Source organism: Brachyistius frenatus, unplaced genomic scaffold, assembly GCF_029030835.1.
Source record: "Brachyistius frenatus isolate BFR_SWC_R1_liver_20210118 unplaced genomic scaffold, ASM2903083v1 Contig_7, whole genome shotgun sequence".
NCBI classification, from domain to species: domain Eukaryota; kingdom Metazoa; phylum Chordata; class Actinopteri; family Embiotocidae; genus Brachyistius; species Brachyistius frenatus.
In genome coordinates this window covers 2,247,733-2,487,092 of record NW_027210606.1, presented here as the reverse complement: position 1 = coordinate 2,487,092, position 239,360 = coordinate 2,247,733, and the positions used below count along the sequence as shown (strand labels likewise).

General features: G+C 40.3%; 13 protein-coding genes and 3 non-coding genes across 21 annotated transcripts; 6 read left to right on the top strand and 10 right to left on the bottom strand.

The window, feature by feature from the left end:
* Positions 1 to 31,366: 31,366 nt before the first annotated feature.
* Positions 31,367 to 49,517, bottom strand: pdgfba (platelet-derived growth factor beta polypeptide a). Its single transcript, XM_069689552.1, has 7 exons — positions 48,641 to 49,517; positions 39,692 to 39,794; positions 37,502 to 37,567; positions 37,221 to 37,417; positions 34,905 to 36,072; positions 33,138 to 33,273; positions 31,367 to 32,358 (listed from the first exon to the last, which is right to left on the bottom strand). The coding sequence occupies exons 1-6, from the start codon at positions 48,710 to 48,712 to the stop codon at positions 33,146 to 33,148; spliced, it is 1,734 nt and encodes a 577-aa protein (XP_069545653.1). The 5' UTR covers positions 48,713 to 49,517; the 3' UTR covers positions 31,367 to 32,358; positions 33,138 to 33,145.
* Positions 49,518 to 82,312: 32,795 nt separating this feature from the next.
* Positions 82,313 to 99,481, top strand: sun2 (Sad1 and UNC84 domain containing 2). 4 transcript variants are annotated; one of them, XM_069689551.1, is made up of 16 exons: positions 82,313 to 82,604; positions 89,717 to 89,825; positions 89,955 to 90,070; positions 90,392 to 90,763; positions 90,974 to 91,033; positions 91,233 to 91,304; positions 91,774 to 91,919; positions 92,457 to 92,507; positions 92,592 to 92,630; positions 93,578 to 93,772; positions 93,863 to 94,000; positions 94,633 to 94,729; positions 95,089 to 95,204; positions 95,329 to 95,502; positions 96,616 to 96,705; positions 96,904 to 99,481. In XM_069689551.1, exons 2-16 carry the CDS (start codon positions 89,719 to 89,721, stop codon positions 97,018 to 97,020), a joined length of 1,890 nt encoding a protein of 629 aa, XP_069545652.1. In that variant the 5' UTR covers positions 82,313 to 82,604; positions 89,717 to 89,718; the 3' UTR covers positions 97,021 to 99,481. The 4 variants fall into 4 exon arrangements, with proteins under 4 accessions (XP_069545652.1, XP_069545650.1, XP_069545651.1 ...); XM_069689549.1 differs by lacking the exon at positions 82,313 to 82,604 and adding an exon at positions 86,969 to 87,175; XM_069689550.1 differs by lacking the exon at positions 82,313 to 82,604 and adding an exon at positions 88,062 to 88,583 and having other exon boundaries at positions 89,955 to 90,058.
* Positions 99,482 to 99,853: 372 nt separating this feature from the next.
* On the bottom strand, positions 99,854 to 100,675 carry LOC138615676 (G-protein coupled receptor 15-like). Its single transcript, XM_069689433.1, has one exon. The coding sequence runs from the start codon at positions 100,673 to 100,675 to the stop codon at positions 99,854 to 99,856; it is 822 nt and encodes a 273-aa protein (XP_069545534.1).
* Positions 100,676 to 104,540: 3,865 nt separating this feature from the next.
* LOC138615675 (G-protein coupled receptor 4) lies at positions 104,541 to 106,369 on the top strand. Its single transcript, XM_069689432.1, has 2 exons — positions 104,541 to 104,921; positions 105,839 to 106,369. The coding sequence occupies exons 1-2, from the start codon at positions 104,541 to 104,543 to the stop codon at positions 106,367 to 106,369; spliced, it is 912 nt and encodes a 303-aa protein (XP_069545533.1).
* A 1,886-nt stretch (positions 106,370 to 108,255) lies between these two features.
* On the bottom strand, positions 108,256 to 111,904 carry LOC138615642 (uncharacterized). 2 transcript variants are annotated; one of them, XM_069689394.1, is made up of 3 exons: positions 111,680 to 111,904; positions 110,342 to 110,606; positions 108,256 to 109,383 (listed from the first exon to the last, which is right to left on the bottom strand). In XM_069689394.1, exons 1-3 carry the CDS (start codon positions 111,706 to 111,708, stop codon positions 108,712 to 108,714), a joined length of 966 nt encoding a protein of 321 aa, XP_069545495.1. In that variant the 5' UTR covers positions 111,709 to 111,904; the 3' UTR covers positions 108,256 to 108,711. The 2 variants fall into 2 exon arrangements, with proteins under 2 accessions (XP_069545495.1, XP_069545496.1); XM_069689395.1 differs by having other exon boundaries at positions 111,747 to 111,904.
* A 9,998-nt stretch (positions 111,905 to 121,902) lies between these two features.
* On the bottom strand, positions 121,903 to 126,694 carry atf4a (activating transcription factor 4a). Of its 2 annotated transcripts, none has more exons than XM_069689543.1 (4): positions 126,545 to 126,694; positions 125,368 to 125,547; positions 124,796 to 125,120; positions 121,903 to 123,663 (listed from the first exon to the last, which is right to left on the bottom strand). In XM_069689543.1, exons 2-4 carry the CDS (start codon positions 125,414 to 125,416, stop codon positions 122,697 to 122,699), a joined length of 1,341 nt encoding a protein of 446 aa, XP_069545644.1. In that variant the 5' UTR covers positions 125,417 to 125,547; positions 126,545 to 126,694; the 3' UTR covers positions 121,903 to 122,696. The 2 variants fall into 2 exon arrangements, with proteins under 2 accessions (XP_069545644.1, XP_069545643.1); XM_069689542.1 differs by having other exon boundaries at positions 121,903 to 123,676; positions 124,806 to 125,120.
* A 979-nt stretch (positions 126,695 to 127,673) lies between these two features.
* Positions 127,674 to 135,016, bottom strand: LOC138615755 (apolipoprotein L3-like). Its single transcript, XM_069689562.1, has 8 exons — positions 134,829 to 135,016; positions 132,905 to 133,018; positions 132,656 to 132,757; positions 131,486 to 131,525; positions 131,358 to 131,409; positions 130,295 to 130,424; positions 129,877 to 130,065; positions 127,674 to 128,365 (listed from the first exon to the last, which is right to left on the bottom strand). The coding sequence occupies exons 1-8, from the start codon at positions 134,835 to 134,837 to the stop codon at positions 127,934 to 127,936; spliced, it is 1,068 nt and encodes a 355-aa protein (XP_069545663.1). The 5' UTR covers positions 134,838 to 135,016; the 3' UTR covers positions 127,674 to 127,933.
* A 100-nt stretch (positions 135,017 to 135,116) lies between these two features.
* Positions 135,117 to 137,886, bottom strand: rps19bp1 (ribosomal protein S19 binding protein 1). Its single transcript, XM_069689567.1, has 4 exons — positions 137,719 to 137,886; positions 137,092 to 137,268; positions 136,617 to 136,714; positions 135,117 to 135,807 (listed from the first exon to the last, which is right to left on the bottom strand). Exons 1-4 carry the CDS (start codon positions 137,771 to 137,773, stop codon positions 135,658 to 135,660), a joined length of 480 nt encoding a protein of 159 aa, XP_069545668.1. The 5' UTR covers positions 137,774 to 137,886; the 3' UTR covers positions 135,117 to 135,657.
* A 735-nt stretch (positions 137,887 to 138,621) lies between these two features.
* On the top strand, positions 138,622 to 143,832 carry LOC138615744 (3-mercaptopyruvate sulfurtransferase-like). Its single transcript, XM_069689541.1, has 2 exons — positions 138,622 to 139,292; positions 142,918 to 143,832. Exons 1-2 carry the CDS (start codon positions 138,713 to 138,715, stop codon positions 143,214 to 143,216), a joined length of 879 nt encoding a protein of 292 aa, XP_069545642.1. The 5' UTR covers positions 138,622 to 138,712; the 3' UTR covers positions 143,217 to 143,832.
* Positions 143,833 to 149,343: 5,511 nt separating this feature from the next.
* On the bottom strand, positions 149,344 to 150,504 carry LOC138615674 (uncharacterized). The gene is made up of 2 exons (XM_069689431.1): positions 150,457 to 150,504; positions 149,344 to 149,945 (listed from the first exon to the last, which is right to left on the bottom strand). Coding segments are annotated over exons 1-2 (603 nt in total). The 5' UTR covers positions 150,458 to 150,504.
* Positions 150,505 to 155,121: 4,617 nt separating this feature from the next.
* On the top strand, positions 155,122 to 161,989 carry LOC138615743 (uncharacterized). The gene is given in 10 exon segments (XM_069689540.1): positions 155,122 to 155,573; positions 155,714 to 155,837; positions 155,944 to 156,046; positions 156,465 to 156,552; positions 156,651 to 156,784; positions 157,407 to 157,617; positions 158,134 to 158,230; positions 158,357 to 158,369; positions 158,371 to 158,436; positions 159,747 to 161,989. Coding segments are annotated over 10 exon segments (1,896 nt in total). The 5' UTR covers positions 155,122 to 155,473; the 3' UTR covers positions 160,707 to 161,989.
* Positions 161,990 to 162,681: 692 nt separating this feature from the next.
* On the top strand, positions 162,682 to 178,784 carry LOC138615641 (transmembrane protease serine 6). The gene is made up of 18 exons (XM_069689393.1): positions 162,682 to 162,760; positions 163,492 to 163,620; positions 164,122 to 164,264; positions 164,822 to 164,889; positions 166,094 to 166,281; positions 166,484 to 166,525; positions 168,586 to 168,790; positions 169,404 to 169,540; positions 170,382 to 170,494; positions 170,831 to 170,940; positions 171,789 to 171,931; positions 172,033 to 172,131; positions 172,984 to 173,097; positions 173,347 to 173,463; positions 173,788 to 173,956; positions 175,545 to 175,822; positions 177,648 to 177,784; positions 178,405 to 178,784. Exons 1-18 carry the CDS (start codon positions 162,682 to 162,684, stop codon positions 178,567 to 178,569), a joined length of 2,436 nt encoding a protein of 811 aa, XP_069545494.1. The 3' UTR covers positions 178,570 to 178,784.
* A 3,050-nt stretch (positions 178,785 to 181,834) lies between these two features.
* trnar-ccg (transfer RNA arginine (anticodon CCG)) lies at positions 181,835 to 181,907 on the bottom strand. Its single transcript has one exon. It is a non-coding gene; the product is annotated as a tRNA-Arg (tRNA).
* Positions 181,908 to 183,438: 1,531 nt separating this feature from the next.
* On the bottom strand, positions 183,439 to 183,511 carry trnaw-cca (transfer RNA tryptophan (anticodon CCA)). The gene has a single exon. It is a non-coding gene; the product is annotated as a tRNA-Trp (tRNA).
* A 9,798-nt stretch (positions 183,512 to 193,309) lies between these two features.
* On the bottom strand, positions 193,310 to 193,382 carry trnar-ccg (transfer RNA arginine (anticodon CCG)). Its single transcript has one exon. It is a non-coding gene; the product is annotated as a tRNA-Arg (tRNA).
* Positions 193,383 to 202,720: 9,338 nt separating this feature from the next.
* c1qtnf6b (C1q and TNF related 6b) lies at positions 202,721 to 218,898 on the top strand. Its single transcript, XM_069689564.1, has 3 exons — positions 202,721 to 202,758; positions 207,625 to 207,817; positions 215,552 to 218,898. Exons 2-3 carry the CDS (start codon positions 207,637 to 207,639, stop codon positions 216,097 to 216,099), a joined length of 729 nt encoding a protein of 242 aa, XP_069545665.1. The 5' UTR covers positions 202,721 to 202,758; positions 207,625 to 207,636; the 3' UTR covers positions 216,100 to 218,898.
* Positions 218,899 to 239,360: the final 20,462 nt, after the last annotated feature.

Below are 239,360 nucleotides of genomic sequence, written 5' to 3'. Positions count from 1 at the left end.
CCTTGGCTACTCCAATTTAAGTCCACATTTCCTTTTAAGTTCCTGTAAACTTTGTACAAAATATGGTGCACAATGTGATAAATTCTATAGCTGTAAAATGCTGAAGCATAATAAGTCAACATTTGGAGGAAAATATGGGAAAAAATAAAAAATATTAATAAAAATATATTATGAACCAATTTTGGAGCAAAGAAAAGACTGTAATCTCCCACAAATTTATTAAAGAAACATTAGTGGCTTTTTTTCGTCAATCTTTTTGAGGTTTTTAAGGTTTGACTGGTGCTCTTTCTTTTCTGACTTCTCATTATGTTGTCTTCTTCAGTAATAGTTTAATGACTTAGACTTGGACTTTATTAATGCCACAGTGGTGAAATTCAGTTGTTACAGCAGCAAAGAAATGTCTGGAAAATTTGCGCCACCATGTTTACCTCAGTGCAGCCAACTCCAGAAATGTGCATTATAGTATTAGATGGAAGCATTAATTAGCAGTTTCTACACATTCTGTGGAAGTGAATAGTACGAAGCCCTTGAAGGGTTGTGTTTGCACTGCCACACAATACTTTTCTTCTTGAGTTCCTTCTGAGCCATATGTCTGTTTGCACTCAGCTAGTCCTCACAAACAATATGTAAATTGGTCCAGTTCAGCTATAATAAGATGCCAATTAAAGGAAACACTCTGCAGATACTACGGGAAGAAGAGATGACGTGACACTTTGCGATACTGTTTTCACCTCTAAGACCACATTTGACCCGGTCCAAATCAAAAATAACTATATTCCAAAAGGTCAAACCTTGACTACATTATAATAAATGAAAAACTGTTCAGCTCAGAGCTCTAAGTCGTTTTCCTTAACTTTCCCCTTGAGTACCAAATTGGAAGCTCTGAATCAGAAGCTAGCTTCTTAAATTTGGTTGCTATGATTATGTTGGGACACATTTGTTTTTAATGGCTTCAACCAATGTCGGTTTGTTAATACGGGGTGCCGCCCCCACCAACATCGACAGAAAAGGAATTACTACTTTAACATGTAAAACATACATTAATTATCTAATGATAGTTTAGTTGTAAGGTGCATCTGGTGGTCTGTCAGCGCCTGTAAGCATTCACTAAAAAATATTTACAGATTGTATTTAATTAATTTCTGTGTAAATACATTGTAACAATTCACCCTAACTAAAAGCTTTTAAGGGTAAAGCAACAATGCTTATTTTTTTAAGGAATGGGCGGACCTGATTTGCCGTATATAGATGTTGCTCCTGAGTCTTGGAGAAGACTTTTCCCTTTAGCTTCCCCCAGGACAATCTCCATTTGGCGCCAGCATTCCGCAACCCGAATGGCATGACCTTAAATTGGAACACGCGTGGGTGGGTGAACATGGCCGTCTTCTGTTTGCTCTCCTTATCCATGGCCACCTGCCAGTACCCGCTCTGGAGGTCCAGGGGAAATCCTGGAGTCCATGCAAGGTGCATGGACTCCAGGATTTCATGCACCAGTGGCATTGGGTACGCATCGCGGTGCATTTTAGCATTAACTCCCCTGTAGTCCACACTGAAGCGGGGGAGTCCCATCCTTCCTTTCGGACCAAAACCATTGGAGAAGCCCACGCAGAAGAGGTTGGCTCAATGACCCCAGTACTGAGCATTTACTCAATGACTGTCTGCTTTTGTGGTAAAACCTTGTAAGGCCGCATTCGCATTCGCACTGGCACCTCACCTGTCATCAAGATCTTGAGTTACGATGTTGATGGCACTGATGGACGGCTGATTGTTTGACCCTGGAGTCTTCCATAACTGCCATGTAGAAGTTGACAGTAGGTACAGCACAACCTCACTGGAGTGCATCATGAGTCTTGGGTAAGTGTGCCATTAAAATGATTTGGCTAGCACACATGAATTCTCGTCCAAGCAGTAAAGGCATGCACAGTTGGTCATCGTCCAGTACATGTATGTTGACTGAGATGTGAGCATCACGGAGGGAAAGGAGCAGGTTGGTTTTCCCTATCGCCTTACTTTCCTCCCCATTAGCCATGATGAACTTGAGGATCTTGCTCGCTCAGTGACTCTCCCGGCTTCCTTATACCATTCCACAGGGTTCTTCTCATTAAGGAGTACGTGCACCCAGAGTCCAGGACACCGGTCCCTTTTAAGCCGCGGACCCTTATCGGCACCACCAGGAGAGTTGGTACACCAATCACAGTGGCCACATCTGCACAAGGCCCACGACCCTGACCATGTTCAGGCTTTTTGCTGGACTTCTTGGAGGAGCGGCCAGAAGGGCTTGACTGTTGTACTCAGTTGCCGTAGTCCTTCAAGTTACTCCAGTCCTTTACTATTAGTGACCCCACCTTGACCACCTGATCGACAGTAAACACAATGCCGCGTAGGCCACTTGCCAACCTTGGGTTGCATGCGCTGAAGATATGCCGAACAATCTCCTGTCATATCTGGTCTCCACTTCAGGCAGAGTGCACGGTGATCATATGCAAAATCCCTCAGGCACTGAATGGGTGCTTGCACCCTCGAGCGGAGTTGTTCTTCTATCTCGGACTGATAGTCAGTGGGCAGAAATGTTTCAGGGAAAGCCTAATAAAGAGGTATGTTTTTGAAGATAAATTAATATTATATGTGTAACTCTTTTCTATGTTCAGATGTACTTTTAATGGCTGATATACAAAGTGGATTGTTTTTCAGTAATTGTTTGTATAACTCTGCACCAAACTTCACTGTCATATATATTTTGTGATTTCACTGGCTCATAATAATGTAAGGATTTACTGATGTTAAAATGCATTCATTAGCTCGTTTTGCTTTTATATTCAGGTAGGCAAGATAAAAAGGAAACTGTCAGTCAAAGCTCAACAATAATACAGACATTCACTGTCCTTCTCTCATCCTTTAAATGTCCATTTTTGGAGACAAAACAGAGACAAATTCGTAGCCGAAGTACAAAGGTAGAAACGGATATTATGTGGGAGAAACACACACACACAGAGAAACACACCGTAAACACGCAGACTTTTCTCTAAATAAACTCACACGTACACACTGAAATGCACACGCATCCTCACCTCCACAGGAACTGTCTGTCCGATCTACTGACAAACAGGAACACACACATGCCAGATTTCTTGGCCACACACATACACACATAAGAATAAACTGTTATCATCATAACATACCATCCCTGTCATCAGAATAACTGCCACAAAAATATCCAACACATACACATACACACACTGTGCAGAGTACTCGACATGGGTGTGGGAGTGCTGGTCTCCTGTCCACTGCAAAACAGAATAGACCATTGTTAAACGGAAGAGACACAGAAAGGAAAACAAATTAGGAAAAGTCCCTCCAACACACACACACACACACACACACACACACACACACACACACACACACACACACACACACACACACACACACACTCTCTTTCTGAAGCAGTCAGATTAGATGGAAAACTTCCTCATGATGTTTGAGACTTAACTTTGAGTGTTTCATTGTTGAGATCTTCATCTCGGTCCACCATACTTAACATCTAATATGTATGTGAGGCCCAACACACACACACACACACACACACACACACACACACACACACACACACACACACACACACACACACACACACACACACACACACACACACACACACACACACACACACACACACACACACGCACACGCCCTACATCCATCATTCTTATCATGTTTCCATTTTTTGTTCATTCTTGTCTGTCCCCTTGTCTTGTGCCATTTTTGTCTCCACTATTGTCTCCGTCAAATTCCATTTCGCTGGCAGCTCTTTCTAAATCACGTTATCTTTCCGCCGTTTCCTCCTCGGGCTTACGCTTCTTTTGCTGTGCTGGCATCTGAAACAAAGGAAAAAAATGAAAGCCTTTGTACTTCAATGACTTTGTATTTGATGTGAGAGCGGAAGCTTTTTCATGACAGTCCAAGCTGTAATTAGGGTTTGCCCATACAAAGAGCTGCTGCCCTTGATCGACCTTGTGTGGATAAACTACTGAGAGAGTCACACCTTCAGTGTTGTTTGGGGCAGTTCAGTACTTGCGTCCCCCAACTGAAGTGTGTCTGAGTGGGTTTCTGCGGTTTGCTCCACGGTGACAGCTGAATCAACAGCTTCTTTCATCAGGCTCTTTCACAGAGCTCTTTGGTGTGTAAACTACCATCTACAATACTAACTGTTAAATATGGTAAATTTGACTGATTCAGACTACTTCCAAAAAGTTCTTATCAGATAGTAAAACTGCTGCACAAGACTGTTATGGTATTCATTAATTGCTATAATTTAAATCTGGATGTGCTGTATGACCAACATAAAATCTGTCGTTTTACTGAGTTCACAGTGAGTCAGTGCGTCAGCGGTGAAGACTTTTTCAGTATTTGGAGTTTCCACACAACAAGCTACTCAGATTGCAGTAGAAGGAGTTTTAATGAAATATCACCTCAGTTGTAATAGAAAGGCAACAAGAGTGTCAGAGTTGTGTTTTTCTAAACCTGTACAAATTAATCGCAATTATTTTGGCATAGCTAGATATTAGTCGAGGTCAGTGGGGAGATGTATTCACTCTGAAGTTTGGGCTGCCTGACCCTGTTTATACAAGCTTTTTCCATGGTGTACAAGTGAACAAACCAGCGGGTGTCTGGAAGGTAGTGAAATATATTTAAAAGTCTAATTCAAAAGGATAAATATGCAGCATGCTTTGGGAAGGTTTTCTGTCATAAAGCTCCCAGTTTAACAGCAATAGTTGCTCAGTGATTGCAGTGAGCAAAAGTAGACTATTTTATGTCCTTTATTAAAAGTGTAAAGCATTGTAAGCTCTTTAAAACTGTCAGTTATGGTTCAAGAAGGAGACTCTGCAGTGTTACTTTTATGTGTGTTTTGTTGTGTCTATGCCTGCAATACCCAACATGCAGCTGTGCTTGCACCAATTTCACATTTCCACTTTAAGCTGTGACAGATGGAGGTGAAAATGCTGGTGTGTTTGTGTGTGCTTGAGTGAATGTGTACCCGTATACACACAATAAAAAAAAGACAGAGAGGGCTCCACTTTCACTTTCAAAATATCCCAAGGAGGGAAATACGTAGACTCAGTGTTTAGTGATGCCCTCAATGTGTATGAAGGAAAGAAGTGAGCCAAAGTGCATGTATCCCCTATCAACAACTCCACTTGATAGGAGCAGGATCATCTTTCACTCACAAACCACTTCCACTACCATCACAGCTTTTAACTCATCAAACAGGATACACTGACATACAGGTCCTGCATAGAGAAAAAAAACGGCCTTTACTTTTTAACATAAATAGGCTTCTGCAATTTTTTATCTTCATTTATCAACTTTTATAATGTAAATCTTATCATATACTGAAGTACAATTTTCAATACCCTTTTGTTTCTGAAAAAGGCAACTAAAAATGAATTAATATACATTCTCAGATACTCAGTGAGATTTACAACAACATTAGTTGAAGTAGATTAAAAACATTTGGGCAACACAAGTCTACAAATGAAAAATGAAACAGAAAGGCTGCCTGTGAGTAAAGTCTGTGGAAGAAAGAGAAACCAAGCAAAGGTCTAAACTGAATCAGATCTGCCTCTGTGTGCCAGGCTGCCTGTCTTTAGATAGAACCTAAATGCTGAGACGCTGGCAGGTGCTGCAGACACTTCCTACTGTGAGCTGCTTGTGGCGCAGACCTGTCATGCTGTCAATCCAAGTGCAGTTAACTACTTTTTTCCATAGTTATAACAGTTCAGGTACACAAATGGTACAGAAGGGAGCAGGAGCTGCCTAACTGGGGATGAATTTCAGTGGTCAAATAATTAGATATGTACAGCATCAACACCTTCAGCCCCTTTCAAATCTCAGTTTCAGTCTGAAGAGAGATGTGGCCAGTTATCAACTTCTTTATGGTTTCATTGTGTCTCTCTGAATTTGTTCCACCACAAAACATTGCCGTTTTTACAGTGTGATGCTGCTCTGCCATTGCAGTATTGAATACATCCATATATTGTAAATTCTGAACATGTTGAACAGGTTAAAATAGTAACTTCTTTCCCTGGTTATTGGCTTCTTCTCCTGGTCATCATACAGTAAGCTTGACAAATTTCGCTCTGCACTCTCTGAACATTTTAGAGTTTGTATTCATTTAATGAAACTGTGCTGACAAAAGCACAGACAGATAATCCCCATGAATGCAATGTTGCCAAAACTTGACAAATAATATCTGAGGCCATTTTGATTTACTTTAATAATGCGTATCAGTTCCATGCCTTTTCCTTTTCCAAGTATAAAGACATCAGCCCTGAAAAATACTGTCTGAGCTTTTGATGGAAGATAGATGTGTCGATGATGGTGAAAGCAGTTGATTGAGGAAACAGAGATGCTACGCCTCTTTAGAACAACGTCTAATCCAATGGTATGTTAAAAGGCAACAGAGTTTTGTTTCTTCCTGAGAACCAGCAGACCATAATAACCTTTTGAAGAGCTTAGCACATACTGTGTACCGCTCAACCATAAACTTAGTTTTGTGGCAAATATTAAATCAGAACATTATAATGTATTATTATTTATAATAATAAATTGAATGACATTCTGCATACAGTATTTATAAATGGAGGTATTTATACATTGTGTCTTCCAGCAATGACTGATGTCATGCTGTGAGCACTTAGACACATCACGACTGAGGATTGTTTGTTAGTGTGTAGTGGAAATGTTATCTAATAAGTTATTTCTACAGCTTACATGCTCAAACTTGAAGGGAGACATGCTGTCCTGCACTTCAAGGCCCTGAACATGGTCCACAAGTGCACAAAAACAAATGGCGGCACCTGCACAAGGCGACTGAACATACTCAACATGTGGTTTTATGTGATGTAATTCTTTGAGTAGGTGACACAGACTAGTTAAAGCTAATTGTAGCATTTCCATGACCAAAGGAGTGTACAACCAATGTCAGTGGAGTATATGTGTACAGCAACACTTGCTGCACTGAAAAATAAAAACCCAGCTGATGCTATGGAAGACTTTTAAATCGCTCCTAGAAACACAGATAGATACTGTCTGACTGAGGAGTTGACAAAGTTCAGCTGGGCATCGTGAAACTGGTCAGCCTGATTATTTTGAGCTATAATAACCCCAGCTGTTGGTTGTTCTAGAGTTGTGTCAAAAAATGTCTGATTATATGGAATGTTATTGTGCAATAAATGTCAATCTACAACCCAATACCAAGTTTGTAATACACCCATCAGTCCACTAAATGATAGCGTGGCACTGTCATATTTTGCCTCACCTAGGCGTGAAAAGTAAGGAAAACAAAATCCGCATGGTTAGATTTCTGATACATCATGGTGTGGGGTGACACTCTTGTCATTTTCTTTGGTTTAGGTGTCGGAACTGTTTAATTTGATTTAGGCACCAAAATGCATTGGTTAAGTTTAGTTGAAAAAACTGTTTGGTTTAGGGTATAGGTGCATAACCTACTAGTTTTAGGAAAAGACCATGGTTTGGGTTAAAATAAGTAATTTTAAGTAGTGTTACATACATCATTACTTATCATACATTATGTAAACATTACATTAAGTATGACTTGAAAGGGAAGCAGGGACATTTTAAAGTGAAGTATATGAAGGGTAACATGGTAGAGTAACTACCATTCTGCATCTCATTTCTTATGGTCACCTACATACTCTCTAAGTTATTATACAACATAAGTCATGGATATTTTAATACGTTTTTATTACAAAGGTACTTAATAAGTTATTTTATTTTTAACAACACTAACTAAAGTGCAATAAAAATAACGTGACTCAATGATTTAAAAAAGAAAAGAAAAAAGAAGCAAGGCCTTTCAGGTTAATTAATGACACTTGCACATGTCTTCCACTGGCTGCAGTCTCCAACAGTATTACAACAGTGATGAAGAAGAGCTTGTTCACTAAGTTCAAAGCGTTTTCTGATTCTCTCAATGAATCCTAACGCCATCTGTAGTGTGTACATGTGTGTGTGTGTGTGTGTGTGTGTGTGTGTGTGTGTGTGTGTGTGTGTGTGTGTGTGTGTGTGTGTGTGTGTGTGTGTGTGTGTGTGTGTGTGTGTTACTCTTCTGTCTTTGATGTATACAGTATAGGTCTGTGCATGCCGCTCTCCCTCTCTATGTAGCTCTGTCTCTCTCTCTCTGCTGACATCTGGACGGGTGTGAAACAGCTGTGCCTGCTCCAGTCCCCTTTGGGATTTATACCCTATGTACAGAGACACACACACACACACACACACACACACACACACACACACACACACACACACACACACACACACACACACACACACACACACACACACACACACACACACACACACACACATACAAATACTTCCTCACATAACCTCTCATCCCTTATCTTTCCACAACATCCCACCTCACGCTATGTACCCCTCCCTCACCTGTCCTCCACCTCTCTTAGCCTCTTTGAAGGAGATAATTTGGGGATTTTAAGATGCCTCTGGACACATCTTCACGTGGTGTGTGTAATAATGTGGACAGTGTGTGTAAGCAGGTCCAAATTTCTGTATCTGTGCATTTGGCAATTTGTGCAGTTGCATGTTTGTAATTGCATCACTCCTTTTATGTCTGTTGGAGGGTGTACGTGAGCAAGCACATGCATGTGGACAGTCAGAGTTTCATGTGTTTAGTGCTTATGCACCCCCATGGCAAACATTCCTCAGCCTCTGATCTTCCTCTCTTCTCCTCCTTTCATCCCTCCTTCTCTCCCCTTCTCTTCTCTGTTCTCCTCCTCCTCTTCTTGTTCTCCTCGGGGCAGCCATTCATAATCAAGATCATACTGGAAGAAAAGAGGTCTGTTAGGGGGGGGGGACACTCTTCTTTCATCTTTTGCCCTTTTCTCCCACTGCCATTTGGATGAAAATAATAGGCTTCGATAAATTGCAGGAGGATTTATGGGCTGAAATTGGCTCAATGTCTTCTTGGATTCAGTGTCAATATCAGCATTTTTAAAAAAAAATCTGTAAAAACATATCTGATGAATGAAAAGCGGGAAATGATATCACACAAATCCCATAATGTATGATTCAGTTGGGCAAATTAGTAGCCTTAACATTAGTATACAGCTATCTAGTATGTGACATAAAGTGCAATATCACCCACGCTCTGAGTAGGCTCCAAAAATGCTCTGGCTCCATATTATCGCATTTAACTTTTCTCATGAAATACAAAGTCAATACATTTTTTCCACAAGTCATAATGGTGTCATTCGCTAAAGTCGCTCCTTGTATTAGTTTTCTGGTGTTTCGTCTGAAAATAATTCCATCATTACTAGATTAGGTGGTAAAAAGCGGTATGTTTGCGGGGGGTGCCTGTTTGATTGACAGGACTGTGGTGCAGTCAGGTTTCTGCTTAATGGTGGGTGGGGCATAGTGTCCTTGGGTTTCCAATCAGATTGAGTCACTCAAGCTCCCCAGCTCATCCAAATACTGTATGGTCACTTCTGGCTCCAAAATAGCAAGATGGCAAACCAGTGGGTGACATTGAGATTGGTTGTCGCTCGGTTCTGCCTCCTTCTGCCTTCATACATTTGAGAGTACTGCCACACTTCAACCACACCCATAATCACCTTAATGGTTCACCTATACTCGATCTCCTCCTTCCTCTTCCATTCCTTCTAACTGCTTAAGTTTACCCAAACAAAACAACTTGTCCCACAGTCATCCTTATCCACATTATCATGTCCATTCACCCTTAACTTCTGTACTTCATATTATTAATCACATCATGTTAAGGCATGATCCATGGTAGTCAACAGTCTCTGAGTTTGCTGTAAATCCTTTCTACTTCATCCCACAGATGATCAGTGGGGTTGAGTTTCTGGCCCACAAAAAATGCAAAAGCAAAAGAGCAATAAAACAGCCCCCCCAAAAAAATCTGCTATGATGTTTCTGGAACAATTTGGAGACTAAACATCTCTTGACTTGCTGTGTTATCAAGTCAGGTCTAGTCAATCTTATTCCTATATCCAAATTCACTTTTAACAATCCTTACAACATATTATACATCATCTGTTCAGAATCAGAAAAACTCCTTGGATGTTAATGTGGACATCCATAGTCAACTTTAGTAAAGATGTTCACATATTGCACAAAGTTTGGATACCTCTTAGTTATCATTAGTGGCAAAAAATATCCTCAACTCATCAGGCTGCATGCTGTGCAAAGCACTGACATTTTCATCAGCATAATGCAAAAGGAGCCTGGAGTCGGGTTGTTTGTTTTCTGCACCTCAACAGTTCAGTTTTGTTGCTCTGGCTTTCTTTTCAACTGTTGACACAGTTTGCAAAGCTGGGAGCTCATTTCAAACTCACAACAACGACCACCACAAACTAGTTTCTCAACTTTTTAGTCATACAGAAAAGGACCAGTGTCTTTTTAGTGTCAGAGATGTCTCAAAGGTCAAGGTTATGTTTCACTGAACATCACCTGATGTTACAAATGCATGTCTGCCTGGCTTATACCACACAGACCACTGCGATGTAAGGCTTGCTGGATGTACATTTAATGCAAAGGTGGGAGGTTTACCTGACAAATTGCACGCACTTATACGCGTCAGTTTTTTTTATAAAAAGGCATATCTGTACGTGCTAACTTCTCTTTTATGATTTATGTGAACATAGCGTACTGAGGGAGATAGAAAGTAACAGACTAATTGGAAACTGTTCTAGTGTGTGTGTGTGTGTGTGTATGTGGTTTGTGCCTGATGGACTGCAGCTCCCGTTATAGCCCCAGAGCAGCGATTAGACTTGTCTGTGAGCTGATTAATATTCTCCAGAGACGCCGACCGAGGTGAGGGAAATGATTATGGGATGGACAGATAATGGAAAGATAATGCCCCCATGGATCACACTGTCAGAACAGAGAGGGGGAGGGAGGGGGAGCGAGGGCTGCAGGTACAGAGAGCAGGCCAAGTAGAAAACTTTTCAGAGGAGTTTTAGAGTGCACTGTGCTACAAGGATAGGGCAGAGCAAGTGAGGAGAGGAAGATATACTGTCTCAAACCAGGAGGAGACATACAGTAGAACAAAGTTTCCCAATTTGGGACCCACAGATTAGTTTGTTGACTTTTCATCGGAAAGAAATTGGGCACCTCTGCACTAGAATAAAGTATCCGACTATAGTGTATTTTAACCTAACTGAACCCCATTTAACATCTGTAGGATAAATGCCAATTGCAAGCCATACTTTATCGACCAACATCTGTTAACTTCACGGATGCTGGTGAGGCTCTCGTGTTCAATAAAGGTTTCAAAATCCTGTGGCAAGTCTTCACAGAAGAGTTAAGGCTGGTGAAATAGCACATTAGCTTCAATACATGACTGCCCTGATTATAAGACAACTGAGGCTTCTCAGACAGTAAATAGACTTCTTGATACAACAAATAAAGACTTGTTGCGGAAGTCCAAGGAGAAGTCTTACCATCCTTTAAACCTCCTCTCTTATTAAAGTGAAGCATGAAATCCTTCCTTAACTGGAATTCGTTTTTCAGTTACAAGACTGTTAAGGCAGAGTGGCATTTTGGTGTGGCTCAAGGCTTTTTTCCCTGTCACACTGATTTGTAATTTTTGTAAATCAATGTGAACCCAGCTTGCACTGAGATGGGTGGAACAGCGCAACAGGGGTTGTGTCGTTGAAGATGTGCTGGTGCGGTGCAATTTTTGTGTCAAAGTTCTTCCTTGGCCTCCGTCAGCTCAAACCAGTTCTAAATGCAGGAAAGTCTGCACAGACATATTTTTGTGGCTTCAATGGGCAGAGCACACATGAACAGATTTATTCTAAATCCCACAAGCAGGTTTGCTGGATGTCCTACATATTTAATCCCATGCACATAAATAATTAAAACATGATTTATTTATTTATTTTGATATGCAACCTTCTAAATTCAGTTAATCATAAAATAAATTAAGCTCACTGTTGTGTATTGAATTGGATTGAAATCAGGCTGTTGGCGCACATCATGACGCAGCAGCCAATCTTAACCACAAAATATAAAACAACAATCGAACTGCAATCAAATTACACATAAGCGGGTAACAGTTTAAACGCCTTCTCATCTACTCATCTGGTTGTATCCAGCCATGCAAGGCCACAGAGTGTGACACAGCATCATTTACGCACAGGAGATTAGGACAATTTACGCACCGCAGTTTAAGTCATATAATTATTAATTCTAAAGTAAATTAGGCACACTCAAAGCTTCCAATGCACTTCATAACACCACAACATCAGAGACGTATGTAGCTCTTTATTATCATGAATTAATTGTGTTGGTAGCTTTAAGTGTGCGTAATTTACTTCTGCTCACTCCTCAACATCGTTCCAGCACCTGATTTCCCTGTATTGGAGTGTTCCTTATTTACTTTGACATGTAATGCCAATAAGCCAATAAGCCAATGTGCCAATAAGACTTTATGATATTTGTTTTACATCATTGAACTGCTTTGGGCAGTGGTTCTGATAACATCAAGGGAAGAGTTATTTATAATGTTAGTGACCTCTTCCAAAGCTGATTTAACATTATCAGCCAACTCAGTACCATAAATTTGGTGATTACCGACCTGAACCTTGCAGACAAGTATGTAATTTTCCTCATGCGTAAAGTTTGGCTGGTGGTGCCGGTCTGCTTTTCTTCAAGCTATTACAAAACTGCGCCACAGCAGTATTACAGTTTTTCTGAATCGCTAAAACACTAAACACCATTCTTTAAACCAAACACTCAGTAGCCTGAACCCATTTGAATCACACACTCTTCGGGCAAAACCATAACCAACTTTCAAAGAGTTAGACACAATTTGCAGATCTCAGTCACTCTTTTTACAAAACTATTTACACATTCTCACTCACTAAAACACAGTTGTCCCTGTGATGTACTTGTGATGCATAGTAGTGACCATAGGTAGCAGAAGTTTAACTCAATCAAAGGACAAGTATCATAACTTAATACTCCCGCTGTTCTCGGGTCAAATTGACCCGCAGCTGTGTTCAACCAAGTTCTATTTTATTTTTATATTTATATTTTATATTGTCACCAATGATCCCAAAAAATATAAAAATAAAATAGAACTTGGTTGAACACAGCTTCAGGTCAATTTGACCTGAGGACAGTGGGAGGGTTAAACAAAAATACTCAAAATTGATGACGCTTGTAGCAAATGATGTGATGAAACCAATATGAACCAGTTCAGAGCTCACAGGTTGTTGATGGTTGAGGGTTCATATCAACATTTGACAGAAGCTGCTGCAGAGACATAGGAAGAATCAGTGTAATAGGTGGGGCACATGGAGGATGAGGAGGAGAGGCAACGAAGCGCAAGACAAAAAAAATTAATGTTTTGATGAAATTTGAGCTGCTGTAACAAACCATGTTCTTGTTCATGGAAAGACGATGAGTGAAGCAGGACAAAGAGTAAAACCTGACATCAGCAGAATCTCCGTGTCCACCATAATTCAGAGATTCAGAGAAGAGAACATGGAAACAGTTCTTCTGGTCCAGTATTGGAAGTTTACAGTATATATTGTATATACAGATGTTTCAGTACATCACTTTGCCAATATAAAGGCGACTGGGGGACAGTCCATCACTGTTTGTACAGTACTGGATGTGGATTTTTGTAACTACGTGTTCACTTTTTGCAGAATTGAAAGATTGCCGTGCGAGGTTGTAAGGACACTTGTGTATTGTAAACAAACTTTTTTTCTGGAGCTACATGCACTGAATATTGTGTTTTCAATTTTTTGATGCAGTGTGTAATGACTGCTCAGTAGTGTTTTAATTTTGACTGGCTTGGAGCATGATCTGACAACATAGTTTGGTTTTGATCAAAGATGAAACTGTTTTGAGGCAGAAGTTCGGTTTTGCAAGAAGAGTCAGAGGTTTTGTGAATGTAGTTTGAAAATTGTGTTCCGTGCTTACAGTTTTGAGAAAAGGGTGGAAGGTTTCAAGAAATGTCTTATAGCGATAGTGAAAAATTGTGAAGGGCATTGCAGAAGCTGATTTAATTGGCCATGATTGAAGTCGGCTATGACACACTTCCTAATTATCTATTCACCCTTTTTTACGGAGGCGCAGTGTCGCACACGGTGTGCATGTGCTCACCAAAATTCCAAACAAGCTGAACACACCTACTTGCGCCCCGACACACCTGCGATGAAGCAGACAAAGATAGAGCCCTCAGTCTTTCGATTAAATCTAAGCAACTTGACAAATGATTTTGCCCACGCAGTCAGTTTCTGCAGCAAGGACACCGGGAGATGCTTTTCCCTCATTTTCACTTGTCAGTAATGGATTTCCTTCATGTCAGCAGAACACATTACACGATCCATTAGAAACTCCTGAAAGCTAAATTGGGCATGATAAACACTTCGGTATCGGATTAACTCAAAAATACACAGTATGAAGAGACTTGAGAGCAACATTAACGCTACAAATAACCCATAATGCAACACTGTGTAGGATCTGGTGTTATATCACACTTTCTCCATATACAAAGAATATTATGTGTTGTAAGTAAAAAAGTATCCAGTCTGTGAATACAATACTCTAATGCAGTGTTCAGGTGTCCCCATGAAAAATGGAAAGGAAGATGTAGGAGGAGGGAGAGGTAATGGGTGTTATGGCAGTTGAGAGATGAAGACAGGAAGGGAGTTAGAAGAGTGGGAGGAAAGAAGAGAAATAATGGTAAAGATGAGGTCAAGAGGAGACAAGTGGGGAGTGAGATAATGGAAGAGAAGGAGAGATGAAGAGCAGGGAAGTCGAAAGTGAGGGTAGTAGATGGGAAAGGAGGTGGGAGACAAGGAGAGGAGAGGAGGAGATTGAAACAATTAGAAAGAGAAGTAAGGTGGGATGTAGAGGAAGGACAGGACACAGAGAGGAAAGATAAGAATGGAGAAGGGGGATGGGAGGGGAAGCTGCAAAAGGAGTAAATCCAGCTGGTGTTTGGCCTGGCACAATCTATGCCAACATAATAACGTCACCGACAAGCCGGGCTGGCAAACAGCGTGGCTGAGAGAGTAGGGACAGGAGGAAAGAAAGAGTGGTGGAATGAGAGATGGAAGACAATACGTGATGCAAGGCCACACAAAGGAGGAGGAGGAGGAGGAGGAAAGTTGTTTGATTAAAGGAGGAGGAGGAAGGAGGAGGAGGAGGAAAGTTGTTTGATTAAAGGAGGAGGAGGAAGGAGCTCCACACTGAGGGAAAAAATGTCAGAAAAAGATGAGCTCTACAGGAATATAGCAGGTTTCTGGGGAGATCAGCATGACAGTTGGCTGAACTGTTTCATGAACAGTCACTGTAAAGACCTTTAATTAAAATCTGCCCTCGATGATCTGCTCACAGCCAAAGGACTAAAAATATACAAGTGTAAATGCATCAAAGACGCACTGAGAATATGATCTCCCACACCACACTTGGAAGTGGTCAAACATGTTACCACATCTTCCTTAAAATGCTTTCATTGTTTGCACGTGTAGGATATGCTCAACTTAATAAAGCTTTTACACTGCTACAGATTCATGTGACAAACACAAAATGAAAATAAGCATATTTGCTTTATGTCTGATACTGAGGAAAGTTTACATGTGTAGCTCACGCTACAAAGAAGAAGCTCATTCTGTGGGAGCTAAGATGAAGTCAGCCTAGTGTTTTTGAGAGGAGTCTGTATAATGCTCTGTAGTGTTTGACTGTGTTGATGAGGAAGCAAAATCCAATCACGAGTGGTCACGGGACATTGAGTTTGAGAAGCGAGCTGGTGCCAGGAGTAAATACAATTTGTTCCACAGATATATTCAGTGTGAACATCTGTTTTAACTTTACAAAGACATTCATTAAAAAGTGTTTCCTTATTGCTTGATGTTAAACAACATTATTTTGGTGAACTTTCATATCCTTTCAAACATTTTAGTCAATCTAATTAATAATTTAAAATAGATTGCAACATTTTTGGGCACTAAATGTGAAGTGCTTTCAAAACTAATCAGTCAGCTCTCTCATGGTATTGCACGATGGAAAATAATCTAAAGTGTCTAAACCTTTTGCACAATACAGCACATGGTGGAATCAAAAAGTTCTGAGATGGAGTGCAGCACAGGGATGCACATGGAGCAGGACGGAGGCAATACTCTTTGCAAATATTCTCAGTTATCAAGTTACGTCACTTGATCAACATCAGCACTTGACTTACACATAATATTTTGTGACCACTAGTACATGTGCATTTGCAATGTCACCATGGATCTGAAGCGTGAGCAGAGAGCACACATCCAATTTTGTGTTGTTTATGGGGTCACATGGTGCAAAATCCAAAGTAGGAGTGTTGAGGAACTATGATGGTGTTGTTGCGGGTGAGAAACTTGCACTTTTTCAACGCACTGAGTGGGTGTGTGGTTATGTTGGAAAATCAGCATGCCATTTCACCACAGTTCAGGTTGTTTGTACTGAATATTTTCCCTCAGACGCCTCAGAACATCACAGTGGAGCTCAGTTTTGACAGTCTGACTTTGCGGGACAAATTCACAGTGCATAACCCTATGTATGTAGTGATATCTACCACTGTTGAAATGTGAATGCCACTCAAAAAACTTGCCTGGCACATTTCCTCATTGCTATAGATTTCCTGAAGAATTTCAAAGGTATCTGTTGTCCATTGAGTTTCACACAATTAGTTGTGAGCTTTCAGCTAAAGTCCATAGTGAAATCGCAAAGACGTGCAATATGTACCGGTGATGATACGAATGCATAACTCAGTTTCTGATGCTGATCAGCTAATGTAACTTTGAATACATATGCATGGAGGTTAAAGCTTCCTCCTGCTCCGTCTATATCACGATGCCATACTCTTTTCCCACGCAACATTCATGTTGGTGTCATAAATCTGTAATTAATGCTTTCTAATCTAAAACCTTGACCAAAATCAATTCCACAACCAAGTTGGACGCACTATACAACCTAACCTCAACCATGTACTCATACAATACCACACAGGAGTTGTCATGTATAGATATTGTAGAACAAAATTATGTTAGAAATGTTGACATTGAACAGAATCCAGGCTTTTGTAGAGTTATCTAAAATCAATATTGCAGCTGGTGATAGGGTTGATTGATCTGTTGTAAATCTCATCTATATGTGCAGTAGTATGGTTTCACACAAACCGTCATCCAAAGCAGCTTGCTATTTCTGCAATACACCATTGGACAACAGGGACACAGAGGACTTTTAAGTGAGGACTCTCATCATTCAAGTTGACCATGCTGGCAAAGTTCCTGAACGATATGGGATAAGAAGTTACTTTTTAATTATAGAAAGAAAGGTAATACCATTTTTCTTCATGTAACAGGGGTTAGTTTACCACTGTACATAAACCCCCCAGCAGAATAATCCCTCTTAATCAGTGTGCGTTGAGACACAAACATAAATGTATGTTCCTTCATGCATAGAGCCCATGATACAAAATCTGCATCATTTCCATTTGAATTGTGTTTGAGGAAGATTTCTGTCTGACTTTAAGGTACAAGGCTGTATTCATGCAGAGGATTTTTAGACAGGAATGACATTCCTGCTGCGACTGTTTCTGGAGATATGTGCGTATTTGCCCACATCTGCCATAATTGTCTTTTCTTTCCACAGCTTTATAATTGACCTTTTGTCTGTGTCTAGCCATCTGTGTGACTCCAGCCCTCCAGTTTGAACATTTGTGTCTTTTTGGTGAAACTGTGTGTGCTGTTCATTGTTCGCTCTCTCTCTCTCTCCAGCTCTCTGTGGTTGCTTCATCACTCATGTAAAAAAGCTGGAATTTGAGGCACGCAGTTTGTACTTCCTGTATTTTTCCCATGTTGCTAAGGTAGCACTTCCTGTCTCAGGAGCTAGAAAACATTGATCCAATTCAAAACGCATACATGTGCCCAAACACATGAACACATCCCTACTCTGCACAAACACACCTTATCTGTTTGGGTATTGATTTATTTTAGCAGTAAATTAAACTAGCATTCAAATGTTGGTATCATCAGTTGTAAAAAATCCACTGATGGCTTCTATAAATTAATTATTTATTCTTAAAAATATATTCCATAAACAAAAACACACTGTTCATTCAATTGATCAATTTCATTGTGTTTATATAAGTGGTATGCAACTGTATTGATTCATTGAAACTTTAGCATGAAGTCAAACTGCTTAAAAACATTATCTGACATTAAAACTAGAGACTTAATAGAAGCAATGGAACTGAAAATGAAATTGTTTCCCTTAAAACAAGCTGTATTTATATTTATTGCAGCCTAAGTGATCTCAGTAATTATGATGGGAGCAATGGAAGGTGACAGAAGTTTTATTTTATAGCTTATGTAATGTATTTAACAAACTTCATATGTGGAATTACGTAACATAATTATTTTAACCGATTGTTTAGATTTTATTATTTAAACCTAACCAAGCTGATGCCTGAACTTGACCAAATTGCAACCATGTGACACCATGTATTTATTATTGTTATCATGAAGATGAAGATCTGGTACAGCTGTTGTTAATGCTTTCCAGTGGTCACGTTAGTGTGGGGACGTGTTGGTCCAATAGAGTGCACTTCAAATGCTCATCTACTTCCTTTTGGAGTCTGTAGAAATCAACCCGGAACTTTTTTTTTGTCATGAGGATTTGTTGCAGAGCAGGCTGGTGCTAAAAGTGCAACCTATAGTGACTGAAAACAGGTATATTTGATTTAGGTGATGGTGAAGACCAAAACAAAGCTAAAAGTAGAAATACTGAACATTAATTAATTCAGTGGACGAAAACATGTCAAAAAAATCCTCCTAATGTGGCTCCATGTCTGCTGGATATAAACAGTGTGGCTGCTGTTATGGCAAAGCATGTGATACACCAGTTAGCGAACTACTAAGTCAGTGGCACGTTTTTTTGCCTCGCCTGGGCATGAAAAGTACACACATATATGACCAGTCTGGCACAGGCCAAAAATGGAGGACATGTATTGAAGTACAAAAGTGATAAAGCCTTTGTAGGGAAAAGATCTGTGGTTGTTAGATAGTAAAAACACAAAGCTTTCACCCGGAAGACTGGTTTGGGTCCAAGTCAAAATTGATTTCTTTTAAGCAGTGTAAGTAAGTTACTTACATAATGCCACATATTATATAACTTATATTATTACAACTTATATAATGTATGTACTTTACCTACATAAAAATACTTACACGAACCCAAACAAAGATATTTACCTTAACCTAACTTTGTTTTCGGTTCCCTAAACTTACACGGCACCTTACTTGTGAAGCCTATAGGTGAGACAAAACATGACAATAGCACGGTATCCTCGAGTAGACTGATGGGCGTGATATCTTATAAACAGTCAACTATGTGCCAACACTTCATCATGACAACTTTACGAGGTGATGATCTGTGCTGACAACATGTGGTGGAAAACTCAATTGTTGCAGCATTTAATGTGACAACACTGAAATTGACTTTTAAAATGTTTAGCTTGTCGATTCAAATCTAGCTGATACAATGAAATGATAAAAAAAATATCTTGCTTTGGACTATTATGACCCCGTACCTTGAAACAGGTTTAATAATGTAATATAAATGAGCTTGATAAGATTGTTTTTACTGATGAGAAAAAAATAAATGCATTTTATTAAGGTGCTGTATTTTACACAAGCAAAATTTAAAATAGACTTGTTTTGTTTTCACTCTGTGACTCTGCCTCTCGTCTTTCTGACAGTCACACCAGGTTCATGACCCCCAACTCGGCCACAATGGGAGACTGAAATACAGTCCTGCTGTCATTTTGTCAGACTCATCTTTCTCTCTCTCTCTGGCCCTGACAGCCTGTGACAGTACGGAGAAGGACACACACAAAGTCACACACAGGCTCACATTCTTTGAGTCTTAGTCACTTGCTCACAGATAATGCCATTGTCACCATCCAGAGAAACAGAAGGGGGGCGGGGTAGTAGGGGGCCGTGGGGGGGGGGGACTGCTGGAGGGGGGCAGAAGAAAAAGAGGATGTTAAGTGATGACTTGTGACTTTGTGGAAAGCTTGTCCTCGTATTTTTCAGCATGTCAGCGAGGGATAGGGAGAGATAACAACTGGGAGGGAGAAGGACTGATAAGTCTTGTGGTGAAGTGTCGACAAAGTGGATAATGCATTTGAAGTGAGGCATTTGGCCCGGGTCAAAACAGACAATTTGGAGGGACAAAGCAGAGAAAAGAAGATATCCTCGTATCCAGGAATACATTTTGATTCTATTCTTAGAATGACACGCTAAGAATCTGCTGCTGTAGAATAAAACAGCGTTGTGTTGAGCAGCATTGAGGAGGGTTAAAGTCACTGACTGCTGGTCCTTGTCCTCAACTGAAGTACAAAGTCAAAGCACGTCCTAAAGTTTCCTCTCCTGGTGATTATTTTCAGTCGGTAATAATGAAAACAATCCTTTCAGGTGTAGTCATTTCAAAAGTAATCGATTGAGAGGGCAGAAGAATGATGGATGAGCAGGAAGGCTAGGACATGCGGTGTGTGCCATTGTTGCTGCACTTTTACAGGTTGACTGGGGCTTGGGTACAGGAGAGGGTGGAACAATCCACCTCGTGCAGTAACTGTTCACCTGTGCGGACGTAAAAAAAAAAAAAAAAAAAAAAAGTATGCAGAGTTTGAACCTCCTTTTTGTTTTTATTCTTTACCCTAGTAGCAATCACAAAGTTCCAAAAATGTTCCTGTTGTGTGTTAAAAGAGCATAGCAGAGCGTATGTGCTGTGTATGAGCATGGAGTATGTGCACAGGGCACAGAGAAGCTTTAACCTCCGTGGGTAACTGTACCAAGTTATGTTGCTTAACAAACTTTAGCCTCTGAGTTACGTTTTTGTAACCACTGACATTATGAGCATTTGCAATGTCGCCATGGACCTGAAACTTGAGCAGAGCACTTGAGCACATCAAAGATTTTGTCACATGTTTGGTGAACATTATGAAGTCCACAGGATGTCAAATCTCACAGAAGGGTTGGTGAAGAGCTACGGTTGAGTTCTTGTGGGCGAGAAACGAGTGAGATTTCAACGTGCTTTGAGGAGGCCACATGTTTATCCACAGACGCTTCAGAACGTCACAGTAGAACTAAGCAACCTCACAAATGTCCAAGACATACCGCCCGGTTTCGCTTCTGCCCCGATGCGCCTCTTTTCATCTGGGACAGTCATGTCCTGCCACTCTTGAATCACAAATGCCACTCAAAACCACTCGCCCGGCTCATTACATTGACGTAGGATTTCTGTGGGATTTCAAGTGTCGCTGTTGCCAATTTCTCAAGTTTGACACGACATCTAGTCATGTCAATGGCAAAATTGCTGTGCGCCCACACCAGTGCTCGTAAAAAAGTGTGCAGCTCAGGTGCTAAAATTGACAATGCTGCACTTTGTTTGCAACAGGAGCAAACCTTGGAACGTCTTGGTCCACCCTCATAACTGCTCCTGTCAGGTGTGTACAACAGGATCCAAATGCCTTGGATTAGTGACTGTCCCAAACTGTGCAGAGTTGTTCCCATTAGTATGAGTCATCACATTTTCCCTTCCCAGGCTTTTTGTCATGTCTTCACGGTGCCCATTCAAACAGCCACCTAAACACCTTTTGACATGATCGAAGGACATGTCATGTGAACAATAGTTTCAAGCACAGCTCAGCTTTTGCAACCTCATGGTAAAGTGCAGTGCTGGTGAGAAGAAGCACACCGTGTGCCGAGGAGAAGCACAGGTAGCTGGGCTTTCAACAATTAGGACGACAAATATTCCTTTTATACATGTTGAGTGCTGTACCATGTGCACCAGCTGGTAAATCCAAATATATCTGGTCTGATTGTAATTCCATGTTCCTCTCCTCTCCAGTAATGACTCTTCAATTTCATAGGACAAAATAAAGTTCAGTAATTCTGATTTGGTTGCCTTTAAGCATTCTGTAGGGCCACTTTATTCCCCCACTTTTCAGTTAAGTAGATAGTCAAGAAGTCTATTTCCAGGGCAACAGTCATTTTCAAATGGCACAAGGTGTTTGTTGCTTATACCTCGCCATCACCCAAGGTCTATTACTCCTAATGATGTTTTTGTGCATGTGTATACAACGTATAACAAACAGATACACCTGGACTCTTACATAAATTAAAGTCTCCAAGCCTGCGGCACACCTCCACTGTCAGAGTTTCCACTGCACTTACCTCACACTGTTGATATGCAGCCACATGGATGTATGAACACACACACACACACACACACACACACACACACACACACACACACACACACACACACACACACACACACACACACACACACACACACACACACACACACACACACAAACAAGTACAGTATGCAAATCACATCACAGTCATATAAAGAAGGACAGCCAGTAAAGATGCTTTATGCAAACAAATGTTTTCAAAATAGACCAAAAAATTTGCACACACACACTTCCTAGTTTCTGTATCAAGTGCAATTAGATTTGTGCACCAAAATTACAAAGAGCAGTCACTAAAAAAAACACACACACACACACACATATATCAATATTTATCTACAATTACATACATATATGTTTTGCTTTTAAACACACACTTTGCAGAGCTGCTGCCTCTGCTTTTGGGTGTGGGTTTAAATTCATTTCTTATTAGTGTGTGACTTCATAGATGATGTTTTAACCAACTAAACATGCTGACTCAGCATTGGGCACTCTTTAATCAATGAGAAAGCACACACACACACACACTCAGAAAATGGGATACCACACACACACACACACACACACACACGTCCTATTAGGAGATGGTACGACAGGGCAACTGAGCGACAACATAATAACCATCGGGCCAGTGAGGACAACAGCGGATTAGAGAGTGACAGAGAGATCAGGGTCATTACAGAGTGAGAGTGCTAAGTGTTAGCTAGAGCTGATAACAAAACCAAAGAGTGCGTGATGATACAGTAGACAACTGAAGGACGGAGGTAAAACTGCAGCAGTTTTTTAAAAAAAAAAAAAGTTTTTAGTACGCTTTTCAAAAAACCCTTTCTGTTCTTGGCTTGTCTATAAAAAATGTTTATTTACTGTCACTGATGATGAAAACTACAGGTAGGTAGATGGACAAGAAATTACTACATCCACAGGTGATTGGTGATGTTATTCCAGATCCTTAAACTGTTGCTATAACAGCAACACTATTCTGGCTTCAGTCTGTGCACCAGATTATAAATCCTGGCTGCAGGAATAATCTACCACTCAGCCACAAGAGCATTTCATTCAGCCAGCTCTCATGATAGAACACATTATTGTGTTCATGTAGAATATGTGCAGTGTTTTGTTTTTTTTGGTTATGTACACTTACAACAGCAGCAATAATATAATACACTGCTATGATCCAGAGCATGGACTGATGTATATTCAGTATGTAACTGCCTGAAGTAGCCGGCTAGCTTTCCATCATTAGTGAGGCTGTTGTCTCAGAGTCTGACTCATCTCCACCGCTCTGGGCCTGAGCTAAAGCACTGGTCTGTCTGCACCCATACATAATTCTGGTGTAGGGGAAAAAAAACACTAGCTTGTTTGTATTCCTTTGAACCAATCACTATTGTCCGGGGTGGCACTGAACCTGGGATACAGCGATGGTGACTTGCCGTTTTCAGTAGGTTGTTGTTTTTGTCCTTTGCGACGGGGATTATGAAAATGGACACACAGATAGCGTTAATGAGAATACCACCCGAAACAGTCGGCCGATGGCGGGTTTATACCGGTTAGACAAAGACTAAAGTGAGGCTGAAGACTAAGACTGAGCCATAAATTTTGGGCCACAGTCCCCGATTAAATGTATCTCAAAGGTGTTGGATGAGCACATGGACATTATCATGTTAAAACCAGAGAGGGGCTTCCTCAAACTGTTGCACAAAGTTGAAAACACACTACTGTCTAAAATACCATTGTATGCTGTAGCATTGATATTCTCCTGCATTGAGACAAAGAAGTTTCTTCCAAACCACAATAACCAACCCCAAAACAAAACTACACACAACTTTGTAGAAAAGTGGTGTCCACATAACATTGGCCATACAATATATATATACATTTTAGGCAATTGCAAAAAGCAACTTTTATGCATTCAATTAGTGGTAAAGCTATACTGTCATTGTTAGAGAACAGACTCACATCTTTTCACTCAAATGTGTTTGATGGTGGAAATACTAGAAATTTTCAAAATCATAAAAAAAAAAAGTTTTTTGTGATTGGAATTTGAATATTATTTTGTGATTAATTTTCAGTCTTTTTACTATTTAGTTTTACGTATGATACTTTTCAAATATGCACTCCCACAACAATTGACCATATTTATTTAGAAAAAGAAGAGGCTGACTGATAGCTCCATGATTTCAGGCTATTTTCAGGCATTGAGTCACAATTTTCAATGGAGAGACTTCTGCACAACAGACCATTAGTGTCTGTTTTGAGGATGTGAGTATATGCAAAATGTTGCAACACGGGTGCTACATTACACCATATCTTCCCAAGAAACCGGAGACAACTATAGTTCTGGTTTGAAAGAAACGGTTCCTCTTTCTTCTCTTACTTCCCTCCCGTTTTTATGAGAAGAACAAGTGCAGAGCAGCAAGATGAGAAGAGCATGATGAAAACAGGGAATACAGGAGGGAAAGAGAATTGGATTTTAGCACTTGTCAGTGAAAAACAGGCCGAGAGGAAGAACTGGACCAACATGCACTTCTCGTTTCACTTCTGTAAACCTCACTGCATATCTGGAAATGACCTAATGCATAGTTACTGTAACCAAGAGCACTGGGACAAATAAAATAGTTCTTAAAATACTTGTAGCTGTTCTGAGGATCTGCTCACTCCAGCTTTTTTTCCGAGGGCTGAAAATTGGGGTTAATGAACAACTGACTTAATGTCCCAGAGCAAATAAACTCACAACCATTTTCAGACCGAGCAGGAGAGAACGGTCAACACCCTGTTTAGACCCTGTGAACTGAGCTTCCTTTGGAGGAAAGTTAATTTCCCTTTGGACTGAAAAAAATGAGATTCATTATGACACATTGTATAAGGGCCATGAAATTGCCAGGTAAAAAGAAAACTCTTGAATGCTTTACACTGACAGATGGGTGCCAGAGAAAATGATCTTTCTCTCTATTGGATTTCCGTCTCACACACATACACAGTCCCGTAATTATGACTTCAGCTCCCTGTAAGATAATAACAGGAAACGGTGCAGGAGGATGTGCAGGAAGACTGAATATCGAGCTATTGTGCGAAGTAGAATGATGACAAATGAGCAGGAGCGACAGCTGAAGTACTTTGTGTGTTTGCTTTTGTACTTATTTGAACACGTTTTGGGAGGACCTCATAACTTCAGTTTGGACATTTTTGGAAAATGAAGTCATTTGGGTGCAGCCTTCATTTTTTCAAAGGGATGTTGGAGAACTGAATCTGTTGTAAAGTGAAAGTTAGAAGTACTCGAGGCTCGCTGAACATAATGTTTTTTTAGGGATTGTTGTGATAAAAAATGTTTGATTTTGCAGTGTTTTTTTCTCAAAAATTGCAAAATAATTTGTATTTTTTTGGAGGAGGAGGTAGGGGGGTATATTGCAGGAATCTGCACAATCAATTTCAATTGTATCAAGTGTACCACACATCTCAGAAAAATCAGAAATTATTCAAAATGTTTCAAACCGTTATGGGCTCAATTGGCTCAAACTCCTGAGTCATAAAAGTGATGTAGCTTTACAAAACTCTGACTGCAATAGAGAATGCATAAGGTGTAGCCTCACCTTTAAAGCTGCAAATGATATAAACTTAACGCATACTATTTGCACAAAAAAGAAGTGCAAACTGAACTCATGTCAATCTAATAAATCCGATGTGATTATCATGAAGTGCAGCAATTAGTGGCCTAATTCTCATGTTAAGACGACATTTCCCATAAACCCAGTCACTTCTGGTTTTCAAGTTGTTTTTTTTGGTAAACCAACTAACATGGAGTTTGTTTTGGTGATTTGGAAGAGGAAGAGGAGCCTCTCTGACTGTAAGGTGGAGTAATTTTTGTTTATAAGGCAAATTTTGTTTGCAAAGGCTTACTTTGTGCCCCAATGCTTTCAGCACAGCTTGAACACCATTGCCGAGAAATCGCGGATATTTTGCAAAATTGCAAGCTCCTGGAAATACTGCGGAGATTGGTTGAATTTGTAGTTGCATTCTTAGGATCATTATTTCCTGGTGTGCCTAATTATGGATTTTAAATGTTGAGTTAAACTTTGACTTCTGTGAAACTTGACTTACTTTAGACCTGAAACCTGAATTGCCTTCAATTTATTGACGTTCAGCTGCTGTTTTGGAAATGAGTTGTTCATTGTTTTGTCCTGATCTTTTTCCAAGTATCCATGATTTAATTTTTTCCTGATTTTTTTTTTTTTTTTTTTTCAAATACAAATGTGAAAGATGTTTGAATCAAGTCAGTCAATTTTCAAAAGCTTTCAGGGACCACATCTTTTGTGGCCTTCAACCCTACGAAGAGATGTTTTAGGAGTGAGACAATCATTTTGCAGATGGGGGGCAGAGTGACACCGACAAATCTTTGAGACTTTCCCCGGTGATTTTTATGAGGTATACGTTAATTTCACTTAGTTTTTTTACTAATGTTATCCAACAACAGGGACTGATTGATGCAATAAAGCACAGCACTTATACTTACAAGATATGACAGTAAACCTACCTACTGCTTTGAATTATGTTTTTATATTTATTTCTAACTTGCTCCTCAGTCTATTTGACACCTACGGGGATGCAGGCGAAAGGATAAGACTAAAACATCCATACACATCATGACAATACATCTCATAATAAAATTAATTTAATGAAATATCCACATGTAATTAGTCTGATCTTCCTGTGCACTTTGTGGGAAGGTGATATATAGGCTTAAGTCTTTCAACTTCAGTGACACATTCACGGTCAGGGATTTTTTTGAACATCCTTCCATCATTTAGCAGCTGCGTTTAACTTCATTATAGGTTTTTAAAAGTATACTTTGCTCCTCGTTTTAAAAATATGTCGCTCTGCTGTCAGAACACTTGTCCATGTTTGTAATTGGCCAGATGCTGCAAACACCTCCTCTTTTATGTGAACGCGCTCAGAGCCGAAAGCAGAAAGCCTGAGTTAGCAGAGAAAGTTGACAACCACCGTCGTAGTACCGATTATCTCTGTATGAGAGTTTCCACTTTGTTGAGCCAGCTCAGACAAAGAAAGCCTGGGTATGTAGAACTGGCTTCCTAGTACACCCCTCTGCTACCTTGGCCGGGCAAAACATTTTGTCGGGGGTCTCTACAGTCAAATTCAGCTCCTTAGCAGGAATGTGTTTTAATTGTCTTGTCACTCTTGCAAATGCGTGTTCAGAATAATGTGCACATGGGTGTGTATGTGTGTATCCCGAGACAGAGGGGGCACTGAGGACAAAGTATATGTCTGTGTGTGTGTGTGTGGGTGTGGGTGTGTATGTGGGTGGGGGTGTTAGACAAGGCCGCACATGGAGCCACAACACCCCCACAGCAAACAACAGGGAGACCAAACTACGAGCCCAGCCCATACAAACTCACTTTCACCACATGACAACACCATTGTGGCAGAGGGAGTCTGTGTGTGAGAGAGAGCAGTCACTGGGGCGGGGTGGTCATCTGGGTTTCCTCCAGAGAGCGAAACAAACGCATTGAGGGAGATTCACTTCTCCATCGAGACAGACAGATAATATTGACACAGTCCGTCACAATAAGAGGCAGACTTTACCAAAATGTCGAACCTGTCAGTACGCAGGGTTTTCTGAACGTCGGCCCAACAACTAAATCTGAGTTCATGAGACTTTTCACTCACATGATGTGTTCGGCTAGAAACAAATAAGTAAACAAAGCAAAATCAAATGAAACAGTTTTCTGTGTTGTTCAGAGTCAGACCAAAGAAACAAACTGCAGATGTGATCTCACTCTTACTATTAAGGTGAGTTGAACTCTGTTAAAACAATGTGGAACCTCAAGGTGTGTTTGCTTTTGTTTGTGTGGCTCTATCAGGGCAACCACATGAAGAACTGGGCCTCACTGAGTGTTTCCCCCACTTTCAACTGACTGAAAGCTCAAAGTGATTCAGTTCAGCAAGTTAACCAAAAATATTCCTTCTTTTGAACAAAACCTTTGCAAAGGACACAACACTATTTGTAGGTACATGGTCTGCATTTATATCGCACTTCAGCAGTCTCAAAGCACTTTCCAGTTTGCCTCCCATTCACCTACACGCACACACATTCACACCAATGGACGGCAGAGCTGCCATGCAAGGTGCTCTCCTGCCATCGGGAGATTTTGGGGTTCAGAGTCTCACATAAGGACACTTCGACATGTGGACAAGAGGACCGATCAACCCATTACGATTTCTTTCTGTAGAGACCTCAGTCATGATAGCTAAGGATGCTCACAGACATGAGCAGTGAACAAAGTTGATATTGTGTTGATCCACATTGTTTAATTTTTACTCACACAAACTTGTATAATTGTAATGTTTTTTTTTTAACATTTAACAGATTACATTCAGACATAAGCCTGAGGTCAAATAATTGAGTGTTGTGTATGATTTAAAACCTGTAGAAATGAACGGATAATTTAATAATATTTTTTTTTATGTCACAATCTAAATAGCTTTATCTTTTGTTTACCCTCTTTTCAAACTTCAGATAACTGTGCTGATTTGAAAGGAAGGTGTGAGGTGAGAAACACAAAATGTGTGCGTGTGAGTTTTTATGTTGTGTGCAAGTGCATGTTCAGCTGGAGTGGGAACATAGTGGATCACACTCAACGAAATCATGTCCCGTCTCCCCACAAGTGGAGGGATGACATCTCACACATAAACACAAACACACAATGGTGAGCCAGGAAGGTGTGTCTGTTTCTCTGTGTGTGTGCATATATGCATGTAATCATCTGTGTGTGTTTATCTGCTAAAACTGTGTCCGAACCACCATGACCTCTCCTTTAAGTGTGTGTGTGTGTGTGTGTGTGTCTTGTCAGGAGTGTGTCAAATGTAGGAGGGCCGCACTGTTTGCACACGACGCCTTGGTGTGACCTCGGAGGTTGCCGGTGACCGTGATTGGCTGCCAGCTACCAGCTCATTAAGCTGCTCGCATGGGGACACCGTGCCAGAAGACAAACTCTCCATTTGTTTCACAACACACGAACACAGTCACACACACTCGTCAGAGGGACACCGCAGGTATGGCATGCGGCCCGCGTGCACATTCCCACTCCTGCATGTGCGCGCACACACACACACACACACACACACACACACACACACACACACACACACACACACACACACACACACATCACAGTGCTCTGGTAGCAGAGTCCGTCTAGCCCCGGTGACCTGGCTGAACTCTGGCTCACCCTCACTGGTTCATTACACCACACAACCTCACACCCAGATGCCTATTGGCTGCTGGACCAAACCATAAGGTCATGACTTACAGGTGAACAGAACAGAAACATTGCAAAAAAGAAGTGATTGAAAGGACAAACTTCATTATTTAATTACAACAGAAGGATAATGGGATGTTTCAGAAGAAAGGAGATGGATGACAATGTATTTTGCACCGCTGTTTGGTGGAAAACCAAAGACAAAACGTAACTTTAGAGGAACCAAGATAAAATAAAAAAAAACAGTCTGGATTTTATCTTGATGACAATGTAGATTTGACACTAAATCGTGAATGTTGAAAGAGTTTTGTCAGCAAAACTGCTGAGAGAATTTTCTTAGTACACAGAAGAGTATCTCAGGACAGGAGAGGCAGCAGCCAATCAGTGACTCTTAAGGATAAGTCCTGCTTATCATAACATACGGCTTATTTTCATTCCAGTCACTAATAACATCATTGTACTGACAAGCTCTGCGACCATGGCAGCATTGTTGGCTTGTTTATGACCTTCCTTATTGTCTGAGTGCTTGTGTTGCTTGCATTGTTGAACTTTGTTGTAGCGATGTCGCTCTGAACAAAACAAATTTGTTGGGGAGTCAAACGTAGTCACTGACAACTGATAGAAATGATGTCCCAAGGTAAGAAAATAAATCCCCAGTTGCAATAAACTGGAATTTTCCTTTAAACAAAGAGCAACTCTCATGACCAAATTGATCATTTCTGACTCAGTCACTGTGCAAAATCTGATCTATTTATAGATAAAAAGCGCAGCATGTTTTACATGATTTTTGCTTCTTTTTATTTATTGCACACTGATCTCTCCATCTTTCCTATCAGTGTGTTGGAACATGACTGTGAATCATCAGTACACACCCTGTGGGTATGGTATAAAGGTTCTTTTCTTTAACTTTTTTCTTGTGTTTTAGATTTTGGGAAACATAAAATACTTAAGTAAACGTAAAAGTACGATAAAAATAGTTATATTGAGTTTTAAAAAAGAAAATATGAAATTTGCCATATCTATAGTCAAACTATCTCACCAAAATCACAACTTCAAGTTTTTCTGGTGATAACAGTGAATTGGATTCACAATCTTCACGGCATATTTGTCATATCCAGGCAGTCTTAAAGTGTTTGTTTATGTAGCTTGAGGCCTGCTAAAGGCCTCGCTGAGTCATCATACTTAAAGAAGAGAATCTGCTGACCGAATTAGCTTCACAGGGGAACCCCCGTTATACAACAGTGACATTTAAACTGCCTCTCTGTCTTAAATTATCTTTGTGACAGGTCTGTGTAGCTGTCTCTGTATCTCTGCTTCTATATTTTTCTGTTGTATTTGTTTAAGGCCTGGTGTTTCATGACACATATTCCAGTTTTATATTTTTACCCTGGCTGTCTTTCCCGTCTTGACATTTCCCTGTGATGTTTCAGCTCACTGCACCTCTAACTGGGCCCTCACCTTCTCTTTCTCTCTCTCCCTCTCTGCCGTTCATCTTCTGGCCATTCCTGGACTGACACCCTCCCCTTCCTCGTCTCTCTTTCACCATACGATACCTTTCTGTTGACATGTCCGTCTGCGAGTTGCTATAGCAACCAGACATTTCTACTGACCCCTGCCTTTGCTTTGCGTGACAGCGCTGCAGGAGGTGCAGTCGTAGTCTACCGTGCAAGTCCCTGCACACAGCTAAACACACATGTACTCTTATTATGCATGCACTCACATGTCGGTTTAGATGCATGCACAGTCAAATGCAAAGAGATCACTGCAGACAAAACATTCCTTGAACATTTTTATTTTATATTAAAAATAACATTCATTACAGTAACAGTTGTACAACCAATAATTATAATCTGAAACATGTTTGCAACAATAATTACACTTGAGAACCAGAGGACTTCCTCCTTTTTTTTTAAATAAGTTAAGAAATAAAGTTTTCCTTTTTCCTCTGGAAATCACTTTCTAAAAGCATTTATACAATACAGTGTTGGCTATAACTGGCTCACTGTGGTCTCTAAAAGCCAGGTCTTTCAGACTTGCTGTAATGTGGATATTCATAGCGTGTTATCTAAGCAGGCATTTAGTTGTCATTCATTCCATTTTGATCTGGCAGTAGTACAAAATGAGCAGGTTATTGATATTTTCCAGTACATTTAGCTACAGTACACAGTAGAGGACTTCTCTAAAGTCAGTGTAGTATGATCAGTGTATGGCTACTCCAGTGTTAAGATAATGTTAGACTCAGGCAGTTTTAGGATAACAGTAAAGGTTTGGCATTGAGGCCTGAGCTGCACTCTCCAGTTTCCAGTTACCGTCCCAGTGTAGAAATCCAGTTCTCCACATCTCCAGTTTCAACATGAGCTCCTCGTTTAGCCCCAAATAAGTCGACCTGAAAGTCCAAGTCAGATTCTCCATTTGCTGAACAATAAGTTAGAAGTCAAACGTGTTAAAGTAGCCACTCAATGGCTGCCAACTGTAAGAAGAGACCACACGTCCATCTTTCTTTCTGCATCTCATGCGCGTCCCTCGATCCACGTTGATGGGATTTGTGGTCCAAACAAATGAAATCCAGTGTTTAGCATGATAAATATCCTCTAGTCTGAGGTGTCCATAAGATTGCACTTTTATTAAATCCACAACGCTGGATGTTCTGTGGCATCTCCGGAGCAGGAAAGGTGTCATTCTGTAAAGCTGTCCATTGGAAACAGTTCACCACCTCAGCTCCATCAGCAATGGTTCTAGATGAAAGCTTTTGGTTAGCTTCACCGCCACCTGTTAGAGAAAGATAAATCCACAAGTTATACATGTTCATTTATAATATTTAACACATTAAATGATTTAATTGTGTAGCCCTGTCGACATATAATGTATTGTCACTGTGTACTCCCACTTCTTCTGTTTCTCTTTATTACATTACATTACATTTAGCTGACGCTTTTATCCAAAGTGACTTACAATAAGTGCATTTCAACCATGAGGGTGCAAAACCCAGAACAACAGGAATCAAGAAAATACAATTTCTTCAAGAAGGCCGAACTATAAAGTGCTATCAGTAAGTGCCACTTTATCTTTTATCTTTATGTGTTTTGGCAGTTAGATATTACAAATCTGATGTTGTGATTGCTGATTCACGGGAATACATAAAACATTAATCCGAAACATTATTACACAAAGATTCCTTTATCACTCATCTTTGGCACAACAGAGGTTGGAAGCAAGAGGAAACTTTTAATAGCTGCAGTGGCAGCATGATTTCTGACTTAATTTGTCAATTTGCTATTTACTTGGAGAGAACAGTAACATTATTTACTACAATGATGGAGAAATGTACTTTTCTTCAGGGCTTTTAGGAAGATCAAAGGTCGTATTTCCCCTTTATCTGCTAGGAATTCAAAGGTTAAAATTACTTCTGCACGAACAGTTATAACCATCGTCCTCATGTTAAACGACATGCTACCCTTTTCAAGATACCCCCTGATGCCTGAAGTTCACCTCCTCCTTCCTCCCTCTCGCCTCCTCCTTCCATCCTCTCACATCCTCTTTCCACTCACCTTCAGCTCTACATGATCATGGCTCTCATGGCTGCTTTGCTGATCCGTTTGCGGTGTTTTCTCCTGCGGCGAGGCGAAGCAGGTCTGAACGGGGCCCGACGGGCTGCCGGCGACACGGGAGCTGCTGTAGAGAATGCTGTAAGAGTATCAGAACAGAAATTAAATTAGACACTGCAGTTGTAGCTATGAGGTTGTTGTTGTTTTTTTTACAGATAATATCCTTCCTTAATATACATTGAAATCTGAGATGTGACAAAAACAAGAAGTGATGTGACATTCTTATACCATTATGAAAAGTTGCATAGCTATGAAATCAAAGCATCTGACGTTGGCACCAAAGACTGGGTTTTTTTGTCCTGTTTCACAGTTAATATTATTTATTTTTTTTATTTTACTCTGAAAGGAAATAGTTTTAGTTTCCTAAACTTAGGAAAACAAGTGATGCTCATGTGTCAGTTTGGATTCCAAATCAGCAAAATACTTATGTGGGTTTATTTGAAGTGTAGTTTAGCATCAGGAATACTGTCCATGTAGTCCCATGAACACTGATTATGTATACAATATAAAAATAAAAAAGGGAACTAAGTAATCAGTTTCATCCTGGGTTCAACAGTAGTATCTAATGAAGAGAAATAAAGGATAAACGCTGGGTGTGGAACTCCTCTAGTGGCTCTAACCGGACCCCGAAGGGCACCTGATAGCCTTGGAGCCCGTGTAACACAGCATGTGGCTGCATGAAGGTCGGAGTCCAACACCAAGCAGTGGGAAGTCGAGCCCTGTGACTGCGAAGCTCTCACGGGGTCGAGGAAGAATGGCAGGACACATGTGGCCATGTTGTTTAGTCATACATGTGCGGTGAGCTGCTTCCTGCCTGGGAAGCTCGCACCGACTCTCTCAAACTAAAAGTACAATACATGTTCCAGCACAGAGACAATACACATGGCCGAGGTCATGGAGTGTAGCGGTGGCAGCAGTACGTTAGTGCTCCACACTGTATCAGAGAATCCCACATTCACTGCTGTGCAATTTTCTAAACTATTCCTTTTGGCTTGGAGCGATACAGGTGCACCGTGCACGTTGAACATAGCCAGCATCTGTGTATGTCTGTATGTATTTCAACACAGGATTTCAACCCTCTGATGAAAAGGAAGTATTTTTATAGTGGAGTGATCATAATTCAAATTATAGGCTTGTTTTACGGCTGATATAAACACACCTTTAAGAGTTTTACAAAAGCAGCTACTGTTGGAAGTGTGACTGATTTGAAAGACCAGTTCATCAACTTTAGAGGAATCACAGGTTGAAGGTCTTTATTATTACATTTTGTTTTCAAGCATCCGTTTTTAATTTCAGTGGTAAGAGGCCCTTTTTATGGATTGTAACAAACTTTTGTTACTAGTTTTTTATATTTTAGTGGAATGATAGTAAAAAAAATTTGTTCCATTATTTGGGAAAAAAAAAAAAAAAGATATAAGAAGACACTTTTTGGCTAAAAGTTTCATATTTTAAATGTGTAAATATGTCTATGTATGACATATTGCCATGTTTTTAGATACAAACCTACTCCAGCACGTTACTTTTAATGGAGTGACATCATGACTACTTTTAAAAGCATTCTATCCACTGAGATTCAAAACAAACCTTCATCACACACACACACACACACACACACACACACACACACACACACACACACACACACACACACACACACACACACACACACACACACATGCATACACACATGCTCACCCATTTGATACGTACCTGTTTTAAATGTGGTTGGCTTTGGTCTTTGCTGAGGATGATGCGGATGAAGATGAGTCTGCTTATCCGGCTCCCTCTGTACCATCTCCAGAACTTTCTGTCTCCTCTCCGCCTCCGTTAAACGACCATCCTCACTGGTCACGTTAGAGTATTTTTCCTTCCCCTGATTGGCCACCCCTGCCAGCTCTGCAGCGGCCGAGTCCCCGCTGTTGGCCGACCCACTTTCCTCCCTCACGTTCCCTTCTTTCTGACTGACTGTTTCAGCCTCAGTCTGTTTGTGATTTGTGACCTGTGTACTTTTTTGGCTGGTCACTGAGTCTTTTTGAACGGTGGGGGGAGGAGGAGTGGGGTTTTCACCTCCTTTGGACGGCTGTGTGGGGCTGACAGGTGGGGAGGCGCTGTCTGATTGAGGGGCGTTGAGTCGATACTGCGTCCTCAGCTCTTGGTCCTCCGCTCCTTCATGGTTGTACTGCTGTGGATAATGCGGCTGGTGGTGATACTGATACTGCTGCTGATACTGCTGTCTCTGCTGATGCTGTAACAACTGTTGTTGCCTCTGTGCGTGATCAGGATGATGCACTTCGCCACCGCTGGTTGATACGTGCACACCGCTTTCCTCCCGGCTCCCGTCATTCCCGCTCCCGTGCCCCACCGGCTGCGTACTTCCCCTGACGCTGTGCTCCGCCCTCGCTTCGGATGGCCAGCTGCTGACCGATCCGAGCAGCCCGGAGATCGTCTGGTGAACTCCTGCCTGCACGTGTGTGGGTGCCTGATGCACCTTAGGCTGAGTCCAATGCACCAGCTGGGTGTAACTGCCCTGCTGCCACTGCCTCGCCACCGGCTCGCGCTCCTCAGGGTGGTAATGCTGCTGGTTGTGCTTTAGGTCGTCGTGGCGATGGAGGTCAGCCTTGGAGGTCTGAGTCTTGGGTGAGGCAGGGTGAACAGGCCGGGGAAGGGACAGGGGGAGGTGGGAGGATGGGGGTTGTTGTTGTGGTGGAGGTAAAGGCGGATTGGGGTTGGTCTGAGTGGAGGAACGAGGGACAGACGAGGAGGAGGAAGGTGAAGAGGGCGATGAGGGGGATTGGCACCTGCAGCTCACGTGATCTTCCACTGAGATGATGGCTTTGTCATAGTGGGCTTTCCTGTTTATGTACTGGATCTTTATCACCTGGAAAAAAAAGGTAGAGAGACCAAAAACATTAACATCAGTAAAAAAATCGGTAAAGTTTGGAGTCCAGACATGATTGAAAATCTAACAGGAAACATGAAAAGAGATGCTCCATTGTTACATTTAGTTTCTGATCATGCTCCGTGTGCAGTGCAGCATGTTGTGTATTGAGTAGCAAAAGACCTGACCTTTCACGTAAAGAATCTGGTTCTGCTCATTAATTCCCAATGTCTACCAGAAGCATATAAATCCTTTGGAGCAATAACATTAGAATTATAAAACAGAGCTTTGGGAAACCTTCGTGCTAATCTGACCTCAAATTGGCTCATATATTGTGATTATAATTAAGATGTCTGTCTGGTGTCTTTAAACATGCATGCAAAAGCATATAATCAAATCTGATCTCAGGACATTTCAGATCTGAAATACATGTATTCAAACTCTTGCTTAGATGAGAAGATTGACATTGTTCTGGTGTCTGTCCGTCATACAGATGAGGTCACAGTCATCAGCCGCTTAGCTTAACTCATCATGAAGACTGGAAACAAAGTGAAATGACAACAAACCCACCTAACTCCATATCGAAACCAACTAATTAACAAGTAGGCTTCATTTCATTTGTCATTACGATTGTTCAGCCAAGAAAAGTAAATATCTGGAATTTGTGCTGGTTGCTTGGCAACTACGCTAGCCAAGAAATAGTCCGGGCTATAACCTTCTGCAAAGTGGTGGACTGATGTTTGACACTTTGGTTTTCAAAGATAGCGATGGACAAATCTTTTTTTTAGACTACCCATGGGGATAAAGCTCTTCACGCAGCCTCTCTTCAAACTGATCATTCATTTTGGTTTTCCAGTACATGTGCAGTTGGTGCCCTTGTAGCTTTGTGGCTGCATCGACAAATCTGTGCAGTCACAACAAATTCGAGGTACGTAGATGTCCACACGCAGCCATGTCCACCCTCTGATGATGAAATTTACATCACGCAGTACCTTTCGTACTTCTGGATATGGAAAGTACAATACCGACATTACAGTGCATTGCTAATTCCATGCTGAAGCCCTGATTGCCATGTTAAGGAATTCTTCCCATTTACTGTACCCAGATGATTAAATCCTGTTTTAATGGCAGCTGTATGAACTGTGTACCTGCAGGTATCGGCTGGCGGTGACTGTGGGAACACACTGCAGCAGCCTGGTGTTGCAGCAGCCCGAACATCGCTGCACCTCCACGCATGGCGGCCACAGCAGGAAGTTGGCATTGCGGCGATCCAGCATGGACCTCGTTACTTCCATCACCTCGGTTCGAACTTTACAGGCTGCCTGCTGGGCCGGCGGAGCCTCCACTGTTAGGAGGGAGAGCACAGGGTGAGTTTTGGTAGAAACAAAAAGGGATAAAGGAAAGGGACACAAATAGATGTGGTACCTACCAAGACTTCTAATGTATCGACCATGGGTGTTGTTTGTCAGAAAATCATGCTCATCCTCGTCCTCTTCTAAAAGAGAAAGAAGGAAGGGAGATTGGAGGGATGAGAGTCAACAAAGTGAACTTAATATTTTCCAACTTTTATCTGAAAGCATGAAGGAGCCCTTTTATAAGCAACAGAAGTCTGTAAAACACGTGAGGCTGTCAGGGCAGTTTTTAGCCGAGCTCATTGTTCACCGCACAAAGGAAGCCATTTTTTCTCCTCCTAAAACAATTAGGCTATTTTCTACCACAATTTGTCTCGCTGCCGTCAAGAATACTGTTGAGGAGAGATATGAGTTGTTAAATATAGCTCATGCATGGATGTGTGTGTGTGTGTGTGTGTGTGTGTGTGTGTGTGTGTGTGTGTGTGTGTGTGTGTGTGTGTGTGTGTGTGTGTGTGTGTGTGTGTGTGTGTGTGTGTGTGTGTGTGTGTGTGTGTGTGTGTGTGTGTGTGTGTTTGCACTCTCACATATGTCATAATTTCATACTGTAGCCCCTAAATCCTAATTATATTCCTGGTGTAGATTGTTTTGGGACGCTCTGTGTTATATGCAATACGCAAATGCATGAGGCGTTATTTGGTTGCCTGTTAGCCTTAATTAACTTCCCGGTGTGGACAGAGAACAGTTACATATTGTTCTCAGAGGTTACTTTCTAAGTATATGTGTTTTTATCTGTGTCCACATTTTTTGTGAGACTGATTTCTTTCTTCCTTTTTCCTATGAACATGGGACCCATTTAATTCTATTAAAGCCGATTAAAGATCCTTCAGTAAAATCAACTTACAGAACATTTGTGCTCAACGTTTTCAGAATGACCATGTAAATATAAAATATTTACAAGATGATAAAATGCACATTAAAGGAAACTTTGATTGTTGCCCAGGGGAGGAAAAATGCAAAAACATGAACTAAACTGGTGAAGTAAAAGAAGCTCTGTGAGGCTGCAGTTTGGCAAAACGACCCTGCTAATGTCAACTTGCTATAATGCTCAGAGCAACAATGCTAACATCCTGGTATCATCAATTATCAGGAATCAAAAGAGTTATTGTAATTTATCCTGAGTGTTACAATGAAGGTTGAAACAAATGCCGTGGAAATTCATACTATATATGCTAGGTTTTCAAGACAATAGCACAAGGTAACAATAAATGCACTAGGATTAATCCTCTGGGAACCATTAATGTCTGATTCATCCAATAGTAGTTGAGTTACTTCAGTTTGGATCTAAGGGGTGGATCAAGGTTGCTATCCATAAAGTCAAGTGAAAAAATGAGAACAAAGAACAGGGTATTGTGGAAAAAAACACTGAGAACAAAAATAACCATAAAATGAATCATGCATGTGCTTCTTCGTCTCAGACCCTTGATAAAATCATTAAAACTTCAAAACAAACATTCTTCAGCTCAAAAAAAGAAGAAAAAAAGTTTATTATGGATAAAAACATACACTTTGAGTCACTTCCTCGTGCTCTGTTACTGAACATCCTTCCCTCTGCTGGTTCCTCTCTGTGGTCGCTGTTATGTCGCCGTGTTATTTATGCATTATGGAATGATCAAAGAACTGTCTATTAATATATGTATGTGTGACTTGGTTCCTCTGAAGGATAGGATCATAATGATTTTTTTAATCACCCACCGATCTGCGTCATGCACGGGTTTGTTTGGACTCGATTTGGTGAAGAAGGTGTGGAGAAGGGTGGTATCTGTCTGTGTCACACACACACACACACACACACACACACACACACACACACACACACACACACACACACACACACACACACACACACACACACACACACACACACACACACACATATATATTTATAATCCAAAACCTGGGGAGGAATCCAGAGCAGGAGAACAATGCAATGACCTTGTGTGCAGGTTTCTCTCTGTTTCAGTTTGTCCAATGCACAAGGTCACTGCTTCTCTCACTCTCTGGTTCATCACTCCTGCTGCTGTCTTGGGTAAATATTGCCTTTACATGGAGCGTGGAATGTACGCTGATACTCTCTCGCACCACATTCCCATTTGTTCAGGGCTCTGTCGACACACCCACATGCTTACCTCCTACACGTCTGTGTTATTAAAGTCTGTAAGTGTGTGTGTGTGTGTGTGTGCATGTGTGTGAATGGTTATCTTTGGTACCTATTGCATTGGTCTCCTGCTGTAGTAACAGCTTCAGGTCTTCCACAGAGGAGATGGGAGAGTCCCTCACCAGGTCGACCAATGATGGCGGGAGCGGGTCACCCTGTGGACACAGACACAGACGGTTGCAATATATTTTGTACTCACAACTTGTATTATAAGGTAAGTCATTAAATCTTTGGGTCTGATTGGAGGAAAATGAATCAGTAGCTGTGTCACAGTTCAGGGGTCGGATCTGCCAAAAATATGTACTTTTTGACCCAATTTGACTTCCTTATCACTTGCTCAACAGTTGTAAGAGATCCTATGCAAAGTGACATCACTTGAGGCAACTTATCAGACTTCACACAGCTCCCAGTGAAGCAATAAAAAGGCTCTGACGTATACACGAGTTCTCCCCTACATCTGTAAACAGAGTTTGATATGTAAAATCCGTGGAGTTCCCGGAGGCGATTCCTCTAAATTCAAATGACTAAGTCAGTAAGTGATTATAAAGCCTATCAGGGTGTTTCAGCCTCTTCAATTAAAAAGAAAACTGCAAAAATGGAGACCAATTTTTTTCTCCTAATTTAGATATTTTGTCGGTCACAGCCAACAGAAAAATGAATGTCACTGTTCATGTTTCAGTCATCTGGTATTACTGTAATGCCAGATGAGTTTTATATTTCTATAAAACTCCTGTTTCAATAAACTTGTCCCAGTTTATCACTGCTAAACTTAAACCATGAATTCAAATCACTGTTAGAGGCTGCGTGTCTTATTTGGGAGAGAAGTCCAGGGGTCAGACCCTGAACTGTGACATAGTTGTTTCAAACGGGTGGGGAGTGGCCACTTATTAGAGGAGTGAACTCGTTCACTGTATGTGGAAAAAACAGTTAGGTCCACCACATATACACAACAGAACACATGGGTTTCTTAGGACTAGGTTAGGATTGTTAGGATATGAGGATTGCAATGAAATTGAACAGCAGAAACATTTGAATACCTTCATCATCAGAAAGATTGATACTTTTTTTTTTTTCTTATTCATCTTTTAAGTTTAAACCATTTTTGTGAACTACAAAGAGAATGTGCGCTGGAGAAAGCAAGCCATGAGGACAAAGAAAGAGAGATGCAGAGAAAAAGAAAAAGGGCTGGTGGAGAATATCTTTGTCCTTGATCTCCAGTCTAAACTTGCTCCAGTTTCACTTCCTCCTTCAGAGGAAATGATGGTTGTGGTTGGTGTTTGCTGCTGCTGTTCTCACTCTCTCTCTGTATGTTTACCCACAAACACCACTTTTGTTCTCTCTCTCTCTTTCTCACTCTGTATCAATCTATCTCATCCATTGTTGTTCTTTGAATCCAGTTGCAGTTCAGTAGCCTGAAATCCTGCTGTGGCACCAAGGAAAATATATATATTTATATATATATATATATATATTTATTAATTTTTTTCCAAGATTCTTATAAAAAAATGTTGGAGGGGAAAAAAGTTGTGAAATGTATAATCCTTTGTCTGTTATAAAACACAAAATTATGTAAGTAATTAACAGTCAAGAAAAAGAAAAGACGTGATATTTAATGAACTTTTAATGGATGCCGTTGCAGGAATTCATTATGGATTCAGTGTGGCTCTTTTTCAGGAAATGACTCCTGCGGTTACGTTATGAAGATCAAAGGCAGATGACGCCCAAATCTGTGGCACATTTTGCTTTGGTTGGCTGTAAGTTGATGGAGCAGTTGGAGCAACATTTGATACAGTCACATGTCAGAGAGATGCTAAAACAAATTAAGGAGTGTTAAGAATATGAGGGTAAGTCTCAGAGAGAGAAGAGAAAAGGAAAGGCATTCATCTTCTGACTTTGATAAAGATACAAAATATTCAACCACATAACATGTTTACAGTATCCCAATTAAACATTTCATCACCAGTAATGTTGAAGGTATAGGTCTCATTCCCTAAAGATGGGATGAAACAAGTCTTAATCTAGCAAACACAGCTAGTCAAAGGTTTTTTTTTAGATTTGAACTTATGCATTTACACGACGTAGATTTATTTCTCTACAGGTTTTTTTTCTTTTCTTTTTTTGATATGGTAACAGGTTTTCCTTAGAGTTCTTCTACTCCTCCCCCTGTTCCAAAATTGTGGAGGTTGCGAATGATTTTAGTGGAAAAACGTCTTACTGAAAAGGTGTTAGATGACATCTTAAAACGTGCACCTTATTGGTGACAGAGTGCACACATCAATAAACGTTTTCTGGTAGATGTTTGTGGTATGTTTGGTTAAATCTTACATCTGTTCAGCCACTCTGAAAGGGCCGACCCATCAGGGACCACTGGAGGTGGCTAAGGACAATGCCAATGTCCCAACAATGGCAGCGGTGGCATGGTTTTGGTGCACAACATACAGTAGGCTACATGATGGTCAATGCTGATTGAATAAAGGTTGGGGCAGTAGTTTCAAAATTAACCCGAGGTCTCTACATCCATCAGGATGAAACAACTGGAAACATCCTCAATGGAGCTTTGCCAGATCTCTGTATTTCAAGCAGTGAAAGTGGGTTTGGTAATACAAGGCTAACCAATAATAACTGTCAGATGGCTAGATATACATTATATTTATGACAAGAATATGTTTCAAAACATTTTCTAAGGCTGATCACTAACTCCAAATCCATCATTTAATTTATTTTAAATGCCTTGTTGTCTCAGATTTAGTATGTTTTATTCCATGGCCCTCTAAATTCATTCCACCATCTAGCTTTATCCTCTCTCTTCTCTGTCTGTCTGCGTTGTGGGCGGTGATGGCTCAGGACACCTGGATGACTTTCACGAGCCATTGGCTGACCCAGTTAAGCAAACACACACACACACACACACACACACACACACACACACACACACACACACACACACACACACACACACACACACACACACACACACACACACACACACACACACACACACACTCCCCCTCTTTACACACACACTCCCCCTCTTTTCCTCTTTTCCCCTTTACATACAGATGCTTAACTGTCCGCCCAATTTATCCAGAGTCACACACGCACACACAAACACAGAGACACTGAGACACTGAGACAGTTTTCACTCTGCAACAATCTATCATTACAGTCCAATTACAAACACACACAAGAACACACACACACACATACAAAGTAGAGAGTGGAACAGACAGGAAATAGTTCCTCACATGGACAAGCAACAAACCGCTGGTTAAAAAAAGAACAAGAATTGGACATTAAGGTAATAACTGGTTTGAGCAACAGATCGAAGTTCCTTATTTGCCATCTAACACACACACACACACACATGCAAGAAGAAGTGCCCTCTTGTTTCTTCAGTCCTTCACTTATGGGTCAAAAAGACAGTCTGGTGGGATATCACGATTTACATGCAGGTCATGAAAAACACACACACACACACTGCACGGGGCCTCGGAGGAAGCCTGGAAGGCAAAGAGATTGTATGGAATGTCTGAGGAGAAAGGTGAAGTGTAATGGAATGTAATTATGGGGCCAGCTGACTGCATGCACACACACACACACACACACACACACACACACACACACACACACACACACACACACACACATGCAATCAAACAGACGCACAGACAAAAAGTAAACACACACAAAAACAGTGAATCGATGTGTGTGACGAGTGACTCATAATCACACCGTGGTGTCACAACACATGCCTTCTTTCATCAAAGGTATGGCGGACTGCCAACTCTGCTGCAGAAACTCAACTGAGCTCAGTGGGTTACTCTCTCACTTACACACACATACACACACCAGCAGGACAGATACACACACCACACACTCCCACCTCTGGCTGCAGAGACGAGGGTACGGATGATGGATGGAGAGACGACAGAGGAGAGGAGCAGAGAGGGAAACAGGAGAAGAGTCGAGACAAAAAGATAAAGAGGAAGACTATGGAACAAACTGATTGCTGCAGCTTCAGTGTGATCATTACAGCAAGTGCCACTTCTGAATTTAATGACTCTAAGCAAAGCAGTAAACCCTGTGTTTGCACCGTGTGGACTAAATCCATCAAAATGCTGGCACTAAACAGCACTAAAGCTAAAATGATTGGTCAATAACTGGTCATTCAGCAGACTGACTGATCATTTAAGTCATTTTTCAAGCAAAAATCACTCATGAGCTGCTGCTTTTCTTTGTTTTAGTACACTTAATATCATTTGATTTTGGACTCATCCAGTGAGAGTAATTACAAAAACCCTGTCAACATGAGCTTACCTTGTTGTAATTGTTGATAAATGGTGGATTAATGGAATAAAAAAAAAAACAGCACAAGACCCACAAAATTACTTTCACAATCAGCTTTTGATCCATCCGGTCCAATAAGATGTAAGCAATTTAAAAAAAAAAAAAAAGCATGATTGAATTATTTTATCATGTTAGCATAAGAAGTTAGCCGGCTCGATCAGCAGAATTTTCTCTAACCGTAGGGCATGACCAGTTTCCATTCACAAGGCCGGTGTGGGAATGTCTCACCAGACACCATTAAAAAAAACTCTGGACACTGAAATACAGACTGATTTATCTCTGTAGGGTTAATCATTGTGTGAACTCGTTTGACGTGAATCTAACAAACATTCATTGATATGTAAAATTCCTGCACTGTAGGTTTAAACAAAACAAGCCATTTTAATACCACTACCTTGGGATTTAAGATTTTATAACATTTTACCAACCAAATCATCATATATCTAATAGAAAATATAACAAGCTGATTTTTTTTATAATGAACATAGAGGCCCTATACAACACACAAACAAGACTGGAAATTCATGAAGTAGTTCAGGTTTTCACTGAGGTTTAGATTTGCTATGAAAACATTCAAAGTGATTGGGATAAAAAAAAAAGTGACAAAAAAGGTCAATTAGCAACCAGTCATTTTAAATTAGCTTTCCACGCTAGCTGATAGCTACATACCTACAGCTGCTTCAAAGTAACCGGGAGTCTGATTGGAAGCAAGGAGGCATCACTGGAGGGTTTTTACTGTGAAGCAGCTGCAGGCACATTTACAGGAGTGTTGTAGCTGGAGAGGTTGGCTCTCTGCCTAATTCAAGTTTATTTAAATTCACTGTGTATTTACAATGTTTTCTGTCTCCTCTTGCAGAATATGACAACGGTTATCTGGCATTTTGGAAAGCTGAAAGTTAATCAGAAATTATTTTTATTTTCCAGGCTTTATTTGAACTTTGGATCAATATTCCCTGGATATCTGAGCCCAGACAAAGTAATGCATATGCAATGCGATATTACTGCAAACTTTCGACCTGGTAATTTTATGTTGATTTCTACCCGCAGTGTAACTATAATGCATAAATCCAGTCTCACTTCTATCATGTATTATTATTGCATCGTCTGTTCAAACTATCCACAGACTCTCTGACTAGATTTTTTTTTCTCTGAAACTGCACTACACAGGGCTTACAAACAAATACTCTTATGTGCCACTGCGCTTTTCCATCTGACACACATGCACGCTCAGAGGCATAACCCCCCTGCAGCACACACACAAAAACACAAGCACATATGTCCACTAACACATCTGCTGCTACACCCGGCCACGCAACCAGATGTGTGCACACACAAATACACACACTGCTACATAGGCACACAAAGTCCATAAAATCCCTGGCAGATTAGTTGTTGTTCTTATGTAAAATGGATCAAGCCACCAGGCAGCAGAAAATCATCCCCGCTCGCCTGCAGAGACAATAGTCAGACAACAACCTGTTCAAAAGCCACCAATCAGCATTTGTGATTCAGAGGATGAAAGAACTGAGGTCTGACCTGACGTGTGAGTACTTTTGTGGATTTGACTCCAGTTCCATTTAAGTGGATTTCAAAATGAACCGCAACAAATCTGTGTCTGTGTGTGTGTGTGTGTGTGTGTGTGTGTGTGTGTGTGTGTGTGTGTGTGTGTGTGTGTGTGTGTGTGTGTGTGTGTGTGTGTGTGTGTGTGTGTGTGTGTGTGTGTGTGTGTGTGTGTGTGTGTGTATTCATGCTTGTGTATTTGACAACATATTGTATAAGCAGCACGGGTTGAATGGATTACACACAACAGCTGATAGAAAATAATTTTAGCCTCGTAAATTATGATACTGTTTTCTGGTTTCACTTATTACATTAACCATACTGAACCTGTAGTGACATGATTTGGCTGTATAATCTGTGTGTGTGTGAGTGTGTGTGAGGACTTTTCCTCAGACAGATGAAGCTGAACTAAAACAACCAAACATGTCTCCATTTTTGTCACGAGTGAACCACACACTCTGACAAGATGAGGATTAGAGTGTCACAGAGAACTTACACATCAACCTGACGGCGTGCCGCACTCCGGTCACATGACAGGTTACAGCTCATTTAAAATGGAAAACGATGTCAAATATCCACAATGCTGCGACTCAACTCGTGCTGAGCATTCCAAAGTTAAACTCCCGATGAAAGGCAGTTTCCACCCAAAAAGCAAAGTGCCCTTGTGCGAGTTCTTTACCTGCAGCTCACTGTCACTGAGCACTATTGTGTTTGTAGCATCCTTTTTGTCAGTGAGTGAACTGACATTTTCTAAATATCAAGGAGCGCTTCATTTATTTGTTCCAACAGTTTCCGGATGTTGTGCCGTTTAGGAATAGATGCTAAAAGATACCCGGTTAGTGGTCAAAATCTGAAACAGAGCAAAGCTAAATGTAAAAACATAGGACATCCAAACACAAAGGTTAACTAAAGTGTCGGTCTGCACTGCCACTCACCACAAATGTCCAAGTGATAAAGTAGCAAAGTATGACAGTGATGTAACATCTAAAAAAGGGAATTTGTTCATAGTGTATAGTTGGGTGTAATCATTGTGACACACCAGATATATCATAGCTCTTTCAACCATATTTACTTTATCTAAGTTTAGTAACATGTTTTTTGTTGCTGAAACATAACCAGACTGTAATCATTAGAGATGTCACATCAGAAAACACACCAACAACATTTTGTTTCATTTGGATTTGTGACTGGTGTTCAAGAGCTCATCTCATGATACATCTCAGCCACATGACCAACAAATGTTGGAGCAGGAACATGAACAAATGAGACTGTGAACGGCAGGACATTTGAGACGCTTGTGCACCATCTCATTAGGAAGCGTCACACAAATGTTGTATGTTGAATATTTATGTGATGAGGAGGTGCTCCATTGTAATGAGTTCACCTACATTGAAATTAAGCAGCCTATTAAATGGTCATTATCAGTTTTTAACACTCCAATAATTATGCTTCAGACCGGGAAAACTGCTTCCACTATAGGTTACATTTATTGCAATGTCTATTGACCCATAATAATTATGACAGGAATAAAAGAGGAAGTCAGAGTGTGTGTAGAGAGGAGGCTGAGATTGGTTGGATGGTTTAAACCAAATCATTATGATGTCACCCACTGGTTTGTGAATTGCTGTCACCATCTTGTTTTTTCTGAGTCTGAAGAGAGAAGGTGGAGGTATGGAGGAGACAACCTGACCAGTTTTGGTGCCTGACCCTAATCGAACTGCATCCTCTTCACATTGCTCAACACATTCTATAGTTACCATAACAACGGAGCTGTAGTACACCTACTGGTACCCGTTCTGACAGTTATAGACATGGCCTACGGAGCTGGCTAGGAGGTGGAGGAGGGGCCAACAAGCCGTATATATGGTCCTGATCACAACTGATAACGAACATTTGATTGCCTGATAAGATTCGAAGCAGGTGTTTGAATCACTGGTACATAGCAAAACCAAAAAACTTCACATCCGCACATACTTTTTATAATTTTGACAATCATTTCGGTCAACTAATGACTTCCAACTGGTGCAGACATCTTTTTCTGCATGCTGGTTTATTTGGTCGATGGAAAGCTTCTGCTTAAGAAACAGGGGTCTGTTGGAAATACGGGGTTGAGCAAGGTAACTACACAAACTGCACTCCAGGGAAAACACCAACAAAAAAGGTTTCAGTCGTGAAGTGACAAAAGGAATTCTGTGCTCTGGTGTGACAATAAAAGCAGCAGCTAGGTCGATGGATTGATTTTTGCTCCAGCTGTGCAGTAGTAGTTTAACTCGTGCTGCTGAGCCACCAGTCAGGGCCCTGCCTCTCCCTTCCTCTGTGACACTCCTCATTTCAGGAGAATCACTGTCATGAAACATGAAGATGAACCGTATAGAGAAACAGATTCCACACACTGCTGCACAGTCACAGTGCGAAAACTGGATGTGCAGGTTGTCAAACACATACACACAAACAAGTGACTTTTGTTTCCTTCTTTTTGCCATTCACACTGTTGCAGAAAACATCCACCTCACAGTTTGTAGAACCATCTGAGGGGTCATGTATGTCAAATGCTCCAACAAGCAGAGGAAACTCTTACAAGTCAAGATCACATTGTGACATGTTTGAGTCTGAACGTGAACTCAAAACATTTTTTTCCTGTCATTTAAATTCATGATAGCACTTCCTCTAGAATATGCTCAGGTTATTAAAGATCAGAATGGGTACTCATGCAGAGAGAAATATATCCTCACTGAACCCATCACAAACATTTAGATGGCAATAGGTCCGAACTAATAATTATTTCTGTCTCAACACACAAAAGATGTAGAGGAGGTACAACCAACTATTTTTGTGGCAAATTGTGTTGCCACAGATACAAATATTTGAGTCATCAAATCACAATTGACAAAAGTAACATGAAAATGTTTTCTCTGATATTAAAAATAATTTTGGTGTTTGATTCCATTGTAATGATCCACACAGCTTTATTAAGTCCCACATCATTAATGCATCTACCCCCCAAACATCGGTCATCTGGATTTTAATCCCGTGTCTGTTAGTTTCCCCTTCCCGATTTAGAGGTCATGTTTACCGGCACATCCACTGGTCTTACCTCAGCGCTGCCGAGCCGCAGACGGGCCGCTAAAAGTGCGGCCAGCAGCAGCAGCAGGACCCAAGATCTCATGTTGCCGCCCAGCCTGAGGAGCCGCAAGCGACCGGCTGGGCATTTAGCACCTCGGAGTCCAATCCCCCGGCTGCACCGAGCCTCGTCCCGGTGTCGCGTGTGCTGGCCGCTTGTGCAAAGCACGCACTGTTAAATATCCCAAATGTGTCACTGCTTATAAGCGCTGCTTGTCCAAATGTTTGCTCATGGTGACTCACACGCAGGCGAGACGTCTGACTCTGTCCATGCCGCTGTTTTGAAAACTCACTACAGGAGACGTCAAAGGTATCTTACAGTGGGGCAAGTGCGTAATGCAGGTTGTTATGATACACGAAAAATGCAGCCAGTTATATCAGTATGCAATGCGAGACACACTCCTAAACCCCCCCTCAAAATGAGTAAAAATATTCGTCAGCTTGTGCCAAAGTGTTCGATACGTCCATTTTCCAGACAAAATTCCAGTCAAAAATGTTCAGATTGACAGCTCCCGTTCCAAAATCGGTGTTAAATGTGACAAGTATGCAGCTTTCTGGTCATAACTGAAACCCCGCATCTCCAAAGGTCCGTGCGTAAAAGTTGGATCACCTTGGCGCTTCGTGCGTAATTCTCCGGACACGTCGCTGTAAATACAAAAGTCAGATTATTCTCATCCCAGCGCGATCCATTTCACCATAAAAAGCCCGTATGTCAACTGTACGCGTGTTAATCGACAGTGACTCTCTGTATATCCCGCACTTGTCTCTGTGTCTCTGTTCCCCCACCCGGTTTGTTCGTTCATCCGTTGGATCAGGTTGTTCTCGCTCCTCGCGCCTCTCCTCTCTGGTTCCGTCTTGAACTGTGAGCAGCTTTTCCGAATAGAAACAGGGCCTCCCTTCTGAAGTTTTATGCATCAAGTTAGGCAGACAGAGGTAGACTTGTACCGGAAATGAAATGATTTACTTTCAAAATAAAAATACAATTAAACTTCATGAACGTAATGCAATTTCCTTTCATTGATCTCTATGCTGAAACTAGATCTTTGACACCACCTTCAGACTGAACAAAACTGCAGGAGAAACATCTACTTATGGTCAATATAACATATATGGAATATAGCAATTGTAAAGCATTGTAAATCAAATAACATTCACACCTAACAGATGTTTGTCCAGATGTGATTGCTTATTAAAATACAATGTTCAGATAATTTGAAGCCCTGTGAGATGCATGTCAAATATTTTGTGACTGAGATTTTTTTCAGAGACATGATGATTCTGTATTTTCTTTATAAACAAATATTATATGTGGAAATGCTCTGATAAATTAGTAAGTTAAGACAACCATTATTATTATTGGCTTTGTTGTATGTGATGTTGTGCAACATATGCAAGTAGTGGCATTGACAGCATCATATGGAGGCAGTTTAGGCTTTTACTTTGAAACTTCCTGGCTGGAAGTCTTCATTTTAATACGGCTAAATTAACTCTGGTCCTCAAATTTGTGCCAGGGACCCTGGCCTTCTCTTCTTGAAGGCAGGTCGTGCCACCTCCTTATTAGGTGCAAGGAAACCTAAGTACACATGGGTGCTCTTAAAGGGAAAGTTTAGAGTCATGATCCAGATTATAAATAATTATGTAAATGTCATTGACCAAGAAAATGTCATCATAATGTAAAGTTTTTTTTATTCTTTACATGAAGTGATAAAGTGTTACATTATCAGTAGATATTTTGAATGTTGTATCATAGTTGTTGTGTTAGTTTCTAGTTACAGACAAAATTTGAAAAAGAAAACAGCAGACAGTGATCGTAGGTATTGAGGCTACCCTTTTGTTTGCCTTCTTTATTTAATGTAAGAGGTTTCCATAAATGAAAAACAAGAGCAATATCCATAGGATTATATTGTAATTACTCATGAAAACACATTAAGCCTGTTTCTCGCAAAAAGTGTATTACATCATCAGTAGAATCAGTTTGTTTTATAAAGTTATGAGTCAGGGCTGAAGCAAACGTTTTTCCCAAAAACTCTAAGTATTTGTTGTAATCTGCTTGGATTATTGTTTGGGATTGAAAGGTGGGGGTTTGCAAACAGGGCCAAAACAAAGAGAATCAGAAAGTGTGGACAATCCCATGACTGCATTTCAAAATCCCTTCATTACACTGAATGACCACTCTGCAGTTTTGGTTGTGCAGACAGGGTGAACTTCATCTGTTACCATGAAGAAGAGTGATTGTTTTTAAGAATTTCTTAATTCCAGAAATATCTGGATCGAAAAATATTTGGCCAAACAAACTAGAATGTACAAATGTTAAGTATCACTGAGAATTTCCAAATGCATAAAATATTCAAACGGGGATGCTTTGTACGACTCTCAACATCACTGCTGCTCCAGGCTTACTAACGCGATAACTAGCTGACACACACATCACGACCGGCTGATTCTTATCATGTTTGTTTCATGTCTGCGTTCAGATGTAATTTGGTTTCTAAAGGGCACCACTGGTGTTAGAAGGTGCTGATATAGCAGGAAAACCTGTCATGCTATTATTCGACTTTGAAGATGTTCTTGTGGAGTTCAAAGGGTTTTCAAACACTACATTTTATATACAACATCTCACGATGCATTATTTCCCTCCCTCAGGTACATACAATAATCTGGAGAGCAGAAAGACATTTGCTATCGCTTTAGTTTTTGGTTCTGTTTATCTCCTTGGCTGGCCTGCAGAGTTTTGTCCTGCTCTGTCATAAATATGTTTTGTTTTGAACTGAGAAGATGCCGGACCAGAAGACAAATTGGCTCCCATTTCCAGAGTAGACAGTGAATGTTTTCCAGGAAGCTTTGTGTTTCATTTTAGGGTCACGGCTGGAAGGGTTGCCATGGAAGCCGGGGGTCACGTTAGATTCCTCCTCCCTGCAAAGGGAAGACAGAGGAAGCGGGCATTCCTGTATGGCTATTCCTGGACTACATGCACACACACACACACACACACACACACACACACACACACACAGATATCCACCAATGTAAGTGCTGACCTTTTACCTTCATGCAGTGACTGTCAGACTGAGAGGACACTCTGCTGTCACTGACAGGATGAAGGACGACCCCTCGACTCAATAATGACCTCAGTGTACATGTACAGTATGTGTGTGAGACAACTTGAAAGCATATCAGGTTTTCAGTGTTGCTCGTTGTCAGTATTCAATGTTCAGCGTGGAATTCCTGGTATGTCGGAGAGGAAAGAGATGCACATGTGCGTGTCTCTGAGCAGGTGAAATAATGTGGAACATGTCCACAGCTTGCACAGCTGCCCATGACACAGGAAGACACGTGTGTGAACAGAGGGCCAATTTTTGTGCTATCGCAAGTCAGGGATACCACAAACAAGGGCAAAAACACAAAACAAATAGACACCAGAAAGTTGGAATGAATACAAAACATATCTTATAAAAGTTTTGCTAAATATAGAAGGTTATTGGTGAATCTATGGATCTAATATGATATGAGCATTTCTGACATTGCTTTTGCTCAATGGTTAATGCTGGTTTTATTTTAACTGTTTATTCAGACCGTGTCCGTGTCACATTTTGCTTATAGGTGTAAAAAAGTATGGTGCTTTAGGTTTATTATGTAAGTTACTTAATCTACGTTATGTAAATTAAATACTTTACTTTGTGTAAATCACTTAGTTACTTTGTTTAACAGAAACGACCCTTTTCATATATGCATGTGTTTTTCATGCTAACGCAAAACAAAACGTGACACCGACACGGTATCGTCAAGTGGGCCGACAGGTATCACACACTTTAGCATGATACCTGGCTCTACATTGCCTATAAGTCCACTTGATCGTCTTTCATTAGATCCTCCATGTCTGGTAAATACCAGCATCTTTCAACCTTTATTCCACCAGTTTGTGACGCAAACTTTAAGTTTAAAATACATACTATTTGTGTTTTTAGAGGCCGAACAGCAGTGTTTTATTTTATGTTCACTGTCTGAAATCCTCTTTTCTGACCCAAAATCAGAGCTAGAAAAAGTTCAACATTATCCAACCCAGGTGTGAAGTCTGGTTTTGAAAATAATTGAAAATGTTTTGTATTCAACCACAAGACTGGCATTTCCAGTTCACCTAACTTAGTCCTAATTCTCAACTAAACCCGCGACACATCTATTGAAAAAGTAAAGATTAATAAATGAATGTGTTTTATGTGTGTGTGTTCATACACATTTACTTTGTGTTAGAATCCAGATTCAGACCCACCTAATTTCAGAAACTGTAATGAATCCAGGCCAAAAAGACAAATTATTTTCCCCTGACCAGGCAGACAGAGAACTAATCAAAGGAGGTTTCAGACAGTGACCTATAGTTTAAAGCAGCTCATATTGGGTTAGTCGAACTGTCTTGTCTGTCTGTTTCAGACCCTTTGAAGGTTCTGTTTTTCCAGTCTCTTTCATTCCACTTATTTATTTATTTCTAAAGAGTTTGTCACTCGCTCCCTCTTTTGCTGCACACGAGTCTGTATGAGAGTGTTAATTAACTTCCTGTCCCATATCCTGATCTAATTAATGGAGTGAATTTATCCCCCTCTCCTCTCAGCTTGCCAGCTTCCTCTTGTCACCACAGCCAGTTGCTAAATGAGGCAAACAGACGCTCTGCTCCTACCAAGGTTCAAACTCAGGTCACACGACTCAACACACGACCGCGGCAACTTGTTCTGCTGGTGCCTGGACAGTCTGTCCACATCAGGCTTTATTAAATCTGTTCTGAATCTTCTGACTGGTGATCCTTTATAAATCCCACAGTATCAATAGTCAAGAAGCTTTGGTTTCAGCTGCTGTAGTTTTATTGCCACTCTACCAACCACTCTGAGAGGAGACCAGTTATTATTTTAAAATTCAAAACAAACAAAATCTTGTTTATGCTGCCAAGTCATGTTAAGTTTGAGGCTAGTCATGTCATGAAAGCATAAGAAAACTATTCTCTGCTGTAAAACAAGACTAACTTGGAAAAAATATAATTATATTGTCAGACAAGCATTATCGCTGGAGACTCTTTAAAACGAAACAGTGACGCTTTATTTTTTAAATATCTCCTCAAAACATTTATATTTCTCAGTAAAAGTTAAATTATCTTGTTTAACTTCCTAAAATACTGATACTCCTTCTTCCTCAAACATCCTGAATCTATAAATATGTAAATATATTTACTCTCAGAAGTTTGATTCCTGAATATAAGATGTCTTCACGATAAAGTCCATTCTGAGTGTGTGTGTGTGTGTGTGTGTGTGTGTGTGTGTGTGTGTGTGTGTGTGTGTGTGTGTGTGTGTGTGTGTGTGTGTGTGTGTGTGTGTGTGTGTGTGTGTGTGTGTGTGTGTGTGTGTGTGTGTGTGTGTGACCTGGAGGCTTCACATGTCCACATTACACATATCAGTATCAGTTAAATAATGGACCAGCCTCCAATCTCTTTGAGATGTCCCACATCAAAATTAGATTTTCACTGAGCAAACAGAAACTTTGCACTCTCAGCTGATAAATGAGAAAACAGGTGTCATTTTAAATTCTGCACATACATCACACTGTACAGTGAAGCTCAATCATTCAGCTGTAGGAGTAAGAAGACGAATACATTTTTAAGTGGAGAGGGGCTTCAAATAAAACTTAAAACTCATCAAACACAGTGATAGACTCTGATACACGCATAATGTTTAATAGACATCAACAAGTCTGGTTCCATTGCAGTGTCTTGATGAATGGATGCATGAAGACAGGGTTACTTTAGCAAAAAACTACTTCAGGAAGCAAAAAATTGACACAAGCATATACATACAGCATTATGATGAGAAGAACTGAGTGTCTGACTGTTTTTCTAATCAAATACACAAAAACCCTACAGGGCAGTAACAAATTAAGTGGAGCCTCACCGAGATAGATTTATCAATCTTTTCAGGTAACTGTGTTTTTGAGCCCATGCACACAAAACCTTTAAATATTTAGCCAACTGGTAAAAAAAAAAATAAATAAAGGATTTAATTTCAATTAATTCTGGCACACCTGAATTTAAACTTTGCCTTCTGTCTCTCCAGTCACATGGATCTCTTTTTTATTTGGTCACGCCTGCTTATTGTGGACTGTATAATTAAGAGTGATTTTGAATGCTTCCTCTGCTGTCATAATTTATAGACAACAGTTATGTTTAAAGGATCAGTACCACAACTTCAGCAGAAATCAATTGTATGTTTTTGTTTTCAATTCTTTCTTGCTGTAAATCTGCAACTGCATTTAGGTGATTAATACTCTTGTCACATTTTTCACTTAAACCCTTACTAATACAATTATTTGACACTAACCAGCTGCAAGATGCTGCTTACTCCCCCGCTAATTCACTGTTTGGAGGCACAAACACTGAACAGGCAGTGTCTGAGACGCAGCTGCCCTTTACAGTGAAAGGGTAATCAATTCATGAGGAAAATATGATTGTGTGATGAAGTGAATAACAATCATTTTACATAGCAAGAGAGGAATATTGTCATCATTTCATCATAAAAGGAAGAAAATAACATAAGAAAAAAAACGTAAGAATCTATGAAAAATGTATGCCATGAATTTATGTCAATAAGTTATATAAGTGTGAGTTGGGTAAACTTGGATCAGAGAAGTGTTTCTTCCACCCAATCCCATACGGGCTGTCCTGTCAAGTGATGCTGAGAGACTCTCAACACTCACTGATCCCACATCAGTGATCTAAGTCAATTAGCATGGATCCTTTCAAACACAAAATGAGCAGCAACTTTTGAAATCCAACAGCCAATAAGACCAGTGGAAAATTATTCTGCACCTTAAAATTAAACAATAGAATAATCACAGTGGAACTAAGAATGGTCAAATACAGTCAAGAAATGCTGCCAGATTGTGAGTATGAGTAATATCTGGTGGTCTTTCCCTCCCAGGTCTTGATTTAGATTTTACAGTCTCATACTCCACTTTAAGCCTTCATATTGTATTTGAACTGGCGTATTTGAACCCGGAAAAACGCGAGTGCCCGTTGGCATTGTTGCGACTCTGTGAATCACTTCACAGCTTCATTCTCAAAGACCGCTTTGACGAGATGGAAAGCAAATGAGGGACCACTGATTCAAGGGAAGGCATGAGGGAGGAAAAGGCGGAAGCGAGGGAGGGAGGGAGGGCAGAATCACAGCTGTATTGTTGTGTGTTTTCCCAACATCAACGGCAGAGGAAGTGGAACGGTGCAGCTAAATATACAAACAGCACAATGAGGCAGTGAGTGTGGAGCAGCTGAGGAACATGGCTGTCACCAGGTCCGGGAGTGTGAAACACGGAGGACCGCCCTCTATTTATACAGAAAGAGCTGATGGAGAGTACACACTGCTTTTTAGATGCACCCCCACATCCAAACTGTCAGCACAGGCTCATATACAACATATCAACAACTTTACCTGATGTCCCATTAACTTCAAGTTACATTACTCATTGCCCATCAAGTGGTGGTAGATTTCTTGTCTTCCAAGCAGCCATTAGTTTCCATTCAACTGAAATTCAGCAGACTTAAAACATATAATTAACATGTTGCAGGATTAAATTAAAACAAAGTTGACTTCAGGTGAAACTATAATTACCTCCTAATGACTACCAGTCAAGTTGCACTTTATTCACTTCCGTCCAGACTCATATAATATACTGTATGTAGTAAAGACTTAGAACGAACTTGGACATTGGAGCTTGCTGGATATCTGCGTATGTGTGTGTGTCCAGGCTCCCCTTCTCCAGGTCATGTGGTAACTGGACCTCTTGGCCCCTAGAAAAAAACAGGAAGACATGCATCAGACATTTTTTCCTTATTACCTCGGCAACAGCGGATGCTGTTGTTATTATGACTTTATATGGACCTGTTGCGTGATTTGATTAGTGATAAACACATGACAGCATGACTGGACAACATCATCTTCATCTCTTTAGACTTATATGTGCCATTTTAAGGACCCGGACATCCACCACAACTGACTGCAGGATATACAATTTCAATCACAGGGGGGTGAGCAGTACAGGTCCATGTCACCATCATCATCATGATCTTTGCCTTTGTTTTCACTCACATCTTCCTTTACCACATTTTTTTCGTCCTTCTCCTTCTCCCCTCTTTTTCTACTGCATCACTTGCAGCAACATCATCAAACACTTGTTTCCCCATTATTTATCTTTTCATGTAAATTAAATTCCACTTCAGTCTCTCTTTCTTTTTTGTCTTCCACAGAATCTTATGAGGTCATTTGATCTTCATTCCAGCCTAAAAAGTCCTGTTGTGATTAGTGAACGGGATTAGTGATATGCAAGGAAAGATGATCAGTTTGGCTTTTGAATGCTTCCATCCTCTGCACACTCGGAAGCTGGTTGTAAAATGTTTTTACTTTTGTTCTTTTGAAAAAAGCAGATGCTGCTTTTTTTTTTAGTTCACAGGAGTACATTTTAAGTTTTATGAAACCTTTTTGAATTAAAGGTGAAACCATATTGTGAGGAGAGTATAACTTGGGACCTCCTGATCTGCAGTAAAATCCCAAATCTCTGAGTGATATGATCCTTTGAGAAGGTAACAATATCATAATTGAGTCAATATCACCACCAGGTGCCTTTGAGACTTCCCCATTTCCAAAAGAAAAAGCTGAGATTTTCCATTGAACTTCATATTCATTGTATTAACCCTCGTGTTGTCCTCGGGTCAAAATGACCCACAGCTGTGTTCAACCAAGTTCTATTTTATTTTCATATTTTTGGGGATCATTGGTGACAAGGAGGCTGTGAGGGTTTCTCTAAAGAATGATGACCAATGATCCCAAAAAATATAAAAATATAGAAATAAAATAGAACTTGGTTGAACACAGCTGCGGGTCATTTTGACCCGAGGACAACACAAGGGTTAAGTAGATGTTATGCTGTTAGAAATGCATGTTGGTCAAGCTCCAACACTTTTTTATAAATTAACTGCAAGCAGACAATGTACATGCAAACAGCAAAATATGTCCACCCTGTCATGGACAAATTCAAAGTAGAGTAAATGCATTATAATTACATAGTGATTATAAAACGTACATTTTCAGAAAGCTATTTAGTCCCTTTCTCAACAATATATTTTAGTTAATGGAAAAAGTATTTGGATAATAATGAAATTATGGCAAACTATTTGTTTCTCTATAAAATCTGCGAGAGTTGCACTTTCTTTTCTAAATAAAATCTAACAACAAAGATATCTCTTTGATATATCAAACTTTCAAACAATACTATTTGGCCCTCATTTGTTTATAAAGGAATCACACAAAAGGTTTTGCTAATTTGTGAAAACAATTTGTTTATTTTCATAAAACATGAAAATGACAGGGTGGACAATGACATGACAGGGTGGACACGTTGTGAAATATCATTGAATGGCATCATAAATGCAATAAATCTAAAGAAAATTATGTTTAAAAAAAAAAATGTCAGAGGTCCTTTTCCCATGTAGGGTGGAAATTACCAGTTGAACAGATTGGTTTTGATCCACTCTACCTGCATGTGGCCACTGAATAAAGATGCCCAAAATGAGGCATTAATGTGGCCTTCTAGTGTTAAACTCTGTACATCATTCTGCACAGTAAAAATCAAACATTCAACTGTAGAACAAGAAGAAAAATGTTTTTAAGTGGAGAACAGTTGATTTAAAAAAAAAAAAAAAAACAGCATGTTACAGAGATCACTTAAATGCGTCTCCAAACAATCTTTCCCTTTCCTCTTCGAACTCCTTCGAATGCTTTCCCCTTGACGCCGTTGCCTGAAACACAAAATATTTGTAAGGATTTTTAGTAAGATTTTAGCGAGTTAGTTATCAAAATGTCATTTTATGGAGACATAAACAGTTGATAATTGTCCTTCAAATAAATCTAAACTTTCTAATAAGTCTCTCCATTTCTTTTCTTTTTTTGCCCTCTTCTCTCCCTCACTGAGCTCATTGACACCCTTCTTCTTTCCAGTCTCTCTGTCTTCATTCCATTCGTCCTTCTCTTTCTCAAGATACTTTCTCCTTCTGTCCGGGTCAAGCATCACGACGTTCCCGATATCTCCTTGCTATCTCAGCTCCTTTTGAGCTCATTCCTTGAAAAAGACAATTCAAAATGTTCCCTTACACACTTTAATTGGCGGTCTAGGTAAACTAGGCTTGCCTTATCAAACTAGGCTTGCTGATACCGATATCGCCAAAAAAAAAAGGTCCATATTGTCCACTCCTACTATGTATAGCATGTACTGTCATAAAATGTGTGTAATGGCTGTTGTAATATGTGTAACATTATCAACATGTGGCATAAACTATGCACATGTCTTTCCTGTCACAAACCATGTCCACCCTGTCATGGAAGGTTTGCTGACAGGGTGGACGATGACAGGGAGGACATTTTTGACTAATGTTAGCATTTAATGAGCACATGATGGACCTTCAGTTAGCAACATGATTCAGTTAACAAGGTGACTGTGTAATGTTTAACAAACATATTTTGAATTTCTGAAAGGTTTTTATATTAATTGATATTTCACTATAACAGAGTGGACATGTTAAGTTTGACAACATCCAACTACACACATAATATGATGAAAATTACAAAATATAAGTGTAAATACTTACTCTGCAACGAGCCACTGTTTCAGCCTCCATTGAAGAAAGATAAAATGGTGGTAGTAATGTCACTGAAAACATCAGAGGGCTTCTTGAAGGGGCAATTATCCCATAATGACAGGGTGGACAGCAATTTCAGGGACACATGCAAAGTGTTCAATATGATTATGAAAATAGAATATACATGATCAAAATGACTTGTTTTATCAAATAACTTGTTGTGGACAATTAAACCATATAAAACCATTTTTTTATTTAGTATAATTTAACCACTTATTACACACACTGTAGTTAGCGGAGCAGTGTGTGGGACATGCCAAAATCACGTACATCCAATGAAAAAAAAATGGTATAAAATGAAGGAAACACATTTCAAGAGACGTATCGTTGTACTGATATGTGTGTAAATGTTTGGCCATTCATAATAAGACCTCAGAGTTTAATTATTCTGCAACATTTTCATGATGACTGAGTGATTCTGATGAGGACACCAAAGGCACTTCATAGTGATATTGACCGAGTTATTGATTGTCAATTATTGGTATTACAGTCTGATAAAATGTGTGATTGCTGGTTTTATCCCAGGATCAGACTACACAAATTCATCAATGTCGTTCTCGACATATAAACATCTGGAACGACTTGTACTTTCACATAATAGAAGTAATGTGATGAGGCATCTGGGACACCGCAACACACCCCGACAAAAAGTCGAACATGTCTGTAATGTTTTTGTTTTTACTTGCCTAGTTTGACATACACTACATGTACCTTGACACGACCAATAGGATAAAATGACTGCATCACACATGACTGGTCCGGGTCATACCGGGTAGTGTTCCTCGTTTTGGAGCAACATAGATGTTGTTTCTTTCTTCCAATGCAGTAAGGACATACCAAAACTCAGACACTGCAAGAGTTTTTGCTTTAATAATCTCATCTGGATGAGAAAAGAAAACATTCCAATGTTATTGTCACTAAAAGAGTTCATGATTGCACTGTTGGACTGACAGAAAATAAGTGTGTTATACAGAGACGTTTGACTTTTGACCTTATTTGGTGTCTCATAACATCTGACATGGAGAGGAAAAAGACCTGACACACATTAGGAAGTCAGCAACTCCCACAACCACCCATCAAGCAAGCACACATTCACACAAGAAAAACACCAATAACAACTGAGTGTACCAAAACACTACAGTGCCAGTATTTCACTCACAACCACAAGTGACATTTAGTTTAAATACGGTGATATAAATAGAGACAGCAGCAATGTGAAAGTCATCAGGGAAAAATTCTGACAGTGCTGTGCTCTGTTAAATGCAATGTGGGAGTGACAGTTGGGTGCTAATGCTCATGAGTCTGGTTAATAAGGTGAAGGTGGATGTTTACTGTTAGAGGGAGAAAGTTGAGCTTTTATTGTTTATGTTGTGTTAACTTACCTTACTACATATTTTAATTGGCCCTTTCTGCATGGTAGATTTTTATGCTCCCACTTTACAGTTCAATTCTTCACAATGTGGCACTCACACTGAAAATAAGCATGATACCTGGTTGTTTTTTTACATTGATAAAAGACAGAAAGGAACTTTTAAGTTGGTGTAAATCTTCTGCAGCAAAGTTCAGTTTTATAAAACAATCAAATAAATAATTGGGGGGGTGGATTTTGTGGAAAATGTTGTCCTTACTGTACAAATTACAAGAAGATATTGAATATCACTGCTTGACTCAACATTTTACCAAACGGAACCCTTTTGAAAACATGATATCTGGTATCCAAATAACGTCTGCATCAATTTTGGTAGCATTGGAATGAATAGTTGTGGAGTTATAGTTTGTAGTGAGCCAAAGTTTTGTTACAACGCAGTGGATGTCCTGAAAAGAAATTCAGCTCTGTAACCCATAGGGGTGATTTATTGTAATTGTATGCAGTGTGGAATGTGAAATGGTTAGAAATTATAGTTGTAATATAGCTTCATGAGGCAATGCTCGGAGTCCAAGCATATTGGTGGCGCAATGGTTAGCACTGTGCCTTCTCAGCAGGAAGGTTTAGGGTTAATGTCCACCCAATCTTTAATCTTAAAAGTGAGGAGGGTGTCTTACTCCTGAACCCAAACTGAGAGCTGGTTTCACTGTGGAGGGCCCCAATATCTCAAGGTTCTGCCAGCCTATTTTCTTTTAAGAATCTCTGGGAACCCCATTATAGGCGCACACTCTTAAATCAAAGTGTGCTGTAAGGATAATGTGGTATAATGAGGAAATATGATGGTGCTTTTGAGGCGATACACATTTTCATCCAAACTTATATGATTTGGTATAAAACAAGATGATGTTACACAGTAAAATGTGATAAAACACAATATTGTACAACAATAGAAGAAAGTATGGAACAGTAAAATACTGTATGTCTTGAAATAGGTGATGAAATACAATGTGGGACTATAATATGATATTATGAGCATCAGGGCAGCTTTATTTTCAGATCTGATATTTACAGTACATTGATTTAGTCCCTTTTAAACAGAATATAAAACAGCTTAAATTATTGTAACAGAAATGCTCCAACATTGAATTAGAGCTTGCTGTAACAGCTGCATACTGCAGGCATGGATGCTGTTATCATGAAATCAAACAGTGTTTTGGTCTGCTTGATAACATTGCAATATGTCAGTGTCATATTTCCACATTGCCCTCATTTCTCCACATCTTTATGGTCTTTTTCTGCTCACCGCTGAAGGTGCGGGTGGATACACTCACTGCCTTCACACACACACACACACACACACACACACACACACACACACACACACACACACACACACACACACACACACACACACACACACACACACATACACACACACACACACACACACTTACACACTTACACACTTTGATCTGACGGGTGGTTTGCTGAATTGGTGGGAATTTCCCCTCATATCGCTGTAGGAGGGTCCCCTTCCTCTACCTTCCAAGAAAAAATAAATCATGTATTTTTATTTTCTTTCTTCTTCCAGCTCCTCTGAAGCTTCATAACGGTTACCCCTTAGGGTTGGAAGCTGTGCACATTCTTTTTTCTTCTTCTGCTTTTGCAGCCAGCCTCAATCCACTCGTTGTTCATGATCCTGTGATCCTTTCACAGTCAGGCCACCAAGTCTTTTCCATAGATCTGCTATAAGGTCTTGATGTCACACTTCAAACAGCCCCCTTTATGCATGTTCACAGTGTGAATCAGGGTCCATTTTTCTCCTCCAACTTTCATCTGGTTAAGAGCAAAAAGGGAGAAGAAGTAATGATTGAAGCTGTCATTGTATTAGAGAGAAATGTTGGCCTACGTTGTCTGCAAATTAGCGCAGTGATGATTTGACACGATTTTCCGTTGTAAAAAGAAATGATGGGGAAGCACTTCCTTCACACAGGCCTGCCATCTCTCTTAACCCCTCAGGGGAAAAGTTTGAATTTTCTGTTCTCATCATTACTTTCTTCACATCAAAATTGGAGAACAACTAAATTAGATTAAGAAAAGATTTGGCACGCTGCAGTCACCTAAGTTAACAAATGAAAGAAATTAGAAACCCAATATTGCACACACAGTTTTACTAGATGATTGTGTTAAATATAATTTTTTTTAAAACGGTTTGTGCAAAGAACAATTTAGGTCCTTGAAGCCCATACTATGATTATATTACCAGAACAGGGCTGTCCAACTGTTTTCAACAACTTTGCCCCACAAGAGGCTGCCTGCAAGTGATGTTAGCATGTCTGTGATATGATAAATAAAACTAAGGCATACATGTCTGAGCTACTTGATATCTGAATCATAGATGTGAGGATGCAAGCAAGTAGGAGTGTACATATTGAATCTTCATCATCTATGCAGGTAACATTGGCGACAGGATAGCAAGGGGACAGAGAGAATTGGGGAAACCCTGTGTGTATGTAATCAACTGCAACATGATTACACTCGATCCACCCTGCCATTCGATCGGTGTAGTCTAATGTTGCATACTGGGCTGGCAGGCGACAAAGAAATGCAAAGAAAATTAACAAAGCCAAGAACTTTCAAAATGTCTTTCATAAAAATGTTTAAATTATGGAGCAAATGGACTGACAGGTATTTATTCACTTTGCCAGCTGCAACAAGTAAGGAACCAGTGTGCTTATTGTGCAATAAACACATTGCAGTCTGTTAACATGATACTAAAAAATAGTTATTTGTAGTCATTAAGTGACAACGTATTCTGTATGGCCCACAAGCCTGCAATGCTTTACCTGGTCTGCCCACTTGCTATTGGAGTTATATGGACCCTGATACAGAACATCAGACAACAACAAAACAGGAATAAGATTAAAAGGTTGTGGTTAAAGAGAATGTTGTATAACTGATATGTCACAGGTGCAATCTCTGCAGTAGCTGTGAAGAACCAACTGTCCTGAAGTAGACACTATGCAGTACAGCTCAAAACAGCTGCAGTTAAACTTTCTTTCCTCTCCTTATTCTTCACAGAAATACAATTTAAATACCTCAAAATTTTCCTGCACCTGTGTTTCCCATCTCCCCGACTCCAGCGGTTAACCTTTTTTTCGAGATTAACGACTCTTAGTGAGGCACGACCACAGCTCTTTCCAGCTGCGGTTATTTCCCAACGTGAAGGCAAACAGAAGAAAAAAAAGAAAACTCTGACTCAAGTTTTTGATTTTGGAACAAAAAGCATCACAAGTGTCCCAGAAAAAGCACAAGCTGGTGAAAATGATGAACACATACGCGTACATAAACATTTAACAGCACATACGCTGGATGCAAATACACACGTCACAGTGCTCGAAGGAAAGCCACTTCCCTAAACTTGCCGTCAGGGGAAGTCCAGGCGGTTTTTCTGTGTAAATTTGCACATTTGTGGTTTTTACAGAGCTGCTAAAAAAAATCTGTATGGCGATGTGGTGGAGAGGAAATGCGTCAGCAGAGGAGGAATACCAACCTCTGAGACAAACTCACCCATTCACACAGACTGCCATATATTGAGTGTGTGTGTAAGGGTGTGTATGACCCTGGATAGTCGGGGTCATTGTCTGACCATGTTTGATGTCGTCTGGGAAAACAAGTGAGTGCCTAAAAGCTGTTAAAATAGCTTGTCTATGCAACTGACAAAGATATTTGTGTGTAAAGCCAAGAGATCTGATTTTAACCTTAGACAACAAAACAGCTGCTCTCTTTGTGTCCTGAGCAAATGGAAACACGACTGAACATATTTGCTTGAAAATGTGAAGATATCTTGGGTCGTTTTTTCCTTGCTCTCACTGCACCTCTGCTACCCTGCAGTAACCTGCTTCCCTAGACATTTTTACTGTACTGAAGGTTTGATTTGAAACACATCATCAAATAAATTCAGGTTTGGGCAAGCTTTGTATAACAAATGATCAGGCCTCGGAAAGGATGTGATGTTATTTAAAACCTATATTGCACCTACAGGGCTTGAGAATGGACTTGGGTGTGTGACAAATAACTTGACATGCAACCGCACTGGAGTAAATCTGTTTTATTGTCATGAATTTAGATCAGAGCACAGATCACTCCAGTTTGATTTTGTCATACTGGGATGTGGATCAAAAGTGAAAAAAAAAATCATATGAATCTCTATATGGTACATGACTCAACAGCTTTACAATAATCAAAAGTCTCTTGATTCCCCCAGAAGAGAAAATGGGTCAGAACTGGGAGGCAGGTGAGGGGGCTAATGAAAGATGTAAGAGGGCACAGAAGGAAAAGGAGAAAGAAACAGAGATGGAGAGAATCTAAAGCAGAAAATGACTGTTAGGTACAAATATTTCTGGTATGCACTTTCTCTTAAAGTCTAACCTGGCAACAAACACGCGCACACACACACACAACCTAACCCATTTCTGTGGTGTAAGAAGGTAATAGGGGCATTGGGTTTCCACTCTTTCTCCACAAGCACTATCTGATGTAGGGGACTTCCTGCTTAGTATCTCATCCCTGCTGCAGTCATTCTTTGATATTAATACTTCACGGTGCGTGCTCTTTCATGTATGTTCATGCCACAAACTGTATTCACCTTTTGAATGGTCGGTCCTGCTATAGGGTGTGTCAGTGCACTGGGTGTGTACAGATACGGTGTATTTGTGCACATATTTCTGTTTTCTGCTGCATGGTGAACAAAACTTTTATTGGTGGAAAAAGGTGGATATTTAACTTTACTTAACGAAAACTAGCAATGCCCCAATGAAAATATGTTTAATTATAAGTAGAAGTCCTACTTTAAAAATTGTATTTGAAGAAAAGTACTGTCAAAAAATGTATTTTAAGTATCAAAAGTAAAAGTATTCATTATGAAAAAAAAGCCCATTTTAGAGTGTTATATGTATAATGCATATTGCTTCATTGATATGTTATCTGCATGTTAATGTTGTCATTAGCGAGCTCATTTCAACTCAATATGGCTGGATAGTTTATTCTATCAATGCATATTTAGCAAACTGAACATATATTTTACTTATGAAATATTTATTTCAAAAGTAACTAACGCTGTCAAATAAATGTAAATAATTTACACAGAAATGTAGTGGAACAAAGTATAAAGTAGTGTCAAATGGAAATACTCTAATCACGTGACCACAGACACATGTGATTTAGCACATTACAAAATTGTAAAAAGCACTTGAAATAGATAGAAGCAATGACCTTACACATTGAAAGTAAGTAGTTTTGGAATATTGTCATGCTGTACTGTGTGAAGCCAATGTAACTTTCTATGTGAAACCTATGTATATTCCCATGTGAAACTCATACATTGACCAATGTGAAACCCATGGGATTACATTTGAAATGATTATATTTGGAACCCATAGGATTTTCCATATGCCTTTATTGTCCATGTATGGATAATACGTTTATTTACTACGTTTTTTTTATATATATATCTGCAGTGACAGCCCCACGACATCAGTGTAGCCCAGGGTTTACGAACCGTGCATGGTTAATAGGAGGGGAAAACTGGATTTAAACATGGTGCCAATCACCGCCATGAAAACTAAAGTGAGCGGCACCTTGGGCCAAAATATTTAGCATTCATGTGCCCACTGCACATGCACATTAGTGTGAACATGTACTTACATCAGCATCATGCTAATAAAAGGAATGTCAAAGGTTTAGGAAGGTTTTACAAGTATAACATTTCAATTGATTAAAATTCATAAAGACTACAAACTGTTTGGAGTCATCAACAGTTTTACACATGTCTTTTTGATAATGGTGGTCTATAATGTTGCGTTTTCAGTTTGGATGTGCATGTGTGTGTGTGTGTGTGTTTGATGTTGGAGTGACTTCCACTCCCCCCGTCTCTGTCAGACCCACTGTCCTAGCGCTTTCCTGTTTACATGAGACAACTTCCCCCTGAACATCGACTGGACCTGTACAGCCTCTCTCTCCCTCTCTTTAGATTCAGATAAGTCCATAAATAATACCAAAGGTTGATTAAAGTAACCCTGGCATTCTTTTGTCCCTCAAGGAATCGATCAATGGTGAAGAGCAGGAAGCTGAAAGTTAAAGCGGCTCAAATGGCCAAATTTTCTTTCATCTTGTTCCCTTTCAAAATGGTTTTGTATAAACACACACACCTTAACACACACACACACACACACACACACACAAACATAGACACACATGCACCTTTCTGAGAGCTCTCTAATGTCCTGCCATGCAGGTGTGTGTTAACCTTCTAAATCCAATAATAACAGCAGTCCTGATCTTCATACGATGAGATCAGTGGAGCAGCTGTATGGTGTGTGTTTACAGATTAACAGGCAAGCACACACAAGTACACAAAAGCGCACACGCATAAACTAATACTGTTTGTAAGAGATTTAGGGGAATTATGTTCCCTTTGTCTTTTAATTGTGTTTCTGTTATATAGGACTTTGCACGACTGACAATTAATCACAGTTTTTACCATGAACATGTCGATACTCTACGGAGCACCACAGGGTCAAGAGGAGAATTTTCCTTGTAATATGTTTTGGTTTCTCTCTCAATACGTTTGCGTTACTTTGCACCACTTCAAGTGCAATGCCCTAACATTAACTTATTGAATGTTAATTTTAACTGAGTATTACGTATAGCATATAGAGTACTATGCTCAATAGGTTCGTAATTAGTAAAAGCAAACTTAAATGAATTTTGGATCTACGTGTCTCTCCAGGAGAAAGCAGTACTGTAATCTGCAGGATTCTGTGTGTTTCATTCTGGACCAGTGACTGTATTCAATTCTGCTTTTCCTCGAAATACTTATATGTCTCCAGCTCTCTCACTGACCGCTGGTGAGATAGACTGCATCGTTGATTGACTGCAGCCTTGGGACGGCACAGCTGTCACTGTGGCTGTAGCAGTGGCTGTAATTTGGTTGTTATGATTACAGCTGGGACACATTAGTTTTTAACGTTAGTACTGTCATAGAAGCACCGCAGACACTCCAACCAGAAGCTGAATACTGTTGTAAATCTGCCTTTTAAAATAAATAAAGCACTGTGTCACATCATCACCCCTTCCTGAAGTAGCTGCAGGGTGTTTCTTTTATCTGGCCATGTATTACAGCTAAACTAGACCATTAAATTTACTTTTCATATGGACCAGAACTGCCTGATTCATTAATGTATGGGTCCGGTCACTCCAGTCGTTCCATCCTACTGGGCGTAGACCTCGGGGTAATTTTAACCAATCAGCTCACACCGAAACCAACTACCTACTATGTCCACCAAAGTGTTGTTTTCTGAGCGCAGCGGGATTTTAAAGTTTATTTGAATGAACGCCATCAGTGTGACGAGATGCTGACTTTTTATTCTGCGCTGAGCACTAAATGTTCAGCATTTTTTTCCTGTCGCAGAGTTCACAGACAGCTGCGCCAGCCATTTTCACCAGCCGTCCAATCACAGAGAAGGAGAGGCAGGACAAACACGGTTAACCACCAATATCGGTCTCTGATTGGTCCGCCTTTTAGAGTGGCTGTGCAAATGCTAATACAGGCAGACATTACCCAGACATTATAGCAGCAAACGAAATTCCGAGCAGCCAGACTAGACCAGAGCATCTGAGCGGAAAAAAATAGAAATGGCTGAGAAAGAATGAATTTTTTTTTAAAAAGTAACGCAAAATATATTGCGAGATGAAACAAAAATCATCCTGAAAAACATTCTCGCTGTGACTCCCCCGGGGTTCTGTAAAACTCCTGTCAAATTTGGAAGAAACTACTTCTACAAAAGTAGAAGGAGTTTGTTAAATGTGTTTTGTTTTATTTTAAAACTCTTTTCTGCTTAAAGTATCATTCAAGGTTTATTAAAAGTCCTTTGGTCTTATTTCATATTTTTCCCCTTTATTTCAATTCAGTTTAATTACATTTTTATTATACAGCACCAAATTACATCATAAATCATGTCAGGGTCCTCAACATAGTAAAGTCCAGACCTTAAAACATTACAGATAGAAACCCAACAATTCAACAATTCCCATATGTGACAGCAGGAAGGAAAAACTCTCTTTTAACAGGAAGAGACCTCAGACAAAACCTTATTTCTATTGGGATTAAAACATTTGACTTACTGCAACGTCTTTTAACTGATTTGCCCCATAACCAATCTCAGCAATTATATTGTCATGTAATCATCAATGATGGCCCAATACAATAAACACACATTTTATAGAATTGTCCTCTAACACTGGAGGACTGCATTATTATCTGTTTGAAAACTTCTTCCTGCAGTTGACCTGATGACCTCAGAGGAAATTGCTGGATTTTCATGTGAATATTTCATGCCTTATTTAAAAGTTCTCTTTTAAAAGTTCTCTTTTAAGCATAATATTAGACTTTCAAGAAAAATGTCCTGGTAACTTTATTTTTAACTTTGTGAAACGACCGTTACATTGACTGAATTTGCGGGGATTTATTTGTTTTTGTGTATATAGTCTGTGTGTGTATTTTTTAGTCATTGCTTATTTTATTTTATTTTTTTCTAAAATAATGTTTTTTTTATCGATCTTATTTCCTATATATCATAAGTATTTGTAAATTTGTTCATTTTTCATTCACTTTTTTTGTCTTCTCTATGCTGCTGTGACGAGTAAATTTCCCCACTGTGGGATTAATAAAGACAAATCTAATCTAATCTAATCTAATTGGGAGTAGCTGTTTTTGTACTTTGCCTTGCTCACAGTTTTATGCTTTTAAAAGGACGATAAAGCAAATGCACTTTCTTTCCAAAAGAGTCCTCTTATATTACACATTGACACACAGACACACACAAACACACACACACACAAACACACACACACACACACAGGCTTGAATTTAATGGCCCGTTGTAATTTATGGAAAAGACTTTCCAATTTAACAGATGGGGGGATTTCACAGCACTGAGACAATGGAAGAAAAGGAGGGAATCAAAGGCACTGACATCACCAGCTACACCCAGGAGAAGTCTGTGAACATGTGAAAGAAACACAGAAGAAAGAGAAGGAGAAGACGAGTGATGGAAAAGAGGTCATAAAAAAGAATGACATCATAAGTCTAGCAGGATAATTTGATAATTCCTTTAAGTGGAATATAGTGGTTGAGGTTAAGTAGCATGACTCGGCTTGAAAATTATGGAAAGTGGAAGGACAGAGATATGTAAAGGAATAAAACAGGAGGTGAGGGGAAGGATGGAGTGAGGATAGAAAGAAAGAAGTGAGAACCAAAGAAAGGAAGGAGAGGGTAAAAATAAGAATTTTGTTTTCAATCGTATTCTGGAAGAAAATGTGTGAGAATATTATAATGAAATGTATACACAAATTCTATGAAAGAAAAACACTTGCTTACACTTCGAGAAAAAAACATTCTGAGGCTGTTCCTGTTGAGCACGAACAGATAGCGGCACAATAATACACGTGGAGCAGAAGAAAGCCTCTCGACAAAGTATTCAGAGTTACATCGCTTGATCAACATCAGCTCCTATTATGTGCACATTTGCAATTTCAGCACTGACGAGCACAGAGCGCACTTCATATTTATAGTTGCGCTCATATCTCATGTGCTACGTGAACAGTCTCAGAACTTTTTGAGATTTGGGAGGTACTGTATGTGAGTTGACTCTTCTGCACACCTTTGCTACCTTCAGTGACCCATAATGACCTTCTATGTTGCAAAGACATTTGATTTTATCTCTAGAAACACAAGAGGGGAAAAACGACTTAATGGGAAGAAGAAAAGGGGAAAGAGAGGGAAGCAAAGAGGCCATGAAGGATGGAAAATAGATAGAAAAGAAGCAGTTTAAGAGGAATGGAGAGAAAAGAAGGTAACAGTGAGTTCCCCTTTAAACCTGAGCTGAGAGAGTCCCACCGCAGCTCCTTCACCAATGGTTTAATGCGTTCCCATGTGTCAACGTGTAAACGTGCATCTCTGTAGCTGCATGCCTGATGTGACGTGTGTGTATGTGTCTGGTCACGGCCTGAGGGTATGACTGAGTGAGTGACTAATTGTGCTGTCTGCTCACCATCACAGACACACGCATGGACACACACACCGAGATTACGCAATCGGCATCGGGGTAATCTTCTTGGCCCGCTATTTTTTTCCCCCTACAGGATGAATATCGACACGTCTAGATTACTCTCCCGTCTGGAAATCCTTCACTTTGCTTGCCTAATCCCTGACCTCCGCTTACATTACACCATCCAACCATGTGTCCATCCCTCGGTCCATTTCCATGCTCGTCCAGCACAGACTAACTAATCTGACACTTCTTGGAAAATTCCCATTTCTCCCGCTCTCAGTGAGCTCTTTGGTTGAAATCCAAATGACATTACAAAAGGATTTGGTCATTTTTAACATTTTCAACTTGTCCTCATTTACATGTTGGGAGCTGAAGTAAGTTGGATATTATGTAAGGGATGGGCAATAACGTGATGTTAGTCAGTTCACATCTGTACCAAATGCTCGTGAACGTGCTGACCTTTCATTCCACGTCACTTTGGTGACTTTGACACAACGGGCCTTTTTCACCAGAGACATTTAGACTTGTAGCAGGACATTAACAGGACAGTGGCTGGGGTCTGTTCAAGCGACAATGTCAACGACAGTCCATGGACAGACGCCAAAATAAATTGTCTACTGGCAATTGTCTTCCACTTTGGAAAGACGTGTCACCAGTGTATCTACAGTATGAGTACATCGTTACCACAGCAACCCTTGCAGATAGGTTGGTGATGTCTGGAGACACCAAATCTGATCCGCTCACTCACAAGAAATTGTGTCTGCCCTAAAGATCTGATGGGAGAAACAAATTTGATTTGCCTGCAGTCTGGACATGGCCTGTTCTTTATACCCTTGCTTTTTCTTATGTGACGTGTCATCATGTTTTTTGGTGAAAAAGGCAAAGAAAGAAAGAGTGAACGAAAAAACAAAAGAAAGAAGCAAGGAATGAACGAAAAAACAAAAGAAAGAAAGAAAGAAAGAAAGAAAGAAAGAAAGAAAGAAAGAAAGAAAGAAAGAAAGAAAGAAAGAAAGAAAGAAAGAAAGAAAGAAAGAAAGAAAGAAAGAAAGAAAGAACCGTTCCTGTTGTAATGCTGAAACTGCTGTATGTTCTTCTCCTGTTGTCATTTTACAGTCTGATATTCAAAAGAACTTTGATGTTGCTTTCCTTGTTTGCTGTTGCAACAGCCTAATTCCCTTATGGGGATCATTAAAGTTTCACCTTACCTCTAATGTCATGAATAAAGGCTTTTAAAAAGGTTTATGTAGTTTGCTGTTGTGTCTAAAGGCTCCTTTGTTTGATGTATAGCAAAGACTCTTTCATCCCTCCTCACGTTAACACAGATATCAGCACCAAAAAAAAGAACAAAAATTATATCTGCTTGCTGTTTATTCCAGGTGCAGAAGGATGAGTACGGCACAAATTCACACAAAAAACACGTATGAACCGAACTCCTAAAATAGAAAGGCTGTTAGGCCTATGTTCATGTCCATCCAGGTGATGGAGATGCTTAAATGACTTGATTACAGTAAAGAGAAGGACTCAACCCCTTTTCTCTGCTCAATTTCCGCTAATAATAATTTGAAAAGTTATAGTTTGACTACAAGTTGCACAAGGGTTTTAAAAATTGTCTTACACAATAAAGAATGTGAAGATTATCTGTCAGTTTGTGGAAATGATAATCTGTTGGAGAATGTGAGCAAATCTTTCTGTCTTTTTTTTTAGCTCCAATAGGACACTTGTAAACACACACTCACACTCAATATACACTATACAGAAAGTTCCTTGAGTCCTCTTGCCATTAACTGTATCTCTAGATTTAGATTGATAAAACACATTCCGACAGATGCAGAGAAATCTCAGTTGACATTTATCATATTGTGTTTATGTGGCATGTCAGTGATGTTTATGGTCGCTAGCAGCACTTTCACTTCCATCTATCCACAGAAGTGTGTGTGTGTGTGTGTGTGTGTGTGTGTGTGTGTGTGTGTGTGTGTGTGTGTGTGTGTGTGTGTGTGTGTGTGTGTGTGTGTGTGTGTGTGTGTGTGTGTGTGTGTGTGTGTGTGTGTGTGTGTGTGTGTGCGCACGCTGAGGTGTGCCAGATAAAATAAAAATGGAGAAAATGGAGTGTCAGCCACAGTTCAGGTGACGCTGAAACACAGACCAACAAGTGAAAATCAAAACATGGGCAGCTGGTCCCACAATCAGAGCGGATAGTTTTCTGTGGAAGAGTGAGCACAGACAAATACAAACTGAAAAGAAACACAGATGAAACAGATTTGAAGAGGTGACAGACAGGGCAGGAAAGAGCAGGAGGGACAAAAAGAGTTCATGGTGCTGGTGTATTTTAATTGATCATTGCGGACGAAGAAAACATCAGTCAAATAACGTGTTTAAATCATTTTTAATGTGATTGATCACCATCTACAAATAGATTTCACTACCGTCTGATACATAAAAAAAAACAGATATTACAACAGTGACAATCAGCCCAGTTGACCCGCTCAGAGTAGTTAAAGGGTATAGTTAATCAGCCTTTGTTAACACTCAGGTCTGTCTTTCTTGGTCACCCCAGTATCACATCTAAGCATGTAATAAACACGTCAGCCCACTAGATAAAACCATGTGAAATGTACGGTGCCGCAGGTTTCTATCTATCTATCTTCGACAGTTATACATGTGTATTTTTCACACCTAGCGAAGGCAAAAACGTGACAATGACACGGTGTAGTGCACTGATGAGTGTATTTACCTGCTTTAGTGTGAAACTTGGCCGTTCTCGTCACACAGGAAGTGTTCTGTAAGCAAGATAACTATTAACAGTATAATGTGTCATTAAATTGATATGATTTTTTTTTGTGATAGAGGTATTTTGGCATTTTTGATATAAATTTGTATCATTAATTATGTGTAATTGCATTAATTTTGCCATTATTTTGTTCAGTGTGAAACCATTGCCCAACACTTCCTCTTTGCAACAGCTCAAAGAGCACAATTCCTCATTTTCTGCTTTAATTTCAATTTGAAAGAAATTAAAAGGGTTAAAGTCAAAAGCGGTAGCAATGAAAGAAAAGATAGTCAAGTAGTTCAAGCAGCAGGAAAACCCACATAATGTTTGGAAGTCATGGAAAAATCAAACTCCCTCTAAGGTCGTGACCCGGTCAAACATGAATATCTGGTGCTTGCTTCACACTCTACATCTGGCAGATTTGTTCACATAAATCTCTTCCCCTCACACACTCAGACACACACACCCCCTCACACACTCAGACACACACACACCCCCTCTCACACACTCTCCCTCCATCCATCATGGCCTTTCATGTATCAATGGCTCCATTGATAGGCTTGCGTGAGTCTCCCTGGGTGGATCCTGCTTTTGGGGTTGAGCCCTCCATTAGACATCGGTACCATACGTTGCCACACACACACACAAACAAACAAACACAGACAAATGTACACAGACAAAAATGTCAAATAAACAGTTTTAAGTTAATAAATGATAATACATTTTCTCTGTATTAGCATTTTAGCCGCATAATGTATTTGACATAAGGGTACTCTGTATGCTAAACTATGTTGGATGTTCCACACTGCTGTGCAGTTATCAAGAATTACCAATGCATAGATTAATTATTCTTTGAAGTGAAGGGATTTTTGCCTCCACATAGTGTGTTATTTGTGAGGATCACATGGCTCAGCCAACACCACAGCTAGCTCTCCAGAAACAGTATGTGGCAATGTGGTCTTTTGTTTGCACATTGTACACTGTCAGCCTTAGAAAAAAGTTACTTCAGCAATTTTCACATCAACAGCTGATGTCACTTGAGTCCACGTCAGTCAGGTCTGAAGAATACATGATTTCAGCCCCTGTAGTCGCTGCTTGAGGCTTAATACTAAAAATAATAGACTTAAGAATCAATCAATACTTAGCTTTAGCTTTGTCTTGGTAACTATGTGGGAGCTGATAGTTTATCTGAAATAACTTGATGGAAGCGCTTCATCCACCCAGATGTTCACAGTCATACTGTTTGTAATATAGATCAGACTGTAAAGCCCGGAGCACGCATGCAACAAATCTTCCAGTGTGTTTTTTTATTTTCACTGACAGTGAATAGGTATTAAACATGGCATAGTGAATGGCAACTGGTGAGTACACACAGTATAATGCTGTTTAGCATTTGTTGCTGTGTGTGTTCATTATAAATTATATTATATAGAAAGACATTTTGGAAGAAGGTAACGAAGGGGGAATGTGAAAAAAATATAAAACTAGAACAGAAAATAAATAATAAAAAGTTCACTCCAAAATAACCTGGACTAAAGTGACAGATCTTTTCTTTATTGGTTAAAATATTCAGCTATATAATCCGGTTATTTGTAAAATGATAAACCTTATTCTAAAACACCCTTAGAATCATGGTTGAGTTTACTCCCTTAGCTGCACAAACTAAAAGTTAATGGTTCTTTATAATGAAGATTTGTTTTTTTAATTATCCTTTGTTAGACAGGCAGAGTTCCAGACATGAGCTCAGGGAGATTCCCTTTGTTGTGGTGGGGAGGTGAGAGGTGGAGATTTGTGGTGTCTGCAGCACCCAGGTGGGGATGCACATTTTTTTTTTTTACCATCATAACTGTGCTCAGATGCTCACAGATACACTCGATTGCATCTATGCATGCATACATTTGCACTCATGCATTCAAAAGAAAGAAAGTGCTTTATGTGGACGCAAATAGCTCACACATACAAAGGCATGGTGCGTGAAAGTTTGAGAAGCAGACTCAAATCAAAACTCCTGAAAACCAAAGCAAGTGGAACGGAGATGTGTCTTCGCCAAAGGCACACAGAGCAAGGCACCAATCCTGCAGCTTCCTAATGACCGACAGGGGAACACCATGCTGTTACCAGGAGAAGTTCTGGTAGGAATGTAATTTACACTCCTTTGAGTCATTACGGCAAAGAAATGTATCATCCTTCTTAGTCAGCTTGTCTGGTTGAAGTGGAATACACGTATACAAACATCAGACAATTGTCAAATTTTCCCTGAGTAGTAGCAGTTTTCCTTCATATGTCTACATCACTGTCTAAATCACTGTCTCTGTCTATTGATGTGGTCGTATCCAACGTTACAAGGTATACAACGCTTATGCTATTTATAGATCAGATGCATTCCTTGTTGACAGCCTGTCTTCTTTTGTAGTGAATCATGGAGTTATACTCGTATAAATGTGAAGATAAGACATGACTTTTACCTTGGTTGTACAAGAAGTGATCGACAGGCTTCACTAATGTCTTATTCACTGATTTTCAGTCAGATAGTTGTCTGTCAAACTTCATAATATACATTCAACAAATGATGTGTACTCAACAACCACTATTTTCTAAAAGGAAATTTGCACAAGGAACACGCTAAAAACAAAAAATAGTATTGAACAAATCCTAGGAAACAATAATATCTGATATAAAAAAAAAAAGAAGAATAACAACAATGACGGTGTATGAGAAGTATGAGAATTAAGTGGAATAACAGTAGCCCAGTTCATCTCCTCTACAAAGGCTTTCAAGCTACATTTGTGGAGCAACAAGATTGCGAACGGCAAAGGAGAGCAAAAAAAACCCAACATAGTTCTGCTATAGCACACCATTTTTTTTAGACTAGTTGATTCTCCTCTGGTAGTTTATGACTCTTAAATGAATCAGATCTAACAAAAAAAAATCTATCAAGCTTGAAAAGGTTGGACATGTTTTGAAATATGTAACAGAAATGAGGTTACCATTGTTTTTGAGATAACAAGTCAATAAGGTAGAGAACAATGGTATTAATCACTCCTTCTCACATGAGCGTAGTGAGTATAGTTTCACAATCGTGACAATCATATTTCCATCTTTAACTTCTATTTTCACTGCCAAAGAAAATGTACTTCATTAGTTCTAAAATGATGATTTACTATGACATTAGTGCTGTAATTAATTTAATGGTTAAGCTGCACTGTTCTTGACAGTGTAGCTTGCGGATAAATACATGTGGGGGCTTGTGAATGAAGCCAAACTTGGACAAAGCATTGATACATACTCCCTCTGTTGAAAACTAATTTAAAAAGCATGTGTGGCTGATTACTTTCATATTCAATGGTTTTGGAATAACCCTGAAGTGACCAGCACTCATCTTCCGCTCTACTCATCGTCAGGACAATCTGAGGAAGCGGAAGTGATGTTTTTTTTAATGGTGGTGGACCTAAACAGAAAACAACCCTGATATCCTTTTAAGGAGTCTTTCCTCTTACTGCCTGAAACCCTGCGTGCCTCCTCTTTCTCTCGGCCTGTCCACCACCTGTGATGTCACCAATGAAGAATTCCCCACTGGTGAGACGGCAGGTAGCCTTCGGTTAATAAGTGACAGTATCTGAGAATGACTTACTGGACCCTGTGCCTCACAACACAAAGGGAAACACTGTCTCATGTCTCTCGTTTTCTTCAGTCTGTCTCGTACAGACGCACAAACAGACATAAAACAGTGTGTCATGTCTGATATTCTACAACTGTATTTCGTGCTGCTCTTCCTGTTACCTATTGTACTACATTTGAGCACTAAAATCAACTTTGATATAATATCACTTGATAACTTTCTAATGATGAACATTTTAACAAACGGTTCTCTATCCATCAGACAAAGAGCAACATCGGTAGTCTTGGCCACCTGATGCATTTTTAGCTCTTTTTGGTCTGCACGAGCTCCTCAGGGGAAAAATTTAGCTTTTTAGTTACCTGGTCCCCTTTACTCACCAGCTTGGTGGGACCTTTTTGCGTACAGTTTGTCGCTGGGTAGAGTGAGCTGCTGGTTTATTAGAGCTTTTTTTTTATCAGCTCAAAATGCACTGCAGTACCGACTGAGTAACTACAGAACTGAGTGAGTTTGCCATAGTGACACCTGTCGCCTACATATTCTTTGATTCACTGTTATGATGAACATTGATTAATGCAGCTTCACCAAAGGACAAGTCATAACGATTACTCTCGCTCAATATTTGTGTCTCCAAATGGAAGGTGAGTCTCTTTAATGTGACTGTGACCAGATTTCTGTGTCCACAGTATGGTTATACACTCTTATATTGTGACATACTGCAGGTGTATGTACTGTATATTCCTTACCATAACACTCCTCCTCCCAAGACACTTTCACAGACATCTCTGACTCACCTTGATGACATCACCACAGTGAGCTCAGTGTCCTGCTAGACTGGGAGCGGATTAGACTTGTGGTAGGCTGCTGTCACACTGGTCTCAGGGTAGCTTAAGCGTGACCACACAGGGTCACTGTGTGGCTCAGCAGATTAAAATATGTGCAATGCTGCCGGTGTTGTCAGGAAGTTGAGCCCTGCACATGACCTATATTGCCCATTCTTCTTCTTTCTTTGCTTTTCGCAAAATGTTCTTGCAATCGTCTGCAAAAAAAACAATTAAAATGCAGATTTTAAGATATCAGTCTTTGCTATTATGGAGATGGATGAAATTCTGTTGCAGTGTAGTCATCACTGAAAATCTATTCTTAAAAATGTCCCCATTACACAACATGTTGTCAACACTCCTTTATCAGAAAGTAGTTCTAATGAAAACACACCGTGAGGTAATTAGGTGCAAGTCAGATATTTGGGGTTGCTGGCAGGGGATGGGGGTGGAGAAGGCATCCCTTTAAGCAAACTGTATTACTTGTTGGCTGCAATGAAAGGAAAAACCATCCTGTTTATGCACATTCCAAAAATTCCAAAGGTCATACTTTGTCATTTTCCTTGCAGGAAAACAGATTTCAAGGTGGAAATGCCCCCCCGGCTTTCTCATGAAAGACTGTACATCTGGGCATTCTGTGGAAAAAAGAAACACAATCACCTCCTGGGCAGGATTTGTAACATTTCATGGGAATTTTGATTTCCATTATACTAATTTATCATCATTCTTATTTCTCATTATTTTCCCAAATTTACATCTTTGTTAACAAGTACAATTTTCAGCTGCTTTAATTCTTCAAAAGAAAAAAAAGGACTTTACTATGTTAAGTGCCTCGAGATACCCTGTGTCGTGATTAGGTGCTATATTAATGAAATGAAGTGAACATCTTTGCTTGACTGATCTCTGTTTTGCTTATTTTCGAAGGTCAAAAGTGCCAGAAAGTTGCAATCTATTCAGGAATATAATCAACATATATTCTCTTTTCCGCTTGGGTTAATTGTACAGTCATATACATTTTTGCTCAAGAACACGTCAGCATTTAAAACACTCGTCAGGTGGTGGTAGCCATAGATGTCTGGACTCAATCCCAGATTTAACCATCTAAATTTAAGCTTCTCACCAGACTTCTGCCATAAAATATTTAGTGTATGTGACCCAGAATAAATGGAGCAAAGCCTGCGAGCTAGTTCAGGCAGACAGTGAGCTTGAGTGCGACACTCTCATGACACGCTCTATTTACTGCAACATATATCCAAATGCACCAATTGGGTTAAGGGTGTCTATTCGATGTGCTAATATTTATTACTACCACTGTTGCATAATCCCACCTCATTTTACCTGTACGATCTGTTATGAAAATAATAAATCTCAGTCCTTTACTAATTTCTAAATCTTGCTTTTGAAGCACACTATTGTACCACATTGCAATACAAAGATTTAACAAAGAGGATACTCGCAGCTTTGGAAAACAAAAAAAATAAGTAAAGTCTTGGTTGACATTCATTGGTGTACTTATTGACTCTCGTCACACATATTGCATCATTTTTTTGTGAGTACCGCTGCATTTATTTCATGTATACTTCAGGTTTTACAAAACCTTTATTACAAGTCAAGTTTGTGACAGTCTAACCACTAGTTGTTAAGATATTTTAGTAAAATCTAAAGATGTCATGGGAACACGGGAGAAAAGTCAAGGCATCATCATATGAGAACCAAGAATTTCTGTACAAAACCGCATTAGTCTGTCAAGACGTTAATATATTTCACAGAATTAGTAAACATTTTTTACTTTCATGTGGCGCTAAAGGTAGGTGATCACCAAAATCATAACCATCCATCCTCTGGGGACCATTGCTGATAATGAAATGTTACACTATTCAGTAATTGTTAAGACATTTCAGTCTTGACTAAAGTGGTAGACTGACATTTAGGGAAAAACCCCAAAAATAGGGTATTGTCCAACTTATGTTGTATAAATAAAGGTTATCATAACATAACCAGCATTGCATAATGTTAAACTCTTTCAATGTACACACCTGCTCTAGAGAGTGTGCATTCAGCAAGAGATAGCTGGTGATGACTCAGATTGTGTGTGTGTGTGTGTGTGTGTGTTTGAAAGTGTGTGTCAGTCTATTGTAATAGGTGTGCCCCGGGCCTCCTCCCGGTTCCTTTTTCCCACCATCCCTTGCGCCCTCTCTTCGGCTCAAAAACCCCCCCCCCCCCCCCCATACACACATTTCACTCACTCTATTTTCGATCACATTCCAACTCAGTGACTTCAGGCCAGAAATGGGAAAGCTTGTGTGTGAGTGCATGTGTGCCCATGACGTCAGCTGTTTGTTTGTGTGCTGTGGTTGTGTCTGGGGCACCAGCTTGGTAGATAAGCAGGGTGGGAGTGTGTGTGTGTGTGTGTGTGTGTGTGTGTGTGTGTGTGTGTGTGTGTGTGTGTGTGTGTGTGTGTGTGTGTGTGTGTGTGTGTGTGTGTGTGTGTGTGTGTGTGTGTGTGTGTGTGTGTGTGTGTGTGTGTGTGGTGAAGGGAAAGAGAGGAGGGAAATGCCAGACATGAAAGAGTGCATAAAAAAGTTTGCGTCAAAAGTCAGTGGAACTGGCCCCGGGAGTGATGAGCTTGTCAACTTTATAGACTCTTCATTGTTGAGCAACCGATGATTGAGTGTATTCCTATTTCTCTGTCTCTCCAGCTCGCTCGCCCCAGCCAGAGGAAACTGCTGCATAATGATAACAGACTCTGAGACAATGGGTTCAACAGGCGTAAATACACACGCAATGCACACGCACTGATGCACAGCGCGTACACACATGCACTGTGCTGCTGAAGCTCGGGGGTCAGAGGTCCTGCCTGTGTTGCTGATAGTCTCCAGACCTTCTGAAAGTATTTATCAAATATGGAACAATCCGGACATACCAGCAGCATTTCTGAGCTCTTTTTTTTTTTTTTTTTTTTTTTTTTTTCCTAAAATGACCTGTTGGAATAAAGACTTTTCCCTCTCCAGCGTTCCCTCCCCTGCCTGGACCTTGTCTGCCCAGTGATAAGGTCAGATTGGATTTATTTTGGGCTGCTTGCAATATTGCAAAGAGAGTACCGAAGCCCTCAGGGTTTCCCTTAAAAGCATTTTGTTGTGTTTTGTGAGGTTTGGTCCCTCACGTGTGGATTCAGGGAACAACTTAAAAATACTGGTTTCTTTTTCTGAGAGGTTTGACCTTGACTTCCATTATCTGCTACTTGGAGCTGTTGCTTGGATTTGTTTTTTTTTTCTCCCATCATTTTTTAGAAGAATTTAATTTAGTCGACAGTAGTAATGGTGTTGTTGCTTTAGAAATGAAGTGACTGAGAGCTTAAATTGGTTCTGAACAGGCTATAGTATAACCATGCAGCATCTTTTGGGGACTTACGATTTCACAGACGATTTAACAGATTCAATGTAAAAAAAAAAAAAAAAGCCCATTTTCTGACTTGAGCATTTGGATTATGTGCTTCACTCATTTATTCACTCAGCCTATTTTTTTTTTCATTTGAATATTACAATTATGAGATGCAAACATTAAAATAGGGTAATGTTTCCACAGTTTTGGCTGCTTTCCTGTGTTCCTGAACATTGCCTGTTGCTGCTCTAATGTGCTGGAGGACTTCATGGTGTTGTCTGCCAGCCTCTCACGGTTAGATGGCTCCACGGTGTGTCTGCAGGTCTGAACAGCAACTGAAGTGAAGTTTTCTTTGGAGAGCACATTTATTGCCATTAGAGGGCGCCATGTGATTCGTTATTGTCAAACGTACCGTGCCAGGAACTGATAGGACGAGACCGGAAACAGTTTTAAACTGTACAACATCATAAGTATGGTCGTGTACAGAATAAATAAATAAATAAAAGGCACATTTCCGGTGAAAATGTCTATTCATTCTTGGGAAATACTTTAAAAAAATTGTATTAATTAAAAATGAAAACAATACATCAATAGCTTATTATAATCTATTTAATTATATAATACATGATATTACTACTATAACATCAACTGTACCAGCCCACTACTGCTGCTGCTGCCTCTAATAATAACAATAATAGCGATCATTATTATCATATTAATCATTCTAATAATACTAATTCTAATAATAATAATTGAATGATTGTTCTGAATTATGCCATGACGAGGACTTTATTTTGTAAACCTTTGCCGGAAGTGTCTCCCTTCATCCTTCTGGCTTGGCTCGGCTGCTGTCAACATTCAAAGCGGTGAAACCTCCGAGCTGTCACCGCTGGCGTCAGTCTGTTCCGCCGCTTCGTGCCTCAGCCATGCCGTCCCGGCTCACACGCAACTTCGGGAATACCATCAACAATTAAGTTTCAGTTTTGTTGAGAGAAGAGACGCGAACATGGCGGAGATGTCGCTTTGAAGGGAGCGTGTTGTTGGCGAGGACCGCAGAGAGGATCATCGTTTCCTGACCGGGACAGTTTGGTGAACCCGCCTGGTTGCGTCTGTCGTGTTGTTTTGTTTACCTGCGACAGACCGCAACACAACGAGGTGAGTTGATGAGAGCGACTCCTGCGTGTTGTCGTGTCCGCTTGATGACTTAAATGTGTGACTCGGTGTTGAAGTGTTCATCTCTGGATGCTTTCGTCAGCTGACTGGCACAATAAAAGATAAATACATGCGTAACGTAATGTGTTGTCTGCGAAACAGTTTGTTGTTGTTGTTGTTGTTTTTAAGGCGGGTCAGCTTTGTTATCGGCCACTTTAAATAAGTTGTACTTGCAACCCAACGAGCTGAGCTGCTATAACGTCACGTAGACTTTCACTTTAAAAGATAGAAATACATTGAAACGATATTTCCTTTTAAGAGCAATATTTAACACGTTTATAAATACGCGTTTTTATGGTAATTTGATTGTATTTATATTTTTTTACCTTGTATTGTCCGAGTTCTACATTTTACTCCAAAAACATGGTGGTGGAGTGTAACTAAGTACATTTACTCGAGTATTGCAATTAAGTGCACATTTGAGGTATTGGTACTTTATTTCACTATTTCCATGTTATGCAACTTTATACTTTATACTCATCCACTAAATCTTCTCTTTACGCCACTTCATTTGTCTCACAGCTTTTCTTGTTACTTTTAGGTTGGCGTTTTTTCTCACCCTCCTTCTGTCCATTGAAAACTACGTATCTCCACATTTGCTGATTTATAATTAGATTATTTTTATGATACACTGAAGGATTAAATGTTCCGAGATGCTTTGATAAAAGTCTCCCTCTTTTTAAGGTAAATACATTATTTTGAAACCTACTCGGATTTGCTGGAAAATTCAGCGTTTTTCAGAGCTTGTTGACTTTTTTAGAGTTACGTGATTCTTACAGAACAGAAACTATAAAAACAGATGATACATGTCATAGAACAAGATGCATTACTTTAGATTAAACACTAGTACATAAAGTACTTAAGACAAGCTCAACCTTGCATAACTACAGCACTAAAATGCCCATTAATGCAGCAATATATTAATACATAAAACATCATAATGTTATATGATAGTAAAATTCTAATTAGGAGCATTTACCACATGTGTACTTTTAATTTTGATACTTAAATTACATTTAACTGATAATGCTTACACATTTTTACTGAAGTGAGGCTTTGACTGCAGGACTTTCACTTGTAATTTTTTTTTTCGTGTGGTATTATTACTTTTACTTAAGTAAAGGGCCCAAAAAAGCAAGAGGAAATTGCGTATCCTATGACAGTTATGCTAAAATTTTATTTTTTAAAATTGTAATGCATCGAGGTGCTTCCACTACTGCTTATCTACATGGACATGAGGGCATTCATTCTTAGTCAAAAGTCACATGACATTTTATCAAACTGGATCACTCACCTCTAGGAAACTGGTCGGTGTACACGCTTTGGTGATATGCCGAAGCAAATTAGTCTGTTCAACAGTTAAAAACATGTTATGGTTGCTGTGACTTTGTACGTATTTATTTTAAGAAATGATTCATAGCACTTTTCAAAAACATTGCTACAAAGTGCCTTACAGTGAAACAAGGATTTTGCAGCAACAAATGGTCAAAACTACAAAATGAAAATTGACGTAGTAGCTGATGAAATAAATATGTTTTAGGAGGGATGGGGGACACCGAATGTGGCCGCCTGAAATTCTCCGGCAGGGATACTCGGACAGCTGAGGAACTGTGGAGCTCAACGTCGTTCCAGAGGGTCCACAGCTTGCCCATAATTCCTCAGTCCTATTGTAAACCAGGATCCAGCGTCTATAAATGGACTACAAAAATCCAGAAAGGGAGCATCTGCTTCACATTGATGTTAACAGACCTCTTTAGGTAGCTGCTTGGCTAAATAACTACTTACATTTAAACTTCACAAACAGCTTGAGGTACTTTGTGTGGAGCCCGTGCACACAGATGACTCATCCACTCTGTATGTCCTAATGTTAGCCACAGTCTCAAACCATTTGCCAGTCAGTTGTGGTTTGATGGAGACTAATTCTCTGCATTCCTTTCTTTGCCCGCTCCTTCCCACTGTTTTCACTTTTTTTTTTTCCCTCCTCGGCTTTTTTTGTTTCTGCAGCTGTTCCTGTAGTTTTCCACTCAATCAGAAAACCTAAAACTCGTTCAGACCCACAGGATTATTTTACACACATTCCTCTTTCATCTTTCCTCCCGTTTGGCATTTCATGCCTTTGTCCACCAGTCTGTCTCTCATTTCTCTTTCACTGCCTTTCTCTCCACACCCAGTGTCATTGTCCTGCTCTGGTCTTGCTCTTTCTCTCCCCCCCCCCCCCAACCATTACCTCTACTCTTGTACTACCATGTCATTATTTCCTCTTTGTCTGTGTCCTGCCAGTGTCAGAGGTTTGGATACTGGACCGGGAGCAGCGCCCCACCCTGCCCCTCCCGGGACAAACACCACTACCACATCTCAGCCTCTGCTCCTTCAGCTAGAGATGTTTTGACTCATTCAAGATTCCTTCCAGGGGCTTATAGGGTTCACATCTGTTTCTATGCCTGTGTGTGTGTGTGTGTGTGTGTGTGTGTGTGTGTGTGTGTGTGTGTGTGTGTGTGTGTGTGTGTGTGTGTGTGTGTGTGTGTGTGTGTGTGTGTGTGTGTGTGTGTGTGTGTGTGTTTTACTAGCACGGGTCGACACCACGTTAAGCAGTGCTCATGCACTCAAAATAATTTAGCTATTAGAGTATTTGCTTAATAATGATTTCATTACCTTTTAATTCCTGTGAGGGGATCTGAGAACCAGCTCTGTGCTCTCCAGGAGACTCATGAGTTTCGCACTGCTTCCATTTCACTTCTCATGGGCAGAGCAGTGACAACACCTGACATGCTGAGACGGTTTGAGTTGGACAAATTTGTTTTAATCTAAGTTAGAGGTCTCCACTGGTCTCCTCCTTCGTGGTCAATGCAGGTTCATTTTTCCAATGAGTAGCTTTTGTCTCTTGCTGCACATGATTGCCTCATTGACTTGAATCAGGCTTCCTTCTATCTGTTGGGGGATGTTCCCATCATGCGGATATTCGCCTAGTCATGGCTTTACAGACTGCCCATGTGCACACGGAGGAATCATTCCTCAAGGACACATGGGGTCGTGTGGTGCAAGTCAAGTGACTGAGGCCAACCATGCTCTCTCAGCAGCCCTTCAGCGGAGCAGCGAGACTCTTGGAATTGAAATAGAAAGGCTTAAATTAAACCCATTCCACGACAAAAGCAGCTTTTCAAGTTGAATGGGTAATTGTAAGACAAAAATTTGGTTTCAGATAAAATGGAGACACGATTATTCTGAAACAAAGAAGGCAAGGCCACAGAAGAGTGTAGGAAGCAGGGAGCAGCGGAAAGATAGAGATAGCTTTGTGCTGGATGTCCTCTGGATGTTGAGGAGGGGAAATGTGCTGAGCTAGATGCCACTCAAAGGGGAGGCGGGGATTTGAGGGAATTAAAGTACAAACTGCCCCCTTCTCTACACTCTTAGCCAAAGCCTCTTGACACACTAAGAAAGAAATGCTAAATGTGTGAAAGGGACATGATTGTGTCATTAGTTACAGATACACGTCCTTGTGGCTGTGGAGTCAAAATATTTTTGAGTCTTGTCACTGTTTCTTTCTGGCTGATGAAAGAGTCTACTGAGTGGTTTCAAAGCACGGCCCCATCCATTTTTATTGTCTGCCTGTAATACAGTATCTCTCATCAGGTAATTGAAACTAATTCACCTTTTACTATGTTCACATTCTCCCCGGGTACGGATAAGATCCCACTTACATGAACATGGTGGTTTTATAGACCCAAGAGGGAAGGTTACGTTATCGACACACATTTAAAGCTAATCAAATAAAATGATAGCTCGCAGTCAGTTTGCTGTGTTATAAATGTTTGTTAGGTACAAAGGCAAGTTTTGTAAGATGCAGCTCCACGGTTCAAGGAGATGTTTTGGAAATCTCACGTGTGGACTGTTTGCAGCTGCTGCAAAGTACTTAGTTTCAGTAAGTGTTTGTGCGAATTCACAGTAAACAGTGTCAGTGGCAACCACAGCAGTGGGCTGCTGATAGGCGTCGTCAAGTACTGTGTGATGTTGCTGTTATCGCCTGTTTGGTTGGTGACATTTTGTTTTCATGTGGCTCTGTTGAGCCGTTGCATGCACAGGACCAGTGGAGGAAGATCAAATAAAATAAAAAAAAAGATGCCTGCAATTAAAGTAGTAATATCAAGCGTGTATGCTACAGAAGGCCTTAATGGAAAAACATCTGAATTGGTGATGAGTATTCAAGTCAACACTGACAAAGGAATAAAATTTAGCAAAAAGATGCGCCTTTTTTTGAAGCGAACCTTTCTGTGTGCGTGTGTGCTTTCACACCTACTTCCTGTCTGCTCGGTACAAACGGCCACAACTTCCCTTTCTGTTATCTTCTGCTGCTCTCTTCAGTTGCATGCGTTGGCTGCACTCGGCTGTCACGTCCCGGGACAACGACATCAGGACTCTTATTGAATGTTGAGAAGGTTCTGAGCCTAAACGTCTCTTTTCCTGAGAGAAGGGAAACAGTCCGATGTTAAAGATTGGATCACAGAGAGAATCTGGAGGTTGGTGGATTTTATTTTTTTTGATAGTGTGGAGTCAAACAAAATGGAGATAGAAGATTGAGATGTGGTCGTCACAGAGGTGGACTAACATCTGTCGCTTCCTCCGCTGGGACTTTGTAGCGTCTCACGTTCATGGCCAGATGGTCTGGCCACTTGGTTGGAGCCGAGTCAGGAAATCAGACATCAAAATGCTTCATTCTTCCTGACAGTGAGTCTGTGTGTTCTCTCATGATGGCACACAGCTTCAGGATTTTGTGCAAACCACTGAATTAAACTTTGATTCTCCTCAGTTTTATTTGTACTTGTTTTCTACCTGCAGCTCAGACGTGTGGGGAAACCACAGGGCACAATCTGCGGAGCTGGTCACGTGTTCTTATCACTAATATTCAACAGAAAACACAGTTAGATTAGTCAGTACAGGGACTTCTTGGCATATTGGAACAAAGTCTGTCTGAAAAGAAAAACCCCAAAGGAATAATGTCTTTTGTGTTTTCTGTAAATGAATTTAAGGTACAACAGTAAACTCGCCACAGAAGTTGGCACAGCAAACATCGAAGTGCTTGAGCTGTGGTTTATGCTAATTACCGGCACTGTGAGGACACATTTTTTTACCAGAGATTGCTCCGATTAAGATGCTGGTGTTACATAATCTCTGTGATGGCTGCTGTGCTGACAGTTACCCTTGTAAATACTTTGTAACGTACACAACCAGAAGCAGCTGAAAACAGGTTGCTTTCTCCACTTTCATAATAGACTGCACGTCACCTGTTGTTGAACTGGGATATGTTTTCCTCTCTTGAAGTGTGCTGGACTAGTTGAAGTAAGGCAGGATTAGTGCGTGCTATTTGTCGCTGTGCAGGATCTGTTTTGTACTATGTATTGGAAAAGGTGTCCGTCGTAGAGCACTAACGGTGTCTGTATTTGTTCTGTAAACTGGTGTGTGCGTGTGTTTCTGTGTTTGGATGTTTGGGCTTTTTTATTTATGCTCCGTAAAGCTCAGTGAGTGTTTGAGCAGCAGGACAGATTAGTTGGATTACCGGCGACCAAGATTATCTGAGAGAGCATCTGTCAGATATTTACTGCTCATATTCCCATGACTGTACATAAACTACAACATCACCTGTAACTGCTGCTGGACACTGTTAGCTTCTCCTTTATGTACCTCTGCTGTTTAAACTGATACAAATATTAATATTGCTGTGACTAATGTTATTTGTTAGAACTTTAAGAGATACAGAAACTACTTCTTCTGTCACTTCCACCATCATACTGTACAACCTCAACATTTTCTGCTGATTGTGCTAGTTTTGCTACCAACGTGAGGTGTGATCAAAAAGTTCTTGTTGCCAACAGAATGAGTTCAACACCGGGATGCGCATGAAGCAGGGGCAAGCGATAACTGTCATGAGTGAGTTATTTCGTGGTCAACATCAGCACTTGTGTTCCACGTGTTTTTGTGACCGCTGGTTTGTGCACCCGGGTGATTTCACCATGGATTTGAGCAGAGAGTGCACATCAAATATTTGATCAAACTCAGGAAATCGGGAATAGACACCCTTGACATGCTGCAGAAAATCTACAACAATGAAGCAGCGAGCTGGATGAGGTGTTTTTGAGTCAGCTCAGGACTGCAACCAGGTGGGAATCCGAGGAGAAACATTTGGCGCGAACAGGCTGAACTGTGGTTTGGATTCTCCAACGTGACAACGCGCTCGCTCACGATGCGTTGAAAACGTGCACGTTTCTCGCCTCCAACAACACAATCACAATTGGCTTTCTGCGACCTTTTTTTGCTCCACAAAAATTTGACACAAAGTGTGACGTGCGCTCTCTGCTGTTTCAGGTCTGTGATGACATCACAAATGCACGTAACACAGCTGCTGATTTCGATCAAGCTAAGACACTCGGAGTCGTTAATCACAGTTGTTGCTTCCTCCAGCTTGATGCACATTATGGGCTTCACTCACTTTGATAATTGAGTAACTTGAAACCGAATGACTTTAATGTGAGAATAGCCCATTTTCTGGATCTTACATTAAAGGGAGTTTGCTGGAATCGGGTTTTGGACTGTTAGTCAGACTAAACAATACATTTGATGAAGTCATCTTGGGCTCCAGGGAATTGGAATTTTGGATTATTTTCTAATGTTTTTACAGATTACTGAATTGATATAAATTGTATCTGCTGCCATAACCTCGGTTTATGTCAAAGGAAATTATTGTATGTTTAAAAAATGGAATTTAATGCTCCAAAACCTAATTTACTGGGGAAAGATATTGACAAAATGCTCAATTATTATCACTATGCTTATGGACCTTCTTACTTGGTGATTGTGTATGACATCTACCTTCAGATGGCAGATGAAGTCTCTGTAACTGCACGACAAACCGTATTAAGACACATTTTAAAGCATCGTTACATATTTTTCAACCGTTCAAACACAATGCAACGGTTTTCCCTGAAGACTTTACTCCATCAAATAAAAATCCTGACATGTATCTTATAGCACTCAACTGATCAGAGGAATTATGTGTCTTTCAGTCATGTCTCGTAGAAGTTCTCGTCTGATGTCCGGTGGCTACTACAATTCAGATGAAGAGTCTGACTCCAGTAGTGTGACAAACATATCCTACCGAGAAAACGCTGTCAAGTAAGCAACTGTGTTTCTGTGTGTGTGCTCAGGCTCGTTTTGTTTAAAGCTTGGATTCTGGATTCTGATTGGCAGCCTGCGATGTTAAAGCGGTCATTCTCCTGTTTCTAACACAACTTTCTTCTTCAGGGTTTTCAAGAAGAAGGTGGGGAACCGCAAGGCCGCCCCCCGGACCTCCAGTAGAGCCGATAGCAATGCCAGTTCTGCCACCCCCGAGACAGCTGTCACTGCAGGCCAGTGTGATGGTAACATTCAGTCACTACAGTACAGCAGCAACATCATATTCTGTTCATATAAAAGTAATAATAACAGCATGGATGATTTTATGAAGCTTTAAGAGGTAACTAACCTGTAAAAATGTTTAGATTAGTATGAACAAAAATCGGAAAAAATGCACCGCAGCTTTCTGCTGCAGGTTTATTTTTCTATAATTTAATGACAAAAGTAAACAGCTTTCAAACAACATTGATCGCAGCACTTTCTATAGGTTTAAGTAAATCAATGCATCGTACCACAGTATGAGCTTTCATATTTATCGTCCTCCTCGTGTCTCTTCTGCCTCTCAGGTCTGAGTCCGTCTCCCTCAAGCAGTCAGACTCAGCCCACCATGAGGGCCGTTCCCTACTTCCCCACCACGGCCACCCCTCGGCCTGCCCTGACCCCGTCATCCTCCCGGAGCCAGACCCCCACACGGCACCCCGCAGGACCTCCGGAGAAGAGCCCTCACGCTGAGCTCTACAGCTCCAGCAGGCTTGGATTACTCCTCAGATTCAACCACAAGCAGCTGAGTCAGAGTGGCGTGGACAGCTCGGGGTACTCGTCCTCCGAGGGCACCTACGGGAAATCTGTAGCTGCTCCCGGTAGAGTCAGCAGTAACAATGGGGCTCCCGGTGCTGGATACAGAAGCAGAATGAGCAGTGCCTTCTACAGTCTGACCGGTGAGTACTGGACTTTGTGTGTGTGTGTGTGTGTGTGTGTGTGTGTGTGTGTGTGTGTGTGTGTGTGTGTGTGTGTGTGTGTGTGTGTGTGTGTGTGTGTGTGTGTGTGTGTGTGTGTGTGTGTGTGTGTGTGTGTGTGCGCGCACGCTGAGGTGTGTCTTTGTACTATTATCTAATAATCTCTTTATTTATCTCTCATGTTTTTGGCAGACTCAGCCTCATTGATGGCCGCTGCAGGACAATCAAAAGTACTTCATCTGACATCTTTAGGTATGTGTTGTTTAAGTTTGTCTTCATGTACTGTATGAACTATAGGTACTTCTTTAGCTTGTTATTCTACCATTGTTAAGAGAATGTGTTGACCTGTGCCTGTACATTACATACTTCTCTCACATACCAGTAGGTTTATGTTTTCACAATCGCTGCATGTGATTTGGCTCCAAGTCAACTCTGCATTTCTTCCCTGCAGCTAATACTTTATTCAGCCGTCGAATGAAGAAGGCTTGTGGTCTGGTTCTCCTCTTCCTCATCCTGCTTCTATGTAAGTAATATAAATATTTACCAGATACAAGTTTGCATGTCGTCATTGTGGAGACACCTCATCATTCCCTCGGACACCTGGGAAAAAAACTGAAAAAAAGGATTTTATCGAGTTTTGATGATTGTGCTCTAATTCTTTTTTCTTTTTTTTTTATATTTGCTTATATTTTCACACCTTTTTGCAATATGACTATACACTTGGACACCATAGATTGAAGTGCTCAGGATTTCCCCCAGGAAGTTAGAAGAGGTGGTAGGGTCTGCCGTAAAATGTATGTGACTCGGTCTGTTCTGCTTGTGTGGTGAGTTCGTACTCAAACATCTCCACCTGAATGAGTCACGGTAAATGACTCATTTATTACAAGTCACACATGTCTTTGATCTTAGGACGCTCGTGGAGTGAAGTGATGTTTGACTGTGTGCGTTTCTAGGTGCTGTTCTGAACTCACTGTCCCTCCTGTTTTCTCCAGGTATTTGGTTGCTCCTTCCCCTGTTGTCCTCTTTCATCTCCCGCATGACTGTCACAAAGACAAAACCCATGAGTCCACCTGTTATCACCGCCACTCCTCCTCCTCTTCTTCCTCAACCCATCACCATGTCTTCTACACCTGTGGTGGTAGGGCTCGACTGCAGATCTTCTGCAGCTCACTATGTTTACTGCTCGAGTTGATCAGCATTGGATGTGTTGGAGGGTGTTTATGTAGACATTAATGCAAACAAGTACAAGTGAGTTCACATATGGGATTAATAAAAACGTAGTAGTTGCACAATTGAACAAGCACGCAGTAACATTACCTGAATATGAGTAACTCAACAAACACAAGCAAAAAGCTTACATTTATTTTGTAGAGCAGGTTTCAGATTTGGTGACTTCTTCTTTCGGAAGTTCAGAGGTTCTCCAGTCATCTCTGAAGCATTTGAGGGGCCCAAACATGATAAATATACATTATATTACATTACTATATATCTATTATGAAGCGCATTCAGTACACTGTATATAACAACAAACTGTAAAAGGTTATTTACAAGTTCCTTTTTTTTAAATAAATACCATTTTTTGGGGGGGGGTTGCTCAAATTAAAAAATTTTACTCTGTAATTTTTCTTTTGTTACTTTAATACTATCATGTGTTTTTGTTTGTTTTTTTGTCTAGGACCCAGCTGTTGTGTCTGCTGCTGTAGAAGAAAAAATGCAGCAGCTTCTGGTAAGAAACAGTTTGTCTGCAACTGTGTGAGCTTTAAAACCACGTTGACATGTTGCTGTGCAGTACTTACTGTGCTTGTTTCAGGTGAAGCTGCAGCAGAAGCAGGAACACCTTCTCTCCCAGGTGAGAGAATCGCTCTCTGTTTGGGCCACTTTCTTTCTTTCTCTTTTATCCCCTCCGTCCTCTCTTTGTCCTTTTCCTCTCGTAGTTCTCAATGGGGGCCCTGTGGTTGGTGAAAGGTTCTGACCACAGATGTCAGGATTGGAAACTAAACCCAGCTGTGCTAGAGTAACACCTAGTGGTGAAGATGAGAAACTGCAGAAAGTAAAGGCAGATTTTCAGCATGATTTCGTAGCTCTGTTTATTTGTGTTTTCAAACTTAGAAGAGCTCTAGAAGTGCTGGAACAACTGTTCTCCAATTGTCAGAAACAAAAGGCATGAGGCCTTGTTCAAACAGATTTTGTTATCTTTACTAATTTGAAATTCACGGGTACAAAGTATCATATTTTGGTGGTAAACTTGATATTAAACCTATTAGATTCATGTATCAACAGCTCTCCGGTCCAAGCTAAAGCTGTCCGTATTAACAGCCTTCTTTAAGAGGTAACTCAAAGTTGCTTATATTTTGGATGAACCCTGTAAGAGCTCTGTAGAGTTTTATTCGACCCATGACGCCTCTAGAAAGCTCTGCAGGAACCTCCTCCACCACCGAGCCTCCAGACTTTACTTTTCCTCAGATCTCACCACAAGTCCCGTGATAACTGACTCGATCAGATCATATGTACATATTCATATCTATGCAGTCCTGTATATATTATTCAACTACTATACTACGTGTATACATAAAGAATTGTACATAGACCCACGTCAGATCCACTACTACTACGGGTATCATAGGGTCGGGCAAATACACAAATATATCTTTATATTTCTATATCTATGTTTTTATATTTAGTCTTTACTTTAAACTTCTATTTCCTTTGTGTTGCACTGACTTGGATTGTTTTCAGTGTCGTTGCACCCTGTGCAGTGACAATAATGGAATTGTGATTTGGATCTCCTTCCCTCAGATAAAGGAGGGACTGCAGCTGGACCTGCAGGACATGAAATCCCAGGTGGAGGCTGTGGACTCAGACGGCCGGCTGCGTCTGGAGCAGAAGGTCGCTGGGCTTGGCAGGCAGATGTCAGCTTACCAGACAGACATCCACTCTGCTGCTGCCAGTCTCAACCTCAGGATCCAAACTTTGGAGGCCCAGAATGCCGAGGTAACAGCGCCGAGATATTAGTCAACCCCGTCTCCTCTGTTGTCTCTCAGTTGTTTCCTTGATTGTAATGTGACTTCCTGTCTCTTGTAGCTGTCCCAGGAGTTGTCGTCCATCCAGCTGATGCCTCCTCCAACCCCCTGTCCTGATACCATCACCGCCCCCGTCCACAACCAGCTCACCCCAGAGCTCCAACAGGCCATGGAGAAGTGGCTCACTGACCGCATCAAGGTAACTGTGGATGGTCTGTCAGGCCAAAGAACCCAGATACCGTAAATATAATCACAATACAAGGAAGTCTGTTATTTTCAGGTCTGTGGCTACATATGAATTATTGCACTCAGCAGTGATCACGATTGTTTGAGCTGACCACAATCATTTTGCATAATTGAGACAGTCAAGAAAATTTGGATGAAACAGACAAATGTTGTGTTTGCATCACTATTTCCACATCGTTTTCCATCATTTGAGGTTCAACTGTTGCTCCTTTAATGACACATCATTTCGTTTCGCCCTCTTCTTCTGCCGTGGTTTAATGGCATGAGTGGACAATTAGCACCATCAGCTGTTTAAATTGAGACATTTAAATTCTAATGTTTAACTGGCCACAATTTGACAAACACCCATGAACATTAAAATGATGGATTTGGTTGCAAACCAAACACCACAGCCTATAAAAGGCTCTTTGTTTCTTCATAAGCTGAATGTGTATGTGTAACCTGTGACTGGCCTTGTACTGTAATGGCATGACATGAACAGAAAATGAAATCATCAATCGCAATTTTATTGTATGACAATTAATCGTCAACTAAAATAAATGATTGTGACGGCCATACTTACAGTATCATCTCTTTGTGAATCAGGAGCAGGAAGCCATCATGCTCCGCGACAAAGGAGGCTGCGAAGACTCTGGACGTCCCGTGGCCGACAAAATGGCCGACTTTGCCCTGGAGACTCAAGGTCAGGAATGTGGGGTTAAAGGTTGAATTATATCTGTGACCACCCAGTTTGATGAACTCTGCACACTGTTTTTGTGTTTTTACACATTTCTATCAGAAACATTTGGATGTTGGTTTGTTTTCTACGTTTTCATCATTTTCTGATAAATATTGCATTCTTTCATTTCTCTTTATTGCAAAGATCATTATCGTCTCGTTCATTTTGCATTACAGGCAATCAAAGAATATTTATAGATTCAACAAAGAAGCCTTAAACTGCTGTTTTACATGGTGTGTGTGTGTGTGTGTGTGTGTGTGTGTGTGTGTGTGTGTGTGTGTGTGTGTGTGTGTGTGTGTGTGTGTGTGTGTGTGTGTGTGTAGGTGCCAGTGTGGTCAGCACCAGGTGTTCGGAGACGTATCGTATCCGTTCAGCGTGTGTGACCCTGTTTGGTTTCCCGCTCTGGTATCCGTCTGAAAGCCCACGCACCGTTATTCAGGTACAACGATCATCTTCCTCTCTCTGTTTTAAGATTATCAGCAGTGTCAGTTTTACTAACCTCGTCTCCTCCCCTCCCTCCTCCCTCTTCCTCCCTCCTCCCTCTTCCTCCTCCCTCCTCCCAGGGCTACCCGGTGCTGCTTCCGGGGAAATGTTGGGCATTTCACGGTGTCCAAGGCACTCTTGTCATCTCCCTCTCTCACCCCGTAAGGATAACTCATGTGACGCTGGATCACCTGCCGCGCTACAACTCGCCCACCGGCCGGATCGACTCGGCACCCAAAGACTTTGAAGTCTACGTGAGTTCTCCGAAAATGATGTCGGATAAATTGCAGATTTAAAAAGTAATAACACCCGTCAGTCAAACCTTTAGTAGCAATTTTGGATTCAGTATTGTTGAAATTTTCATTTCTAGCAGTACAATATTTAATATACGATTTTGCGATATAGTAAAAGTATACTATTCCAAGTTTGGTACTTGGATATATAAAAATGACGGGTTCCCAGTGCTGACTGACATGGGTGAGAAAAAAATTGATATTAGATTCTAAAAATATTTCCTATTGCAGTGGTTCTGAACTGTTCTACCCTCACCACTCACCTCCTTAGTCATTAAATCACAACACAATTGTTTTAAATGTCTGATCCACTCACTCATGCACATTTTAAACAAATGAAATAAACCACAAATGTGCATCAAGGGCTAAAAATCGAATTAAATTAAGGCAGTTTTATATTGAATGACAAGCATATATTTTTTTTAAACAAGTTTAATCTGCTGATGCTCACCAAATTTCAACACTCTAAGTTGAACTGTATGAAATATGAAATATTCTTATTTATTTTGAACTGCATAAAAAGGCAGACTAATGTTATTCTAACTGTTTACAAAAGCTCAAATGAGAACAAACTACTGAGGTGACAGCTTTAGTTTTGGTCGTTTCTGTTATGACAACCCTGGTAACAAACATTTACCGCACCCAGACTGCATCATTGAAAAATGTATGAACTTCAAAAATAAAAGTGCAGGAGAAGAAGTTCTGCAGACTTCAAAATAAAAGTCTGACTTTTTTCCGGACACTTTTTTTTCACGTCTGCAACCCACTCAAAATTGCCGCGCGACACTTTTGAGTCATGACCCTCCTGTTGAGAACCACCGGCCTACTGCTTAATGAAGCTCCATTTTTATAATGGACACCTTTCCTTTTCAGGAGCATGAATTAGGCTTCTGGTTTGCTGCTTTTTGTTTCACTCATGATCATTCTGACTGGAAGCTGTAAAACTGTCAGCTACATTTCACTAAAGTAAAGTCCTATCTCTATGAGATTAAAGCTAAGAGAAAGAAAGACTGTCACACGAAGCAGCTTTCTGATGGTGAACTCTGACATAGTTATAATTTCCTTCTTTCCCAGGGGATGAAAAATGACACAGAGGAAGGCACCCTGCTGGGGACATTCACTTACAATGAGAACGGAGAGTCAACGCAGACGTTTCATCTGCCTGTAAGTTCAAACTGATAAATCGAAATGCACATCGCCATGATATTTACAGAAAGACCGAATTACTTCCTGTTCTATAGGAGAAGTTTGAGGTTAGCAGAAGCAATTGTTGCTCTTGAATGTCCTCGCGCACTAATTTAGACATTTCCAATCTTCTCTCTCTCTTTTCTTTTCCCCTGTGCCCCCACCCTCCTCATCCAGAACCCGAGTGACGAGGTTTATCAGTTTGTGGAGCTGCGTGTTCTCACTAACTGGGGTCACGTCGAATATACGTGTCTCTACCGCTTCCGTGTGCATGGAAAGATAGCCTCCACATGAGGCTCGACGGCTCACCGAGATCGGCGGCACGGCTCAGTCCAACATATCAGAAAATATATTTATACATATGTACGCTTTGAAAATGGTCCGAGGTTTGTTCAGGGTGAAATACTACTGAGAAAATGTTAAGTGTCACTCAGCTGTGCGTGTGTGTGTGTGTGTGTGTGTGTGTGTGTGTGTGTGTGTGTGTGTGTGTGTGTGTGTGTGTGTGTGTGTGTGTGTGTGTGTGTGTGTGTGTGTGTGTGTGTGTGTGTGTCGACAAGTTCTGCTGTTTTTGATCGTGTATGTTAAAATGACAAAAAAAATGTAGGGCTTTTTTTGTGCAGTGCACATTTGGCTCTTAATAATCGCAGATCTCTTTTTTTTATTTTATTTTTTTTATTATTTGTTTCTTAAAACCAAAAATCGAACTAGTCAAACTTTTAGGAGTGTAAAGTTCCGGCAACTTTATGCTTTAAGTCATAGGAGCGTGCCACAAAATAATATCTAATCTTATTATTATTTATATTTACCAGGGTTTTCCTAATTCATGTTTATACAACGTACAATCCCACCTGGGAGCTCCCCGATAAAATAATATTTCTTCAAATATTTCCTCTGGACTGCCCCAGTCAGCGGAGAGTTAAACCCTCAGTGACACGCCAGATTTCTTTAGGTGGTTTTGGGATTTAAACCAGCAGCTGCTGCTTCTAATCGTTCCCCTCAAGGCTTCCTGTTACATCTCCTCAGTAATAATAATGAAGTTAAACAGGCTTATTTCTAACAAGCCTGGTCCATTTTTGGACACTAAATTCATTTTAACATTTCATATTTTTTACAACATAAAGGTCCAGTTTGCGAAGTTCTCAATCAAACATGTTGCTCGATATCTGAACAGACTGAAACCAGTTTTGACCGAACGTTTGTTCTGATTTTTTTGTTGTGCCTGGCAGGTACAAGATATACAGAGGCAGCAGTGAATGCTTTTTATCAGTATTCTTTGTTGTTAAGTTAAATTTGGTTCAAAATTCCTTTTTATCTTTTAGATAAAATATGCAGCTTTAAAGCACAAGTTTTTTGTTTTCATTTCTGCTACTTGATTACTTGAAAACCTTTTATTCAAACCTCTGAAAGACTTGTTTCTACTTCTTTGTACACTTTCATTTTGTATGAGCTACTCAAGCAGGAGAGAAAGGTTTTATTTATTTGCTAGGTAAGAATGTTCATTTGAAAATCCATGTGTTGTATTGGTTTTGTAGGATCGGCTTGGCAATCATTTTTCATGATCAACATGCTATTCATGTGAAAAATCATTGAATTTGTTAATGGACTGCACTTATATAGCGCTTTTAGGACGCTTTTACAAGCGTTTTACAGCTGTCGCCTCCCATTCACACACAAACCAATGATGACAGAGCTGTCATGCAAGGTACACACCTGCTATCAGGAGCAACTCGGGGCTCAGTGTCTTGCCCAAGGACACTACGGCATGTTGATGGAAGGAGTAGAGGATCGAACCACCTGCATGAACCTCACCCACCAAACGATATACTGTTAAAAATCTGGAAAATTCCTCAGAACTGCCGAACTTTTGTTTTTGTGTATTCGTTGGACGTTTAGACTGAAGATGGAGAAGAAAATATGAATATTTTTATTATGATAGGCACTGGAGGTGATTTCAGGTGAAAATCTATGATTTCTTGCTCGTGTTCTTGTTTCCAGACAGCTCAGATTTGGATCATGACAAAGTTAACTGCAACACAGGATCAGGATTCTTTTTGTAATTATTTGTGCTTCTTTAAGATGTATCGAAGTAAGATTTTGAGCTCGCAGCCAAAGTTTTGGTCAGATTTACAATTAGTAAAAAGAAAGATGAAGCCATATTGTTCCCATTCATTTTTAAATGAGTGCTTCCCCATAGAAATAAGAGTACATTTTTACAGTGCGTTGCGATCTGTAGTTAAACTGGAAATAATTGTAGTTTATACAAGGTATTTGATAAACAATGTCATTTGTTTCATTTACAGTTTTTACTTGTAGTTATTTAATAGCTCAATTATGCATAACCAGAGGATTTACAAAGTACAACGTACGTCTAATACCACCTAAAACCTCAAAGATTTGTTTTCAGATCTGAAGGATGTCATTGAACAGCCTGTACAGTTCTTTGACCTCGCTGTCTGTATAGGTGTCATTTCCTGAACACACGAGTCAGATTGTAAAAATACTCTTACATGATTGCTGGTATGAACCCGTATGAGCAACATGGAGCATATTGCTTCAGTTCATCACTTTCAATCAGGTTGGTCTTCTCCATCCTGATGTGGTAAAATGTGTGTTTCACAAGACAGAAAAAAGCCAAAAACCTGACTCTTCTCTTTGTATTAACAAATATAGTGTCATATACTGCCTGAGGTGTTTTGACTATACATGCCTGTTTGTAAGCCAAGTGTTTGATTTGTTAAGTAAACATTGAAACACATGCTTGTCGTTGAATTTATTTTAATTTTATTTTCCATATCCAATTTCTTCATTTGTGGAAACATGCTTATTACAGAGCATATGTACCAGATCTATTACAATATTCGATAAAACTCACAACAATTCTAAAAGTCCAGCTGCCTTTTTCAGCCTCCCTCTCAGGCTGGGTTGCATGTTTTCTACGATTACTTAGAATACAGATGAAACCTTTTACATTTACATTAAAGCATTTAAAGAGATACAACACCAACCAATATAAAAAAAAATTATTGTTTGTATCTATAGACAAGGGAGAGTAACAACAAAGTAACATTTTTATAAATAAAATGTTCAAGTATTGCCATCCACCGTATGTCAGAAAATGTGATCCAATCTAGACTGCTTCAACAGTTTTGGTCTCGGCAGCAGGGCAGCAGTGACACCTCATCTTGGGCAGCTGCTTCGTCCGCATGAGATAACTCATCGGCTGAACGAAACTGCTCATGGAGAGAACTGTGTAGGCCGCACAGGTGAAAGGTGAGAAGGGCGAGAAAAACGTGGAACCAAACTCCCTCAGCAGGTACTCTGAGATGGGAGAGAGGTAGTGGACATTGACCAGCACAAATGAAGACAGCACCAACTTGAAGGCTCGCTTTTTCGCTGGATGCAACTTCTTGTTGGGCCCTGATTTGCGGAGAGACTTGAGAATCAGGATGTTGCAGGTTGATATGATCAATATGGAAGTGCTAATTAAGACCAGTATTACGTTCCACTTGTTCGGCAAATAGAATTTGATCAGACCACAGATTGCAGCAGTTAGGACATACACCACCAGGCACAACGACAGGCGCAGCGAGGGATCCTTGAGCCGGAGGAAGAGCAGCGGATGGCAGACGCCCACATAGCTGTCCAGAGCCATGAGGCAGAGCAACAGTGGCCCTCCTCCTTGGTTCACACCCCATGCAACGAAGCTGCCAGTATTCATGGTTGGATTCCACAGGAAATAAATGTACTCAACGAGGACCGTGATGCAGAACATCATGTCAAACAACGCCAGGTTGAGTGTGAAGATCTCTGAGGTGGAGCAGATACCCGGTTTTCCCAGCAGGAGGTAAATGACCAGAGCGTTAGCCGGCACTGCCAGTGGTGGCACGACCGCTACCGTGGGCAGGTAGTACCAGACCAGACTCTGGACGTCCACTGTGTTGTTTTCCATTTGTCTGCGTTGCAAGTCTGTCAAAAGAGAGGGTACTTTGACAACATGCAACGTTTTTCTTTTAAAGTTCTAATAAACATGTTCATATCAAATCTGCAAAAAAATATTTTTTGGGGCCTCTTAATGGGGCAGTTCAACAAGTTAAACAGCGACCACCCATGACGTCCTCCATTGGTTTGTGAACTGCTGGTTTTGAAAACTCCAGTTTTGCATTTTGGCCGTCGCCATCTCGAGTGTTTAGAGCAGTTTGAAAGTTGAAAGTTAGAAGTGGCCAGATGTGGAAGTGATGTGTCTGACTCGATCTGATCCCGACACCATAGTGGAAACATGACTGCACCAGAGGCCTGTCAATCGAACAGACACGCACCCCAAAATTCAGCTTTTTGAAGCCTAATAGCTGAGTAATGACGGGATTTTTTTTTTACAGATAGAACACTAAAAAACGAAAAAGAAAGAGTGAAGTCATCAATTGTCACCAATAGGACTTATGGAAAAAAATTATTGACTTTGTATTTCAAGAGTGAATTTGAATGGGAGTCTGTGGAGCCAGAGGCTTTTTGGAACCAACCCCTACTGGGCTTCGGTGGTATTGCACTTTAAAGCACTTCAATATTGGGCTCCTTTTTAGACCAGGAAGGTACTTTTATATACAGTGTATGGTCAAACATGACCCGACTCCTCATAAAGTTTATGTAGCATCCTTAAAATACTGTCAGGTTTTCAAAAGCTCCACAAAATGCTCCCTTCATCCACTGAACCAAATCCTATTTTTGTATTTGCTTCCACAAATTAAACTATTTAGACTTGCCTCCACAAACAGTACGTGCTCACTTTGCATGTCATATTTGTCTTCTGCCAGGTGTTTTTTGGAAAGCCTGTCTAGCTCCTAAAACTGATGCAAATTCACACTGATGGCATGCATCTAATCTCATTATTGTTATGATAGTTCTGTTGTCAGCTTCGCATTTTATATCCTGTGAGCTGGCAGGATCCTTTCACTGCATGTCTTTGCAGTGGTTATATGAGACTTTATGACCATCAACTTTGAATTCAACCCACTGTTTTCACGGCAGCAAACCAACTCCTCTGACACTCAGCATCGCGATGGACATCTATCAGCGTATTACTAATCAATAATAATTCCAAACACTTTATTTTCAGTTCACCATATGTGTCAAATTTGGAAAAGACTTTTAGCAGCTGTTTATAACAGTTTATGGCTTCAATACACGGATGTTTTAGTCAGTCACTGCAATAAACACATGCTTACAGTTTATATTTTTAATGTTTGTTTATATGTAAAAAATGAAAACATCCTGCAGATAGATGATAATTTTAGTCTTTGTGTGAATGCAAACATGCACAATGTGCATGATACAAAAGATGTTTTCAAAATGAGTAGTACATAAAATGTTCCTGCAGTCAAACAAAGCAGTTTTTGTAAATGAGGTATCTGTCAATAAAGTAACTATTTTTAATGGTAAGCTGTACACTGTAACGGAACAGTAATGGAAACACAGAAAAGATGCACAGTTCTACCTTGTTATCCTTATAGTTGTACGGTCAAGACCTGACAATATTATAGAGGGAAACACATTCATTTAACATTTACCACATAAGCAGGCATTTAACCCAACAGTGGTGAGGAAAAACTCTCTTTTAACAGGAAGAAACCTCCAACAGAATACAGACTCATCGGTAGGCAGCCATCTGCCTCCACCAGTTTTCTACTAAATCCATAGATTTGTTACAAATATGTAAAACTTGCATTTCCTCTTTGAAAAAAACCTTCATGGATTTCTACAAATTAAAACACTTTTGAAGTTGTTCGTTTTACCTTTTAGAGATCCCAGTGTTCTTTTCTAGGAGTCCGGGGATTCAGGCAGAGGTCAGTGGACTGAACGACCACAGAAAAGCTCCTGATAGAAACTCAGCTCTTTATGGAGATTTATCTCCTACATTTGAATACCCACAGTCAAAACTGACAGATGATGCATGATGACAATCTCCATGTGAAGTCTGTTTGGATTGACATATGCAGTGCAACTCTGTGTGCTGTACAATCACCCAGAAGGACGGTGTCATCTGCATACAGTGATACCTTCCTCCTCTCGCTCCTTTGAACTTATTCTGGACTTCACATCCTAAACATGAGTTTAACAAACAATATGGCCTCCTGACACCCAAGAGAAATGCTGATGAACACTAACTTGGTTTTGAACCCACGTTACAAGTAGTTAAAAGCAACCTAACCCTAAATAGTTATCTTATTTTTTTTTTATTCTGTCTCAAATTTAATATTTTAAAGCATATGTATTTCCCACAAAGGTTTACCATACTCTGCTATTGAGAAATGTTAAGTATTATGTCTTGGGCTACAGTCATGCCTCTATGCCACATGAACTCTATCACTTCAGTAAATAACACATCTGCATTCCCATTAGGGTGACTGCTTTTACTGCACACCAGCAACAGAAATGTGAATTTAATTCACAATCACTATAAATTATGTCACTGGGGTTTAAATATGCAGTTTACTTTTCTTTTTTTTTTTTTTTTTTACATCTCTTTTAATTCTTACATGACTGGCACCATGACCCGACATGGCATTGGCTTATGTGTAATTGACTTCTGTTTTATTGAAAGTTGAGAAATGACTTGCACAAAATTGTATCTCGTAGTTTGTACCATGTATGTACATAAGTTGGACACGAGGTGTTTGAAATCGACTTCTACCTGTTGACTCTATATGAAAAATGGACTTAGCTTCCAGGTTCGAAAAAGGCCAAAGCCAAAGGGCCTTCAAATGCAGTATGTTGCAGTTACATAAAGTTGGGTGAATCTAGCTAGCACATTTTTTTTATGGATCCAAACTGAAGCCAAGACATTCTGACTACAGAATGAGATCCACGAACTGCAGATCTTTCTTTCCCATAAAGTCCCCTTCCTTTACTAGACACCTTAAGCTCACATCTCAAGCCAAACCTTTAGACCAGGGTTGTCCAGAGCCACAAAGTCATATGTGAATTTGTTAGTTATGTAATAAAATATATTACGTAACACACAGGACAGGACAATTTATATAAGAACTTATTTGTCATGGCTTATTAGTCCCTTCAGGGCCTTCGTTGTTAACACTTAGTCGGCACTTTAGTAACAACTTGCATTAGATTTCTCATTTATGCTTACCTTGCATCACCTGTTTACAGTGTGGAGTTACATCAGTGAGATGAATATTCAGCTGCAGTGCTACCGTAGATATAACTGTAGTACCCACAGGAGCAGACAGAGGATCAGCTTGCTTTTTTCAGCCTAACATCAACCACAAATGAGAACAATGAAAAAGAAACCTCAGGCAGGCGACATGAGAAAACTTTAAGACGTATAACTTTATAATGCAACCACTGGGAATAAGCACATGCTTATGAACTTAAACACGTTACAGTCATCCCACAAAAAAGACAAGACAAACTTGGCAACATGGACACAAAGCCAACTGCATCTAACTCAACCTAAACACGCCCCTTTGTACACATTCAAACTATCCAATAACTGAAGACGTCTCAATCGCTCTGTTTTGCTGCACTCACCAATCACAGCTTGCATCAGACCCAAAGTTCAGAAGGGATAAAAAAAACTGTATCTCACACTGGACCAATCAAAAAGTGGCATTAGACTCTGTGGAGTACATTTATAAGACTTGGCCCCTGTGATCCAGTACAGTTCTGCACGATACCGTGAACCCTGTGAAGGTAAGATATTTTATGTAACTCCTACCATGGATAATGAACATTAACACCTTACTCTGCTTTATTTCTCGTAGCATCCCAAACCCTTCTTCCAGCATCATCACTTCTTCCCTACAATGTTCAACGCCACCCAGATTCCTGACATCAACCTTCATGAGAACTCTACCAACCCCGGGAGTCCCCACGGTCCTCCACCGTGGTACCAGTTCCCAGTGTGTGCCGTAGCCCCTTACGGCTTCATCTTCTACTTTGGGGTAAAGGTGTTCAACCTGGCGGTGGGCACGCCGTGCAACGTCCTGGTCATCTGGCAGATCGCTTCCAAGAAAAGTGACGCTTCCACGTCAGACATCTTCATCTTCAACCTGGCAATCCTAGACGCTTACTTCTGCCTGATGACGCCCATAGACATGGTCAACCGGCTGCTGCTGGGCGACAGTCGCATTTGGTACTTCCAGAGATTTGCATATGGGCTCAAGGATGTAGCACCACTCTTTCTGGTGAGTTTTTGTCAAATATTATACAATTTTGTTCCACCAGAGCAGAGCAAATCCTACATCTTATAAAGAAAGCTAAAGTGTCCACTGTGTGATGGTGTTTAGCCTGTTTGTTTTCTATGAGCCTCGAGCTGAGTAGAAATAGCTGTACAACAGGTTTTCTCTCAGACTGTTGCTTGGCTGTAGGTTCCTGTGAAGCTCACTAATGGGCCCAGGAACTACATGTTAGTGATCTCAAAGGGATTTTATGTAAATACCAAATTAATATGGGGAACTTTTGGAGCTGTAATGGTAATTAGATGTAATACTGCTCATATATTGTATAAGGTTGATATATGATATTAAGGTGCTCTTAGTTTTACCATCGTCACCTCGTGCCTTTACAACTATTGTTTTTTTTAAAAACATATTTTAATATAATTTTAACAATCTAGCATAATATGTAGGTTTGCATCAGTTTGGTACAGAACAAGTCTAAAAGAGGAGGGTACAGTGATGAGGTTATGGTTCACTTGCATTTGTTGGACAAATTATTTTCATTTATTTACATTTGATTTGATTTCCTGTTCCATTATTATTATATTTCCTATTTGTACTAATATTCAACACAGCAGCATATAAATAAAGTAAGATTGCTGCCTCGTGGTTGTTTGCCTCCGCCAACCGTTCAAGTTGCAGTTTAAATCTATGTTTGTTTAGACTCAAGGGATTCAGTGAGACGGTGACCTCGACCTTTGACCTTTAATCACTATGCTCTTATCAATTTATCCATGAGTTTTTAATTGTGATACTCCGATAAAGAATGGTTAAAATTCTGGTAAAGTGATTTTGTTCAACTTTGTACAGACCCACTTAGGCTGAAATTAACTACAAATGCCTCCAATCGTCTGTAACCGACGTCTTCCTGTCTGCTACCCCAGGTGTGTATCTGTCTGGACCGCTACATAGCTGTGGTCCACCCAGTGCTGTTCACTGGTATCCGCGACAACAGGATCCGCGTTGGTATTTCTGTGGTGGTCTGGGGCCTCATCCTGGCTTACGGCCTAACGAAGTGCATCGCGGGAGTCATGAGCGTCAATGAGGTCTTCAGCGGAGTCATCCTCTTTGCATTCGCAGTCATGGTCTTCTGCAACATCTCCATCATCTGGGTCCTCCGCCGCTCTGTGGCGGGAAAGGAGGAGATGCACCCGGTGAAGAAGAAGGCCCTGAAGATGGTGCTGATCATCCTGGCCATCATTGTGTCCAACTACCTGCCGCCCGTGGCGCTCATGCCTTTCGTGTCGTACTACACGTTTGTGGCGTTCCGCTGTCAGATCAGCATCAGCGTGTTCTCCATCATGGATCTGAGCTGCAGCATCGAGCCCCTCCTCTATATCACAAAGATGGAGCGTGTGGACGGCGGGTGCTGCAGGCGGGGGTTCTCCAAGAAGCCACTTGATGTCAAGGTGTAACCAAGCCTCCAATAGCAAATTAATGCTAACTTTGAAAATTCTTCCGCTATGCTTAACGGAAGAAGACTTTGCTTGTACCATTTTTTTTTTTTTTTTTTATACCACAGACAGTCAATACCATGGAAAACTGCAAATCTGCCCGACAAAGCCAAGTGGCTACTATTTAACAAAAACCTTTGGCGTTAGTTTTCCATATAAAACAATATTATGACGTTAAATGTGTAAAATGCCTTTAACGCATTCACTCTAACAAATATAGAGGGAGGAAAAAAAAAAAACTGGACAAACTGCACTTTTTCTGCAAATCCAAATATAAACTGTGGACCCAACAGCTGACTGCTGATAGCTGGCAGAAGAGCTACAGGCTGAGAGATAGATAACGCCTTAACTAAAGCGGAAACAAAATTGACTGTTTTTCACCCTAGCTGCCATCTGTAGAAGAAAATATATGTATACTCCTACTTCTTGATAATTTAGTCTGTTCATCCACTACATTACTAAATGTCACGATAAAGAGAAAAAGTGCTAAACTCACAAATCTACTAAAATAAATAGCTTGGTGCCGTAGCAGTAACACTCATTTCAGGCTAATTTGCCTCCTATTAAACTCATGCTGTTTCAATTTGACGTAGTAAAACCCTTTGATGTACAGTCTATGAGTTAAACTTACTTTAAATCAGCTTATTTGAATGTATTAAACTGTAAATTAATTTATAAGATCAATTTAAGGGCACACAGCAAAACTGACATCTTTAATTTCATGGGCTGTTATCAAAATATGTTTAGTTTCTAAAACTAGTTGAATTGGACACACACTGAAACAACAGTTTTTATTGCTAGATAGAATTTCCCCCCAAATTTCAGCTGGATTAGATATGGTTTCTGCAAAGATTACTTCAAATTAGTTTTACAATCAGGTAACTCTGGTGTATTTTTTTTTACTTCTCTGTTCACTGACTTCAGAGCCGAAAAGTACACAATGTCAAGATAATACAGTGCAGCAAACACAAAGGTGTTTCAAAGAATTCAAATTTCCGACTTAACATCATACGTCACTATATAAGTTATATAAGTGCAGGTCCTTCCGAATAAAAAGATTAGAGGCAGTCTATGATCTAACCATGAAGTCACTGCAGGTCACACTGAGAGATAGATCTTATCAAATCTAGTAGGTCTGTTTAATAGTAAGAAACAACTCGTTTCTCCTATTGACGCCACTTACACCTGCAACCAGCGGGCTTAGAGACGTTCCCAGAGGCATTCCAGTAAAAAGATCATTAACCGTAATAGACATAGATGAAGCTGCGGGTGAACGTAAGCACTCCAACAAAAAGAAAAAGTGAAAATAGTTTCAACCGTAGCAGATTATTCCTCGAAGAGTTTAATTTGCTCTCCGCGTCTCCCATGGCAACCACTAATTGAAACCCCCACTAGTCTTTTAGTCCATTTTAATGACAGCCTGGGGCAGCGCCTGTTTACAGAACACTGATTAAACACTTATAGCTGGTTATTAATTATGAAAAAGAAACACACAATGGGACCAATTAGCAGCTATGTAATGAGTGACTGTGTAGATTATGCAAGTTAACAAACTAAATGCTTAACACTGTAATTCATAAAAGAAATCTAATGATGGTATAGCACAATTTAATTAAACACCTCCGACCACTTTTAAGAGATTTTATTTAGCAAACTGACAAAAAACAATTTAAACAGGTGATTTAAGAGAACAATTTAAATCAGTTGTGGTGATAAGTGTTACAAAATATAATCGTATTTATGTCTGCGGCTGATCTTTAGTCTTTCTTTCAAATGGGTATAAAGAAAGTGACTTTTGGAATATTTTGAAATTTTAATATATGATGAATGACATAAATGAGTCTTCATTTTGATCAGACTTTATTGTACATCTGCTTGAAGAATGTAAGTGTAGCATTGTGTTTGTATTTCATGTCTTGATTAGAAAATGTGGATTTTACACATCAGATACTTCCTGATGTCAATAAAAAGAAAAAGGCTTATTCAAAATATATACAATATATATAAATGTATTAGTCCCATGGATCTAACTTCTAAATAATTATATACTGTAAATGTGTAATTCAGAGTCATTTATCAATGACAGAAGCCTTTTTAATATTTACCAACTTTTAATGAGATGTTTGATTTCTGAACCAATGAAATTTATTTTTTAATTCAACTCTAATACAACGAGATCACCTGGAACTAGTTTGGCCATTTTGATATACAAATGAAAAGTAAAAAAACAAAACTGTAAAACTGATGGCAGTGACAACGTGAAACGTGTCATTGGTCGTCTCAGTAGGAATCGGACAAGTCCATTAAATCTGAGTAATTTGAGCATGTGTCTTCTTCAGACTGTCTGAGCTGGCTTCAGGTCCGTCCTCTGAGGTCACGTATCCGGGGTAGGTGGGAAAAAACTGGGGAGACGGTGGTTTCAAGGTGTCACCTTCTGCCCCCGAAGGTGAGGACTGAAACAGGGGGATCAGCTTGGCATGAGCGTAGTCAATCTCAAAACCCTCAAAAATAAGCCCCACCCCCCAGACGCCCAACCCCTCCTCAAGGAGCCGCGACGCCTTCTTGGCAGCCAGCACCAGTTCCTCATAATCTCCTTTTTCTAGTCTGAATATATCAGAGGTCAAAGGTCGGCGAGGTACCAGCACAGTAAACCCAGGCGAGTTGGGGAAAGGAGTGAGAAACGCCACGTGTCCTTCGTCCTCCCACACGCGCCACTGCTGCTCCTCCCCACGAACAATACGGGAGAACAGGCCCGGGTGGGCTGGATCGTCCCCGAGGAAAGTCAGATCGGGTGGGACGTCAGGGACCGGCAGCTTGGCTCGAATCTTCGTCTGGATCTCGGTGAGGCTCGAGTCACTCCACCGCGGGGCCGTCTTAGAGCTGCAGTAGCCCGGGTCCTGGGCGTTGTGCTCCTCCTCTCCGGCCAGGTGAGGGCGCCACTCTGCATCCAGACCGTGCAGGGGGAGGACACGGATCTGTAGCGACCACAGTGGACATACGTGTATGTTTACAAACTGAAATTTACATTCAGTCAAAAGTTAAAACAGGTGTGGGCTCCTGACCAGTGCAGCTGTGGTTCAAAGAAACTGGTACATTCATTGTGTTTGCCAGGAGACCTCCAGAGGCAGCAAGAAGACATCGTTCCCAACCGAGAGAAAGTCCTGCCCATCATCCCTGTAGAACCACAACTTGGGTTTGTGTACGTTAAACACACACGAGGTAATGTGTTCGTTCAACTCTTTATGCCAAGCTGAGCTAACAGTCTCCTGGCTGGAGCTTCATATTTAGCACGCAGACATAAATATACAGACATACAACTGTCTCAACATGTCAAACTATTTCTTTAAAAGATTAAAAGTCAAATGTACGGGAAATTGAAAAGGTAGCAATAATGACTTTTTGCTGAATGATCATTTCATATCATTGCTGATATTACTTTTCGACATCACGTCCAATATAACCTTTCTATTCCAGTGTACTTATTTTACTAAATTTATCTTACTTGTATTGTTATTCTATTAGGCACAGGTGTTATTACTCTTTTGTTTTATTCTTATTCTGTTGGAATTTGAACAATGTCTGGCACAAGAATTCCCTTTGAGATGGATAAATATCTAATTTGATCAAATATTAAACTTTATTTTAGTTTCACTAAAAGGATAGGAAGGGTAATGTATAGGCTTATTTCCATTCTTGATTCTCAGTAGTTAATAATATTACAAACGACACCCCTCAACAGGCTCGAGTTGCTTCGGAGGCTTTTCCCACCACGACGAGAATAAAATTCGATAGAAATGCTTGATTGTGCTTGATAATATATCAAATTGAACGGTGGTGACACTATATTAGCGAGCAGTGGCTGTCCGAATCCCCACTCCTGTCTGGTGGCACTGTGCAGTACAACAGTCTGCCCACTGTTCGACGAAGCCTCACCTGGGCAGGTCTGCCTCTGTGGGGCCGGCTGACCAGCGCACACCTCCGAACCCGCAGCCTGTCACACAGCAGCTCCGCGACGGCTCGCGCCCCCGACAGCCAGGATGAGAACTCGGGCTCCTCCAGGTGGAAGATGCTGCCTCCCGGGCGGCCGGGGGTGCCGCTCTCCAGGATAACGGAGCCGGGGGTCCAGGGCCGAGGATGGAGGTAGGCCACCAGCCCCTCTGACTCCCAGATGACGTGACGATGAGGAGTGGAGAGCATGCTGTGGAGCCGGGAGGGAGAGAGCCACGCCGCCAGATTAGAAGGCACACAAAAGCAAACCAAATTTGAAAAGATGTGCGTTAATGTTATCGGATTTATTGAAATGTAGTCGTTTACTAAACCACAGTTTGTCCGAGAAAAAAAAAAGGCGATGTAATACTTTCAATGCAAAAAAAAAAATTTTTATATAACTGTTAAGTAGAACTTTGAAAAAATATAACTGATGTAGTTAAAAAAAAAGAAAAGAATTATAATAAAACTCTTCTAAAAAGTTTTTTGCTGGTCGACAGTCCTTAAAAACTGTTTAAAAAAATGTATTCTTTCAAGCATTAATAGTTTATGTTTTATAATAGTCTGTGATATTTCTGAATAAGAAATGTATTCAAAGTTAATAAAGCCTATATATATATATATATATATTCGAAGGGCAACCAGCCACATGATTTCTTAATCAAATCATCAAACATACACATGATGTTTTGTGCTGCAGAATAAGAACAATGTTCAATAATGGTAAGTATACAGTAAATATTAGTATTTTCTGTACTTTTCTTATCAGTCTCAGGTAACTGTAGTGATATTGCTGATCTTATTTTGAAGGAGCTCCGGATCAGTCTCAGGTAACTGTAGAGATATTGTTGGTCTTATTTTGAAGGAGCTCCGGATCAGTCTCAGGTAACTGTAGGGATATTGTTGATCTTATTTTGAAGGAGCTCCGGATCCCCATCCGGGGCTGAGTTTTGAAAACACATCTGTGACTCAGGCGCACGTGACGGCAGGCTGGAGCGCGAGGGCTCATGTTGAAGCCGTACGGTCACTAAAACAGACCATAATATTTATTTTAGTCAGGTAATTTATTGTGGGTAGCTACATTATTAAGACCTTATATTCGACAGTTGTGCGCTACTTGAAAATAAAATTTGAATAATAATGACGTCAATTATATGTTAATAAAAATTTGAATATTGGCTTAACTTCAATGAACCGACCATAAAACACCTGCTTTTGAAATGAAGTTTAGTTTAACAGTCGCCACGCCGACGTGGATATCTCGCGTTTATTCCTCTGACCCACCTTCTCATAATGAACCTTGTAAACAACATAAAGCAGCAGTGAAGTAAAACGAGGTGCTGAAACCGACCTGCTTCCTTCTGCTGCAAACCAGCCGCACCAGCCAGGGTAAAGTGTTCCAAAAAGAAAAGAGGAAGATTTAAAATGAACTTATAACCGAGAAATAAAAACCACACATTGCTGCTCACGCCTCCTACTTCCACTCATTTCACAACAGCTTCTTCTTTTGGTAGATTTCTTTGCAAACCGACTAGAAGGCGCAGTTACCGCCCCCTGCAGGGCTGGAGTGGAGAGCGCAGCAGTTTGTTGGATGTGGTGATATTTCTATGACGCATCCCCAAGAAGATATTTTAATGGAAATTAACAGATTCTACATTCAGGAAAAGAGTTTAAAAAAAAAAGAAAGAAGTGTTTATTAGTTTTGCCTGCATGCAGCAACGGTGAGACTGCTGCAGCTCGTGCCTTTTTTTTTTTTTGCACAGTTTTGCATACTGGATTAGAATGACAATTATGATACTATAATTATTGTTTTTGAATTGTGTGGCACAGTCCCCTTCATCACAGTAAACATCCCGTCTCGAGGGGAAATTAGATGCAGTGTCTCTTCAGTGTGCCTGCCAATAATCCATCATGGTGGACAGCTGTTCGCTTTTAGTGTTGTCAGAGTTGCACTTTCAATGTGTGACAATGCAATGCAATGAAGTAGCCTGTTCCTTAGACACAAAGTGGCTTCTTTGCAAAGCAGTGACAATTCAAGTCTGGTATGAACCTCAAACTTCAACCTGATGTTTGTCATTTGTCAAATAGATGTACTTACAGTATTAATAACCCAATGATTTTATATATAATAATATATCAGTCACAGGGACTAATAGCCTCCTTTTTGTTTCGTACTTACACTTCGCGGCTACTGTACTTTTTCTAGAGTGGGATTTTTTTCATGCAGGAATTTTACTTGTAGTACAATGTAATTTTACATTGCAATATTTACTCAAAGAAAGAATTACTCCTGCCACTAATGGTAGCTACCAAAAAACATGACAAAAAGATGTTCTAACTTTGAAAAACAGATAACACAGGTAATCTGTAAAAGTTCAATGTTCATTCTTCTAAAATTCTGCCATAAATGGTAAAAGTGTACAAGTGGACTAAAACATGCAAAACCAATTCACATGAGTTAAAAAGACTTGTTTTACCTTCTTTTTGGAAGCTCATTTAAGGCATGCAGTGTCAGGACAAATGAATTATATGACCTGCTGACAAAGTGTACCATGACATCATGACAGAAGGTTAAGACTTTAGGATGTTTTTAGACACACTCATTAATCCTTTGGTCTGTTACATCTGAGCAAGACTCTTGCTTTAGGGCCCTCTAATATAAACTTTAGGTCACAATAATTGTCAGAGTTTACTACCAAGCAAGCTGCCTGCTGTGACACGTAAAATCTGTAGTTTTAAGATTGGACATGTGAGGGCGGCCTTGAACTGCAGAGAAGGAAGAGACTCGCCCGTAGATTAAAAGATAAAATGAGATTTTATTAATCCGCAGTGGGGAAATTCAGTCATCACAGCAGCACAGGAATATAGTTAGGGGAGAAAAAAAAGGTAAGCACATAAGACAAAAATGACAAAATATGCACACGATAACAAAAAAAAAGGATAGATACACTTTTTTTTTTTTTTAAAGTATAAAAAAATAAAGACCAATGTACAAATACACACACACCCAAACTATATACATAAAATAAATAAATACACCTTGCGGTGAAACAAGTGTCAGGTGCTTTGACATACAGCGCAATGTTCAGAAAGACCACCTTTGTTGCAGTAAAACATTTGAACTCCTCAACTGTTATGTTTTCTGTCTACAACACGTTACCCCATTTTCTTCATCAACAAAGTTTGAATTCCTCTTTTATCTGTGGCTTGCTGTCAACCCACTTCCTCTTTGTGAAGAATTTCAATATGAAAAACCACACAGTACTTCTCCAGTTGGGGCAGCCTTACACACACACACACACACACACGCACACACACACACACACACACACATGTGCACACACACACACACACACACGCACACACACACACACACACACACACACACACACACACACACACACACACACACACACACACACACACACACACACACACACATTCAGACACTTGTTAGAACCCTTACTGACATAATGCATTTTTCTTATCTCTAATCTTTTCCTTTACCATTACAACTACTGTCTAAACCCAATCCTTAATCCTAATTTTAATTTCTAAACCAAGTAAAACATTAAAACAGATATTTAAAGAAGATAGCACCAGATGCAGTGGCTTCACTTTTGACAAATATCCTCTTTCTAAAGCTCCAAAGGTTCCTCACAAAGATAAAATCATTTGCACCAATACATGTGTGGAAAACTGCAAAAACCTTTCGCTGCTCCAGCATACTTGAACTAGATGAACGTATTTGAGTAACTTTGAGGTAAATAAAAGGAGGATGAAAGAAAATGAGGGTCTTTTATTGCTCTTTCATGCAACACGGACACTGCTCATATGTTTCAGATGCATTGCAAACTACATAAATTATTGCTCTTGCATTCACAGAGTGGGTTTTTCAGCAGGTTATATGTTAATATAATGTAACAATTCATGATAAAACTTGCATGTCACATGAAAGACATTGAGGTAAAGTGAACGAATGTGTCGTCCCACTTTCTGGGAGTAAATCTGTCCTCCTAATCTGCAGCCCATGACCTCGGTAATGAGCTCAGCTGCTCAGAGATCCTCTGTGCAGGTTGTCAGCTGAGGACCATCACGATGATTCACTTAGTCAGGGAGGCCAGAGGGTCAGAGTGGGTGAAATACAGGAGTGCAGTACAAAAATAGCTAAATGTTAGTGATGGTGAGATGAAGCCTCATGAGGCATCGAACCACTTCAGCCAATTGGTTCCAGAAAGGGTTCATTACTCGAAGCTTCATGTGCACATGAAACCACCTACTGGCCAAGTGTATAATCACAGGCAGCTGTATCTGAACCACATCATGTGATGCATTGAATGTTTGTGTCTGTTATGGCTGTTGAGAATGACTGAATTACAAAAATGTATGACCAAATAATTTCTGTACATAAATTATCACATATGTGCATAATAAAATATCTTTTGAATGTATTCTGTGTGTGTAAATTTTCCCAAAATGGTCGTATCATATGATATGGCAGGTTGTGTAATCATGTTTTTCTGTCACTTTAGGAAAATGGCATGGGCTTAAGCAGGCAGAGGACAGTGGAAGTGCTTGTGGAACGAGGAAGAGGGGACTGAATATGCTTGTGTAACTTGGACAATGATGTACAGGACAGGGGACATTTTATTCATTTTTATTCAGAAATAACAGTTTCTCAACAGTTTTTGGTTTTGTGGATGTCCACATGTCAGAAGTAAAGCTAACAGCAGCCACCTTTTCCACTTTAGCCTTAGCCTTCTCCTTACCTGACTCATACTTGGCCTCCACCATGGCCTTCAGAGCCTCAAGGAAAAAATATATGGTGCTGAACTGTGAGACACAATAAAGTACTCATTTGTTTCATGCATGCACCCATACATACCTGCCCTGTAGGGAGGACATAATTAGGATCCAGTTTGGACACAAATGCCCTGAATCCAACATCATCCACAATACTGAAGGGCTGTGTGTCCTTCACTATCATGGAGATGAGGGCTTCATCCAGCTCTGGTTTTCTGGTGGCTGGTTAAAAGAGAATAAACACAGTGTCTGTTACCTGTCTTTATTTGCACAATAAACAAAAGTGAACAGGGAAAAATTGTGATGGTGTATTTGAAATATTGTAATGACTTACCTTGGCTGGGTGAAGCTCCAGTTTCCTCCTTATTCTCATGCAAGGCACGGTAACCCCTCAGCATGGATGAGGTGTTGTTATTGTACCCCAACTCCTTGGAGCACAATAAACACCTCACCTTTGAATAAAATAAGAAACTGAAAAATACAGTTCTTGATAAGCAAACCTAATGTGTCTGAAATAGAGTTAGATTTACCTTATTAGGAGTTATTAAATCAAAGTGTTCCCACACAGGGGAAATCCTCCTCTTCCCAGCTGGCTCCATCTTATCACCTCCTTCTCTCCTCACTCTCCTAAATCTCCAAACTATCTCTCTCTCTCTCTCTAAACTCTCCAAACTATCCAAACTCTCAACTGACCTCAACTCTCCACCAACAACCCACATTTTGAATGGAGCCTGAGAGGTTTATATTGCCGTCAAACCTCCCGGCAAAATCTGAACCGCTTCCCGAAGCAGTCACGTGGTACAGCCGGCAGCGAGGCTTCGGACGTCATCGTTTTTGGCTCCTCCCCTAAATGAAGCAAGCCTCGACACGCGCTTCGAAGCGTCGGCACACCTGTAACATCACTACTAAATGTCTTTTGTGAAAAGAAGCAAGTGTGATCTTATACACTTTTAACTCAACACAAGTTACGTTTCCTGGTGTTTAAATGTGTTTTAGACCAGCAAGTTTATAATTAGGGGTCCAATATTCTGCGTATTTTTCTTCACTAGAAGTGATTGTGTAGCAAAACTTATGCAGTCAAAAGTCCCCAAATTTGGCATTTTGGTTGCAAACTGCTCCAACTACTCAGGCACAAAAAAAAATGACACTAATTAACCTAATGGTGGTGCTGTAATAATCAACTATTGTACATCAATGTAGAATCAACTACTTTACAGTTTCAAACTTTAAAATCAATCTTACAGTTTATTTATAGTGTATAAGAAATAATACTGAACTTGCTAAAACTTGCTGCTTTGTAGCAGGTGTATTCACACATAACGCTCTTAATACGATTTAGAAAAAAAATACTCAAGCAGAATAAAGAAATTCTGCAGAAAAAATACTTATGAATATGTTTCTGTACCTGCAGCTGCAGAAACATATTGAGTTGGTAGACTGTTTCGTAGTTTCACTAGCTGGTGCCGGAAAGAGGTTTGATATCTATTTCTAAAGAAAACCAACAAACAATGGCTACGAGAGGAATCAGTCTTCTTTAAAATGACTCAAACTAAAACAAGCCATGAGGTCATGAAAGTGGCCCAGAAGCCATGTAAGGGTTGAGAAATCTGGAGGAACTGGTCTTGTGCTTTCTCAGTAAGACCAGGACTTCTCGCAAAACTCATATACTTTCCTTGATAAAGATAGTGTCACATATTTCAGCCTTCACTTCTTATTCAACAGACTGCGATTGAGCTGTCCCACCACACGCTGTTTACACAGCTGGTTCCTTGCCATTCCTATTTTGGTGTTGTCCTTCCAAGAAGATATTGAACTGAAACCTAGTTTCATGGTTCGGTTGGAGGTCAATAGTTTCATGACTTAATTCATTCAAATCTGCTCAATTCCAGGGAAAAAAAAAAAGTTTTAAATTCAGTTCCCTGAAAAAAAAATCTAACAGCTCTTGGATCATCACTCGGATCATCGCAGGAGTCTGAAATGAAGCATGAGTCAATTTGACAGTAAAAGTAAATGTGATAACGTTAACTTTTCTGTAAAGAGATTTTTTTTTAAGGCATTAAAACACCTGTCTGAGTTATTGATTGTGCAGTCAGATCATTCAGAAATCATTTGTGTAGCAGCCACAACCAAAGACTGAAATATTATCAACAAGTTGCTCAAACAATGAAAATAATGGAAAAAAAATACAATTAGTATTCAGCCAAAGAATGTAAGAGAGGAAAACAAATCATTTTATGAGTTTTTTTTATTGTGAGTATTTTACTTGATGTTACCTAAATTGTCTCTTTAGTTCTTTGTAGTAATATTACAGGAATTGATTTGATCAATAATTAATTCTGGGTATTAATCTTTTGATTGGCTATTTAGATAAAACCTCAGGTAACCTGTAGCAGTAAAGTCATGAACAATGGTATAAACAGTATATTGTGTATTGAGGTGCTGAGCTTAATGCAGCTGGAGTTCTCTAATTACATTTTTAATATGTTTGGTCAGTCATCTATAAAAGAGGCATAGTGGACTGTCTTCAGCAGAGCAGACTTTTTCTACTGTAAACTAATGTGAACTGCATCCACGGACAACTTTTAGATGTGAGAGAGATCTGCTGCTTTTATAACGGATTGTGTTATGTATCTTTTTTTCCAGAAAATCTGTAAACAATGAGAAAAAAAAAAACCTTGCTGCTTTGTAGCATTGGTGTTTTCACACACGTTTGTTTTGCTGGACTTCCCATACATGAATATATATGATTTTAACATTTAACAATAAAGCTCCTCCGTGTTGAATCCACACGATATCATCATACCACCACCACTACTACTACTTCATCCAATATGACCGTGTCTGCAGGTGGAATTCAAGCAGCATTCTCCACCACATGAAGCACAGGAGTTGGAGTTAATATCATCCAGGAATAAACCCGTGAACAGCACGAGGTCAGGATCTCTGAATGTGTCAGATTGCTTGGCAATCACTTACTTACAGTAACAAACTAAAAATAGTCCTACAGCCATACTAGGTTTCATCCCTTTGGCCAGTCAAATGCCATAACGTCTAGGAATGTAATGAGAACTATTGTTGGGGATTGTCTCACCAGCCGGCACTTTAATTCTCCTCAGAGTCAGAATCAGGTTCATAGCCAAGTAAGTTTTCAGTTCAGTTCAGACCAGCTCAGGCAGAAAAACCTCATTACTGCACACATACATGCACACATTGTGGTCTGACAGTCTTCGTCTAATTGCATGTAGAAGCATAAACCCTGGTTTTACTGGGTTTGCTTCAGGCAACAAGTCTACAAAGAAACTGGAGGAGGGCTAAACTCAGTCCACCTGCAATGAATCCCGTCTTCATGAAGCTGTAGCCTGCACTGAGGAAAGACAAAATATCACAAACACCTGTCAGTATGACACAATACAGTCCAACAGCACCACAAACTACAGACTGTAGTTAGCTGTACTATTTTTCTCTAAGGAGCTGAATCAACAACTTCCTGTTTGTTTAAATTTTGAGCAAAGTTTGCAGTTCAGTTTGCGAGATACAATGTTTTAATTTGTGAATAGAGTGTCATTAGTGATTCCTTACTTTAAAAAGCAGGAAGGTTATCTCTAAATATAGAAGTTTTCTGCTTTATGTTTTCGGACTAAAGAAAACTGTAGCGTGATGGAAGTAAACAAGGCTTCAGTTCAGACCAGCTCAGGCAGGAAAACCTCATTACTGCACACATACATGCACACATTGTGATCTGACAGTCTTCGTCTAATTGCATGTAGAAGCATAAAACTAACGCACTGTCAGTGTTCTCTGAACAAAAGAAGTGAATTCCTCTGCTGGAGCTTGATCACTATGAAGCTCAGAGGAATGTGACCGGACTGGAATAATTCCACCGGCTTGAAGTCACCTCACCCATCCTCACCTCAGGTAGCTGAGAGGGAAATACTTTCTGTGTAAAAGTACACACAGACAAATTTGCAGGATAGTTTTTACAACTAAAATCAACTTGAAAACGTGTGCTGTATGTGTGAAGCATGTTCGAGGCTTCTCTTCCAGTAACTGGACTCCACCGGCGTGTGAAGCTCAGCTCTACTCTGGATTCTTAAGGTCACGTTACACGTGGGAATGAAACGTATTTTCAAAGTATGTGCTCCCATTTTCTCACACACACACACGCACACACACACACACGTAAACACACCTGGATCATTAACATGAATATTTGTCAGCTGACATGATCTAGGTCACACCCTACGTAATCCACGATTATTAGAATACAAGGTCTCATATTATGAACAAAAAAAACAAAGTCAATAGAAAATGTGGCTAATGTATCCTAAAAGCTCATAAAACATATTCACAGGTTGCACTTGAAGCATTTTGGTCCATTAGAGACTTGAGGTTTTGCACAGCTGGCCAGAGGACCTTCACGGCCGACATTTAGACTTGTCATACAGAGAGGTGTAATCAATAACAATAATGGATGCAGCCCGTTTAGCTTTGACCTCACTGCATCTGTCTCATACTGCGCACCGGCTCGAAGCAGGTTTCTGTCGTCCCTTGTTGTCCTCCCACAATGCAACGCACAAAGGACATAGAAGGGAAAAGTAAACGTGGCTCCAGAAAGATCCAGTACAACGAAAAAGTATGAACTTAGAGAGAAAGACATTTTGATTTCTCTGGATGAAGTCTAATTAGCAGATTACATACTAAAGTACGCTGTGTGGAAAAGCAGCATGGTACATTTGAACTGTATAAAATGTTTTAATAAGTTATCTAATGGCTCTTTGTAACCATGAATACTTTCACATAGTCGTCAGACCTTAGAGGTTTTTGATTGGTCTATTCTTTTACGATGACACGCTGTAAGATCGTCCTCAGCGGATGAAAACAAAGAGTGTAAGAACTACGCTGAGCTGGAACTGCAACAATTAAAAAAGAGAGCGTGTTCAGTCCATTAATCATTAACAAATACAGAAGATTTAAGCGTTAATCTTAACAGCTGATCTGTAGCCTAAACATTAAAGTCATAATAAAGCAGCCATTTTTTAAATTTTTATAAAAAAAAAAATTCTCTGTTCTTACAGCTCAGTTCCTCTTTTTATCTGAGTGGGCCTCACTACTGTGGAATCTGTCAGGGAGGTGTGTGTGTGTGTGTGTGTGTGTGTGTGTGTGTGTGTGTGTGTGTGTGTGTGTGTGTGTGTGTGCATGTACTTTTACCGCCAGGCTAAATTTACACAGCTGCTTGACAGGAGCCAGCACATTGAGCTTCCTCTAAACACACACTTGGGAGTTTTTGGTCTTAGTCATTACCGCGAGGTAAAACTGCACCTCAACATTATGACAATTAAGACTGAAACTGCATCAGTTTCAGTGTCATCAGTCAACTGCTTTCTTTAAATGTGTATCCAAATGCGGTCTTTGACACACACACACCTGTTCCCCCCCGGGAGGGAGGGGGGAGGAGGAGGGGGGGACCCACCTGTGAAGCCACCGAGAGATGTCTGAGCGTTGTCTGGTTTCAGAGTTACAAGGACCCATAAAACATCCTTCCAGCTGTTTCTCTCTTTCTTCCTCCTCGTCTCTCGTTTCCTGACCGAGAGAGAAAGGTCTATTTGTAGCTCCAGGCGGTGACATGTGAGCTCCTCTCAGCTGTTTTGCAGCCAACACTTGACCACTTTGAACCCGTTTGCCACGTTAAAGTCAGGGAAAACGGTGCGCGCACCGATTGAGGTTTCGTGAATCTTTTTTTTGTCTATTCTCTGCTTAAGATGCACATTTAGGGTGAAAAAGATGCACGACGGCCTTCAAGCATTCCCCAAATTGGGTCCCGAGCGATCACGCCCTTCTGCTGGAACCAGTGAACGGCCCTCGTTTCATTCATGTTGAACTGCTTCGACACACCAGAGCGAGGAGACAGCACCTGTGTGACTCTTACGAAAAATGCAAAAACGTAGTACAATGAAAACTCGCCAGAACAAAACTGTTCTTATTGTTGACATCATTTAAAATGTTTTGAGGTGCAACCACGGGTTCCTTCGGTTCTACCGGTGTGACGAGGGAACGAACGTACTGAACGGAGTTTGACTTTCAGTTGGAGAACAGAGAGGCACCCCGAAGTTCGGCCGCAGCCGGGGTTTTGGCAACTTCAGGTATTCAAATTTGAGATGAAAGTATTATATATATATATATATATATATATATATATATATATATATATATATATACACACATTTGAATACATTTCCGTAGCTCCCTACTAAAATGTTTTGACAGTACTGTACCATCAACATACAGGACAACCTCAGACAACACTTTCATTGGTCATATTCAAATCACACTAATTGAAGTACTGATATGTATTTTGTTCACAGATGATTATTGTATCATCATTGCATCTTTTCCAAGGAGTTCTACAACATTCTCCAAATAATTGATCTAATTTATAGAAGCCTGAATGGATCAAGCTTCTGTCAAGTATTGTAACTTTTCGGTTTCCGTCACACTTGAATTTTAGTTTTTGGCTGACAAATATGTTTAAAGGTCTCGTCCGAGGTTCTGGGAGGCAGATTGACAGGTTTCAACAAAATGTCTGTTAAAGACCTGCAGACTGATCGGAAATAGATTAAACCACAATAAAAGTTAGTTGCGGCTTTCTTCGCTGCTTTATTTGTAAAGAACTCCTCGGTTATTGGAGAAAACACATCACACGCCAGTTGAGTACTGATAAATGTTTATTAGAAAAAAAAGAAAAGCAAAGCATTTTTACAAGCCCAACACCCACGCTAAGAGACTGAGCTACTCGAGACATGGCCAGGTTTTATCCAGCGTTAATAACAAAAGCCACAATCGGCAAGCAAGAGGAGAAACTATATACACACGCACACAAACACAAGTGTGTCGACAGTGTAACATCAACAATTCATAATTAGGCTGAGGCCCCTTTCTGGACTTGAAGCGGTTGAGAGGAAGGTCAAAACGGGTGGACAGTGGGTTATCGAGGAGCGGGTAACAACTGTGTCGAAGTGACACCGAACTGACTTTACTGAAGCTGATCTGGGGTCGGCATCCAATTGCTGCTGGGAGTGTACGGTACGAGCTCGCCAACGAGTTGGGAGTCTACAACAGGACCGGGAGCCACGGCGACTCGTGTTTTGCGTGCCTAACCTACAATGACGGACATCCACCCTGCCTGTTTGTACAAGGACCGCCAGTGAGACGGTACACGAGGAGATCTAACGGGGGGGCCGAGAGACAAGCATGTACAGATGCTTCACCCGACTACCTCCCGGCCCCCCGCCCCGCCCCGCCCCGCTCTGCTAATCTCATCAACTTCCGCGAGCTTTTCACTTTTCATCCAACCATTCCCTCTTCTCGGTCTAGTTTCACATACGCCGGTCCGTAATCTCTTACATGTGCTTCTAAAAGTGGCTTTTTTTTTTTTCCTCGTGATGGCATGTGAGCAGTGGAGCAGTAACACAACCCCCATCGCTGGAGATGGCGCCACAAACTAAGCCACTGAGCTGGTCTTTCCGCGGCGGCGCTTACGGACTTCCTCCATCAGGTCCTTGAGGTACTGGATCTCTCGACTGATGGACTCCGCTTTGTCCGCCAGCTCGTTGTTCTTCTTCTCCAGCTCTTCGCACTCCGTGTTCAGCAGATCGTGCTCGACCCTCTTCTTCTGCCGGTACCGGGTGGCTGCCGTCTTGTTCTGCTCCATCTTCTTCAGCTTCTTCTCCACCACTTTGGGAGCACCGGACACCGATTTGACTCTGGGGGCCTTGGGGGAGCCGACGGCGGGCTCCGGTTTGGAGTAGGGTTTGGTCCTGGAGGAACTTGCTGTGGGGGAGGAGGGGGCGGTGGGAGTGGGAGGGGGGGAGGGAAGGTGAGCCGGGGAGCCGACGACGGACTCGATGCCAGAGTCGCTGTCGCAGTCGCTCGATGAAGAGACTTCGGCGGACTGAGCGGGGAGAGAGATGAAGGGGGGTTCCTCTTTGTTGGAGAGCACCACCACGAGGCGAGCAGAGGTGGGAAAGGAGAGCACGACAGGGGTGGTGGTCTGAATGCTTCCTGTGGAATCTGGGATGATGGTGGCAGTGAGGGGTGTGGATGCTTTCTCAGCATCCAGGACATCCACTTCACTCCCCAGCTCCAGTGTGTAGGCTGGAGAGGGGGGAGTCGGGGAGGGAGGCTCAGACTTCATGACAACCTCCTGAGCAGGAGCCACCTCGGTCTTCTTGGCCTCGGCCGCCTCGGGGAGGGGGGCCTCCTCGGGGAGCGACAGACCCAGCTCGAGGCTGTTGTGCAGGACGGGGATGGTGGCGTTAAAGGAGTCGGGATCAAGATCCATGTGGGAGTTGAGGGAGGCCAGGAGATCCTCGGGGGAGCTGGGGGACTCATCGGATGAGCAGGAGCCAATCAGAGAATCCAGGTCCAATTCACTCAGGTCGATTTTCTCCAACATCCAGTCCATGCCGGTAAAAGCATTATCTGCTGACAAGAGAGGATTTGATCATCAACACTTGAAATTTTGACTGTTGGCAGTGAACTACCAATCAGCTTGTTGCTCCTCACTGAGATAAACACTCTACTAAATCACGACTGTTTGCCGTCCTGGCTCCTAAATGGTGGAATGAGTTCCCCAACCACATCAGGACTGCAGAAACTCTGTACATCTTCCACCGCAAACTAAAAACACACCTCTTCAGACTTTACCTGGAATAGCAGAACTTTAGTAGCTTAAAACGACACTTACTGATAGAACTTTGTAGTTTGGCTTTCTTGAAGAAATTGTATTTTCTTGGTTCCTGTTGTTCTGGGTTTTGTACCCTCATGGTTGAAATGCACTTATTGTAAGTCGCTTTGGATAAAAGCGTCAGCTAAATGAAATGTAACACGAAGGCCAGAGATGGAACGTATTTCACTAAATTCAATAGATGACCTCAGGCTCAACTTCCTCCTTTCTGCTCTCTCCCGGTTTAATGATTTTGTGACACATAATAAAGCACTTGAGATTATATATCCAAATCACCAGAGTAAACTTTCAACTGATGCCAAGAACCACGATAACGTTCATACCAATAAATGATTATAGTGCAACAAAGAGATACGCGTCATCGTGAAATCACACATTTAACAAAACCAGTTTGAGCCGGTTTCAAGCACACCTGAACGTTCCCAACCAATGAATGAGCTTTATTTCCCAACGCCTACTAATCGCTCACTCGTGGCTTTCACTATGACAAACGCACCAAACCTCGCTGTTTTCACTGTGGGACTGTAATGACGTGGCGCTGACACAGAGACTAAATACGACCACATTTTACTATGTAGGTCACGCTGCCTGTGGGCGACGTCAAATGCCTTACAGACATTAAACCGCCCACATAAAAACACGTACCACGGGCGTGAACGCACTCAACAATTAACTCCGAGCACAGAAGGAAACATTTATTTTACGTTTGAAAGGGACTCGAGGGAGGAATTTTCCTTTCTTTATTCATCGGAGGTTCCTACAAACTCTATTTAAACCTTATCCAAAGCTTTCTTATTTTTGAGACCATCACAAATTATGATCTTGCTCACTATTTAATAAAAGTGTGTTTTAAGTCACTCTCACCTTTGCCATCGTCTGCTCCGATGTGGGCGTCGTCGAGCAGGTCGTTGGCACCCAGCCAGGAGAGGAACAGGGAGGCGGCTCTGGCCTTGGTTCCCAGGAGTGAGGAGGAGTGGGCGGGGGGAGGCGGAGGGGAGGCAGAAGAGAGCGGGGACAAGGGAGAGGTTTGATAAGGAGACAGGGGGGACGTATGGGAGGAGGAAGAGAGGGAGGGCGAAGCTGGCGCCTTCCCCTCTAGAGAGGAAGAGGGAGTAAGAGCTTCTTCTTCATCTTGGTCCAGAAGGGGCCCCATGGGGTCAGCCATCAGAAACGAGGGCCCTGCAGACATCAATATCCAATTAACTTAACACCCGTTATCACACCATTCAGCCAAATGAGATAAGCGATCTGCGGGTTTACTGCCACAAAAAAACCCGGATGCGTACGTGTTTTGACGTCATTTTATTGTGGATGTCAGGTTCATTTTGTATTTGCCACACACCTGGCTAGTGTGCAAACTAAGCACTCGGTGTTCAGCCATGATGGCGAGCAGTGCTTCGGGACCATTCGTCATCACAATACCAACCTAAGTACAGGCCCTCCACGTCCTCCAACGCCAGCTGGGAGAGTGTCATGGCTGCTGCTGGTCAGTGGTAGTCGCGAACGGGTGTATAACAACAAGGGCGAGTCCGGTGACGTTAACAAGTAGAGGGGTTCGGTACTGCTGTCGACGGCAGCAAAGCTGAGGGTGGTTGCCGAGAGAGACCTGGACAGAGAAGATGCATAGAAATGGTGAGAAGAGGAGGAAACGTGTTGACAGCTCTCAACTGCCGTGTCCACCGCAGAGGAGATGGAAAACCTGGAGAGACATCTTTAATTGTAACGGGTGTTGAGACATAATCAATATATTCCCGGGGAGACCAACTTCATCTGTATCAGCTATAAACTTGCTGCCATACGTGTGTACTTCCTAAACAGGGTTCATATTTCCGGACTGACAGCCTTGCAAACAATGAATGCTTCCTCGTTCTTGTAAACTTGGGTGGTTTGGTGGTTAACATCTCTCATGTGGGCGAGGTGAGGATCAATTAGGCTGATCTGGTCCTCTTAAGTGTCAAAGCTATAAAAAAAACAAATATAAAAAAAAAAAAAAGAAAAACGCCCTCCACCGGGAGATAACATTTCCTAATTTGGTCATGCTTTGGCGGGTAGCTCCGCCCTCCTCGATGAGTCATCGCGGAGATGACGTGGGGAGGGAGGGCAACCGCCATTTTCACAACAGAGCCATCTGTGCGAGGCGGGGGACGAGTGAACACGACGGTGCGCGCCATTTTGGACACGCCACGTTGTCAGCGTTTGATATATATATACACACACACACAAACACGACGAGTGTATTTAAATAAACATCAAAATGCTGGATCGCCGCCGTGTAAAAATGGCTTTAAGTTCCTTTCGTTGAGGACGGTTACCACGACTCGCTGATTCAAAGCAACAACAACAACAACAAAAAGGCACAACACGGACAGTGAAGCCGGCTGTGGGACGACTTCAGCTGCTGCAGCTGTAATTTGACACCAACACGCAAACTTCAAACCGGAGGAAATCCACATAACCTTACTTGTTTTAATAGTCTCGGTTTATTTTCAGGGCACCTCGTTTTACTCGTGAACTTTTATTCACGAGCCCGTCTGGCTGACATTGAACGTGCCAGAGGCTCGCGTCGTTAAAACGTCAAACAAACAAAAATAAAAAATACTTACGCCATTTTGCCAGAAAAAGCCTGAGCACTTCGCCGTTGCGCTGCCGGGTTGTTGCCGATGCAGGGATAGCCGCCGCACGCCGTTACTCTGCCATTTTTGATCGCGATAGAGCGTCTTGCTGCTGACAGTTAGTTACGTTTACTACGATGTGACCGAAGAACGGGCGGAGACGGCGACTTGGACGATATATAGAGCCGAAGTACTGCTCGGTGTATTCCTCCGCGGCGGCGCTCCACGGGAAGCGTTTCTTCTTTTATAAACGAGCAGCGCCGGCGGGAGGAGTTTCCGTTTCAGAGCGCAAATTCATAAACAAGTGACGACGGTAGCTCCTTCCAGCTGGGCAGCGTCGTGATCCTAACAAACGCATCCTTGTGCGCGCGATCCCTCCGCTCGCGTCTTGCTTGTGATTGGTTTGGATGCGTAACATCTACGCAGCTGACAAAATAGATCCATACACCGCTTTAAACACGAGCGACTCCCGACGTCAAATGTAGGTCAAATGCAGAATGTAAACACAGAGGCAGGAAACTCTATTCCGGGCTTTGTACACTAACTTTACACACTTTACACGCCTGGGAAATATATTTTGTAATAGGCTACAAACTCAAAGATATTTTATCATATGTTACAAAATAATTCAAAACTTGATCTTGTATTGGTGTGATATTGATTGATTGGTGATTTTTGCTCCAGTGTCTACTGTTTTTAGTCTCTAATTTAGCGGGACCGAAACTGTTGTTCGCTGTTGTTTTCGTTTGATTAGTGATAACTAATCTTGCACCTAACACCACTTTGTATATTAATCATTTAACTGTAGCCTATTTGGGTTTATAACGGTCATATTTCCAATTCTTGCCCTTTACGTGAGCTGACCGTGCACTCTATATTTTGGTCCTGTGTTAGTCCTTTTACTGCACTGACTGCTGTGTCTCCTGTGAATGCATTGCAGGCGGTGGTTAAAGTTGATCAACCCGCCTGTCGGTCACACGGGTAAGAACTGGACTGCCCTCTGGTGGTTTGGCTTCAGCTCTCAAGTAGTTATTTTTCCATTCTGTCACTTAATTGTATACAGATCTGATGAAAAACAGGACACTAGGAGCTAATGTGTGAATTAATGACAATTGACTACTGTAGATACGTTAGTTTAATTTGGAAAATAGTTTAGGGCGATCACAAAGCAAAGTAACTTGGAAGACCAAAAATCGAAATAAGCAGAGGGAAACACAAATCTCAATTATATGCAGTATTCATAATTATTATATCCAGTCAAAGTAAAGGGGAAAAATATGATTAGTTTTACTTTCACACTGGTTCACATAGAAATACCACATGTCGAACCATAACATTTAGGAAGCCTAATCAGGCAAGAAATTATTTAAGGGGTAAAAATTACACCTCTGAGCAATGCTTACTGAACAAGTCACTCATTTTCACAAGCTCATTAACTCCTTTCTCGAGGTCCTCTGCTAGTTTGCGGATTTTCTTAGCAAACTTTGACTCAAGGCCCTTCTTTATTTTCTGCCCATCTTTTTTCTGGACAAAGTAGAAATCCAGGCCGAGGGCAAAGCCGTTTATCAGCCCCGATGCCTTATTGTTTTCCTCTAAGGCGATGGCGCTTGCCTCTCCTGAAGCAGCCAGCTTCACCATCTTGGCTGCCTTCACTGAACCCACCCTGGTTTTACTCAGAACAGACAGACCATGCTGCTTCAGCTGCTCCATGCCCTCGTTGATGGACTTCAAGATGGCCTCAATAGTCATATTGAGCTGCTCAAAGTCCTGCAAGGTCTTGTTGATTTTCTTCTTGTCCTGATTGACGGTCACCTGGAAGAGCAGATTTCATAATGTGTTAAACAGCAGCTTTAAGCAGATGATGGCACATTGAAAACAACAAAAGTTTAAGATTTTTCATATACTGTAAATTTATAGCTTATTTTTGTTATAATGGCATACCACTTATGTTTGTAGAGAAATGAAACAATATTAGTGGAAATGGCACACAGACAACACTTTAAATGGAGGATGATTTGTTGTGTCTTTCTGGGAAATTCTTGACATATATTTTAAACATCGGCTGCTATATATGATACGGGACGATCAAAAGGTTCTGAGACTGCTCCTGTTGTGAGCAAACAGAGCACAGCATCATGATGTGCATGAACGGGAAAGAGATAAGCTGTAACCTTGGTAAGTATTCCAATTACATTGCTTAATCAACATCTGTTCCTGAGTTGCACTTCATTTTTTGTGATTGCTGGTACGTGTTTTTTGGGAAACAGAAAAGAGTCACAGGAAACCAAATTCAGAGAGTAGGAGTGGTGATGAGGGACGATTGTGTTGTTGATGCATTGTCATGTTGGAGAAAGCGACTGCCGCCGCGTCAACGTTCGGGTCGTTTGAACAGAAGGTTTTCCTCAGAGAGTCACAGGAGAACTCAGTGTTGACAGTCCGACACCGAGGGACAACTTCACAGTGCAAAACCCTCGAATGTCAAACAAACCCACCTTCTTTTGCTCTTGCTTCTTCCTGTTAAGAGGGAGCTTTTCCTTCCCTCAGTTGGAGGTTTTTCTCTCTTAAAGAGGAGTTTTTTTTCCCTCCTAGCTTATGTGGGAATTGTTGAATTGTTGAGTTTCTCTGTGTAACATTGTAAAGTCTTGCTGTAAGGACTTTAATGTGTTAAGTGCCATGAAATATCCTGTGTTGTGATTTGGCGCAATATAAATAAAATTGAATTGAATTGATTCTCTGAAGCATTTCAAGGGTCTCTGTGGCCGATTGCCCGACTTGGACAAAATTGAATGTGCACTCTCTGCTCATGTCCATAGTGAAATCGCCAATGTACACGTACCAGTGGTTACAAAAACATGTGTAACACAGGTGCTGATGTTGATCAAGAGACGCAGCTTGGACTTCTGGAGGTTGAAGCCTCCCCCTACTCCGTGCACGTCACTGGGCTCCGTTTGCACGTAACAGGAACAATCTTGGAGCCCTTTGGTTGGTTGGACGCTACAGTAAGCAGAATTTGATTTTGTTTTGTTCTTGTGTCCAGTGTTCAATGCCGTTTAAAAAAAAAAAAAAAAAAAATTATTGCTGCAGCATGCCTATAAATAAATTCTGCTGAAAATCTGTTGACCATCACCGTGACACTTTGTTTCTATAATACGAACATGTACCATAAATATAATACCCAAAAGTGCAAAAGAAAGAAAGGAAATTACAAAAAGTATACAATACATTTTGAACAGAAAGAAGAATAAAGAGGAACTGAAAAATGCATAGAAATCTATTTGATCATAAAACAAAGACATTCTTTAAATCAGTTGATATTTGGTCACCTTGTGTGTGATGGCTGCCGATACACCGGTGACGCCGCCGGCTGCAGCCACTCCGACCCCGACTGCGGTTAGAGCCAGCGAGGCTCCCAGTGTGAACGGGGCCAGAATGATCCCGGCAACTGCTGCCACACCTCCTGCTGCAGTTGTAGCTCCTCCTGTGATGCCAGCAATCTTTGTCCCCTTTGAAACCTGAAAGGGAAAAAGAATCCAGTGAATATGAATTTCTTAAACTAACTGCAAAATACATGTGAAATACACTACTCAAAGTACTGAAAGTACAAAGCTGAACATCCAAGTAAATTAACACGGGAGAACCAACACCTTTACATATGTTGCATTTTCATTTACAGCTGAATGATTAAATTGAGTGAGAAATAAAAGCATGACTTTCATTATCACATGTGCGTGATGTCTTTACCTTGTCTAAATTGCCAGCAATGCCTCGCAGCTCGTCTATGTGTCCTCTCAGGGCGCCGTCATAAACAAACACTTGCTGGATGTAAAACTGGATGACTTCATAAAGCTGCTCAGCTTTAACCTTAATGATCCTGGAAAGTATTATAGGAACATGTTATCGTATTATTATAATTCTTCTTCAATTAGAGGAACCTATCTGGTCGATTCTAAAAGAAGGCTGAATTTAATCCATGAAATGTGCCATGTTGCATATACATTATTTTTTAAATCACCTAATTGTATGTTCAGGTGTTCATTTTTCTCATAAGTTTGTCTTTGATTAGATATCTGATGCTATAAAAATAAATGTATGTTATCATGATTGACAGCTGTGATTGACAGTTCTCTGAATAAAGTGGCTGCAGGGGCACCTGGGAACCTCTGATCAGGAACTGTACATAAGAACATTGAAGGACTGTTTCTTTCCCTGAATGTGTGATGTAGCTATTGACATCTGTTTTAAACCACATCGAAGATTTGTTCTGCCGTAAACTGCTGAGATTGTAAAAGATCAGGCACTGCTGCAATTCGTTGCTCGGATAGTTTTAGTTTTGAGGGCTAACTTACTTCGCATGTTAACACAGCTTCGAGCACAACAATGTTTAGATCTACAAAATCATAAGGCCTTTGGGGGGGGGGGGCAGGGGGCGGGGCTTTAAACCACAGCTCCACCCCCTTGATCACCACTGTGCACTGATTGTAAACGACAGTAACAGCATCGGCAACACCTGTTGGCAATAGTTTGGTTTGGTGGCTGCTGACACCCCGTCCATCTGTATTTATAGTCTCAGCGTCACAGCCAAACCTGAGTGATAAAATGGGCATGTCATAAGTTATGAGACGGCCACAGCTGTTCTTTGTATTTAGCGCTATATAGCAACTGTTAGCATGCTACCACACCAAACCAGGATGGTGGATGTGGTGCACCTGGTGAACATCAGCATGTTATCATGAATGTTTGGTGGAGCGTGTTAACAAAGCACAGCTGTGGCCAGCACACAGAGAAGATGTAATAATGTACTCACTCTTCGTCTGACGCTCCTCTGAGTGTGAGTTCTCTGCACAGATCCCTCCAGGCTGTAGGTCAATAAAACTAGAGCTCAACAACAAGAACACATCACAGAACAACTCCTCCTCAAGCAGACTTACTCACGTGTCATCTTCTTGAACCAATCTGCCAGAGAGTTGGTATCCTGGTTAAAGAAAAGTTGTTTATAACAAAACTCAAATACTAGAGCCAAGTTGTATCCCTTGATAACAATTTAAGGTAATAATTGTTGTAAATAAGATTTTATTTTGTGGCATTTTTGCCTTTATTCTGATAGTGAAGACAGACTTGGGTCTTATTTCTGTCATCAAGCTGCTTTTTTGATGCCTTGGCAGCAGTGGAGGAAGTTGTTCTTTTCAGTTGTCCTCAACTGATCGTTTGACCGTCAGTTTTTATGAAGTGGATGTTAAACATGTTGTTAAGTCAGTGTGAGCAGTGTTTGCACTTAAATCTCTTATCTCACCTGCAGCTGGGTAATATATCAATATCATATTGACACTGTGTCCTGAGACCAGATATTGCTGTAGATTTTGGACATTGTGATATGGCAGAGGTGTTTTCATTTCCTGGATTTAGAGGAGGCATCATAGTAATATTCTGACCTTGTTGTAGCTATTTTATTATTTGACTTCACCCAATTAGTCAAATTACTGGTGATTACCTTTCAACAATTTCATTGTGTAATTATTTTGTTAAAGCATCAAGAGTCTGATATGAAAGTATTTGGTCAAAAAATATTGTGCAATTTGATTTTGTCCATACTCACATGTGGGTGATTTAATCAGAGATGCATGACGGATTTTTTTCATTCTTTGAATGTCTTGTCTGACATGAAATATCCTCTGACTTGACAAATTCAGCATATACTGTTCCCAGAAATCTCAGAAGGCTTTGTGGCATAACACATTTCAGGACATGATGGAGAATTTTCTGTCTGTTCCCTGTTTCACTTTCACAGTTTTACTCATAACTTTTATTTACCTTTCTCTAAATCTAAATGCAGACTTTGCTTTTGATGGACTGGTACTCCAATGTATGTCTAAGGATTTAAACAGATTTTCCTTTGTGCGTGCATTCAGTTGTCCCCAAAATGAATAATATAAAAATAACCTAAAAGATTAATATGGTTTCTGTTGTTAGTGTATTCATATTTGACTTTATTTGTTCATGAGGTTGCACGCTACTGTTGTCACTGGAATTCCGTGGTCTTTCTGTGGTCAAACTATTGAAGAGTAATTTTCCCTAAATTTCCAAACCCATACAGAACAATGGTACCTTTGTTCCATTCACATAGTCATTGGCAGTTTCACTTCCTCTTGAACTCATTTTCCACGTCTTTGGTGCCACTGGTGGAGGAGTAGTGGGACCCAATTCTCTCTGAGTTTAAAGGAAAAACCAAATAACATCCCATATCCCCAGATCATTAAAATGAATTAGCATTCAACCATATGTTGAACTGTGATTTAAGACTCACACTCTCGTACATGACAGTTTAAATTTGCAGGTAGATTACTGAGCACAAACCTGTGGCGATCTTATGTGAGACTGAGGAGTGGAGCTTTGACTTAACGGCTTGTCATCCTCAGTTTTCACTGGAGGGTACAACTGTGTCCTTGGCAGGGGAATAGGACGCTTTGGCTGCCGGAAAGATGGAGAAAACTCAACCACTTACATGCAGCTAAACATTAAAGGTGCTTGGAGAATCTGACGACACATTCTGTAACATATTACAACAAGTTTACTCCACTACAGATGTATCCACTTACAGGACTTTAATAGGAAAGTAAGGGTGCTCATTTGTCTGACATTAATCCACTTCAATACAAAAAACAGTGTTTTCAGAACTTCAAACCTACCAGAGTGCACAATTATGTCATCAAGAGGAGAGTAAGCCATATTTTCTGTGGAGATTGTTGTTTTATGTTTGATGTGAATTATTGTTGCTTTTATATTGATTTGAGGATGGGTTGTTTTTGATGGGGCGGGTGTAGAGATGACTGGCGGTGTCAATAGTGGTTGGAAGAACTCTGGAGAGGATGAATGGCTGAACCTGAAGAAACAACCAGACCCTGACTCGCCTACCGGTGGCAGGCTTTTACTTGGTGTTGAACTCTTTTTAATTTTGTAGTAGGTCCTTTTTAGCTGGACATTTAACTTTTTTTTTTTTTTTTTTTTTTTTATTTCACTGGACTTTTAACCTCTTAATTGCGGTTATTTGATGTATTTTAGATTGTAAATAAAACATTTTTACCATTTTTTTTTTTTATTATAAATGATTCCTTGGTGATCCCTGCAGCTCTCCCCCCGATTTTAAAAGAGCCTGTGAGTTTATGGAGACCTAGACTCCCTAAACTAGGTGACATTGTCAGGCAACTTTTATCCTCTATTTATCTCATTGTCAAGTTATAGTCTATTTTAAATCCCCTCCCTACAGGGCATGGTCTTAATTCAAATCAAAAGCAACTGCTTTGTAGATTTGTATCAGTTCATTTTTTTGTGTTGGGAGCAGATTGTAAATATGATGAAGACAAAAGGTTAATCTGAATTCCTAACAGGGAACACCCATCTCTGCTATTCATCAAGTGGGATGATGCCTGCTGAGGTTGAATTCAAGACCAGTGAACTGTGAACTGTGAATGGACTCCATCAAGCATGCTAAAGACTGTTGATTACATAACTGCGGCTGGTTTCACTTTTGCTCTGAACAAAAATCCTTGGTTACAAATATGTATTTACTCGATGCAAACGTAACATCATCTAGAAACCTTGTACATCAACATAAATCAATTTAATAATTTGTGAAAGCAACAAGGCATTCGATGTTATATTCAATTCAACTTTATTTATATAGCGCCAAATCACAACATTAAAGTCCTTACAGCAAGACTTTACAAATATAAATTGATATTGATCATTTGAGATATAATGAGTGTTTCTAGTCAGATGTTACAAATGTACATAACTGACTAATTTACTAATTACAACCTGAGAAGCAGCTGGTTGCAATTGAGATTTCAATCAACTTTTTGAATACATTCATTTATTTTGAATGACTGGTTTAATATAATCTTCCAAGTTATCAAATGCTTGATCGTGCAGGTTTTTATAAATAAGACTTTTCACTGCAGACTCATCTCAATAAAAGTTCAGAGGATGCCTATGCAATCATTAACTTGATTTGACTTAAAGAATGCCTGTTGTATTAAAAAAACATGTTAAAGACATTTAATTCCTAATATTTGGGGAATTAGTAAACTTGTATTTCACTTAAATCACAGCAAAATATCTTCTCTAATTTCTCTAACTACATCTATCTAGCCATGCATGAACATGCTAGTTTTCCTAGATTGGAAGCTTCCAGTTTGTGAAAATGATGTTCTCACCTCAGTACAACAGAGGTGAGTTATCATTGTGGTTCACAAAGCATCAGCAAACTCATATTTCTTACCTGTGTCATCGTGAACCTTTCTCTGCTGTCTCCGAGTGCCTCTACAATCACACTCTGCTGTTCTCACACTATCTGGTTGATTTATGAAGGCCAATCACAAAATCTGAGGAAGTCTCACAGTTGATTGACACCTTGTGGCTCAACTGCATTCCCTGCAGTGTCAAACCAGTTTTTCCTGAGTTTAATCAGTTGCGATCACACTTAAACTCAAACAAAGTGACTCTAAGAACCTGTGTAAATGTAAATATATTGTCATTACAACCTTAACAGAGGTCGGAAGAACAAGTCTGAGTGTTTCTGCTCAACAGTAGAAGCGTTTTTATTCAACTAAATTCTCCAGTGCAAACTGAAGTAAGCCGCCTGGAATAATGACTGGAGGAAACCACCATCAGAATCAGAGAAGTTGGACAAATTCAATGAATTTTTAATGATTCTGCAGCTTTTCTGACAAATCTGATGAAGGTTCCATGAAAATCAACATGTGAAAAAAAAACAACAAGTGAAATATAACTAAAATATTCGGTAGGCATCGTTTGAATAAACCAGGCTTTTACTTGTGAAGTGCCAACTGGCTGCAGATATCCGAGTCACCTTCAGTAAGTTTTCAAACAGTAACTGATGAAATGCTGAGTTTCATTCAGCAATATGTTCAGAATGGAACTCTTGGTCGGACAAATACTGCAAACGACTGTAGACAGAGATTGTGTCTGCAGCAGGTAAAAAGTGGAACCAATTTCCAGAACATAATCAGATTCAGAAATCCACTGTGATCCATAAAATAACAGCTCCTGTTTCAGTTTCTGTGGCTGCAGTGTCTTTGAGCACAGGTTTATTTCTTCTCCTCGACAGTCCTCCCAAAGTATTGCTTCTGGAACTGCTGGAACTCTTCCTCTGTGAACAGAGACTGCGACTCCTTGGACTTCTTGACAGGTCCGTCCGGGCGATTCCTGGACTGTCTCCCTGAATTCTGGTTCTGGATCTGAGTCAGACAGGAATCCAATCAACACTTAGGAGCAAAATCTCACTTGTAGATAACAAAAGATAAAAATTGAAGGACGACATTAGTTTTGAAACGGTTAGTTGTCCGCAAGACAAAAGATACTGAGGAACCAGGAGGACCACCAGCTCTTTACTGCACAGACGTGTTTTTTTTTCTGTAAAGTAAAACTGAAGTTAATCCGAATCATAGACCAATAATCATGTTTCTGTAGTTTAAGACTTCTTTTGATCAATGAAAAAACATTTCAAGAGGCAGAAAATACTGGAATTAAAAATGTCATCAGGTCGGTTGAGATGCTTTCTTCATTGTTTCATGTAACAGTTTGATATCAGTACAATAATACTTTAAAACCTGTGAGCTCTGAGTAATTATTGTAGTAAGTCGGACGCCACAATAGGAGTCCGACACTGTGAACTGTGAAAGGGGGCGGGGCTCTTCCACAGTTGATGGTCTGGTGTGTCAGGAATTACAGACGAGGTAAACTAAACAAAAACTGGTGACGTCAGCGTCGGGTAGACAGCCTGTGTGCTATTCAGTAAATCGCTGCTTTTCAGCGAGCAGTTTAAGAGTCTCTTCTCTCTTTACAGTTCAGCTGCGCTCTGATTCTGTAAAATGTACAAAAAAAAAAAAAAGCGTGTTGCACCAACCACGCCCTCTCCCCAGCACTTCACCGTAGACATCGTCATGTGCCAGTTTGGTAGACATGTAGACAGTATTGTCATTGCATGTTGAGTAAAAACAAAGGTCACCAGCATTGACAGTATGCGAGTGATAGAGGTCTTCCTCACCTTCAGCGTATCTGAATCTGTTGCTTTGCAGTCAGTCTCCATGAAGTATTTGAGGTTCGCACTCATGTTGCTCTTCCCCCGCTTCTTCCTGAACTCCTCTACAGTTCACACCAAAGGAGAAGAGGAAGTTCAGAGTGAGAAAGTATGACCGATGTTGTAATGCGAAACAAACGTGATCCACATCCATTATTAATACTGAATGATAAAGGAAATGAAATTACAGCAGCGTTTACATGAGAGCTGCTGGCTGAAACAGAGCAATTATCCAGACTGTTGCAGTCTGAATTGGTTTCCACTGGAAGACTTTTAACTTTCCACCTCACCAAAGAACATCGCAGCTAACCGGTGGCTCCATCACAAACACACGGTTTCCTCTTCAAGGTGAAGGATCCCGTTCATTTTGGACATGTGGTCGACATAAACAAACAGAACAAGAGACTCCAGTGACAGAATGAAACAACACAAGCGGACTGACCCACTGCGGATTTGGTCCTCTTGTCTTTAACAGTGGCTTTGCTCTTCCCGGGCCCGAGGCGGCCCTGCAGCCTCCTGACCTGCTTGGTGACTCCCTGCCGCTTCGTGCTCACCAGCTCCATCACGGTGGCCGAGCTGGGCGTCTGCTGCTTCGGCTTCTTCTTCAGCTCACGGACATCTGGCAGGAGGACAGACAGACAGGAGGACAGACAGACAGACAGACAGGAGGACAGACAGACAGAAAGGCAGAAAAACTCATTTAAGCGGCAAACGAGGCAAAACGCCCCTCCTTGTGCGGGCTACCTGACTGGCCGGTACGCTGAATGTTTCTGATCATGATGTCGGATCAAATAATATGCAATGCAACAACATTTAGTCGGACATGAAACCACGTGGTTTTTTTTTTTCTGGTTTTAACTTCACAACCGATAAATTCAAACACGCCTCAATTGAAGATTGTTGTCCTCATTTTTTTGACTAAGACACTGAATCATAACCAGATCTCAGACAGCAGCATTGAATCCGTCGTTATTCCGCTGCAACAACACTCAACATTACAAACGCTGCTTGGACTTGTGCGACACTAATGTTAATGTTAGCTCACTACAAGCTACGAGGCTAAACTGACCTTTTATGTCGTTGCTCAACAGCTCCAGTCCTCTCCTGATCAACGACGCCGACATCTCGGTTTAATAACACGAGGTGTTCTATTTTCTGCACGATAAATCGACAGGAGTGTACCCTGACCATCGACGAGCAACATGTGAGGCTGTCAACATCCGGTAAGCGCCTCGGGTGCGTCGATTAAAAGCAATCGGTCGGACAACAGTCGAAGATGCACAACGTTCCTACCTGGCTGCGAAGCACACTTCTGTGTTTCTTAACTTCTACTAACTGCAGCTCCTACTCCATTGCCTTCTGCTACGACTGATACTGCTACCAGCCTATACTGTACTATACAACTACTAGTATAACTACTCGGCTACTACTACTATTAGGTTAATAATTGTAGTAATAACCATATGTAACCTCATCAACATAAATCTGTAAACATTGGCTGCATTATTGCTATTATTATTATTATTATTATCATCATTATTATTATTCAAATCTAATAAACGTATGCAATTTTATAAAGGTAACTTAAGCAAAACAAAGAGGCATAATAGTCCCTCAACAAAGATCATAGAATAGGCAACAATAGGGCAAATTAAAGCATGAATAACAACTTCCACACATCATCCTCGGGGGTTTGCAGCATAAAGAGGAGTACAGTACCCTGGTTTAACTAACTGTGTCATTTAAAGGCAAAACAAAAGTAGCTATTTCATGTGCTGTAAAATACATAAATATTTAAAATGAATAGGCTATTTATTTATGAATGATTTTAAAAGGCAGTCTATCGACCTCAGTCGTTACCGAGTAATACCATTACTGTAACTCGTCGCCGCCCCAGTTCACTTCCATCTGTTTGTGAATTGGGGGCGTAATGGTTGTACGCGCTCTCTCTCTCTCCACTACTAATGCTTTGGTTCTCTCTGCCACTCTCAACCTTTGGAACAGCATTACTACAGATAAACTACAGTAAACTTGGTAGCCTTTTTACCCCTCCATAATTCAACATGTCGCTTCAAGCGAGGGCTCTGGTCACTTCCAAGTGGCTGGCGCAGGCTGTGAAGGTCCAGGGGAAAATGCGCATCTTGGACACTTCTTGGTATTTGCCCAAATTGCGGCGTCACGCCAAAAGTGAGTTCAAGAAGAGGCACATCCCAGGTGCGGCTTTCTTTGACTTAGACCAATGCTGTGATAAAACCTCTCCTCTTGACCACATGCTGCCGTCAGAGAAGATTTTTGCAGATTATGTCGGGAATTTGGGAATAGAGAGCGACACGCACGTCGTGGTGTACGACAGCAGCGAGTTCGGCGCGTTCTCGGCGCCCCGTGTGTGGTGGATGTTCCGGGTGTTCGGGCACAGTGCGGTCTCTTTGCTCAACGGGGGGCTCCAGAACTGGGAGCTGGAGGGTCAGCCGGTGAGTGACCAGTACGTTAAACCCACACCGAACGAGTTCAAGGCTTCTCTGAACCGTTCGTGGATAAAAACCTTTGAGGATATCCTGGATAACCTGGACACCAAGAAGTTCCAGGTGGTGGATGCCAGGCCCACAGGCAGGTTCAGAGGACTGGACCCAGAGCCAAGAGACAGTGAGTGGTCTGCCATGAAGTCTTCATGATGTTGATATGGTTCTGTTTCGATTTCTTTGGGAACCAAAACTAAAAGCAGTGGTGCAGTTAGAAGTTATAGGTCCAACGGAGCACACCAGATGACTCAGCCCCCTCTGGACACCCATATACCTGCCGAGCATTGTCGTTCATTGGTGATCAATTAGGTTATAAGACTTTTCAAATAGTGATGCAAATTCTCAGAAAAATCTAAATCCAACTTTAAACGTTGCACATTTGTTGTACTTAATCAGTTGCCGTGTCCTTTATGAAAATGTTGTGATCCTGGCACTTTAATCAACTAAGAACATTCAGCTACCTACAAAATAGTTTTGAAAAAAAAAAAACAGTGGACATTTTTTTTGTGAACCCTTTTCCAAACAGAAAACTGTAGTTTGAAATCAAATGAAATCTTTATCTAGAAACTTTAACACTCATTCTTATTTTCTGTCAATGCTTTGCAAATGGGTCCTCAGACATGGGGCCTCAAATACCTTTGTTCTCTATAGTCTCATAAGGAGGGATGCGCTAATGATGATGGTAGTGATAAAGATGACTGAAGAACTAAGGTCTGTTTCTCCCATCAGTGTTGGGAAAATCAGGTTTTCCAAAAGCCTGTTAAATTATTATTATTATAAAAAAAAAGGTTTAAGTCATCAAAAGGCTTGTTCTATTTTGTTTGACTAACAATCAAAAACAGTGAAAGATGAGCTAAATGAGACGATATAATCATCACTTACAATGAAAGTCAATATTATATCCTGATCTGGGAAGTAGTAAACAACATGTGTCGTGTGAATAATGCAATCATTCATTGGAACTTAAAGGCCGACTGATGCTGTACTTTTGGTGCCTATATTGATATCAATATTAGGGAGTGAAAACAATTCAGATATTAATTTATCAGCTGTTGGAATTGTGGAATTGTTGGGTTCTTGGCTATACTGTTGTAAGGACTTGATTTGGTAGATATATATATATATATATATTAATAACTTGCGAGATAAGGGATTATAAAGTATTTCCATCAATAGTTGAGCTTTTTCTTTGTCATCTTTGTTATTTTTTCAGGGTTGAAATAATGCACACAAAAGATAAATAAGATATTTAACAAACAAATGAATCTACAGAAATTACAATATTTTACCCAAAAACAAAATCGAAACAAAATCATGCCATTCTGTGGCAGTTTGAACTCAGCATGGCACAGGCATACCGTGGAAAAACCATTGTGGTCCGGTGCTTCCTTGTACTGTAGGTTTCAGCAGAGTTTGCTCTGGACAAACATGCAGGCAGCGCATAGCAAGCTGGACCTGAATCACTGAACAACACAAACACGTAAGGAGCGCGAGCAGACCGGACATACTCCCATAACTACACACTACATTTACAGTCTTTGACCCGTATGCTAACACACTCACACACACATACGCACAAACACACACAAACACACACAATGCTGCAGGACAGGAGTAAATAGAGTGAGTCAGCCCATCTTTACAGATAGCAGTCAGTGAGAATAGAAGGCAGTGATAATACACCTGTTGTACATATCTTATCTAACACTATTCACTTCTCACTTCAACACACACACACACACACACACACACACACACACACACACACACACACACACACACACACACACACACACACACACACACACACACACACACACACACACACACACACACACACACACACACACACACACATGTTGCTGCATAAATACTGCACATCCACACACAATCACTCAGATAAAGGGAGCTTTGATGTGCTGTTAGGTCTCATCTGCAGGTGAAACTTCATTTGTGAAACTTTGACCTCTGCAGACAAACTGACTGTTGGCACCGAACAGAGACATTTTACTGTGCCATGTAAAGTTTAAAGAAGGGTGAGAGAGTATACAATCCCCATTTTCATGAAGAAAAAGTAACAATATTGACTCCCTGTCTTCTTTATTTTGGAGTACAACCGTCCATTTTTGTCTTGGTATCAAACCCATAATACTGTTTTGGTAAGAACGGAAATTTGTCCATCGCATCAAAAGTAGGTGTTACATGCTTTCTCAGATTTATAGAACAAATAGAAATTTAAAGATTTAAAACACAATATTTAATTTTTGAGAATATTTTATTAACTGTCATAAAGTCAAGTCCTGAAAAAAACGGTATACTGTACTCAGGTACAGTGTAGTGATGATAATCTAGAGTAATCTAAAAAACAATACTGAGCCGTACTCACTATGAACAGTGTAGTCAACAGATGACAATTGTCTGTCCCAATAAGTTTGGGTTTCTCAATATCCTGCCAAACGTTGGTAGTCACTCTCTTGCAAATATTTCTTTTTTGAAGGAACAGGAGGAAAAGGTAAAAACTCTGCTGGTCCTTCATGCAGCAACAAGTACACTGTCTATAGTCTTGTCAGTGACATTGTTACTCTGCTAAATGAGTATGCGCCTTTTTTATTTGTCTTTTAACGTGAGACTGACAGCTTGAATCACTGAAGCTGTATGATCTGCTTTTGTCTCTAATCCAGAGTAGTTGATATGGAATGATGTAACACTTCATGTCCGCTGTGACCTCTTGCTCTTCCTGGTACATGCAGTGCTCATAGCTGGAAGATGGGACTGTTACACAAATAATCTCGCTGAGGCCACAACACACCGGCTGTGTTCTTTCTTGGTTGCAACTATGTTGGCTTTTCATACATGCCAGTGTAGTACATTAAATGTTACTAGTAACATTAAAATTGGCTTTATTTTAATCAGGTGTCACAGTAAGCTATGGCAGTGTGACAATGAGGTAGCATGCACAATACCAGGAGCTTAAATCTGAAGCAGCAAAATGAAATTGAACCACTGTTGATTTTATTATCTGTACGTAAGTTTCCCACCATAATGCCCTCCAACTGAAGGGTCGCCCCACCACCAAAATCCTAAGCACAAGACTCATTCTGATCTAAACAGTTAGTTTACAACATTTAAATGATCAGATGCCTCTTTAAAATCCTGTGTGGTGCACATTGACTGTATATAATGTAGCCTCTGGGGCTGAAAAGTGAAGACAATGTGGGTGTGACTTAAAGTGCAGTACCACTGAGCGCCATTAGGGCGGTTCCAAAAACCTCATGGACTCCCATTCAAAAAGCATCAACTTCTCTTAAAATACAAAATCAAGATCTTTTCCTCAAGTCATTATGGTGTCATTAGCTAAACTTACTTCTTCTGATCAGTGTTCTAGCGGTCCTTCTGAAAACAATTGAATATTTAATTAGTTGTTAGGCCTCAAAGAGCATCATGTTTGGAGGCTTATGTAGTTCGATTGAGATGCCAGTGGTGCAGTCAGGTTTCCAGGCGGGCGTCGTGTCCTTGGGTTCTCAATCAGAACCACCCCTCGCTTCTCCTTCAGAAACAATGGGCGACGCCATAAAGGATTGACACTCGGTGGAGCAGGGCTATTTTCATTGTGCTTAATTTTTTTGTTAACGCCCTTTTCCTATACTTTGCAAATGAATAAATAAGTAGTAAATAAGTGTAGCGCAAAAAGGTAGCCTAAATCATAAAAAAAAATATTCGTAATATCTTTTCTTCTTTCCGATTGACAGACACAGAACCGGGCCACATCCCCAGCTCCATCAGCGTTCCTTTCCACTCCTTCCTGTCCCCATCGGGTCACTTCCTGCCCAAGGAGCAAATCCAGGCTCAGTTCACCCGGGCAGGCGTGGACCTCAGCCGCCCTATTTGCGTCTTGTGTGGCTCTGCCGTGACTGCGTGCCACGTGGCGCTGGCGGCCCATGAGTGCGGAAACCTGGCGGTGTCGGTGTACGACGGCGGGTGGTCGGAGTGGTACACCCGCGCCGTGCCAGAGCACGTCATCTCTGAAGGCCGAGGGAAGCATTTGTGATTGGTTGGAGACCACAGGAGGTGTGAATGACTGAGAGACTGAACGAGACCTGGTCTGGATCATAAATCTCTGCCTATTGTTGGGGAAAGTGCTCGAACCTTTAAAGGACAAGTCTGGCTTCATGCCATGAAGCTACAGCCAGCAGCCGGTTAGCTGAAGACCAGAGCAGGAAGGCATCAGTCAGCCTTACTCTCTTAAAAGTTTAACAAAAGATATATAAAGAGTTTTACTAATGTACCTGTTATATCTCATTTATTTAATATGTGTGCCAACTAAAGGGTTTAACAAGTTCTGGATAGCTGTTTCAGGTCTTTGTGCTAAGCTAAGCTAACTGGTAGCTTCATATGTAGTGCACAGATGTGAGATTGGTATCAATCTTCTTCTCCAACTCTCAGCACAAAAAGCTAAATGAAATTCCTAGACTGACAAACTGTTTAACACTAATGCATAAGTAGGCTACATAAGGAATATCTTTTTCATTCCAAACACTGGTAGATGACTGCAAGTCAACAGTACATGAACACTGGACTTTTATTTTATTTTTTTTAAATCATTTTTGAACCTGGCGAAGCTTTGTTTACACTTTATGTTGGAATTAAATGGAACTCCAATTTCAGAGTCGGGAGTTTTGCAAATCTCATGTTCTGCATTCGAATATATGTTTGCATATTTCTGGAGAATGTAGGTTTGACGTAAACGACACAAAACTGACCCGAGAGCGCAGTGTTTGGCAAGCTGGTAGAAAAGGTTTGATTGTTGGACTTCTGACTTCTGAGCTGCACAATGCTGATTAGACTGTGACACACACCTGGAGAGTGTTTCCTTACCTTTCAAGATATCCTCCAGTGGAAAAAAAACAACAACCTTCTATCCAATAAATAAAGAAACTGAAACAAATTATCAACAATGTTACTTTCACATTTTCTACTGACCCCTCTTATACAGTATGTATATCAGAAACCAAATTGATCCTCCAAATTGTCAATACACTATTTTGAAACATTGTTAATTTTTCAACGGGGATTTAAATGGTACCTTAATGGTTTTAATGTAATCAGTCACTGAACATGCCCCCAATATTTCTCTTTCCTTTTTCCTAAAATTAGTTGTTCGTTAAACAATTCAGAATCTGTAGGTCAGTGTTGAACCATGTTGACCGGTAGACTGGAAACAGAAATGTCTCCTAACCTCCAAATGAGACTTGATTATTGTCTGAAAATCAGACGAATGTTCTTATATTGCATTTAAACCAATAATCAACAACACATTTGGCACCAAAAGCCATTGTGCTGTGGTATTTCTAAAGTATTAACACATGTATTAGTACATTTTAAAAAAAGTGAGCAAGTTTCTGTAAAGACATCAGTAAAGTCAAGTGACTATGACTAACATAACCGCTAATGTCTAACAAAGATGACAACAGTTCACGTGGGATAAGAAATGGAAGTAAAACTTCAAAGTTCCTGTTTTCCTCGTTTCATTTTAAGTGGCATCTTTTCAAGTTAGAGGCCAACTATTCTCTTCTATGGATGTTGTGGCACAACACAGTGATACAAAGAGGAATCGGACAAATTCTTCATCTGTGCTGTTACAGCGTGAAGGAGTGGCATCTCGTCTGACCCAAACTGGTGAGTGTGTTGATCTGATAAAGACATTATATCAGTTATCTCACTGTGAACAGGACATCCACGGGGACAAATGTTGGAGATAACTTACAGGCGCAGCACACACTCTCTTTTATCCCGTTTTATTATTCAGTCCTCGATGATTTAAATTTGTTTATTTAATTCATAATTATAAAATTTGAGAACCGAAAGCCATTTTTTTTATGTGCAAGTGAAGATTTTTAGCTGTATGTGTGAATATGGGCAATATAGTCAGGACTTAGTAACCCAAAGTTATACCTCAAGATATATTATAATAAGGTATTTGTTAACTACAAAATTCAGTAGTGTCTGATTTTATGAGCTCAGTGAAGGTAATATTAAGATGTTTTTTCAGCTTCCACTTGAGGGCATCATCAGAGCGGTTTTTAACCATGACACACTCCTGTGGTAGCCCCGATGACAGAATTTGAACATTTAACCACAAGCAGTTATAGTTTCTCTGCAACTCCACTGTAGAGAGGCTCTGTTTGCTGTCCTTCCTACAGATATAAAAATGATTTGTCATGAGTACAAAGAGCAGGTTTTAAAGGCTGTCATAGCCTGTAACTTTATTACGATTCTGCCAAACAGATATGTGAGCTGCTGTTGCCAGAACAGAAGTTTTGTTCTCATTTGTTAGTTTTCAAAAAGTTGAAGTTAAACGTCATGTGATGTGATGCTGGGCAGCTTCTGATGTGTTTACACACTGATTTGTTGCTGAATCAAATCTGGAAAGTAAGGGATTAATTAACATGCTGGGTATCTTCCAGATGAAATAGCTAATTTCACTAGATAGATAGATAGCTTTGGAGTTGAGGGCTCTGTGTCCATGCAGCTCACCAGGTGGGACAGAGTGGGGAGGGGGGAAGGCAGCAGAGGTGTTTTGGAGGTGTGAGGTGTGGCGGAGACAGATGAGGGTGGTGAACGAAACCTGTTGAAGAAACAGTTTAGCTCATTGGCCCTCTCCATGGAGCCCCCTGGTTGTCTCTCTCTCCCCTTGAACCCAGTAATCTCCTTCATACCGGTCCACACCTCCCTCACGTTGTTCTGTTGGAGTTTGGCCTCCAGCTTCCTCCTGTAGGAGTCCTTGCACTCCTTGAGCTTCTCCTTCAGGTCGCGCTGAACTCTCCTGAGCTCCTCCCTGTCCCCAGACCTGAAAGCTGCTTTCTTCTGATTAAGAAGCACCTTCAGGTCATTGCTGATCCACGGCTTGTTGTTGGGGAAGCGGTGTACAGTCCGGGATGGTACGGTGGTGTGTTCACAGAATTTAATGTATTCTGTGATACAGTCCGTCCTGGTGTTGATGTCCTCCCCATGTGGTCCACACAGCACGTCCCAGTCCGTGGACTCAAAGCAGTCCTGCAGGGCGTCTTTAGCCTCCTGTGTCCACCTCCTAACAGTCCTGGTGGTCACAGGCTGCAGGAACATACTTTGGTGTCAGCAGGACCAGGTTGTGATCAGACCTACCAGGGGGGGGGGGGCAGTAGCACTGTATGCATCCATGGCATTAGCATACAGAAGATCCAGGGTTTTATTGTTCCTTGTGGGGCAGTTAACATACTGGTGCAAAGTTGGCAGTACTTTATCCAGACTGGTTAAAGTCTCCAGTAACTGCCAAAAATGCACCGGGATGCTTAGTCTGTAGTTTAGCCACCGTGGAGTAGATGGTGTCCACTGCTGCATCTGCATCAGCTGATGGAGGAACGTAAACAGCGTTAACAATGGCGACACCAACAAACTCAACAAGCTGGTTAAGAGGGCCGGCTCCATCATCGGCTACAAACTAGATAGTCTGGAAAAGGTGGTGGAGAGGAGGACGCTGATCAAACTATTGTCCATCTTGGATAATCCTGTCCACCCTCTCAACCACCTGCTGCAGGGACAGCGGAGCACTTTCTCTAAAAGATTCCTCCAGCTCCGCTGTCACAAGGACAGATGCAGGAGATCATTCCTGCCCACTGCAATAAGACTGTACAATAACTCACCTCTGGCAAAATCCATCACAGTACAATAACACTGTTGACTGTGTTTCTTGGTTTCTTGCTTGTATATTATATGTATATTATATATATAGATATATACTGTACCGTATGTATATATATATATATATATATATGTTGACTGTGTTTATTGGTTTGTTGTATATAATATATATAGATATTTAATGTACTGTATATATACTGTATGTACTGTGCATTTTATATTTTATATTTATATATATTTATTTTTTTAATTTTTTTATTTTTTTATTTTATTGCTTTTCTATTATATTATTCTATTCTATTATTATTTTATTCTATTGTTTCTATTATTGCTCCTGTATGTATGCTGTTGTGGCAAAAAATTTCCCCTCGGGGATTAATAAAGTATATACCTACCTACCTACCTACCTACCCCCTGCAGCTGAGCTAACCACACCCCGCCACCACAAATACTCAATACAATGATATTCCTGGATGGAAAACAGTCTTGATACTTTGCAGTTTCCCAGACTGGAGAAAACACACTGACAAGGCTGCTCATTAGCCTGGAGGGTGAAGCCATGATGGAGCAGTTAATCTCCATGTCTGTAGAGGACAGGTGGCTGATGGCAGCAGGCAGAAGGAGCTTGAAATTAACACGTGCACAAAAACAAGTTCCATTGTTTTCTTTTGTCACTGTTCCATCTTAATGAGTACATTTCTGCACAATTTTCCATGTATGGACTCCATTTGGGGGCCCATCCTCGCAGATTAAGACCCACCCAGGTAGATGAATTCATTAGGTCGGATTTTACATTAGAAAATGTAAATACGAATAGAGCTATTGACTTCTTCTGTTTCTTGGACTCTGACACACTCTGCTCACAATTTTGAGTTTGCCTGTTCGATTTTGCATCCAGAGCTTTTTGTTCCGGCTCCCTTGATTTTTCTCTTATCCATTGTCAGATTGGATTAAAACTCACCTTTTTCTGTTTTGTATTTGGATCCTGTTTCTTACTCTAATGTATTCAGTAACAGAAGATTGACGCATGAAATATAGGATCCTCAAGTCACTTCTTACATGTAGTAACACTGATTTTTAGAGCCAACAATGAATCGAAACCCATTTTCTGCTGTGCCTGGAGCTGATGCATTAAGTGTAGCCTCTAGTAACATGAATATCAGCAAAAGAGGTTACGGGAAATAACACATTTTGATTCACACTTCTTGAACGTCTATCCCTCGCATAGGAACACCACATTAACCACAGGTTTGCTGTTTCTCTACTCAGAAACCTATTCGTCACAGAGGCTAGCTCCTGAAACGAGATAGAAAAGTTGTAGAAAGGAAACGAGTGATCAATCAATTTGAATGTAAGGGATACAAAACGGTCACGAAAGGGAGAGAGCTGCCCACAAAACACCAGCGGACAGGTAGGTTCTCGTGTGTTAATTTGGTTGACAGCTGCTTTCTGATGTAGATAGTTTAGATAGTGATAGTAGATACATAGTTTTCAGGGTGATGAATGAATAAGTCTGTTGTGGGAAATGAAGCCACAGCAGAGGTGATAATCATGATGAAGAAGATAAAGTTGGGTCTACTTTGAACACAGTTCACAGGTGGTGCTAGTTTATGTGTCTAAGAAGATGATGACCAGTTGTGGTGGTGATGAGACAGCAACACGTTTATGATACTAAAATGTCAACAGTTTTTTTTTTCAAGTTAATAATATTTTATAGTGTAGTTTGACAAATTAATACAAACTCAAGAGCTTACCGACTACTCTTTTTTGTTTCTGAAACTTTCAAACATATTTTCCAATCATCCAACGAAACATAACAATGACAGCAAATTTAAGATGTTCAGGTTCAGGGCGACAGTTTTAGCAACATGCTTGAAGTAATGCTTCATTAAACATAAAAAGATTGAAGACTGTCGTTTTGAAATTGTGACTCATTACGGACACAGTAAGTTTTCATACAAAAAGGAAGAGATAAGATAGGCAAGATAGTAGAGAAATATAAATGCGGGCATGAGTGTGTGTGGGGGGGAGGAAGAGGGGGGTTAAATTATAAATGTGGTCTACGTGGAAAGGTTGACAGAAAACGGAAGAGCTGTAAACAGTGTGGAGGAGTGATGAGATAGACATGAAGAAACCCACGCTGAACAGGACGTTAAAAGGTCATTTTACTGAGCATGAAAAGAACCATTAGCACTTTGCGATATGTCAGCAAGCTAATAACAACAATGATGAGCATGAGACAGACTGAAATTTTTACCTGCAGTGAAGATGAATGTTTGTAACAAATTTCAATGAAATCAGAATCAGAATCCGAATTGCTTTATTGGCCATGTATGTTGACACATACAAGGAATTTGACTCTGGTTTTAGGTTCACTCTCAGCGTCCAAACAACAAAACAGACAGACATAAGTAGACATATAAAACATAGACATATTTACAGGATAGAAACGAATGAATATATACATATATACACCTAAAACAATGGTGCAATTGCACCTAGTGCAAATGGTGCTGATGCGGTTGGGTGTGGTGCAAAAAGGTCCAGTGATGTAAAACATTTGAAGTGTTTAGCAGAGTGACGGCCTGCGGATAAAAACTGTTCTTGCTTCTGGTGGTCTTGGCGCTCAGTGATCTGTAGCGCCTACCAGAGGGGAGGAGCTGGAACAGAGGGTGTCCAGGGTGGGATGGAGCTGCAGAGATGCTACTGGCCCGTTTCCTGACTCTAGATGAGTAGAAGTCCTGAATGGATGGCAGGTCGGCACCGGGGATTTTCTCTGCAGTCCTGACGGTCCGTTGTAGTCTGTTCCTGTCCTGTTTGGTGGCCGAGCCAAACCAGACGGTGACGGAGGTGCAGAGAACAGACTGGATTATGGCTGAGTAGAAGTGGATCAGCAGCTCCTGAGGCAGGTTGAGCTTCCTGAGCTGCCGCAGGAAGTACATCCGTTGCTGGGCTTTCTTGATTATGGAGTTGATGTTGGACTCCAACTTCAGGTTCTGGGAGATTGTGGATCCCAGAAACCTGAAGGTTTCCACAGCAGACACGGTGTTGTTGAGGATGGTGATGGGGGGTAGTGTTGGAGGGTTCCTCCTAAAGTCCACTGTCAATCCATCCAGCAGTTGTCAAGACTTAAAACAACCACATTTCAACTTGCTGGTGGCACAACAGTAAAAATTAGAAAATCACTAAAGTCCTACTCTAAACCATGAACATCTGCACCAAAGTAATGTCTTTTTATCAAGCAGATGTTGAATAAATACACTAACAAGCCCACATTATTATCAGTCAGGTGATATGTCCTGATAGTTTTTCCTTTTTATTTTCTCCCACATTTAGCCCGGTTGTATCCAGTTGTGAATGAAAGCTATAGCTTTATAATCAAACCATTCATCTTACACAATCCTTGGATTCTGATTAGCTGACAATGTGAAACTTTTGAGATCCTGCTGTTGCTTCTAGTACTGTGCACTGTGCAAATACAAATACAAATACAAACATGTAAATATTTTCAGGAACCGTATTCTTGTTAGAGGCTGTGATCTCAGAAGCATCTACAGCAGTCGACCTATAGTCAAGAAAAATGTAGTGCAAGGAAGGAAGATCAGACTTACTGGTTAGTGTTTGGTTTTTTTCTTATTGGAAACAAAAGTAGCTTTCTGGGAAGAGAAGCAGGGTTAGAAAGTGGTTGGTGTGTGCGTTTAGTGTAAGTAGATTGTGGGAGATTGTTTTTGCTTCTGCTTGTGAAACTGACAAGAAAGAGAGTGAGAGGAAGGAAACAGAGAAAAGGGTGTCAACTTTTTTTTATTTTGCTGTTGGACTAGATTAGGGGAAGTCCAAATGTCATAAGAAGAGACATTTAAAGAGAAAAAAACCACACCTTGGTAAAACAGGCTGGAAGGAGGTACACCATCGTGATAGTGTTTGACAAAGTGAGACTAGAACGAGTTCTTGATGAAAGTGCTGCTTCCCCTTTACGATTGTTTCACCGACGAGTGGTTAATCATGTTATCTGGCCAACTGAACTGAGTCACTCAAACCTCCACTTGTGTTAAGTCCCTTTAATCGGGAAAGTCTCTGGACTGTCCATCATGACAGAGAATTGTGTCATCAGTTTCATGACATCAGATTTGATACAAAGAGTCTTGTGTATTAAAAAAAACTCCTGACTAAAGTTAGCACCATGTAGTCCTTTTATTTAAAGCAGACATTTTCACGTCATAGCAGGAAAAGCACCGTCTATTCTTGATGACATACATCCCACCTCGTGGAGGTAAATGTTGCTGAAATTTGTTTAACTTGTGCTTTTCCCGCTTTGATAAAAGCTGCGTATTATTTAACGGATACTGAGTTTAAACATTTTGACATTTGGAGAAGCAGCTGCAGTACAGTGGTGTGAATTTAATACCATGATTGTAAGAGGATCTATTCAGTTCAGCTTCCCCTTTCTCACCAAGTTACAACTTCTTTGAACAACAGTACAAAACATATACAACTGCCAGAGACAGTAAACTAAATATCTCATGTTATCTATCAACTTACTGATTACTAACACATTTGTTTGTTCCCTGTAATTCTCACAATTTTCCTACACCCTTCATGGTCAGATTAACTGCACATAAATGAATAGAGATGATAGTTTGCTATCTGATTAGTGATGTTTTAAGAACTGGCGGTGTTGTTAACAGGAAGTGCACCTGTCAGAATAATGGAACATTTGAGTTCTCAGAAAAACACCTTTTTTAAACCTCAAAAACAGGTGACCGGAGAGACAGCAAGAACTGTGCTTTCCACTGTGTACAGAAATGAAACAAAAGTTTTAGTTATTAAATGTAGAGTCAGATTCTTTCAAAAATAAAAAAAAAACTGTTTTTATTTAACGACTAAAAATCCTTCATTTCAATGAAATCAAATTGTGGTTTGACCACCTTTTGCATTTAAAACAGTACCAGTTCATGTAGGTTCACTGGATTTTGTTTATAGAATTGTTTAACGTGCGAAGAAACAGATCAGAGTTTAAATGTAGCAGTTAAAAATAAAAATATATTTACTCGTTGCAGAAATTTGAGTTCTGTTTTGCTAATTCTGACACACAAACATCCATCCATCCTTTATCAATACCCACTTTATCCTGAACAGGGTCACACACTCATTCACACCTCGGGCAATTTGTAGAATCACCAATTAACCTGACATGCATGTTTTTGGATGGTGGGAGGAAGCCGGAGTACCCGGAGAGAAGCCACGTAGGCACACGGAGAACATGTAAACTCCACACAGAAAGTGTGCATTTTCCATTCTTCTCTGTTCCTGTGTGGCAGGTCAATACAGCTTTGTTGTGGCATCTTCTTCATTGGAGCAACTACTGCTCACTGAAGAGCCAGAGAGTCGAGGTCCAGCTCAACACCGAAAAGCCCCTTGTTGTGGGAGGGTCATGGTTAGTATTAGAATGAATCTTAAAGATAGGTTAAGGACATATTGATAGTGAAACAACTGGGGCTGTGTGTCACTATTTTATCCAAGCAAAACATTTGCAGTTGAAACATTGGCATTTCCCGTACCCTCAACTCTTTGAAAGTCAAACCAAGTGAGGTTTGTTTCCTCTTTGACATTTTAAGCTACATTTAGTCAGATAACATGTAGAACCTGTGTCAGCTTAAATGTTCAGCACATCCACTGAACTAACTCGTGATGACTGAAAGTTCATCACAATGGACACCCTGTAAATTGCATTGTTTTGATTAAAGGCTCAGTATGAAGGATTAAGAGAGATCTATTGGCAGAAATAGAATATATATAACTATGGTTTTATTTGTATATAATCAACTGAAACTATGAATTGGTATGTTTTGAGCTATTTATATCTAAGGGGTCCTCTTCTGCCACAAACCAAATACTCTAGACCAGACTCCAGAGAAGGCCTTCCCATTTTCTGCGAGTTTCACAGCTGTTGCAGATTGTTTGGAAGTTTTTTTTTTAGGTATCTGCAAACTCATTTCTAGATGCCACTAATTCCACACTGCTCATTTAAAGATAGAAAATTGAATTGAAATGCTGTACATGCATTTTTATTGTATATATATATATATATATATATATATATATATATATATATATATCAAAGCAAAAGCATTAAATTATACTTGTGCAGGTAAACAGAAAATAATTAGCCATATTTTTGAGACCACCTTCAAAAATGTTTTCAAAGGGTCCTGTTTTTCAATTAGACCTCCTGTATTTTCCACACTGCTTATGATGCTGCAGAGTCAAGTTAGGTTCCTCCTTGAATATATTATGTGATGCATGATAATCTAAACATCTGTGGATGACCTCTACATTAGACAAGTGTCTAAAACATTTGTTTGCATGCTATTGAAAAGGAAAATCTACTGAATTACTATCTAAAAATAGTCCTTGTATTGTGCAGAGTGAGAGTTGTATTCGGGGCTGTAGGTGTTTGTGGGTCTGTTTGCAGTGGACTATGAAAACCACATACCACAAATGGTACCTGAAAAACACACACACACACACACACACACACACACACACACACACACACACACACACACACACACACACACACACACACACACACAGACACACACAGTGACAAGTGTCACACACACACACACACACACACACACAACAACACTTTACACACACACACAGTTCACGAACACGCATTTCTCACACACACACATCTCACAGGCCAGTGTCAAGTCTGCGGTCACACGTCACGTCTGCAGCCAGCCTGTTGCTCAGTCTCTCCAGGAGTGTGATCTGTCTGGTGTCCTGCTACTTGGTTTTAAGATGGAAGAAAGGGACAATCAGTGATTGACTGCAGCTGGGCCTAATTAAGCTTCTTCCAGGCACCGTTCCCTGAACCACTACCCCAATCAGTCCCTCCTGCAGCTGAACCAAACCATGCCCAGCCACCCCACATACGTCATATTCGACATCATACAGCGCATGTGTATGATGTGAGCAGTATAAAATCATGTTACAGACTGGGGAATCAGCAGGGAAGGAAAGAACCATAAAACATGAACCTGTACGGAGGATAAAAACTAGCATCAACAGCGATGCAGCCACATATCCACATTGTGGGCTTTTAGTTCTTTCCATGCTGGTAGCTTCTCGTTTCAGAGACAGGTGCACATCAAGTTGGTTATTTCTATTGTCCCCATCTGTCAAAGGAAAATAGGAGGGACAGGAAACTGATTTGAGGTGCAAACTTTCTTCACCACAAAACCCTGAAAGGTGAAATTCATTATTTTCATTCCTTCAGTGTTTGTTCAGAAATGGGGCAGATTCAAATCGAGAGACGACTGATAAGATTCATCCTGATTAGTGATTGATTTTATTCATAAAGACCTTCCAAGAGTTCAAACATTATCTTCTGTCTTATCTCTTCAGGGGTGGCAGCTGATATACGAGAGGAACATCATGATGCTCTTTCACCGAACATCAGAGGGAGAAAACTCAGCAATGCGAAGCAGATCCTGTGCAGGTAAGATACTTAAGTTAATGTTTCGTGTTTGTTTTTAAGATGAAGTATTTTAATGTGTAAGAAGTATACAGGTGGTATATCACAAACAGTGTGTCATCTAAGAGAGGAACCACTGCTCTGTTTAAACGCAGGCTTATTTTCCTTAATGTTTATCAGAAATTTGTTGTTTAATTTCATCAGAAGTCATTTAGTCTGTTGAGCTCAATACTCACATCTAATGAAACTGTCTGAGATTCGTTAACAACTAAATTATTCTCGTACCTGGGCTCACTTTAGTTGTACAAATACAAAAAAAAAAAAAAAAAATTTGTTTTATTTACATTCTAAAACCCATAGCATGCTATAAAATAACTGTAATTCAGAAGTTAAAATTCAGTGTAATTTCAAAACAAGTTAAAAAGTCAGCTAGTTTAAGCAGCTCCTTCAGTTCAGACTGCTGCACCCTCAGTGCAGGAAAGAGCGCTACCACAATCCTAAAAATCTAAACCTAAAAAAGGACCTACTACAAAATTAAAAAGAGTTCAACACCAGGTTGCCTGCCACCAGGAGGGGAGTCGGGGTCTGGTTGTTTCTTCTGTCTCAGCCACCCATCCTCTCCAGAGCTCCTCCAACCACTATTGACACCGCCACCGCAAAACACTGCTCCTAAGCCTCATGTTATTCTTTAGATCTAAACAAGGTGACTTTTAGCTTCTATTGAGCCTTAAAAGTTGTTGCTGTTCTCAAACAGCCACTGAAATGATAAAGAGATAAAAAAATAAAAAAATAAATAAAAAAATAAAAAAAACTGAAGCAGGATGTGAAACATTTCCATTTCTGTTTTTTTCCATCGTGTGGTGGTGTCACGTGTTTTTCTTGCTGTGTTTTTGACGAGGGTTAATTCTGGTTTGGGTGTGTGACCAGATACAAACATAAAGTCTGTCAAATAGGACACAGTGAAGAAGCGAAGCAGTGTACAGTATTTAATCCTTTCACCACTTATAAACTGCTGTATCTGTCTATCTGTGCAGGATGAGAAGAAGGAACTGTGAATTACACCCTGAAGCAAGTACAACCTCCAAATCTCCCCGTAGTCCCTGTAGTCTGAGATCTCCCAAAAAAGAAAACAGATGAAACGATAAATGGAGAGAAATCGGAAAACTCCTCTCCTGTTTCTTCTGCTTCTTCTGCTTCAAGTCTGCTCCACCAGAACTTCTGAGTGCCCCAGCCTTCCTGATAAAAGTTAGTCATTTTTTACCTTCATTTATATTCCATAATTCATTTTAAAATCTGTTGTTACATGCGACTAATCCCAAAAGAATCAAAACATTCTAAAAAGCGTCAAACTTTCAACTCTGTCTCATCTCTATTATTGCTCACAGATCTCACCTGCTACAATGACTTCAGTCAAAACATCACATGCGTGTGGAACAGCACATATGTGTTTGATGGCCCGGACGCTGAGTGTTCAATACGCGCCACAAAGGTGCGTTCATCTCCTTTTGGGTAAGGATCGCTGTCACACAAAGACAAAAGTAATTAGCACTCAAATAGCATCATGTGCAGCACAATGAAATTAACAGGAACATATTTTTTTTCTTTCCAATTAAAGTGGTCTCTATACCACTTCCTGTAAACTGAAGCCTGCTGACATCTCCAGACCATACCTACAGAAGTGCCTCCTGACATTTCACAAAAAGCGAAATTGTGAGTGTGTAACCAAACATTTCTGTTACTGTCGTGCTTGTTTGTGAAAGAACTGTTTCATATCTGCACATATCAAATGAATCCTTTAACTTCTAATGAATAATTCAGTGGCTTTCTTGACGATAGTTAGATGAGAAACTACTCTTTGATAAGAGAGAGATAAAAGAGAGGTATCAACATAACTCTTAAAATGAGCAGAATTGTTCTTTAAGCAATCTTCGCTTCTATTTATGAGGATTTTCTGTAAATGTCTGTTATCTCATTATGAAATAAAAGACTGTCATTCTATCTGAGGTTTTGTGGAAAGCACTGATCAGCTTTTAACTGCTGAACAACAACCTCCTGACCTACTTGAATATAGATCTTTTATTTTGCATTGCTTTAAAATATTTTCCAATAACTTTACTTTTCTCAATGTTTCCCCAGTTTTTGCCCCATCATGAGTTGTCCATTAACCTGAGCTGTAACCCAGTGAAGCAAGGTGTGATCATTTCCTACAAGCCAGTTTGTCACGGTGAGTAATCAAGAATATATCACGCTGTCTCTTTGTGACTTATCCTTGTGAGCCATTCACAGTGACCTAAAACAATCTGTGTGTCTTTGATCTTCCAGTTAAGCTGAATCCTCCAGGAAAGCCAGATATCAACTTTACCTCCGTTTCCTGGTTCTCCCAAGACACCAAGCATGACCAAATCTCCCATTACAGCTCAGAACTGCAGTGGAAACAACAGAATCAGTTATGGGATGTATGTATAAGTTTTGTGTTTTGCGTGTAATACACCCTTCAGTCCACGAGACAATACTGTGACAATGTTAAGTTTTGACTCACCTCAGTGTGAAAAGTAAGATGCCTCACGTTTAGGTTTCAAAAACAACATTACAGACAACATTAAAGATGACACTGTTAGAATTTAGTTCGGTTTCGACAACAAAACGACTTGGTTTTTCGGTTTGGAAACAATCGTGGTTTGCGTTAAATAAATAATTTCATAGAAGTAATGTTACGTATGTGACACAAGTTACTGAAGTTAAATACACTCTTTGTTCTTCTTCACATGACAACTTCTGTCACATCACCTCCATCTTCAACCCAGGTCATACAAGCATGTACTTTTCACACCGAGGCGAGGCATAACGTGACACTAACAAGGTCTCCTCTAGTGGATGAAAGGGTGTATTACATGTACATGTATTACCCTGGTTAGTATGTGAATGTGTGTAAGTGGGTAGATGAGTGGAGAGAGTGAACGTTAAACAATTTTAGATATTTGATCTGCCTTGTGGTTGTTTGAAACTGAAGCAAAAGTACCTGAACTCCTGTGAAAGTCAGCCTGTTAAACATCCACACTTTTATTTCTTCTTTATCAGGATCCTTCTATGCAAAAACAACAAACACTAGTGACTGAGTGTACGTTGGAATGCAAGACAAAGTTGGAGGAAGATTCACTGATACAAGGCGAAACGTACGAGGCACGTGTTCGTGTTCGTGTGCAAGAAGGTGGTTTCGAGGGAACCTGGAGTGACTGGAGCCCCACTGCATCATGGGAGTCACCTGTAGGAAGAACAAAACCTCCATCAGGTAGGCTACATGTGGCCAAATATGATCAAAACTGATTGGTTTAACAAATTCAGCCAGTGGACAACATCTTACCAAAGTCACGAATGTTTGCCTTTACTCCTGCTGAGATTGCTCTGTCTTGAATTTCTAGCAATGAAACAAGTAATACATTGGTAAAGGCCCAGATGTTTATTAGCTTTTTCTGATTACTCATCAGTTTATTTTCACATTTTTACTGAGCTGATGCTGTCAGCACAGAAATGGTGCCACAGAATCATGTGGGCAAATAGGACTAAATAGGACTACAAATGATACTTGCCACACTTGGTCTGTTGAAGTATTTAGCTATCTGCTCTCAACACAGACATGGTGTGCTCCAGATCTGGGTATTCAGTTTCTTAAAATGCTATTGTGCATCAGAATAAGTGCATGAAAATCACGGATGAACACAGATCTCCCAACATCTTTACAGCAGGATAAATACACTACATGCTTAACTCGGAGCTGATGGGACTGGCTCTGTCCTGTGCTTCTCAGGTATTGCTGTGGGAGTTCTGCACATGATCTTAGCAGGTGTGGCAGTGTCTGCCTTGCTGCTGACTGTCGTCTTCTTAAGAGCTAACAAAACCACCTGGTGAGTAGACACAGCCACAAAAGACTTTTACAAAATATTGCATTATGTTATATAATTAGAGAATATATATTTTGTCTGACAAGTCTGGTTTTAAGATGATGTCATTCTGTTTTTTTTTTTTTTTAGGTTTTACATGGTAAAAGAAGATTAAAGGTCCACCAATACCAAACCCAGCCAACTCCTTCCTGCGGAATGGACATTTACAGGTGAGCTTCTTTAACAATTGTTTTTTCTATTTAAAGTTTTGCAATAATTTCTTTCTTAAAAATAAATGTTTACTGTGAAAACAGTGTAAAACCAAGATTGTGTAATGTATTAAAACTGCATTCTTTTCTATTTTTGGTCACTTGGTGGCCGACACAACACTGATGTAATACGAGGGTGGGTCAAAAAAGTTCTGAGACTGTTCCTGTTGCACAGTGATGCATATATGGAAGCACTAACTTTCATAAGTGAGTGTTCAAAGTGAAGTTGCTTGATGAGCATCAGCACCTGTGTTACTCATGTTTTTGTGATGACTCATGCGTGCGCATTTGCGATTTCCCCATGGAACTAAAACTAGAGGAGAGACAGACAAAGACGTGTCAGCTCAGGAGAGCGACCGGGTTGGCTTTCTGCAGCATTTGTGTGGTATACTGCACTCATCCCAGAGTCAGACTGTCAACACAGAGTTCTACTGTGACGTTGTGAACTGTGAAGTGACAGCACATGGATTCTTCAACATGGCCATGCGCTCACTCACAGCGTGAAAAACATGCACGTTACTTTACAAAAAAATTGATGTGCACTCTTCGCTCAAGTCCATGGTGAAATCAGAAATGCACACAAACCAGTGGTGACAAAAAATGTGAGTAACTCAGGTGCTGATGTTGCTCAACTGATGTATTGTTGAATACTTACTCACTGAGGTTTTATCTTCCCCCTGCTCCATGCACTTTACTGTAGTGCACCACATTTACAAAGGAACAGAAACAGTCTCAAATCTTTTTGAAGCTGCCCTGCAGAGGAGTGACATAGATCACTGCTGGGGGGGAACATTGCTGGACACCTCTCTTTGAGTGTGCATGTATTTGCTCCTTCTAGCAAGAACAAATGTCCGATGTGTTTGATTTTGAACCAAGCCTTTGAGTAATTTTTCCAACATCAACCCTGGCGAGTCGTAAAAAGCACCTATCTGTTATTAAGCCTTTTTCATAAAAAAACAGATGCCTGATAAAAACAAGGTTGATGATGTACGTTTGGCTGTAAAAACATTTTTTTATATAAAACTATAATTAGCGCAGCTTTGAAAAACACTAAACAGTTTTTTTCAGAAAGGCTCAGCATAACTTTTCACAAAACAGCAGGATGTGGATTGTTAAACCAGACAGACAAAATTACTCATCGATCATATGAGGAACTGATGACCTTTATGATTCAAAAGGTTCAAATAAAGACAAAAATACCATAAACACTGCATTTTACCCATTTACAGAATTACCTTCATATCCTTATCATTTGACCCTTTATCCTTCAGAGTTGGTGGCTTCCACACTTCACCAGTGAATCGTTTCATTCCTTCTTGAAACCAGTGGACATCGTCTCTGTAGAGGTAACCTCCTCTGTGGATGTCATCACTCCCTTCAGGCCAGATGCAAAGATGTTTCGGAACAACGGCAGCCACCAGTTCAAAAACTCCTGTTTCTCCAACCCGAGTTACTCTGAGCTTTGTACTCATCCTGTTTCCTCGCTCACTGCTGGAAATCTGGAGCCCTGTGTCATTGATACGCCTTACGGGCCTGTTGGTTGTCAAGACGAAGGACAAAACACAGAACAGGTGTGCGATGTAATGAGAGGGAAAGAAATGGAGATCTTACAGCTGCTTTCCAAAGGCAGCAGCAACAGTGAGGCAATGCAGGTTATTTCAGACTATGAGAAGTGCAGGAAGCTCCAGGTCGAGCGCTTCAGGCTCCTGAGTCTAGATTCAGGCATGTGCACCTGCGAAGAAGTCAGTCAAGAGAGCATGGAGGCAGACAGCATCAATGTGACTGACAGCCATGATGAAGGGCCTGAAGACGAGGAAGAGAGGGAGGGAGGTTTTGGGGGGAAAGTCCATTTTCAGATGCTATTTGGAAGCAGTGGAGGCACTTCTGAGTCTATTCAGCTTTGTTCCGATTACGAGCAAGTCCCGAAGCTGCAGGCTGACAGCCCAGAGCTTCCCAGCCTGGATTCAGGTGTTAGCAGCGGGGGCGAGGAGCAGGTGAGTCAGGAGGAGAGTAGGGCCGGTGGCGATTGGGCCACTGAATGTACCCGCTTCCTGTTTCCTCCTTGTCCTTCCAGTGCCTTGCAATGCTCCTTGCTCTCTTCGCAACAAATGCCTTTAAACTTGCTGCCTCTGCCAAATCATATACTTGAGAGGGTTTCTCTGATGTCAACTGGCGGGTCAGTGGAGCCCTCTGGTGATGGCTACATGCCAGTGAGACAGGAACAGAGCTAACACACAGTAGTATGCAGCATGGATTTAGTGCAACACATGCTTGTTGATTGTTGTCAGGGAAATGTAAGCAATCATTTGTTATATTCTGACAGAGGGGGTCGTTTTAAAGAATATATGTCTTCATGAAGACTTTGGTACAATATCAGACACATTTATGTTGATCCATATAGTTATTTAACTAAATATTTGTATTTGGATGCACAAAGGCATGATGTGCTGGTGGTTAAATGACTGCTGATACAATAACAATCACTTTACCAGCAGCTGTTCATGTGACCATCCCTGATGCATTTCCACATTAGTGTGGTATGCAACCAGTGACACTTACTATAACAATAATAAGAGGATTACCGATGTTGAAAAATGTACTGACCTGTGAAATGAAATTAGTCTTCTCTCAGGTTTTACGGTGTGCTGCAATTTGTTCATTTAGCTCAGCTTTAGTTTTTACACTGACCATCATGAAGGTATCCAGCGAGTATTTGGGCCACATTGAGGAAAACAAATTATAGGGGAAGAAGAATTTGAAGACTTTTGTATTTGAAAAATGTAGTAAAAATGTTGAAAATAAAGTCCAATTGTTAAAAATAAAGTCTGAATTTTAAGAATAAAGTTGAAGGTTTTAGCTTCTATGTTGCACTGATACTGAAAGTCCAACTTTATTCTCAACATTTTGACTTTATTCTCAAAATACAAATGGACTGCCTCTCTTTCTTCCTTCATGCAACCCTGACGATATGCTGTTGTAATGTTGTTTTTAGCTTTGAAATGTTTGAAAATTTGTTTACATTTAGCATTTCTCACCAAAACACAATGCATTTGTCCACAATCCAATGATTGCATTTCCTACCTCAAAAAAACATTTATTTTGTTTACCCATCACACGAGCTCGCAGTCTTCTTCTCCTCTTTTATTGGTTTATTACTGCACCAAATGCCCGAGCTGTTGATGGCCTCTGAAGTCAGTAGAAGAGTATTAAATGTGCTTTTGGCTCATGTGTTTGTGTTCTGTGCTGGTGAAACAGGACGTATAAACAATAATCACCTGCTCATTAGAACAATCTGAAGCGCTGGTCATAAAAATGATTTTCAAGGTTCTTTATTCCTTCTTTTTTTTTTTCCGTTGACAGATATACTGTACATAATGTTGTAATCCTACTGGTTTGGATGTTGCTGTCACTATGCTTTGCACAATGATCTAATTGATCAAATAAATGTCATTTTCAATGAACTAAATGTGGTGAAATTATCTACAAAACAAAACAAAAGGATATTTTTTTGTGCTTTTTCACTCAACGTCGTACTCCTGACATTTTTAACATGCCTGGAAATAAAGCATTAAACAACCTGCTCAAAACATTAATTTGTTAAATAGAAAAAGACAAGATTGTGAGATAGAGATATTGAGTGTTTAGTGCATGAGTTAAAATACACAAATCTCTGCTGAGTCACTGTATGGCTCTTTGGGATTTATTGTTTGCGTAGGAAAGAGAAATAAACTCTGGAGAATCAAGCTGAGTATGAAATAATCATAACCCAGCTTCATTCCCAACAGACGCACCTGTGCAGGTGAGTTGACTGGGCATCACTGTTGCTAGGCAACGATTAGTGACATCAGCACAGTTGCTGTGCATCTGACTCCCTGCTGCTCCTTTAGATGGGAAGGTACTCGCAACGTATGATATGAAATCATCTGTTCAAGCTTTGTGGATGTACAGAGAAAACTTAGCTCTCAGCAATGTGCAAAACTAAATGAGCTTTGGGAGATATTGACTGGCTATTTAAAAAAATGTTTTTTTACCTTTGGACTTACAAACAGAAAGGGAGCTGCTCGCTGTCTGTCTGAGCAACATGTCTGGCTGTGTGACTACAAGAGATGCTTCGTAAAAAGCTGTTAGATCGGAAATTCAGACCACAATGAGCCCTCATGGACAGTAAGATGATTTCTCAAGGAGCAAGGAATGTGGTGTGACGCAATGGCGTTCGGACAAGACTCAAAGAAGGCTATTTCATGTGACCAGGGACTCACGCCTGCTTCTCTGAATAACAGGGTCAGTAACATTAAAACACTGAAATAGCTGCAGTAGTTTGATATAATGTTAATCACTCAGTAGATTGACATGTATTTCAAACCTTTTGAGTTGTGAGAGTAAATCTGTTTTTAACAGAATATCATTGGCAACACAAGCCTTTTTCAAAATAGAGGCTTTTGTTTGGATTTTTAATGTTGTTGATGTGACTGATTGTGAATGAAATCTCCACCAGATGAAGACGCTGCTGTGGTTTTGTGACAGCTTTCAGTTTCCTGCCCTTAAAACCCTTTTCTGTTAAAAGCCTCATCCGGTTTCCGACTGTTTGAAAATGTCTGAAAGGGGAACTCTACAGTATCCACATCAAAGTCTGCTCACAGAACCTGGGAGACGTTGCATTTATGGAGATAAAAGAAAGATCTGCGTCAGCATCGGTTTGGTTTGACGACGACAAGTTTGAAAATGAGGAGCATGGACTGAGATAACCTCATCCCTGCTCAAGGCCACATTAGCAAGAGGCTAATGCTCACTGCAGAGCTAATGAGTGGAATTAAACCATGCCCAAGTTTGATACAAATGTCCATGGTGACATCACAAATGCACACATACCAGTGGTCACAAAAACCTGTGTGCTACGCAACAGCAACATTCGTAGAACTTTTTGATCGCAGGGAAAGAACGCTAAATGGTCTGCACACTTCATCCCCTGGTCTCAAAGAGCTTTACAGTTTGCCTCCCATTCACCCATTCAGGTAGGAGCTGCTACGCGAGCTGTGGCTCCACCGACCAAGAAGACTCAATTTTGCAAGCGTCTCCTTGCCTTCCTCATCATCCTCATCATCATCCTTACTGTAGCAGGAGCCATGCTGGCCTGGTACTTCCTAGGTGAACAGTTGTTTCTCTCTCTCTTATTGATTTAATCATTTTTTGCCTTTCTAGTATATGGTACTGCGGGCTAGAATATTTCAACTTTTGTAAATATATATGTACATATATTCATCGACATCAGAGGATATATCCAGATTACTTTGGTGATCTCCTGACTTTTGCTCTAACACCATCAAGAAACATCCCATGTTGGATTGATTGCCATAAAATCATGTTGAGATCTTCATGTTCCCCTCAGCATGAGTTTTAATAACTTTGGTGGTCTCTTGACCTTTCATCCAGTGCCATCATCAAGTCCAAATCTTTAGTTTGTCCAATACTTTGTTGGATGGTGAATGTGGCAAACATTATACGAACAAAACATCAGTATTTTTGGATTAACTCAATTAACTGCTTGGCCTATATAACGCGTCACAGAACAGCTTGAATGTACACTCTAGTCTAATAAACTCTAGTTTATTTTTGGTGTGTTGATCTTCATACTTACCTCTGTCACAGAGTACAGGGTTTGGGTGTTAGAGCCTCGTGTCCAGCAGCAGTACACGGCCTACATATCCATCCTCAACAGGAACTTCTCTGCTGATCTGTCCTCTCACAACGGCTCTGCGTTCAAGAAAGAAGCCAGGAGAGTGCAGAACACGGTGAGTGAAGAACACAAATTGTGTTGATGCTCATGTACAATAAATTAACTTGGTTCACATCATCCAAAGACATGCATGTCAGGTTCCTTGGTGATTCTACAAATTACCTTCAGGGTGTGAACCCTGCCTTCGCCCAAAGTGAGCTGGGATAGCCTCAAGCCCCCCGTGACCCTGTTCAGGATAAATCGGGTATAAATAATGGATATCCATTATGAGATGGACGATCTGGAGTGAATTAGCACTCAGTGAGACCACATAGGGAGAAGAATTAATTCTGATCAATTACCACAGAGGAATATTTTTATAGTCTGACAAAAAAAATTCAAAACATGACTTGACTGAAATAGGTAAAATGTGTCTAAAGAAGCCCGAAGCCAGGACTGGAGTTATCAAGAACAGACTGTCGTCTATATTACTATTAATGAGCAGCTGCATTCTGTTCAGACGGGTATCTGAGAAACTAATTGATATGCTGGATTACGTCACTTCCATTGACATCCATCATGTAGTTGAATGTTTAGGTGTGAACTGCTCATACTGTCGTTTCTGTCTTTCAGGTAGAGAAGATAATGAATCGCTCGAGTCTTTCTCGATACTTAAACTACACCACTGTGTTCGCCTTTGGGTATGTGGATCTAACTTTGTCTTCACATATAGTACAGCCATAACAACCAAGATAGGAGTGACAGAACAATCAGACAGTGAATGCTCACTTCTGCTAACATCATGGTCTGTAGTAGATGTGTTTAGGAGAAGAGAAGCCACTCTGCTACCACATGTTGATGGCAACTTATATTTAATTCAATCATTCACATTCATTTATCTCAGCGATCGGCCTCTGTATCGATGCTTTGGGGATCGATGATGGGGTGTAGTTCAGTAGAGCATGTGACTTCAGCTCAAAAGATCGCCTGGTTGTCCTTTACATTGTTGTTATTCTCAGTTTCTAACTTTGCCAGCTCTGTTTCAACAATATAACTGTGGGTTTTGAAATAACTAGCCTTGCTCCACTTGCCCATTGCTTACAGTTTCAGGCTTTGCTGTGATTATAGTCTGGAAACCCTGTTCACATTAATGTTTGCTCAGCCACTTTGAAGGGCTGACCAATCAGTGACCAGCTGTGTGCAAAGACAATAGTTCCAAATAATGGAGGCGGAGGTCGAGCTTCTGTGCACAGCACACGATATATGGTGGTCAATGCTGATTCGTTAAAGGCTGCACCAATAGTTTCAAAATTAGCCCGAGATCTACAACCATAGAAAGCAGTGACTGGAAACAATCTTCAATGGAGCTTAATCAGATCCATTAACACAAAGAATGTATAGGTCTGGTCATATGATGCTGTGGCTGCTTTGTATGGAAGTTTACTATTCACAGATGTATGTTTGGAAGCTGAGTTTTGCTATTAACTCTGTGTTCAAGTAAATTCTGTACACGATGGCAGTAAAATTCTCAACGGTGTAACTTGTCAACAAAACGATATTTTTGGCAGATAGGTGGCTCTTGAAACTCTGGAGGCATTGTGCAAGTTATGCTGCTCTGCTGAAGGAAAACTACATTCTTTACAAGAGTTCTTTACAACCAAATGAACCTTAACTTTCCCACCACAGAAAGTTTTACTGTATTTCCTGTCTAGATCATAATGTTTAACCCAAAATGTGCTTTTAAAGTTGTACAATCCATCCATAATTTAAAGAGTCAACTTTCAGCTGAAAGTGATTGTGATTTAATCTCTCCTGGTTGCAGTGATGTAGAAAAACACTTCATGGTTTGACAGAGTGATATCTTTAACTTCTATGTGGATGTATGGCTTGGCTTTGTTTCTGCAGGGAGGGGAGTGTTGTGGCTCACTTCTGGATAGTGCTGTCTGTACCCAGCAGCCATGCAGGGGGGGTCACGCTGGATAGGGTCACCAGGAGCCTGCAGGAGGGCTTGAGGAGGTACAGCGGGCCAAAGGAAGAAGAGATGGCCAGCATAGATGGACACCTCTTCCACCTCCTCACGCTGTCTGTCAGTGGTAAGGAGTAAAAAAGAGAGTGTGTGTGTGTGTGTGTGTGTGTGTGTGTGTGTGTGTGTGTGTGTGTGTGTGTGTGTGTGTGTGTGTGTGTGTGTGTGTGTGTGTAAGCTTTAAGGAAAGATTTTTTAAAAAGCATGCAGAAAGAGGATTACAGTTATATTTAGTTTTGTTTTAATTCCTGTTTTTGTTCTACTCCTTACAGAAACTGACTCCAGAGTTGTAGAGCTTTTAAAAGCCTCATTCGGTATCACACTTAATCTTCATTTGCTTGCTCATAATTTATTGTTTTGTAAACTAATGAATGTGGATTGAACTCTAATCAGCATGCAGTACAATATTCTGTACATTTGTTTGAGTAAAAATATTATGCATTGAACGACAGTGATCAGAATGTACAGTGTGTTTTTACAATGTACAATATCGTAAACTACATCTACAAATCATGTAACAACTCTGGTATATAGGATAAATCCATTATGGGAAGAGACTTGGTGAAAATGACTCAAATCACCTAATTGGGGAGATTTAAGTTTGATCTTGTATTACGGTAGATACATAATGCCATCATGTTGAGACACTTTTTAATAATAATCTTTAAATTATTTTTCAAAATGAACTCAAATCCTGTTTGGATATACAGTAGAAACACATGGACAAGCAGAATTAAAAAAATAGATGCTTTATTGTTCAAATTGTCATGAAGAAACGGTTTCGAGGAAGACGACCAGACAATGTTTTTGGCATACATAGTGTCTCAGGTATCGTAGGCGTTACAGGTGTGTCAAAGCAGGACAGTGCCCCAATGCTAGACTACATTTTATGTAGGCTACGGTAAAAAGCATCTGAGCTCCCCCCGATCAGCTCTCACCAATTGGATGTGTCAGTCCTCAGCAGGTTTTTTTTTAATCTAACATTACCTGTAACCTTAGATAGATAGATAGATAGATAGATAGATAGATAGATAGATAGATAGATAGATAGATAGATAGATAGATAGATAGATAGATAGATAGATAGATAGATAGACAGACAGACAGACAGACAGACAGACAGACAGACAGACAGACAGACAGACAGACAGACAGACAGACAGACAGACAGACAGACAGACAGACAGATAGATAGATAGATAGATAGATAGATAGATAGATAGATAGATAGATAGATAGATAGATAGATAGATAGATAGATAGATAGATAGATAGATAGATAGATAGATAGATAGATAGATAGATAGATACTTTATTAATCCCACAAGGGTAAATCTTTTGTAAAAAATATTAAATATGAAAATGCACAATATATACAATAAAATATATTAATATTAAATTAAACTAACTAAACAATAGTGCAAAGATTTATTAGCTAATAATATTAGCTAATGTGCTAATTCTTGGTTTGAGGTTTGAAGGTTTAAGGTTTGTTGTAAGCAAGTAAGATATGTGTGCTAATATTCCCAGTTTATTAAGGTTGACTATGTATGCCAAAATGGACGTACCCTCCAGGTCTGGAAAGTGAAGTAAAGAAGTCCCTGAAAGTGCAATACCACTGGGGGCCGTACGGGCTGGCTCCAAAAACCTCTGACTCCAATAGACTCCCTTTCAAAAAAGATGAACTTCTCTCATGAAATACAAAGTCAATGTTTTTTTCACAAGTTATTATGGTGTCAGTAGTTAAATTCACTCCTTCAGATCCATTTTCTGATGGTCCTTCTGAAAGTAATGTTATCATTAATTGGATATTAAGACTCAAAGAGAGGTAGGTTAGGGTGTGTGTCTGGTTTGATTTACATGCTTGGGGTGCAGTCAGGTTTCCACTATAGGTGGGTGGGCATAGTGGCCTAAGGTTCTTTGTAAAACCCACCCCTCACATCTCCTTGCCTCATCCAATATGGTCAATTCTGTCAAAAAAACAAACAAATGGTGACGGTTGAAATGCTAGACTCAAGGATTCAAAACAGCTGTTCACAAACCAATGGGTGACGTCATGGTGTGTTTTGTTAAGTAAAGGATAAAGAAAGACACCTCCGAATGCTCGATTAATTCGCCTCATGTGTATGTAACACTGTTCAAGATAATTTCAATAAATAAAAATTGTTTCTTTTCTGTGTCATTACATTGCTTCAAACATAAAATCAGAGCAAAACTTCACATCTCAACATGATGTCAACAATCAGGGCCTACCAGCTTTAACAAATAAGTATAAGAATTATAGAAACAATATTTATCCAACTTTGTGTCACGACACAAATGTCATTTTTTGTGCACAAAGTCCAACTCTCATTTTTGGCTTCTTTGCCCCAAGACTGTTACCGCTATCAGATGGTGGTGTCCAGCAGCGCTGTGGCTCTCCGTGGCCCCGACACGCAGCGCTCCTCCTGCTTGTGGCACCTCCAGGCCAGCCCTGGGTCCCAGCTGGAGCTCCACATGGAGTGGCTGCTGCCGGAGTGCTGTGACAGGCTGGTGGTGTACGACTCCCTCACGCCCTCTGACAATCATCTCATCACATCGTGAGTTCCTTGCAAAACAACAACAGATATAATACACTGTGCAACTGTTTGAGGCACTAAAATTAAAGCTGGGATGCTTTTCAAAATTAATCCATGATAGTAGGGGAGTGAACCAAATACATACCTAAATCAAATCAATATTCAGTTCCTTTCAGCACGCAGCTTATCCACTGACTTGGCAGGTAGGTTGTTCCCAGCATCGGAGAAGCCACGGTGCTTCAGTGGATTTAAAATGTCTCATATATTCCCAGACTGACTGACTGACGTTGAGATCAGTGCTCTGTGGGGGCCGTATCATCTGTCACAGGACTTCATCTTCCTCTTGTTGCCGAAGTGACAATGGATTTAAGACTGAGGAGATGCCTCCCTGACAGTGTGGATAAACATGATTAAAGCATCTCAAACTTTTGGACATTAATGTATATTAGCTGTGACATATCCGGCCAGTGTCTGTCCTCCTGTAATGGGCTGAATTAACAAACCACTAAACAAATCCCTCCCACTCTGTCGTTATCCTCAGTCAGTGCCTGATTTGTGAGGGATTCAAAGTTTACTGTTAGCCCGTTTATTTCTAAATCTAATAATCTATCACTTTGACGACTTCTGTCCTCAGTGTGTACGGCTGCAGCAGACATGAGCATGTGGTGCGCGTCCTGTCGTCAGGCGAGTGGATGACAGTGGTTTGGAAAAAGGGTCTGCATAATTACAAAGACCCCTTTTCTTTGGCCGCACAGGCGTGGGACCACCGGGGTAAGACTGCCTGCATGCTTCAGCCTTCTGTGACAAATATGTCTCATGCAATTGTTTATTCAGAGGAAAAGGAGGATACGGTGAGTCAAATGCAGCCATATAAGAACAACTTTTTCTATTGTTGGATTAAAACTAATTGAAAACTTACAAGAGGAAATTGTTAAGATTTGTTAACAATAGGACTAAGCCGTACATGAAGCTCTTTGAGGCTTAATTTAATGCACAGTGCTGCTTTGAATTAACGCTTCCATAGCAACCTGCTCATAACACAAATACTAAAAAGATAATGTGTTAGCATCAGTAATGAGATCTTTTCTCATAATGAAAGAATAACTTTTACAAGATAAAGTTTCACATCATTGTCTGCACAAAACGACATGGTAATCCATCCGTCGGTCGTGGACACATTTCTCTCAAAACCACAAACGTCAACTTCATGTTAGCACGGGAGGGAAAAGTCAGGCGATCACCAAAGTCCTTAAGATACATCATCTGGGAAACACCAACATCTGCACCAAAGTTTTTCGCCAATTTATCTAGATGTTTAGAAATTTCATTGTATAAATGACAGACTGGTTTTGTTAGAAGTCAGAGAATCACAAAAGTCAGATGGACTTTGGAATGGACCAATGGAAAACATGAATATCTGTATCTGTAGTTTTATGGCAGTTCATCTTGGCCTTACCCGACCAGACTATATCAATACCAGCAGGTAGTTGTCTGTCAGAGTTTTCATCCAGCAGTATGTTTTGTAGTTGTTGAAATTCACCGATGAACAGGAGAATGGATTTGTATTGTGGATAAAAACATCTCTTTTGTTCCCTGTCTTTATCTTTGTCAGACTGTAATTCCACGATACAGCTGAAGGCTGTATCAGGTGTCCAGGGGACACTAAGGACGCCTTTCTTTCCCAGTTACTACCCTCCAAACACCAACTGCACCTGGAGCTTTACCGTGAGTCTCTTCCATCCATATATCACCTTACAGAAAAAACACACGAGTTTCCCATGTTCTCCACATAGGACACATGTGATTACATGTATGACACATGTTTACCACATGTTACAACATATGATAACATGCACAATCACATGTGATTGTGTTCATATGCGATTACATGCGTTTTTGCATGCGAGAGTCTTTTATTGATTTACTAATGATGTCTTCATGTGTTTTTTCATTGAGTAAATATACATAAACAAGTGTAAAGCTGTGAATCATTAATATGGACACACATATGGACATTACTGTATGTGTGTATTTGTTGTGTTTTTGTATTTACTTCTGCAGATGCCCGGTGCAGTGATGGGCTTGTCTCTGGAGTTTGAGGGCTACGAGCTGAGCAGATCCAGTTACAACCAGGCCTGTACCCAGGGACAGTGGATCATTCAGAACCGCAGGTAGACTGGGCCACAGCGAATAAGGCTGGTCTTTGGTCAGTGTCTTAGGCTCTCTGGTGAGCGGCTCTCCAAGGTTCACTGGCAGCAACACTCACATCGTTGATGAGAGTTTAGCTGACAAGTGTGGTTAACATCAGCAGAGACTGTCCTTTCTACAGTTGTTACTCAACTTAATCTACTTTTCATGACTGCAAAGGACTTTTTTGAGAACAGATTCTTTTCAAAAAAGTAACTTTTCTTTCCTAAAATGGTCACATGGGAAGGTTTTTTAAAACTGTTTAGTACACAGGTGATGAGCCTCTAATATGCTTAGATATTTTAGGTTGAGCCCGACTTCCTCTTTATCCTTACTTTGAGCCACCACAACACATGCAGGCGGCAGCAATAACCACATTACACATACCGAACCGAAAAGATACACCTGGTACACTAAAGAGCAGAGGAGAGAAAAAGGTTCAGTGCATCTTGTTGGGAATCAAACTGTTTATTTATAATTTCCACCTGTGTGTAGGTCATGATGTGTGTGATGTCAGTTGAAAAAAAGGAAAATGGAACAAATTGCAGTTATAAATGTTTAGTCGTCACATGATTTTATTCTTCACAACAACAGGGGGCAGCATCGTCCCATGAGTCTCCTGTTGCTGTTACAGGACATTTAAGTTTCAATATGACATTTCTGTTTATTTTCAAACTGTCAAAAGTCTGATTAAAGTGCAACCTGAGGGTTGAGGGCTTCAGGGTGATCCATTGCTATTTAAAAAGCAAACCTGTAGACTTCCACAAAAGCCTATATTACTGTTGGCCCTTCATGGAAACATAACTGAATTTTATATCTTCTTTCTTCTCAGACTGTGTGGTACGAGGGTTCTGCAGCCCTACAGCGAACGCCTCGTCCTGCTCTCTACGACGACCATTATTGTCATGACGTCTGAGGTACCACTCACCGGGCCGGGCCTTCAGCTGCACTACAGCATCTTTAACCTGTCCGACCGTAAGTTGTGGATGCAGATTTCCAAAGTGCCCCACTTTATTAATTTGGTTAAAGAGTTCTATCATGTTTGTGAACACAGATTTGGACTGTGTGTTTTATAGCTTGCCCGGGTCAGTTCCTGTGCACTGTGAATGGCCTCTGCGTTCCTATCTGTGATGGAATCGAAGACTGTCCCAACGGACTTGATGAGAGGAACTGTGGTACATATTTTACGTGCTAAATTCACGAGTCAACACATAATTTGTTGTTTCCTGCTAAAACTAAAAACAGTGCAGTGAAGTGAATCCCAATGCAATTTACATATTGTTAAATTTACCTTCTACCAGTCACCACTTGGGACACTTTAAGAGGACTGAAGCTGCGAGGTTTATTGAAGCAAAACATATACTATAATGTGAGCCTTGTCAGTGTGCTGCTAATGAAAGCTGGCTGGCTTAAAATCCGAGAGTGATGTTGATCTGATCTGATGGACCTGTTCTATCTAAATCCTTTGAATCCACTTGGATGGCAGACAGTATCTCACAACTTAAAACCTGTGAGATTTGGCAGCTTGTCAAGCTACAGCGCTGTTATTGGTTTGCCTTAAAGGTCTACTGATTAGATGCTACTTCATAGCAAATAAAATAATAATCACGTAAACACAGCAGAAACATGGCAAATTTGCTTCTATGCTTGAATAAGTACAATTTCTATTGAATAAAAACACAGACTGCTTATAATACAATCCTGAAAATCCACTATTATCTCTTGAAAAAAAAAAGTGTTTTCCATTTAACCTATCAAATATAATCAGGCAAGCACTGAATCTAGTTATCTATTATCGAACCAAAAATATTCAAGTCTGAAAATAGGTTTTAAACAATAATTGAGAAGCACAGCAGACTTCCTGTGCACTGCTCCATGTTACATAATACTGAACTACTGTCACGATGTCTTGCTGCTTTTACACAACATCCTGTCACCTTAATTCATGTCACTGAATGTTACTGTATATATGAACACACATGACCGCTCATACTAATATTTCTTGTGTGTGTGTGTGTGTGTTTCAGTGTGTGTGGCACAGTACACGTGTCCAGAGGACAGCCAGTGTGTGGACTACTACAAAGTGTGTGACCAACACCCAGACTGCCCTGAAGCCACAGATGAGATGAACTGTACTGATGGTAAGAAAATCACACGTTCAAGTGCATTCACACATATTCACACAAAACAGAGAGCCACAGCTTTCAGCAAAAGACAATTTGAAAAGTAGCAAAACTCAAATCTTTGCACCTTTGAGCATTGTAGTCTAAATATAACTTCCTGTGTATATTCGGATGGGAAGTATCAGCCAACTCTGGCAGTCATGAATGTGCATGTGCAAAGCGCAGCATCACAGCAAAGCATTACATTTCCAGTATGTGTGTGTCCAGGTGTTGAGTGTACAGATATGACCTATGTGTGCGCTGATGGAACGTGTCTGAAGAAGCCGAACCCCGAGTGTGACTCTGTCACTGACTGCCCCGATGCCTCAGATGAGAAGCAGTGTGGTGAGAAGATACACACTGTTTTTATTCACTTTATGCCTTTACACTCGATTTCATTTACACTAGAATTTAGGGGACAGGTTTGTCAAGATCATCTTAAGCATAATATCAACCTGCTTTTTAATGAAAACGAAATAAAATCAATCAAGAAAATCTGTCTTCATTAACTTGTGTTTTTCGTGTTTTCTCGATCAGAAAGATTAGATATACTGGATGTAAATATATTTTTGTCACTAACTCAAGCATTTTATTTTAAGTTTATTTAGCACACGTTGTCCACATTTGCAGCTGTGTACTCATGCAGTATATACCTGTGTATTCATTCAGAGTGCGGCCTGAGGCAGTTCTCCAGCCGTATCGTTGGGGGTACCAGCGCCTCTGAGGGGGAGTGGCCATGGCAGGCCAGTCTGCAGGTGCAAGGAACCCACATCTGTGGCGGTGCGCTAATCTCCAGCCAGTGGGTGGTGTCTGCCGCCCACTGTTTCTATGACAACCGGTGAGTGCAGGAATCGAAAGTGCTGTCAAACGGACGGCAACCTGAGGTACTGTGTTGTGCAAGAATAACATATTTTCATTCTCTACGCTGACTTTGATGAAGCATTTTTAGTATTCTAGTATTTTTTTATCAATCATGTTTATCTTTCTGTTTTCTCCAAACTTCCTCTCTCATCACTTCTACTGTTGTATCTTTGCTGTCCAGGGTTTAACTTTGACAGCCTGTTGACTCAGAGCCAGTCTATTTTTGTATTCATATACTGTATGCTTGTGTCTTTTCGACCCAGTATCAGCGGTCTGGACAGTGGCCAAAACTATCACACCATCCTGGAGAGGATTAACAATTCTTCTCTACTTTATTTTGCTGCATGGTGATTAAAAGCTTTTGCAGTCTTCAGAGTTTAGACATTTCAGTCTAAATGATGAAAAATGCTGAAAAACAGAATCAGTTGCTCAGGCATATGTTTGCAGTCAAAAATGCATCACTGCTCACCGTCACCATCAGTGTTCACTGTCACCTTAGCCAGCTGGCTGCACACAAAGGAGCACTTTGAGGATGTCGAGCCGTTATACACTACACTTAAATTATCACTTTATGCGAATGATCTGCTCCTGTACTTGTCGGACCCATCACATCACTCCTGTTGTTGTATCTTCGAGCAGTTCATTAAATTTTAAACTTAAAAAGTCATAACTACCAAAAGAGCAAAGCACTACCAGATAATTCACTGGCACGGCAGCTCCCTTACTCTCTAGTTCTACTTAAATGGGCAAAGAGTTGGTTTTTATATTTAGGAATCTACAAAACAACATCTTTGTTTGATCTGTGGCTAAATATTTTGCTCAGTTAAAGGTAGAAGAGGATCTCAGGTCTGCCCTGCCTTTGTAACTGACAGGCTGGATAGGCCTGATTAAAACAATTGATCGGCCCAAGTTTACACAGCCTGTGGATCTGCAAGTAGTTTAAGATGCCTGTGTTTTGATTACAGGAATATGCTGTAAAAGGTATAAGTCAATCCAAGTCTCCCTACTCAAACCAAAAGCGCCTGAAAACAGCATTTGGGAGCAGACTTACTTAAATCTTCCATATGTGTATTCAATGCAAAAACAAACACCAGCCTGGCCCAAAATGTACCCTGACGTCAGTGACACCTGGAATCGCTGCAAACAACCCCCTGCTAATCGCAATCATATGCTTTGGTCCTGTCCCAAGGTAATAACCTTCTGCTCGAACATGTTTGAAACTATAACATGAGCTTATGATGTCTTCATTGCCCCAAAATTCTTTATCTGTCATCTTTGGCGCTCCACCTGATACCGACCTCTCTGTTGCTACGTGGCGAGCCCTGGCCTCCATGACTGTCCTGGTCAGATGTTTGACCCCACTGACAGGGGGCTCACTTCCTATCCTACACAGGATTGATGGGTAAAGGAAGACCAATATGTTAGACTGTTACATCAATGGTGGAAGACTCTAAAAAAATAATACAAACAACAACAACAAAAAGTAACTATGGGTGCTATATTATTTTAAAGACCTCTTGACTCTGTAACACATTACAAGTTGTTGTCTTCTCGTCCTGCTGCAGCCTCTACTCCCCCTCAGTGTGGACAGTCTACCTGGGTAAACTCCTGCTCAACCGCAGCAGCCCCACAGAGGAAGTGGCACGAGTTCAGCGCATCCACCTTCACCACTACTACGACAGTGAGTCCCAGGACTACGACCTGGCCCTACTGAAGCTCCAACGGGACGCGTCTGTGCCGCTAGCTGGACATGCTCGACCCGCCTGCCTGCTCCCTTCCACCCACCAGCTGGAGCCAGGCCTGCTCTGCTGGGTCACCGGCTGGGGGTCCCTCCGTGAGGGAGGTGAGCGGGGAAAGAGGGAAGGGGAGATCGTAGGAGATAAGACAGACCCTGGAGTATTGGTGGAATGAGTATATGGAAGCAGTTTATTTATCAGATAATGGATTTTATTATGAAAAGTATCAACCCATTTGGGAACTTTTGAAGCCTTGATTTTGGAACTTTGGCCGTTGCCATCTTGTTTTTTTGGAACCATGAGTTACCATATTTGGCTGATAAAAGAGGGTGGAGCCAGGGAGGAGTGGTTCTGACTGAGAACCTGAGGACACTATGATTGGGAATGGTAACTTCACAACTGCCTCTCAAAATACCACAAGTTTGTGACCGCAACAAATTTAACAAATCTGCAAATTATTTGCAACAAAGATTTTCTCTTGACTATAAGTGAAAGATGTTTATTTTTTTTTCATCCAAAACAATAGCAATCTCCATTTAACCATGGCCTTTGGTATACATTGACGCAACACCACATCAGCCTTGTAAAGGACTGACTTTTCCTCCCCTCTGTTGCCAAGTGCTTGCATATTGTATAATATGGGAAGGTCTTGACCTTAGGAGTGCCCTGAGATGACTGCTATAAATAATATTGAAATTAAACTGACACAGTAATTTAAATGTGCACAAATACAGTTTTATTTACAGTTTATTTTGAAAAGAATGGCATACATGCCCAGTTTTTATTTTTATTTGTATAAAGTAATTTTAAGCCTGGTAAAGGCTTGTGTATAGTAATCCAATCTAATGCATTACCTTTTCAGGAGGTGATTGTGTAGTCTTTAAAAGCTCCATCTTATCAGTGCAAGATATGTGGAATGTAGAGGTGGTAACGTGAAGGAAAGTGTATTTTCTATTTTAACTGAGCAAACTCGCAGGAAATTAACCCATCTGAATTAAAGAGGCAGGAGGAGTGTGGGCGGAAGTGGTTTCTGGTGTCATGATGAACCCTAATGAAAACATTTTCTGGCATGAAAGGTTTCATTAAAATAAACATCAATTTTGAGAGAAAAAGTGAAAGTAGATTTGCAAACATTAAAATATGGCTGCAAAACTATAGCAATAATAACAAGCTTTCTTAAGAACGTGTAAGAAATCATGCCATTATATTTTTTTTACTGATGGTGTACACATATTCACAGCTATTCAGCATGGATACAAGATTAATACAAGCTGAGGAATCAGTATTTCAATCAAGATAGACTTCAAACTGAACAAAGTAATAAAATAAAGATTATTGTCATGTGCACGGACAAGAGGAGAAAAGTGACAGATGTCAGAGTCTTTGTGAATTGCACCATATTGTGATATCGTTATATATCATTATGCAAGAGGCTGAGGATGTGCAGGAAATCCCCTTGGGTCTAGACATATAGATGGTGGTGATGGTGAGATGAGGAACAGAAGAAAGAGAACATCTGGATGTGATGAAGATCTAAAAGTGACGAGCAGTTGTGGAGGAATCTGATTGGTCAACTAAAACCACCCACAGTCAGTTGATTAGAAAAAGCTGAGAGAGAAAGCAAGAAAAGATTGAAAATGAATGAGGCCTAAACTGAAGTGAACCTATATGGAGCTTCATGACTGTAGTCTGTGACATCTTTCACCGTGGGTTTGTGTGACTTTGAGTTTGCTCATATAAGTTGATCTGCAGCTCTAGAACTGACAACCAGTAAAGGCATCAATGTCAATGACAAACATTATTATGTCATCAGAACATGGCAACAATGTTAGGACTGGGAGGAGAACGCACACTTTTGGCTTTACTAGTTTGACATTGTTTTTCTAAATGGAAAATGATTCTGAAAATGTTTTGCCCCATGTCCTCCTCCAGGCCGTGCCAGTAATATTCTTCAGCAAGTGGATGTTCGCCTGGCCAGTGAGGAAGCATGCGTTCGCTCCTACGGCCACCTGGTCACTCCCAGAATGCTTTGTGCCGGTTATCGCAGTGGAGAGAAAGATGCCTGTCAGGTACAAAGAAACACATGAGATGTTTATTTCATTTCACAATCCACTTTGAATTATATCCATATTTTTAAAGGACTAAATGTGAAACAACAGATGACACTCAGAGTAACCAACCCACCAGAGAATCATCTCAAAATGCTGCAGGAAAAACACCAGGTTGAAATAAACTGGAATACTTTCTTAAACTAAAGCAGATGTTTAGAGGTTTTATATTATATATAGGCTATATATACATACAATTGACAACTCTAAGATTAACTAACTTAATATTATTGTTTATCCTACGTAATAATATTAACTAAAGTTCCTGTAATGTTTAATGGTTAGTTAAATTTCAGTTCATCTCACATAATCATCTAGTCTTCTTTTTCTGTCTGAATTTGTATTTATCCAAAGGCACAAACAAGTGGAATAGATTTAATGACAAAATACAAATCTCAGGTCTCCCAAACAGACTCTTCCCACTCCTACATCTCAGTGTGAAACCACATCCTGAATGTCCTCTGGGTGATCTCAGCCTCAAGAGACGCTATGGCTAATTATAAACACTTCAATTATTATGGTAATTTTGTGCTATAGAGACATTATAAACCTTCCCCTGTAACACTGCCCGTCTCCGTCAGGGAGACTCGGGCGGTCCCTTGGTGTGCCAGAAGCCGTCGGGTCGCTGGTTCCTGGCCGGGGTGGTGAGCTGGGGCCATGGCTGTGGACGTCCAGACTACTATGGCGTCTACACCCGCATCACCAGGTTCACTGAATGGATCAATCAGGTCATCAGCAGCCCCTGAGTCACTGAGGATCTTCATCATCCTCACATCAATCAATATCTTCATAACCGCAAGCTGGGTGCAAATGAAAACATCCTTCGCACAGTGACATAAGGTGCTGGCAGATGATTTGAGACTGCTTCAAATCCAAACAGCGTGATGCTAAAACGTGAAAGACTTCATTCTGAAGTCATTAAGAAATAAAGCAAACTTTAATTAACCTTCTTTATTTCACACCTCTCAGAACTGATATTATAAATTGTTGATAATTGTAATAAGCATCCATGTTTGACCATTCATTCTCTTACAAAACTGAATCTTCTTTATTTGAAATATTAAACTGAGGATTTTTTTCGATAATACAAATGTTCGCCTCTTTGCTGGAAGTGAATGTGGCAGACTGACTGGGCTCGGACAGAAACACTGAGGTCTTCTGGTGGATGAACTGGAAGACAAACAGAAGAAAAAACATAGTTCAGAGCAGAACTGTGACACAAAGTACAGCTGAGGCTGATGGGCATCATTAGTTTTATATGCATTTGGTCATAAACCACAATATTGGACAAATCAGATTTTTAAGCTGATGAAAAGCCACAAAATCACAAATTTTATTACAACTTATAAAGACATGAATGTCTCAACATTTGAGACATTTCATTAAATCACACACTGTATGTCAACCTCTTTGTGGTGTTGGAGTGAAAGTCGGAGTATCACTAAAGTTATATGGATACATCATCTTGGAAGCATAAATATTTCCAGCAAATTTTGAGATGTTGAGATGATCGAGATTTTTCACAGGATGAATGAAAACTTTGACCTGGATGTAAGAAGGAAATACAAGATGATCTTCCCTGAATGTTTAAAGATTTAAAGAAGGTCTCCTCTGAAAGGTTTTTACTTTATTTCATTTATATGTTTTGACTGACCACCAGCTCAGCAGGCTAATGCAACTTTTTGTTTTTATTCGCACCTCCAAGTGAGCATTGCATACCTTCTTGCAACACTAACAGACGCACATCAATGCAGATGACTTGTAGTGTCAGAGAAATAAAGCTAGAGAGATGTTGGAGAAATGTTGTATTAGTTGCACTTAAAACATCAGCCTGAGCCTTAAATGCAAGCTTACAGATTTAGTCATATCATCACGGCTAAAAGCTACTCCATGTGCACAGTGTAGACGCCTGTGAGTAACATCTCCCTCTCTTGGAAATCCATACAACTGCAGCCGAGGTAAAACTTCATCATTTGGTGTCTGATTTCACAAGACACAGTGTGCAGCTGTAAGGTTTAATGTTCTCTTTCACAAGCCGCATTCAGAGTGTGAGTGGTTATTTTCGGGGTGCATCAATCACTGTGTCCGAGGACAGGCACTTTTTCTTTCCTGCTGATTTTATTATGGGCAACAACAGTATTCTCAGAGGGATTCGTAGCAGGTGCCAGAGCTTGGCATCCCTCCCTGAGGCTGGGAGCCCATGAGTTATTGTGATTCGTAAATTCGGAGGGCTGACAATCTCTCTTCTTTGAGGATTAGATTTAAAACCTTCCTTTTTGATACAGCAGTTAGGGCTGGCTTAAGTGAACCAGGCTGGGAGACCTCCAGTGATGCACTGAGCACTTCACCTCTACTCAGTCCTCTTTCAGTTTCCATGCAGTTATATGTATTCACCTCTTGAGGTGAGTCAGACAAGACTCGATTTTAATGTTGCCACACGGGGATTTGAACAACCACGGCGGGACGAATGAATCTCACTGGGTACAACTGTTACAGGTTTCCGTTGCCCATTAAGGTGCGTTGTTGACAAGAAGGTTTACATTGGTGATAAACAACGCTTGAATCAACATGGAGATCTGAAGTAGGAGCACCTTGCTGTGTGCGGCCGAGAAGAGATCAGGAGGCAGATCACCGTGACAACGAGGGACAATGATGTATATGAAAACAGAACAAGGCTGTTGCGTCAGAGTTGCACAAAGAGAGATCACAAAAACAGATGACAACAAAGTCAAGGCACTTCAGAAACATTACTTCAAAAATCCATCATCACAGTAAAAGACAGAGTGGTGTTGTGTGACTGAACAGGCAGGAGTGCGATCTGGGCAACAGTGTTTTCCCCAACTATCTTCAGCCTTTGAGTCAGTCAATATGATATCTATCTATCTATCTATCTATCTATCTATCTATCTATCTATCTATCTATCTATCTATCTATCTATCTATCTATCTATCTATCTATCTATCTATCTATCTATCTATCTATCTATCTATCTATCTATCTATCTATCTATCTATCTATCTATCTATCTATCTATCTATCTATCTATCTATCTATCTATCTATCTATCTATCTATCTATCTATCTATCTATCTATCTATCTATCTATCTATCTATCTATCTATCTATCTATCTATCTATCTATCTATCTATCTATCTATCTATCTATCTATCTATCTATCTATCTATCTATCTATCTATCTATCTATCTATCTATCTATCTATCTATCTATCTATCTATCTATCTATCTATCTATCTATCTATCTATCTATCTATCTATCTATCTATCTATCTATCTATCTATCTATCTATCTATCTATCTGTCTGTCTGTCTGTCTGTCTGTCTGTCTGTCTGTCTGTCCTGTCTGTCTGTCTGTCTGTCCGTCCGTCCGTCCGTCCATATAATTCCTCTCTCTCCCCTCTACTCTTCTGTCTCATTAGCTTCTCCTCTCACTCCCACTCGTCTTTTTCACTCTGGAAATGAGCCCTAATCCTCGGGGGAAGTTTCAATATTTTGGAGTTCCCATTTTCAGTGTAATTGGTCTTTTATTAGACTGTAAACCATAATGGCAATTCTGCTCTATGAAGCATAACTACAGTGCTCAAACTGGCCTCTGAGGGCCATAGACACGATCCATCAAGGCAGTTTGCCTGTACAGTAATAGTCAATGCTTATAAATGACCTTCACAGTTTTCTGTAGAGCATGTTGTAAATAACATTTTGACTGACATATATCTTTAATTTTGTAAAAGAGCAGATATGTTTCAGAAAAATCCAGAGGAAACATTTTGTTGAGTATAAATGAAAAAGAAAAGAAGACATATTGGTTTTCCTTGGTCTTGAAGTTTATTTTTATTTTTATTTTTATTTTTTAAAGTATATACCTTTGGTGACCATTAGGGGCTGACTTTAAACACAAGCAGGTAGTGAGCGTTAAATACATGAGTTAACTATTGCTTGCTCATTATAATTCAACCATTCTGAAAATCCTATTTCTTCTTATAAATACACCAACCCAGGTGGGACTTGAACCCACAATCCCCAGCTCCGGAGGCTGATGCCTTATCCATTAGGCCACTGGGTTGCTGTGTTAGTTTGTTCCAAAATGAAAATCTAAACCAGACCACTGAGTTTTCATCTAATTCCCTTCAATTGGATGTGTACCAAAAACTAGGCTAGTGAACTCAAACTGTGCATGTTTACAAAAAAAATTAAAACAGATTATTTGCAGACTTCCCACGCTTCCTACACAATGGCACACATATTCTCAAAGGTCCTAAAAGCAAGGTTCTTAGATTTGTTTACCCTTTAAAATATCACAGAGTGATATAGTGATACATGTCTTTTGTTTTGTTTGTTTACCTGCATGACAGCTGGGTCGCACTCAGCCTCAGAGAAGAGGAGGTATTTTGAGGTCACTTATGGACAACTGTGCAGAGGAGGGGGACAGAAGAAAGAAGAAAGCAGACGTTGATTGAGTTACAGGGTGGCGAGCAGCTCAGTTAACCTCAGACTCCTCTATCAGTTAATTAATCATCATATTCAAACCATTCTGCATATCCATCCATATACAGGAACAAACAAGCAGTATATTGAATGGCAGAGTAGAAGAATATAAATGAGATGATTTTGACGTAGAAGAGTGATTAAGAAAAGCACAGAGGCAGAAGAAAAAGGCCTGCAGACTTGGCATGGGATGTTGATTAGATTATGGACATCCGCCATGTTGCTGCTCTTATGTTTTGCTTTGCCTATGAAAACAGTTAGGAGGACAGATGGAGCCAGTCTCATTCCAACCGAACACAATAATGTATGTGTTGTGTATACTTATTAGACACTGACTCCAAAATGTACATTTGATATAAACAAACTTGTAACACATAAATATCCGCCACATGAAAATACATTTTAGGAATCTCAAAGCGCTTCCAGAGAAACATCTACTCAAAGTCTGTGTGTTTGCATGAGTCAAAACCAGAGAACAAAAGTCATACGCTGGAGGGATTCCTGCCTTGGATTGCACAATATTTCATTGTTCTGTGCAGCTACCATTACAGGCAAATGTAACAATAACCAATATGGAGAAAATCCCACAACATGAAATCAGAGCTTGTAACTGATCCCATGTGAACAGATCCAATATCCATGGATTGTTTTGAGGATGTTTATGACTCTGGACTAAAAAGCTTGATAATAACTTGAAAGCTTTGTGGCTCGAGTCAACTTCTCTTTTATTCTTCACTGGCAAAACATTTCATTTCATATTAGCAGGGAAACAAGTCATAGCAGAGAAGACAAGCCAGAGGAGGCTAAAGGAAAAATAAGCTGTAGTTGACTGTTCTTGGCTGGAAACTGATGAGTGGCTCCAGATGATTAAGTGGTATTTCAGCTATTTAGGAAATGAATGGACTCGAGGTGACTGTGGATGCAGCTTGAATATTCTGTAAAAGACCCTTGATCTTACATGACAGGGCACCAAAGTCTAACAGCTTTAGAATGGCATGTGACATCCCAAGTATCCATTTGACTTGTCAGAAGGGTTGAGAATGTATTGACACTTTCTATTAGAAATATTAAACAGTGATTAATCACACCGAGTGACTCATATATCACACCAACCCAGGTGGGACATGAACCCACAATCCCCAGCTCTGGAGGCTGATGCCTTATCCATTAGGCCACTGGGTCCTATGCTTATATGTGTAGGCCGGCTCTGATTAGATCTGTTCAGTGACCACTATTGATCAGATCTCACTTTAGGCTTCGTTTTCATGGCAACGTTAACTGACGTGTTTCATATTTGTAAAGTAAAATTACTGGAGTATGTAATTCACTAAATGAAAGGTGCAACCCAATCACGTTGGTGAGCTTATTCAATTATTCCAGTAGGTTTGAGAGGGTCGGGCTCTGTGCTGTGGTGGGTAGTTGAACTGTGCAAGTGGGCGGGGCATTTTCACAGCCGGGGGTCTGATGTTTGTCAGAAATCCCATACGAGGTAAACTAGAAAAAATAAAACTGAACCGAGAAGAGACTTTGGTGAAACAAGCGTCACGTCGACAGCCTGTGTTTTTATTCAGGAACCAGTTGCTTTATCGCCATCAGTTCAGTTTGCAAGTAAATCTCTTTTTCTTACTTAATGTCCAGGGTCAGCTGCTCCTGACAGAATCACGCAGGATATTTATTCTGTTGGATATTTCTGTTGTTTATTCAGAAGACGGCAGTGAAGTAAGCAGTCCCACAATATAGTAAAGGAAACATTTCCATTAACACCCGGAACGTCTCCAAATATCTTAACAGGTCAGATCTCAATGTGCCTTCGATGTGTCTTGGGTGAGTTCACACCTGTACTGTGAGCTGTCCACGTGTTTGAATCACACAAGCACGCATGCTAATAGCAAGCGTGAACAGGCTCAATGATCCACAGACAAAAACAGTTTCTGTTCCGCTGCTATATCATCTGCTTTTGGCTCTGTCAGCACAGTTTATTATTTCTCTGACTGAAATAGTGTATCTCATTTCTTCTATCTTCTAAAGAGCAGCGCTGTAAAAAAGCATCTGAATAAAACAACACCACATAGTTAGAGATGCTTGTTAGAGTAACTCAGATCAGCCACTCCAACATTGACAAATCACTCGCAAATTGTTTTCAACAAGCATATAAAGCCTGCCACACTTTGTCACGGTCACAGTACACAAAGTACTTTGTGTGTGCATTGTTTTCCCATAAAGAAAGTAAAGATGCTGTTTAACATGGCGTGGCATCCCTCAGGCAACAAATCACTTTCACTTTCTTGGACCTCCCCTAACCCCCCACCCCTTTTTCTTTTTTTCTTTTTTTTTTTCCATTTTTAACTGAATACATGTTATTACATGTCTGTCTCCAGATGCACCAGATGAGAAGACTGATTCAAACAATGACCTGCAAAAACACACTTTCTGACCAACTGAAACACATATAAACACACATTACCTGCCCACACACACACACACACACACACACACACACACACACACACACACACACACACACACACACACACACACACACACACACACACACACACACACACACACACACACACACACACACACACACACACACACACACACACACATTAATTCGGTCATTGGTTGGTTGGTTATATAAGGGGTCAGTAATTAGGTTTGACCATAAGCCAGTTGGCATTGTTCAGAGTAGGGCTGACAAAGATTAACATCCCCTGGTGAGGTGGGCGTCTACTCTATGTTGTATTTAATTTCAGATTAAGTCTGTTTTATGATTTTTTTTCTGAATGCTGAGGCTAATTTTCCAGTGCTAGGAGAGGGCTAACGGCAAAGCAGCATATCACTATACAGCAGAGGTACAATACATACTGAGGCAACAATCCAACATCCGATGGAGGTGTGCGCCAACAAAACATATATTCAACCCTTTAGGAGATCCAGAGATGTCGGTGAGCCCCGGAGCTCCAAAGGAGTGTGTCCTCAGGCCAAACATTTCGGTCAGTCAAAAAAGTATTGAAAATGTATGACTGAAAAGTCTGCTTCCAGTCCCACACAGGGTCAAAGTTTTCAGAGGCAACACACATTTGTGAGCGAGAGGTTAAGACATGTGTCAGGGCTCTTCAGATTCGTTCACTTCACCCTCCTTCTTCGTATCTTTGACCTCAAGAAGATTGATGGATACAAAGTGAAATACATGATGTGGTCATGACGACTTTGGCTGTGTTATAAAATGATGTACTTCCCTTAGTACACTAACAGATAGTACTCTTACAAGTTTGGACTGTTACTTGCATAGTATTTTAATTTCCACCAATAAAAGTAGGATTTGAATGCATCACACACCAACATATGTACAGCTTTAATTGTTTTACCCAGAAATAAATGTCTTTTCATGTCTGTCTTTAATGCACACAATGAACACACCGATGGCCTCTGTCCAACAGCAGTATGGTGGTACTTAGTGGAAAATAAACACGCAAATTCTTCATCAGCTGCAGCTTCATCAGACGCCTTAATTTGAAAATCTTTTCGAAATCTACTCCTCCTTTTACGTAGCCAAGATGGTGACCGTTGAGTGTGGATAGTGTCCAGCGTTTCACACTCAATTTTTGGACCGTTTTGAGTGCAACACCTTTTTTGTAGTACACTATATGTTTCCATAGTTGACTGTGAACACACTTATGCACTCAAAATAATGATTGTTGTAAGTACGCTATTTGGAACACAGCAAAGGTGTAAGTCAGCTGCTTGATTTTGCAGCACTTGCTGTGATTCTGGAAGGAATTATTATTGGAAGTCAGCCTTTGAGATTTGATTGTAAGCTTCACAGGTAGATTACATTTAACAAATAATAAAGTGTTTGCATGAAGGCTGCGTGTTAAGTTACCAAAACTGTCTGTGCTTGAATGTCTGTGTTACTATCTCTCTGTTTTCATTTCTCTGTTTGTTTTCCCAGAGCAGGTCCAATATTTTGAAGAGTTGGTATGTCCTTTAATATAAAGAAAAAACACAAACTATAACTTACATTTTAAAACTGCCTACTTGTGTTTTGACGAGCTGAGACGGGTCACGACACCATCAGCCGGTTTGAGTTTACACTGCTGCAACTTTTCCCTGCCACATTCTTAAACAGTTTAGTCTGGTTGTGAATCTTTGGTCTTGTTCGTTGTTTAATGACAACTACAACTCACAAGTCTTCAATGCTACGCTGTTTTCTTACATGAATTAAAAAAAAAAACATCTTGCATAAAAGTCCATATTAGTAGTTATACATTTTGAAGAGACCTTTTGAGGACGCTGGCTGTGGACTTGTGGCGCTCTAGTCAAACTGCTCCTTTCTTTGGGGTTGGCCTGGAGTTTAGAGAGGCAGATTTTGTTATAAATATGATTAGCATGCAGAAATGAGTAGTAGTAAATAGGTAAAATGCTATTTGAAACAAGGGCATTCAAATTATATACATACATACCTGAGCCTGGCTTTTTAGGCAGAGGGCAGGTGGGTAGAGCCATTAAGGTGGGGCTGCTCTTTAACAGTCTCACGGTCTGATTTCTGCTCTCCACCCCACTAGTTGTATAGCACAGGGTTTTTTTGCTCTGCTCACAGGTCGGGACTTCAAAGCTGGCTTTTTCTTCCACTCTTCCCAGATGGCAACACCCAGCCTCCTCGCATCTCCTCTGTGCCTCCTTTTTCAGACTGAACGTGGGCTCCTTCTCCACCATCATCACTGTATTCCACTCAAGCCCTACTTTCTGCTTTTGGTCTTCTTTTTGTTTCTCCAGGTCCTTTGTGTAATTTGCCCTCCTCTCCTCCTCTGTCATCCCCTCCTCCACAGGTATTTCTTCCTGTCTTCGCAATCTTTCTTTTTCATCCAGAGCTTCTGTTTTTCTGCGCTCCATCTCCATTTCCCTCAACTCTCTTAACATCACTGTTCTTCTGTCCTTTGCTGTCAGTTTCCTGATTCTACTGACAACCTCCATTTCAGTTTTGAGTTGACTGTGGTGCTGTGACATTATGTTATGATGAACACATCCAAGTTGGTTTGTTTGGAGTCTATTGGGAGGGTTTTTGTTTAAATTCTGTAAGAATCCTCACTTCTAGCATTTTTTGAAAATGCAACCGAGAAGTTGGGCGCCAACGACAGCGGGAACTTTGGCTTTGTTGCTATGTGATGTGGTGGGTCAGGTAACTAGTGAGCTAGTGAGAGCCATGAGAAGCTACTGTCACACTTTCATATTGGAAACACAGGTAGTTTGGAGCTTTGACAGTGTAAAAAAAAAAAAGTCTTCATAGTGCTGTTAGAGCCTCATTGTTGCATCAAAAGTCAAATCCGTTTCAAGCCCGAGGGTTTTTTTGGGCACCAAAAACTTTCTTCAGAGGGTCCTTTAAAGTGTTGCCTCCAAATAGTCACCAAGAAAAGTTTTAGAAGACCAACTTTCATTAGTCGTTTACAGGGGAAAAAAAAACAAACAACAACAAAATAAAACTCAAATTGCACCTTGTCAGAGATGTTATGAATAACGTACATTTCCATTTTTCACTGCAGGGTTTTTCCAGACAGTAAAAGCTAGTTACCGCACACTCACAAACACAAACACACACAGACCACAGACTGCAGGTCCTAATATGCCCTGTCTGTCATTATGGCGTTGACACAGATACTATTAGACTATGACAAGAAACTGAAATAAATATTCCGGCACATTCAGAGTCATCACTGCTTTTGTCATTAGCATTGTCGCCCGTAGGCTGCGGTTCATACGTTCACTTATAAAATTGTATTTTAAAGGCTCAGTATTATCGTTTTGCATTTCTTTGTAATGTAGCAGAGTTTGCAATGTTACGTATTAACTTAAAACTAATTTTTTATTCTCCCAAAATATATATTTAATCAAATTAACAAAATTTAAGTGGGACTATTGGCTTGAACTGAGGACTATTAGTCGACCAGGAGAATCTCTGCTTAGGGGCAGCCTTAGTCCTATATCCACCTGTGTTGAACTGGAACCCAACAGACTTTGCTTGGCTGGTTTTGTTGTTCAAACTTCCTCGTACCTAACACGTGGCATCTGTCCAGACATTTTTTTTCTCTCCAAAAACTGGATTCAGTGTCTTATCAATAACCACATGGGTTGCCGAAGGGTGTAGTAAAATTTTAACTGAGAACCTCTTACACAATACCCATTATTTTTTATTCACTCGTGTAAGTGTCAAATATGCAGTTGCCTTTGGCTATGGCTGAGAAAAGGCTACTTTATGAATTTAATTCAAGCTATTGTCTCCGTAGCTGTGAAGCACGATGACTCAGTATGAATCACAGCATCTTGGAAGGGAATGACCGGATGTTCACTCTGAATTTGAGAGAGAGGACAAACCTCTGACAATGACCTCTTCAATAGGAGGGAACTCTGGGTTGAGATTCAAGCATTTAGGCCAAGTATGAAAATTCCCTGAGATGAAATGATAGGATTTAACAATTCTAAAGAGCCTCTCTGACCTCAATACATCGACCACGTAGGTCTCATATTTTACATTGCTCAACTGAACAGCTATATTAACTCTGATTGGTCAAGTTCAAAAACACAAAAGTGCTGCAGGGGAAATTCAAATCTGACAATTTCATAATAATAATGACAAAAATATAGCCGCAAGCGGCAATTAACATGATCCAAGCAAATTGTAAGCAGTAGAAGACAAGAGGCTAACAAAAGTAAACCACATGCACACACTGCTGCCCAGTTGTCCCTGTCCACTATTGGATTTGATTCATGCATCTTCGGGGCAATAGAGATGTTGACTTAAAGACTGCGCCACCGGTGAGTCATGCATTTTCACAACCATATCGTAACTTGAGGGAAAGATTTTACATGTGCGAAAAAAATGACATATCATTCTGATGATGTCAGGTGTATTGTAGTAAAGTTAGCAGCATGGTGGTGCAGTGGTCAGCAGCGAAGGAATCAAGCTCTGCCGGAGGCTTTTCTCCGTGAAGTTGGATCAAATGTTTTGGGCAATTCAAAATGTTGTGCACACAGTACATATTACAAGAAGATATAGAATATCATTATGGGCTCACCTTTTGACCAAACTGAACCCCTTTGAAAATGACATCTCGTCTCCAAAGAATGTCCGTGTCAGTTTTGGTGGCATTTGAATAAAGATTTGTGGAGTTATACATGTTGAGTGTGACAAATACAGTGACGGACTTCTGAATTGACCATATTTTGCAGTGAGTCAAAGTTTTGTCACAATGCAGAGGATGTCCTGAAAAAAAATTCTGTGAAAGTTTTTATATCTGACAACCTTGTAGAACTTACTGTTAGAGGTTAGCACATCACATACATCTTAATAAACAGGGTCAGACACAAACTAAAGTCTGCTCAGCCCTTGCTATAATATTGGGGGTATAGCCAAAGGCTTGTGTGAGTGTGTGGTAATAACTTTGCCCACAGCAACGTGAAACCCACTTAATCTCCATCTAGTAGTTTGCTTGCTGTCCTCAGAGCTAAGAGATTAAAACATCTTCACTGCACTCACTGAACCTTGAACACATGGCCTTGCAGTGGTGTAAGCAGTGTCCTCGCACATGATGGGATCCACAAACCAATTTTTCACAGTTATGGAAGAACTGAGTACACGTCATGGTTGCAGGCTAAGATGGAGTGCATTTATCATCATAACTCAAACAAAGAAGCGACAAATAAACACACACAGGAGCATGAAGGGAAGCGGCTGTCTTCTTGACAAACACCACAAGAGAGGGAGAAAGTTGCATTACATCCTACGCAACACTTAAGTTTTATCATGCTTCTATAAACCACGAGTCCTACTGAACTCTGAGAGCGCTAAAGTTTATCCCATTACATACATTACCAATCAATTAATCAATCTGACTTTATTTGCAAAACATTTTTCATACAAATGGCATGTGACACCAAGTGCTTTACAGTGAAAACAACCCCCCCCCCCCCACACACACACACACACACACACACACACACACACACACACACACACACACACACACACACACACACACACACACACACACACACACACACACACACACACACACACACACACACACACGCAATTAATAAATACATTGTAGTGAACACACCCAGTGAAGTTCCCAGAGGAACTCATGAAATGCTATCTGTCACAGATCTGTAATGAGGAAACACCAGAGGCAGGGGTTAGAGTTCAATAAAATACTAAAATAAAGTACACAGTTATGCCGACTGATAAAACCAATGAAAATGCGTAAATAAATAGTCAAATAAATCACCAAAATTCACTTAAAAGTTAAATAAAATACTAAAACTACTACTACTAAGGTTTAATGTGTGAATAGATATTTGAATGAATACATAAAATAGATACAATTCAAGTAAAGGTCCGACCAAAAAGGCATGGTCCTGAGTTTACATTACAATGTACATACATGATGCAAACAAAAGCCAACTGCTTTGAAAAAAACAGCATTATTTGACACTTCTGTGGATGCTGAAGAGCTGTTTCTCGAAACTTGAAATTGCTCATCATGGCACCAGAACCAACAAAGTGACATGAATATAGCTACCATCAGCTGTCCATCTTTCCCCACTCCAACCCTTTAAAAAATACTACTGTCAGATTTATGGTGTTGAACAGAGACGTTTACAAGCGTCTTTTATTTGGTTCCACTATTCTTTTTCCACTGCTACTGAAGCGCTGGACACGAGTTGTCTGTATGTCTTTCAGTCTTTTCCTCTTCCTTAAATGTGAAATCACTGAATTTTTTAATATTGGCTGTGCTTCGTGCCCCATATGTCTCCTGTTGGTGGTCTTTTGTGGATCATTCTCAACGAAATAGCTCTTCAGTTCACAACAAGGTCATAGTTTTATGTGAACTTCAGCTTTCCTTTCACTCTCTGTTCATGCTAATATTTAGATTGAATCCAGCATCCAGTGCATCTGGAGTATATGTCTGAGCTGAAGTGGTGCATAAAGGGAAGGTTTTGCCTTTTGATAGAGCAGAGTAATCAGGGCATCATCAGAGTAATCAGAAGTCATTATCTGTGGACAAACACGTGTAACATAACAATCTATTCTACAACTGCGACACACACTATTAAAAAACAAACTGACTGACTTACATTGCCACAGAACCAATAACCAGCTGCCTGGACATGTAACTTTCTCTGGATTGACAATGGTTAATCGCCCTCTCCAAAACTGGCAGCTGGGAAACCCCACTGGTGGGATAGGAGTCGGCCCGATTCAGTGGAGTTCAGTCAGAGCTACTCACAGACCTCTGACTAAACATCAAATGGAAAACATTGTTCAAGATCAGTCCTGCACATAAAGCAGTCCAGTTCAATAATGGAACAGTAACAACCATATGGGTCAAATTTGACAGTGGTGGAGTGAAAAACGCCAACAGGCATCGACTGACCTGCAGCTTTTCTTTGGCTTTTTTTTTTTTTTTTTTTTTTTACTTTAAAGTCTAAACTAATGCTAATGATTGAAATAAGTCATACAATTTTTTAATGAAACTTTGAAAAATGCAACAGACACAAAGTGTTGAGTTGTGTTTCAAACAGGTTTATTGTATTGAAGATTCTATCTGACTGTTTCTGACTCAAACTTGTGATGCATGTTTCCATGCTGAAAAACACAGCCAAGTAGCTTTTTTTTTTTTTCCATTTTTCAAAAGTAGGTTTTGTTTCTCCATCTCTCCATTGCTCCCCTGGGCTCCTCTCCCTCAATGATAGGTTAAACAGCTGAAGGCTGCGAGTGTTTTCGCTGTGGTTTAGATTCATCTTGGGAGTAGCAGTTAGAATGGGAGAGAAGGAGGACGTGGGAGGAGGATGTTTAGAGTGTGCAAGAGGTCTAGCAAGGAAACGTGAAGGGAGAGGGAAAGACAAAAGACGGACTAAACGCAACAAAGTTTTAAGCTCATATTTTCCACAGGTCATTTATTTGCATGCTCATAAAGCGCTGAAGTCTGTCCCCTTGTTCTTGTTATCTTCCAGCAAATGTCTGCAGCTCGATTGATTTTTTTTAAAATAGACTTCCTTGTATCGATATTTCAGAGGAACTAAAATATGAGTCTCCATGACTGCATGAACACCACAGCAACCATGATTGTCCATCTTTGGCTGCTTTGTTTTTCCTCGAGAAATGAATGGTTGGAGGAGATCATTGAGTATGAAGACAACATTAAGTTAAAGAAAGCTGCAGCTATTTTCAGTAACAAATGCCAAGCCAAAGCCACTTTTAAACCTATGCCTTATGCCAAGTCCAAGGTTCTTGATTCAGGGGACATGTTGAGAGAAATTTGTATGTCCTGTGTTTGTTTAAAAGCTGAGGCGGTATTAAAAGTTTACAAGGAACAGTATACAAATAATGTATTTATTCACCCAGAAAAACTAAGGAACATGTTTTAGCTCTTCAGAGAGCCTGATAAAAGAAACCATGAATAATAAAACACTTATATTTCTAAACTTCACATGTGAGAAAAAGTGGAAATCTTAAGTGAAATCTGATCCGCAGACGCTGTACATAAACTACTGCTCACTGATTTAGCAGATCAACAACTAAGCAGGCATCCAGACTATAGACAGCATATAAAAGTGGGCGTAGCTTTAAAAAAATTACAGACTTCAAATACAATGTCACCAGTGGCACCAGCCTCTGGAGCTGGGGATTGTGGGTTCAAGTCCTGCCTGGGTGGTTCTTTAGATTTCTTTCATGAAATACAAAGTGAAGTTGTTATGGTGTCATTCGCTAAAGTCAATTAGCTTTTTATTTTCTGAGCGGTCCATCTGAAGGGGGCAGTCAGGTGTCTGCTATCGGTGGGCGCCACTGGTTCCTCACACAGGTCCTTCTGGTCACTTCTGGCTCCAAACTTACAAGATTTGCGCTTGCTGAAACAGGATTGTTGACCGGTGAAATTGGTTGATCCTAGAAGCATGACATAATACAAACTCAGGGCTCTGCGACCCAGGTGGGACTTGAACCCACAATCCCCAGCTCCGGAGGCTGGTGCCTTATCCATTAGGCCACTGGGCCACTGAAGTGGTTATGTGTCTTGGGTGTTACGGTCACAAATGGACAGAGCTGCGTACACCTGTTCACACATTGAACAGGTGTACACATTGATCATGGGTCTCCAAATGTGTTCCAAGTCACCAGGGGTCATCTTCCCCGGTTTATATGCAAATAAATATGTACATTATGTAAAGAAACAAGTGAGTAGAGAAGAGTTGAAGTATTTCTGAGAAACATTTGGAGGATCCTTTCATGTCAGACAAACTTGTCAAGATGAGGACATTTTCAGCCTTGAGGTGAAGGACAGCCTATAGCCCCTGCAACAGGAAGCAGTGTGTTTGTGTAGGTTCAGTTTAAAGAGTCTCATTTTGCAACTCTCTTTTCCTTACTTGACATGATGCTATTTAATTTTCTATTTTCCTTTTTATTTAAAAGAAAAAAGGTGGACAACATGGACATTAGAGCACCAGCTTGAATAGATGTGTGCCACAGTATGCAGTATTGGTGCATGTGTGTTTATAGGTAACACATCAGTCAGAGAGTAAAAAAGAGAAAGCAGTGTAGCTGAAAGGGCAATGACAATAGAACATGAAGGTGATTTCATTGAGAGTCTTGAGGTATGTGTGTGTGTCCTGAGCAAAACCAAAACGCAAAACCAAAATTTGCCAGAGAGAAATCATAGGAAATCTAAACATTAAAAAACTCAGCAGCACACAAGCATATGATGAGTCATCATAAAACCTTGACTGTGCTCTTGTTTGTGTGCAGCAGTGACAGACAGAAATTTGAAATAGTTTAATAAACACCTTTTATATTGTTCAGGGTTAATTAAAGAAATACTTTTTTTTTCTAATTTATAAGAGCAAGAATCATTGTAGCATTTTTCATTTGTTTTCTACAAATTTGCTGTCCTCTTGGAAGAACACCTAGATTTTCTACAACGTAGATTTTTTTTTAACATTATTTTTGCAAGGTTGTGTCCATCTTATCTTGGTGCATTTACAAAATAATTTTTGGTCATTTTAATTTCTCTGAAGAGGTTTTACAAAAAAAAAGAGAAGAAAAAAGATATTGGCTGTTAAAAACTTTTCAAAAGTAAGTTTTTCACATCCCTAAAATATTGGATTTAACAGGATGAAGATTACAGAAAGACGGGAGTTACGAGCTCATGAAAAATATGGTATTGGAATAGGAAGAAGATGAGGGTTTTGATAATGTTGAGTGTTCACATTAGAAAAATGGCAAAATGAAGCACACTGAAAGATGTTTGAGTTTGGTGTGGATGAGAATTCTTGTTTTACAATCCAGTGCCCAATGAATGAAGACGGGAGATTATCAGGAGCAGAAACAAATTGTTTAACTAATGACAGTTTGACTTAGACATTTTTTGGTGGACAATGGGGCTATCTCATTATCTATTCAGTCATGGGACATTCAGAGAGCGATTCGTAGAGTGATGTCCCAGATAGATGTTGGAGATGGGGCAGGAGCCCCTGGATCCTATAGATGCTGGTGGTGTTGGAGTTGCCTATGCAGATTTCAAAATTTGTGTTTATGTAGCGCAGAATCACAACATCTCAGGGTACTTAAGACAGGAAACCAACAAATCCCAAATAAGTAACAGCTGGAGGGAAAAACTCCTTTTTAACATCATTTTACATTTTACAACATTTTATCTGCTTCGACCGGTTGTGGATCGGAGATCGGAGATGACCAACTGTATCAAGTGCATCAGCAGGTCTGAAAGGCAGAATGATAGAATTACAATAATATATAAGGAGCAGTGAAACTGATTTGTTCAAAAGTACAGGCATAGGATCATTGGGCAATTATGGGGACGACAAGATTGTGAATGAGTGATGAGAAAGCAGACGTGACGGAGAAGATAGCACAGCAGGATTAATTGACTGAGGTGCAAATGAGCCATGATGTGAGGTCACAGATCTTCCTCCCTGACATTACGTATACACTTCATTTACAAGTCATGAGTGAGTCTCAAAGCTATAATTTCACCATGTTAACATATGTGCAATTAGCATAGTGAATATGCTCAACTTTCTTGTACCTGCTGTAAAATTATTTCACTTTGGACCCAACAGACAGTAGCCAGATCGACCCATTGAGGATTGTACCCAGTTTCTGCCTCCTAATGGGCGTAGACCTCGGCTTAATTTGGAAACTTTTGGAGCAGCTTTTAACCAATCAGCACTGACCACCATATCGTTATATGGACAGAAGCTCTTCCACCGCCACCATCTACTTCAACTTTATTGCAACCCCACTGGTCGCTTTTCAGAGTGGCTGAGCAAACATTAATGCAAACAGAGTTTTCAGACTGTAATCGCAGCAAAAAAAAACTGAAGCCGTGAGCAACAGCTGGGCAGAGCCAGGCTGAACTGACAGTAGTCTACAAAAAAACTGCAACAGATCTGATTACCTCACACTCTAATCCGACATGCTGCAGTAATCAGACCAAATAGAAGAGATGCGTTTTTTCCATGAGCATGCAGGAGTCCTTTACGAGTCAGAAATGAATCTGGAATTTGTCATTGACCATCATTTATGTACAGTGAAGCAGTGAAGCTCTAAGTGTAACTTTTGTGAAAAGGTCACCACAATGACTGAACAGCTGACATCACCACCCACCACAAAATTATGATTTATACTGTGAAAAGACGCACAGACATTTATGTGTCCCAATTTTACATTGGCAGAAGGTTTTTAAAATCAGCAGTTTTACTCCAGTTAATACTGTACATTAATCTCTTGCAAATGCCAGAACAGTATATGAGATGAGTATGAGATTGGTATGAGTATGTATGATGGAAATGGGTCAGAAGATAGGAGTTCGCTGGGGAATAGGAAAAATGACATAAAGAAGAAGCTGAGGGAACAGTAATATGAAATATCAGAAAATGCCTAGAAAGAGGAGGAGATGGCAGAGCAACAAGAGGGAGAGGGCAGATAGGACACAAAAAGAGAATACAAAGAGGGAAATGTGAGAGAAAGGAGACAGAGGGTGAGGAAAAAGGGTTCAAAGTTACTTTAAAAAAAAAAAGATGAAAAATTAGGAATATAGGAGGAGGATATGGAAATTAAACAGATAGACAAAAAATGACCCCAAAGCCACGGGATGGAAAGCTCTATAAAGGCAAGCTCCAATCAAATTGACAGCATGACGGGGAGATGAAAAGAACTAAATGATGTGAGGGAGTGGGCGTGGAGAGCGAAGAGGACAGGAGATGACAGACGGAGGGAAGAGGAGAAAATTGGATTGAAAGAGTGAGGGAGATATTCGAGTGAAAACAGGAGAGAGGAAGAAAAATGGTGGGCGCAGCAAGATAGAGAATGAGGGGGTGTTACGTGCAGTAAAGTCCAGTGAGATCTCTGAATAGTCAGACACAAGATACATGATAGTTTAAACAACTATTCCAGACAATATGACTCCAGAAGCGTGCATTCGAATGCAGCTTTTCAGTCACTGCAACACAAGCGATCAAATTATTTTGAACAGGTTATTAAGTCCAGATCTAATAAAATACCAGATATATTTAGAAGAAAAACAAAAGAAAACATTCAGTATTTTCTTATTAGATGACAAATTACATTTACTGTCTCCAAATAGAATTTGTCTTCACTTAAAGGATTCATAGTGACTGATAAAATCAGTAAAACATGGCTTATATAAAAACCTTTTTACTTTAAGCATTAAAAAAAAAAAAAAAAAAAAAGAAGTCATCCCTGAAGTCATCGCCATCGACTTTACATCAAAAAAGAGAAGTAATGGAGCATTTTCTTCGTCATTATGTGATTTGTAGAGCCGCAGGATGTTTAGTGAATACAATATTGTGGTCACTTCTTTCTTCATCACTTTCCTGAAGTCAGTTGTACAAAGATGTTTTGATATTTGTCTTTTATGGAGGGATGTTTCTTTTTTTTTTTAAATGTCTCACCCTTAATGTCTGATTCTTAACCTTACCAGAATGTTTTGGTAATGAAAAGATATTGTTGTATTTAATAAATTGGTTCATACAGTCTCTGACAGTGTTTGCATTAAATAGCTGAGTATCAGTGGCAGAAAGTAAAGCTAAAGTAAACACACTGGTAAAATGTTGTCCCTCCTGGCTGATCCTACAGAAATGAGCTCAATCACACTGCTTTTATGATTTTATTGGTTCTATATGTGCAGGTGAGTGTAACAGATCTGTGTTTTTGGAGCTTTCAGTGTTTTTGTGTCAGAGTGGAGTTGATTCAATTCAGCTCTCTGGTCATTGACGTTTTATTGTCTTCGTATTATTTGTATTTAGTAGTGCTGCCGTGTTAGACCTTTATTTTACTCTAAGGTATCCGAGCGATCACTCCTGTTTACATGCTTAAAGGAGACACAATACTTTAAAAGCTGCAGTCTCGTGCATTAAACTAAATTAAAGTTCAATAAGATGCAACTAAATATAGTAGATAGGATTAATTGCTAAACAATTTTTACAGTGATCATGTATTTGATTACATCTAATTTTACAGGTTTACCTAATAAACTACTTTACATCCCTGTTGCTTAGCCTCCACTGACATAAACATAATTCGGTTTCACCTTCCCACTGCAGTGCTTGGATTACAGTCTAATTAGCAAGCAAATGGGTAAAACGGCTGTTTATAAAAGCGTAAAAAGGTTTTGGGCACTAAAAGCAAAAATTCTTACAGCAACGATGCCTTGATTTGGCATCAAGTCAATGTTTGGTGTAAGCACCACATCTCCTCGGTACACTTGCACACTGTATGTACACCGCTTCACCTACAGGAAGTGACACATCTCAACTAAATTAATTGAAAGACTCCCTGTGAAGCCCACTAATTTGCTCTCCTCTCAGTTTTCACAATGAACCAATCAGCTCGTCACATGACAGACCAACAAAGTCACAGGAAGTCACATCTGCGGCCAAGTCATGGAGCCCTCTGATCCCTCTGTTCATGGTAACTATGAACACACGCAGAAGAAAGAAAAATGAAGAACATTTTGTGCCAAGTCAGGGCAATAGATTTAGAGTGAGTGATACAAGACTTCCCTCTTTCAGTAATCAACATTAAGATGCTTTTAGGAAACGCACTCTAACACTGTGCTCCAGTTCTTCTGATGTTTTTATGTGTTTTGTCATTTTTGAATCATCCCCAGTGGAGCTGTAGCTCGGACACAAAAAAGCGTCAAGTTCAAAGAGTTTTGTCACTAATTGAATTCCATAACTGAGTGTTTATGTCAGAACTGAATAAAATTCAATTATAAATGTTAGAAAGGATAGTTTCATTATTTTTTCATCGAAAGAAAATAAAAAAGCATCAAAAACTCATCTGCTTGAAACGACCCAGCACATATGTCTTTGTTTACATGAACCATTTATTATGTCAAGCAATGTTTTATGCTCACCTATTAACCCAAAAAAGAGGAATATTCAGATTGTCTATCATCTGTTTGTCAGCAGGACCACTCTAAAGACTCACTGTGATCGATGCCCTTGTTTCAGTCGAACCCTGATGATGCGAATGCCACAATCGCCCCTAAAGACGTACCTCATTCATCGTAAATGTGGTTGCCTCTGAAGATGACTCAATATATGTTTCAACCTCAAATAAGAGTTTATATAAATAATAAGACACTCCTAAACCCGCCGAGTCTCCCCAGGAGTCTATGTTGGGAAGAACAGGAAAAGGCAACTACAAACTGAACCAAATAAAACACATTCTCAAGTTCTGCCAACCTGCCCGACGGTGACGGACAGACTGAACTTCATGTTGTCTCCACTTTATGTTGAATATTTCTTGTGTTGTTGTGTAACAATATGGGGTTTATTTTTTATTCAACGAAGCAAAACATTTTTGATGGGGAACAATTTCCATTTTATTTGCCCACTCAGGGTCAGGGAGCCACGTATTGGACAACGCAGTCCCACACAGTCAGGATCATTACTGCATGGGTCAGTTGTATTGTGTTATTAAGTTTAGCTGAAGGCTAAATCCATGTTGTTTACAAGGTCTCCTCAAAGGTCTACCTCCCAGTGAGAGAAATGTCAACCAATATTATACTGCTGTGTGTGTGTAATACGAACCAAACAGCAGGTAGGTGTAGAGTTACTTAAACTCTGCACAGAATGCACTCACCTTAATCCATATACCCGACCTGATAACACCAGCTTAAACCTGATCCTGATTCCAGTCATTACGCTTCTACCACTAACAGATTTCAGGCTCACTCAAACTGGACATCAACATCTCAACCCAAACTAGGATTTTCACTGTAACCCTGACAGAAAGAAATATATAAATACAGAGTCCCCTAACCTCATGAATTTATAATAAAAAGAAATTGAGTGAGAGTTAAAATTCAAACAGTCAGGGCAAATTGCGCCAAGGATCAAAGCAGACCTTCTCTTCACCAGGATTTAAGCAAAGCGGGTAATGTAATGAACAAAACTCCAATAATCTGTCGCCAAAAGCATTGCATAATGTTGGCCTTCCCTCTGCAGGATAATATCATATCTCATAAGAGGGGTGATGAAAAAGTATAGAGACCCATCTTTCATGCTTTGCCTGAAGGCAATTTGCAAACGCACGATAGAACTCGAATGTTGATAATCTGACCCTGTGGGACGAATTCAAGGCGCCCAACCACGCGAATGTCAAAGAAAACCTAGCTGGTTGGGCTGCTGACACTCTGCCCTTGTTGAAATGTCCCTCAGAACAACTTGCCCAGCTCAATGCTTCATTGCCGTTGGCTTTCTGAAGCCTTTCAAGAGTCTGTTGTTGATTTCCTAATTTTGACACAAGATTTTAGGTGAGCCCTCTGCTGAAGTCTGTGGTGAAATCACACCCGCACACTTACCAATGTCACAAAAACGAATTTAACACAAGTGCTGATGTCTATAAAGCTTGAAATACTTACAAAAGTTATTGCTTCCTAATGCTAAATTATTGCTGCAGTCCGTCTGTGAGCAACAGGAACAATCTCTGAACTCTTTGATCCACACTACTATGTGGATTTATAAGATCGTACATTAATTCCATGAGAAGTCTAGCTGCAGAAATAATAGATAGTAAGAAGAACTTTCACATCTTTCATGCTTTGTTTGGACATTTTGTCTTGAGGCTCCCAACACAGAATTCATTCTTCTTCCACATGTACAGTATTTGCTCTATTTTGTCCTGTCCCCTCTTGGCCTAATATTCATCCCCAAGCTGAGCAGGCTGACATGAAACAGAACAAGCAGAACACAGCCAAAACCTTGAGAGCGAAAAGGAAAGCCTGGGTGATGGATAGCAAGACAGAGGAGAGGGAGGGAGGGCTTTGAAACTAGGTTTCAAGATATAGATCATGGGAAATTTGGTGTAAACTAAGATAAGAGATGCTGTTTATAGACAAAAAAAAGATAAACAATGTTAGACTTTTGGTTAATGTCCACCCCCCAAAACCCAGGACAGTACCCCAAAAGTCTGTCAGGTGGCTGGACTTGGTGTTTCTGACCTTGTACTGAGGCACGCAGGAGCTCAGTGGGGCAGCGAGTTGGTAAAGTGCAGCTTTATGAGGCATCACAGGGTGTGCAGGCCATATAATTAGCTGTTTTTACCATCACATCTATCCTTCCATGTCGGTCGACCAATGAGAGTGCCAAGCACGAGATGGCGCCACTCCAAGCCCGCTAAAAAGTGACTTTGTCCCAGTTTGACTCCGATTACAAAAGTTTTCTTTTAAGATGGAATTTCCCTCTCAGTTGATCTTACCCTAAAACATATCATCAGGAGGTATTTTCTGATTTGTGGTGGGTTTTTTTTCTTTGCAGATGATTCCCACAGCACCCCTCTCTCTACTGCAGCTTTTGAAATACCTTCTAAGATCACATTTCAGCAGACCTCAGATTTGTCAGAGGAAGTTGTTGCCATCCTCTTTGAGGTTTTTGTTTTCAGTCATGAAATGTAAGAAGAAAACAAAACAACACAGACAGCGTGTTGGAAGACGGTGCCCCATTCATTGCAAATGAAGCTCCTCACTGGGTGCATACACTGGAACAGATTTTCAGGTTAAAAAAAAGAGACACTGCTGCCATTTTAACAGAATAAATAATGATAAACTTCTCAAACTTTGTTTGTTTATGGGTCTTAATGGATTCAATTCTGACAACACAGAGTCATTTCAAGCTGTCAGTCCCCTTTAGAAAAGCATTTCTTTTGGTAATGGTTGAGATCTAGAACAAGTTTTGTTTGCATTTCATATAACAACAAAATTCTACACACTAAGTACCAACCTACCCTTGAGAAAAACACACGTTTCCTATGTTTTCCACATGTATGACACATGTTTACTACATGTTGCAACATCTGATAACAAAGGGAAAATATGTGGAAAGGTTTTCACACGAGAATCTACACAGGTTTCACACATTCCACCATGAAATGTCCCTAATCACATGTTTACCATGGGCAATATACATGTTTCACATGTCCACAATCACGTGTATGTGGTCACATGAGTTTTTTTACATGTGAAATGTGCGTGGTTGCTCTGTGACTTAATACTGTTTATATTTTTTTAGCTTCGTGCCCATGAATGGGGCCACTGGGCAACCAGGATACCCACATGTTAGATACGGCCATGTCTTCTGACTTTACTGTCCTGCACATCTGAATAAGGGCAGCATATCTTTATAGAAAAAAAAAAATCAGAGAGGAAAATAAAAGTTCTGTAATTAGTATCTGATTCACTTTATCTGTATCACTCTACAAGCACATTTATCTTGCTTTTTTATCTCCTTAACTAAATTATTTTAACACCACAACTGGGTCTTTTACACAGAGAGGCAGGATAAGATCAAATAAGGTGACAGGCTGTGTGCTGGAAATGCTTTTCCACAGTGTTACCGAAGAACTACAGAGAGGGAGTTTATGAGAGGTGATATAATGTGGTTATTTTTAGAAGGCAAAACTGGAATAACAAATTAAAAGAGTTGTTGCAGTCGAGAATCTGAGTCATGGACACAGGAAATAAAAATGTGGACTGAGGAGAGAGGGAGAGAAATGACCTATATTTCTGTTTGGGTGGTGACGGCTCCCCTGTGCCACTTTTAGCTCTCTGTTAGAAAACGTAAGGATGGAGGTCCATCAGCCCTGACTCTCTCAAGCAAGGATATAAGGAGAGAAGGGGGAAGGTATACAGGAGGTAATCACAGGAGGAAGTGAGGGAGACAGACGGACTGGTGTTTGATGAGGGAGGGAGTAACAGTGTGTGTGTCCTGTGTGAGTGTATAGAAAGGAAGGGAGGGAGGGAGGGAGAGAGAGAGAGAGGTCTCTCCTTCCTACTCTCAATCTGACACCAGCAGTCTGTTTTCCCTCCTCGGCTGTGGTGAAACTCCACCAGGTAAGAAAAGCGACCACGCACACTCTGACACCATGTGACAACAACTTTATGACAATCGGCCGACACGACTCTGCAGAGGAATCTTCCAGAGATTTAGAAAGAAAGAAAAAAAAATAGAGAAGAGAACGAAACACCCGGCGGCGCGTTTGCGTGCTTACACAGGATTGCAGAAGTTATTAACAAGTCGCCAACTCAGCAGTCGTTGTCTTTTCTGAAAAGTTGTCCCTGCTGTAACATCGCACGTTCTTACACGCCGGCTCACCGCCCAGCTTCCTGTGTGTGTGTGTGTGTGTGTGTGTGTGTGTGTGTGTGTGTGTGTGTGTGTGTGTGTGTGTGTGTTATCCGGACTGCAGCTGCGTGCCAAACTGATGCTCTGGCGCTGTAGACGTGGCTTCTTAAATGAATTCATTATGAGTGCTGCATGTGTGTTACGATTGAGTCAGTATCGAGCAGTGTGCGTTCAGTTTACTGTAGCTGCTGGGTGTCGTGGTCATGGTGCAAATTAAGCACACGTTTATGGACGGTGGGGGGGGGGGGGGGGGGTTGCTGATGGTCTGTTGGCTCCGGGAGGAGGGAGGTGGAGTAGAAGTGAAATTGTGATGGGATCAATTTAGTTCTAAAGGCGTGGGGATATTAAAGCTTCTAAAAAAAATAATAAAAAAAATGCTTTTAAGCCTTTCTATTTTTTACAGTTGCATAACTGTTATTGGGGCGTTACATTTTTTTTATTCCTCAAAGCAGAGTTCATCTTGGGTCAAATTACTGACAAAGTACTTGGGCAGATCAGTGTTATATCAGCACATTGCATTATACTCCTTATATGAATATAAGGACGTGATGTGTCATACTGAATGTTTGATGGCAATCAACAGGGCTAGTGACCTATATTATTTCCTCCACATTTCCACTTTAATGTCTTAACCCTAAAGAAAACCATGTACAGTCCCACCATGCTATAGCCCTTGATGGCTGATTGAGTAAAGCAATCATTTCATAATATATGGCCGTGATATAAAGCTTATTAATGACAGATGGAGACTTCATGATGTGAGGCTGACTTAAGCAAGACCTAAAGTCTACAGCCAGCTTAAGATTCGTCCTCCAGGTACCATTGATATTTTTATGGTCATGATGCATGCTCAATATCAGTTAGACAAATTCAAAGATGTAGAAATTGTGCATCTTGATCCACAATTTAGTCGGAAAAGTTTTTTATTCACTCATCCTAAAGAGGCTACCAGTCTTAGCACAGTTGAATAACAATGAAACCAGTGATCAGTTTCTCAAATTTCTATGAGTATTTATTACAATGGTCACGTGTACTATTCACAGAAGCATTGGGAATAGCTACAATCACGGCACTGTAAAATGGCATAAGATGTGCTCTTAGATCCCCTCTTCGGTTCAGGGATGATTGTTCCTGGTCACATAGATGGCCTCTTTGACTGCCCGCTCAAACCAGCGTTCATCTCTATTAAGGATGTGCACATCCTCATCCCTATAAGAGTGCTGGTCAAGTCCATTAAAATATAGTAAGTATTACAAAATATTGCAAACCTCAAGATGAATTTCTTCCTCTCGCTGACTGAAGGGCTGCATTGCAACATTGCGCAGATTTATTATAAAATGCAGTATGCCAAGAAAACCAGGACTTTGTGATGCATCCGGTCTTAATTTGCCGTATGCAGGGCAGCATGTGGAGGCTGTGGCTCAGTCGGTAGACTGGGTTGCACACTAATCGGAAGGTTGGTGGTTCAATCCCCAGCTCCTCCTGTCCACATGCCTAAGTGTCCTTGAGCAAGACACTGAACCCCAAGTTGCTCCTGATGGTGAACCATCAGTGTGTGAATGTGCTCCTGATGGCAGCACCTTGCATGGTGATCTGTCTCATTAGTGTGTGAATGGAAAAACCATGTTAAAGTGCTTTGAGACTGGAAGGTGATAAAGCACGATACAAGTCCAGCATGCTTCTCTGGCGGTTCTGACCCACAATCCTCTGCACAGCGGAAGATACGTCACATCGACTGAGCAGCCGAGAGTTGGTGGCGCTAATGCTTTGCCTGGTTCCAATTTACAAAAGGATGAAGAAATTGCATCCTTTTTCCTTTTACTTCAAATGTCACGCTGCAGATCGCAACAGATATGACCAAGAGGGTCAAAGTTCAAGGCGCACTTCTATAACAAAGAGGTGCCTCCTGCCACCAAAGAAACATTAGTGTTGATTGGTTAGTGTTGATCATTGTCTCCAGCTCACCTCTTCCACCAGTTTATCTGTCTGTGAATAGCTGCCTACATTTCCACATCTGTGTAGCAGGCACAAAGGAGTGCAGGTTTTTCTAACCAGATTTCACTCATCAGGGGAGCAGAGGTGATTTTCTGAACAATATAATACACATGAATGTTGTATGTTTTCCTTCCCTATGCTGGATTCAAGTGATGTAAGATTTACTGTAAAGATAAATTACCCACTTGGGAAAACTGTGGTCAATGCACAAGTGTATCAGTAGCATGTGTAATTCTTTGAATCCTCCAAAATAACATTTTTTAGTGTCACTAAAGGGAATCTTGTCAGCTTTCCAATAAAGCAATCCAAATAATCACTTTGATTTTTGAGACGAGCTAAATTTTCCAGGAACTATTTCCCGGCTGCACCATCTACCCTGTTCATATGATTATGACAAAAATGCAGCTTTTGTTTGGATAGTTTTTGAACGGTTTGTAAGCTCTTGTAAGGAGCAGGAGTATGAAGCAGATGACCAAAATAGAAATTAATGTGATAAATCTGAACAAATTTGTCAAACATGCTGCAGAAGTGAGCAGAGACTGACATCTGACTGGTTGTAACAGTGAAGCAGATAATAACTTTTATGGTCGTATTTTACTATCAGTAGTCAGATAAAAATGTTGAGGCTGAGCTCCAGTCATTTCATTTTCTCACAGTCAGGCTCCATCCATCATCTCAAATCCTGTTAGCATTCATCCATCACTGTAAAGACCCCCGGGAACCTCTGTTATTTCTCTCATCTGTCTCTTCGCTGTTTATTTTATTTCCTCCATTTTTCTCAGACATTATCCTCCAATTTTTGGTTTTCTTTTTTTCCTTCATCCTTTTTCTGAGGACTTTATAGGTGAAAAGTGGGGATGGATCAAGAAGTAGATGGAAACAGAAGAGAGGGAAGAAGAGCAATGACAAGATGGGAACTGAGATCTATTGTAGACCGACAAAGACAATGAATGGGAACAGTGGTCAGGACAGAATAGAGAGACTTAGCTGTACTTTTCTCAGGAGTTGGTGAAAATAAAAGTACATCATAAAAGGAAATAATGTTGGATTAACCTTTGTCAGATGATCAGTAATCAAAACACTGCTGATATACCTCAATTTGAAAATTGTATCATACTTTAATATTTCAGGACTGTTGTATGTTATCTTCATGTATGTAGTGAGTTTAGCAAAAGGCACGCTTTGTATAGGTCCATATATTTTGTGTTACTGTAACACGAACACAGACTGATGGACTACTTATTTTATGTCATCTTTTTTTTTTTTCTTAAAGTTTCATAAACGTGCCCTTTGATATTGCCATGGAGAATACATTTTTGTACTTGTTTCTATTGGTGGACATTTAGTTTAGAGAGATCAAAGAGAGTGAAACTGTTGCCAGTTGTAGAAAAGGTGCCAAAGATGCCAGGTACACCTTGGAAATACAAATAAAAGAGCATAAAATCTAAGAATATCAAATCACTGCTCATTTTTTCACATCCACCCGAGTCCACATGTATCCATGTGTACTTAGAGCCACATAACTCCCTCCTTCCATTTTCAATCTATAAATTCCCCCTGGGCTTACTGTGTATTCCTCGATCCAAAACCTCTGGATCCCATATGATAATTCATATCACAAGATCATCTCATCTGTGACTTTGACCTTCAGAGAACAGTATGTCCTTGAAAGTTAGGCCTGGAACACAATGGCTGTATGACGTGTGCGTCACCTTAGACGTGCGTCGCGGCTGCGGCTTGCTTGCGTGTGTGTATACACACCGGCGCTGTCAGCTGCGGTGCTGCGGCTGCAGGTTCTGCCATTGACTCAGTGAGTTTCTCTCTGATAATGGTCATTTATATAGATGTTTTGAGGTCTGACAAGTCATGAGTTTTAACCAAAAAGAAGGCATTTGGTTTATATTTACCCTCGCTCCGAGGAAAGACAGAAGTACTCACTTACACAGAGGAGAGTGCAGTGAAGAAAAACCCGCCCCTCACTTGGTGGAGTACCGTCATGATATATTTAGAGCCCACACTGCTGTGGTTCTGCTCTGATCATACAGTACAAATGTGATCACAGATCGTTTCCCTGTATATTTTAGCTGGGAATCGCGCGTGGCAAAATTAGGTGTCAGGTCTATTTTATAGACAGACAACGAGACGCACGTCTCAGTGGGAGTGTGGATGCTCTAATCCGTTCATATGAACGCTGAAATAAAATGACGCCACGCAGCAACAGGTACTGAACATGCCACTCAGACAGCATGTTCCAGGCCTTAAAGGAAACTTCCCCCCTCAAATATGTATTTTGTCATCTGTTATTGTCAAAGAAATTTCTTAACACTTGGCCAGTTACTCACAGGGATATGAAACATATAGTGCACCACCAACCAACAAAACTGACCAGAATTGTTGTTAATGAGGTAATGGTTTTTCACTTTGCTGGACTTTTTAGAAGTTCCTCTGAAGAAGAAATGAAGTGTTGGATGATGGTTTTTAAGTCATAGATCCAGAAACATCGTACTATGCAATGACTTGACATGGACACACAATTTATCATCCATTTAATAATGCCCCCTTGTTGTTCTTTCCACTCTCAGGTTGTGACAGCCATGCTGACAGTGTGTTTGAGGCTCCTGTTGCTCCTTCCCTTGGTTTGCTGTGTCTCCTCCCCCTCCAGACCTCCTTCCAGACTCTGCAGAAGGTGCTGCGACCAGCTGGACCCATTAGCAACCACGGCTCAGTATCAAATGCCGGAAGTCCGAACCGTCATAAACATGACCATCCTCAAAGGTACAATAGCCTTGATCAGGTTCTATTAATTATACTCTGCCCAAACTATGTTCAGTCAAAGAAGTACCAGTCAAGGTGTAAGTCAGCTGATTCAGTTTGCAGCATTTTGAGAATTGTCTGTAAGCTTCACAGCTTTAGTACATTCAGCAGTGTTTCCGTGTTGAGTTACCAAAACTTTCCATTCTTGAACATCTTTGATACGATCTCTTTGTTTTAAGCTCCTCCACTTCTGCTTCGCTATATGCCTGAATGTCTGACAAAGGTTGTACTTAATCAGGAGAGTTATGATATATATTATAACAGAACAGTGATGCTGAATTGTAGCCATTCATGGATGGTTGAGTGGAAGTGTAAAAAAATAAGAGCGTCTGTCTTTGAAAAGAAAATTAGGTACTCCACCTTTTGAGGAAACCTGGAAACTCTTTGAAAATCAAACTCCCTTCAGCATTTTGTGAAGGAACCAGACATCCAAACACCAATGACTTGTAATAGCTTTTGACTGTATGAAAAGTCTATATCAACATATGTATTAATGTCAGCCATGAGGTGAATAATTAATTTAAAGATGAATTTTTGCTTTGTAAAATCTGTCCACAAACCATTTAAAAGCACAAACCGAATCATTTTATCTGTTTCAAAGAAGCATGCGACTATGTCTGTATCAGCATGATATCTTAGATGGTGGAGGTATGGAAGTCAATAAATGCTGAACAAGCATTTGTTGCCGGAGGTCTCTACAGGTTTTAAGTTTTGGACTTGGTCTTGAATGGATCCAAAATAAACCTAACATTTATTGGATGACTTGGTCTGAAGCTGACATGAACATAATGACCCCTGATCTGGAGCCAACCCAACCTGGCCCTCGTAGAGAGATAACACCAATTCTAGCAGCAGCTAGACTCACCTGGATCATTATTGGAATACCAACTGGACAAAGCTGGCAGTGGTAGTAGAGCCTGAGACCCTCAGTGGGCCATAGAGGTCCCGGCTGTTGTGTGTGGCAGTTATTACTAGTAATTATTATACATTATGCATGTTTTGCCTATAACTTTTAAATGCTTGTTTATAAATTTTTTTCTGATTTTATCTGGTCCATGTTCAGTGTGCTGCATACAAGGATACCAAACAGCAGAGTAACCACTTTATTTATTTATTTATTTATTTATTTTTTTAAATTGAAATAGGCTGAATGACTGATTACAAGATTGAAGATCTCTGTGATACTAATTTCATTTGGAATATCAGTATAATCAAATTTGTATCATCTTTTCCTGGAGTACGAGCAAATCTGCTGGGGACATTTCAGAATATATTTGGAAAAGAAGCAATAATTTATCGTTTGTCATATTTTATAACATACCAAAGACACATAGACATATATCAGAGAATTGCTTTAAATTTCATCACTTTCCTTCAGGAATGACGCATTGGCTCAATGAGCTGTTAAGGGTACCGACACGTTTATTCCCAGATGTATAAGCCTGGGGGAAACATACAAAAAGAAGTGTGACAAGAGAGAGGGATTAAAAGGAAAAGGATTTCCCCATGCAAGAACTATCCAATAAGAGCTGCAGAGAGATTTGTGAGAACATGTGTATCTAATATCAGATGCTACACGGCCAACTTAACTAGAGCAGTCCAAACGATGTGTCATCACTCTGGTGTTATAGCTGTTGGTCTTTTGATCACTGGACAAGCCAAGTCTGTTCTGACCCGCGATCAACCCCCAAACCCCAACTATTGAAGTATCACAAAGAAACGTTATATTTCTCTCTCTCTCGTCTCTCATACACAAGCAAACTGGCAGCTTTCGGCATTTTAGACACTTCTAACACTGGTATATTTTTCTTTCAAACAATGTCCATTTTTTAATTCTTGGACATAGTTGCTGCCCCAAAATCCCTGCGACAGAAGCAACACTTTCCGCTGCAAGACAAACTGACTTACTGCAGTATCAAAACGTGTTGTTTGGCACAGAGATAGAGACAGAGATAGGTAGACATTCACAATGGACCATGTAAGATGCAGGTTGATGAGGTTGAAGTAGGACCTGCACCCTAAAGCTCTATCCACACCTTTATTGAATTTTTAATTATTCACTTAAACTGTTGTTATTTAGCATTCAGGTCAGATGTTCATTAGGGAGTCGGTGAGAGATTGTGTACTTGACACAGGCACAACACAAAAAGATTGTTTTTATTATTATGAAGTATTACCACTGAGGTTATGTACACATCTAGTTACATATACACAAACAATATACACAACCAATACATACAGACACCCTTTTCTTTTGGCTAAGATAAAGTAGGCTTTGAGCATGTGTGATGACTTAGACTTTATTAATCCCACAGTGGGGAAATTTAGTCGTTACAGCAGCATAGAAACACAAAAAGGTGCACACAATAAGAAAAAAATTACAAATACGTATACAATAAAATAAGATAGATAAAAATAATAAATTTATTTAAAAAAATAAGACCAATGAATAAATACATACACACAAACTACATACACAAAAACAAATAAAATAAATAAATAAATACAGCTTGGGATGGATGGAAAGTGTCAGGTGCTATGAAAATAAATGAAATGAAATAAAATAAAATACAGTGCAACGTTATTTTAGGGTGGTGTTGAAAGGTCTGACAGCCGTCGGGACAACGACCTGCGGTAGCGCTCTTTCCTGCTGACGGTGCAGCAGTCTGAGCTGAAGGAGCTGCTTAAAGCTCCTACAGTCTCATGGAGGGCTGAGAGGTGTTGTCCATGATTGATGTCAGCTTGGCTAACATCACCCAGTCCAGAGGACTGTCCAGGACAGAGCCCGCCCTTTTGACCAGCTTGTTCAGTCTCCTCCTGTCCCTCTCTGTACCTGCACAGCTCCAGCAGACCGCTGCATAAAAGATGGCCGACGCCACCACAGAGTCGTAGAATGTCCTCAGCAGAGTCCTGCAGACTCCGAAGGACCTCGGTCTTCTCAGCAGATGGAGTCGACTCTGGCCCTTCTTGAAGAGGACATCCGTGTTGTCCGACCAGTCCAGTTTATTGTTGAGGTGAACACAGGAATTTATAAGTGTCCACAATGTCAATGTCCAATCCCTGGATGTTCACCGGTGTAGTTCGTGTTGCCCTCCGGCGGAAATCAATCACCATCTCCTGCGTCTTGCTGGTGTTAATCCGGAGGTGATTGAGATCACACCAGTGGACGAAGTCAGCGTTGACCTCCCTGTACTCCAGATCGTTCCCTTCTGATACCCGTCCAACGATGGCTGTATCATCAGAGAACTTGTGGATGTGGCAGCAGTCAGTGTTGTACCTGAAGTCTGACGTGTACAGGGAGAACAGGAAGGGGGAGAGCACCGTGCCCTGCAGACCACCACATCAGACACACAGCTGTGAAGCCTCACATACTGCGGTCTGTTGGTGAGGTAGTCGATGGTCCATGCAGTCAGACGGCCGTCGACTCCAGCTCCCTCCAGCTTCCCCCCGAGCAATGATGAATGAATGGTGTTGAACGAGCTGGAGAAGTCAAAGAACATGACCCTCACATGATCTGTAATGTGCTTCATTTTGCATTTTCATGTTGTTTAGTTGTGCGCACTAGTGTGTGCTGTTGGGTTTACTCCCACAAAGCTGCGGTGAGCGGATTCAAACAATCAGTTAGTCAGCCAATCTCAATTTGAGAGAACAGCCAGCCAAATTTCTCCAAAGAAAACCAGAACCTTCAGTCATGTACGAAGACGATTCCTCTTCCACACGTTTTTGACACTTCATACTTTAATCGGATGAAATTACATTTAACACATATTGATATATGCAGGAGGTTCAAGGTCACGTAACTTCACATTTGCATAATCTCAAATGTAGTTGGAGATTTTTCCTTTGCAGTTATGTTAATCAGAAGGGGTCTCTGGATCTCATAATATATTGATTCTAAAGGATGCCATTTACATCTATTAATGTCTTATTATCCTTTTGGGTTAGTTTTAAATCATAATAATTTAGAATCTGATGTTTTTTGGTGATATTTGGACCTGTTTTAAGTTGGAGTATAAAGTTCAGCAGTTAATTCTGATTTTCAACACTTAAAGTAAGATGTCAGTTTGTCTTCAATGTCAGTCAACCGATGAGTTTCAATCCACCTTTTTAAAATTCACAGAACAGCAATATTAGTGCCGGCACTCTTTGGTCATGTGACCCTCTTCTTGCACATGCATTTGCTGAAGTTGTTTCTTCTGTATCAATCTCTATAAACAGTGATGTTTTTGGAGGCTTTTGCTGCAATACTTTTTATTTGATTAAAATTGAAGCCCAAGTTGAACTCTTTATTAATTTGCTTCTCGTTTTGAGAAATAAAAATGATTAGTCGTACACAGGTTAGTACTGTCTCCTCATAGCAAGAAGGTCCTTTGTTTAAATCACTGATAGATGGAATGAATGGAATAGCTGAATGTTTGTTGAACTGATTTATGTTTAGTCTGCTATCTAAAAGGAAAGTTTGGACCTTGAGCCCATTTAGAAACACGTTATGTATACAATGTAAAAAAACCACTGTCTAATTGTTTAAAGGTCCACTTACAACCTTTTTAGGGAGCATTCAAGTTCATCTGGCAGTTTCTTTGAACAATGAAACTGTCCAAACTGTCCTCACGTGACCGAAGTTCATGAATGATGTGTTCCATAGTGTAAGATAGTTTGGCTAGAGATTGCAACTCTTGTTCCCAGATGGTCTCTGGCATTGGAAGTAAATGGCATGCCCAGTATTTTTCTCCAGATGTCCACTGGCTTCTGAATAAGGAATATACCTTTTTTTAGTCTGGTGTTCACTTCACAGAGAGCTGATTTTGTCTCTTTAGTCTCTTGTTCAGGGTCCTTGACGCATGATTTTCCACACCACCAGTCTGCCTCTGTGGAGGAAACGTATGAATGGACTGTGTTGTGCAACAGTTTTAGGCACTTGAGACATTTCTTATCTGTCTGATAACAAAAAGCTGTTAACTTTTAAGAGCCAGGGCTTATAGACTAAGTATTTTTGCAGCAAAATAAACAACAGTACAATGCATAAAGTCCATTTTTCCAAAATGAAAGGACAGGAAACTATAACTCCATTAGCCATAGAAACGGTAGGTTGAGGGTAAAATAGTGAACCATTAAAGTAACTCCCAATTATGCTCCTGGTATTTATTAAACATGCAGAGTTACAAGTGAGCATGAATAGAGTGTTTGACTTCAGCTTGACTGATGAGCACCACAGGTCATCAAGTGCGGAGTTGCTGCAAAGCTTATGTTTGTGGAAACTACTGTAACTCTCCTCAGGACTTTTTGTGTTGGCACTGGCAGCTGCAGAGGATGAGCAGTGTTGACCTCCACAGGAAGTGTTGGTCATGGTGAGCGAGGGCAGCAGCTCTGTTGCTGCTTCCTGTGGTTTATTCAGCCCAGAGGTATTTAACTCATGACTAGGTCAGGACCCGCGGAAAGGGAGAAAGGAACATCCTACAAACAGCACAGCAGGATTCAACGACAATAAATTATTCAGAGATTTATGTTATACAAGCCTGAGAGCCTTGCATATATGTATACACATATATTTACATATTAGCATTTCAATGAAGCTGTAAAACCGCAGTCGGCACACGAACATTTCATCCCTCAACTGAATGTAGAAAATACTAAAACTGTCACCAACCTTTCATCTGACAGTTTCGATTAGCTCTACTGTTTCTCAGTTCATTTGCTTCTGTTTATAGATGAGGGAGTGTTTTTGTAGTTCACAGGTCTTTTTTTTTTTTTTTTTTTTTTTTTTTAACAGCTGCTTCATGTTGATATGGTGATGACATTTATAAAGGTCTAGCGTACAAGCAGTGTCACTTGATTTCATAGCAAATAGGTTTTTGTGCTCTGGAAACAATAGCAACACTCAAAATGTTCACCTCACCAGAGACATTTCAGTCAGGCAGCAGTCAGCGTATACATAAGCTCATTTATCATTTTCAGAGCGTGTCGTTGCATAAACAACGTGAATTTCAAAGTGTTGGGATGTGCTACAGAATCCAACAAAGCCGAATGTAAGTATGTGTAGAGAAATTTGATAAAGATACATCCAATTAGCACGTGTGAAGTGGAGTCAAATAGTTTGAACAATTAGGGTTTGTATTTACAGAAAGGAGACAAATAAAGGAAACACCAGAAGCAACCAGGTATCATGACAAAGCTTGTAAGACACCTGTCACATTTTGCTTAGCTAAGGCCTGAAAAGTAAAGTGCATCAGATGTTGTATGTTCAATACTTTACGCTATGGTTGTAACTTAGTTATGATACTTAAAAGAAGTGTATGCTTTTGTCATCTCGGAGAGTCAAACACTCGTCTCCCAGGTGAAAGTCTACAGGACTTTGTTGCACATTGTTGTCACTTTTGCGGTGTGGTCATACGTATGTGCACTGTTTTTTTTTTTTACAATGAATTAAGATAACCTGAATCATTGGGGTTCTGACATTCAGGTCCCTGTTCTTGTACTCACTTACTTGTATATTTTCATGAAGTAGCCTGCATGTTCATTTGCTTACAGAGCGGGGGAAGTGAGATCCGATCTCAAGTGGTCACCCAGGACGCATGTTGATGCAAGTTGGAAACACTCGGCCTAAAGCTGGCCACTCATGAGCCGATCACAGCCAGGCCAGTATGTCTGGATTGACAAAGCCAAATGGAAACAGCCTAACTGACACAGTACCCTTTAGTGGACACATATTACATGCTTTGGCATGATAATTATAATTCTTAATTATTTTCTTGTCTGACTTTAACACACAACAAACTGTCCTGATCTTATGAATGCAGCCCTGGTTTCCAGTTTCTTTGCTGCAGCTCTGTCTCGTACTATACAGAGTGAAAGTATTTGTTCAGGGACTCACACTTAACAAAATCTTCATTAAATGTGTTTCTTTTTTTTCTTTCAGTCAGGTGCTTTCAGTCGGACATTCAAAAGCTGACCGTTATCCTTTGTTCGCTTTTAACTATAACTTTAGGAAGAAGAAAAAAGTAAAACAGTTATTACACTTTCCACTGGTCTTCAGTAGAGATAAAAAAATAAAAAAAGGCAATACATTTCATAAAAATTGGATCATCCAAAATTTGTAGCTTCTAAAACCAGCTGCCATTTTTTATCCTTAAATACTTCTGTTTGAACATTTTGTTTTAAAGTCCACCAGGAGTTTAAAATCAAGATATGCACCAAAACAACTCCTTCAAATTTATTAGCAGGATTTGAAATGTCAAATATAAAAGCCTCCTCGGATCTTTTCTCCATTTATGGATTTGTAACCCTTATGAAAGATAGAAATATGCTCAACACTAATGTGTGCATGACTTCACTGCACTAAGACCTGTGATAAAGTCTAGAACCTGTTGCTTATTTTGTAAGAGCTGCACTTTGTTTAATTGCAAGATCACTTCTCTAAATCTGGGCTCATCATGTTCTTGAAAAATGTGTCTGGTCCAGCCAGGAATAGTATCATTAGGTCTGGATCTGGATCAACCTTTACTGTTAGTGGGTAAGATGAGGACTAATTTACATCTCAACTAACAAAACAAAATTCCACGGTGTTACCTCAGGGAGCAATAGAAAACCTTTTTCCTGTGAAAATACTTGTATTAAGAGCTAATTGTTTTAAATGATCCATATATTCCACAATTTTATGTCATAATCACTTACCTGTGTTTCATCGTGTCCCTCCAGGTGATAAAGGGGACAAAGGAGACAGAGGTACACCTGGAAAACCGGGTCTGGAGGGCCCTTCTGGCTCCCGAGGACCCATGGGCTCCAGAGGCAGCAAAGGCCAGGCGGGCGCCCCGGGAGACGCCTGCAAGATCCCTTACTCCTCCTTCTCGGTGGGACGTCGCAAGGCCCTGCACAGCGTGGACTACTACCAGGCGCTGGTGTTCGACACGGTCTTCGTCAACCTCCACGAGCACTTCAACATGTTCAAAGGCAAGTTCTACTGCTACGTGCCTGGGATCTACTTATTCAACATCAACATCCATACCTGGAACTTTAAGGAAACCTACCTCCACCTGATGCACAACGACAAGGAGCAGGTGATCCTGTACGCTCAGCCCAGCGAGAGGTCCATCATGCAGAGTCAGAGCGTCATGCTGGATCTGGCTCTGAATGATGAGGTCTGGGTCCGACTCTACAAAAGGGAGAGGGAGAACGCCATTTACAGTGACGACGTGGATGTTTACATCACATTCAATGGATACCTGGTGGCACCCAGCATCCAGTGAAAACATGACAAAGGGATTAATGACAGGATTGGCAGGATGTCTGGGGCGGATTATTTAGTCTTTTCTGCCTTGGATACTGCTTTGTGCCAAGAAAGAAGAATTAAGTAGAGAACATTGTACGTTTGGTGCTTATTAAATAATCCTTTCAGTCTGGAAAGGAAAATGTTGTTTCTTCTTAAATGAGAATCAACCCAAAGTTTTACAATCAAAAGCAACATTAATAAGAGAGTGAGATAGCTCAGCACACAATTAGGACAAAATGATGAAACACTTCCTTTGCACTAGAAAAAAAAAACTATTTTGTACAAAGTAAATAATTTTTTCCTACTTCTGTGCTGTGCACTCTCCTCTTGGATCACTCCGTTCAGGGACTTTGTGGAAAAACACACGTATTACTTCAGGAATTATATATCTGTGCAATGGGTCTTTTACAGCATTTCTGTTTCTTAATACAGACAGAGTATCTGCCAGATTGAAGTGTTTCTTTGGACTGACTGCTGTCAAACCTTTAATAAATGTTTCCTTGGTGCTTTCCAGAGGAACACTTTAAAAGATCGGTTCATCCAAATCACAAAAAAAAAAAAAAAAAAACGGTTATACTCTGATGGGATGTAGCCATGCTAACAGTTAAAGGTCCCTTATTGTTTAGATACAGATTAGATTCCATGTCCTTTGTTCATCCAGTACGCCGTGGTGTTATGTAACTGCTGTGAAAGTGTCAAAATTCTCAGTTCAAGGATAAATGCACACAGCCAATCAGAAGACAGTCATTGATATCAATGCGTAAAGACACAGACACAAAACAGCCTGTTCTTTGTAAAGCTCCAAAGAGTTGTAAAGCTTTTTTGAGATAGCTTTTGGTACTTGTAACCACAAAAAAACATTTTTGACATATTTCAAGAGTGATAATAGAGTACTGGAAAAGTGAAAAATATAGAACCTTTGAAATTGTATTTGTTGAAGTGAAGAGATCCACTTGTTTTATTTGATTATATTGTACAGTGAGACATTTAGCTATAAAATGATTACCCACGTTCACCAAACGTGCCTTCGAGATTCGTAGATGTTTCATAAGTCCATGACACAGTCAAAACTATACTCAGGGTTAGAGTAAGTTTGTCTTATAATCAAGTGGAAGCAAATGGATCTCAGCTTGTTCACTTAGTTCTGATTTTGTTTAGAAATTTCCTTCAGCCCAATTAGCAACAACATGTTTACATGTTGATGCAGGAGATAAAAATAGGAGATTACTATATTTCTACCAGTTATATGATGGTAATCACAGGTTAAGTGATGGTGGACCAAATTTTTGAACAACTGTAGTTTGAAACAATTCTGTATGATCTGATGCTCCTTTTAGACCGTGTCTCTTTTTTCATTGAATTTGTACACATTGGTTTTGGAAGTGGTCTTCTACTATTTGTATCAGTCCAATATTTTGAACCAGTGAAGACCTCAGGAGCTTTGCTTGTTGTCAGTTTGGCTTGAGAATATTCAAATTTGTCTCATACTGTGAGGACAGTGTCCCAACCTGTTGGAGAAAGGTTTGTCTTTGGCCAGCCCAGTCTTTTCTAGGTGTACTTAGTGGCAGATTAAGTTGAACTTTATGATTTATAAGGAACATCGCTAAGCTTGTTTGTTACAATGTTTACAAGTTCAGTATCTCATCATCTCTGTTCCTCCTTGTCATGTTGAATTGATCACAAGTCAAATCCTGCTGCACGTATGGAACTTCATTTCTGACCCATGAATCTCTTCCTTCATCTGCGCGCATCAAAATGAGCTGAATTTTGTTGGTAGTGTTGACATTGAAAATTATGTTTTAAAAGCTCATCAGCAGTGCCTCCTCTCAGAAACAATGGTTTGGTTACTCAAGTAAATCATTCATATTGTTTGTATTGGGAATGCTGACGACTAAAGAAAACTGCCAACTGTAAAACCTAAAAAAAATGTCTTCAAGCACAACCAAAATGACCTGCATAGGTTTAAAGTGGGAAGTATTATGTTTTTGGTGAACTGACCATTCAAACATATTCCAACATATCAAAATACATGTGTAAGATGCTTGGTAAAAAATGCAGGGACACATAAATGTTTTGATGATTAAATATCACAACATGGTATCAAGTGTGTAATACCCTGTCAGTGTCACATTTTGCCTTGCCTATACATTAAAAGTAAGCAGCCTAATTGTTAGGCATAAAAAACAACAGTTAAGGAAAAGACAATGGTTTGGGTTAAAATAATTAATTTTACATAGGTAGCGCTACATAAGTCATATAAGTTCCTTAATAAATACATTACATTATGTAAGCAACTTAATTGAATGACCTAAAAGAAACCCACGTCCACTTTTACTTTGTCTCAGATTCAAATGCAGGTCTCAAAGCAATGTGTTTGTTCTGTTCAACCATCCTGACCTCCTCTTACTTGGAGTTTACTCTTTGTAACATTACCACCTTCTTAAACCACATGCGTGTACCTTTTACGCCTTGGTGAGGCAAAACGTGACACTGACACGCAATCCTCGAGTGAGTGACGGCTGAATATCATTCAGCCATCAGTATTCAGAGACTTCGAACTGCAGAGCAGTTTATGTAAATAGCTGTATATTATCTGTCTGTAATAGCTTGACTACGCTACCACTTATGTTGCAGAGGCTGGACTGTGTATGTGTGTTTTTAATGGTAAACAAAATTTCTTCTCTCACTAACCAAGTCTTTGCTTGTTCTGTATTACTGAGCAACAAAAAGTTGCTTGAGTAAAATGAATAAAAAGTTTTCATAGTTTCACATTGAATCAGGAGTCTGTATATTCCATTAATATGTGAAAATATCACCTTTTTTTTTTTTTTTTTTTTTTTACCACAAAGCACATGCACATTTTCATCACATTTCACATTTCTGCAGGGAAATTATCCTCACCCATCTAATTATTTACAAATGACACTGTCCAGTTTGGAACTTGGCACACAATTAAACCACTCAACCCTATGAGGGAATTGGCATTTGAGATTTTAACCCCCAAAATTGGCCAGCTCTCCAAAATAAACAAGCTAGCAAACAAAAACCCATCGCAAACTCTCAGAGACGACGGACTAGTCTGCAACATGCCAGCTCCATCTGTTTTGCCATATCTCTCCCATTAGCCGTAATGCTGTCCTCAGGGAAGCTTTGCTAGAGGAAAAGCAGACTGCAGCATTGTAAATACTTTAAGCCTGCAGTGGAGATCTGAAAGGCTCTTTTGGGAAACAAGGCAGGACATCTTTCCTGGATCATCAGCCCACATTAGTGAGGGCTGTTCCAACATGCACAGCAGACAAGCTGTTAGTTAGAATGGGCACTTAAGGTGTGTAATTTGGCCTAGTTTGGGTTTACCGAAATTAGTTCTGCTACTCAAGCAAGAATACTTACTCACTTGTGATATGACGAGGTTAAAATGTCAAAGGTAAAAACATTAAAAAAAAAAAAAAAAAAATGCAACAGGAGAGATAAGCTGTTGGAAAAGACAAGACAAAATAATTATACATGTTAAATAGGTTCCTTTTTGAGGTTGTTACATTTGTCTTGTTATTGAGTATATTGGGTTCATTTTCCAGTTAAATGAAGCAGTTTTCTTTCTCAAGCAGCACACTGCCTAATCATTATGACACCATTTGTTCTGCAGATAGATAAGAAGTAAAGGGATAAAGTAACTACATCACAATTTCTGTATTCAAAATTCGAATCAGCATGTGACTTACCTGGAGATAAAAATATAAAAAGACACATCAAAAACTTCATAATGGAACTTTCTTGAGATTTCTTGGAGGTGTGCAGGACAGATTAAGTAGAAGTGTATGAAGACCAAGGAGCAGTGACGTGTGGAAATTGTCTAGAAACAGACCGCTACGCTTTATGTACAGTCAAATATATTAAAAGTTTCACATGCCATGTAGAGATTCTTTAATATACCTATTGCATTGCTGATTTAACTTTATCCTTATTTAATTGCACTGCCATCCTAAGCGCTGGATGTGCTGAAAAGACCTGTGTGACTGTGCTCATACTTGACATGGAGCCAAGTGAAAGTCAATTTGTGTAGCAGTAATATATCTTGTCATGTTTTGTCACATGAATGATTTCCTGACAAACAAATGACTCTGGAAATGTCCTGTGGGTGAAGACCCAGAATCTCTTAAGTGGTCTGATATTGACATTTTGACCTGTGAGCAGTTCTTATGATGGATGTTTGTGATTTGACAGGTTGTAGATCATGCTCCAGGCTTTACTTAAATGTGTGCAGTGGACATATTTCTCATTCATATCTGTTTTGTGTTACACAGTTTTGATAAGCTGACACACTAAAGCTCCTAGAAAAGGCTAAACCAGCAATTGTCGTCAACAAAGGAATATGAAAATAGTCAAGGTTTTTTTGGCCACATTGAACATAATAAGGTGTGAAATTGCCTTTATTCAGACCGCCCGCCCAAATCAGCTTTTTGTCACATAAAGATTGTATCCGGATTGATTTTTGAAAGTTTGGACTGCAAAAAAAAATGCTCAAATCACATTTCAAAACACTTTTGGACGTGATTTGAAATGCGTTTACAATCAAATTTTTTACAGACACATCTCAGTCTGGACGCTGTGGTGGCTCGGATAGGACTTTTTGCATCACTCACAACGGGACACACAATACCGACATTATTTTCAGAGTGACAGAATGAGTAGGATATATGCTACAAGCAGAGCTATCAGAGAGTGTCGATTTTGGCCCTATAGAGGACAACAACAACAACAACAACAACAGTCTGTGGACAAATGCTGCAATAAATTGTCTGCTTTGCTTCTGTGTTGGAGAGTTACATCACCAGCATAGCTAAGCATATGTCAACCCATGCTGATAGGTTGGTGATGTCTGGACAAACCAAATCTGACCCCCTCTTTTGCAAATAACAGTGATATGAGAATCAAATCCGACTTGCCTGCAGATTCTCAGTTGTCCATTTCTTTGCACCTGAATAACTATCCAACACAAACATTTCCCCACACTTGGATCCATTGAAGGACTGTGTCTGTCTTCCTGAAGGTGGTTCTCACTTCGTTAACATGGGACTAAAGCGCAATTCTTCTCATAACGACAAACTTACAGAAATGTTTTTTTGAGGGCTGGAGAAATTCCCAAAGAATTAACCTGGATAAGAAGAACCACATGCAGAGTGGAGTGAAGAACATTTTAAACAGTCCTGGAGATCCTGGACGAAGTAACACCAGGGAAGAGGGCACCATGACCTCTGATATTCTCTTGTGATCCAGACCAATAATATTCCTCTGTAAAAAAATAATATAGGATTGGATCACAAGATTGTCAATGAATGAGGCCTACAGCATGCCTGCTTCTCTGTTGTTCTGCAGTTATGTAACTGACCAGGCAAAATGTAAACTGAAGGGTGGAGCTGGTGTGGTGGGGGGAGGGTTTTGATAAATGTTATTAGACTATGAAGAGAGGTTAAAGACAGTTTTATTTAAGTCGGGGAGTTTGAAGGCTGAGCCCGAGGCTAACAGCTGTTTTCAGGGCTGACTGAGCTGCAGCCTACTCTCCCGCAGATTATAAACAGGAAACGGGGCCGGGTGCCGAGGCAGCGCTCTCCTAATTACAACCACATGACCTCTGACCACACTCATCTGTCAGAGGGAGACAGGACTGATAGACAGGGGGGAGAAAAAGGAGCTGGGAGGAGGGAGAGGAAAACAGGTAGGAGCAAACGAGCAGCTGGGAGCTTCATGGAAAGAAAACATAATGAAAGTGGAAATCGAATGAAAATATGTATGACAGATCAAAAGACACAACCTAGTTCCCGACATATTCTTGAAATCACAAAATTACGACTGTTTAAAATAGAAAATACCAAGATATAAATCTCCTAAATCTACAGTTTTTAGATCTACAGTCTCCCATTGCAGCAGACAGGAAGGCATGCTGAGAGAGCCAACTAACCTTTCACACACCCTCCAAAGTAAGCAACATAATTTCTAAGTATTGGAGAGTTATATCCCTTTTAGATGGAGCGCACATACCAGTGAGCTACAGTGTGTGTGTGTGTGTGTGTGTGTGTGTGTGTGTGTGTGTGTGTGTGTGTGTGTGTGTGTGTGTGTGTGTGTGTGTGTGTGTGTTACTTAATGGAGACCCACGAGGTCATTTGGAGTTTTATGTTGGTACCAGTCTGCATCTCCTTTCTTTTTCTTCCTTTCTTCCTTTCTTTCTTTCTTTCTTTCTTTCTTTCTTTCTTTCTTTCTTTCTTTCTTTCTTTCTTTCTTTCTTTCTTTCTTTCTTTCTTTCTTTCTTTCTTTCTTTCTTTCTTCCTTCCTCCCTCCCTTTTGGTTTGGTTTGTTTTTTATCATGGCGCACAAATGCTTGTAGCACACTTTGAAGGTTTTCACAAAACTTGCACAAGAACTATGAATTCCATTAAAAGCAGTCAAGACGTTAGAAAATAATTACACAGAATAAAATACAAGTAGCTGACAGCTCTGTGTATCTGTCCTGAGGGTAGCCATGCTTATTAACAGCATACTTATATGTTCTCGGTAGCAAAGATCACCACATTGATATTGACTTTTTAAGCGCCCTTGACAGGACCGATACATCTTCACTCCTAAATGACACAACAGGTAATTTCACTTTTCAAAGCTGTTTTCTTGGCCTGTTCTTTTCTGTTGTCCTGCATCCATGTCAAGTAACTGTCCAACAAATACCGCTGATGCCTCAGACAAATGCACAGGTGCCTTAAGGCTTGGGCACCAAAAGTACATGGGTTTAGGAAACGATTCTGCTTTGGGTTACATGTGACACAGTGGTGGTCTGGTTAGGTGAATAATAACTACATTACTTTGGCAAGAAACATTACATACACAAGTTACTTAAAAAAGGTCTTTATATATTTCTGCCTTAATGGACTCAAACAGCAGCCTACTGGTTAAAGTCCTGTGTTTGATCCACCCAGCCATCACCATCCTCCTGCCCGTATACACTGTCCTTCTTTATACTCCATCATAAGACTTTCTTCTACGGAAACCCAGTCTCAAACGTAGGCATCTCACAATTTTAGAGCTGTAATTTTGAAACTAATACATTTTGTGGTGTGGACCAACATAGCTATTACACATTGGGCTAGAAAAGGTTGTCATTGTAAACCGTTTCTATGACTCCCATGTGCATGCTGTTGTACAGCACATACCTAAATAACTGTCTATTCAGTTCAGAGGACCAAAAAGCATGAGTTGACAAACAAGAAAAAGCAAAATCGAGCTTAACTTGAAAGAAATTAGTTTAAAAGTTACAAAATCGAAATACTGGAAAGCAGAAGCCCAAACAACAAAGGCATCATGAGCTGAGGTGATAAATACTGCAGGAGCTGATGAGTGAAGTAAATGCAGGTAAGTGGAGAATAGAGGAAAGTCAGGTGACTCTACAGGAAGAAAAAAAAAAGGAAAGTTGGGATTGACAAGGTCTGCAATGATAGGACAGATAGATCATGAGATTAAAACAACCAGAATGAATAAATTAAGTACCGTGACAATAGCACATTATCACACATGTAGAGTGAGTCATTAAAATGTCTATAAGCCTTCAATAATGTCTTACAGCCAAGTAAGTATGCTGTATGACAAGCATTGCAAAGGCTGGTATTTATTCTGGTTATTTACTTCAGCATCAGTTTGTTATTCACCACCATAATGTGTTAGAAGCAGGATTGTGGTACTGTGTACCCGAGGAAGGATAAAAACATCAAAGTGTTTGTTGACACTAAAACCACAGCCCATATTCAGAGCCTTGAAAAATGATAGCATTCAAAGTGGAAGCTCAAGCACCACCATGTTTCAAACACCTCATAACCTTTTATGTAAAAGGAACAGATCCTTTAAGACTGTGTTCTTCTGGAATGATAGTGATACTTGAGCTTACAGTTTCAAACTATTATGATCCTGGTTGTTGATTATAATTATCATAAGACATCCCAATGCATTTTGAGGGCTTTCATAAATTCTTAATGTACATTATACAATACTACGATACTTCCGGCTCTGTCTAAATCTGACTAAAACACAATTATGATGGAAATCATAGCAACTGAAACCATCTCATTAACTACTTATTTAAGGAGTTAGTCTCGAGAGGGCACAGTTCAAAAAACTTTTCTTTTGTGAAAAACAGGAATGTAGTTGTATAAAAACAGACTCTGCAATCAAACTGCATTTCTATTTCTGACTAATCAGACAAGTGTCTGTTTTCATTCAAGTGAATTTATCCTTCAAGATGCACCAGTGAATAAAGTATTCCAGGGTCTAACTGTTGTCTCATTGTTTCCTTTTAACATTTTCCATTGCGGTGTCTCTCTGTCTCTCCATCCTCTCTCACTGCCTCTCTGTTTCCCTTGTAAAAGCCACACTACCTAATAATTGGGTAATGGCTCTTAAGAGAGCGCTGCCAGAATGCTGCCGCGTGAGTCCGATACGATGGAGGGGAGGAGGTACATGGCAGTGCCAGACTCGACTCCACGCTCTGTTGCCTTTATTTTATCTTGCTGTGAAGGTCATAAATTGAGCAAAGACAAGCAGATTCAGGTCTGTGCAAATTATGTAAAATCTTGTCTTGAGCCAGCAGAGCAGGCCAGTCAATGGAGGACAGACGCAGGGAGAGTTGTTCAGAACAGGATTTAAACTTCTAATGTCGAAATCTGGAGTCCGCTCACATTCAGTGAAACTGCTGTAGAGTCGATACTATTTGGTCCATATGTGTAAGACAAGCAGGAATATTATGAGGAACACAGTGATGACATTTCCAGGGGTGAATGGGTTCAGTCTGTCCCTGTCGAGCTCTCCTTTATATTTCTCGGTTCTATAACGATACCCGGATGTTGTCAGGTTAGTAACTCCAACTCCTTGATGGAATTCTTTCTAACTGGGCACAAACATTTATTTGGTACAAAGGATGAACTGATTAGGGTCACAGTGACCTCACATCCTCCTGTTCTCCTGAATATGTTATCTCAGGAACGCCTTGATTGAGTCTCTTCATATTTGGCGCAAATGTTGACTTGAAATAAAATGAAGACATTTACTTTACAAAGGTCAAGTTCACTGTGCCGTCACATCTGTTCAATACATTTTTCAATTTTTTTTTTGTGAACGTGTTACCTCAGAAATGTCTTCAAAGGAATGTTCAATTGGACTCAAGGATTAGATTTCGGTTTGATTTTGGTGGTCAAAGGTCAAGGTCACCATGACCTCCCATCCATCTGATTCTTGTCAATATTATATCTCAGAAACCCCTTGAGGGAATTTCACCAAATTTGCCACAAATGTTCACTTGGACTCAAAGATGAATGGATTTGATTTTGGTGGTCAAAGGTCAAGATCACCTCACATCTATCCCATTTTTGTGAACAGAATGCCGTAATAGAGGAAAAGAAGGGGAAACTGTGATTGAATTATTGACACTAGTCATTGGTGGCCACCTGAAAACTGTATCGATAGATCTTTTGAGCTGTCGGGCTAAAGATGTGTGTGAAGCTTCCATGATTTCAGAACTTGTAGCATCTTTGCAGCAACATCCATATTTGAAGCATTGTCATCTGTCATGGCTACAACTTTGTGCTCTATCAAAATCAGCATTATTAACCAAATTCCATCAATGTCTACATACAATATATGAGTCAGGACAAACGTAGAGGTAAACTGCAACTTGACTGGTTGGTGGAGGTATAACACTGCGAGGAACTAATTCTAGTTTCTTGTAGTTTTTTGCTGATGAGTTTCTGTAAATTACTTTCCCTAATAAGTTATGGTTTATATCTGTAGGATTCTAATGCTGTTATCAGAAACAATGCGATAGTAAGTGAGCTGAATTTCTGAAGCCACATCAAAGTGCTATGTAAAAAGGGATTCAATGGCATTTGAAGGGTTTACTTACTTTTTGAATCCTAATCCTATTGAATCCCATATCAAACACCTTTAGCTTTCTAAATTTGCAAAGAAATACAGTTTTAGAAATATTGAAATCTGAAAGATGTCATCTCTATTTGACTAAAATGCTATAGTTTTTAGTGGCAGCTGGATTTATGATCACAACCTGATAAAACGTTAACAAAATCTAACCAACACATTCAGTTTACAGTTGTGGTGTACCAAAACAAGTTTTTTTCCCCACAGATTACTTGTTGTTAGTTGAAAAATAATAAATGTAAATATGTAAATGTATAAATATTCATTAAAATGATAATAGTAATACTAGTAAATAAATATATATATGTGTGTGTATTATTATTTTTCAACTAACAACAAGTAATCTGACTTTACTAGTATGACTACTTTGTAACATTTTAATGACATCATACTTTTTTCATTTGAATTGCTGCACTGTCAGTATTTCTCTGAAATCTCGTCTCCGTGAAAAGAAGGCGAAGGTTTTCAGGAGGACATAGGGTTCTCCCTGGGCAGATGTACAGCCTCTTCGCTCTGACTTATCTCTCTATCAGAGGCTAATTTACTCGTTTGGTTTTGTGAGCCAGAGAAGGCAGCTGACAGGGCAATCCTCGAGGAGATGAATAAGGTTTCTCCTGTGATGCCGTCCTTGAAGTGCCCCAGTGCTCTCTCTGGACTAAAGAACAAAATACCGACTCCTAAACACAGGCCCCAGGTCAGAGCTCTTATCTACTCTCTGCATAGTGTGTGGTGTAGAGTTTGGAAAGAGAAAGCTGATTCTCCGGTTAACACACAGACTTCTTCTGTGACGCAGCATGCTTTTGGGTATGAACATGTATGTAGCACTGTTGAAGAGTACCACAGTAAATGTGGGTCATATGAGGATACTTATGGTTGAACAAGTTAAGAGTTGCCTTTTTCAAAAACTAAAGGACTGTTTGTACAGATTTAGTCTCTTCTGGCGTTATTTGCATTCATTTGCATTCTTAAAGCTGGAGCCTTTACCAGGTATCAGTTCCTTTACTTAACAACATGTTTAAAGAAGGAGCATCAGAGGAGTTCACCCATTTACCACAGCCTCTCTAACGCCATGTCACAATGGCAAATGGATAAACTTGGTAGCCCAGAAGTCCCTGTTAGTGACAACCTTTTGTTCTTTTTGGGGCATCCTGAGCTGTCCTGTTGCCATATGGGATATAGCACGTTGTCCTACCAGTATGTTTTGGGTCTTCCTGATGCTCATAGGGATGACCAAATGACTTAATTACCTCAGCTGGGTGGACATAGAGCTGTGCAGCTTCACCTAGATGTCCACAATCTTCACCCAAGCTTATGTCAGTTAAGGTTTAAGTAAGCTTCTGCAAATGAAAAGAAATAATTGCAAACATTACAGCCTAATTCTACAACAGCTCAAGGTGGACTAACTATTTTCTGCACACGACATGAGTCTGAATCCATTAAAATATCATGAATATATTTCATTTACATGATTGCCAGGTCAAATTCCTGTATACGTCTCTTTCAGAGTGCGAAACTGTGTTGAATCCATCCCACAATCTCCTTGAAGAAAAACAAAAGTTGTCCTAAAAAAAACAATAAAAGAAAGCATTGCATTAATGAGTCTTAAGGTAAATGACTACAATAAGTCTGGACTGCTATTTTACTTGATTCCAACAGAGGGCGCATTGCTGCAGGCAGTGCCAGTTTACAGCAAATTAACTAGACAGTTCACACTGCTGCAATTTATCCCGGCAATGTTCTCGAACAGTTTTGCCTCGTTCCAATATATTCGATTTGAACTGTGCTTAATGGTCAATATAACATTTTGATAAGTGTAAAAACAAATAGTCTATTGTAAAGCCTATTGCAGTTCAGCACTATGCGTTTCATGTTTCAATTAATCTGTCCAATGTGTGGCCTTTCGCTTACTGACGTATTTTAAAAGTAAATCAAATTTAATCTAAATTTACAGGAAGCAGCTTTTCTCCTTCAGGCAGCCCAGCAAGCTTCAGGTGGCTACAAGTCTGTCATGACCAGGCAATTTACAACCAAGACAGACATCTGGTAAACTGTCACGGTGCTGTTGCTTTAGGGCTGAAAGGTGGTGATCAATGGAAAGACAGAGCTGAAAACAATTACTTTTTTCAGAAAACGTGGGGCAAAGCCATGTTCTGTCATACAGAAAAGAGCTCTTGCTCATTCATTACAAAAACACTCACTTGGCATGAGGTGTAGGCTTATTCGCTCTCTAGCCCTCTTCTTTCATAATCAGCACTTCAAGGTAAAAGCATCAGGCACTGACTGAATCACATGGAAAAACAAAGCAACACTGATGTTGGTTGTGACCAAACTCAAAATCCTGTGTGCTAAGATAGTGCAAGAAAAAAGGACAGGGGTCAAAACTTTTACAATTCATCCACAGGGGAACCTTCATTTCTGTAACAAAGTTCACTTCAGTCTATTGTTGTCAAGGTCTAAATAAAACAACAAATTGTAAACATGCTGATGGTGGAAGACGGTCAGTGAGGCCGATAGTCTGGGAACCCTGAGTGTACAATTCTGTGTCACTCCTTCGAGTTTGAACCTCTGATGTCGCCTGAAGAAAAGTCTTTAGGATCCCTCAGAACCACAAATGTCAGGAAAACCAAAGTCAATAACATTCATCCTCTTAAGAGCATGAAGATCAGTACAAAATTCAGTCAAAAAACAAATCTGTCCATCTAACAGTTGAGATCTTTCAGTCTGGACCAATGCAGGCCGCTGCCTGGACAAGGATTCATTGTATTCATTCCAAACGGTTTGATATGCGACGTTGGGTTTAGTATGAGACCATGTGATCCAAACAGGTACTGTCAGAAGTCTGTTAATGTCCATGTACTTCCAGAAAAATAAAAAAAAATAAAAAAAGCAATTTCCATCTGCCAACATTACGGCAGTGCACTGTGTTGTCCATCAGCATGCTAGCAGGGTTAGCCTTGAAAGCTAAGCGGGCATTGTGCAAAAACATACAATGTTACGTACAATGTTTGTGTACAGGTTTAATTGTCCTTCCTGCATTTCTCTTTTCACAGTGTACTGTTCAATCGACCTGCAGAACACCAGGCCCCAACTTGATCCGGTGACGACTCAAATAAAGATTTTACAAACCAGATGGCGGTGTCCCTGTTTGATCCAGATCCTCGTCCTCTCAACAATCACCTGAAGTCTGATTCCTGTCTTAGGTCGGAGTAACTCAGTGTGCTCTGTCTGGTGCAGCACAGGCACTCTACTCTGCCCAGATGTTCTGCTGATGCTGTAGCTGAACTTTCCACTGCATGTGTCAAGAGTATACACACACACACACACACACACACACACACACACACACACACACACACACACACACAACACACACACACACACACACACACACACACACACACACACACACACACACACACACACACACACACACACACACACACACACACACACACACACACACACACACACACACAAGCCCACAGGTACTCATTTAATCATGCAAACACTTGTACGCACATGCACACACAAAATGACAGGCCGTCTGGCTCAATTTTGGGGGTTAGAAATTACAGACTTATTTGGCCTACTTAACTTGACCCCGCCCTGTGCTTTTCTTTTTTTGAGAAGAAGCCACACACACACACACACACACACACACACACACACACACACACACACACACACACACACACACACACACACACACACACACACACACACACACACACACACAGCACTACGCAATAGAGGAGCAATACTTATCCATTCAGCCCGAGGCCTTCTGTAATCTCTGCCATCCAGCGCCACTACAGCTATTCACAGTTTTCCATCTGCAGGAGGTTCATATGAGTTATTATCATTAACGCTGACACACGGGGCCTCAAGTTATATCCAGTTTGATTTTTTTGTAATTATTGTGGCAGTTCTGTGGCATGTTATAGACCAAGTGTAACATGCTGTATGATGTGTAACGTGTGTTATGTCACAATTTTTCTGAAGAATGTAAGTGAATCCCTTCTCTATCAACGTGACATTGACCGGGAGTGTAACAAATGACAGGACTTGGAAGTTGAAGCATTGCATCCAAATTAGGCCAGAATTCAACCCGTACCCCCAAAAATATGGAAAAAGCTACGCAATGGTGAGACATTTTATTTTTTTCCAGATGTGAATAAAAATGTCAGCAGAGAAGATCATTAGTATTGCAGTAAATCATTTATATAACCCTTACCTCCAAGATTACAGATACAAGGATGTCTCAGACAATGTCACATAAAGTATCATGAAAAGGTGAAAGCTTTTCATTTACACAGCGCTTACTAACAAGCAGTCAACTCACTATTGTTGGAAATGCTAACATGCACAAGAAGAAGTGAGAAGTGAAAGAGACGGTGTTGCACAATTTGTTGACTTCAAGTGTGAAGAATTAGTTTTGGCTTTATTTCATTATAGACATTACTGTTGGCTCTGTATAATCACTTACCTGTGCTCCATTCAAATTTGAATTAAAAAGAATTGTTGAAAAGTGTATATGTAAACATATGAGATATCTTTCATTTTTTTATTTATTCATGAATGTACCCCTGATCAAATAGAAGTACAAACCAGCTTTATCCTGTTGTTGCCTTCTATATCCTCCCTTCCCTGTGTCACTTACCAGTAGCTCACCTTTAGAGCACACTAAGAGCTTCAGGTGACACATTTTTAAACCCAGGATCAAGTGAAACTATTAGGCTGGGCGAGATATTAAATAAAATACAAATATGTATATATACTTTTTTTTTGCCGATGTGAAAAATATAAATATTTCAATATTGACATGCGCTTTATCAGCTGTGTCAATCAACACCAGTGCTCGTAGTGAGAAACAGTTTTACCGTTTCCTTGGAGATACCTGCACATATGGGCTTTGCCAATCAAACAGACTTTAAAGAATCAGCCTGGTATCACGGCAAAGTGTGTAAATTCGTCCACTTATGAATACTGTATCCATGTCACATGTTGCATGCCTATAGATGTAAACATTAAGTTGCCTTGGGTTTAGCCACCAAACACCACATTGAGTATGGAAAAAAAAAATAGTACCTGGTTAAGGTTAGGAAAGGATTTCTCAAAATGATGCTTTCTCATGGACTAAAACCATAGTCTTAATTCTGGATTTAAACCCATCCAATCACACCCGACGTACTTCCACTTCTGGAGCAAGACATCCTCTTCAGCACAGAGAGCCTCAGGTTATCCTGAAGTGACAAGAACTTATGACGCAGGACACCACTGATCTACAAATAAACCCCAAAAAGCTTTCACGTCATAAAACTCACCAGGCCGAATAAACATTTTCTCCCCTTTCGGCTTGGGTTTGACTCTGTCTCATGCTGTGAACCAGCTGACCTCTGACCTTCCGTCAGCCCTACAAGGTGAATCTATCCAGATCACTGATGTCTGCTGCCCTGTGGTTGAACATTTTTACAACTCCACAATGACAAACTCAGTATTCAGGCTGAAACTATAATGCACATAATGTTTTATTCTGTGTTTGTTTCTCATGCAAATGAATAACACTTGTACATATCATTGATGTTTATTAACCTTGCTTATATAGTAAATCTGCAGACTCTCTGCCTGTCTTTAGTTACTCATATTGGCTAACAATATAAACTTGTATTAAGTATTTGTGTAAGTGATAATCAACAGGTGTCGTCATGGTGGACGAATAATTAACTTTTATTCTTAGCTGTATCAAAAATAACATTTAGACTTTTCTTAAAGGAAGCCTTCTCCCTGTTTTCAGAGCAGGCTCAGTGAGTGGTCATCTGACACTTGACCCCTCCTCCAACCTGGCCACTCATAAAACAGTAGACCTCAGACTGAACAAGGGCTTTTTCTCTTCCAATGATAAACCTTAATATTGATCATTAGGTCGTCTCTGTTAATCTCACACTTTCTGATCGTTTTAGAGTTACCACGCTCTATATTTTTAACCCCAAGCAGACTTTAAGCCAAATGAAGAATGTACGTTTAATCATCTCTCAACCTGTACCTGTAGTTGGGTAGTGGTTTGATCCATTTTGCCAAAGCTGACAGCTGTTGCATCACTGCACCCTGGTCGTCGAGACCCAACGGTACCAGCAGAAGAAGCCTGGACGGGACGCCAGCTGCAGGAATCAACACCCACAGCACGACGCCAGACTCCAGACTCCAGACCCTGACATCTGCACGGAGGCCCGCAATAAAGAGGCTTGTCTGGACGACTGGGACCACCCTCCAGTAAAGCTGGGACCACCCTCCAGTAAAGAAGGGACCACCCTCCAGTAAAGAAGGGACCACCCTCCAGTAAAGAAGGGACCACCCTCCAGTAAAGAAGGGACCACCCTCCAGTAAAACTGGGACCACCCTCCTGTGGGCACAATCAATCTGAGTACTTTGATCCATTGGGTTGATGTCTGATAGCTGATTTATCCAATTCTAAATTACTTAAATCTCTCATTTACATCAGGAACTAGCTCAGTTTTTAATAACCTAACTATTATTCGTTCCCACCATCACCCCTCTATATTTTAGAAATCCTGTTCATCACATCCATGATCCATAACTACAATATATATTCACATAGTTTATTCTTGGTGTAAATAATGTTCAATAAATATCCTTATAGACCAAGCGCTTGTTTTTGTGTATTTCCTGGAGGATATTGAAAGAAATCCCTAAATGCAGAAATCACAGTTCAGACTATGTTGATTGATCACTTGCATATGGGCCTATACAGCCTATTAAAATTAAATCTTGATTCTTTCTGCAAGACAGAAAGTGGTGCCCCGAATATGAATCTCTCTCTCTCTCTCTCTCTCTCTCTCTCTCTCTCTCTCTCTCTCTCTCTCTCTCTCTCTCTCTCTCTCTCTCTCTCTCTCTCTCTCTCTCTCTCTCTCTCTCTCTCTCTCTCTCTCTCTCTCTCTCTCTCTCTCTCTCTCTCTCTCTCTCTCTCTCTCTCTCTCTCTCTCTCTCTCTCTCTCTCTCTCTCTCTCTCTCTCTCTCTCTCTTCTCTCTCTCTCTCTCTCTCTCTCTCTCTCTCTCTCTCTCTCTCTCTCTCTCTCTCTCTCTCTCTCTCTCTCTCTCTCTCTCTCTCTCTCTCTCTCTCTCTCTCTCTCTCTCTCTCTCTCTCTCTCTCTCTCTCTCTCTCTCTCTCTCTCTCTCTCTCTCTCTCTCTCTCTCTCTCTCTCTCTCTCTCTCTCTCTCTCTCTCTCTCTCTCTCTCTCTCTCTCTCTCTCTCTCTCTCTCTCTCTCTCTCTCTCTCTCTCTCTCTCTCTCTCTCTCTCTCTCTCTCTCTCTCTCAATCCGCTAATCACATGACTTCCTTCTTAGAACCTTTTCATACACGTATGATGGCTAAGGGAGGCAAATTGTAATACTGACACAATCGTCTCGTGGACTGTGTGTCTTATATGGTTTGTCAGGATATGGGGCTGGAATAATGGGCAGCAACAATTGACAACAACGATATAACACAGAAGAAAGACTTCCGATATGACTTCAATTATATGGAAATAGTTTGGTAAGCCTGGTGTGAAACAGACCGCAGTGCTGTGTAAAGTTTGTAAAAATTCTGATTCTGGCAGCAGGGCAAACCTGATCCTGCACCTGAGACCACATCAGCAGGGGAATGGAAGCAGTGTTTGTCTTTTTGAGGTTCAGATGCTGACACCTGTCTCACTTCGAAAACAACTGTTTACATTAGCTGCATCCCTTGGCAGAAAATACTCCATCCGAAGTAAGAACCATCCGATTGCAAATGGTAGCATTGCTTTATTTGCCTGTATTTGTTGTACAGCTGCTCCTCCTGGTGAATTGTTTACATTATGAAAGAGGATATTATCCTTGCTAGCAGTGCTTTTCTTCTGTTTGTCTTGTACACACACCCCTCGTTACTGGAGAAAGATGTACAGTTTTAATAAACAAAGCTATTTTTCCATCATGTCTTTTCTTCTGTTTATGGAGAAAGAAAAAAGGGCCATATGCCCCTGAGTAAAACTGGCTTTTCATAAAGCATGTAATATTTAACTTTGAATGTTTATAATGTGTATTTATCACTTGAAAAACTGCCTATGGGTATTTCAGCCCACTCAATCTAGACATTCGTATGAAATGTGGAACATGTGTCAGTGCTTTGTAACTTGGATCACCTTTCAAATTTGTAGATCATTTACATAAAGCTGGTTGTTATGTGCGATAAAGTTTATGTTCTATTCTATAACACAGAAATGCCTCAAGGCAAAAATTTGTGGTCATTTGTTAATAGAAAATGACTGATTCACAACTTAGCCCCAATGTACCAAGAATGTTACATGCTGTTGTGCGCTGATCAACCACAGCCATTCATCACTCCTGCAGAAAAAACTCTTTCTGTTTCTGTTTTTTTCTTTGTCGCTTTGGAGCCATTTCCTGCTTCATAATTCAATTTTGCACAACAGTACATTTAATTATCGTTCTCTGTTCCATACATGGCATAGTTACTGTTAATTTCAGTGAACAACATCTTAATTGAAGGGTCATTCGCTGCTGTGATGGTGCTGTTAGTACTCAGCAATTAGGAAACAAACTAAAGGGATTTTACAAAGTTTAGAGATGAACTTAATTTAGGGCCTGCTAATGTAGGCTAATGCAAGTATGCGAATGTAAATACGTAATTAAAAAGAAAGGAGAACAAATGCAAAGTTTAAGGATATGATTAATATAGTGTATTTATTATGCTAATATGGTTATTTTTTTCTAAAAGACACATTTAGATTTTAAATCTGAAATATTTACAGTTTCTTGATCCATTGCAAAAAGCATGATTTGCATCAAGGTGGAAATGTGAATCAGTAAAGATGTGATGTGACTACAAAACCAGAAAAGAGCTGTACCGTTACTGTACGAGGCACAATCAGCCCTGTCCCGACTCCAACAATAAATGTGAATCATAATTCATATATCAATTTTAATAATGCATAATGCACCATTGATTCCTGCTCTCATTCAAATGCTAATCTACAAAGAAACTTGTGGTCGGTTATCAATTTTACTACCATGAAGAAACAGCAAGTCTCAGGAGGCAGCGCAGCTGAATACTGCATGATGGATGATAGGTTCTGTCTGATGAGGATATCTGTCAGTGGTGTGTTTGATAGTCCCGATGGAGCTTTTCAATCTGAACAGACCCCTGAGGTTTTTAAAGAATGTAATGTGACTGTGATTTATAGAGTACACCTCACGACATAAGTACAGAAGGAACTTAAAAAAGGTGCTGTTTACCTAACTACAGACCTTGGATCAAATACCAGGCATTTAACGAGAAGGTCCTATTCAGAACTGAACAGAAATCACTGTTGTGTACATCAGGTGTCATAAAGGCGCGAGCAGCTTTGTTGTAAACTCCAAAAGGACTGCATAAAAAAAGGAACCGTTTTAATCAGTTGTTTGTGGATTTGGTAATCCAGTCTCATTTAGTGAAATTGATTTATCCACTGGGGATGTCAATAATACTGTTACAGTGAAAATGTAATGAACGAAAAAACAGGTTACATGTTAAAGTTTGATGTAGTTTGACATTTAAGGATCTGTATATAACCCACAAGGAAGATTCGAAAGCATTTGAAAGAAGGTGTAAAACAAACATTAGCATTCAGATATCATTTATGTTCATATCACTAACTTGTTCGGAAACAGCTCTCAATTTAAGGTGCTTTCTGGATAGTTTAGACTTCTGGATCAATTACAGGAAACTATGGCAGCATAACAATTATTGTCATTAACAATTAAAAAAAAAAGAAGTAAAGCTGCAGTGGCATACCGGGACAAAATAATAAAACTTGACTAAATTTGAAAAACGCATTAAAACGACAAAAGTTCAAAAATAAGTCATAAAATAATAATGATATAGCCTAGTGGCAACAAAATTAATATGTTCATTCATTTTTCTCTATTCAAATGTAAAAGGCTACCTGGTGAACTGACAACGCGCCGATGTCATGCACACTCTACAAACCAATTCATGTCAAGTGCAGGGACGTAGGTGTGTCATGCAACGTTATTAAGTGCACTTGCAAAATTGCAATATGAAACCAAGAAGAACTGGATTAAATGTTAAGAACGTGAGGACCTCTGTCTGGACTTTCAGGTGTGAAAACACCTTTCGATATTGAGTGGATCATTCAATCAGAGTAGAGTAGCAACCTGAAAGTAATATCAATACTCCCTCCCTCTTTTGGTCTCTGCTGACTCGGGAAATATCTGGGCTTTGGCTGATAAATGCTCCACTATGAGCACTGACATCAGTTGCCAACCCTCTGTCCGCTGTTTGGTGATCAGAAAGTAGTGTACAGTGGGTTTTTAGGGCTTTATCGATGAAAACATTTGTATTTTGTTGTGGAGGTGATGAGAGTGAAACAAATTGCAGGACAAAAACCTAAAACAGTGAGCTGAAAGATGATCAAATGCTCCATGGATCTGAAGAGGGACTGTATAGTTGGCTAACTATACTTGTCACTTGCCATACAAGTGACTTCATTCGCATCATTTGATTTATTGTTTGAAGGCCACAAGAAATCCCACAATGAGCCAGAAACTCTGAAGCATCGAGATGGAAATATTCGTCTCCGGGGTCGCGTGGCAGTCAGTGGTTTGTGCCTTTAATGGGGAAAAGAAGCAACCTGTTTATTCTACACTGGTATTTGTTGCTTTTTCATGATTACATGCAGCACAAATATTCACACTTGTCCTTGTCAGTGTGTATTTTCATGCTTTCTGCTGGCTGCCTGTATCTGTGTATTTGCTGTCTGTACTGTACAGGCAGCCTTGGGCTCTCTGTGTCTTCAGATATTTAAAGGCCTTTTGTTTGTGGCTCATTGTCTTTGTTTCAGACTGAGAAAAACAACAGCAGTACATTCCTCGGTCTGTGTGGCTGGGCTGGGAGCTGTTACACCCTTGGACCACTGTGGCTCATCTGGCACTTCAGCTGGACATTAACTGGATGTTTAGACATAAAGTCGCTGCCTCCTCCCCACTGGATGTGTCATGGTGGTGTCATGGCATGGCTCAATTTTTGTTTTGAGTGTTGAGAAGAAAAACTTGACTGATGTGGTTAAATATGGAGACATTTTGGGTCAGTGTGTTTGTGTGGTTTTTTTCTCCATGTTGGTTTAACAAACATGGTCTTTAGTACAGGTGGTCTCCAACCGTAGCTCCTACACAAAAAAATGGACGTAACCTCAGTTCTGTCACCCAAAAGTCTCTTGAAGAGTGGTTTTGAGCACCTTTGGCAGTGCCGGTCTCGGCCTTACTTCCAGATCCTCCAAAAATGATCAAAGAGGTGGTGCATGTGTGGAGGCGGACCGCATGAAGCCCAGTTGCTGACACCTGCAGGCAAACCAGCCGGCTGTCATGGCATCCTCCTGTCACTTAAAGCCCTTAATTATGCACAACTTAAAGCCTAAACAGGTTAGTTATATAACAGTTCACCTCCATGCAGTTGTCATGAACGGGGACATTATGGAGACCAAAACTGTTTTTGTACCAGGCTGCAAAACATGTTTATTTATGGTGTAAAATTGGACATTTTTACATGTGGTCTGTGGGGAACGACTCACTTTTGGAGCCACCCTTGAGTGGCCATTCGAGCAACTGCAGCTGTAGCCTGCAACTGGGACAAATTTAACTCAATCTCAAAGACGTCTGTTCTGTTCTCTTTGGCAGCACCTATAGTGATAACGTCACCCGTCACCGTTTTTAAATTAAAATCCCCCAGATCATTACTATAATTTTATTGATGAGTCTCAGTCACCAACCTGCCAAAGTGAACAGCTACTAAAGGGGTCGCTAAAAGCCGAGGTTGACCGTATTGCAGGTTCCTTTTGGGAGGATGATTGAAGACATTTTTAGTTTCACATGTTGGACAATCGTCTTTTTTCTTTCAACGAGTTATACGAGATGATAGTTCGATAACACTCTTGAGTCTAAATTGACAGGATTGCAGTTTTCCAGACTTACCTCAAGAAACCATTTCTCGGTTTATAAACAATCAATGGAGACTCGAAAACGTCACAACACGAAGTCAGTAGTCAAATACTTATTTCATGAATTGAGTTTATTGTCTCAGCTACACTTGATGTTTCCCCATTTCAAATCTTTGTGTTTGACCAAGCTAACAGTTCTCTGTTCGACAGATGTGAGCGTAGTTCAGATTCTCACCAACAATCACGGTCCGGCATTTACTTACAGTGTTCTGTTGCCCTTGTCTTAATGAGGGGACCGCGTCAAAATCTCTTATTTTATTTTCCTCACTCAATTATTTATAAGGTAATTATTTGATCGAACTGTCTCACAGCTACTGACACACGTTGGCAGTTCAATTTAGTCCATCACAGAAGTGCACAAAGCATTAAGGATCGGAGGATTCTCAAAAGGGGGCAATCGACAATTTTGAGCCTAACATGTTAGCCGGGATGAGAATTTGTGTTTCAGTGCTGCAAATCTGGTCAGAGTTGCTGAAATGTAGAACACCGTTCACTCTGCAAAAATGAATTAAAAAGTCATCAATATTCCCTGTAATAACCGCACACATTACATGTTTATTTTCAATTTGTAATGCATAATTATGCTGGTGTTTTGTAGGCAAGCACAGCATGTAATCAAATAAAATACCTCTCTTTCCATTAGGATTTTTAAACATTAGAAGGTTTCTTATGAAAAATGTTTCCAAAACAATGCAATGTTTGCACTGATGGATCTTAATGAGATGCAATGATGTGTGTTTCAGTGCTGCCCTCTAGTGAGATGAAAGATAGATGATGCAAATCACCGCAATCTACACACACACACACACACACACAATCACACACACGTCATCACCGACACCTCCACAGATTATTCGAACTCAGAAACCCGCAGACAGCACTATTAAAATTTTAAAATTAATTTATTATATGTCTTTGTCATAGAACTCATTACTTTTTGTTCATGGTTAACATACAGCCATTCATATAGAGAACAAATGAGCTTCTTTATTCATCATTTTCAATTAACTTAGAAATTTACACTCTTCTTTGTGACCCCGCAGAGGAGAAAAATATCCTTTTTTTCAAAAGTATCTTCTCTCGTTTATGTTTTTTTGTTGTTTGTATTCCCCCTGAGGGGAAAAGGCCCTCTTCCTCCTCCTCCTCTTCCTCCTCCTGTTCTCTTTCTCTTCATTTGGATGAATGGATGTGTAGGAAGGGAACACCTGAACACACTGGCACATTG

What these genes read in the sequence shown, in the direction of transcription:
- LOC138615744 (XM_069689541.1), top strand. Translation starts at nt 138,713, where the DNA reads ATGTCGCTTCAAGCGAGGGCTCTGGTCACTTCCAAGTGGCTGGCGCAG. An exon ending in GGACCCAGAGCCAAGAGACA is followed by an intron (nt 139,293 to 142,917) that starts GTGAGTGGTCTG and finishes TCCGATTGACAG; the next exon opens with ACACAGAACCGGGCCACATC.
- pdgfba (XM_069689552.1), bottom strand. Translation starts at nt 48,712, where the DNA reads ATGAGATCTTGGGTCCTGCTGCTGCTGCTGGCCGCACTTTTAGCGGCC. An exon ending in TGCGGCTCGGCAGCGCTGAG is followed by an intron (nt 39,795 to 48,640) that starts GTAAGACCAGTG and finishes CTGTGTCCACAG; the next exon opens with GGTGACCCGCTCCCGCCATC. An exon ending in GCAGGAGACCAATGCAATAG is followed by an intron (nt 37,568 to 39,691) that starts GTACCAAAGATA and finishes TTTCTCTTTTAG; the next exon opens with AAGAGGACGAGGATGAGCAT.
- LOC138615641 (XM_069689393.1), top strand. Translation starts at nt 162,682, where the DNA reads ATGGCGTTCGGACAAGACTCAAAGAAGGCTATTTCATGTGACCAGGGA. An exon ending in GGGGTCCCTCCGTGAGGGAG is followed by an intron (nt 175,823 to 177,647) that starts GTGAGCGGGGAA and finishes GTCCTCCTCCAG; the next exon opens with GCCGTGCCAGTAATATTCTT. An exon ending in GAGAGAAAGATGCCTGTCAG is followed by an intron (nt 177,785 to 178,404) that starts GTACAAAGAAAC and finishes CGTCTCCGTCAG; the next exon opens with GGAGACTCGGGCGGTCCCTT.
- LOC138615642 (XM_069689394.1), bottom strand. Translation starts at nt 111,708, where the DNA reads ATGTTGTTTACAAGGTTCATTATGAGAAG. An exon ending in ACAAGGTTCATTATGAGAAG is followed by an intron (nt 110,607 to 111,679) that starts GTGGGTCAGAGG and finishes CCGGCTCCACAG; the next exon opens with CATGCTCTCCACTCCTCATC. An exon ending in ACAGAGGCAGACCTGCCCAG is followed by an intron (nt 109,384 to 110,341) that starts GTGAGGCTTCGT and finishes TGGTCGCTACAG; the next exon opens with ATCCGTGTCCTCCCCCTGCA.
- rps19bp1 (XM_069689567.1), bottom strand. Translation starts at nt 137,773, where the DNA reads ATGTCGGCGTCGTTGATCAGGAGAGGACTGGAGCTGTTGAGCAACGAC. An exon ending in GTTGAGCAACGACATAAAAG is followed by an intron (nt 137,269 to 137,718) that starts GTCAGTTTAGCC and finishes TCCTCCTGCCAG; the next exon opens with ATGTCCGTGAGCTGAAGAAG. An exon ending in CAGATTCAGATACGCTGAAG is followed by an intron (nt 135,808 to 136,616) that starts GTGAGGAAGACC and finishes TGTCTGACTCAG; the next exon opens with ATCCAGAACCAGAATTCAGG.
- c1qtnf6b (XM_069689564.1), top strand. Translation starts at nt 207,637, where the DNA reads ATGCTGACAGTGTGTTTGAGGCTCCTGTTGCTCCTTCCCTTGGTTTGC. An exon ending in AAACATGACCATCCTCAAAG is followed by an intron (nt 207,818 to 215,551) that starts GTACAATAGCCT and finishes GTGTCCCTCCAG; the next exon opens with GTGATAAAGGGGACAAAGGA.
- LOC138615675 (XM_069689432.1), top strand. Translation starts at nt 104,541, where the DNA reads ATGTTCAACGCCACCCAGATTCCTGACATCAACCTTCATGAGAACTCT. An exon ending in ATGTAGCACCACTCTTTCTG is followed by an intron (nt 104,922 to 105,838) that starts GTGAGTTTTTGT and finishes CTGCTACCCCAG; the next exon opens with GTGTGTATCTGTCTGGACCG.
- LOC138615676 (XM_069689433.1), bottom strand. Translation starts at nt 100,675, where the DNA reads ATGGAAAACAACACAGTGGACGTCCAGAGTCTGGTCTGGTACTACCTG.
- sun2 (XM_069689548.1), top strand. Translation starts at nt 88,547, where the DNA reads ATGCGCATGAAGCAGGGGCAAGCGATAACTGTCATGA. An exon ending in AGGAACACCTTCTCTCCCAG is followed by an intron (nt 92,631 to 93,577) that starts GTGAGAGAATCG and finishes TCCTTCCCTCAG; the next exon opens with ATAAAGGAGGGACTGCAGCT. An exon ending in CGCAGACGTTTCATCTGCCT is followed by an intron (nt 96,706 to 96,903) that starts GTAAGTTCAAAC and finishes CTCCTCATCCAG; the next exon opens with AACCCGAGTGACGAGGTTTA.
- atf4a (XM_069689542.1), bottom strand. Translation starts at nt 125,416, where the DNA reads ATGACACTCTCCCAGCTGGCGTTGGAGGACGTGGAGGGCCTGTACTTA. An exon ending in CGTGGAGGGCCTGTACTTAG is followed by an intron (nt 125,121 to 125,367) that starts GTTGGTATTGTG and finishes TGATGTCTGCAG; the next exon opens with GGCCCTCGTTTCTGATGGCT. An exon ending in CGGAGCAGACGATGGCAAAG is followed by an intron (nt 123,677 to 124,805) that starts GTGAGAGTGACT and finishes TCTTGTCAGCAG; the next exon opens with ATAATGCTTTTACCGGCATG.
- LOC138615755 (XM_069689562.1), bottom strand. An exon ending in TTGCTGGCAATTTAGACAAG is followed by an intron (nt 130,066 to 130,294) that starts GTAAAGACATCA and finishes TTTCCCTTTCAG; the next exon opens with GTTTCAAAGGGGACAAAGAT. An exon ending in CGGCAGCCATCACACACAAG is followed by an intron (nt 128,366 to 129,876) that starts GTGACCAAATAT and finishes CTGCTCTTCCAG; the next exon opens with GTGACCGTCAATCAGGACAA.